We start from the raw sequence: 254,395 nt of genomic DNA on the forward strand, positions 1-254,395 counted from the left end.
TATGTTCCACAGGCACTGTAATTAGGCTACAATAAATTTCAGTATATATAATCTAAATTAATACAATATTTTTTTCTGGATTTTAGAAAGACAGACACCTACAATCTAGAAATACTGATTTTTATATTTGTGTGAATGTACAACATTAGCACAGCATTCCTCGGGGATTGACCCAGGGAGAGTGAGACGCTCAGTGTGAAGTGACCCCGTCAGGAGGAGGTCCGTCACCCCTGACTGTGGCTCTGCCTCCGGGGCGGATCAGTGGAGCAGGTGCTGCCGCTGCTGCGAGTCTCAAGCGCCGCCTTCACTCACTCCACTGCGGCTCGATCGGCGCACTCCACCGCTGCGCTGCCACCGGGGCGACAAGATGGATATACTTCACTAAATACCTGGAAATACGCTTTTCCTCCGCAATAAGGTGAGTTCTCGCCTACGGGTCGGGATAAAGAGGTTTCTACTGAAGTGTGCTCCGCTTTCGGCTGCGTCTGGTACACGGGCTCCATCGCATCGCGTGCCGGATAAAACTGCGTGATCAGGGGCGCTTTGTTTTCATTCAGTCTTTGGTGGTCCATCCTGCTAGCGTACAGGCAGACTGCTGTTTTTCATTTTTATTCAGTTCGCTTATCTGGCTGCTTTAGTTGTTTTATTTGAGCTTTTCTCCTCCTGTGAAGGGAAGCTATATTGATTTTTTTGATCGGCTTTGTTATTAGAAATGATACGCTTGCGCTGACCTTTGGCTTTCCGTCGGGACTTATTCATATTCAGAACTGTTTAACAATGTCCTGAGAGAAAATGTGGGGATTTTTCGGGCTTGGAGAAAGAGAGTCGTGGTGAGTTAGGTGACCTTCTGCGATTCTGTCACCTCAAGGTTAATTTTCCATCCATCTCGGAGCTCTCTTGTGGAAATTAGTTGGAAAAACACAGCATTTGATGCGAATTTGTCCAGTGAGTGTTTTTTTAAGCCTGACCTCATTAAACAGAACGTACTAGGACATTTGTTAGACTTTTAATACCACATTTAGACATATTTTACCATGTGTTGTCCCAATGAAATCTCAAGAATTGTGTTGTTTCAGCTCATTTTAATTGGGTAGTTTGAACAAGTAAAAAATATATATTTTAGAGTGTACTGAAAAAAAGCTTGTCATTCAAGTTTAAAACAAAAACATGTTATTTAGTACCAATATCCTTCAAACCTCTATGTTTTACCTATTTTTAAGACAATTGTAATTTTTAATTGATAATATGCACTCAAACTACACTCAAAATACATGTTTTTTCTTGTTTAAACTACTTATTAGAATGAGCTGAAACAACACAATTCTTGAGATTTCATTGGGGCAACCAATTTTTTTTATGTTCAATACACATAAATGTTACAAGTGTTAAGTTAATCGATTTGTGTTAGGACAACATGAATGAATTGTGAGAAACCCTTTATTTTTTTTCTCTGTAAATATTGTTCAAACTACCTATTTATAATTAGCTGAATCATTAAAATTCTTCAGTTTTTTGGGAATATTGGGGATACGTTAACTTACTTGATTTGAGTTAAAAAAAACATCAAGGTATTGTGTGGAGCATTTTTTACAGTGTGGTTAAGTATTTTTATGTAATTTAGTAAGTACATGTTATAAGGTCTTTTAAAAATTGTGCGTTCATCTGTTTTGGCCATCTGACTATCGATATCAGAATCAACCAATTAAAAACCCATACTGTTAAACCAGTAACTCTTGGTTTGGTCACATCCTGTGTGCTTCACTCATATGTGTGAAGATTACTTTTTAAAACTCTCTCGTTTCCTCTTCTAGCTTATTTTGTGTGGTCAAATAAATGTCAGCCTTCTGTGGAAAGTCATGTTTACCTAGCAAACCGTCTATATATGCGTACAGTATACGTGCAGATAGAATGTGAGTTTGCTTTATCACTGACTACAAAGATAATTTTTTAAGAACTAACGGCTGAGGTTTTATTTGATGAAGTGTGAAACTGAAATACGAGTTTGCGTTGAACTGGAAAGACTGGAAGAGTTGGATGCTATGTGGAGGAGTTGTTAAATGAGAAGTTACTGTAATTACACACAAAGTCACAGATTAAGGCTTCATTAAGTCAGTGGAAATAACAATTTCAGTTGACTGCTTGACAATATGAAAATGTCAATTCACAAGTGTAGTCTTGACGAAGGCAGACTTGCTAAGAAACTTCTAATTGACCATCTGATTCCAGTCCAAATACTGTGTTTGTTCCTGATCCTGAACAGATTTAGATTCTTGAATGCTGATTTGATTAATCTGTAACTTATTCCTTTAATTTTTAAACTCAAAATATGCCTATAAATGCTTTGTGTGTGTTAGGAAATGATAATGATATACATATTTTTTTCTCCAACAGACAAAAAGTATGTTGATATAGCTGAAATGTTTTTGTATTTTAAAACATGTCCTATTTGATTTAGATATATACAGTGTGCGAATTATACATTGACAATTGGGGGGGAGGTTTTCGGCACTGAATTGATTTATAAATGTATTTAAATTACATCTATTCATTCATTCATTTATTTTATTGTCGGCTTAGTCCCTTTATTAAACCAGGGTCACCACGGCAGATTGAACCGCCAATTTATCCAGCAAGTTTTTACGCAGCGGATGCCCTTCCAGCCGCAACCCATCTCTGGGACACATCCACACGCACACTCACACACACACTCATACAGTACGGACAATTTAGCCTACCCAGTTCACCTGTACCGCATGTCTTTGGACTGTGGGAAAAACCGGAGCACCCGGAGGTAACCCACGTGAAAGCAGGGAGAACATGCAAACTCCACACAGAAACGCCAAGGCTCGAACCAGCGACCCAGCGACCTTCTTGCTATGAGGCGACAGCACTACCTACTGCGCCACTGCTTCCCCATAAATTACATCTAATTTATTTATAAAATGTAGACATTTTCAGTGTTTTGAGGGATATTTAGTGATTATTTTAAAAATTGCTGTAGGTCAAAATATACATATTTTGTGTCTAAATTTTTTTAAGCTTCATGCAGAAATAAAAACCTATTTTACATGAAACATGTTTTGTGAATACCTAAGATGTCTATCGATGCTCTAGAACTGCAAGTTTCAGACTGTTGAATGATTTTTTTCTAGCATTGATTGGCACAATTATGCATTCACAATAGTATAAACCTGTATAGAGGGGTGAAAATGTACATTGTATACATTTTTTTATTATTAATATTTAAGATATTGATCAAATCAAATCACTTTTATTGTCACATCATCAGCAGCACGTGTGCTATGATGAGTAAATAGCTTAGGTGCTGGCTCCAGACACTACAAAATACATCGACAGTGCAAAATACAGACAGAGCAAATAAAATGACAGTGTAAATACAACGACAGTGCAAAATACAGATAGTGCAAATACAACGACAGTGTAGAATACAACAGCATACGTATAAAATAAATAAATAAATAAAAAGCGATATGTGCAATGAATATGTGTCCACATAGTTGTTGTAGGCAGTATTGTTTCAAGTATGGATTGGCTAAAGTGCAGTGCATGCTACATATTGATGGTGTGCAGTGAGGGGTAAGGAAGAGTCTGTCTGTGTGGGGTGTGTTAAGTGTTCATCAGCCTGATAGTCTGAGGGAAGAGGCTTTCCTTCAGCCGGCTGGTGCGTGATCGGATGCTGCGGAACCGTCTGCCTGTGGGTAGCAGAGAGAAAAGCCTTTGGCTTGGTTGGCTGGAGTCGCTGATAATTCTCTTGGCTTTCCTCATGCACCGCCTGTTGTAGATGTCCTGGAGGGAGGGAAGCTCACCTCCTACTACGCGTCCAGCAGTTTGCACAATCCTATGTAGGCCTTTGTGATTGCTGCTGGTGCTATTTCCATACCAGGTAGTGATACAGCCAGACAGGATGCTCTCCACAGTGCAGTTGTAGAACGAGCGGAGGATGTGGGGGCTCATTCCAAACCTCCTGAGACGCCTGCTGTAGAAGAGGGGTTTTTGTGCCTTCCTCAGCACTGCGACTGTGTGAGCCGTCCATGTCAAATCCTCAGCGATGTGGACTCCAAGAAACTTGAAAGTGCTGACTCTCTCCACTGGTGTCCCCTTGAGGGTGATGGGGGTGTGTTCTCTCTTCTCTCTCCTGACATCCACCACCAGCTCCTTGGTTTTGCTAATGTTGATTAAGAGGTGGTTTTCCTCACACCACTGCGTCAGAGTGTGCACCTCCTCTCTGTAGGCTGTCTCATCATTATCGGTAATTAGGCCCACCACCGTTGTGTCATCAGCAAATTTAACGATGATGTTGGAGCTGTCTTTGGCTGTACAGTCATGTGTGTACAGGGAGTACAGGAGTGGGCTGAGAACACAGCCCTGTGGAGCACCAGTCAATCCCTCCTGTAATTCACACCCTGGCTATATATCATAACTTATATTAAACCAAACATTTTTACCATAGAGAAATAATTAAACTAAAAAAAAAGTCAGGCATACTGATTGCAATAATAATAATGATTAATTGATGATGGAACATAATTTTACTCATATTTTGACATATTATTGTCCTATTCTGAAAACGTAGCCCTATATACATTTCTGGAGATCGTAAATTATGTAACCAGAAGTACATATGGCTGCATTTTTTTTTTTAAATGAATGCTACGGGGCTGTATGATGTCTTCCTTTTTGCTCTAGCAGCTGACTGCTTACCTTCGTATGGATGGCTTTTCTGCTGCAACCAGTTTGTTCAGTGGCTTGCCTTGTACATCAGCGGACTTGAGACGTAGAGAGGAGTTGACCACGATGCCAGAGTTTGATTATGGCTTAGAACGGTTCCAAAAAGCCGGTAAGACAAAAACAGAAGCCAAAAAATAAATAAACAATTAAAAAACAGGGTGAGACTGTGGTACAATCATCTGAAAACGTTGTAAAAATGAGGCAAGGAATCTTTTTCTGGATTGCTTTTAAAAACTGTTGGTTGGGTTTAGGCAAGTGGGTGGGTCAGTCAGTGCTTTTGAAAACACTATTGGTTGTGTTTAAAAATGGTGGGTTAGGTTGGTTGGAAAGAGAATGGTGGATCAGTCGATCGGTCAATCAATCAGACAGTCAATCAGTTGACAGCTGCCTCTGGTGGATTTATGCGAGAACAGCAGGCATGAATGGCACTTGTGAGAGAAATTTGAGATTTCAAAAAGCGTACAATACGGTCTCTGGTAGATTCGCAAAAACAAAAGCTGCAAAAAAAATTATAAATAAATAAAACAATAATCGTACCTCTGGGGTGTCTTTGCTGCTCTCTAGAAATGTATATAGTGGTGCGTTTTCATTGTGAGCTTGGGTTGGTATTGTCAGAAAACTTTATGATAGACCCTTGAATTGAATACATTTTCTGTGTACATGAAATCATGTTTTTACATTTAATTCCACGTGGAGATAAAATTATTACTTAAATGATTGTTTCTTGCTATTTGTTTTGAATTAAAATCAGCACTTGGAACAAAGAGGTTAGGCACAGCAATGTTGGCAGCTTGGTTTTGTGGTTCAATAACTGGAGTAGTGTTTTTATGATAATCTCTGGTTTTATGATTGATTAACAGGGTGTTGAGAGTGGATTATAAAATGAAAAACCTTGTGCCAAGTGTGTGTGTGTGTGTGTGTGTGTGTGTGTGTCTGTGTAGTCAGCAGTGGTAAACCCTCAGAGACAGACTGTATTGGGATTAGCTCAGATTTCTGCTGGTTGTTGGTCAGCTGCTATATGTATTTACACTCAACCCTCATTGTGGACGTATCTGTTACGCAATAGTGACAGAAAAAGGTAAATACAGTTTTTTTTTTGACGTCTTAAAACTTTTTTTTTTTAACATAATTTAATAAAAGAGATAGCAGAAGCACATGTACAGTAATAGGATGCCATGGCACAGAATAGAGATGGGTAGAGTGTTTAAAAACCTGCCCCAATGAACAGAAACATGTGCCTGCTGGCGTCCAGAAAAGAATAGAAAAAAAGGATAAAAGAAACTCCCATCTTTTTTTTTTTTAATCTTATTTTTGACCCCAGAAACAGTCTCTAAGTATTTTAAAATGACCAATCAGCACCACCTACATAGTGACAGTGGGCATATTCCCAAACTGTAAACACTTACCCAGCAGACTTTGATTTCTGTCAGCAGTTTTGGGGCCTTACCAATGCCAAGGTTCTCTTTAGATAGGACAACGTGGGTTTGAGTTAGACTTTTCTTGATGCACAAACAAACAAAGGTGTGGATCTTACTGATGAGAGTATTTATGTTGTAATTGTTTACACAGTGTCAGAAAAAAAGTTTTTTAAACTGCCAGGTTAAAGCTTAAATAAGGGTATTCTTGGTACCTTAAAGCTTTTATTCGTTGTGGCAATATAACAGCGTTGTTCCAGCGCAATCTAATGACATTTTGTAACTTTGAATTTAGAAGCTAGTTCGTAGAAATTTGTATAATGTCATTTATATTTTTTGGTACGATTTTCCAATGCCTCAATGAGGGGTAGGTATTAAATAAATTCGTACAAATTAGCAATGTTTCTGACAATATCTAAATTTAAAATAGTTTGATCCTTGTGAGATCAGCCTGGTCATTCACATACAGTCTACAAGTACTGTATGCACAAGTACTTGACAACCAAAACAACAATTTTCTTTATAAACTTAGTGACATCGCCAACAACTTTTGTTCTTTTTACACTAATGATATTTACAGGAGCATATTTTCAAGGAATAAAGGATATTTTCATGCAGGTCTTTGTACCACACCAAATACACTCCACAAAACAAATGAATTGTGCTTGTGATTTGTAATCAAGATAGTTTATCTCGCCTAATTGTCTCCATGTGGACAACTTTTCTGCCAAGGACAGTTTGCTCTGTAGTTTACCTTGTACAGTGCTGTACTTGTGTTGCAGAGTGCTCTGGTTCACAACAGGGATAAAAGCAATGTAAAATCAAGGTTAAACTTAGGCTGTGGTTCACTTTTCTCTTACTTTTGATATTGGAAACATTATTCGTTGGGTTTAGCGAAGCATTTAGGTCAGTGGTTCACTGGTCTAGGTTATCTGTATAACAATCCCCACCTTCTCATAGATGAATACAAAGAAGGACGTGTTTCTAAAATGGACAACAAGACACAACCTTAGTAAGGTATTTCAGAATTGTGAAAATGTGTAAAAATTACTAAAGCATGCACCGAAATGTACTTGGAGCTACATATTTTACATTTTGCTAAGGCATGTATTTCGAATGACTCCCAGGGTGGCCATATCATGCATATCACAAAAAATTCAGTGGATCAGTGTGGATTTACCAAGCTTGATATTTGTTTTTTAAGATTATGTCCAGAAACATGGCCAATGCCATTTTATATGTTAATTATAGAGATACATCTGTAATTTGTTGATGAGTAATGAAAGGTGTTGCATACATCTTTGGTATGAGAGTCATCCACATCCTGATCATACCATGATGAGTCTAATACTTACAATGAAGCTAATTATTTGGTTTTCCTGGACCTTAATGCATTAAAGCATTAACCATGAAACTCATTTTGAAGTGCAAAGCGTTTTTAATCACATTAATGAAGGGGTTTTGATAAATGTATTCAATATTAGCTTCTGTACCACTAAAATAAAGTATGTGCCATTGAAACCTTTAAAAAATATGCTAAAAGATGTACTTTCTGGAAGCTTTGTACAGTAGATCTAAAGTTTCTGCAGCATTTGTAGTTTAATGTGGTAGCTTGGAGAATCCTTGCATGTCTGATGTGGTTCTGTGGATAGATGTTGAGTAAAACCTGCTGGAGACTTTCTTACTTTCTTATTTGCTTTTCATTTGAAAACAAGAGTACTATAAAGTGTGAGGTATCATCTATGTTTCTAACCCTTGCAAAATGACTAACAAGAAAGTACACATGTAATGTAAGCAGCAATTACCAGAACAGGAGGCTAAGGATATGGGTCAAGTGGAAGGGTTAGACCACAGGAGTCTTGATTATCAAGACCTGCAAATGCAGCAGCTCTTGTGTTTGTATATATAGCTAAGCTCAGGTGGCTAAAGATGAATCATTCTGTCTACAAATGAGTCAACAAATCATGGTGACGATGGATGGGTGCATAATGAGAGAAAAAAGGAATGCCAAGTATGCTAGTAGGGTTTTGTTTGTTTTACATATGCTTAAAATACTTTAGGTGTGAGCTGACAAGGTTTTAGAGGAGAAACCTGAAAAGGTGTGTCTTGGGGGTTCAATGTTTGATCAGGAAAACATCCAAAATGCACAGCATTGAGGTACTTCAGGAACAAGGCTAAGAAAACTCTAATTAGGAGATCCCAGGGGTGCACGCTGTGTTAGATGGCTGACTTAGCTTCCTGGGGCCTCCAAGACCTCAGGATATGTTTCTTTGAGACTATCAAAAGAGGCTTTACGTCAGGGTCCTTGGTGAATATAATGTAAACAGACCACAAGAACTCATGGGACTGTCTGAAAATACAGAACTGACCAATAAGGTTTGCATGTTTTTTTGAGCAAACAACACAAGCAGAGTAGGCAAACGATTACTGTCTTGGGCACTAAGAGTGTGACTCAGACTCAGAGTCTGACCTAAACCCAAGAGTCAATACAAAGGTCTTACTCCAAGTAAAGAGTAAGATTAATCTCAGGTAACTTTTCATACAAACATCCAGCGATCTCTTGGAATAGGCATTGTCCCATTGTAGAAGTGGTGTCTAAAGCCTAGGACACACCAAACAAACTTCAAAGAGCTAGTGTCAAAGACCAAAATGTTTGGCTTGAACACACCGAATGGACAACAGCCACCTGAAACAAGAATGTGGATGTAAAAACACTAGGGGATGTAATTTTTTGGTCTGCAGGTGGCAGTAGTTTGTATTGTCATTCTACAAAGGGAAACCGGAGGTAGTGCTGCACATACAAACTGTAAATTCCATTTAAACAATACTTCTCATTTACCAAAGAGGATTTGCTTATGCAAAAAATGTATTGCAATCTGATTATCTGTATAGTTTTTCATGTATTTAAGAAATGTGACGACTTTACATCTGGGTTCTTTGTGTTTCGACTTGACTGGTGTTGTTTGCTTGGCTGCAGCCAAAAAAAAAAAAAAAGCCATTGACTAGCGGTTGACTCAGCGATGGACTAGAGCAGTTCGAGTTTGTGTGACGTACCCCCTATAACAGTGGTCTCTAAAATTTTTATCACCACGGACCGGTCAACACTTGACAATTTTATCACGAGCCGGGTGTGGCTATATGTAGATTGCTAGGCGACCATCAACCATTGTTTGTAGATGATGACAAGCTAACAAACCCCAAGTTTTTGTATGGAGAAAATCAAAAAACACTGCAGTGTTTTTTTGAGATTGTTATTCTACAGAGATGTGCATATTCCATACAAAATATTAATTTTATCAATCAGTTCTTGACACGTGACTTGTGATGCACTTGCGGCATTTTGAAGATGTTTTCAAGTGGGTGCACCGGGAAGGCGCTCCCAACATGCGCACACAAGTCATGCATGAAATAACGAACAAAAAAATGCAGTGTTTAAACAGTCTCTGGCAGTTGATCTTCTTGCACAGACATGCTGGATTTACCTGCTTTATTGAAAATTAGTTGTGAATCCATACCTTTATCAGTTTGTGCATTCTTTACTTGTTTTTTACCCTTTGCAAAGAAACTTTCAAAGATGTCAAATTTTGCCGTTTAAATAAGATTTTTTTTTTTAAAATAAAAGATCATTCACACTCAAATAATAAATAAAACTGAAATAAAATACCAAGTAGATTACCAAGTAGAAAAGTACCAATAGATCCACGGACCTGTACTAGTCCGCAGCCTAAAAGTTGCAGACCACTGCCCTATATGTTCAATGCCTATTTTAAGCATCACCAGTTAACCAAAAGGCTTGTTTGCGTAGTCTGATAACCTACTTTTAATAATTAATTATAGTTAGTTATAAACAACATAGGCTATGTATAGTCAAACTAAATCGAATGCAAGCATAGCAAATGACTTTGTCTTTTTTGACACAGACCTTTAATACAATTATTAGTGAAGGTTTATAAACAAATTTTGAGATGATTACAGGCAATGATTGATCACGGATGGTCTCAAATCAACAATCATTGTTAAAACAATCAGATGAATCCAAACCTACATAAACAGCTCATTTTGTCTTACCTCTCTTATCTTCATTTTTGAAGAATCAAACCCATCCACCTCATCTCCCCCGTTTCCTTCTTTAACACAGGGAGCTCTCAAGACCAACCTGATTTGACCCCCTTCTATGCTAAATGACCAGGAGGGAGCCCTGGGCTTAAGTATCTCTGAGCTCAGGGTTCTCTCCCGGGACAGCATGCCAAACCTGCAATTAGTATCAAGCTTTGGCTAAGTGTGAACTCTTAATTATACATTACACAATCAATCTAATATTCGCGAACAAAATTTACACAAAAGCCCATTCTATAGTCTTGTAGTACAGACACTTAATCAAGATCCTGGATTTCACTAAGTAAAAGAAGCAGCCACTTATATTTTGTTCAATTTTTACTTTTCTAGTGTCGTACATTGCCATTTTTGCTTAAGAGACAGAGCAAATCACGGAAATTAAGCAGCAACTAGTGATTTGTCACACGGTTTTTCTTTTAAATTTGTTTTTGTCAAATGTTTATCACACCTGGAGGGGATGACACTGAGATCAACACCTGAGATAAAGACTTTGACCGTGAGAAAGTGCTTAAATGGGACAAAGAGCAACCTAGTCTTGACCTCAAGATCATTATCAGAGAGGTAATCTGACTTAATATAGCAAGATTATTAGACCAAAAAGAAGATGAAAGATGAGCTGTCAAGTGTGGTCGGAGTTGCCTTGATTAGAGAAGCCACACCACTGAAAGCTGGTACAGTGTGATCTAGTCTAAAAACAAGTTGAAAGTACTAATTACCGAACCTTGCGGGACACCAGTGGTTTGGGGGCAGTGAGAACACAGTGAGCCTTTCACAGTAACCTGAGACTTGTTATCCCCAGAAAATACGATTCTAAATACGCTCCGTCAGCTTTGAGATCAACAGGTTGCACATAAGACTGTAAATTACTGCAGACAGATAGAGAAAAATCAATACAAAGTTAATCAAGGGCATTCAGGGCTAGTGATTCGGGCTTCAGTTATGGCACCTGGAGTTGTTTTGGTGTAAAGGCCTTTAGCTTTCGAGCCCTTTGTGATCTATACCCTCTCTAGATATCAATCTCTATCGTAGTCAAAAGCAATTAGTGCATTTCTCTCTGGAAGTATCAACGCCGACTTAGTCCTCATCCATCTTTAATGCTGTCAGTGAAACACGCACACATACACACACTGGGGTTAATGAGCAGAAGGCAGGTGCATGTGAGGTGCTTTATCTAGTCTTAATGAATGCCAAGGGTAGCGGATCTCTGTAGTCGCCCATGCATCAATGCTTGTCTGTCATCATTATGGACATGTATGTGTGCGAGTGTGTTCAGTTGTGCCCAACAAAGCGCTCTGACACATCATCCATCACCCAGTCTTTTATCCCTGCTGTTTCTCCCATTGAATTTACATGAGGCGGTCATGTCGACAAGGGCTGGGTCAATTTGCATTGGCTGTACTGTCTCATGAACAAGCTTATTAGAGAGCCAGTGGGGAGCAGAGGACTGTGGGACTGTTTTTTGCTGACTCTAACCACAGCTAAAGCCTCTGGGAAAAAACAGCACAGCAGGATTTCATCTTTGCAAGAGAGGAGATCTTCACATTGCTTGCTTTTAAAGAGCCATTGGTCATTCATTGTTGTCCAGCTGATGATTTTTCTGTGCTGTATTCTTTGTGTGTTTTGTATATGTGATCATACGCTAAGTTGTGTGGTTGGATTTGAGGTGTGTGTGTGTGTCTGTGTGCACAGGCGTGTAATTGTGTGGAATATTTTGTTAAGCATGCCAGATGACTAATTAAATCATTCAATAAGGTTGGAGATGATGCTAAAAATGCAACAAAAAACATTTTTTTGTGTTGTTGAAGCAGTAACATAGTTTATGAAGAGGTTGCAATGCTTATCTCAAAATCTGACTTGGTTCAGTAAAAAGAATGTAGCCTGAAAAAAAACATTTACATGAGCTATAAACTTAGTATGGCACAGGTTAAAAAAAATAAATTAAAAAAAAAATACAATACATTTAAGCCTTTACTTTAAAGGAACAGTTTGCCCAAAAATAAAGATGAGCCCATAATTTACTTACCCTCAAGTAGGGCTTTACAAATAATTAAAAAAAGATTGAGATCTCAATTCGACCCTACACACGATCGCTTCAGATTTTCTACAGTTTTGTCAGGTGTGCAGGCAACGCGCGCAGCTGTGCATTTATACTTCTGCGCGCTGTCTCTGTTGGTCTGCATTAACACTTCCGAAACGCTAGTTGGCAGTGATGTGTAAATGTTTCTCTGTGTCGAGTTTCTTCGCTTCTGTTTTGCTTTTCCTGAACACTTCCTGGTTGTACAAGTGACTCAAACTCGCTTATTTTGAGGCAGGAACCGGCGGACGTGCAATGAGGTAAACACAGAACAAAACTTTCCATCCTGAGCTCCTTCACGGGACTCCACACTTGTAAACAATTGCTCACGCCATTCGCGCAGCTCTCGGTCCCGCCCAGACTCATCAGTGCTACCAAGCTGACCAATCACAGAGCTTGCGCTACGCGTTGTTGCGACGTGTAGTTACAATTTTTGAGAGGTGCACGTCAGCCATGCCGACGGCCACAGCGAAGGGCTATGCGTCAGCGCCGTAGCAGACGCCGGCGTTTGACGCAGAAGTATAAATAGGCCTTACAGGAGGTCGCACAGGTTTTCACATTGTTTTATATACATTGCTCAGCAACATGGACACTTCCTAATGATGTTAGAAGTGTCACAAACTGTATTTATAAGGTATAATTTACCCAAAAATGTCATTTCTGTCTTAATGTAATGAGATATTAGAAGCCGCGAAATCACATGTGAGCCGACGCACTTTGTTTACTACCAGGAGGACGCGTGCATGCCCACCAGAGATGTCTGCTTTAGTAAACAGAACCTGCATAGGCCGTGAATAACATGTAATGAAGTTGTAAATAACGTTTATGTAATGAAGTCATGTAATGAAGTCTTCCCGCCGGGAAGGAGGCGGAGACAAACTTTTGATACGTTTTTAATAAGCGAATAAAACAAACAGACCTCAGCTAGAGCTGCAAGATAATCAAAAAAAGGTATCCATCAGATTTTAGCTCCTACCCTAATCAAACCCACCTGAACAAGCTAATCAAGGTCTTACTAGAGGGGTGTCCAAACTGCGTCCTTCAGATTTTAGCTCCAACTTGCTTCCAACATACCTGCAAGGATGTTTCTAGAATGCCTAGTAAGAGCTTGATTAGCTAGCCCAGGTGTTTCTGATTGGGGTTGGAACTAAACTTTGTAGGACACCGGCCCTCCAGGACCAAGTTTGGACATCCCTGTCTTACTAGGTATACTTGAAACTCCCAGGCAGGTGTGTTGAGGCAAGTTGGAGCTAAACCCTGCAGGGCACCAGCTCTCCAGGAACAAGATTGGTGACCCCTGCCCTAAACGATCTTAATCCAGCATTTCTACGATACGATTCTGCTAATTACATTTTCAAGTTCAGGAGAGAACCAAAGGCGGCAGCACAAGTCTTCACGTTGTTTTACATACGTTGCTCAGCGACATGGACCCCTCCAAATGGTGTTGAAAGTCACATACTGTGTTTAAAGGTATTATATACCCTAAAATGTAATTTCTGTCTTCATTTAATGATGCTTCCGCGTCCGCGAAATTACACTTAGTGTGAGCTGCTGACCGTGAGCTGTTACCACAGAGAGGGCGGGCGTGCGCCCAACTTGATAGATGCACGCATGTCTACTTTAGTGAACAGAACCTGCATAGGCTGTGAATGACTGGTAATAAAGTTGTAAAAAGTTGTTTTTGTGATCGTTTGGAGCCGCGTGGGAAGTATGAACAGCACTTAGCAGTGAAAATGAAACCGTAAATGCACACATGATTTAAATAAGCGCATTTTAGAGTTATGATTAAGCATTTAATATGTTTTTCTTTCATAGTGAACACAAAGTGTTGTGCATGAGAATAGATGTTTAACAGTGTCAGTATAACTACTCTAGCCTATAAAATGTTGAATATAATGCAAGAGAGAATCTGATAATGACAAATTTCAGATTTTACCAGTAAATAAATTGTCTAATAAAGTTGTCAATGACAGATCACTAGCATATGTCTTAAACATAATAATTCAACTGCAGAATTATAAATAATTATATTCTGATGTCATCACTTTGCTGTGCATTAATGACCAGGAAAAATTTAAATCCACTTTTAGTTTTCTAATATAAATATTACACAGGCCTAATAGGCTATTATTATTGTTGCTTTACCATATGATTAAGATATAACAATAATAATAGCCTACTCATTCATTCATTCATTCATTCATTTATTTTCTTTTCGGCTTAGTCCCTTTATTAATCTGGCGTCGTCACAGTGGAATGAACCGCCAACTCATCCAGCAAATGTGTTACGCAGTGGATTCCTATTCAGCTGCAACCCATCACTGGGGAACATCCACACACACACACACACACACACACAACGTTCAATCTTAGCATACTCAATTCACCTGTACCGCATGTCTTTGGACTTGTGGGGGAAACCGGAGCACTTAGAGGAAACCCACACGTACACAGGAAGAACATGCAAACTTCACACAGAAATGCCAACTGACTCAGCTGAGGCTCAAACCAGTGACCTTCTTGCTGTGAAGCGAACATGCTACCCACTGTGCCACTGCGCTGCCCTGCTTTTTCAATTTATGCTCCTTTTGGTTCCTGGTTTAATGCAGGGGTGTCCAAACTCGGTTCTGTAGGGCTGGTGTCCTGCAGATTTTAACTCCAACTTGCTTCAACACACCTGCAGGGATGCTTCTAAAAAGCCTAGTAGGAGTTTGATTAGCTAGTCCAGGTGTGTCTGATTGGGGTTGGAACTAAACTTTGCAGGACACCGGCCCTCCAGAAACGAGTTTGGACACGATTGGTTTTATGTTTTTTGTAGCTGAAGGAATCTTTTAGGATTTCTCAAATTTCTCTCAGAAATCCACATCATGGCTGAAATCGCAGTGTGAGCAGGGCTCGATTTACAAATAAAGTTAATTCAGATGCACAAATAAAGCTAAATTGATGCTAGGTGTCATTTGCGCTGCCTGTCAAAGACTCGCCTGTAATTCACACATCTGCATTGACTTTGTTTATAACTTATTACTAATAATAATACCTTAGTTCCATGTTTAGCGTTAACATCACATTCCTACTGTAATTTCCATTTACTTTACCATAAAAGAGCAGCTCAGACATTCTGCAAAACATGTTCTTTCCTTGCTTTACAAAATGCTGAAGTCACAGCTTTGGAACGATTTTAGGATAATTAAATGATGACAAAAATGCAAGGTAACCCTTTAAGGGATCCTAGAGAAAATAAATGTTATCGCTCTCCCACTCCTTGACACTGCAGCGTATAGATCTCTCTCTCTCTGCTCGTGTGTGTGTGTGGGGATGGATGCTTCTCCCAGTCTGGCTGTGTTTTGTAAGATACCTGTGGCTTTTCTCATTTACACAGCGACCAGAGGCTCTCTGTTATCTGGGATTGACACTGTCCAGGAGGCAGAGGCGTGCAGACGGGGTTGAGTTCGCTATCTGACTGATTGAGACTGTTTGTCAAGAGGCAGATAAAGACAAGAGGGCTGTTTGTAGCACACGCATGAGCGAAGGAGACAGCTGGGCTTCAGGAGCACATGATATGATGATTTGATTGATAAGCAGTTAATAGGATTGGGGAATGGAGGAAACGGCCATTCACTTTATGGCAGGGAGCATACGGTACTCAGTTGTTTATTCACCTATGTTTTAGGATTATGGTTAGCACTTTTATGAGGCTTATTTGCATAATGCATTATAAAGATGTTCATTCTTTTAACCATACAATAGCAGTGTAATTGCATTACTTGCGTTACACATGTAGGTTTAAAGAAAAAAAAAATGCTTCTTTTGAATCATGTTTTCTGTTGCAATGTCAGTTAATGAGCATTCGCTTATAAATTGCTGAAGAACGTGAGCTGAAATAAAAAAGTCCTTGTTTCTTCAAGTGGAAAAACAGACATTACTTTGATTTCATTGAGCGTAAAAACAAAAATAATGCTGTTAAATGCAGTCAATGTCCAGTCTCTAAAGAACTTTCGACTGCTTTTAACTCGACAAGAAACTTGTTCAGCACTAGAACCGAAAGCATTCTACCACTAAACTCATCACCAAGGGAGACACGGTGCCTAAAAACACAGCGGTCCAACTCCACGCCAAATGCCAAAACAGGCTAAATTGAATTTTTGTGCAGGATCGGGAGTGAAGGTATCTTCTCAATGTGAAGAGAGGGCACTTTTTTTCCCAGACGACGCAATGGTTTGACATTCATTCTCCGTCATTCATTTTGAAAAGCACCCGGTGCATCTTATTTTTAAAAGTTTTACTCGAACGCATGAACTCTACAGGTGCCTGATAGTTAGATGTGGAGCTAACATTAATCAGATTTACTCTAGTGAACTGCATCCATGTTAGAACGTCATGTTTGATGTTGTAATTTCACAGTAGGACTACACACAGGCTTAAAGACTCGTTCTCATCCCCTAAAGTGCAATTCGGCCAGGTATACATCCGCGCTAAAATATCAGGGTAAAAGTCATCATAGCTTGTGTAGAACAGACTCAGCTCCCAACCCAACTTTGAAAATAGATTAAGGCGATATTTTTTTTATCACCCTATAAGAGTCTTGACACAGACACAGCAGCAGACAACCCACTAGTTTATGTCATTCACCAGTTAGAAATGTAGTTAGTAGTTGGCCGCTGGCGTGCAGGAATTTCACTATTACTAAGCCACAATTGCATGCTATTTCAGAGCGAATAATCAGACTAGCGTGGTAAACAGTATAGGGAGGCTGTCATTGTTCAAAAGTGAACCAATGTGAATATAAAAGCAACTTCAGCTCAGTAAAGCAGGCTAGGCGGACTAGTGCTATTTACTGATGCTTTGCTGTTAAACTAAATATAAATCTACATTATTGATGCTGTCAAAGGTCCTTTATGAAACTGAAAATAGTCACATCAAATTTTTACTGGGAGATTTCAGTGGCTAAACAACACTTCTGTGTATATAACCCATTCATAACACGACACACTCTACGTCAGCATTGGGGTACCAAAATAGTTTCAAAACAGAACATTACCTATCTAACAGAAATGCTTCAGCCATGGTGTCGTCCTTCCCTCAGCGTGCAAAAGTAACTCCAATATTGTATCAGGATTTTAAAAAGTTTAAATTCAGCATTTGATTTTATCGTGACTGTGACAGTCTTGTGTGCACGCGGGCAGGAACACACTAATGCGTGAACAGAGATGCGCAGAAGCCCAAATCTACATTTGCTGACAGACAGTTTGAGCTACTTATCAGAATTATGGAAGATGTCGGACCGACAATATTTAATTGGAACATTTTTTAGTTTTATGCTTTACCCAGAATATAAAAATACATATAAACACATTTAGATCATTTACTGTAATCATTACTATTGGTCTGTGAAGAGATTTTCAATCAGCACAACAAAACATGTTTCTGAACACAATCACCTACTGCACCTTTAAACTCTCTTAGGGCTTAAAAGCGTGCAAATGATACATTTTTACTCCAAAATTGTTAAACTATGCAGTGATGCCATACATCTTATGTATTTTGAACTATGTAATGCCTTTATAATATGTTTATTTCTAAACTATATGTAATCCCAACTTTGCAATGTGACTACAGTGGATGTACACATTGGGATATGGATTCTGAAAAGATATATTGTGTATCCGTAGCTTGACCGCTAATATATAAAGAGAACATGTTTCACATGACACGTTACATTATGCCTGAATTATAGTGCACTTTAAGAGTAATGAGATTAATCTGTTCAGCTGAACTACAGGCCATATTATGTTCTCCGGCTCTGCGTGTTTGGATGCGTGAAGCTCCATTAAGTGGTAATGAAGTTGTGGCTGATGGCAGATGATGCTCTGCCAGCTCCTCTAACTGCCCTGAGTTCATTATTAATTGTTCTGCTCGGTTCAGCACAAGGCCAAGGGTGAGGCAGAGTTTATCAAGATAAAGCAGGCTTTTGTTTGTTTTCTGCTCCAAACGCTGGCAGTGACTGATAGCCGGAGGTGTGAGAGAGACAGAGAAACACACACAAAGGAAGGAAGTCGTAGAGCATGCTGTTTGGAAAGATGCGAAATTTTCACTTTCATTGAAAAAAGAAAAAAACGTAATTGTTGGGATTAGTCCAGAAATAAAGTCTGCTATTAGACGGATGTTTCACTCACAAACATTTTTTTAGCTGAAACTGGGATTTCAATTAAAGTCAAAGTCAGCTTTTTTGTCAACTCCTCCACATGTACAGACATATTTGAAGACAGAATTATTAGCCCCCTTGTAAATTAAATTTTTTTTCAACACATTTCCAAACATAATAGTTTTAATAACTCATTTCTAACAACTGATTTATTTTATTTTTGCTTTTATAACATGAGAAAATGACAGAATAATATGAAAACAAATATTTCACTAAATATATTTAAAGATACTAGTATTTAGCCTAAAGTGCAAGTGAAGTTGGGGTAATTAGGCATGTATATAATATATATATTTTTTTTATATATTTGCCAAATTATGTTTAACAGAGTAAGGAAATTTTCACAGTATGTCTGATAATATTTTTTCTTCTGGGAAAAGTCTTATTTGTTTTATTTTGGCTAGAATAGAAGGAATTTTAATATATATATATATATTTATTTATTTATTTTTTATCCACTTGCACCATTTAAGTAAAACAAATTTACATTGAAAAAAGCGTTGCATGCGGAACTGTTGCAAACAATTTATTTGTGTTGAATTTAAACAAACAAATTAAATTGAATAATGTTTAACCTAATTTGTTTGTTTAAATTCAACACAAATAAATTGTTTTCAACCACTCAACGTAAAAAAATTTAGTAAATCCAAGAAATTATCTTTGAATATTTTTTTTCAGTGCACTAAGAATAAAATAAAAGCCTTCTTTGGTGCATTATCGTGTGATATTGTTAAGATATTGTGCAAAAGAGGTATTTAAGTTTAAAGAAAACAAGAAGAGCAACATGATTGTGTGCTACAAGTAAGCATTGTTTTCCTTATTGAGTCCTCATAAGGTGGAGTTTAGGTAAAGTGTCTGGTGCATATTGAGAGAATTTGGTACTACAGGCCGTTTATCAAACCCACTAACCTGTGTTAGACATGCGCTATAGGTGAATAAGCTAAATTGGCTGTAGTGTATGTCTGTGAATGCAGGAATGTATGGGTGTTTCCCAGTGTTGGGCTGCGGGTAAAAGGGCATCCACTGCAAAAAACAAATGCTTGATAAGTTTGCAGTTTATTAAGCTGTTGCAACCCCTGATTAATAAATTAATAAAGGGACCAAGCCGAAAAGAAAATGAATGAATAATAGTAATAATAATAATAATGGTTCATTTACAGTTTAAATAATATAAATCACACTATTTCAGATATGCAAAAATATACAATGAACTTTTTTTGTTCTTGATTATTTTAAGAGTGTAAAGAAAAGCACAAAATATGTTTGTTTATTTATTTATTTATTTATTTATTTATTTATTTATTTGTTTATTTGTCAAACCAAAGCAGTAGCTTTTCTAGACTGTAAAAAAAGACAAAAAGTTAAGACAACAAGTGTTGTTTTAGTTATTTTAATAAGTTAATAGTGTTTCAAAAATATATATTAAAGTTATACAAAGTTTACCTTAATATTTTTATTCAGTTTTATTTGTGTAAATTGAGATGAAAGGAAAAGTCAGATTGATTAAAACAAAAAGTGTAATGCAGCAAGAATTATTTTACAGTAAATATTTGAACTTTTGTCTTCCAGCTCTTTTAGTATTGCTGGCGCCCTGAAATGCATTATTTTCTGTTCTACTGAATACATTTCTGAATACGCAAAATCATTTTCTAACTTGGTCACACTTAATTTGCTGATAAGGTTTTTTTGGACCGTCTCCAGAACGGTTAAGGTTAGTCTTAAATCATTACAGACGTCACATGCAAATAAATGTGGTTATCAGTTTGTGCAATTCATCGTCAGCGAACCCTCCTTTATGTTTTAATTTTAACTGAACCTGTTCTGCATATACACAGAGTGAGGAAGAGAGAGAGAGAGAGAGAGAGGGGGGGGGGGGGGGTGGCGAGAGAGAGAGAGAGAGAGAGAGAGAGAGAGAGAGAGAGAGAAACTTTATTCAAAGCATGTGAGGAGGAAATAAAATAAGTGATTTGACAGAATTATGAAGTAATTTAAGTCTTTTTACATGTTTATTTCATTCTAATTAAATGATTTTTTGTATTTTGATTTGAGTTTTTTATTATTTGTGTTGTGTGGTGTGGTGTTTTTATCATATTTACTGTTTTGTTGTATATTGTATATCGGCACTGGTGGGGGCACTAAGGCATGCAGCCTTGTGTCAACGCACGCCTCCCACCAGTGCCGATATACAGCCATATAGCACTGCTACTCGTGTAATATTGCTCATTTATACAACAGTTCTTCTTAAATCTGATTGGCTGATAGCCGTGCGATATTCTGCAATATCAGAACTCCTACAGCCTCTTTATTCTTTGTGTATTACTCCACCCACATACAACCAGCAAAAAGCAGACACTAAAACTGTAAAATTTAAAAGATGCACGCTCAACTGTTTAACTTTTTTAATTAACTTTATTAATTTTTTTAACTGTTTTTATATATTAGTAATTAGTATATGTAACGTGTGTATATATATATTAGACCGCTTGTTTATTTTTTCCCCAATTTCTGTTTAACAGAGAGCAGATTTTTTCAACACATTTCTAAACAGAATAATTTTAATAACTCATTTCTAATAACTGATTTATTTTATCTTTACCATGATGACAGTAAATAATATTTTACTAGATATTTTTCAAGACACTTCTATACAGCTTAAAGTGACATTTAAAGGCTTAACTAGGTTAATTAAGTTAACTAGGCAGGTTATGGGAATTAGGCAAGTTTTTGTATAACAGTGGTTTGTTCTGTAGATTATCGAGAAAAAAATATAATTTAAAGGGGCTAGTAATTTTGTCCCTAAAATGGTTCATAAAAAAAATCAAAACTGCTTTTATTCTAGCCAAAATAAAACAAATAAGACTTTCTCCAGAAGAAAAATTTTATCAGCCATACTGTGAAAATGTCTTTGCTTTGTTAAACATCATAATGAATGTAAACATGTAAACAGCAATAATAAACGTCTCTCTTTTCTCTCTTTCTGCAGGAATGAGCCTGGAGCCGAAGTCTCTGTCATTGGGAATGATCTCTGCGGCTCCGTGCACTATGGCCACTGTGAGTCCCCTCACTGCTTCACCCATCAGCGGATCAATCGCTGCCAGCGGGAGTCCTGCATCTCAATCCGGCTTCGCAGCAGCCCTCCGAAAGTTGGCCAAACAGGCTGAAGAGCCCAGAGGTCAGTGTTGAGCTTTCACATTTGAGCTCCAAATACTCCTCCTTACCTTAATGAGGAAAAGTATAATGGTCAATATGGGGAATGAAGCCACACCTTCTAGTACAGGAGCCAATCATCAATCGTTATAGACTGGCGATTCTTTGCGAGAGAGGCTCGGTCCAGACGTGAGTGAAGGAAAAAGTAGAATTTTCCTTCTACTTTTCGAAAACTAGCCAAACATGCTGAAGCATTTCTGTTTTGTTGTGCTGTTTGTTTGCCATTTTGTTTTGCTTTTTTGTTTTCTGATATCTGCATTTGTTAAATTTTAATTATTTGAGTTTTTTGTTTTTGTTTGTTTATTTCCTTTTTTTACACTTTATTTTTATTTTTTTTTTCAGATTTTTAATTGTTCGTCAATTTTGCATTTTCCTTCCACTTTTCGAAAACTACCCAAATATGTTGAAGCCTTTCTTTTTTGTTGTGTTTTTTGCATTTGTTTTTTTCTTTTATTTCTATTTATTCTAAGAAAAATACTTTGTTTATTTTTGTTGCATTCTCCTTTTTCATTTTGTTTTCTTGTTTAGTTTGTTTTGAAGCTTTTTTTGTTTGTGATTTTGCTGTTTTTGTGATTTTTGCAGTTTATTTGAAGTGTTTAACATAACATTTGTGCTTTAATTTCTGTTGTATTTTTAAATTGTGCTTCTGTTTTGCATTTCACTGCCATTTTTTTAAAACTAGCCTAACATATTGAAGCATTTCTGTTTTGTTGTGCTGTTTTTGTTTGGCGTTTTTGTTTTGTTTTTTGTGTTTGTTTATTTCTTTTAGTTTTATTTGAATTTCTTTGTTTTTGTTTCATTTTCCTCATTTTTAATTTAGTTTTCTTGTTTAGTTTGTTTTCAAGCTATGTTTAATTTTTTTTGTTTGTGATTTTTGCTGGTCAGTTCATTTAAATTGTTTAATGTAACATTTGTGCTTTTATTTGTGTTGTATTTTTTAATTGTGCATTTGTTTTGTATTTCACTTCCACTTTTTGAAAAGTAGGCAAACGTGTTGAAGCATTTCTGTTTTGTTCTGCTGTTTGTTTTGCATTTTGTTTTGCATTTTTTGTTTTAATATTTTTTGGTTATTTCTTTTATTTTTCTTTGAATTTCTTTGGACGTAGTGGCAAAGTATGTAGTTCTGTCGCCTCACAGTTAGAAGGCCGCTGGTTCGAGCCTCGGCTGTCAGTTGGCGTTTCTGTGTGGAGCATGTTCTGCCTGTGTTCGCGTGGGTTTCCTCCGGGTGCTCCGGTTTCCCCCACAGTCTAAAGCAGGGGTCTCAAACTCGCGGCCCGCGGGCCATTTGCGGCCCTCAGTGCAATATTTTGTGGCCCGCGCCGACCGCTGTACACTGACAGAATCAGCGCTCCCCGCTCCGCTGATTCTATCCATACACAGCGCGCTTGTCACTCAATGCGCGTTGTCGCGCGCGTTCTGATCAGCTGTGTTGTCGCGCGCGTACTCAAGAGCGGTGTTATCGCGCGCCTACTGAAGGGCGGGACCGAGGGTGTGTCGCGTCGCGGGGGCACTTTTGATCATTTTGGAAGGGCACTTTCTATGCAAGACTAAAAAGGGAATGTGCTCTGCACAGGTTGAGCCCTATGTGTGCACGTGCCTGCCCTGCATCTTATATATATTGATATTATAGGTAGATACAGACTGGTACAGACTGATGTGACTGGAGTGGGGTGGGGGTGTTTTATTTATACATATATACGCCTTTTTTTTAGGTGAGGGAATGGAAGTTTTGAGTGAGTTCCCCCACTTTTTTCCCTAGGACTTCAATAAGTCAAAGTACAGGTCTAGATTTAATGATGATCATCTTCAAGCCATACTGAGGGTCTCAACTGCTTCCGCTCTAAAGCCAAATGTGGTTCAGATTTGTGAGAAGAAGCGCTGTCAAGTCTCTGGCAGCAAGAAGTAGGCAAAAGATGCCATGTTCAGAAGAACTGTTCATAATCTTCACTCAATGTTCTATTAATGTTCAGGACACTTCATGTTGAGAAGAAATAATTAAAACTGTTAATAATGACATTTGAGGACTTTTTTTGTGAAATCCCTTATGCGGCCCAGCCTCACCCAGACTTTGCCTCCTGCGGCCCCCAGGTAAATTGAGTTTGAGACCCCTGGTCTAAAGACATGTGGTACAGGTGAATTGGGTAGGCTAAAATTGTCAAAGTGTATGAGTGTAGTGTGTATGGATATTTCCCAGAGATGGGTTGTAGCTGCAAGGGCATCCGCTGCATAAAACATGTGCTGGATAAGTTGGCGGTTCATTTCACTGTGGCGACCCCAAATAATAAAGGGACAAAGCTGAAAAGAAAATGAATGAAAATATATATTGGTTTAATATATATAGATAAAATATATATAGGTTTTGCTCCTTATTTCATTTTGCTTTCTTGTATCGTTTGTTTTAAAGCTTTGTTTCATTTTTTGTTTGTGATCTTTGCTGTTCAATTTATTTAAATTATTTAATGTAACATTTGTGCTTTTTCATTTCTTTTAAGTTTTTCAATTGTGCATCCGTTTTGCATTTCGCTTCCACTCTTCCAAAACTAGCAAACATGTTGAAGCATTTCTGTTTTGTTGTGCTGGTTTTTTTTGGCATTTTGTTTTGCTTATTTGTTTCTAGCTTTTTTGCATTTGGGTATTTCTTTTATTTTTATTTAAATTTTCTTAGTTGTTTTGTCTTGTTTATTTTTATTTAATTCTGTTTGTTTGGCATTTTGTTTTGCTTTTTTGTAAAATTTTTTTGCATTTGTTTATTTTTTTCTTTTTGTGTGTGTATATATATATATATATATATATATTTTTTTTTTTTTTAGCTTTTTGTTTTGGTTTGTTTATTGCTTCCTCTTTTTTACACTTTATTTAAATTTTTTTCACATGTGTAATTGTGTTTTATCTTTTGTTTTGTTTTTTGCACTTGTTTATTTCTTTCATTTTTATTTGAATTTTCATTGTTGTGTTTTACTTATGGTTTTGTTTTTTAATGCTTTTTTAAATTATTTTTTTTATATTTTATTGTTTGTTTTATTTAACAAAAGCCACTACTTTTATGTCGACTGGTATAATATGCACTGTATCTTAGTTAGCATTAGTGTCTATTAGTATTTTAATGCAGAATGTAAACAACCAGGCATCCATATGTAGCGTGTATATTATCATGGACAGCCATTGTTTACTCAATGTGTGTGTGTGTGTGTGTGTGTGTGTGTGTGTGTGTGTGTGTGTGTGTGTGTGTGTGTGTGTGTGTGTGTGTGTGTGTGTGTGTGTGTGTGTGTGTGTGTGTGTGTGGGCGGTGGTTTCTGTCAACAAATTGTGAATAGATTTGAATAATATTTGCATACGGGTTTGCAGTATTTTAGATGGCTGGCACAACATTTAGCTGCCCATCTGTCTGTGTAATTGTTGTCAACGCCAAAACAAAAAAAAAATTAACACACACACACACACACACACACACACACACACACACACACACAAACACACACGCACACACACACACACACTCTGATAATGACATACAATCACAACATCACACATCTTTTTGTTCTTTTTATGATTTCTTTTTGTGTATTTTTGTTACTGTTTTATTTATATCTTTTGTTTAGTAGAGTTACACTTCTATTGTGTTGGTTTCTCTTTTTTAATTGTGTATCTTTTTGATATATGTTTGTTCTTTCATTATTTGTTTATTCTTTACATTAGGATTTTTTGGTTTTGTATTTTTTTTCCACATTTTTAATTGTTTTCATCGTTTTAATTGGATTTTATTGTTACAATTTTAATTATAATATGTTTATTTTTATATTATTTGTTTATTTTTGACATTGTTTATTAGTGTTATTGTATTTTTTGATGTACCTATTTGATGTTGCGTTTTATGTTTTGACATTTGATTTGTTTTTATTTGTTTTTAAATAGTTTTTTTTTAACCTTTTAGATTTGTTTTGCCATTTGTATTTGTTGTTTTTATTCCCCACATTTTTAATTGTGTATCTCTTTGATATATGTTTATATAATTTTTATTTCTTTATTTTAGACATGGCTTTTTAGTGTTTTTTTGTCTTTATCTGATGTGTTTTATGTTCAGTTTATTAATTTGTTTGTATTTTTATTCATGATATTTTTATTGTTTTTGTTTATTTTTATTGTTTTACACATTTAGATTTTTTTTAGCATTTGTATTTTTTTCACAATTTTAATTGTGTGTCTCCTTGATATTTGGTTATTTTTTAATATTTGTTTATTTGGCATGGTTTATTAGAGTAAAGGCTAATTTGTACTTCTGCATGCATCAAGCACACGCATGTTGTCCGGCCCAGCCTTCGGGTGGTCGCATATCCGTCACCGTGGCTGAAGCTGACACACACCTCTCAAATGATGTAACTACACAATGCAAGGACGTGTAACGCAAGCTCTGTGATTGGTTGACTTGGTATCTGTGATGAGTGTGGGTGGTGCTGAGAGCCGAGAGCCCAATGGAGTGAGTGTTAACAAGTGTTGAGTCCCGTGAAGGAGCTCCAGATGGAAACTGTTGTTTTGTGTTTACCTTATGATTATAGTTGTTGCACGTTCCCCGCACATTCCCTGGTTCCCACCCCTAAATGAGCACGTTTTAACTACTTGAAGCGTTTAGAAAAGAAAAAAAAAAAACGCATAGAAACTTGACACAGAGGAGCATAAAAACCGTCTGGCAGCTAGCGTTTCGGAAGTGTTATTGCAGAGCAACACAAACAGCACGCAGAAGTATAAATGCATGCCAACGCACAAGTTTTGTTGTTTTTTCAAGCATTTCTGTTTTGTTGTGCTGTTTGTTTGGCATTTTGTTTTGTGTTTATCTTTTTTTTATTTCAGTTATTTTTTTCTTTCTTTACTTATTTTACAGTTTATTAGTATTTGTAGATTTTTTCACATTTTTTATTGTGTAATTTCACTTTCGCGTTTCAAAAACTAGCCAAGCATTTCTGTGTTGTTGTTCTGTGTTGTTTCGCTCTTCGGACTAGCCAAACATGTTGAAGTATTTCTGTGTTGTTGTGCTTATTGTTTGGCATTTTATTTAACTTTTTTTGTTTTTTTTTTGCATTTGTTTATCGTTTCTTTTTGGTGTTTTATTTGAGCTTTTTACATTTTGTTTTTGTTTGTTCTTTTTTTTTCTTTCACACTTTATTTGTATTTTTAGCTGTTATTTTTTATTTTTCATTGCACGTCTGTTTCTCATTTCACTTCCGCTTTTCAAAAACTAGCCAAACATGTTGAAGCATTTCTATTTTGTTGTGCTGTTTGTTTGGCATTTTGCTTCGCTTTTGTGTGTGTGTGTGTTTTTTGCATTTGTTTAACGTTTCTTTTTGGTGTTTTATTTGAGCTTTTTTACATTTTGTTTTTTGTTTGTTTGTTTGTTTATTTATTTATTTATTTGTTTGTTTTTTACACTTTATTTGTATTTTTATTTTTTTATTTTTTTCAAATTTTTAATTGTGCGTCTGTTTTGCATTTCCCTTTCGCGTTGCAAAAACTAGCCAAGCATTTCTGTGTTGTTGTGCTGTTTCACTGGCATTTTTTGCATATGTTTATCCATTCTTTTTGATGTTTTATTTGAGTTTTCTTTTTTGTTTTTATTTATTTTATTTGTACATTTTACTTGCATTTTCAGATTTTTTTCAGACTTTTTCCTTTTTCGTGTTTTAAGTTTTCTCTTGCTTCTAAAAAACATTTGTTGTAAAAAATAATGAAAAACAATCACAAACAACTGCTCAGATATTCCACACCGCATACAAAATCAAATGCTCTGACCATGTTTTTTACTAATGGACCATTGTCGATCAGAATATTTTCACGCAATTGAAAAGCAAGAAGTAGAGTTGTATTGTGTTGTCAGAGAAAAGCTGCATATTTTAACCAGCGTCATCTTGAATGATCATACCGTGTGTTTATCGACTTGATCATTATCTTCTTCTCTCTGAAGCTTTGAGATAGAGAAAAAGGGGTTGTATTGATTGTTTAAGAGCTTGTGTGCCAGTAATGTCTGTGGTGCTTCTCTAAGTGTCTTTTTACTGCTGAGTTGATCACAGCGTGTGTATTGCGCTTGTCATTTTTGTGCATTCATACACTCTTTGACTGCGGTAATACAATGACAGTCGATGCTCGGGCTCAGATTGCTAAGCCTGTTTGGAAAAGCTGTCTTTTGTTTAAGGCTTTGGTGGCTTTGAGGCTTTTAGTGTGTGTTTGTGTGTGTTCGTACTTCTCTGAATATGTACTTGCGCACTTCTGTGAATAATGTGTGTTCTCTTGTAAGAGTACATAACTGACATCTTTCGCCACACATACAGACATACACACTTTGTTTCGTCAAGAGTTTGACTGAAAAAAAATGATTTAAATATCGCCAAAGCTTTCAGATTCAGATATTCAAATATGTGAAAGAGTAAAGTAAGACTCAATTTTTCCATTGCAATGTTCTTACGGCTGTGGTTGGTTGTTGTGGGCCCAGCCTTTTTTGGTACAATTTGGATAATGTTGTAGTCTTAGTTGCTGTTGTAGTAAAAACTGTAATTGTATGTGATTTATAAATAATTGCTTAAAAACTATATTGTTTGTGGACAAAAAGTGTCACATTAACGAAATAGTTCATCCAAAAATGTGTTTATCATATATAGTCTGAAATCAGTTATGAAATGAAACCTATAAGTGTAAATATATATGAGAAATATTACACAAGCAGTATGATATGGCTGTATATCGGCACTGGTGGAAGGCATGCAGTGACAATATACAGCCACATCGCACTGCTACGAATGTGATATTGTGTTTATACAACAGTTCAACGGCACAATCGTGTGTATAAAAAAGAAAATCATTCAAAGAGAGTCTCAAAATGGGAACTACTTTCTTTCGCCATTCGTTCACATTTGCAGCTGACGTCAGAATAGCAGAATCCGTTGCTACCTCACCAACGTCATTTTAGAGCTAATAATTGAATGATTCTCTAGTTTAATGTCATAATTGATAACAAAACAGGGGATTTTGCTGACATTTTAAGATTATAAGGCTGAGATTCCCCAGTATTTCTCACATTAATTAACCCTGAAAAGCCAAAGCGAAGCGAACACTACCAGATTACTGTTGTGTTTGTAATAAGGAAAAACTCCAAATGCATGCAGGCATTTCTTCTTTCTTTCAGTTTACTGAACTAGTCACGACATCAGGAGACTCATTAGAAACAGATGGCTAACCAAAAAGTAACTCCGGGTTATACAAAGAGTGGCCATCACAAAATACATACATTTCTAATATGTCCCGTCTCACACTCAACACACTACAATTACTATAGTATGAATACACGATTAAGGCGTCAAAATGTTTGAACTGTATAAACACAATATCACATTCGCAAGCCCTTTCACTAGTGCCGATATATATATATATATATATATATATATATATATATATATATATATATATATATATATATATATATATATATATATATATATATATATATATATATATACACATATGGACTAAACTACGAAAGACTCCTGGGAAAAACGGGAGTATTGGCAGGGATGCAGATGTATATTGTATATATGTAGGTTTTTCATGTTCACTTTTTGCTATGTTATTCTTATTTGAGGTTTGCATTTTACCCTTTTATTTATTATGTATTTATTTTTATATTTGGTTATTTATTTACTTATTTACTTAATTATTTATGTTTGTTTTCAGTTATTTATTTTGCATTTCTGTTGTTATGATCACCAGTGATCTAACCTTCATCGATCACTGGAGAACATTTACATTTAAACGGACTAGAATCCTGTTTCAATATGTACTACAAGTCCTGTCATGCAACACACACACACACCCCTGCTCCAAGTCTCCATTGATTACTCTCACACAGTTGAAGCTGTTCAAGTACTGATAACATGCTCATATATATGGCTCACTTTGAGACACTCATCTATTTATATAAGACTCGTTTTACTTTCCTTATATTTATGTTGTCAGCTGCATGTAGGGGCGGGCAAAGCGAGGCTTCATGAAACACTGAAACAGTTGAAGCAAATGTGTCAAAGCTCGGAAACTTTTCGAAACCTCACTCTGCACTGGAACAGCTTTAGCACAGAAACAGTTACGCAAATTGAAGTATTAACCCCTTCAGACCCTGCGTCCATTACAATGGACATAACATGACATCCCATTTTTCTGAAATTTGGAATATAATTTAGGTCTGAAGGGGTTAAAACTTAATTGAGGGGTGAGAGTTCCTCACTAGCATGCAGAGATAATGGGTTCTAATCCAAGGTGAAGCAGCTGTTGTGTTAGAAGATGTTATGTTTAGAATGCTCTGTTCTTGTAACGTTTTGTTTTAACACTGGTCTGACATCTGAATTAACACTTTGTGAATAAAAATGTCTTGTTTTGGTCATAAAACAGGCTTGTTGCTAGATTGCAGTCGGAAGTTAACGAGAATTATTTATAATATTCTTTAAATTTCCCATTTATTGCATTTTATTCAAATCTACCCCAACCCCAAACCCAACCATCACAGTACTGCAAAAATATAAATTATTGTTATACAGTTTTACAAAAATTATGCTATATTGATGGCGGATCCGCAGCTTTATCCTGTCTAGACTACACCATAAAACAGTAACATTATTAAAATCATAATTTCAGAATATTTACAAGTCGGGATTCGAACCCAAAAGTTATTTGCAGCACTGTACATATGCAAGGTCCACTAGGCTTTATGAGACTGCAGATTTGCCAGGTCTCGAAACGTTTCTGAAGTGATCGTTGCTTTGAATCGCTTAAGTCATGTGACCAGTTGTTTCGAAACACTTTAGTCATGTGACCTGAGTGTTTGGAACAAAGCTTCGGGACCTTGACAATGTGTCGAAACGTCAGTTTCACATCAGCCATTCCTAGCTGCCTGCCTTTTGACTGCCTGTTTACTGACCACGACTCTGGATTGCCTGTATAGAGCTGTTTACCCCTGTGTCTAGCGTTGCTTGCCTGACTATTCTTAATAAACCTGCCTTTGGATTCACACTTCGTTGTCAGCATCTCCCTTGTGACATCTGTAGTGTTTTCTGTCTGTTTTGTTTCTTCTTTGTTTTGTAAACAGTTTTTATCTTTGTGTTGTTGTTGTTTTTTTCACAACTATTTATCCTATATAGACTAATACTTTAACTTTGTTGTCAGAAAAACACCCAAACTTCCCATGAAATTAAATCTCTTTATGGTTTTCTCACACTCAAGCGACTCTAAACTCTTTATGACTTTCTTTTTTTCACTGAACAAAATTCAGTTAACGAACCATTATTTATAACAGTATAATCTGTTTGGCAACCATAGCCATATAATAAGCCTGATAATGTACAATCAGATCAAGGTTTGTCATAATGAACAACACACTGTACAGGATCTCCCCCACAATGAGCGTTTATTGTGGTTTCGTTTGCTGCGACTACATGTGAGAAATGACTTTCCTCATTAAAAGCGAAACCTACACAATGCTTCAAACCACACAAGCGCCGAGAAAAAGTCCATTGGCGCTAAAAAGGAGTATCTATATAAGACAGCGAACACAAAAGAGTAAAGTAGGTCAGGCGTCCTCTGAGCGTTCATGTCTGTCGGAGAGCTGATAACCAGACTCAATACTCTACCGCTGTACTCCTTTTTCTGTTTTGCTGGCTTTGACTTTCTCTGCTATACTTCTGCATAAAGCATCAACAATTAATACTAAATGCTTTGTACAAAGGGAAGAGTCGCTGTTAGTATATTTATGGTTAGTTCATGATGGCGACAATATTGGGAATGGTGTAGCTCAAATGTGCTTTTTTGCGGTTGAGAGTAATATAACGGTGAATAAAAAGAAACGTCTAAACTTACACTGGAGGGATTTGGGTCAGGCCTGTGGATCGGAAATTAATATTTGGTAAACGATCACCTAGCAACTGCCACAGATACCCTAGCAACTATCATACCTGCACTGTAAAACAAATGAAAAATTAAATATTCAAATATTTTTAATATTTGTAAATGATTGTTATTATTTATATGAACTTAATATTTGATAAATGATCACCTGGCAACTACACTTTATTAGGTACACCTTACTAGTACCGGGTTGGAGTGCCTTGTGCCTTCAGACCTGCCTTAATCCTTAATGGTGTAGATACAACAAGGTACTCGAAAATTCCTCAGAGATTTTGGTCCATATTGACATGAGAGCATCACACATTTGCTGCAGATTTGTCGGCTACACATCTATGTGTAGCAAGGTTTTTCCAATCTTCTATTGTTCAATTTTGGTGAGCCTGTGCGTCTTCTGCTGCTGTAGCCCATCTGCCTCAAGGTTCGACATGTTGTGCATTCAGAGATGCTCTTCTGCATACCTCAGTTGTATTGAGTGGTTATTTGAGTTACTGTTGCTTTTCTATCAGCTCGAACCAGTCTGGCCATTATGATTGACTGATTAGAAATTTGCGTCTATGAGCAGTTGGACAGGTGCACCTAATAAAGTGGCCGGCGAGTAAAAAAAAATTGACTGTAATTTTAAATTTGAATTTTACTTGAACTAACATAATAATAAATATATATATATAATATATAACTTAATAATAAATTATATTATTAAGGTCAGTTTATAGTCCTTTTGGGGGTTTTATTCAGGGAATTTGTGTATAATTATAATTATAATACAATATTTTTCCTGTTTTATTTTATTAGATTCAAATTGAAAAATTACGAACAATATCTGTAACAATAAAATTTTTATTTTAGGTATTGTATTGTTAAAATACAACTGCAGTACAGTGATTTTTGTTTTTTTTTTCAATACAGGATATTATATGTAATTACCAGTTTTTTAGTGATTTTTAAATTACATTCAAAACTCAGTAAAATTACAAACATTATCTGACTGTTGTTTTAGATGTTATAGTGTATGATTAATGACAAATTATAGCCATTCTTATTGTTTTATATAAAAATGCAATTTTTTTTAAAGAGAATTTGTTTTCTGTTAGTTAGGTTTGATGTAAATTTTGATTTTTTTTTACTACTTATGAGTTATTATGAATGAATTATACTATGAATTATAATTACAAAACAAAAGTATAAGCGGGTTTATATTAACATTGACCAGTTTATTTTTGCATTTTAGAAATTTCTCATTGCTCATTTTAAAATGATGAACAAAAATCAATTTTAAAATTTTAAAATCAAAACAACAACAAAACTTGCCTCACACCAAGAAGGTTTCTGGAGTTTGCATGTTCTCCCCTTATATGTGTGGGTTTTCTCAAAGTGCTCCGGTTTCTCCAGCAGTCCAAAAACATTTGTTATAGGTAAATTGAATAAACTAATAATAGCTGTAGTGTATTAGTGTGAATGAGTGTATATGGATGTTTTCCAGTGCTGGGTTACAGCTGGAAGGGCATCCGCTGTGTGAAGTGTGCTGAATTAGTTGGTGGTTCATTCCACTATGGCGACCCCTGATGAATAAAGGGACTAAGAACAAAGGAAAATTAATGATCGTATGAACAACAAAACAAAAATACAAACCAAACTGAAACCAGAACAGAATTGCAAACTAAATGAATGAATGAATGAATGAATAAATGAATTAATTAATTACTTAATTAATTAATTTTAATTTGAGGTATTTAAATCCAAATCAGGTGAACGCTGTAAGAATTACAACAGTTTGCATATGTGCCTCCCACTTGTTAAGGGTCCAAAAGTAATTAGACTGAATAATAATCCTTAATCAAACTTTCACTTTTTAATACTTGTTTGCAAGTCCTTTGCTTTCAATTACAGCCTGAAGTCTGGAAAGCATATACATCACCAGACGCTGAGTTTCATTCCTGGTGGTGCTCTGCCAGGACTCTACAGCAACTTCCTTCAGTTCCTGCTTGCTCTTAGGGCATTTCCCTTTCAGTTTTGTCTTCAGCAAGTGAAACGCAAGCTCAATCGGATTCAGTCAGGTGATTGACTTGGCCATTGAATAACATTCCAATTCTTTCTCTATAAAAGCTCTTTGGTTACTTGTGATTACTTTTGGTCCCTGAACAAGTGGGAGGCACATATGCAAACTGTTTTAATTCCTACAGTGTTCACCTGATTTAAATGTAAATACTCTCAAATTAAAGCTGACACTCTACAGTTAAACCACATCTTATTTGTTTCATTTCAAATAGATTGTGTTGGTGGATAGAGGCAAAAATGTAAGAATTGTGTAGATGTACAAATATTTATGGACCTAACTATACATGCATAAATAAATAAAACGACAAAATACACATCCCAAAACAAATAATAATGAGAAAGCAATAAGTAAACATGCAAAATGATTTATATAATTATTTTTCTCTCTTTCATTCCGGCCCTTCCAATTGACATTTTCATGTCCTTGCTTCCAGTCATTTCTCAAAAGTTCATGCTTATTATGAAACAAATACTGAAGTCCCTTTGGGCTCTTTATGTTACTTTGCTATCTAATAGTTGGATTTGTAAAATGCCAACAATTAATTATAAATATGTTTTGGTATACAATGTGAGATACATTGCATCTGAAAAGTATTCATAGTGCTTTTTCCTCATTTTTTATATTACTGGCTTATTTCAAAATTGATTAAATTCATTCATTTTCTCAAAGTTTTACACACAATACCCCATAATGACAATGGGAAAAAAAAGAGTTTTTAAAATTGTTGCAAATTTATAAAAAAAAAAAAAAAAAAAATGAAAAAATTCACATGTACAGAAGTATTAACAGCCTTTGCCATGAAGCTCTAAATTGAGCTCAGGTACATTCTGTTTCCACTGATCATTCTTGATGTTTCAGCAGCGTAATTAGAGTTCACCTGTGGTAAATTTAGCTGATTGGACATGACTTGAAAAGGTATACACCTGTCTATTTAAGACCCCAGGGTTGACAGTGTATGACAAAGCACAAACCAAGCATGAAGACAAAGGAATTATCTGTAGACCGAGACAGGATTGTCTTGAGGCACAAGGCTGGGGAAGGTTACAGAAACATTTCTGCTGCTCTGAAAGTTCCAATGAGCACAGTGACCTCCATCATCCGTAAGTGGAAGATGTTTGGAACCACCAGGACTCACCAGAGCACACCAGGACACCAGAGCTCCTAGAGTTGGCTGGCCATCTAAGCTAGATCGGGGGAGAATGGCCTTAGTCAGGAAGGTGATCATTAACCAGATGTTTACTCTGTCTGAGCTCCAGCGTTCTTCTGTGGAGAGAGGAAACCTTACAGAAGGACAACCATCTGTGTAGCAATCCACCAATCAGGCCTGTATGGTAGAATGGCCAGGCGGAAGCCACTACCTGCCTGGAATTTGCCAAAAGAATTCTGAAGGACTCTCAGACTATAAGAAACAAAATTCTCTGGTTTGATGAGACTAAAATTTAACTCTAAAGTGAATGCCAGGCGTTACGTTTGGAGAAAACCAGGCACCGCTCATCACCAGGCTAATACCATCCCTACAGTGAAGCATGGTGGTGGCAGCATCATGCTGTGGGGATGTTTTTCAGCAGCGGGAACTGGAAGACTAGTCAGAATAGAGGGAGAGATGAATGCAGCAATGCACAGAGACATCCTGAATGAAAAACTGCTTCAGAGTGCTCTTGACCTCAGACTGGGGCGACGGTTCATTTTCCAGCAGGACAATGACCCAAAGCACACTGCCAAAATATCAATTGAGTGGCTTCACAACAACTCAGTAAATGTCCTTGAGTGGCGTAGCCTGAGCCCAGACCTAAATCCTATTGAACATCTCTGAAGAGATCTGAAAATGGCTGTACACCGTCGCTTCCTATCCAACCTGATAGAGCTTGAGATGTACTGCAAAGAGTGTGCAACACATGCTGCATGAAAGACAACACATTCATTTTCTTTTAGCTTAGTGCCATTTTTTCAGGGGTTGCCACAGCAGAATGTACAGCCAACTATTCCAGCAAATGGTTTACACAGAAAATGCCCTTCCAACTGCAACCTAGTACTGGAAAAAACCCATACACTCTCACATTCCCAATTCACCTGTACCGCATGTCTTTGGACTGTGGGGGAAACCAGAGCATCCAGAGAAAACCCACTCGAACACGGGGAGAACATGAAAACGGCACACAGAAATGCCAACTGGCCTAGCCTGAACGTCTTGCTGTGAGGCAACAGTGCTAACCACTGAGCCACCATGCCATGCCAAACACAACACATATTGCACAAAACAAGTTGGTCAAGCTCCGGGTTGCAGAGTAAGTTTGAGGTTGACGAAACCTAACAAATCTGATCTAATTAAGATCAGGTTAAGTTAATACTAGAATCATTCTCTGTCAGCTTGGGATCTAACTCTGGACCGCATGAAAACAACTGAAAGTGTGACAAGTGCAGCAACACCCAATCACATGACACATCAGAGAGTCACTGATCTGAGAGTCATTTTCTTCACATATTCTGTCGTGAGACACAAAGACCGTCTTTGTTGTAGGTTTCGGAGCATCCTGGATAACTCTAACATGTTTGTATACATGCTTAAAACTAACACATACATGCTGGAGTGAGTGGTCTTTGATCACAGTAAAATGCTGCATTAGCACAGCAGGGGTTTGGAGGGCTGAGTGTGTGTTTGTGTTAGTGTGCGTTCACCGCAGGGAGATGGCAGTGTTTGTTGCTTTATCTCTTTAAACTGGCATCTGATCTGACAGCCCACAGGGGCCTTTGATAGCGACGAGCTTGGCATCAGGGAAGTGATGATGTATGTTCACTTTAGCTGACAAGTTGTTAGTTCTGTCTGGCATGCGCAGACACACACACACACACACACACACACACACACACACACACACACACACACACACACACACACACACACACATAAATGCCCCTTGCTTTGACACTTACAAGTCCAGAGAGTCTGTCATTGTCTCTGTTGCTATGTTTTTCTCAGACTGTAAAAACTGATATTTCAGTTGTATGAAACCATTTATTTTTTATTTATTTATTTTTTTGGTTTTGTTTTAATATAATAGTATTTGTAATATAAATACATCTTATAATTTATTTTACTTTATATCTTTGCCGTGATGACAGTAACCAACATTTTACTAGAAAGTTTTCACGAAGCTTCTATACAGCTTAAAGTGACATTTAAAGGCTTAACTAGGTTAATTAGATTAACTAGGCAGGTGAGGGTAATTAGGCAAGTTATTGTATAATGATGGTTTGTTCTGTAGACTATCGGAATAAAATATAGCTTAAAGGGGCTAATGATTTTGATTGTTTAATTATTAAAAACTGTCTTGTTTCTAGCCAAAATAAACAAATAAGACTTTCTCCAGAAGAAAAAAATAATATCAGACATGCTGAAGTGCGGTATGGCTGTATTTTCAGGCGTGCGTTGGCTCAAGGACGCAGGCCGAGTGCCTTAGTGACCCCCATATACTGTATATGTATCTGATATTGACATTTATACAACACTTCGATGGCATAATTGTGTGTATAAAAAAGAAAATCAAACACGGAGAGTCTTAAAAACACTTTTGAATGAGGAACTACTTTCCTCCACCATTCATTCACATCTGCAGCTTAGGTCAGAACAGCAGAAACTGTTGCCAGTTTACAAAGTCACTTTAGAGCTAGTATTAGAATGATTATCTTGCTTAATGTCTAAAGTGATGACAAACAGGTGATTTTTTTGCTCACAATTTAAGATTATAAGGCTGAACGGCATGAAATGCCATCAGTCTACAAAAAAATCCCAATTATTCTCTGTTGCAATCGGTAGATCACAATAATTAATCCCAAAAAAGCCAAAGAAAAGCAAACACTAGCAGTTTCTGTGGTATAAATGCAGCACTACAATATACAAAAGAAAGAGATCGACTTAGAATGTCACTTACCTGTTCTATAATGATATGTTCAGCTGTAGTTTGAAACTTACGTTGAGAAATCATTGAGTTTTTCTCTCTCTGTGGACTTATTATGTAGCCTCTGTCACCATCTTGTCATGGAATGTCAACTGTCACATTCTTTGCTCTTCTAAGTATAGCAAGCTGATGGCAGCTGATGCACTGAATCTCCAAAATTATGAATATTTTAAAATAGACACAATACTTATAAATAAACTGCATAGTTGCAATCTAAACAACTACATTCTTGCCTCAAACATTATGTTGTCCAACAGCAGCAATATTTGTCAAACTGTAGAGTGTCCTCTGCTTGTCGCTGCATGTGGGTGGAGAAATACACAAAAGTGAAGAAGCTGTACAATTGCTGTTATTTGCAATATATAGCACGGCTATCAGCCAATCAAATTCAAGACCAGACAGAACTGTTGTTTAAATATAAATATAGGGTGTAGTGCACAACATAAATAAGTACACCTGCTTTGAAAGTTAATTTCATTTCTCAGTGAATATAGACAGTATATGTTGGTGCTTTTAAGAGTTATATTTATTAAAAGTTCCTAGATATAAATATACTACATTTAATTTCTAAACTAAACTTTTCAATTCTTATGGTTGTCTTCACTTTTAATATATATATATATATATATATATATATATATATATATATATATATATATATATATATATATATATATATATATATATAATTCATTTTCTCCCTAGCATTCCCTAACCGTCATCGTAAGTTGCTGTTAGATTAGTTCCAGTTTAAGCTTTGGTACTGACTTATGTAATTTATACACACATTCCTTAATGTTAAACCTCCTATAGAAAATATTAAGTGAAAAAAGAGACCTGAAAGAGGTGTACACATGCTGCTTACTGTATATCAGTTTTTTGTTTTAAATTATTCTAAAAATGTCTAATTATATTTAATGCATTGAAAATATTAAATAATTGTTCAATATTTATATTTGATAAGAAAATAAATACATTTTAGTCATAATTTTAACAAATGAGGAAACAATTAAATGTTATTCTTATTAAATATATATTTTTTCTTCTCTATTTCAGGTTCTATTAGTAGTGAGTCATCACATGTTTCCTCCCCGGTGACCAATAGGATTTCTCCAGTCAGTACACCTAAACGTATTGCCATGGGTACCAGTCTGGCCCCGCCCACAGGCACTCCACCTGTGGTCACCATCGCCCCAACTAAAACAGTCAATGGCTTCTGGAGGTCTGAAGGACGACAGGTAGTGTATGATACAATACATGAACATTAGCAGTATCTATTTAATTTAAATTCAACTACAAACAGGGCCTATTATTGTGAGTCAACCAAAGGGGACATATAGTGTTTTTTGCGCGCTTAGTTTTGTTATTTCAAATGGAGTCGTGCGTGACAGTTTCGCATAATGTTTTTTATTTATTTTGAAAACAAATAAACTTCATTGGTCTGGTCTCTCAAATAAAAAAAAAAATCACTTTTATTGTCACATCATTAGCAGCACATGTGCTATGATGAGTGAAAAGCTTAGGTGCTGGCTCCAGACAGTACAAAATACAGATGTGCAAATAAAATGACAGTGCAAAATACAACAGCATACTCCTCAAAAAAAAAAAAAAAAAAAACTAACAAAAAAAAATCAGCCCAAGGTCTAATGTGGCCCCTTTGAAAAATCAATTGTCCACCCCTGACATAAACAAACACAGTTATTTTTCATTTGTATTTTAAATTATATATATAAAGGAACACTCTTTTTTTGGAAACATAAACATTTTACAACGTCTAGAGGTAAACAGTTGAGTTTCATACTTTTTGAATCCATTCAGCTGATCTCAGGGTCTGGCGGGAACACTTTTAGCTTAGCTTAGCATAGATCATTGAATCTGATTAGACCATTAGCCTCTCACTAATAAAAGGCCAAAAAAAGTAAAAGATAATTTTCTAATCTAAAGCTTGGCTATTCTGTAGTTACATTGTGGACTCTTTTTAAAAAGAAATTGCTAATGGTCAAGATGCTAATGTTCCAATCCGATTCAATGGTTTATGCTAAGCTAAGCTAAAAGTTCTCCCATCAGATCTGAAGAGAAGCTGAATAAATTCAAAAATGCTAACACTCTATCCATGTATCCAAATCTATCTAATCAAAACTATCTATCCAAATCTATCCATCCATCCATCTATCTATCCATCCATCCATCTATCTTTCCATCTATCTATACATCTTTCTATCCCTCTATCTATCCCTCGATCTATACATCTTTCTATCCCTCTATCCATCCATCCATCTATCTATCCATTTATCGTTTAGAAGTAAACAGTTGAGTTTTGTCATTTTTAAATTTATTCAGCTGATCTCAGGGTCTGGAGGGAGCACTTTTAGCTTAGCTTAGCATCAAGAATTGAATCTGATTAGACCATTAGCATCTCACCTAATCTCATCTGTTCAAAAAAGTTTCAATATATATGTATATATATATATATATATATATATATATATATATATATATATATATATATATATATATATATATATATATATATATATATATATATATTATCTAAGGCTTGCCTATTTTGTAGTTACATCATAGACTGAGGCTGACTCTTTTTGAAAACAAATTGAGCAAGATGCTAATGGCCCGATCCGGTTTAATGGTTTATGCTAAGCTAAGCTAAAAGTGCTCCCACCAGATCAGCTGATTGGATTTAAAACTAAAACACAACTGTTTTACTCTAGGAAAGAAATAAAACGAGCATGTTTCAAAAAAAAAAAAAAAGAAGTATTGTTCCTCAATTTTATGAAGCTGTCCACTGAAAAGCATATTCACAACAAGCAAACAACAAAAATCAAGACCTTGAAGGAGGTTGAAGTTGTCATAACATTTTATTCATCAGGTGTGAGCTCATTGATTTGAATAATAAAAACCATATGTTTTTTTTCTCATCGACACGAACAGTCCTGTCTCTCCAGAGCTCTTATTCTCAGGGCTGCTGTTGTGCTTGTGTGGTTAGGAGGGCTTGACCATGTGCATCCGCTCTGAATGGGCAGCACAGGGTTTCAACTGGCCTGGATTAGCACAAATGGACTGATCTGCGGGTGTCCTGTTTGTCTGCTAATTCAGTCTCTCTCAGGCGCGACAGCAAGATCTTGCCTCGAGTGTGTGTGTTGTCATTCTGTGTGGCTCTGTGAGTGTATTTAACCCTGCAGTCAAGGGACATGAAGAGAGACAATAGGCACTTTCCCCCGATCAAACTGGCCTCTCTGTTTACACAAAGAGCCTTCTGTAGAGACGAGACAGAGGAGCCAGAGCGCAGGAAATTCACTGCTGCCTTTTTTCTGTTTTTCGCGACCACACCAACAGACCCATGCCATCCCATTCACATAATGAACATTTGTTTGCGGTTGAATTAAGATGCTATTAGAAAGATAGTTCACACCCCTCCCCCCCACCCCAAAAAAAAAAAAAAACTGTCTTTAATTACTCACCCTCATGTCTTTCCAATGCCCTGACACACATTAATCACACAAATGAAAATATTTTAGGGGAAATCTGAGAGCTCCCTCAACTTCCATAGACAGTAAGGTTTTTTGGTCTCACTTTATATTTAGTGTCCTTAACTACTATGTACTTACATCAAAAAAGTAAATAAATACAATGTACTTACTGTTTTTATAATGTATTTGAGAACACTTGTGGTGCTTTTGAGTTGGGATAGAGGTTGGGTTATAGACAGGTTTGGTGGCTTGGATAGGTTTAAGGGTGGGTTAAGGTGTAAGGGATGGTCAACAGTGTATTTACATACATGTATTTAATCAAGTAAAAGTAAATACATGTATTTACACAATAAGTACATTTTAACAAACTATTAATTCCTATGTAAGTACATAATAGTTAAGGCCACAATATAAAGTGGGACCAGGTTCTTAAATCATCCAGAAAGGTGCCAAAAATCATCCTCAGATCAGTCATACAAGTCTTCAGTGGATTAATTAGAATATTAAAAACAAATATAAAAACAAATATAAATAAGAAGTAAGAAGGTTACTGGTTCGAGTCCCGGCTGGGCCAGTTGGCATTTCTGTGTGAAGTTTGCATCTTCCCCTGTTGGTGTGGGTTTCCTCCAGGTGCTCAGGTTTTCCTCACTACCCAAAGACATGCGGTGTAGGTGACTTGAATAAACTAAATTGGCTGTAGTGTATGAGTGTGAATGTGAGTGTATGGTTGTTTTGCGGCTAAAAGGGCATCCGCTGTGTAAAACATATCCTGGATAAGTTGGTAGTTCATTCTGCTTTGGCGACTGCTGATTGATTAAGAATTAATCAATCAAACAAAAATAATGACTTAATTCAACAGTTATTCTCCTTAGTGTCAGTATTTTGCGCATATTGTCCAGTGTCAGTATATTAACAAAAATGATGAGCGTGTCATGCTCGGCCACATGCTGATGAATTACCTCAGATGTGTCTGTGATTTTTTTTCAAGTCATAGAAACTCATGCACATCTATCCTAGTTGAAGTATGTGAATGTGCGCGATATACTGACATTGAGTCGAAGGAACTGTTGAACGAAGTCATTTTTTTTTGTTTATGCGCGCACAAAAGTCTTCTTGTAGCTTTTTTATTCCGAGTGAACCACTGAAGACATATACTTGGAATTAACGTGAATAAACTGAAATTTACAAAAATTCAGCAAGTGCATAGTTTAAATTAATCTTGTTTATTTCAACTATATATATGGCTAAAGTCAGAAGTATTAGCCCTCTTGAATTATTAGCCGCCCTGTATAGTTTCCTCCCAATTTCTGTCTAGAGAAAAGAAGATTTGTAAACACATTTCTAAACATAGGTAATAGTTTTAATAACTACTTTCTGTAAAAACGCTGATGGTTCTGTTGGTTTCGTCTACGCAAACTGATCTTTATTTGTATTTTCTATTGGATTCAAGTCAGGTGATTGGCTGAGCCATTCCACAGTTGATTTTCTTTCTCTGAAAGCATTTGAGAGTTTCCTTGGCTGTGTTTTGGATCATTGTCTGTGATATGTTCACCCTGATTTCATCTTTATCGTACTGCTGATGTAGATGTTAGACTGAAGCAGTGAATATTAATTTACACTGATGAAGGGCAGAGGATTGCTGAAATAATTACTGAGAGATTTCAGCTGCTGTATGGGCTTTCACTGCCTTTCTACTACTCCCTTTCTTCATGTGTTCAATACTTTTTCCCTGCGTCATTTTATTTTATTACACACAACTTAATTTGTAAACTATAATTAGATTTGTTTTATTTGCATGTATTGATTTCTTTGATTGCTACCAACATCTAGTAAAAAGTCAACAGCACCTTGATGGTGATGTGTTGAACACTGAAAAAGTGTAAAACCCGAATCTCTCTCGATCAAATGCAGATTTAGCTTAGAAGCATTAATAAACATATTAAAGTCATTATTATCATTTATCATTCATGTTATGCAGGTTTGAATTGAGCTCCAACCCTAATATATATAGTTGAATTATTAGCCCTCCTTTGATTTTTTTTCTTTTTTAAATATATCTTAAATGATGTTTAACAGAGCAAGGAAATATTCAAAATATTTTTACTTCTGGAAAAAGATTTATTTGTTTTATTTTGGCTAGAAAAAAAGCATTTTTACATTTTTTAAAACTCATTTTATGGTCAAATTTATTAACCCCATTTTTTGATAGTCTACAAAACAACCATCATAATACAATAACTTCCCTAATTACACTAATCTGCCTAGCTAACCTAATTACCCTAGTTAAGCCTTTAAATGTCACTTTTATGTATAGAAGTGTTTTGAAAAATATCTTGTCAAATAATATTTACAGTCATCATGGCAAAGATAAAATAAATCAGTTATTAGAAATGAGTTATTTAAACCATTATGTTTAGAAATGTGTTGAAGAAATCTGCTCTCAGTTAAACAGAAATTTTTTTGGGGGGGAAAAAAAAAAAAAAATATATATATATATATATATATATATATATATATATATATATATATATATATATATATATATATATATATATATATATAAAATAAAAAATGTAATTTTTCATTTCTGAGTGAACTAACCCAAAAATGATGTACACACAGCCATAGATTCAATATGTAATAATACATGTCTGCTGGCTGCTGAATCTTTAAACATTCAAATAAAATCAATTAATAGATTTTAATTTAAAAAATATCTGCAGATTGTTCCCATTATGCCCTTAAATAATGTTTTCTTTATAGGCTGATGCAGGACTGAGACTGTCTGGCCAGGAGCGTTTAGCCCCAGATCGCCCTTTGCCAGCCCAGGAAAAGCCCTCTCTCTCCCTCCCTCCATATCACCCGTTCAACATGACCCAGAGTGCCCTCATGCAGGACCCCCGTCTGCAAACTCAGTCAGTACAGCACACATCTCCACACCTGTATGTCCTACAGCAGTCAGGTTTCACATCAAGTGTCTGTCTGCTCTTCCCTCAGTCTGTCCCGACAGGTTCCTCACATGCTGCTAGCAGGGGCTCAGGAGGAGTATGTTCGCGATGGTTTCCGTCCGTACGCCTCCGCTGAAGAACTGCGAATGCCTCTGATGCCTCTAGGGCTCAACCCAGGAACTGCAGACACTCTAGCATACTTTCACTCAGGATATTTGCCTCACCCCTCGCTTGCTTCATACAGGTGCGTGGTGAAGTTTTTCTGTGGTTCTACATAGAAAGAAAAAGGGTTTGCATGATTTCAGAAATGTTCAAATCTGGAAACTTTCCATGGGAATATATTGAGAATATAATGAGAATTAAAGGGAATTTACAAAAATTCTGTAATTGCAAATAGTTGAAATAAGTTAATAATCAATCAATCAATCAATCAATCAAGCCTTTATTTGTCACTACACTTTCGTATAGCGAAATTGGAAATTAATAATAAGTAAATACATTAAATGTTTTGCTATTATTTTGATAAATATATTTTATAAATGGTGTTAAAATGAGATCGCAAATAACTATAGTGTCTATACTGTAGTTAACTATTGAAAGAGTGGTATTTATTGACCAACTACACTACCTGACAAAAGTCTTGTCGCCTATCCAAGTTTTAGGAACAATAAATAATAACTTGACTTCTAGTTGATCATTTGGTATCAGAAGTGGCTTATATGAAAGGCTCTAGATTACGCTTATTTTACCACAATAAAATAAGGTCATGCCTTGAATTTTAATTATTTAATTAGAACAGTAATGTCTGTATTTCCTTAGACAAAAGTCTTGTCACTTAACAGAAATAATGTCCAGTATAGAGTATAGACCTCAGGCTGTTGATGTTGCCATCCACTCTGCTCGCCCCACCATACTAAATGTAACCCCAAACTATGATTTTTCCTTCACCAAACTTGACTGATTTTTGTGAGAATCTTTAATCCATGCGGGTTCCAATAGGTCTTCTGCAGTATTTGTGATGCTTGGGATGCAGTTCAACAGATGATTCACTGAAAAAAAATCTACCTTCTGCCACTTTTCCAAATGATCAACTAGAAGTCAAGTTGTTATTTGTTGCTGTTGAGATCGATAACAAGACTTTTGTCAGGTAGTGTAAAGTCTCTTGTGATGCCAAGACTCAAATTTGCGAGACAACAAATTGTTCTTTTTTATAACCTTTAGGCGTTAGCTGCCCATTGTTCCACTTGAAAATAAAGTCAAGTGATAAAATGTCTTTAAGATAAAACAATAGAATTTTGTATGTACAGTTGAAGTCATAATTATTTGCCCTCCTGAATTATTAGTCCTCTGTTTGTTGTTTCCCATTTTTTGTTTAACGGAGAGAAGATTTTTTTCAACACATTTCTATAAATAATAGTTTAATAACTAATTTCTAATAACTGATTCATTTTCTCTTTGTCATGATGACAGTAAATAATATTTGATAAGATATTTTTTCAAGACACTTCTATACAGCTTAAAGTGACATTTAAAGGCTTAACTAGGATAGTTAGGTTAACTAGGCAGGTTAGGGTAATTTGGCAAAATAATATCCTAAAGGGACTAATAATTTTGTCCTTAAAATGGTGTTTAAAAAAATAAATCAGTTTTTTTCTAGCTGAAATAAGACAAGTAAGACTTTAAAAAATATTATCAGACATACTTAGAAAATGTCCTTGCTCTATTAATAATTCTTACTTAAACTGTATGTCAGCTTACTGACAGATTTTTAAAAACGTATGACAAAACAATTTGTTTATATTTATGGTTGTATAGGATAGTTTATATACATTATCCCAAAATTTCTAATTAATTCCTCTAAATTCCTGTTAATTCACGTATATTCCTGAATTATTGAAAATTTTCTGCCCATTTGCAGCTCTAGAAGGGGACAGTTGTGGCCTAATAGTTAGTGACTCGGATTTGTACCCTAAAGGTTGCTGGTTTGATCCCTAGTACTAGAGGATTTTTGTAGTCCATCTTCAGCTCAATAATTTGTACTATAGCTTCTTACTACTAAGATGCAGGAGTGGTAGATACAAATAGGAATTGAAAAGATTTTAACTTATAACATTTTTTCAAGTTTGTTTTTAAATATTCAGAAATTAAACTAATTTTTTTCTGAAGAAAATGGTAAGCACACATAAAATTGCCTTACCCCCCTGTAAACAGATTCAACTCAAATTAGGGAGATATTTTGCTTATTATACAAACAAAAAAAAAACTAAAAATACAGAACATTCAGCAAACTAACATGGCTGATAAGAGGCGGATAGAAAAGTTCTAATTGGGCAGAACGAAAGTGCGCTCATTCAATTGCCTTGTAAACAGATGGCAGACACACATTTGCTCTGGGTGGGGGAAATTAAATAATACATACTGTATATGTTCCACACCGGAGCCTCTTATGATTAGCTAATCGCAACATTTTAAATGCCGATTGCGGTTTGTTTTAGATTAACCGCACAGCCCTACTCCCCTCCACTATCAATACCCATAACTGAGATTTTTTCAGACATTACACCAAATCCCATAATTCCTGCCTGGTCACCACAAAGCCAATGGCTATTGTTTCTGGTGTGTGTTCACAATGTGTGTGTTCATTACTCACTGCTGTGTGTGTCCACATATATGGGTTATTAATAGGAGCGCACTTTATTTTGACCACTCCTCTGTTTATGTAGTTGAAATTTCTTTAAATATACAACGGGAAAGACGATTCAACATGTCGTCTTTTATCTCAGAAAACATATTTCTAAAGGTGCCATTGACTTGAAATTTTCCCTGGAAATCTCAGAACAACCAAAGAAATCCATATATGCAAAGAAAACAAATCTAATTATTTTACAAATGAAGTTATGCACAATAAAATAAAATGACGCAGGGAAAAATATTAAACACATGAAGAAAGGGAGGTTTAGAAAGGCAGTGAAAGTCCAGACAGCAGCTGAAATCTCTCAGTAGTTCTTCAGCAACTCTTTACCCTTCATCACTGTAAATTAATATTAGCTGCTCCAGTCCAACATCTACATTAGCAGGATGATGAAGATGAACCCAGAGTGGACATATCAGCAAGACAATGATCTAAAACACAGCCAAGAAAACTCTCAAATGCTTTAAGAGAAAGAAAATCAAGCTGTAGAATGGCCCAGCCAATCACCTGACTGAAAACAATACATACTCAATCCATATTTTCTCCACTGTAGCTGCTTAATAAAACTCATTTGTTTAAATGAACCAAAATATATTGTCTATGTTTACAAAGAAATTGATACAATTTTCAGTTTTAAAAGGGGGCGAATGCTTATCTTCTCTCAGAATTGTTAAACGAGCAGATTATAATGCAATGACATCTAGTATTAAATCGTATGTGGAAATGAAGGTTGAGATGAGCTCGTCTGTTCAGTTTGTAAATGTGTGTGTGTGTGTCTGGGGATCACATCCCTCATTACAGCCATTAAATCATGTGCAGGAGACAAGACAGTGAGCCAAACACGTGTACACACACACACACACACACACACACACACACACACACACACACACACACACACACACACATAATATATACACACATGCACAACTTAGACTAAAGACAAAAACAAACATCAAGACAGAATTTTTGTGTTTGTGTATGCATATCATTTTTTTGTTTTTATTTGTTTATGTTTATTAATTATGCATATTAGTTGATTCCATTGTAGATAATGTTTTAAGATTAGTCTGTTCTAGGAATAGGCAGTTTATTTTTAAACATAAATAGTTTTACTTGTTAATTTAGTCAACCACATGACCGAGATATTGTGCGAAACTGTTTAGAATATTATTTGGTTATTGAATGTTAACAATTTGCAAAAAGGCTACATTTGTTAACATCACAACAAAATGCATGATAAAGCATTTATTTATCTTAGATGATGTCCATTTTTTTATGTAACATTAAATAACTCTTTATTTTGAAAGTAGGCTCTTTTTACAATTCCGCTAGAGTAAAACAGTTGACTTTGACCATTTTTGAATCCATTCAAAGCCGGATCGCTTGGTTATTACACTTGATAAATGTGTAGTTCCCAGCCATATCGGAAATACAGAAGAAGATTTAAAATGATTAAAATTGTTTGGAGGCATCAGGGTGGCACATTGGATAGCATGATCACCTCACAGCAAGAAGGTCGCTGGTTATAGCCCCGACTGGGTCAGTTGCCATTACTGTGAGGAGTTTGCATGTTCTCCCCGTATTTGTGTGGGTTTCCACAGTGTGCTCCGGTTTCCTCCACAATCTCCACATATGCTGGATAAGTTGGCGATTCATTCCTATGTGGTGACCAAAAATTAATAAAGGGACTAGCCGAAAATAAAATGAATGAATGATTTTTTTTGAGTGAGATGCTAACGGTCTAATTCGATTCAATTATCTATGCTAAGCTAAGCTAAGCTAAAAGTACTACCCGCCAGACTGTGAGATTAGTTTAATGGATTCAAAAGTGGTAAAACTCCACTGTTTAACTGAGTTGTGAAATTTGCATTTTCCAAAAAAGTGGAGTGTTTTTTTTTATTTTTTTACTTACGTTCAGTTGTATTTTTATGTACGTTTTGCAGTTGAATTTGTTATTTAAATCCAAACATTTATGTACAATAAAGTAACACACAACAGTTTAAAGTTGTTTATGTTATTATATCAGTTAATGTAACAATTTTTTTTTTGCATCTTATGATTGTATTATTATATTACCATATGTACCATGGCTAAATTTGACACCGATGTCACCGACGAGACATTTTTTTGCACCTGAGCAATTCCATGCAAATGTCAACCTTGCCATGAAAAAATAAAGTTTTCACCGAAATAGCAAAACCCTTTCTATTTTTTTTTGTCTGTTTTGTCTAGGCGTGTAATTTTACAGTACTGCAAAAATACTCAAAAATATCTCTGTCAATGTTGTCATTGTCAAACAATTATATTTGATGTATCAAAGTCACAGAAGTGGCAATTTCACATCTGTCACATCCTTAACAGAGAGGTTTCAACCCTATAACCAAGCTTTTTTTCCTTATTAATGCAAAAATGTAAAATAAAATATAATCAGTAATTTTTATTCTATGTACTTAATTGATTAGCATTGATTATTTTGGGTTGTGCAGTTTAATTTATAGAATTTCTACAATGTTGTATACTGTAAACTCGTAGACTTTCTGATCACATCCATGACTCATGTTTATTTTCCTCATTTAATACATAAAATATGTTTACAGATTCATATTTTTCTGAATTCTGGTTAGTAGAAAAAATAAACATGTTTCAATATAATGTTAACATATACTTTCTCTGTGAATTAATGTTTTTTACTGCAAATGTCACATCGATGACGCTGGAATTGCTCACCTTTGTCTTGTCGTTGATCCTGATGGACTGCTGTGTGAACATTACTGTATGTCTCTCTGGCTCTGTACAGTATCAGTCTCAGCGTGGCTCTGACAGAAATAGGCAGCACTGTTGATGTCAGAGGGCCAGAGAGCAGAGGTTAATGAATGACACGGTTATTTCTGGAAGCATTCATTAGCTGCTCTCTCTCTCTCTCTCTCTCTCTCTCTCTCTCTCTCTCTCTCTCTTAGGATGGAGGATTATTACAGTCTGTCAGCCCTCCGCTCACATTACTACCAGCTTCCAGAGGCCCTGCACCCATCGGCTGTTCACCTGCCCACACCAGGCGTCTTCTACCCTCCTGACGTCACACACCAGGCACTGACAGCACTGCACTCAGACAGGTACACACTAGTGCACACACACACATGGTATCTGCGGGGTTTTAATAAGGGGACCTATCATGCCTCTTTTGACAAGATGTAAAGTAAGTCTCTGATGTTCCTAGAGTGTGTATGTGACGTTTCAGCTCAAAATACTCCACAAATAATATTTTATAACTCTTTGAAACTGCCCCCTTTTAGGTTTTGAACCTAATAGAGCCGTTTTGGTGACTGTCGCTTTAAATTTAAATGAGATTGTGCTCCCAAACCTCTTTTTAATAGAGGTTGAAGCTATAAACCCCTATGGGTCACCATAGCAGTTGATTTAAACTCTAGAGGCGGACTGCTGCTTCTCACTCAGGGCTGTTCATGCTAATGAGGGAGTGATCATCTCTAATGGGCGGAGCTTCCCTTCTCTGATGACATTTACAAATATAAGAATGTCAATCAAAGTGTTTCTGCACAATGTTTTTATGAAATGTGATTATGAAAAATAGAAAATATTCATTTTTTACCATTAAAAGCTGTTTATATTCACATATTGTTACCACACCACTGTGTTTAAACCTCTTATAAAAGAGACTTTTTTCATTATTGGTCTTCTTTAAATGTCAAAAAAAGCTCAATTTAGGCATCAAAAAGCCTTAAATTCACTGAAAGGAATAAACAAATCCAATCCTTAATACATCCATGAGCTGTTTTACCTCATGGGGACCAAAAATAATGTTCCCACAATGTCAAAATATTATTTTTATTATTAATTATTATTATTATTATTATTATTATTATAATATATATATTTTTTTTTACCAAATACTTATTTACATACTTCGCTGCATATATGCAAATCATCCGAACTTTAAGATCTCTTCTCCGTTTGGACATTAGCATGCTGTATCACACTAAAGCTCATTTACATAACATTAAACAACTCTCCTCAATAGGGGTGTAATGAATCACGGTTGATCCATGATTCATACGGATTACAATTCGGGGTTTAGAACACACGGTTTGGATTAATATATTTTTTTTATTTGTAGATTAATCCTAAATTTGTAACAATTGCAGAGAGATCGCCTCTTGCATCATTCAAATCCCATGTATCAAAACATTTAGACTTTTCTGTAAAATATAATGATGATGGTGAGGTTGCGGTGGGTTATTCGGGATGTGATGGGTTTCTTGGGTTATTAAAGGTGTTTTCTGGCACACTTGTTTAGCCTGCATTAATGCATGTATAAGCTGCACAATGAATCAATTTAAGATCAGAACCCACGCAACATAAATTATACATGTTTGTTATTTGCATATGTTTATTAATCCTTCGAATCGCTGCCTTCAAATCTGAAAACGCAAAAATCAAGAAAGAGATTCAAGCTCTTATCATACACCCGGCGCAATAAGGCACAAGACATGTTTGCCGCAATTTGCTGCTATTTTCAGACCAGCGCAACCCTAATTTTAACAATTTGCGTAACAATGTTTAAATAGCAAATCTATTTGCACCACTGTTGACTCATGAGTGTGCCGGTCTAAAAAGGAGGTGTGTTAAGGTGCTTTGTTGGCAAGTTGCTATTTTGAGAAACTAAAAAAAGACCACACCATTGACCAAGTAAAAGCTGCTCTAATGTCCAGCGCAGTTATGCGCCTTTGCGGTCCAAGCGCTTACACATTGCTTAATACACACAGGATGTACAGCAATACACAAATATCTTTACATATGTAAAAAATTAAGGATTAAAATTTTACAAAAAATATTATTTTCTACATAAAAACATAAACCACTGCCTACTGTACATGCCTTCATGACCAGGGGCTCTTTTCAATTTATTCATGACAATTTGCATTTGTATAATGTATTCATTAGTTGCAGTATTATTTATTATATGCATATTTATATTTGTTTTAAGAAAAACAATTTTAGATTTATCTTCCTACTGGGTTTTAGTTTAGTGGACATATGCATCACCATATGGGGCATAAAAATAGAACGTGTGTTTAGATATAACCACACTTTTGACCACACTTCATTATTATTGTTTATTTATTTGTTTGCTGGAAATTAGAAACAAATCTTTGCACTTAACAAACAAAATTAATTATGTAGGTTAATGGATGTCTTGCGTGTAGTGCGTTCAACACCATTTCCTTATTCACGAAAGTAAAGGAGTAAAGTAAAGAGTAAAAGTAAAGTAAAGAGAACATAAAGAGGCCGAATGGAGGAGGCTAGTTCTTTGTCCTTGCACAGATTCTTACAAAGTCCGCTGACATGTAAATAGCAACTGACTCTTGAAGGGATTGAATGCACGTTATGCTCAAAACATCCTCATAACTCATGAGCACAACCCTGTTAAACCATGCGCCACAGCGACAACCGTATTTTTTCTGTCCTTAAAATAGCGAAAGTAGAATTGAACACACCATCAATGCTTTTGTTCCATACGCTTTAGACTTTGCACCTAGATCGTTAAAATGGAGCTCTTTAGTTTACAGTCAAATAACACAGAAGTACTGGGATAACAGTTTATAGTTTAGATAGAACCACTGATGTTTATGGTAAAGATTAAGGTCACACATTATATTAATGGTCCATTTGTTGAATTAAGGTATATTGCATCTACATGCCAACTAATTCTCATTTGATTATAAGTAGACTGTTAGGCTGGGGTTAGGGTTAGTGTAAGTTGACATGTACTTGCAAACAGATATTAAACAGACAGTCTACTAATACTCAATTGGACCATCAAAATAAAGTGTCACCAAGATTAAAATCACCATCATATGCATTTAACAGCGGTTAAAAATGAAAGTTGTAGGCAGCAGTTATATTATTTATTAAATATGGGTTGCACAAATTCTAATGTTTAATTTCTACATTTAATGTTATCAGCATCAGCAACAGTAGTATTAACAGTGAATTTTAGTTTAGTTGATTATTTCTTAATTTTATTTTTAATAAATTTACAGGCTCTAAGTTTTGTTTGTTAAAATCAAAAGTGTCTCGCAATACTGTTTTTGTAATAAATGGAAAGCAAATTACATTTGTCTCCTCCCCTCCTCTGACAAATGGTCCGATCCGTGAGCATAATGTGAGCCGAACCGTGAGATTTGTGATCCGTTACTGCAGTACTGATCAACGATTCTTTAGTCGACACCCTCACGTTTAACACAACACAGACCCTATTGCTAATTCTGACATTTGGCAGATGTTTTTGTGTGTAAATATGAGCAGAAGATGCTCGGATGTCACCTTGACACGCTCTTTTCCCCCAAAACATCATCAACACTCCGCCGTGTTCCTGCGGCCTCAATTCTTCCCATTCCCGTCGAGAGTGTTGCATCTCACACCCGTCCGTGTGTTTTGGACCCTCCGCAGGCTGCAGATGGAAGAGGAGCTTCGCCAGCAGGAGAGGGAACGGCAGCGAGAGAAGGAGAGAACGCGTGAAATTGAACGGGAACGGCAGTGGGAGCAGGAGGTGCAGAGGGAGAAGGAGAGAGAGGTCGAGATTAAAAAAGAGCGCGCCAGAGAGATCCAGCCGGTCAAGGCCGTGGAGAAACGCCACCTGAGCCACGAGCCGCCGGCCAGCAAACACTTGATCTCTCACTCGCAGACTCATCTGTTTCCACACCTGCAGCCGGTGAAGGAGCGGGCCAAGCTGGAGGACAGACTCACTGCGCACAGACCCGGTATGAAAGTCAGAAACACACAGAGAAAGTGCATCAATTATGTGTTTAAGGATATTACCTTTTATGCATTGCAAGTAATATACTACCTGACAAAAGTCTTGTCGTCTATCCAAGTTTAGGGAACAACAAATAATCGCTTGACTTCTAGTAGATCATTTGGTATCAGAAGTGAATTATATAAAAAGGCGAAGGCCTCTAGATTATGCTTATTTTACCAAAATAAAATATGACCAAGCCTTATTTTTTTATTATATAAATAGTACAGTAAGGTCTGACTGTGCTTAGACAAAAGTTTTGTCACTTAATAGAAATAATGTACAGAATACAAAATAAAGTCATGGTGCAGTGAAAAAATCACTAATATTGTGTATGGCTTCCATGATCTTGGAGGACTGCATTCATACACCTCTGCAATGACTCAAATAACGTATAAGACGTATGAAAAGGAGCACTATCCTGCTGAAGAATTTGCCCTCTTTTGTTATGTAATGGGCAGCACAAATGTCTTAATACCTCAGGCTGTAGATGTTGCTATCTACTCTGCAGATCTCTCGCACACCCCCATATTGAATGTTTTCCCAAACCATGATATTTTCTTCACCAAACTTGACTGATTTCGGTGAGAATCTTGGGTCCATGTGGGTTCCAGTAGGTAGTGTAGATATTGTCTTTCTTAGAGTTTTGTTTTTAGTCCAAAATGAAAACTTCAGACGTTTAAGCCTTTAGATGCACTGTAAAAATACTGGGTTCTACAGACTTGATTTGTTAAAAAATGCAATAATTGTGTTGTTTCAGCTCATTTTAAAACTAGTAGTATTTACTGTTTACTCTTTCTTGTTTCATTCATTTATTCATTCATTCATTTTTCTTTGGTTTAGTCTTTTATTTATCAGGGGTCACCACAGCGGAATGAACTGCCAACTATTCCAGCATATGTTTTACGCACTGGATGCCCTTCGAGTCGCAGCACAGTACTGGGAAACACACACACACACACACTCATACACTACGGCCAATTTTGTTTATTCAGTTCAATTACAGTCTTGTGAGGAAAACACGCACCTGGTGGACATCTATGTCAACACGGGGAGAACATGAAAATTTCACACAGAAATGCCAACTGATCCAGCTGTCATTTATAAAATAACCTAAAAAAAAATGTAAATAAATAAAGACAATTTCAGACGGCACTTAGAGATATTTGCATCTGAATTCTTAAATTGAATATCTTAAATTGAGAAGTATTTTTAAAACAAGTAAAAATATTGTCACCTTAAGAAAATTGAAACACTGTCTAATTAAATAGTCTTTTGAGTGCTAAAGTGGCAGCGTGCTGGTTTTTGTTTACTTCTGTTTATAATTTGTAAATTACCATAAGTGAATAATTTTAATATTTAATTTACTTGATGGTGACATGGTGGCGCAGTGGGTAGCTCAGTAGCCTCACAGTAAAAAGTTCACTGGTTCGAGCCTCAGCTGGGTTAGTTGGCATTTCTGTGTAGAGTTTGAGCTAAAGTCTCCAGGACACTGGCCCTCCAGGACCGAGTGTGGACACCCCTGGACTAAGATAAAAAGTAAATAAATGAATTTACTTGACAATTTGTAGCGTACACCCAATATTGTTATACATCTACAGGGGAGGCGTTTATTTATTTATATTTTTTGTCAATTTTAGCCCTCAATTTGCTTTTTTTCTTTATTTTTAACAACAAACGCAATACCAACAATCCATACCCATGCCAAAGTTTGCAAATTATTAATTATTAATGTTCATAATACTAAATGGAAAAATACATCACCACTTTATTTACCTCTCATCACTCACTTATTGTACATTCCAAACTTAAATTATGATTAATTGTAAAATCCAATCCCATGATGTATTTCTCTGAACGCCGACATTCCCTTCAGCCCCAGTATCTGAAGATGCTCCGCTTGCATCGCTCTTGGGAAATCAGTAATTAATATAGTGTGATGAATCATTTCCTGCATCTGGAAGGGTGGATGTTTGGGGAAACCCAAAGGACGCTTTCAGCCCATTATGTCTGCCGCCAGCTGTTAACATGATTTGGCTGTAACCTCCTCAGAAGTCAGAAGAGTTGATGGTTGCTCTCTATAATTGTGTAATAGAGGATGAATGAGAACCTTGAGGTGAATCCTGTGATCTAACACTCTGATGCACATAAACTGCTTCAGATTCTTTCTAGTTGCTTCTTCTCTTATAAAACACCTGGCAAATGTACACTTACTGGCCACTTTATTAGATACACCTTACTGGTACAGTGCCGGTCCCCCTTTTGCCTTCAGAACTGCCTTAATCCTTTGGGGCATAGATTCAACAAGATACTGGAAAGATTTTGGTCCATATTGACATGATAGCAACACGCAGTTGATGCAGATTTGTCTGCTGCACTTCCATGATGCGACTCTACCGTTTCACCACGTCCCAAATGTGCTTTATTGGATTGAGTTCTGGTGACTGCGAAGGCCATTTGAGCACAGTAAACTCATAGTCATGTTCAAGAAGCCAGTTTGAGATGATTTGAGCTTTATGACATGGCGTGTTATCCTGCTGGAATTAGCTGTCAGAAGATGGGTACACTGTGATCATAAAGGGATGGACATGGTCAGCAACAATACTCAGGTAGGCTGTGGCACTGACATGATGCTCAGTTGGTACTAAAGGGTTCAAAGTGTGCCACGGAAACATCCCCCACAGCATTGCACCACCATCACCAGCCTCAACCATTGATACAAGGCAAGATGGATCCATGGCTTCATGTTGTTGACATCAAATTCTGACTCTACCATCTGAATGTCGCAACAAAAATCGAGACTCATCAGAGCAGGCAACGTTTTTCCGATCTTTTATTGTGCAATTTTGGATAGCCAGTGCGAATTGTAGTTTTCTGTTCTTAGCTGAAAGGAGTGGCACCCAGTGTGGCCTTCTGCTGCTGTAGCCCATCTGCCTCATGGTTTGACGTATTGTGCATTCAGAAATGCTCTTCTGCATACCTCGGTTGTAACGAGTGGTTATTTGAATTACTGTTGCTTGTTGTCTGGCCATTCTCCTCTGACCTCTGGCATCAACAAAGCATTTGCGCCCAAAGAACTGCCGCTCACTGGATATATATATATTTTTTTAGACCATCGTCTGATAACCCTGGAGAAAATCCCAGTAGTTGAGCAGTTTCTGAAATACTCAGACCAGCCTCATGCCACATACAAAGTCACTTAAATCAGCTTTCTTCCCCATTCTGATGCTCGGTTTGAAATGCAGCAGATCATCTTGACCATGTCTATATGTTGCTGCCATGTGATTGGCTGATTAGAAACTTGTGTTAAGGTGGAGTTGCACAGGTGTACCTAATAAAGTGAGTGAGTGTATATGCTGCTTAAGTAATAGCCACAGTTCAGGACTGTATTCAACATTTAAATGTCAAAAATTAGCTGTTTGTTCAAACTACTTGCATAAAATAAGCTGAAACAACACAATGCTTGATTTTTTAGGGGACAACTTTATTCTTTTTTGTTCAACCAACTTACATTCGCAAACTAATGAGTAAACTTAATTCCTTCATGTTGTCCTAACACAAAAGGATTGTGTGGAACTCAATCCTTTTTTTTTTTTTACCGTGGAAGCAACTGGAAGCAATAATGTTTTCATTCCATTTAATGTAAATGTCTAAAAAATAAAATGTAAATATTATACATTTAAAAAAAACTGTATATTATAAATGTTTCCTAACTGAAATAAGTTAAAGTACTGACAAATTAACAAAAAATTACTTAAATACATATAAATAAACAAACATAAATATAAACAAATAGCTAACTAAGAGAAATTAAATCACTAAAATAAAAAAGCTTAGAGAAAAAATCTATAAAAACAATGTAATGACAGAGTTGTGATTAAAAAACATACAATAAACAATGTAGAATTTAATTGTGTTTAATACTAAATTTAACCCAAATTATAATTTGTAATTTAATTTTGAATTATTCATTCATTTTCCTTCAGCCTTGTACCTTTATTCATCAGGGGTCACCACAGCAGAATGAACCACCAGCTTATCCAGCATATTTTACAACGAGGATGCCCTTCTAGCTGCAACCCAGTATTGGGAAACATCCATACACACTCATTCACACAATCACACACTACGACCAATTTTAATTTATTCAATTCACCTATAGCTCATGTCTTTGGACTGTGCAGGAGCACGCGGAGGAAACCGACACAAACATGGGAGAACATGGAAACTCCACACAGAAATACCACCTGGCTAAACTGGGACTCGAACCAGCAACCTTCTTGATGTGAGGCGACAGTGTTAACCACTGAGCCACCGTGTCCCCCAGTCTTTATATTGTTTTTCATAATTATAAAACATAAAAACAACAACATGTACAATTATACTAATATTTAAATAAAAATTGCATAAATCAAAATACAATTGAATATGTTAAAATGTCTCTAATATTATGCAATTAATACTAAAATAACACTGTACTTCTAAATTTAAATTTAAAAGACATTCCCATTTTTTATCTTTTTTTGCTATGATTAGTCTGTAGTTCATGTAGTAATGATACAATTACTATAAAAAAGTATGAAAATAAAGGAAAAATACAAAACATTAATTTATATATAAATTATAATTTTATATATATAAATAAACATTTCTATAATATAAAAAATATATATTCATATGAATACTACTACTACTGCTTAATAAGAATAATAATAATAGTGATAATAATATGTTGGTAGTGCTGTCGCCTCACAACAAGAAGGTCACTGGGTCGCTGGTTCGAGCCTGGACATTTCTGTGTGGAGTTTGCATGTTTTCCCTGTGTTGGCCAGGTTTTCTCCGAGTGCTCCGGTTTCCTCCGGGTGCTCCGGTTTCCCCCACAGTCCAAAGAAATGCGTGTGTGGATGTTTCCCAGAAATGGATTGTGGCAGGAAGGGCATGGGCTGTGTAAAAACATTCTGGATAAGTTGGCGGTTCATTCCGCTGTGGCGACCCCTGATTTATAAAGGGACAAAGCCGAAAAGAAAATGAATGAATAATAATAATAATAATAATAATAATGGGGTGGCACGGTGGCTTACTGGTTAGCACTGTTACCTCACAGCAAGATGGTCGCTGGTTCGAGTCCAGGCTGGGTTTGTGTGGAGTTTACATGTTCTCCCTGTGTTCCCGTGGTTTTCCTTCGGGTGCTTCAGTTTCCCCCGCAGCCCAAAGACATGCACTATAGGTGAATTGAATAAACTAAATTGGCTCGAGTGTATGCGTGTGAATGGTGTATGGGTGTATGGGAGAGTGTATGGGTGTTCCCCAGTACTGGGTTGCTGCTGGAAGGGCAACTGCTATGTAAAACATATGCTGGAATAGTTGACAGTTCATTCTGCAGTGGCGACCTTGATAAATAAGAGACTAAGCTCAAGGAAAATGAATGAATGAATAAATAATAATAAATATTCATATTAACAATAAGAATAATATATTTATACACTTATTAAACATTTACAGTTGTTCCGCTTTGAAAACAACGAGTTCATCATCTTTTCATCTTTCTTCTCTTGACAGACAAAAACAAAGAAGTGCCACAGCTGCTGTCTCAGTCTGGTTCCTACTCTTCCTCAGGAGCTCCTTCTTCCGTCTCAGGCTTTAGTCTTTCTACAAGCGGTCTGTTTGGGAAAAGTCACAGGCCTGTGGAAACTCCCATGATGCTCCAGCGGCAAGAGGAGGACGACAGATGGCTGGCCAGACAGAGAGTGATGAAGGTGGAGAAAACTGACCGGCACGGACAGGAGTTTCAGCAGCAGGAGAAACACCACAGCGCTGGCCGAACAGCAGAAGCACACAGGGAGATACACAGGTGCGTGTGTGTGCGTGTGTGTGTGTGTGTGTGTGTGTGTGTGTGTGTGTGTGTGTGTGTGTGTGTGTGAGTGCATGTGTGTGCATGTGTGTGCGTAATGTGTGCGTGTGCGTGTGCGTGTGCGTGTGTGTGTGTGTGTGTGTGTGTGTGTGTGTGTGTGTGTAATACAGACTACAGCAAACTGTGGAAATGTGCTATAGTAACTGAACCTCACTCATTTAGCAAAAAAGTGAGTTTGTCACCTTAATATAATGCAAGTAGACTCCAAAGTCTTTTATTTCTTTTTGATGTTTCAGAATGTTAGCAAGACTAAAAGTGTTGTTGTTATTAGTGATTAGTGTTGATCAGTTAAAAACGAACTAGTTATTGTGATTACATTCATTTTTATTCACTTTTTAACTTTAATTACCTTTATTATGTTTTACAACTACCCTAGTGTTAATCAATAGAGTTTTATTCCTTTAACACGACTTTAACAAAGGTTACAGGTCCAGTTCATCCAAAAAAATGTAAATTCTGTCATCATTTACTCATCTTCCACATGTTTTAAATCTGTTTGAGCTTCCTGTTTTCTGTTAAACACAAAGGAAGATATTCTGGATAATGTTGGAAAAAACAGCCATTGACTTCCATTGTATTTTTTTTTTGTTGGTACTATCAAGGGTATTATGGTAATGAAATGAATGAAAAAACGAAAACTAGAATTGAAAAATATTTTTTGTTAACTAAAATAAAATAAATGTAATTTTTTTTAGCTAGATCTAACTGAGACTATATTATATCAAGCTACTTAAGTCTTTTGTGCCAAATAATAGGTTTTATTTTAGTATTAGTGACCGCGAATGAATCTTTTTAATCGGATCTTTTAAGTGAACCGGTTGACCTAATTCACCAAATCGATCTGAATCATTTGAAATTATTCGCGTCTCTAGTGACATTGAGCACATATCCACAAACTACTTAACATGTCTGATACCACCCTCTGACTCGAAATAAACTAATATATACTGAGTTATTCAGTTATGAGAACAGTAAACATAGATAACAGAATTTACAAGCGGTGAACCAATAATACTGTCAAAAAACACAAACAGTAAATGGCAGCCTGCTGTGACTGAACTAAAATTGAACAACTGCAGCCGGGTAAACCTTGAATGAGAAGATCTGGCGAAACGTAGGGTTTATTTCATAACAGAAAATAGTAAATCATCCTTCAGTTGGGTCACAAAAACGTAATAGTAAGAAACTTTTCAGATAATGGTGATGTTTTAACCAACTGAAATTATGATTGCTGACCACATATTTTGGGTATGTTGAGTCCAAACAACTGCAACTAATGATTACTTTAATAATCGATTAATCTGTTGATTACTTTTTCAATTAATCAATGAATCGGATAAAGCAAAGAAAACGTTCATTTCCAGCCCTTTTTTCAAAACAGAACTAACATCTTTAGAAAGTGCACAAACATGTTGACTAACAAAGCAAAATAACAATAGTAGCAAAGTAACAATACCACAGCTGCTTTACTTCTGTTATTAACTCTTTAACTGGGAGTGAGTTTTGTTAGGCGGTCATTATTTTTGAGCGTTCACCCTCAATCTTTCCGTGGCGACGCGTCATGTTTGTTACGTGAAACGCCGCAGTTAGAATAGCGCTGGATGACAGATGTATCCCTTTTATTATGCTTTTCCGTTTTAATACAAAATATAAGTAAGTGTTTTTTTTTTTTGTTGTTGTTTAAAAGAGGTATAAATGATCTTGATTGTGATCTATAACGTGAGATGGGCATCGCCATGTTTACTTGTGTCCAGTCAAATGCCTCATTCATAAAAGCAGAACACGCAGGATTCAGCACGTAAATTCATCAGTTAATCCCAAAATGCATGCAAGCTGGAAGAAAAATAAAGTGAACTTCATAGTTACTTTCACTACTTGTATCTGATATGAATTATACACATCGGCAAATTATATATAAATGGATTTTTAGACTTTCATAGACTTTCTTCTGTATTTTAAAGAACTCTAAATGTATTGTTTTACTAGTACTTGTATGTATATACATGTCTAAAACATAAAATAAGCATTTAGTGGTCAAAAACACAGCATAATTGTGAAAACATGACACGTCTTTCACATCAAAGCTCAGTTTGAATTTTTTATGTCATGCTGCTTTTGTTTATTTAGTGTGAAATGCTCCCACACCTTGGATGACTACGGTCGCACAGATTTCTCTGCCTTAGCCATGTATCTTTCTTTTAACGTTACCTCCACTTGTTTTTTTGCTCTTTGCTGTTAATAAGTTAATAAATGTCTCCACATCGCCCTACACAACGAATCAATTGTGAAATGTGTTGCCAATGCTTTTAGTAATCGATTTTAATCAATTTAATCAATTCGTTGTTGCAGCCCTACATATTTTTTACTTAAGGCTGCTTGTGGGCTGTTGTATTTGAATTTGAGGATGAGTAGATGGTAGTGGTAGATGGTAGTGTTCTTTGGTTGAGTTTATTCTAATGATTTTGAATCTTGCACCTAACTAAAAACTTAAACTAATACTGAAAAAAATAAAAACTAAACTAAAACTAAGCAATTTCAAAATATTAAAAACTAATAAAAACTAGTTAGTCTACCTCTAGAAACTAATTGAATTTGAAAACAAAAATTCCAAACGAAATAAAAACTAAAACTAATGAAAAATCTAAATCTATTATAACCTTGGCTACTATGAGTGTTGATGGCTCCCTTTCTCCAAAATTCCTCAATGTCTTTTTTTATTTATTTTTTTTTCAACAAAAGAAAGAAATTCATAAAAGTTTAGAAACACTAGACTGTGATTAAATGGTGAGGACGTTTTAATTTCTGGGTGGACTATCCCTTTAACTCCCATCAAAGAAAAAACAATCCTGTTTTCATACTGCCCTCTTGTGGCCATCTCCAATACTGTCTTCTGTTTTCAGGTTTAGCTCTCACCATAATGATGTGCCTGTCCGAGATTTACCTCCAGCGCTGGGTGCGCCACCACCTCTCATCACCCCCAGACCTGCTCCCCGGCACCATCAGCACCACCAGCTCCGCTCTCCACCCGTCGCCAGCAGCCTCTGGACCCCCGTCTCGCTCCTCCATGCGCCCTCTGACCGTCCTCTGTCCCACATCCACCCGTTCTCAGGCCCCAGTAGAGCTCCAGCAGAGGGTGAGCAGCCGCGGGTCAGCCTTCTGAAGCTCGGTCAGGCTGGAGCTGCAGACATCAGGCTGGAGATGGAGAGATCAGAGCCGGTGATGGGGGTCGGTCAGAGGAGACTCGTCAGCAAACTTGACCTGGAGGAGAAGAAGCGCAGAGAGGCCAGAGAGAAAGGTATCAGGTGGAGGATCTCCTAAATAAAATGACTAACAAAAGATTGGTTCGTTTATTAGTTAATTGATTTGGTTTATTTATCAATTAATTGATAAATGGTTAAATTTCACAAACAATTGGTTTATTTATCAATTGATTGATTGATTTATTGATTGATTGATTAATTAGTGGGCTTCTTTGTTTCATTATTTTATTGGTGGGTTCATTTGATTGATTGATTAGTTGATTGATTTTGTTGGTTGATGTGATTGATTGATTGGTATATTGATAGTTTGGTTTGTTGTTTGGTGGGATTGATTGATTGATTGATTAATTGATTGATTGATTGATTGGTTGGTTGGTTGATTGATTGATTGATTGATTGATTGATTGATTGATTGATTGATTGATTGATTGATGAGTTCATTTGACTGGTTGGTTGGTTGGTTGGTGGGTTCATTTGAATAATTGATCAAGTGATTGATTGATTGATTGATTGATTGATTGATTGATTGATTGATTGATTGATTGATTGATTGATTGGTTGATTGATTGATTGATTGATTGATTGATTGATTTATTTATTGATTGATTAATTGATTGAAAAAATACACCTCTCACAGAGCTCTCTTTTAAATTAATATTTTCTATAGGATGCTTTACAATAATACATTTGTGCATATATGAGTCAGTACTAAAGCCATAACTGGAACTAGTCTAAAAGCACAAAAGATTACTGTTCAAAAATTACACTACTGTATTATATGGCAAAATAACTTTTAATATATCTTTATAAAATTTACATATATAATGGTGTTCATATTATTAGTACTTTTAAAGGCTAACTCTAAGTGAGAATTAGCTGATGACAGATTTAGCCTAAATGTAAAACAGAAAAATGTTATTATGTATCTGCTTTGTGCTAATATGTATTTGTGTGTTTTTGTGTGTGTCTAAGTGGCCTTTGTGTTTTTCAATGCTTCAGTAACAATAATTATCTGTCTATTTCAGGTTATTATTATGACTTAGATGACTCTTATGATGAGAGCGATGAAGAGGAAGTTCGAGCTCATCTGAGAAGAGTCGCTCAGCAGCCTCCGCTCAAACTAGACACATCTACAGAGGTATTTATTTATTATACTTAAATGCATTTATTACATATGTGCTACAAAAGAAAAAAAAACTCAGGTGACTGTGGCTGTTGGATAACTGGACTAACCAGTCAGTCCTCACAAATGTTGTTTTAGTCCTTCTGAAGTGCCTGAGCCAATAGTTTGACACAGAATGCTTGAATTGTTTGTTGTGTGACATTTACTATGGTGGGAAAAAGAGCTACCGTGATTTACTGGTGCAGCAACTATTATGGTATTATTGATTATTGGAGCGGGTTTAAATTTTGTAATAAAAAGTGCTTTTATATAATACCTCATTTGCATATGTAGCATTTCAGAGAACTTGCATTCAACGAAATGTTTGGTGCACTCAAAAAATGACATTTGCTGTTTGCTCAAACTACTTATTTAAAATAAGCCAAAACAACACATTTCTTGAGGGTTTTTGTAAGGACGACTTAATTGTTTTATGTTCAAGCCACTCCAATTTAAATAATTAAAAAAAAGTTTGTGGGCGTTCAATCAGTTTCCGTCTTGTGATTTGCCTTTAAATGGTGAATTCATGAGGTCAGAAGGGACAGACTTTCACTCACGCTCATTTCTTATAGGTAACAAAACCAGAGAACATTAATCTCCAAGTTTAGTTGGTTTGTAGAGATTTCAAGCTTCATGTAGATGTATTTCTCATGTCTGTGAGGCAAATATTAACCGCAACCCCATAGGGTTCATAACAATGAAGCTGCAGAAACTTATAAAAATACACGTCTGGACTGAGCTTCTGTCCTGGATGATCATTAGTATATAGCAAATGGTTATTGGCTCCTTTGCTTAAGTGCTGTGCTTGCTTCCCCTTGGTGGCCATATTGACCGTTACCCTTTTTTTCCCATTCAAAACTATACAAGTGACATGTCTTATGTATTCTATTGTCTTTATAGTTTTCAGGTGCAGATTAATGTACATTTACCCACCACTCTATTAGGTACACATGTTCAATTGCTCGTTAATGTAAATTTCTAATCAGCCAATCACATGGCAGCAACTCAGGATTCTCAGCATTCAGGCATGTAAACATGGTCAAGACGACCTGCTGCAGTTCAAACTGAGCATCAGAATGGGGAAGAAAGGTGATTTAAGTGACTTTGAACGTGGCCTGGTTGTTGGTGCCAGACGGGCTGGTCTGAGTATTTCAGAAACTGCTGATCTACTGGGATTTTTTTACGTGCAACCATCTCTAGGGTTTACAGAGAATGGTCTGAAAAAAAAGAAAATATCCAGTGAATGGCAGTTCTGTGGGCGCAAATGCCTTGTTGATGCCAATGGTCAGAGGAGAATGGTCAGACTGGTTCCAGCTGATAGAAAGGCAACAGAAACTCAAATAACCACTCGTTTCGAATGAGGTATGCAGCCAATCAAATTGAGTATCGTGTCATCGTCCTTTTATGACCACAGTGTACCCCCAGCAGGATAACGCACCATGTCATAAAGTGCGAATAACCTTAGACTGGTTTCTTTAACATGACAATGAGTTCACTGTACTCAAATGGCCTCCACAGTGACCAGGGGCCTCATGTACGAAGTCTTGCGTTGAAATCATACTAAAACATTGCGTACGCACAAAACTGTAAATGTGCATACGCAGTAAAAAATTCAGATGTATGAAACGCTGCATATGCAGAATCCCACGCATATTCTCTTTGTACATGAGAGTTACATTAATGTGAAACTGAGCGCACGTCAACAAGCACAAAACCCCTCCCTGCCTTCTCCCCCATATGCTAATGACTCTACTTTGGCAAAACCAAACAAAAAAGCAATGGCAAAAGCAAGCAAAAAGAGAAACTTTGATTAGAATGTGAATTGGAGGTGTGTCTATCGGAGGTAGAGCGGAGGAAAACTGTGTTATTTGCAAGTTTGTCCTTCGGAATTAATAACAAAAGAAGAACAATAGAGTGGAAGAGTTGGAGCGGTTAACACAGTGGGGTCTTGTTGGACACCTCGTTGGATTGAGCTATTTGAGTGATAGTCGAGCGTAGCTCTTATAGCACATGGCAACATGTTTTGTCACTATCATTCCTTAACCCGTTTCGAATCCAGCTTCTGATAAGAACTTATTTTTCTTTTTTCCCCATTACATGTCAGATTTTGCCTATTCTTCATCACAAGAAAGGCAAGTAGGAATCAGTAATAAGTGTGTGTATTATGTTAAGCGCATTTGAGCATCACAATTTATTTGGTAATGTTTTTGATTGACGTATGTAAATTCGTTTTCAGATGGCACCTTTATAGTAATGTGCGTGCAGTCGATCGCTCTGATTACATTGGGACAACCGACGATTGCTGCAGATTGCGCTTTAATGTTTGGCTTGTCAACTGCATGGTATTGAAACCTTATTAACCTGCTTGACATGCGGATGATCCCGTCCCATACAGTTGCCATTGCACAGCTCAAAGACACTTTGTAGTGTGCAATTTAACATAATTTAACACAATTGCCTTTAGGAGTCACCAATGCAAATAAAACAAACACACACAAGAAATGCACGTACGCCAGACATGAAGTTAGTGTGGACCAGCGCACATTCTCACATTTATTTCATCGTTAGTAAATCCAAAGTTTTCGTGCATACGCAGCGTTGATACATGAGGCCCCAGATCTCTATTCAATAGAGCACCTTTGAGATGTGGTGGAACATAAGATTCAAATCATAGATGTGCTGCCGACAAATCTGCAGCAACTGTGTGATGCTATCATGTCAGTATGGACCAAAATCTCCAATTTCCAGTATCATGTTGAATCTATGCCACAAAGAATTAATGCAGTTCTGAAGGCAATAGGGGGTCCAATTCGTTACTAGTAAGTTGTACCTAAAAAAGTGGCCGAGTAATACAGCAGCAAATTTCCTTGATTATTATGCAAAAATTTTGGCCTAAACAATAGCAACTCTTCACTTTCCCTTGTTCATAGTACACAATGGACCTACAGAAGACTCAAGCCTTTAAATACGAAAATTATCAAAACTCTTTTGTAATAAGAATAATCAGTCTAATATGATTCAATAATTAATGCTAATGTAACCCCACCGGTCCTACACCACCCAACCCGCTCTGAGCTGGTATCAATCCAGCGACCTTCTGCTTGGGACTTGGTTGCTCTACCAAGGTGGCTAAAGACCATGGCCTCTAGCTAGAGCACCTTTAGAGGTCAGAGGAGTGAGGTTTACCTGCGCAGCACTTACTAGCTGGCCTCCGTTACACTAAGCTCAGCTAAAAGTGCTCCCGCCAGACCTGCAGGTTGGCTGAATGAAATGAAAAAGTCCTAAAAATCAACTGTTTACTCTAGGGGAGCTGTTAAATGAGCTTATTTCCAAAAACAAACAAACAAAACAAAACAAAAAACAAAGCAGAGAGCTCCTTTAAAATAGGGAGTCTATGAAATTGATTCTTTTTTAGAGCCACCTTCAAACAACCGATCAATGAACTGAACTTTAAAAAGACAAGGAGACTTTTGCTTGATGGAAACACAAGCCGGTTTATTCTCTACCATTTTTGTCTTCTTTTTAGTTTAAATATCTAAAAATTCCAAAATCAAGAAAAATTGTTTGAAATGAGTACGAAAAATATCAAGTTTTGAAATAAGGTTATTGATTGTTCAACACCCCACCCCCCATTCCACAATTGGCATATTATTTAACTTGCTAATTAATCAACGAAGGAAAAACTTGCTTAATTCCAACTTGTTTCTATTGCTGTATAAAGATGGTTTGTTCAATAGACAATCAAAAAAAGTATTGCTTAAGGTGCCTAATAATATTGGCCATAAAATGTCTTTAAAAAATAAAAACTGCATTTATTCTAGCTGAAATAAAACAAAATAAGAATTCTCCAGAAGAAAAAAATATGATAGGAAATACTGTAAAAAATTCCTTGCTCTGTTAAACATCATGTGGGAAATATTTGAAAAAGAAAATCACAGAAGGGATAATAATTATGACTTGAATTGTATGCGTTTAGAAAGTGAGAGAGTATTTCCTGTACTGTGTTTGTGTTGTGTCTGCAGAAGACGGCGTTTCTGGGTTTGTTTGGCCTGACGACTCTGCCGAAGCGAGACGAGGTGCTGGAGATGAAGAGGAGAAAGAGGAGGCTGATGCTCCAGGAGAGGAGCCCTTCGCCGCCGGCCGTGGAGAATAAACGCAGGACTCCTTCCCCTCTCAGCACACGCTTCACTGCAGACGAGATGAACTGCACCGCTGAGCTGGACGACAAGAAACACTTCCTCAGCATCTTCAACCTCAGCCACGTCAACCATGACCAAAGACAGAGTATGAACACAAACACACACACACACACACACACACACACACATAGAAAAGCATTAGTGTTAAATAGTAGTTCATACAAATGTTTACATAATATTTAAAAAGAAAAACATCAGTGTGCTTATCTAGGAAATTCTTAAAAGTAGGTGCTTGATCACAATAGAAAAAGTCTTGACTATGGCTGTATACAAAACCGTCTACTACTCAGTATTTACTATATTTGAATTAAAATGTATTACTCGGCCAAAAAGTATGTTCTATACAGTTTGAATGTGTGTAGTATGAATGGAATCCAGATGTACTACATCTGCCATTTTGTCATGATCACATAACTTACCTGCGTGAATTGTGTCACTTCACTCCCATTCATAAATTTTATTGCGGAGCATCAGAGGAAAACCTAGCATCCATCCTATGCACACTTCAGAATCTTGCCGGAAGTAGTAAGTCATCCGGGTACTTCTCACACACTGATTTTTGGATTCTATAATTTCGGACATACTACTCGGCTCGCATACTGTTTTTAGCGCTTTATATGGAATGGAAGTGATTTCGGACGCAGCTTCTATCTTGCATTCTCTTGTGTTTCCTGTGTGACCTGATATAGACTTGTAGGTTGAAACAGTATTTAAATACGTCTTTTGAGAGCTAAAATGACAGTGTGATGTTTTTATTACTTTTTTTATAATGTTTACATAATAACAACAACAAGTCTTATATTAGATATGATACCAAAACATCACATATGTCTATCATTTAAAGCATGATAATTTTGCATTAATATAAAAATCTATTATTACAATTTTAAATATTAATTTAGAAAATATATATATATTTGTTACGACAAAAAATGTATAGAATTTAAATAATATGAAATATAATAATTTTAATATAACAAAACCTATTGTAATAATATCGACTATCTTGGAAATTGTAAATTTAGCCAGCTTTGAATAATATACATACTGTATATAATTAAATGTACTTATGAATTGCATTTATGAAATGTGTGCACTTTTAAAATGATGTTATATTTAATACTTGTGCAAATATTATAAATAAAATGTATATTTTAGGTTGCTAACATTTTTATCTTGCTTATTTAAAAATAATAATAATAATAATAATAATAATAATAATAATAATAATAATTAAGATAAGCAATATAGATAATAAAAATATAATCATAATTATTTATAAATGTCATTAAAAAATAATGTCATTATATATATATATATATATATATATATATATATATATATATATATATATATATATATATATATATATATATATATATATATATATATACATATATAATATTAATATAGAATTATAATAATTAATTTTGCATTCAATAATTTTCTAAATATTTAATTAAATAATAATTTAGATTATTCAGGTTTGCAGCCAAATGTGTTCAAAAAGTTCAAAAACATCATTATATTATATTATATTATATTATATTATATTATATTATATTATATTATATTATATTATATTATATTATATTATATTATATTATATTATATTTTTTTACCCCAGAGAAAAAGAAGATCTCAGACTTGCTGGAAGCCATCAAACAGAAGACAGTTACTCTGGACACACTTAGATATGCCTCAGAAGCACCCTGTTCCAGCCCGCCTGCTACACTGTCTGGTATAAAAAATACACGCAGACACACACAAATTTAACCAGCGTACAGACACAGATGCCTAATTCTTGATCTCTGCTTTTTTTCCGTCATGCAGCATCCTCACACTTTAGTCAGTCAGTCAATAATGTTCATCCTGAACCCCGAAATCACTCACCAGAAAACCCTAAAACACCTCCAGATCCTCCCCCGCTGGCTCCTCTGCGAAACAAGCTGAGCTCCCCCAGCAGAAGAGCTCCTCAACAGCCCCTCGCGCGACCCAATAACCACTCGCAGGGACCCAACGGAGTCAAAGCGCAGGTCTGGGAGAGGATAAACCCAGAGGAGTTCGCTCAGCACTTCCATCAGTCGGTGTTGCAGTCGACTCACACACCCCAGCAGAAACACAGAGGTGACCACCACTCATTTTTAAAATCTTTTTCATTTGTATCTCCTGAGGCCTGTTGCACAAAAAGAGTTGAATAAACTTCGGGTTGCAGAGTAAGTTTTGGGTTGACAAAACCAAACCAGTTCAAGTTGGCGAGTTGGTTAAGATCAAATTAGGTGGTGTAATGCATAATGCATTGACAAGGCAGAAATTAATCCAGTAAATATTATTGAATATTATTATATCAGTGCAAATCAATCAACTTCATTATTAGCCCCCTGTTGAATTTTTTTTTCCCAAATGATGTTTAACAGAGCAAGGAAATTTTCACAGTATGCCTGATAATATTTTTTCTTCTGAAGAAAGTCTTACTTGTTTTATTTCGGCTAGAAAAAAAGCAGTTTTTAATTTTTTAAGAAACATTTTAAGATCAAAATTATTAGCCCCTTAAAAAAAAGAATAATAATAACAGTAATAATAATAATAATAATAATAATAATACTATAGATAGATAGATAGATAGATAGATAGATAGATAGATAGATAGATAGATAGATAGATAGATAGATAGATATATAGATAGATAGATAGATAGATAGATAGATAGATAGATAGATAGATAGATAGATAGATAGATAGATAGATAGATAGATATATAGATAGATAGATAGATAGATAGATAGATAGATAGATAGATAGATAGATAGATAGATAGATAGATAGTCTACAGAACAAACCATCGTTTTACAATAACTTGCCTAATTACGCTAACCTGCATAGTTTACCTAATTAACATAGTTAAGCCTTTAAATGTCACTTGAAACTGTTTAGAAGTTTCATCTTGAAAGATATCTAGCAAAATATTATTTACTGTCATTGTGGCAAAGATAAAAGAAATGAGCTATTAAAACTATTATGTTTAGAAATGTGTTGAAAAAAAAACTCTCTGTAACAGAAATGCGGGGGGAAAATAAACAGCGGGGCTAATAATTCAGGTGGCTAATAATTCTGACTTCAACTGTGTTTGAAGCTTTTAACCTAGTTAAATGTCACTTTAAACCAGTGGCGCCCCCAGAAAATTTTCTTAGGGGTGGCCAGAAGAGGCCACACCAAATCTTGGGGTGGCACACACAAAAAAATAATGAATTCAGTGTATTGTTATGTTTATGTTTCTGGTAAATTAAATAATGTGCTTTTAATTAATTAATTACTCCTGAAATAAAGCAATTTATTCCTAAAAAAAAAAAACGATAAATTCAAATTCAATCAAATAAAAAAGAAAAATAAATAAATCATTTAGTTTAAAAACCATTTTCACACATATAAATAAGTTTTCAGTTATTTTTCCCACACGTTTATTGTAGAGCATATAGTATATGCCATGTCTGAAATTAATAAAGACTAATAGAACAATTAATAAAACAAACAAAAAAAACTGAACAAAGAACATTACTGTTTACACACACACACACACGCACACACACGCACACACACACACACACACACACACACACACACACACACACACACACACACACACACACTCAGTCACTCAGTCACTCACTATACAGACCCCAATTATATCATTTATTCATAATTCTTTTTCATTCTTCTATTGATGTACCTTGACAGCGCTTTGCAAACAATTTTAAATAGAGAGAGAGTGGGAAAAACATTACCTGATGGATCATTGGTAATATTTCCGGAAGATGGCCATGTCATAGTTTAGTAAAATTAATTTACCCCTCCTCCTAAAGTGACGTATGATGTGTCTTTGCAGTGCTTTTCAGCCACAGCCACTTTATTCTCAAAATGTATAGTTTGTCTAAAGTGATGTATACAAACTATATAGTATACTATGAGCAGGGATACAATCAGCTAGTGCAGTAGTAGCTCCATAGTCAAAAGTGACATTTTGTGTCTGCCGGTTTTGTTTACTTGCGGGAGCTCAACTGGCATTTTCCCACATGTGAATTCTGACCAATCGATAAGCAGTTTGGGAAATGTTTAACAACATCTGGCCAATGAGTGATATGGGTTTTGTCAGATGACTGCATTTTAATTCTTTTAAACTGGTTTGGACTAAAGCAATCAGTGTGGTGTGAAAAGAACCCAAAGACGACAGAAAAAGCTACAATGTACCTTTTGTTGCTCTTGGTTCGGACCAATAGAAATATACATTAGATGTCGCCTACCCTGTTGTTGTCTATTGGAGAAATGCGTCAATAGAGCCGCCATTTTGGAACAGGGTAGCGCTTCTTTAAAATTAATGCGGGACAAAGGTACAGTGTAGGACTGTGGCCATCCAAAGCCAGAGATATACACATATATACACATATATCTATGATCGGGAGTTTTCCTGAATGTTAGTTTGTAATTAATTTTTTCTAATTACGAAAATTATAATTTTACATCACTTTTCTACATTGATGAATCAGTGATCGCACTGGCATTCCTGACAAAAAACTTGTGTTTGTGTGTACAGAAATGTACTATCCAACCCCCCCATGTTAAATTTGATCTAATCTGTGTCCTGAAACACACCTCCTCTCCTGCTTTCACTTCTCATACTGACGGAGGGAGCAATTCGTTTGTGAATGAATCTCTGTTATGAACGTCTCGTTCATTTAGCCGACAATAATACAAGTTTCTGGCACCACTGCATCTCTTTGTCAAATTTATTTTTGCATTGTTTGCTGATTTTATTCAACAAAACTAGCATAAGTTGAGTATTTAGTGCGAGTTGGAGCTACTTTGCCTTATGGGGAATGCAGTAAGTGACTGTTATCATCAATACCGTTACCTGTGTTTAGCACAAAAGTTCAGAACATACAAAAACTTAAAAAACTTAATCTTACCTATGAAATGTTCTGCCTTTGTGCTTTGTTTTCTTTATTTGCTCGTTACTACACCCGTAGACAGCGCTAAAGTCCCGCATCTTCACGTAAAAACACTGTTTTGACTAGTGCGGTTGAATGACATTTGTCCATGGAGCACTGTACCAATGTGGCGGCGCTATTGACGCATGCTCAGGGTCCTTGTGCAATATCTAGTGTATCTATGGTTTCGACCAATTGAACCAAACTACAGATGTGAAAGCACCCTACGTATGTAAAGAAGCATTTCAGATAAAATGGCACATTCTTATTGTAAAAACAAAGCTTCTTTTATTTGGAATTTGAAGAAATGTCATCAGTCGTTTACAGAATAAAGAATCACGTTTTACTCAAACACAAAACAATAAATTATGAATCCAGTAGAACTGAGAATTTTAAAGTGCTCTTTCAATTTTTTCATAGCTTCTGTATAAAAGAAGCTAATACTATGCATATTTATTGTGCATGAAATAGAAAAAAAAAATAAAAAATGTAAATAATTTTAAAAAATACAATTATTAGAAGTAAAAAGTGTGTTTCTTGTTCATAAATACACTCAAGTTGATTAATTAAAGTAAAGTACAATTCTGCAAAAATAACACTTCAACTAAAATGAATCTGCCATTTTATATCCCTGTATATTTCAGCAGGAGTGAATGAGCAGGTTGACCCCGTAGCACATCCTTCTCCAGGCCTTCAGAGGGCAGTGAACAAACTCCCTATCAGACAGACAAATGGCCACTCCTGGCCGGTATCAGCCCACCGTGACTCTCCGGTCGTAAGCAATGACCTTTCAGCTGGAGAGGGCATCAGTTCGGATGAAGACGAGGAAGAGGAGTCCTTTAGTCCCAGGTGGAAAGGCATCGAATCTATATTCACGGCCTATGAAGAGTACATAGAAGGTGAGCTTACTGTACATAAACCAATCAGACCTTTGCATTTCTTGCGTTACATGCTAACAAAATTTCGTGAACTGTCAGGTGATGTTTGAAATACACTCACTGGCCATTTTATTAGGGACATCTTGATAGTACCGGGTTGGAACCCCTTTGCCTTCAGAACTTCCTTAATCTTTCATGGAATAGATTCAGCAGGTTACTGGAAATAATCCTCAGAAATTCTGGTCTATTTAAACATGATAACATCACTCAGTTGCTGCAGATTTGTCGGCTGCACATGCATGATGCAAATCTCCCTTTCCACCACATTCCAAAGGTGCTCTATTGGATTCAAGAAACCAGTCTGAGATGATTCACGCTCTATGGTGGATTATCCTGCTGGAAGTAGCCATCAGATGATGGGCACACTGTGGTCATAAATGGATGGACATGGTCAGCAACAACACTAATTGGTACTAATGGGCTCAAAGTGTGCCAAGAAAATGTCCCCCAAACTATTAGACCACCACCACTAGCCAGAACCATTGAAACAAGGCTGGATGGATCCATGCTTTCATGTTTTTGATGCCGAATTCTGACCCTATCATCCGAATGTCGCAGCAGAAATCGAGACTCATCAGACCAGGCAACTTTTTCCAATAATTTATTGTCCAATTTTGGTGAGCCTGTGTGAATTGTAGTCTTAGTGTCCTGTTCTTAGCTGACAGGAGTGGCACCCGGTATGATTTTCTGCTGCTGTAGCCCATCTGCCTCAAGGTTCGTTGTGCGTTCAGAGATAAGCTTCTACATACCTCGGTTGTAACGATTGGTTGTTTATTTCTGTTGCCTTTCTGTGTCCAGTCTGGCCATTCTCTTCTGACCTCTGGCATCAACAAGGCATTTGTGCCCACAGAACTGCCGCACACTGGATATTTTTTCTTTTTCAGACCATTCTCTGTAAACCCTAGAGATGGTTGCACGTGAATAATTAGAAATTGACATTGACGAGCAGTTGGACAGATGTACTTAATAAAGTGGCTGGTGAAAATCTGACTAACTGCATTTAATGTGACACCTACAGGCTGCTTTGATTTGTACGCGGTTGGTTTGTATTGCATTGCTCACCTTTCTCTTTTTTCCCTGTCTCTCTATCTGTCTGTCAGAGAGAAGTATAGAGCACCATGTTCTCCAGAGTGAGTGTAGACGTCTAGAGACGCAGCATTACAATCTCTCAGTGACAGCTGAACAGCTTTCTCATAGCATGAGGGTAAGAATGTCTCTCTTTCTATATATATTTATATTATGGGAAATGTTTTTAGTATATGTTTAATTGTAGCTTAGCAGGCTGCCTGAATGTGATCCCCATTTTACTTTTTTGTTAAATATATGTGTTTTAATAGTGCCTTTAGCAGTGTGGGATACATATATGACTGTCAACATCTCAAAAAATGTGTTTTGGTGTTTCGTGACTCTTAAACAATATTTGAAGACCCAACATACACAGACACATGCAAGAAAGTTTACTTGAAGTTTGACGTCATTCATCTATCCTGTCTTCTGAATGGATACCTCAAGGCGAACATAAACAAATGCGTTTAAAATCAGTCGCGGATAAAGCGTCAAGTGCGAGGGATTTACATGTTAAGTCAATCCAAAGACGCAAATTGAGATTCTGCATCGTGATTTGCTCGAGTTGGAAATCCGAACTTAAGCGGACATTTCCCAATCAGGAGCTTTCTCTAGTATGTGCCTGATTATGACTGATTTTGAGCCTGTTGTTGGTGTTCCAAGGGCAAATCCCGCTGACAACACGAGAGAACATCTCATCAAACTGGGCTCGGCTCAGTCGGAAGAACTGCTGAAAGCTTCCATCATCCATCACCCAGGTAAAGTTTTTCGAGGAGTTGATGAACACCTCTTAAAAAATTTAGTGCACTTAGACACGGCGCCAAACAAAAGCACATAAAGCACAGTTACTCTCTCAACAAAACCATGTTAGCCCTTTAGCAATGAAGCTAGAGTCACCGGGCAGACAGATGCCTCTTCCATGACGCGAACCCACGTCTATTGTGAAGTGAATTTGACGCACAAATATTTTATCCTTAAATATGTCTCATTTGACCAAATCATGGCTGGCATCTCAGTGTGAGCAGGGCTTTAAACATGTAAAGATAAACACAATAACTTTGATAAAGCCAGGCAAAAAAAAAGACTACAGAAATTAAGGGGTTAACGAGAAACCAAACAAGACACAGGTGAACATAATTCCAAAACTCTGATTCATTTCTCATTTCACAGGAGTCACAAACCAAAACAACACTTGCCACCTAAATACACTGGACAGTCACGTAGCAGAGCTGGTACAGATTTAGCTGCACATTCATACTGTGTTTACACCAAACAAAGAACGCTAGAATAAATTCTGCTATTTGCACAAAAAGGCGCGTGAACAATTTGAGTTTACTCGTTTCATTCACACATCAAATTCGCTTCAATCACACGTCAAATTCACTTTACAATAGACATGGATTCGCATCACGAGCAGGGCTTACTCTATGTCTGCCCGGTGACTCTAGCTTTGTTGCTAAATGGCTAATGTGGATTTTATTGAGAGAACAGCTGTGTTTATATACTTTAGGAAGGCTAAAAAATATTAAATATACGTTTTGTGCCGTGTCTGAGGGCACTAGATTCTTTCTGAGTTGCACCCAGCTTAGTGAGTTTATCAACTCCTCCAGAAACTAATCCTGGATGATGGAGGCTTTCTGCGGTGCTTCCAACTGTTGTCCGGTGTCGGTAAGAAGATTTCCCCTCGGGACACCAACACTAGGCACTACGTCATAGCCTACAAAAGAAAGCTTGTTAACGCAGCGCGAATGTCTATGCAAACATGCAAAATGTTCAACTGTGCTTCATTTCGACGAATCGTGTCATTCGCACTGCCTCATTTGTGCGAATCACGTCATTCTCATGTGTCATGCCACAGGATATCTATTCGCATCTTTGCATTGACCTAACATGTAAATCCCTTTAAGGGGGTCTCACTCTGGGAGAGAAAACCACCTCATTGCCCAAATCAAGCATTTTCACCAAAGCATGTCGATACACTGTAACAGTACTGTGGATGAATTTTGGCCCACTCATTGGAGGGTTTTCGAGCATGAACTGCCTTTTTAAGGTCATGCCACAGTATTTCAACTGAATTCAGATTAGGACTTTGACTAGGCCACTCCAAAGTCAGTCTTCTTTGCTTCAGAATAAATAAATTTAAAAAGATTTCCACTTCACAGAATTCAGGCAAAGACATATTGAGTCATTTGCACTGACATGAAAATCATAATGAAAGTGTAAGACTAGACCCATCAAGCAATTTTGTTATTAATAGACTTCTAAACATACAGTACAGTAGACTTCTTGGCTGAAACAAGGATAAATTTAGACTGTCAGTGAAAATCTAATAATATATATATATATATATATATATATATATATATATATATATATATATATATATATATATATATATATATATATATATATATATAATAGTGCTGTCAATCGATAAAAAAAATTAACTACTTAATCACACTTTTTTTGAAAATTTATTGCAATTAATCACATTTAAAAGACTGAAACTTGTAATTTTGGCTATTCAAATGTAAAATGAATGTAAACGCAAGACAAAAACTATTAAAATTTAAAATATAAATGTTTATTCTAATTTTTGTTTAACTTGTAACACAGATTTCTTCATGTGGACAACAAACCCACTATAAATCATCAAGATCCTGGCTTGACAGCCATATTTATTACAGAAATAAAAACACAGCCATGTTTATGCCATTTGAATTTCAAAACAATCAATGCCAATAAAGTCTAGTTTTAGGCGATTCTTGGATGTTTATGAGATGTTCACTGATAGCCCCAAATTTTTTTAGCCAATCTATGTTTAGATGTCTATTAGATGTTTATTAGGCATCATATAATAACAAGTAGAGTATAAAATATTAATTTATTTACTTTCTTTCCCTGATAATTAGGACCTGTTGGCACAGAAGCACAATTTGGCACTAAAGCGAGATCGTATGCAGGCCGAACTGGAGCACTTCAAGAAATGTTTGGCTTTGCCACTGTTGCACTGGCACAGAGGATACTACAAGGGGCCTTCGCCAAGGTGACCCTTCACACTCGCTTAAAGAGACACCAAGAAAAGAAGAGGACGCTCAAAGTGGCTCTCATGAAGACTACAGGTGTGATTTCAGATTTGGCAATTGATGAAGAAAGAGTGCCAATGTCACTGTGACTCATTGCACTACAAGTCCAACCACTATAAACCAGAACAAAAGCAGGCATTTAGACAGTAAACCTCCATTACTTGACAAACAGACTCGTTCTGACAGGACCAATGCCAAGAGGTGCAGAAAACCAAGCTGGAGCTGGAAATGCACTTAAAAGTGATCTATCCTACAAAATGGAGCTCATGTGGAATATTTATACCGTTTTTAAAAGAGAAGAAAAACTATTGTGTACAATACCGTCACATTTTGTATGTTTTTATGATTTATTAATTATTAAAAAAGGACTGTAATTTGGAATATAAAAATTTTAAGGCGTTTCGCAGGGATAATGTAGGGTACTGCTGGTCAGAATGAGAGAAATGTTGGTGAAACTTCTTTTTGTGTTTGAAGAATGTCATGAAAATTGCTGTATTTCCCCATCAGTTATTTCAATTGAAATCTTTTAATGCCATATTTATTACTGAACATCGCATGGCTGTTTGAAAATTAATGGTAAAATTAACCAATCAAACATGGGTATGGCTTTATTATAACTTTTCGAAAGACTTTAAAAATTATAATATGCAATTAAAAATCAGCATGAATATTGGATATTAATATTCATTAATTAATTTTCCTTCAGCTTAGTCCATTTGTTCATCAGGGGGGTTGCCACAACGGAATAAACTGCCAACTTTCCATACTAATATGGATAACTGACGTTTATTTATGAACTAATTTCAAGAGGATCACATGCTTATGATTGAACACAGCTGGTCATGCATTATTCAATTTACGATTCACCAATCAGATTATTCCTTAGTCAATATAAATACCCTAAGTATCAAGCCATCTTCGTCTTTAAGAATCTCCCTTTCCGCTACTCCTTCTCCTTTCTGAGATGGGTGGCACGGTGGACCAGTGGTTAACACTACCGCCTTACAGCAAAACGTCACTGGTTCTAGTCCTAACCAAACCAGCCAACGTTTCTGTGTGGAGTTTACACGTTCTCCCCATGCTCACGTGGGTTTCCCCCAGGTTCCCGGGTTTCCTCCCACAATCCAATAACATGCAACTTAAGTTAATTGACTAATCCAAATCAGCACCATAGACATGCTTCTAGTAAGTAGTTATGTCTTTAGAGCAATCACTATCTGTTCATTAGCTACTACAGCAGCGGAGTTCTCGAGACCTACCTGAGCTCAAACTCCCCCTTTGCCCTGCAATCAGAGGAAGCCCTGGGCTCGAGGATCTTATGAGCTACAGCAAGAAGGTTGCTTGTTCGAGTCCCAGCTGGACCAGTTGGCGTTTCTGTGTGGAGTTTGCATGTTCTCCATGTTCACGTGGGTGTCCTCAGAGTGCTCCAGTTTCCCCCACAGTCCAAAAACATGTGGTAAATTGGCTGTATTGTATGAGTATGCGTGTATGATAGTGTGTATGGTTGTTTCCCAGTACTGGGTTGCGGCTGGAAGGGCATCTGCCACGTAAAACATATGCAAGATTAGTTGGTGGTTCATTCCAACCTGGTGACCCCTGATGAATAACAGACTAAGCCGAAGGAAGATGAATGAATCTCCTCATATGAAATTGACCCTATAACTCAGGGGTGACCAACCCTGTTCCTGGAAATCGACCTTCCTGCAGGTTTTAGTTGCCACCCATATCGAACACATCTGCCTGTAATTATCAACTGGTGTTTAGCTCCTAATTAATTGGTTCAGGTGTGTTTTATCAGGGTTGGAGCTGAAATCTGCTGGAAGGAAGATCTCCAGGAACAGGGTTGAGCACCGGTGCTATAACTTAATATAACTTATTAAAATTAAGAAAGTAATTATAAAGTCATAACTTGGCCAATATAATCTAATTTTCAGTCTCGCTGCCATAAGAATGTAGGTACATTTAGGTACACTTTCTGCAGATTTTAGTGCCACGTTTTGTACTGCAGCGATACCACATTTCACATGTTGAATTTTTATTAAACGAAAGGTTGGGGTGTAATAAAGGAACAGGCCCACTTTTTTGGAAAATAGTCTCATTTTAAGTCACACAGTTTTTTAGTCCATTTAGCCAATCTCCTGGGCTGTTTCTCAATTCCAAGAATGTACTTGTGTTCTTGTGGAGACCATTCTTGCCAGGTTACCTCGGAAGAATAAACTCGGGAAAACACGAAAATAGAGAACGTGTGAGAAATGAGATGCTGCGTTCTTCCTGATGGTCACATGACCTTCATGCGTTTATAACTGAAAATGATTTAAACATTAAAGCATTAATACAATGAATTACTGTTTTCCCCTTTTCAATCTATATAACATGCACTCAAACCTACAAATTTACTTTGCACAATTTATAATAAAACTAATTTTAATATGAATTTCAGCAAATAAACGCCCTCATTGTGTTTATGCCCTTATTAAATTTTTCCTGTTAATGTTTACTTTCAGCGTCTCATTTAGGGATACAGATTTTAAAAAAAGTTTTATCTCTGAACTTTAATCATAAATCCATATAAAACGCTGTGCTTTCCACCTCCTTTATTCAGAAGTCTGCATCCACGCATCCTAAATATCAACAACACAGCTGAAAACCTTCACTGAATTTTGGCGGTTGATAATGACGTTACACAAGGATGCAAGAATGCTGATGAACACATATTGAACTGCCCTAGTCTGGGGAAAGGCCTTAGCTTGGCATAAATCATTGAATCAGATTAGACCATTAGCGCCTTGCTCTAGCTAGCTTTAAATAGAGTCTAGCTTAAAATAGAAATAAAATTATTTAAAATTTTGAGGGAGATGCTCTCGATTTAATCTGATTCAATGATCTATGCTAAGCTAAGCTAGGCTAAAAGACTCAGAGATCGGCTGAATTGATTAAAAAATGGTAAACCTCAACGGTTTAACTCTAAGTAAAATTAGTCTGTTTACAAAAACTTGAAGTGTTTCTTAAAGACATTTTTTTTCTTTTTGAGACTATGTTCGCACAGCAACTAAAAATAAAAACATTTTTCTTTGTTCAGCTGTTTATTTACACAGTAGCATTTTGCCTGTACACAAATTAGTGCAAATGTTTCATTTTTAGTACAACGGTGTCCTGTACCTTTAATAAATGCACCCAATAAACTGGGATGGTTCTGAAGCAAAGGAACAGTAAAACTGTTGAGTTTTACCATATTTGAATTTGTCAAGCCAATTTCTAAGTCTGGTGAGAGCGCTTATTTTAGCATATATATTATTGAAATAAATTAGACAATTAGCATCTCGCTCAGAAGAGTCTAGCTTTAAATAGGAGATTTATAAAAACCTTTTAAATATTTTGAATAAGAAGTTAATGGTCTAATCTGATTCAATGATTTATGTCAAGCTAAGCTAAAAGTGTTCTGCCAGACGCAGAGATCAACTGAATAGAATGAAAAATGGTAAAACTAATGGTTTAACTCTAGGGGAGATGTAAAATTAGTGTTTACAAAAAAGTGGCGTGTTTCTTAAAAACATATTTCATTTTTGAGACTACTGAAAAAAGTGTTGCATGCAGAACTGTTGCAAACAATTTATTTGTGTTGAATTTAAACAAACAAATTAAGTTTAATGATGTTCAACTTTAATTTGTTTAAATTCAACACAAATAAACTGTTTACAACCACTTAACGTAAAAAAAAATGAGTAAATCCGAGGAATCATCTCAGAATATTTTTTTTCAGTGTAGCAACTGAAAACAAAAAGATTTGTATTTATTTGGCTGTTCATTTATGGCATTTTCTGCACTCAAACTAGTGCAAATGTTTCATTTTTAGTACATCGATGTCATTTAAATGCACCTTTAATAAACGGGGATGGTTTTGAAATAAAGGAACATTCCCACTTTTTTTGGAAAAAAGCCTCATTTAACAAGTCACGCAGAGTAAAACTGTTGAGTTTTACCATTTTTAGACCTGTTCTGTCAATCTCCGAGTCTGGTGTAGCACTTAGCTTAGCATATATATTATTGAAATAAATTAGACTATTATTAGCATCTCGTCACAGAAGAGTCAAGCTTTAAATAGGTAATTTATAAAACTTTTTATAAATTTTGAACGAGGCGATAAAAGTCTAATCCGATTCAATGATTTATGCTAAGCTAAAAGTGTTCTGCCAGACGCAAAGATCAACTGAATGGATTTAAAAAAAATTTAAAACTCAACGGTTTAACTCTATAGGGGAGCTGTAAAATTAGCCTTTTTACAAAAAAGTGGAGTGTTTCTTAAAGACACAGCAACTAAAAACAGATTTTTTTTTCAGCTGTTCATTTACACAATAGCATTTTACCTGCACACAAAATAGTGCAAATTTTTCATATTTAGTACGTTGGTGTCATTTAAACGCACCTTTAAAAATCCACCCTATAGGTACTCATTTAATATTGAATACTGTTTTAAAACAAGAATGGATGGAAATCTGTTAGGAAATAAAAAAGTAAACAGAACAGCCATTACATTTATGACGAAAAAAAAAAAAAAACATGGGGGGAAATATTTGTGAAATGCTTTTAGTTGTATTTTTAGTGGATTGAAATGCAAGTTAATATATTATTTGTTGAAGGTAGGAGTACTTATTTATGGATATATTGTGTACATTCTGATAAAAGAGTAATGTTTGAAAATGTATTTCTTGCCATATTTTGTCTACAAGAACTCTCAAGAAAAAAGGGATATTATTTGCAAGAATAACATGACCTTTCAATTGTTCCTTGAGTCTATGATTTACAATGCAGCAAAATAAACAACTTCATATTTAACTGACTTGATTCTGTGCTTTAATTGCCCCATTGTTCTAAGATGTAAAAGTTTATTAAATCATCTTTAATAAATTGATTAAAAAACGTTCAGATTGATCTGAATGCTGTAGCTAATTCATGCTAGCTGCTTGTTAATTGTAAAAAACATAATAGCAATGTATTAAAAACCTATTCATCCATGTTAGCAACATGCTAGTTTTTTAAGAGGGCATGTTACAAAGATGTTTAGCATCATGTTTATTATGCTCATATTTAAATATGTTACAAACACTCTAACAACATGCTACGTCATGCTAGCAACACAATTAACAGGATAAAACATGTCAGATAAACATTAATAACATGCTAGGTTGTTTCATCATGCTAGACATAATGAAACAAACAGCATGTTTCTGGTTGCATCATGATAAATCATGCTAACAATATGCTAGAGAATATTGTATTGTCATCGTAATTTGTGCTAAATGCTTTTAGCATAGAATATAGAAACATGATCAATATGCTTGTCATAAATGTCAGTATGCTTATTTGTCAACAATGGTGAAAATACATGCTAGAAACACCAGGAGATGCTAATTCATTCAACATGTTAATTAATCCTGGTAATATGTTACAAACTCATAAACAACATGCTACTTCTGATAGCAACATGCTAACAACATATTAAACAGGTTAAAACAAGCTAGACATGGTGAAACAAGATGCTTGTTCCTGATAGCAACATGACAACATGTTAACAATATACCAGACACATGCTAATGTCATCACAGTTCATGCTAACTGCTCTTAGCATAGAATATAGAAACATGGTCAATATTCATGGGATAATTGTCAAAATGCAAATTTTTTAACTATAGTGAGAATTCATACTTGAAACATAGGGGGCCTCATGTACGAAGACTTGCGTTGAAATCATACTAAAACATTGCGTACCCACAAAGCTGTAAATGTGCACATGCAGTAAAATATTCAGATGTATGAAACAGTGCGTACGCGGAATCTCACGCATATTTTCTTTGTACATCCGAATTAATGTGAAACTGAGCGCAACATGCACGAGCACAAAACCCCTCCCTGTCTCCTCCCCCGTATAAATATGCTAATGACTCTACTTTGGCAAAACCCCTATGAAAAAGCAACGGCAAAAGAAAGCAAAAAGAGAAACTTTGATCAGATTGTGATTTGCAGGTGCTGTTTCGGAGGTAGACCGGAGAAAAACAGTGTTATTTGTAAGTGTGTCCTCTGGAATTAATAACAAAAGAAACAAAACAGAGTGAGAGAGTTTAGCTGATGCGGTTAACACAGTTGGGTCTGAACATAGCACTGAGTGGATTAAAAAAAATAAATAGTGCAATGTAAAGGTATAAAATTTAGTAGTGTCTTTAACAGCGTGAGTGGCGTAGCTTGTAAAGTTTATGGCAACATATTTTGACAAGTTTGAGCATGAACTCGGTTCGAATCAAGCATCTACTGAACTCATTCTAATTTTTTCCCCCGCTACTTATCAGATTTTGCCTACTGTTCATAACGAGGAAGACAAGTAGGAATCATTAATAAGTGTGTGCATCATATTTTATTTGCACATTTATTGAATATAAATGTTTCTAATTCACATATGCAAATTAGATCTCTCCGATTACATTGGGAAACCGGCGATCGCTGCAAGTTGCGCTTTATTGTATGGCTGGTCAACTGTATGGTATGGAAACCTTTTATACCTGCTACACATGCGGATGAACCCATCTCATAAAGCAGCCATTGCACGGCTCAAAGACACTTTGTATCGTGCAATTTAACACAACATCCTCTAGAAGTCACCAATGGAAATAAAACAAACACACACAAGAACTGCACATACGCCAGGCATGAAGTTGGCGTGGACCAGAGCACATTCCCACACTCATTTCATGCTAATATAACAATGGTGCTAATTTATGCTAAAAAACATGTCAGACAATTTTCTGCAATATGTAATTAATTCTGGTAAAATTATGTTAAATATGTTACAAGCACATAAACAACATGCTAATTATGATAGCTACATGCTGATACGATGATGAAAAAAACATGCTAGCAAAATGCATCTACTTAGTAGCAACATGTTAATTCATGTTAACAATATGATTAACACATTCTAACAGCATACTAATCCTTGCTAATTCCTCGTAAAAACATGCTCAACCTGTAAGAAACATAATAATAAAACATGTTAAATATTATAAAACACTGTAGAAACATTTTAAGTGTTAACAAAATGTTAAACATGTCACATGAATTCACCTATACGTACAAGTAATGGTTCTAATTCTAAAAAGAAAAATGGTAGGAAACATGTTAATTCATTCTGGTCATATGTTAAACATGTTACAAACACATTAACAACATACTATGTCATGCTAACAACACAGTTAACATGATAAAACGTGTTAACAACATGTTAAAACATGGTAGGCAGACATAAAACAAATCAGCTAAATCACATCTTCATGCTAACAACATGTTAATTAAAAGCTAAAAACATTCTAACTGCATCTTACTTCATGCTAATTCCTGTTAGTATCATAGCATCAAAAACCTGTTGGATATATGATAAAACATTCTAAAAACATGTTAAAAACATAATTTGCATATCAGAATATCAATATGATAATTTGTCAATAATGGTGGTAATTCATGCTAAAACACCAGGACATGGTAATTTGTTTTTTAAAATATGCTAACCATGTGAAAAAAATTAAGATGCTACAAATATGATAGCAGCATGGTAATTCATTGTACGAGTGTTAACCAAAAGAGTTAACCAGTGACAAACCTTATTAGGAGAATACCAAAATATTCATTAAAGATTAATTAATATGCTCACACAATTCTAACACATTAACTAAATGCTAGCAAGAGGTTACAACATGACATTTAAAAATTATCTGTGGGTTAAATGCTTTACAATACTACTTAAATGTCAATATACTCTGTCATGCTAACAACATGCTGATTCATGTTAGTAATCGGAAAGCAAAAAGTAGTTTATTAAAAAACTGTATTTTTTACATTATTAAAATTACAGAATGATGCAAACTAACTGCTTCTTACTTCCTGCTAATTCCTGTTAGAAGGATGGTAACGTCAAAAACATGTTAGGCCTATACATATAATAAAACATGCTAGAAACATGTTAATAGCATAATTTGTGCTAGCAGAAAGTCAGTATGCTGATTTGTTGACAATGACGCTAATTTATGCCAAAAACACCAAGACAATTCATAAAAAAGTATGCTAGCCATGTTAAAAACAAAGTAACAAAATGCTACATACATGCTAGCAGCATGTTCATTCATTTTATTCATTCATTAATTTTCTTGTCGGCTTAGTCCCTTTATTAATCCGGGGTCACCACAGCGGAGTGAACCGCCAACTTATCCAGCACGTTTTTACTCAGTGGCAAAATGCCCTTCCAGCCGCAACCCATCTCTGGGAAACATCCCCACACACACATACACACACTCATACACTAAGGACAATTTAGCCTACCCAATTCACCTGTACCGCATGTCTTTGGACTGTGGGGAAAAACAAAGCATCCGGAGGAAACTCACGCAAAAGCAGGGAGAACATGCAAACTCCACTCAGAAATGCCAACTGAGCCGAGGTTCGGACTAGCTACCCAGCGACCTTCTTGCTGTGAGGTGACAGCACTAACTACTGCGCCACTGCGCCAGCCTTAATTAATTTTACTAGTGTTTTAAAATGTTAACCAATGACAAACATTGTTAGGATCATACTAAAAACATTAATTCAAGATTAATATAATGCTAACACAATTCTAAAACATTATCTAAATGCTAGCAAGAGGTTATAATATGAAGTTTTAAAACTTTAAATGCTATAAGACACTACTTAAACACCAACATGGTACAATTACAGAATGAAACAAACTAACTGCATCTGACTTTATACTATTTCTTGTTAGCAAGATGGTAACAAAACATGTTAAAAGTATAATTTGTTCTGACAGAATATGTTATTTTGTCAAAAATTTTGCTAATCCATGCTAAAAACACTAAGACATACTAATTCATTTTGAAAATATATATGCAAACCATGTTAAAAACAAATGCTACAAACATGCAAGCAGCATTATGATTTTATCAACATTTTGTTAGTGTTTTAAGATGTGAACCAACAACAAACCTGCTGAAAAAAACTGCTTAAACCAGCCTAGGTTGGCTGGTGGGTTTTAGCTGGTCGACCAGCCTGGTTTTAGAGGGGTTTTGGCCATTTCCAGCTTGGTCTAAGCTGGTCAGGCTGGGAACTGACCAGCTCAGCTTGATCAGCCTGGTTTAAGCTGGATATAGCTAGTTTTAGCTGGGCTCCCAGCCTGACAAGCTAAGATCAGGCAAATGGCTGGACACCAGCCTGCAAAGGCCTACTCACACTTTGCTATCCGAACCATGCCCAGGCCCGTTTCCTTGATCATTTGAGAAGTGTGAGTGCGCTGAATCGAACTCAGAGACGGTTCACTTGGCCGGCCCTGGCTGGTTGGAAGAGGTGTGCCTGAGCGCGGTTCACTTAGGCTTTGGCGTGGTACGCTTGTGTGTGAGTGCAAAACGCAATCGAGACGTGACTTTGAAGAGACTGTCGTAGGTTATTAAAGACGCAAACCCCTCACTAGTGGGCACGAAAGCTGCGCACCTTCAGCAAACCTTCTAATTCCTGCAGCACGAGGACTTTGTGTTTGTTTATGAGCTTCAAAAGCAGCTAATCTGTTTGGCGAAACGTTTGACTGCGTGTCACTGCATGTCAAACAACATAACTAAAGAAATCTCCACTGTGCTGAGAAAGAGCATCATCAATGACATAAGCGTGCCTAGGCCCGAATGTAATGTGAGTGCAGGCCGTCAAGGAGAGACAGGACAGGGGACAGTGTGCTTTGGCCCGGTTTAAGGCAACTGTACATAGTGTGAGTATGCCTTAAATGGCCCCCTCTAAAACCAGTCTGGTCGACCAACTAAAAACAGCTAACCAGTCTAGGCTGGTTTAAGCTGGATTTTTCAGCAGGGAAACCTCGTTATGTTCATACTTAAAACATTAATTCAAGAGTATTATGCTAGCACAATTTTAAAACATAACTAGATGCAAGGAAACGGTTAAAACACATTATTTAAAACACATTATTTATGTGGTTTAAACACTATAAGATACTGCTTAAAGCCAACATGGTACTCCATCATGCTAACAACATGCTAAATCATATACTAATTGCTGGCAGAGGGCAAAATGCAGTTTGTTAAAAAAAAATTTAGTTTTTGTTTAAGTAATTAAATTTACTGAATAAAACAAATCTATCAAGAGCTCGTGCACTCAAAATAAACACATGTGACCTGCTAGATAATCTGTTTGCTATATTTTTGCAAATGAAGGTAAAAAGCACGCCTGCTTTACATTGCTCTGTAGATGCCTGTTCTCCAGTTTGTCCCCTGCAGCAGTTTGTCATCTAAAAACATGATCTTCATAATTGTTTGCGTTCAGTCTTTTTGTCTGAAGGCCACCTTCGGCTGGTTCAGCAGGTCATTCAGGTCCTTTCTGATCCACAGCTCCAAAACAAAACCTCCTGTGATGGAAAAATCTGGCTGTACAAGTGTCCAAACTGAAAAAGAAAAGTAACTACACCTGAACATAATGTCACCCTCATGTCATTTCCAAATGTGTATGACTTTCATGTAGCACTGAAAGAGTGGGAATTTGAACAACATTCTAGCACCTCTATTCAGTACAGTATAAAGAATGAGCATGTTTAATTAATTTTTGATGAATTTCATAAAAATGTACGTGTCTTGGATTACAGCCTACTTCTTTAAGCAAAATGTTAGTTTTCAAGTCATCATTCACTGAAGATCTAACTCATAGGTCTCAAACTCGATCCCTTAAGGGCCGAAAGTCTGCCCAGTTTTTCTCGAACTCTAATCAAACACACCTAATCCATCTAATCAAAGTGTTCAAAATGACTGTTAAGCAGGTGTGAGTTGGAGGTGGTTGGAGCTTTACCATGAATAGTTGCTTGCCTCCAGGAATTGCATTCGAGACTATTGATCTAACTGTATATGCCATTTTATGTTGGCTGAAATAAATTCTGGTGAGAAAGAAAATTATTGTCCCATAACTCTCGGGATCTTTAATATATATATATATATATATTTTTTAATTAAGTGTCAATGTGTTTGGCTAATTTGTTTGGTGTGTTCTACATGTCGCCCAATTCAGCAGGTTAAATTGGTTGTTGACTGCAGAGAGCACTCTGGGGTGCATTTCCCAAACAACGACATAACTTGTAACAACGAAACTTGTGACCTTAGTTGGCTAACTATGGTTTTGGGAAACACACCCCTAATTGGTTATTTAGCAACAAATCAAAGTGTGAGAACGAAAACTGAGGCGGCATACAGTCAGCTGTCACCTGTTTGGTGTGTTCACGTGCAACTTTTTGGTCTAGATGAGACTAGATGTGAGCCAACGCAAGACGAAAACCCAGTTGGCTTGCCATCAGCTAGGTGTGTCCCAGCCTTAAGAAGCCTTAATTTTGCAGCTCACCAATTTTAAAAGAGGTAAAGTGTTTTGCTTTTGCCCTTAGGAAGTAATGATAGCTAAAAATATAACTAGTTGCATTTTGAGCTTGAGTATGATAGCTTAATTTTTGGTGTTCTATACATTGCTTGCTCTCTCATTTGCACTGGCTTCCATCCTCCAGCATAAACCAAGCTGAGATACCAGCTTGCAAAAAATGCACCAGGTTCCAAAAAAGTGTCTGTCATAAGGTTTACATAGACATCAGTAATCTAATCATTTGCCATAATCTGAATGAGACAATAATATGATTAAGGTGTTTACATGAGTTGCTTTTTTAATGTTCATTTCATGATCCTGTTTTACATGTTATAGCACATAATTCGATTATGCCGAGTTCAGACTGCATGGTTTTCAAAGCAGTCGTGTCACAGATGTTTTCATATTGCATGACTATTTGGGGTAGTGTTTCGTCACTTTTTTGTTTACACTGCAAGATGGATCAGCAAAAGGGGCCTTCACACGCTTTCAAATAGGAAGAATCGCCGACATCTATGCCCAAACTAAATCTCGCAAGACTGACATGGAAACAATACGTGTAGTGTATATTTTGTTATTTAAAAAAAACACTATTTCAAAACCTATATTAAAACATATGTTTGAACAGGTTCTTTAGTGTGGGTATTTTTTTCCTTTTGTTCTGTTTTAATGACCAAATTTTATCTGCATAATAGCAAGTACATTTATATATAGTTGGTATGATTTTTTTTAAAGACAAAAATTGTACTATTGACAACATTTGCATACTTATTCTTCGACGAGTCTATATGTGTACATTAACGATCTTTTCTCACGTTTCCGTCTACAATGTTTTTAATAATTTATCAATGCAGGCCATATATACACAATTATGGTCTTTGTGTTGTCGTTAGCAGTTGTTAGCGTTCTTTCTATCCAAAGTTTTAAAAGAGATGGCTCGCCTTGTCTCATTTTGCCCGCTCAGCGTTCACCTGTTCAGAGAAGGGAGCAGGTGAGCAGGATCACGTGACTCGGTGTTCCCAGTACAGTGATTCCGGACGACAGACTCGCTCAGTTCAACCTTCCGCGTTTACAGCGCGTCATGAGACACCGCTGTCACCATCTACAGTCTTTGTTTCACCGCCGAAGAGAGTCTGTCAGCTTCATGACTCAAACTGTTTTACAGAGACAGTCGGTCGTGAAGGGATTTATCTGAGGGCTGCAATGTGGCGCTGTCACTTCATTCTCTTCCTGACATGTCTCGCGAACTCTCATTCTGCAGGTAAGACTTCTATCTATCTATCTATCTATCTATCTATCTATCTATCTATCTATCTATCTATCTATCTATCTATCTATCTATCTATCTATCTATCTATCTATCTATCTATCTATCTATCTATCTATCTATCTATCTATCTATCTATCTATCTATCTATCTGAAATGATACACAGGTCACCGCTTATATTGAGTATTTTTTTCAAGATTACAAATGTGCTTTATTCATTGAATTTCAAGTCCATTTAATGTTTTGTTTTGTTTATTTTGCAGTATGAAATGTGGATGAAAATAATGTTCAGTTAATTTGTATTTTAGAGCTTCATTGTTATCATCAGAGTGTTTTATTAGCCTATATTTCAAAAACTAATTCCCATTTTACTGTAAATATCCCTGACACGATTTTAGCAAGTATTGGTTGATGATGCTAATTCTAATATTTCTCAGTTAAAGGATTACACAAAAATTTGTATTACCCTATTACCTCACCAGTTACCCTATAAAAAAATGTTATGATTCATTTAACACATTGACCTTTAGAGGGGTGTGTTGTTGTCACAATGAATGCTGAATGAATGAATGCTATTAAAACACACTGCAACAAGGCTTTTCTTACTTAGATTTTTTGTCTTGTTTATAGTCCGAATACCATTCATTCATTCATTTTCTTTTTGACTTACTCCCTTTATTAATCTGGGGTCACCACAGTGGAATGAACCACCAACTTATCCAGCACATGTTTTACACAGCGGATACCCTTCCAGCTGCAACCCATCACTGGGAAACACTCACACACTCCTATTCAAACCCATTCACTACAGACAATTTTAGCTTACCCAATTCACCTGTACGCATGTGTTTGGACTGTGGGGGAAACCAGAGCACCTGGAGCAAACCCTCGCAAACACGGGGAGAATATGCAAACTTTACATAGAAATTCCAGCTGATCCAGCCAGGATCGAACCAGCGACCTTCTTGCTGTGAGGCAACAGCACTACCTACTGCCCCACTGTGTCGTCCCTAGTCCAAATTTCAATTTTGGTAAATCAATAAGCATTTTCTAGACTAACAAAAAAACAAGATTATTTTTTTAACCATATCGCAGATTATTTAGCTTGTTTCGAGCAATAACTTACTAAATTTTGGCATATTATTTCTTAAAACAAGAATATCTTGCGTCTCTAAAAAAATGCTTCTTGATTTATGAATTAACAAAAATATTATTAATCTATGTAAAATCTAAGTAAATGCATGTTTTTGCGGTGTATAATAATAATAATTATTTTTTTTTTTAGAAAAATGTTGTAGTGAAACAGTTCAAAACGAAAAAAAAATCCTAAAATTGCTAGTGTACAGAAAACTGTTTCTGCAAAGTAGTTGCCATATTTAATAAATAATATGAATGTACAACATATAAAGCATGTGACTTCTTGTCTTGAACAAAAATCATATTATCTTCTTGAGAACATGCAGTTGCTAAATATAGAAACCTCTTTATGGCAGGGAATTAATTAATAATACATTAATTACATATATACATATATATTCTTACTAGAGATTCTACGTTTTTTTTATTTGTCTCTTGTCCAAATACGTAAAAAAAAAAAAAAAAAAAATCTTAAATCAAGAAGCATTTTGGAGAAAAGTAAAAAAGGATTCTAAAATTCTACATCAAAATGAAGTGGAGTTTTCCATAAAACAAGCAAAAAAATCTTGTTTCCAGGTTGTGTTTATTTTACTTACCCCATTAGCAAATAATATTGCTTGTTATTTGAAGCTAAACTAATTTATTGTTGAATTATTTCTTAAAGTAAAACTGTATCTTTTACTTGACTAGAAAATGATTCTTGATTTAAGAAGTTCTATATTTGGACCAGAAACAAGGCAAAAAAATAAAAATAAAATAAAATAATATATATATATATATATATATATATATATATATATATATATATATATATATATATATATATATATATATATATATATATATATATAATTTTTTTATATATATTTTTGCATAAGCAAAAAATATTGTCTTGTGTTAGAAATAAGATGCCAAAATTAAGTGAGTTTTTCCTTAAAACAAGTAAAATAATGTTGTTTTTTTGCTTTGACATAAGAGTATTTCGCGGAAAAAAATCTAACTGAGGAAAAACTCAATAAATTTATATATTATTCATTTATTTATTTATAATATTTTTTGCTTCCTGATTTAAGAATTTTTCAAGACAACAAGACAAAACTCTAAGTAAGAAAATCATTTTTTGCAGCATAGTTTATTCCCCAACTGTTCACACAAAAACATAATGATGTCCTGGTGACCTGCTGAAGTAGTTTTTCCAGTTAATACTGTACTCCCTGTCCATGAGAGCATTAATTCATCACCTTGTTTGTCTACCAGAATAAAAAAAGCCTCTCAAGCATGGGAACTTTGTACCTGGTAATGGTCTGTTTAACACAGCTGCTCCTGTTTAATGATTGAATGAAGCTACCGACTGCAACTATAATCGAACTTAAACATTACACAGGTGAAGAAAAAAATCTTTTACACCGGTGCCATAGTGACTATTCAGTGTTGAGAGTATCAGTGAGGTGAAAATAGACATTAATTAACCCTAAAACAGTGTTATAACCTATGCTGGAAAAAAATGCTGGGTTCCACACATTGATTTGTGTTAAGACAACATGAAATAATTTAGTTAACTTATTAGTTTTTACAAATTTAAGTGGATTAAACATAAAACAGGTAAGTTGTCCCCGCAAAAAACTCAAGAATTTTGATGTTTCAGCTTATTTTAAATTAGTAGTTTGAACAAACAGTAAACATAGAGTGCACAGGGCAGGCTAGATTAAAAAATAAAAGCGTATTCAGGCAGCACAAATTTCTTTGTCAAACCTGTTGTCAGATTAATACACAAATCTTTCTTCCGCCTATATGGGCATCCAGCATGTTGACATGTTATGTAAAGCACCTGTAATAGATCATATGATTCACCCGCATGCATGGGTTAAAGCTGCCATAAAATGAGCAATCCAGTGCAAACGTGGTCTGGAGTAAGAGTGTGTTTTGGAACAGCCAATATTTACTCTCATGACATTGTTTTTCTTCTTCTCTTTTCTTGCCCAATTTTTACACTTTAGTATTTGGGTTAAAGACAAGATGTCAGATTTTGGTGTGCATATAAAACATGTATATATCATAAAAAAAAGATTCTTTGGATTTATATATATTTTTTTATGTTGTGGTTTAAAAAAATGTTTTTGGGTTAAATTAAGACAAACAAATTAGGCAGAGCATTACTAAATTAAATTTGATTATTTAAATTCAACCCATGTAAATTCTTTGCAACAATTTTGCAGAACTCATTATTCAGTGTGTATAAAGAATATTAAATTATGCACTAGTTTGTAATGTTTTAGTTCTGAAAAAATGTTAGCCAGCATGACATATACATTTATATAAAGATTAATGATCATACAATAATTTTAGGACTATATCTTCATAACTAATGTTAACAAAGATGAATAAATACTGTAATAAATATATTTTTCAATGTATGTTCATGTAATAAATGACCAATCATCATTTATTTATGCTTTTGATATGCATCATGGGACCTGGATCTTTCTTCCAACAACTATTAAACCTTGAAAAGTTTTTTTTTTTTTGCATTTTTTACAGTTTAAAGTAACACATTGTCTGTGTCAGTGTTGTATGTTACGGTACAATTTTTGCTTTGTTAAACTTCAAATTTAAATTTTCAACATGAAAAGTCTCCGGAGGAGATATCAACATCCTATAATATTATTTATAACAGTAAATGAATGGTAAACACTTGTAAATCACAAAATATTGTTAATTAACAGACATTTTTAGTTTAGTGTTACCAAAGTAGTTAATTATTCTGACATTTGTATACTGTACCTATTAAAATCGACTCATTTGGAAAATGTAGCTCTATATACATATCAGGAGTTTGTAAATTATGTATCCAGAAGTACGTATGGCTGCATTTTGTCTTTAAAACAAATGCAACAGGGCAGTATGATAGTGTTCTTTTTCACATTTACCAGCTGACTGCTTATCTCTGTATGGATGGCTTTCCCGATGTTACCAGTTTGTCCAGTTAGCCTGCCTTGTACATTGGCGGATATGCAGAGAGGAGCTGACAGCGAAGATGGGGTTCGAGTCTGATGAAGAACAGTTCCAGAAAATAAGACAAAAACCAAAGTCAAAAATTAAAATAAGCAAGTAAATAATAGGGTGAGAATGTGTATAATGTAGGTGAGAATGTGGAAAAATCTAAAAACGTAGTAAATATCAGGCGGGGGCTTTCCTTCTTCTGAATTGCTTTTTAAAATCGTCAGTTGGATTTAGGAAAGTGGGTGTTTGAGTAAATCTGTGCTTTTGAAAACACTATTGGTTGGGTTTAGGGAAGGAGGAGGGTGGGTCAGTCGATCGATCAACAGCGGCCTCTGGTGGACTTACAGGAAACCTCAGGCGTGAATGGCACTCGCAAAAAATATTGAGATCTGAAAAAGCACAACAGTGGATTCTCAAAAACAAAAACTGCAAAAAAACGTAGCTCTTGTGATGTATTTTGCGATCTTCAGGAATGTATATAGTGTTACTTTTTTTAGAGTGAGCCTGGGTTCATTAAAATACATAAACGTGATCATTGTAAATATAATTATAATCAATATCAAATGTTTTAAATAATCAAGTACATCTTGTTTAGAAATAGGTAAAACCAAGTGGATTGAAGGATAGTGGTACTAATTGTTATTTAATAAAATTGCTTATAGTCGATCCTTTTAGTCATTAACTTTTTAAATTAATTAATTTAGCTGGTATATTTTATAATACATATTTCTTAAATTAATATTTCTTGCCATTGAATCCTTGACATTTCTATTTCAGCAAGCTCTAGCTGAGTTATAGGAAACACAAGTGTCTCTCCTTAATGGCTTTGAATAAATGCAAATTTAGTTCTGCGCTCTCATTTTTATGCTTGCATACTAGTTGGAAATCAATATATGACCTGTTGGATATTATCTTTCAGAACTAGACGAAGAGGAAACATTTGTCAATGGATGTGAAATATGAGCTTTTGTTTCTAAAGCCTGAAACATAAGTATACACAAATGCTGGCTCGGCACATTCTGCACACTTGACCTACTAAACATGATAATTATATGGCTGATATATACCAATAAATGACTGTTTATTCATTTTTTTTCCAGATAGATTATTAATTCAAAGCTCAAATTGATTTTATTCATATTAACAACATTAATAAACAGTATCAAAATGGGTTTTCTGGTTCGCTCTAGAAAGACGCAATAGTATTTACTAACAGATTAAAGATGTTCATTAACGTTACTGATACACATTAATTAAAAAAAATAAAAAAATTGTTTAACTTACAGATGTACTGTTTTTCCATTCCCGATACCTGGGCTCAAGGTATCGGCTAATACAGAGTACAGAGGTGTGTAATTGTATCTGCACTGCACGCTACTGTTAGTATATGTGATTTTGTTGTTGAGTATTGCATTAATGATATTCCTTACAATATAACAATTCCCTAGAAAAATGCTATTTTTGTTAGCTATGTTCATTCATTCATTCATTCATTCATTTATTTTCTTGTCAGCGTAGTGCCTTTATTAATCCAGGGTCGCCACAGCGGAATGAATCGCCAACTTATCCAGCATATTTTTACACAGCGAATGCCCTTCCAGCCTAAACCCATCTCTGGGAAACATCCACATACATACACTCATACACTACGGACAATTTAGCCTACCAAATTCACCTGTACCGCATGTCTTTGGACTGTGGGGGAAACCGGAGCACCCGGAGGAAACCCACGCAAACACAGGGAGAACATGCAAACTCCACACAGAAACGCCAACTGAGTCAAGGATCGAACCAGCGACCTTCTTGCTTTGAGGCAACAGCACTACCTACTGCACCACTGCGTCACCTGTTAGCTATGTTATTGAATCCTAATAGTGTATTTATATTTTTTAGATATAAATGATTCTAATTCAGATGGAAAAAACTGTCAAGGCACAAACATTTAGTTTTTAAAGCACTATGAATGAGTAAAAACCTCAGCTGATATTCTCTGATTTGCCGCCATTAGTATTTCTTTTCAGCTCTGGGTTCCCCTTTAGGCCGCTCCATCCAATAGCAGAACAGCAACTACTGGCAAGGCGGGTATTAGGATAGGAAGGTTCCATCTGATTGGTCAAATTTAGATAAACAACCAGTGCGTAACATAAATGTAATTTTTTTCACATGTCTGCGATGCGTACACTGCCTGACAAGTGTTGTTGTCACCTATCCAAGTTTTAGGAACAGCAAGCAATAACTTGACTACTAATTTGGTATCAGAAGTGGCTTATATGAATGGCAAAGGCCTTAAGTGTACGCTTATTTTACCACAATTGAATATGATCATGCCTTGATTTTCAATAGAAAAAATAATGTTAATATAATGTTAAAATAATATTAATATAATGCTGCAGTGGAACCGAGTTTGGACAGCTATTTTAAACTGACCTGTATGTCAAAGGAGAATAGTGTCACGGAACGGGCCGAGTTAAATTGGTGCATCATCCAAGAACAGAACAATGCATCATCCATTGGAACAGACAATAAACAAATATAAAAAACCAAAATGAAAAATGACAGAAGGGCAGGGGTAACGTAATACAGAAACAATGAAAAGAGAAATTAAACTGACTTAAATCCACACCGAACTATACAGAATAACAACATGCAGCTGAAATCAATAGAAAAATCAAGAAAGCAAAGGAACATGGGATTGAACAAGTCCAAATTCAGTGCACTCTAGTGGCCAACATGGGCGCTGCAGTCTAGAGTTGTGACAAATAATTCAGTGTTTCTCATCCACATTCCTGGAGGACCACCAGCTCTGCTCAATTCTGTGTCTTCTTAACCAAACACACCTGATTCAGATCATCAGCTCGTTAGCAGAGACTGAAAGACCTGTAATGAGTGTGACTGACAAAGGGAACATCCAAAACCTGCAGTGTTGGTGATCCTCCAGGGAAGTGATTGAGAAACACTGAAACTCCCTTCGATACACAGTGTATCGTGTAGTAACCATTTGAGAATGCTTTTGTGCTCTTTTTAAGTTAATTTATCAGTGTATTCAGATTACATCTTTCAACTACCATTGTAGGTGAATCCAAAATACCCAGTCATTGCTGCCTGACCTGTGTAGGGTGTATTGGGTTTGTTATTAAACCGCTCATTAGGAAGGTCTGATCTATTTTTATCCTCAATGTCCTTTTCCAAGACATTTCTAAGAATGGTATTTCCATCATGACCCAGCTGTGCCGCCTGCCTCAAATCCTCAGAGAGAGAAGAGTTTGTTAAAGGCCAAACCAACTGACCCAATCTTAACAGCTTGCTTCTGACCCAATTCCCAAGTCAATTCCCAAGTTTGTGGATTGAACGATATATAGACACACTCCAAACTCTGTCCACATTAGAGATCCTTTAACATGTTCCTTGAAATCCACACATACAATATTTAAGCTGGCAGTGATTTCCATTAAACATCACGTGGTAGGCAAGCTTTCAGATGAACCTTCATAATAAATGACTATTCAACCTTTTATGAGCCCAACTTCCATGTTATAGCACCAAATACTGTATCCATGTAGACAGATGATGAACATTTTACTCTGACGTGGTAATATGAAGCAGCGCTGATGAGAAACAGCCTCACCTGTGTGTCAGAAGAGAGTTTCACTCATCTCTCCTGAGATTAGATATCCTCCACAAGACTTACGCTCATAAAGAGAGCATTGTTTTTAGCTGAGCTCCATTCAGGTGAGCTCATTCCAGAAATTTCTACCTGTTTAAAGAATCCAGTAGTTTTGTTGTGAACTTATTTTGGGGAAAGTCACGTTTAATTCATCTTAACACAACACAAAACACTCACATTTCTCTTTTTTTCCTCTCTCATTATAAAGATTCCCTTTGTGGCAGCTCTCCAGAGTTCAAGCATGATCGAACACAGTCAGTGTCGAGTACGCTTGGTCACAGTGTGGTCCTCACCTGCACGGCCTCCATGGGTTTGAACGGAACAGATTTAGATTGTGAAGACCACCCGGAGTGGATGAAAGACGGCTTACAGCTCACAAACCTCACAATTTATCCTCAAAATAGTAAAGAATGGTAGGTAAAAATGATTCAATACAATTCGCAACACAGTCCAAGCAGTGGTAAATATTTAAAGTCCACATGAACCCGAAGTTGCAACTGTTTTTGTTTTTATTGTGATGCAGTTTCTAGAGAAACAGAATAATAAATGAGATAACAGTAGGCGTGGCTTGTTTTTCTACTGATTGGATGTAGTAAAGTACGCATTTTATTCTGAAAGATCGGGAAAAGGGTTTCAGAAGAGTTATTACAACCTAACAGACACCTCTTCCTTTCCATTCTTGTCTAAACTGATAGAAGGGCATGGTTAAATATGTTAGCCATGCCCAATACCTCAAATGCACGTAAACTGACAGTTTAACTGAAAACAAACAGGAAGTGCATTTTCGGATTTCTATTTTAGATTACAAGGGCAAACAATTATTGTTTTTTCTTAATGACATGCACAGATGAATTGTTCACCACAAAACTAGCAATGTGAGTTAAGAAAATCATATGGTTACTGTAGTTTTATTTCATTTGTACTTTAAGCATTGCACTATAAAAATCATTTCAGTTTTTGCACAACCTCCTTGCATTACAGTCATGCCGGCAATGGCATCTATTTTGAAATAAATGGCTAGTTCTTAAAGGGTCACGACACACCAAAACACATTCTTTGAGCTGTTGACAGTCATATATGAGTCCCACACTGCTAAAAACACTATTAGGACACATATATTTTATAAAAAAGTGAAAATTGGTTGATTTGCGGTATTTCGAGCCAATTCCTTCCTTCGGTGTAAATTCCAGCATGGGGACTGGATGTCTGTACCGGTGGGTACAGCTTGACATCTTTGAGTTTTCATCTTTAAAGGGCACCTATGGTAAAAATCTGCTTTTCAAGCTGTTTGGACAGACATGTGTTTAAGTATAGTGTATAGACCGTCATATTGGGGTGATATAAACACACCAAGTGCTTTTTTTCAATTTAACAACAGAAAAACGGTGGACCAATTGGAGCGGTTTTCAGAGCGACCACAACTTGACGTAGGAGTCTGGTTCCCCCGCCTACCAATATTGATTGACAGGCACGCATCAACTAATACTTAGTTTGTCGTTTCACGTCCGCCATTTTCAGCGTGAGTCAAATCGATATCACTAAAGGAACATCCTTGCTCTATTTTTAGATGCAAGGCTCATTGGGCTCAACACAAGATCAATATTCTCCACATTATCGCTCTAATCGTAATTATTGGTTGTACCTTTAGGTAGGTTTGCAAACGTGCACTTTTTATTGCGCCTACCTTAAACTTCAACCATTTGCATTTTTCATGCATTTTGGAATACTGGGCGTGGTTTTCTGTCGGGGTTCACGCAGCGGCGCTTCAAGTCGGCGGCTGGGTGCCGCGGGCAGCCACCGACTTGGGGCGCCGTTATGTGTGCCAGGATGAAACCTGTGTTTAGAGTTCTAAAATGCATGGCGCGACGATTCCGGATATTTCGGGATGTTTCTGCCGCGCCACAGAGAGTGTCTGGTGTGCCGTGTCGCGGCTTCGAGCGGTACATCCGGTGCCTCAGTCAAAGTTAATTCAGTGTGCGTGGTTATTAGTCTTGGTGTACAAGCTCGGCACTTGAAACTAGCACACAGTCGGATGTAAAACTATACAAAAATACAAATGATTTTGTACTCTCTGCTTGGTCTGTGTGCGAGTTGTACATGTACGGCTGAATGCTGATCCTCTCACTCCTGCTCCTTCTCTTAGTCTGCCTGTCTGTTGCAACACAGAGCGGGTGAGCTCTTGGCTCCGCCCCTTGTTACGTTGCTTTTTCATGTGAAGCAACACACCCCTAAAACAGCGAGCTGTGTACAAGCCCCCAACATGACACTTTTTAACACAATATAATAAAAAAATCTGCACTGTTTTAAACTGAACCTAAACTGGAACACTGGAACCTTAATACTAATATTAAATCATAAAAAAGGAGTAAACTATGTGCCCTTTAATTCAAGAGAAAGACTTGGTTTGAACCAATCAGCGCGTTTTATTGTGTATGAGGTGCAACTTCATTAATATGCTTGATAGTTTTAAATACTGTTTTTATCTGTTACAATGTTCAAACAGCAAAGAGACGCCACGTTGTGTTGCCAACCGTAACTTAAACAAGTGAAAGAAGAATTGATTGGAGACATAAGTCATCAGTGTTGTTTTTATAAATGTGCTGCAACACATTTCCCTGCTATGAGAGCACAGCTTGACTCACATGTGGATTACAGTGGTCTGCTAACATGCAACAAAAATACATTTGTAAGGAACGTTTTTTACCTGAGAGCTTTTTGCATCTAGAAATAGTGAAATCTGAATTTGACTCATCTACTTTTAAAAAAAAGATGTGGTTCCAGTTAGTGTTGATTGATTTCTCTCTACAGATTTGGTTGGTGTGTGATCAGTGTTCAGTTTGTTCAGATGGCAAAGATAGTTTGTATCGTCTGCAATACTCTTTCAGTTTTTAAAGACTTATCTTAGTCAAAATGATTTAGTTACTAAGTTTACAGTACGTTACTATCCCTACAATATTATGGACTGAAAGATCCGCTGTAAATTCTGCTCTCCGAATGTAAACATGTAAACACCGTAATCAATCATGGCTGCTTGATGCTATTTTCTGCACCTACCGAGTGCTTCCAAGTTACCAAGAATTATATAGGGTTTTTTTTCCCCATTCGGCGTATGGTATCAAATTCCATTTAACATACACTTTTCCAGCAGTTCCTTGCAACCTCCTGTTTGTCACGGGGGGCGTGCAGGAAATATTCCTAAATGAAAGTGAAAGTGTCAAACTGCAGTTAAATTTGACAAATTAAAAATGAAACGCCTAAAAGTACATGAAACTCTGGAGGAAATGTGAATTGTGTGGTGATCGAGCGCTTGCTGCTTTGCTACTGTTCGGACGTCTTTGCCTACTGCTCCGCTCCTTGCACTCCTGCTTTTTTATTTTATAATCTATTTTTAACTTGAGCCTATCAGCACAGTGCTCAAACGAAACAGCTTGAAGATCAACATCGAATCTACAAACTTTCTGGAGTACAACTTTACTTTTATTTAGAGGAATTATCGTCTAAACAATCCTCCCGCTACCAGCTGCTTTCATTCCTGAGACGGGAAAACACGGCTGTGAAAATGGCTCTGGATCATATTGATTTGGAATCTCACTGCTGCACCAACTGCCACAAACTTTTACAAAAGATTGCAGTTCTTGAAACAAAGTTACTTGCGATCCAACCAGAACTGCCGAATTACACAGGACCGGTTCATCGTGGAGCCTCACAGCATTCAGCCGGTAAGCCCTATAAATCTACTCCAGCTACTGTTTTGAGAACAGAAAAACAGATTGAAACTGTTGAAAATCAGCGTGAACTATGGCATAAACAAGGTGCGAGACCAAAGGGTACTCGTGGGGTCAGATCACGAAGGTCAAACGCTGCTGCATTAGCGTTCTCTACCCCAAATACAGCTCGGACTCAAATACAGCTTCAGAACAGATATGAAGTTTTGAGTAATATGGGTGAAGATTCCCCAAATGCAGTCAGACAGAGATCGCATGACTCAGCAATTAACTTTGCTCTGAACAGAGGCTCAAGGCCGACTAGACAGCGGCATTCTGCTCCGATCGCAACAGAGATAAGAACATTGATTGTTGGAGATTCAATAATCAAAAATTTTAGGAGCAGAGATACCATGACATACTGCTTTCCTCATGCTACAGTTTCTGATATAAATAAAGAACTTGAGAACATATTAAGGAAACATGAGACTGCAAAACGGATTATCATCCATGTGGGGAAGAATGATATTCGGAAGGAGCAGTCAGAACTGCTCAAGAGAGATTTCTGTGAGCTCTTGGAAACAGTTGAAAGATTGAAAATTCAGCCGTTCATCAGTGGACCACTCCCTGCAAGAGGGACAAATATGTTTTCAAGGCTCCTTGGTCTAAATGCATGGCTGCAGAAAACATGTAACATGAAAAGACTGAATTTCATCGACAACTTCAATCTCTTCTGGAACCAAAGACAGCTGTTTATATCAGACGGCCTTCATCCAAACAAGCTAGGTGCAAAAGTGCTGAAAGACAACATCCTCTTCTCCCTCCATCATCCATCAGCTGTGTATGCCACTGAACTGAATGACACACACACACCTAGCAAATGTCCGGATGATCACAGGAATTCAAATCAGCTCCTGAGTGGACTTGTGGCTGACGCATCCTACAAAGACAGAGATAACACCACGCAGCCACAACAACCGCCGATAACGGACAAACTGCTGTCTGCACCCTGCACACTGAGCTCAACACAGGCAGACTGTGATGCATCAGAACAGCATCAAGTCTCAGCACTCATTGATGATCCCCAGGAAAACAGCCAGGTAAACATATCTCAGCAGCCAGAAACCCCAGACCCACAGCCTCTGTCACCGGACACGTTCTCATTGTCATCTTGCTCGCCTCTCTTGGATTTTTCAAAAAAGATGGAGGAACTGGTGTGTGCTGGAACTAAACTCTCACACTCCATTGCTGCTAGCCCCCAGTTAGCAACCAAAAGTCAGCAAGCCACACGCCCATCTCTAAGCCCACCTCGCCCTACACCTAGGAAAGGCCTCAGGTCTTTGCGACAGCGCCAGGTCCCAAAAAACACCTCATCTTTAGCTGGTGAACTTAAAAACTGCCATTGATGTGTCTCGGGGGCCTGCTTAGGTAACAGTGTCTTTATCAGATGTTTACAGAACAAGCAGGAACCCAGTGTGTCTGTAGCTTTCTCTACGCAGATATGTGTCTTATTACGTGACAGAAAACCAAAGACTCTTTCAGACCGTATAGCAAATCATTCAAATCTGGTGTCTATTAAATGTATATCTGAGACTTCTGTAGTGAAAACGACTAAAACTGTTAAGTTAGCACTTCTAAACATCAGATCACTCAACAATAAGTCACTTTTAGTCAATGATTTTATCAACACAAATTGCCTTGATTTTATGCTTTTAAATGAAACTTGGCTAGATGACAGTTGTAGCGCAGCAGTTCTGAATGAAGCAGCTCCTTTAAACTTTGACTTTTTGAGTGTTTGCAGAGTTAATAGGAGAGGTGGAGGCATCGCTGCCCTGTTTAAGGATGTGTATGAATGTAAACAAGTGTCATTTGGTGACTATCTGTCTTTTGAATATCTGAGTATAGCACTAAAAGGGTCTCCACGCATCTTACTAATCATTATCTACAGACCTCCAAAATATTCTCCAGCTTTTATTGAGGATTTTACAGAGCTGTTATCAATAGTAACATCTGAATATGATTATTTTAGTATTGCTGGGGATTTTAATATTCACATTGATAATCCAGAAATCAATGCTGTAAAAGAACTGATGACTGTTTTTAACACTTTTGATCTGACTCAGCATGTTCAAGGACCCACACACAATCGTGGACACACTCTTGATCTACTTATAACTAAGGGTTTACACATTTCATCGACTGTTGTTAAGGATGTGGCACTATCTGATCATTTCTGTATTTTCTTTGATATATTGATCACTCCAGCTATTAAAGACAGATCTGTCTCTGTCAGAAAGAGATGCATAAATGAGAACACTAGTGAGCAGTTTATGAAGGCCATATCGCTGGCACCAAGTATATCTGCAGACTCTGTTGATTCTCTCCTTGATTTGTTTAATTCTAAAATTGAAAATGTAATAAATGACATCGCTCCTGTTAAAGTTAGGAAGAGAACTGGCAAAGAGAGAGTCCCTTGGAGAAACTCAAGAGCAGTCCAAATGAAGAAAAGACAATGCAGGAAAGCTGAGCGTATGTGGAGAAAGACGAAACTAGTAGTCCATTATAATATCTATAAAGACCGTCTTCAGGCTTTTAATGTGGAACTAAAAACTGCTAGACAGACTTTCTTTTCAAACCTTATAAACAACAATGTAAATAATGCTCGCACACTCTTTGCAACAGTAGAGAGGCTCACAAACCCCCCCAGTCGGATTCCCAGTGAGCTACTCTCTGTAAGCAAATGTAATGAATTTGCTAATTTCTTTACTGATAAAATCAATAATATCAGAAAGGCAATCAGCTCATCCAATCAGCCAAGTTGTGTCGATATCAAACAAACTCAACCACAACTTGAGAAGTCAGACATTATGTCTGATTTCATGGCAATTAACGGTAAAATCTTAGAAGAGATGGTGCAAATTATAAAAACATCAACCTGCAGTCTTGACACGCTCCCCACATCATTCTTCAAAACGGTGTTTACCTGTTTAGAAATGGATCTCCTAAAAGTGGTAAATGCTTCACTTCTATCAGGGATTTTTCCAAACTCACTTAAAACTGCAGTTGTTAAACCCCTCTTGAAGAAGAGCAATCTGGATAACACCCTATTGAACAATTACAGGCCAATCTCAAATCTCCCTTTCATTGGCAAAATCATTGAAAAAGTTGTTTTTAACCAGGTTAACAAGTTCTTAAACTTCAGGGGGTGTTTAGACAATTTTCAATCTGGTTTCAGAGCACATCACAGTACAGAGAGCGCTCTTATAAAGATAATCAATGATATACGTCTAAACACAGATTCAGGTAAAATAACAGTGCTGGTATTGTTGGATCTTAGTGCTGCATTTGACACTGTCGATCACAGCATACTTCTGGATAGGCTGGAAAACTGGGTTGGGCTGTCTGGGACAGTCCTCAAATGGTTCAGATCTTACCTTGAAGGGAGAGGTTACTATGTCAGTATAGGTGATCATAGGTCGAGGTGGACACCCATGACATGTGGAGTCCCACAAGGCTCGATTCTGGCACCTCTCCTGTTCAACCTTTACATGCTCCCTCTGAGCCAAATAATGAGAAAGAATCAAATCTCCTACCACAGCTATGCTGATGACACTCAGATCTACCTAGCCTTAGTGCCTAATGACTACAGCCCCATTGACACCCTCTGCCAATGTATTGATGAAATTAAAAATTGGATGTGCCAAAACTTTCTTCAGTTAAACAAAGAGAAAACTGAAGTCATTGCGTTTGGGAACAGAGATGAGGTTCTCAAGGTGAATGCGTACCTTGGCTCTAAAGGTCAAACGACAAAAAATAAGGTCAAGAATCTTGGTGTGACGCTGGAGTCAGATCTGAGTTTCAACAGTCATGTCAAAGCAGTCAGTAAATCAGCATACTATCATCTCAAAAACATAGCAAGAATCAGATGCTTTGTTTCTAGTGAAGACTTAGAGAAACTTGTTCATGCTTTTATCAGCAGCAGGGTGGATTACTGTAATGGACTCCTCACTGGTCTTCCCAAAAAGACAGTCAGACAGTTGCAGCTCATCCAGAATGCTGCAGCCAGAATTCTGACCAGAAGCAGAAAATCAGAGCACATCACACCTGTCCTCAGGTCTCTACACTGGCTGCCAGTTACATTCAGAATAGATTTTAAAGTATTATTACTGGTCTATAAATCACTAAATGGCCAAGGACCTCAATACATTACAGATATGCTCACTGAATACAAACCTAACAGATCACTCAGATCTTTAGGATCATATAAACTAGAAGTTCCAAGAGTTCAGTCTAAGCAGGGTGAATCTGCCTTCAGCCACTACGCCCCTTGCTGCTGGAATCAGCTTCCAGAAATGATCAGATGTGCTCCAACATTAGGCACATTCAAATCAAGACTGAAAACACATCTGTTTAGCTGTGCCTTTACTGAATGAGCACTGTGCTGCGTCCGACAGATCGCACTATTATGTTTTTCGTTTTCTTTTTCATTCTTTTATAACCTATTTTAACTCATTTTAATTTGTTTTTATCTGTTTTTAATATTTTTTATTGTCTGCATTTTATTTTCCTAAACTTGTCTTTTTTATTCCTGTTTATGTAAAGCACTTTGAATTGCCACTGTGTATGAAATGTGCTATATAAATAAACTTGCCTTGCCTTGCCTGGTGACGCAATGACATAATTGAATTATGTGCTATAAAATGTAAAATGGGATTATGAAACGAACTTTCAAAAGCAACTCATACACCTTAATCATGTTATTGTCTTATTAACATTATTGCAAATAATAAGGCAATAATGTCCATGTAAATGTCTTACTCCCCTGCTTATGTGTTTGTTTTGCCTCTGTGAAAATCAGTGCAAGCACATACTGAAACTCCCCTTTTCATGCAAACTCTTCCCTCTTTTGCCATTTAACACCCTTTTTGCCATTGAACACTCTTTTGCCATTTAACTATAACCACCTAGACAAAGCTGGACTTTCCTGATTATTTTCAAACCAGAGCTGTAAAAACAGCCTGCAGGGACAGGAGGGTATCATAGCCCTTCAAAGAATTTTTAACCAAATCATTTTTAAAAGTTTTTTTTTTCTTTTTGGCCATCCAATGCCAAATCCGGCCAATCTGCAATGGAGGCTATGTAAAACATTTAGGGCCCAATCATACACTCGTGCCAATAAACTCTAACTTTCACAATGTTGTATCAATAGCAAGTCCATTTGCACCACTTTGTGGACTCATGGGTGTACTGCTCTAAAAAGGAGGTGTGATAAGGCGTATTGTTGGCGCGTTGCTATTTTGAGGAACTGAAATAGACCACGCCATTGACCAACTAAAAGCTGTGATAAAGTCCAGCTCAGAGTGTGTTGATTAGAGGTGTGAACCTATACTGGTCTCACAGTTCGGTTCGGTTACAATTATCATGCCTTCAATTCGGTTCAATTCGATATTTCGGTGCATCACGGTGCATTGACGATGCTTTCCATATACAGTGTTATATTTTAGAGGGGAGGCTATAACAAGCTGTCTGTATAAACACACAGACACACAGCACCACACTGTCTCTCATTCAAACACAAACATAGACAGCACCAAAGAAACAAACACACACGCACACACACACTTAAGCCCTCGCGATAAGGAGAGCTTGCGAAGAGCGGAGCAGAAAAACGAAAAAAAGAAGCACTTTTCCGACGGTCCCTTACTGAGAGCTCCTCTCAGCGTGAGCTCTCCACGCTAAACACATATTGCGAGGGCTTAAACGGAGCAGTGCACTAGTGTGGAGCGAAAAAAAAAAGAAAGACAGCTGTAAAACATAACCAGCTTTGTCTTTTTGTAGGAAACACACTTTAGATCTTTTTAGGGTAAGAGGTTTTTGAGTTATTGCCGTCTGTAACTGAATGTGTGTCAAGAATATCGAAAACAAAACCAACTTAACCGTGCTCATTTCTGGCGCCCCCCTGGATATACAGCGCCTTTAGCATTTGCCTATGGTGCCTATGCCACGGACCGGCCCTGAGTTGGCTGAGTGTTGTAAATACCCGCGCTCACCTCCCTCTTGACAGAGCGCATAGGAGATAAATGACGTCAGTACATAATAACCGGTTATGATTATTACTGAACCGATACCGAATTGTCCGCATCTGCATCGCGGTGCACCAAAGAAACAATTAATTTTGACACCCCTAGTGTTGATTATGTGCCTATGCGATCCAAACTATGCTTAATGCACACAGGATGTACAGCAATACATAAATATAAATACAATATATACTGTATATATATATATATATATATATATATATATATATATATATATATATATATATATATATATATATATATATATATATATATATATATTGTAAATAAATATAATAAAATTAAAGGATTAAAAGGTCCCAAAAAAGATTATTATTATTTCTACATAAATATAAAAACCACTACCTCCATGCCTTCCTCACCTCAGGACTTTTTTCAGTTTGTTCATGACAATTTGCATTTGGATTCAGAGATGCCCTTCATGCTTTAGCACCATGCACTAAAGCCTTTGCACTTAGATCGTTAAAATAGAGCCCTTAGGCTGTGTCCGACTGGTCTAAAATTTAGCATTTGGAGGCAGCATTACAAGGCAGGAAGTCATCAAAGCATGCTGAAAGAAAAAACAATAAATAAACACAGCGTCTCAAAGTACCATTTGGGTGTCATCTTTTGTAAATGTATGTTTTTGATCAATGTTTAGCGCTTCTGATTGCATTTCTAATAAGAAGTTACTTTTGTTGTAAGCAAATATTCTGATTGTTATGACCAAACATAATTTTTTCATTCTAAGAAGTCTGTCTGAAATCAGTTATAAGGCATTGAGGAAACAAGTCGGCTCTCTAAGCTTTCAGACGCAGCATCAATGTTCCTCGTAATGTGCCCTTGCTGTATACGGCATATTTTGACATTAAAAATAAGTTACATTTTTTCTGAGTTAAGTTTACTTCTAAACTAATTTCAAGAGGATCACATACTTATGATTGACCACAACTGGTCCTGCATTAGCTAACGCATGATTCACCAGTCAGACAATTCCCAACTCGTAATAAATAACTAGAGTTTCTTACCTCAGTCATCTTCATCTTGAAAAATCCTGCCTTTCATTCCTACTCTTTTTCCTTGATAGGGCGGTACATCTTCCCAGTGGTTGTCTTAGAGCAAGAATGTTACTGGTTCAAGTCCTTACCAGGCCAGTCGACATTTCTATGTGGAGTTTACACATACTCCCCATTCACACATGGGTTTTCCTCAGGTTTTACGGTTTCCTCCCACAATCCAAAGACATGCGACATAGGTGAATTGACCAAACCAAATTGGCACTATAGGCGAGCTCTTAGTCAGCAGTATATCTCTCCATAGCAATCCCTAATCTGCCATTAGCCACAATGAGCAGGGGAGTTCTTGAGACCTACCTGAGCTCAAACTCCCCTCTCGCCTTGCAAATGGGAAGGAGCCCCGGGCTCAAGGATCTTATAAGCTCAGGACTCTATTCCAGGACAGCATGCCTAACAAGCTTTATAAACAATCATCAGCTAACTCTTGAAAAGCATAAACTGTACATGCTGCCTACTAGTGCACTTACTGCAGAAATAGTAAGAGTAGTATTCTATTCTCAGCAGAAATTCTCTTCAACTGATAGCATTAAAACTCAAAATATCTTTACTGTTCTAAATAACTTTTTTTTTCACTATAGGTATACTGATGATGAGGGTCGCATGGAAAGCAGTGAATTAACTCTAACCCTGCGAGATCGGGCTGATTTTGGAGTGTATTACTGCATAGTGAGGAACAGCACAGCACAATTCACCGTGAAGGAATATAGTAAGAATCAGTTGCCTTATTTTAGTCTTTTATTTTGTTTAGTTTTTGTTTCATTTTAATCTAATATTGTCACATGATTATACAATACACTGTGTTCCAAATTAATATGGGAATTGGATTTAAGTCTCATGAACATACTTTTTTTTTTTTTTCAATTAAAGGGCACCTATTATTCAAAAATCAAATAAATACAGTTTAATTAAAGTTGTGTGGCAATAGCTTGTGAATAAAACGAGTTTCTGATGATTAAAATGTATTATTTTCATTATTTATAAACAAACTTTTTAAAAATAGCCTATAGAAACACTTTGATCGACATTTTCCCTTTGTATGTGTCATCAGAGGGGGAAAGCCCCACCCATTGTTGATGATCTTTCCCTCATTAGCATAGGACCTTAATCTTGCTTTTGAATCTGCCACTAGGCTGACAAACAGGCGTTTGTAGCTCCGCCCTCTTTTGAAAACAGCCCAATCTAATTTGAATTCATAGCGACAATCACCAAAATGGCAACACTTTGGTTCAAAGCCTAAAAGAGGCAGGTTTAAAGAGTTATAACACATTATTTGTCGGGTATTTTGAGCTGAAACGTCACATACACACTCTAGGGACATCAGAAACTTACTTTACATCTTGCAAAAAGGGGCATGATAGGTCCCCTTAAAAGTCAGGGTTGGTATTGTGTTTCATTTATGGACATAAGCTGGAGTGCCCACTAGACTCACTCCATCAGTTTTTTGTCCGAACTACACATTTCATCATTCTTTGCGCCGATTCAGACTCTGATTACCTGCTACAGCTGATATCTATCTGGACACAAACACACACACAACTACAGATCATTTACACTGATTACACTCACTATATAAACTCTGAAAACAAACACACCCTTTGCAGAGTCTACTGTTTAGTGTGCAATTCAAAGCATTTTCCTTGTTCCTGTCTTCCTGTGTATTTACTCTTGGCTTTTCGAATGAACTCTTTGTAAAAAAAAAAAAAGTGTTGTTTTGGCCATAAAAAAATACATTAATAAAAGACATTTTCACAATTTATGAATGCTTGTACAATTCAATAATCTAACTCAGGTCACTTGCAGCACAGTTCTATTATCCCTACGCAATACAAAGGCAGATTCGCCAGCTCTTAAAATGCTTGTCCAGTTACTAATCCTTTGAATCCCTGTAGTCACATGACCTGGGCGTTTCGAAACATTTCGGAGCAGCTTTTAGAAACATCTGCAATTCGAGATACAGACACTGTGTCGAAATGTCAGTTTTGTGTCAGCCATCCCTATGTTTTGTCACCTTACCTTACTCTTGCCAAGTTTATGAATTACTTTTTTGTTGATTACTCCTGTTGTTTCTTAGTGCTCCTGTTTTGACCGCTGCCTGTTTTGACATTCAATTTTATAATAAACTCCTCTAGGATTTTTGATTATGTCGTCACGCTCCAGTTCGTAACAGTTTTAGTGCTCTTTAGATCTTTAAAAATCAATCTCAGACACCTGTGGTAATTAGTTTACCAGGTGAGCCCAATAGAGTGGAGGAACTATGACGTCACTTTGTAGGCTAATCGGCTGCTAGCATAAAACTGGTTCCCTCGTGAAAATCTCTATAGGATTTTCCCATAGGCTTTTCGAAGATTGCAAATAATAAGCTCTGTGTTCAAACACTGTTCATTACACTTACACGTTTTGTCCAGCCGGATAATTCTCACACGAAAATGCAACTTGGAGCACTTTTGGATCTTAAATGCGAATGCAAGAGTTAAAAAGCTAACATTAGGTTATAAACGGACTACAGAGCCCTCGGGGCGCTCGTCTGTGACTTCAACCCCACCCTGCTACAGACAGCTTCTCAAGCTTATTTTTAGAAATACTGTCCTTGACAAAGAGTTAATCTCTCTGTATATTATATTATAATCCACACTATATATTATAAACAAATAAATATGCAAAAAAAACATAGACCTATGTGCCTTTTGGATAGTTTTTACATGGGAAGTACATCTGTTTTGCTTTGCGGTTGTTCTTAAAGTTTTAAAACTGTGTGTATAAATCTGCCTATATAGTATTTTCATCAGACATATTTAAATAAGTGTATCGCTCGCGCACACAGCCTGCTTACCTTAACAGCTGAAAGAAATGAGGCGTGAGGAGAAACAAGTCTATCAAATGGCTGCAAGTTCCATCATGATGGACACAGAGCAACATTCAATATTCTTTTTATGTCACGACGTGCAGCGAAAAGCAGCCCAGTCACATCTGCTAAACGTTTTATGGAGGAGTGTAAATATTGCAGTTATGACTGAGTAAAATGTGTTCAGATGAATAAAAAAAGACGAAAAATCACTTGATCACGTTAAAATGACAGTTAATATGTCTGTATTTTTACACATTTATTCATACGTTTGCATTACTGAGGGCAGGGGAGAGACAGGCTGCACTGGTGAACAGTATCTTCATAATATCGTTTAATTAAAATAAATGATCAACAAATGAATCTGTCTTGACAGCCTTTACATGTGAAGGCATTATCTATACACAATCTGAATTCTTAATTAGAAAAACACAAAAAACTATAAAATACTATTCATGAAAATACATAAATCACAGATAAATCCAAATGCCCAACACAAGCGAGCTGCGCTCCAGACCAGTTCAGCTCGATGACGTATAATGTCTCCGACACCGCCTGTAGTCCCATTTAGCATCGGTTTTTAGCATAACCGATTTAAAAATTCAACAGTGTGCTGTAACTGATGTGTTTTTTGTCGTAGAACAAAACGTGAAAATATCTTGAATTTGTCTTTGCCACGGACCTTATTTAAGCGATTTTACTGAAACCCTATTCAAAAAACCCATTGACTTTGGGACGAGGGAACCGGAAGTGCTAAAATGCTAAATCGCTTCCGGGTTTTTGCATACAAATTGACGTCATAGTTCCTCCACTCTATTATTGGAAAATTACTTAAGTAAGAAGTTCCACATTATTAAGCAGGCCACAGATTTCAAGCAATATGGGAAAGAAAATTGGACATGATATGAAACCATTAGATAATTCATGAAAACCAATTCAGAGCACAGACTGGTCTGTCTCAATAAATGCAGAATGAGGAAGGTTTCTGCCCGACAAATTCATCGGATTTAGAGAGCAGCTGTTAAAATGACTCTAACAGATATTTGTAGTTGCTTGTTCCTCTGGAGTCCCTTGAAGCTTAATGTGAAGGATCCTCCAGGATTGCAGTTGTGCATGAACCAATTTGGCCACCCCTAACCAAAGCTCACAAGCAGAATTGGTCGCAGTGGGCTCAGACAAACATACATGAGGACTATATTTAAAAAGTCTTCTTTACTGATGAAGGCCGTGCAACAATGGATGGTCCAGACTAATGGAGTAGTGCATGGCCACCATGTCCCAACAAGGCTGCAACATCAGCAAGGATGTGGCGGAGTCATGTTTTGGGCTAGAATTGTAAGGGGAGACTTGGGAGGCTACTTTAGGGTCCCAGAATGTATAAGAAATTGCCTTGATAAAGTAAGAGTTTCTGACTGACCACTTTTTTTTCACTGTACAAAAAGAAGAACTGTGCACTCTGTAGCAAAATAATCATGCATGACAGTGCACCATATCATGCTGCAAAAAATATCTCTGTGGCATTACCTTTTATCAGCATAAAAGGAAAGAAACTAATAGTGTGGCCACCATCCTCACCTGACCTCAACCCTTTTGAGAAACATTGGAGGATCCTCAAGCAAAAGATCTATGAAAGTGGGAGGCAGTTAGCATCAAAACAGCAGCTCTAAAATGTTATTTTTACATCCTGCAAAGAAATTCAAGCAGCAGCTATCCAAAAACTCACAAGTTTAGTGGATGCAAGAATTGTGAAGATCATATAAAAAAATGGGTCATATGTTAACACATAACTAGACCTGTTAACGTACCTAACTTTCCCTACCAGAAACATTTTTTCAAGCATTTTTCTTAATTTCCCCATTTGCTTGAAAGGCAGTGATCATACTGAAAACTTTTTTGGAGAAAAAAAAAATATTTTAAAGATATAATGTATCCACCACAGTGGATATCAAAATGCAGTACATGTGAAATGGAATCAGAATAGGATGCTTATTTAAATTCCAAAGGAAATCTTTCTTTGTCAACTTTGGAATTATGACTGACACAATCACGTTAATGTTACTGTATTTGCATCTTGGAAATTTAGCATTTTTGAGCTATTTTAGGCCCTGTTTCTGATGATATTTCAAAAAAGAACCTTATTAATTTATTTCCTAGAGGCTGGAAGTCTTGTTCTGAATCCATGCACTGGTGATTTGTGATATTGAAAAAAAAAAAATTCTAAATAGTGGTAATATCCACAGACGTCCACTAGGAGGACATTTTTAAAAATGATTTAATCATGGTAAAACATGTTACATTATGTTAAAAAAGTTATTAAAATGTTCTTTAGTTATTCAAATCAAATATAACAACAAATTTACTTATTAATGTTATTTTTACTAATTTACTAATTAACTTTTTTTTGTCTGTAGAGATTTTTTGTGTAGGAAAATGAAGTTCCAAAACCCTATACCAATAAATTTGGTATCATTTAAAAGTCTTAGATGTTCACTTTAGAGAACGAAATAAGTTAATTCTGTTGCATGCAGTAGGGGATAGGGGTTATTTAGATTTACAATTTTCCTCTAGAGAAGACAAATTTGAACTGCTGGTAGTATGAGACCTCCTAATTTTGCGAATGAATGATGTTGTTTACGACCTATAAAATGTTTTCAAACTTTGCATAATAATTTGGGACAGTGCTTTTTGAGTTTAAATTTTTTTTTTAAATAAATACTGTTATCATTGGAGGTTTGTTCAATAACATTTTAATTATACCCTTACGGTTGGAGTATATTGATTGTCATTTGCATCATTAGGAAAATCAGAGAAAGATATTATTTGTATAATAATTTGGATTGCAGTGTACATTGTACATTTCTGTATCATTCATTTTTATCCTTAAAAATAAATAAAGTGTTTATTCTGTGTTTTGAGGGCTTAATATTGTAGAAATTAGTTGTTGTTATTTCATATCCACAGAGTCCCCCAGTCACACAGGAGCAGTGGTGGCTTCAGTGGTTATGTTGGTTGTACTCGCTCTCGCAGCGGTGGTCTATTCCAAGTGCAGACTCAACTTTAAACTGTGGTATAAGAATATTTACGGAGAGTATGAGATCAACGGTATGTCTCAGCATGAGTGCAGAAAAAACAACAACTACACAATGCTGAAATATATATATATATTGTTTGTCACTGTCATAAACCCCTATATCTTCGAAATGTTCAGAAATAAAGATATTTTTTGCTCTTTTTTTCAGATGGTAAAATGTATGATGCCTACATCTCGTATGTCAACAATGAGAATGACAGGAAGTTTGTCAATTTTATCCTGAAGCCACATTTGGAGAACAAGTACAGTCATAAGCTGTTGCTCAATGACACAAACATCCTTCCTGGAGCTGGTAAATCATATTTAAATGGCCATAGGGTTTATTCTGTTAAATCAACCATTTATGAAGCTTTAATTAATTTTACATATTACTGTATCTACGTTACATAAAAAACTGTCCACAGATAATTTGACAATAGTGAAACTAAATTCAATTCAATTCATGTTTATTTAAATAGCGCTTTTACAATGTAGACAGCTTAACACAGAAGTTCTAGTAAATTGAAAATGAGTCAGTCCGGTTTTTAGAGGTGAAGTCCAGTTTAGTTCAGTGTGGTTTAATTTTCACTGCTTGAAAGACTAAATACTGAAGACCTAATCCTTCGATTAGCTCCACAAGTCCCAACCAAGCAAGCCAGTGGCGAGAAACAAACTTCACCAATTGACAAAGTAAATGAAAAAACCTTGAGAGAAACCAGGCTCTGTTGGGCACGACCATTTCTCCTCTGGCCAAACTGGCATACTTATACTTATTGTTTTTATGAAAAATGACCATAAACATTTTGAAATGTTGACATTTTGCTATGATTTTTTATTTATTTATTTATTTTGTCTTGCATCAATTTAAACCTGGTCTTTGAGGCTTGTTATTACCGTCAGAGAATAATACATGTCTTGAAAAGCACAGCATATGAACTATATTTTGTGTTTGTGTGTGATGTCCTCAGAGCCGTCAGCTGAGCTGCTGATGAACATAAGCCGATGTCGAAGGTTGATTGTGGTTCTCTCTCAGTCATACCTGGAGCAGGAGTGGTGCACTACCAATTTTAGGTAAAATCTACATTATTAGCAATCAGCTAATATTTGGGTATGTAAACATGCACTGGTTTCCATTGGGAAGGGCTCATTCATTCCCATTTTTTCCTCATTCATATGCCCTAATCTCTTTTGAGCCCTTCTAAATTGAACACCAAACAATTTCTCTGCTTAAAGCAGGGGTGCCCAAATCATTTTCCTGAAGTTGTGCCTTCCTGAAGAGTTCCGCTCCAATCCTGATCAAAACCATCTAAACCACAGGTGTCAAACTCAGTTTCTGGAGTGCCACAGCTCTGCACAGTTTATTTTAAACCCCAATTCAAGAGTTCACACTTAGCTGATGATTTACAAAGCTTATTTGGCATGCTGTCCCGGGAGAGAGCCCCGAGCTCAAGGGCTCCTCGAGCCCGGGGCTTCCTCCCGTTGGCAGAGCAAGAAGGGAGCCTGAGCTCGGTGGATCTCAGAACTCCCCTGCCGCTGTAGCTAAGGGAACGTAAGGAATTAGACCAGCTTGATTGTTAAGTATGTTGAATGTCTTTGGATGGTGGGAGGAAACCGGAGAGCCCGGGGAAAACCCACGCGGACACGGGAAGGACATACAAACTCCCCACAGAAACGCTCACCGGTCCTATCGAACTAGGACCGGCAGTATTCTTGCTGTGTGGTTCACAGTGCTAACCACTGGACCGCCGTGCCGCCCAATTACAGGTAAAGGAGGAGAATAGGGGAGGAGGGGGGTTTCTTCCAAACGAAGATAAAGTGAACTGAAAACTTAGACTATTTATGGTGCCTTAGGGCTCATATGATTGGAAGATTAGTGATTAGCAAATGCGAGACTGGACGTGATAAATCATAAGCACGTGATCCTCTCGAAATTAGTTTATGAATAAACTTCACTTCAAGAGTTCACACTTAGCTGATGATTTACAAAGCTTATTTGGCATGCTGTCCCGGGAGAGAGCCCCGAGCTCAAGGGCTCCTCGAGCCCGGGGCTTCCTCCCGTTGGCAGAGCAAGAAGGGAGCCTGAGCTCGGTGGATCTCAGAACTCCCCAAAATGCAGAATTAATCGCTCGGGACAGCAGCCGCGTATTCGAAGCAAAAAACCCCCCAAAAGGCAGGAAATTTAGAGCTATATCCGGCTGCTGGATATAATAGAAGGAAAGAGGTTAAATGCATGGGCATTAATTAGATAGGATTAATAAGGGTGAAAAGAGGATTCTAATAACTCTTGCTGGAGTTAGAGTTTGAAGGAACCCCTGCAGGGTTCATGGTTTTCGGGGTTAAGAAGAAGGGGAGAATAGGTGGTTTGAAGCAGTGAAAAGAGAACTTTGAGTGAATCTTGTGGGAGTTGGAGCTCTAAGTGACCCCTGCGGGGGCCAGAGTAGAGTGAAGGTATGGAGCAGAGAGTGGAGGAGAGTAGCTCTTACGAAAGATGGAGCTTTGTGAGAGTTTGAGTTTAGAGCGGCCTCTGCGGAGGTTAGAGCTTGAGGGTAGGGTGTAGATAGGAGTGACCTCTGCGGAGGTTAGAGCTTGAGGGTAGGGAGTAGATAGGAGCGACCTCTGCGGAGGTTTGAGCTTGAGGGTAGGGTGTAGATAGGAGCGACCTCTGCGGAGGTTTGAGCTTGAAGGTAGGGTGTAGATAGGAGTGACCTCTGCGGAGGTTTGAGCTTGAGGGTAGGGTGTAGATAGGAGTGACCTCTGCGGAGGTTAGAGGGTAGGGAGTAGATAGGAGCGACCTCTGCGGAGGTTTGAGCTTGAAGGTAGGGTGTAGATAGGAGTGACCTCTGCGGAGGTTTGAGGTTGAGGGTAGGGTGTAGATAGGAGCGACCTCTGCGGAGGTTTGAGCTTGAAGGTAGGGTGTAGATAGGAGTGACTTCTGCGGAGGTTAGAGCTTGAGGGTAGGGAGTAGATAGGAGCGACCTCTGCGGAGGTTTGAGCTTGAAGGTAGGGTGTAGATAGGAGCGACCTCTGCGGAGGTTTGAGCTTGAAGGTAGGGTGTAGATAGGAGTGACCTCTGCTGAGGTTTGAGCTTGAGGGTAGGGTGTAGATAGGAGCGACCTCTGCGGAGGTTTGAGCTTGAAGGTAGGGTGTAGATAGGAGTGACCTCTGCGGAGGTTTGAGCTTGAGGGTAGGGTGTAGATAGGAGCGACCTCTGCGGAGGTTTGAGCTTGAGGGAAGGGTGTAGATAGGAGTGACCTCTGCGGAGGTTTGAGCTTGAGGGAAGGGTGTAGATAGGAGTGACCTCTGCGGAGGTTTGAGCTTGAGGGAAGAGTGTAGCTGAGAGGAGCAATGAGGTTGCTGGAATGCTAACTGTAATGGCCATTGGGGGCGTCCTTGGCAAAACCTGTAGGAGTGCCATTGTTGGACGATTAGGCTTCTGCTGAGTTTGGTTAGGATGACTCTAGCGAGAATTGAGGCTCTATTAGGTACCTTTGTGAGTTGGAGCCTTGTGAGGAGTTGCTTGGGGGTTGGTTAGAGCCTGTTGTGCTTCTTTGAGGTGGTATTTACTGAGGCGTATGTAAGATTTAAAGCTTCAGAAGACCAGCGACCAAGGGTCTGGATCTGATTGTGTGAGAGCCCGTTAGAGGCTGCTGTAGTGGCTGCGCCAATCCTGAATGAGTGGCTGGAAAAAGGCTCTGGGGAAAAACCTGATAGGCGAAGAATTTCTTTAAGGTGTTTTTAGAACCAGAATCGAGATACTGGACGGTTAGCGTCGTCAGTAAAAAGCGGGGCCATAGGGTTTGCTTCTTGAGATTTTCTTAGATTAAGATAGGCTAGGAGGGTTTGGAATGGGCGAATAGGAGAAGGTATGTTGAAAATGAGGATAGAGTGTCCTTTCTGGGTTTGATCTGTTTTGCTTTGTTTGAGAAGGAAAGAGATGGTTTCCTTATCTTGCAAAGCTAGATCTGAGATAGTGGGGTGGAGTAGAGGGTTAAATTTAGATGTAACTGTTAATTCGGAACATCTAAGAAACCCAAAAAATGCTAGATTAAACATAGCATCTAAGGTGCGGGCTGTATGGGAGGAAATATACCCTTTGCGAAGGGTGTAGATGCATGAGGTAAGGATTTTGAGTGTGATGGGTTGTCTGGCATCAGGGCTGGTGGGGTGGTTTTTCTGAATACCCTTGATAAGAAGGGAGGTTTGCGAATTTGTGATGGCGTCGGAAGGAGACCCATGGATTAATTTGTGAAAGAACTGGATCCCGCTAAGGTAGCTCTTTATTGAACTGGCTTGTAGGTGATTTGCGGTGTGAAGGTGGGATATAAAGGAAGTGATAGAGAGGAGAGAAAAATCAGGGAAAGGAAGTTGGTGTAGAATATGGAATTGTTTGAACGAATTCCATGCTGTGAGGTATGCATTGAGGGTTCTAGGAGCTATTGCTTGCAGGATGAGAGATAGAGAAGTTTGGTGAAGATTATGAAGTGGGTGGTTTATGGCAATATCGTTTCTGAATACGGAGGTACAGGCGTTGGGTGAGGGTCTGCTTCCGGGGCCAGTTGCCAGGATTTCTGTAGAGAGAAGCGAGAGAGAGAGTCAGCAATTTGGTTTTTGCAACCAGGTACATGTTCAGCAATCATGATAAATTGTTTTTTAGCAGATATCCAGATAAGGCGTCTTAAAAATGGCATAAGTGCTTGGGAGTGGGAGCGCCTTTTGTTGATGCAATGCACTGTGGCTTCATTATCGCAGTGAATGAGAATGCTAAAAGTAGACCATTCGTCCCCCCACAAGATGGCTGCTGCGACAATGGGGTAGAGTTCGAATAGGGCTGAAGAACATTGGTCTTTTGGAATGGAATAGAATTGGGGTGGCCATGTTGAGGCAAACCAGTGTCCTTTGTAGTAGCCGCCGAAACCAATAGAGGGGGCAGCATCTGTGTATAGGTTAATGTCGATGGGGGAAGTTGTTAAGTCGCTATAGAAAAAGGGAACAGCCGTTCCATTGCTTAAGGAAAGAGATCCATAAGCAGAGTTCATCGCGACTTGGTTTAGAGAGAAAAATTATTTCTTCTAAACCTTGGACTGTGGTGGATAGTTGAAGGAGGTGTGAAATAAAGGGGCGGCCCTGTGGAATGATGCGCATAGCGAAATTTAGATGGCCGAGAATTGATAGGAGTTCTCGTTTTGTGCACATCTGTTTTTCGAGGAAGATTTGGGATAGAGAAATGATCCGATCGATCTTCTCTTTGGGAAGGGATGCTTGAAATTTGTGCGAGTCTAGATCAATGCCCAGAAATTCGATTGAAGTACTGGGACCTGAAGTTTTTTCCTCTGCTAGAGGAATTCCCAGATCAGCGAAAACTTGTTGGGTGATCGCTAGGTGTTTGGCTGGAGGAGATGACGGGGGAGAAATAATGAGAAAATCGTCTAGAAGGTGGATGAGGTATGGAATTCCGTAATTATGGATAGAATCCAGCATAATCATGTCAAATATTTTTGGGCTGCTTTTGCATCCGAAGGTTAGTCGGACTGCAAAATAGAATTGATTGCGCCAATAAATGCCAAAAAGGTGCCAGAAGTCTGGGTGGATTGGCATGATTTTAAAGGCAGAAGAGATGTCTATTTTGGCTAGCCAGGCGTTGTGGCTGGCTATCTTTATAAGAGAAATTGCTTGATCGATGTCGTGATAGTTGGGCGTATATTCTTCTAGTGGTATCGTGCTGTTAATGCTAGGGAAAGAAGAATTATGTGGGGACGAAAGGTCAACTATAAGGCGTTTTTTGCCGGAAAATTTTCGAGTTGCGACACCAATGGGGCTAATGCGTGAAATATTGAATGGAGGAGCCTTAAAAGGTCCGATCATGAATTTGTTGTCGATTTCTTTTTTAATAAGATAATCGACTGTTTCGGGTTCGGAGGTCGCAGACTGAAGGTTAGGACGAATTAGATAAAGTGAAAAATGGAATGTATCCTTTGTGAAGAGGATGTGGAGTGTAGTAGGTTGGATGAGGGTCAGCTTCTGGAGCCAGCAGTCATGATCTCTAAAATAGAAAAACAAAGAGAATCAGAAATTAAATCTTTGCAAAATAATACAAGTATGGCAGACATGAAAATTGTTTTAGATAATATCCATGCGAGGCATCTGAATAAGGGCATGTAAATGGAAGCGCTTTGTTAATGCATGGTCTGATAGCTTTATTGCTACAATGTGCAAGGATGGTAGAGGTGGGTGTTCGTCTCCCCACGGGATGGCAGAGGGATAGAGAGCTGAAGCATATGGGGTGTGGCTTGTCTGGTGGTCCTGGAAAACTGGTATCTCTTGAAGAGTGAGCATGTGAAGTGATAGTGAAGTTCAAATTTTTATTTATAACAGTCAAGTGAGAAGTTTGTTGTCTTGCCGTTTTCACACCCGACTGACTTGCTACATAATCCTATATGACATTTTGTATGGCGTATTACACTTGGACTTTTGTGCTTGATGGCATAATGTTTTCCAATAGCTTGCTATAATTTACTGGTTGGGTAATAATCTTTTCAGAAGTTAAATGTCTATTGGAATTTTTTTTTTTTTTTTTTTTTTTTTTTTTCTCAAGAGAGAGGGCGGGACCATCTCCAGTCTTTTAGCTCATTGGATGGTGATGCTTCTCTTTACAGCTATTGGCTTAACGGAGTTTCAGTCAGGCAATGCAAAAGGTGCAAAAAGCCTGGCGGCCATTTTGTTAATCAAATTCAACATTGTTTATGGCTGGAGCTGCTGTTCTGCTGAACACATTCCAGCAAACAATCTGTTAAACGATGGATCGCATGTGTACTGCTAGGAGAAGGTAAAGGTTCAGTTTTTGCAATAGCTTTGGAGTTTTGGCTGTTATCTTGCTGGAAAATAAGGTTGAAGACACAGCAGATGCGTTGTGGAGGCTCTTTGAAGTGGAAGGTTTTGGTGTTGTTGTTAAAGCTGTTGATGAAATTGTTGGAGTTGTTTGAAATGGTAGTAGTAGTAGTTGTTGTTGTTGCTGTAGCTTGTATATTGTAGCTTGTAGATTGAAGCTTTTAGATTGTATATTGTAGATAGTAGCTTGAAGCTTGTAGATTGAAGCGTGTAGATTGAAGCTTTTGTAGCGCTTGTAGCTTTTGTAGCTTTGTAGTTGATGAGCAGAGCAGAGCATTCTTCCAAACAGAGATCCTGGTGATTGTAGCTTGTAGCTGCTTTGGTTGTCCATGCTGGTTTAGAGTTGTTTTTTCAACGGAGCTAGCTACGGTGAAGCTGCTTCTTCCAAACGAAGATAAAGTGAACTGAAAACTTAGACTATTTATGGTGCCTTAGGGCTCATATGATTGGAAGATTAGTGATTAGCAAATGCGAGACTGGACGTGATAAATCATAAGCACGTGATCCTCTCGAAATTAGTTTATGAATAAACTTCACTTAAACACAGCTCATCTCATCTCATTTTTGTCCACTTTTTTGGGGCCGGGTCGCAGGGGCAGCAGTCTTAGGAGAGAACCCCAGACTTTTCTCTCCTAGACACTTCCTCCAGCACCTACAGGAGGATCCCAGGCCTGAAGCTCATGACCATAGGTAAGAAGAACGTAACATAGATTGACTGGTAAATCAAGATCCCGATCCACCTGTTAATTTCATATCATCCTTCCCTCACTCGTGAACAAAACCCCAAGATGCTTGACCTCCTCCACCTGGGGTAAGGACTTTTTTCCAACCTGGAGATGGCAAACAACCTTTTTTCCGGTGGAGCACCATGGCCTCATAGCCTCATCACACTCGGCAACAAACCGCCTCAGTTCATGCTGAAGGTTCATGTTTGATCAAGCCAACAGAACAACACCTGATCAACCTAATTGAGTCTTTCAGGCTTGTTTGAAACCTACAGGTAAGGGTGTTGAACCAGGGTTGGAAATAAACTGTGTGAGGGTTGCAGGCCCCCAGGAACTGAGGTTGACACCCCTGATCTAAACTATCTAAGTAAGATCTGATGCAGCGGTGGTAAGTAAAGACAGAAGGGTTTGATAAAGGTATATCTCAGGGATAGGTTTGGACACCTCTGGCTTTAAGGATCATACCCTTAGTGTCCATCAGTTATATCCTTCAAGAATGACACTTCAATATGGCATCCATTAATGTTTTTACTCCAAAATGCCCTTCAGATGGCGATATATCCTGTTTAGAATGCACAGGTAGTCAAGTCATTCTGCTGAAGTTCAAACTGAGCATGTTTGAAAGAAGTGCCAGAAAGACTGGTTAAGCCATTTCAGAAATTGTTGAGGATTTGAAATTGAAATAATTTGGCATTTACAACATTAAACAGCAGATCTCAATCCAGTAGAGCACCTTCGGGGAGCAAGACTTTCACATTATAGATGTGCTGATGGCAATTATGAAAAAATGTAAAAAGTTTAATGTTATCATGTGAAAAAGGACCTACATACTGTAGATCTCTGCCAATTGTTTACAGCACCCTTTTAAACCTATACCACAAATATTTTGAAGGCAGGCGGTGCACCTAATAAAAAAGCCAGTAATTTTGTCTTAATTTTATGACTTTTAATATTAAATGCTGTTTTAATGTTCAGACAGGGTTTGTGGCACCTGATCGAGCTGTCAAGGAAGCCCATTTTCATTATATTTCAGTCCCAGCAGAAGCAAATAAGCCAGGACATCAGTCAGCAGCTGAGACAACACCAGCCTTGTATCACTATGATCACCTGGGGCGCACATTCCATGGTCAGACCTACAAAACATCTAACACATCTGTCAAATTTTGGGTAAAAGAAGACCTAATCATTGTTTTTCTCTCCTAAAGACTCCTTCTTCAGGGTTCTGGAAGGAACTTGCACTGGTAATGCCACGTAAGGTTACGTTTCACAGGGAATCTGCAGGTGATCCACAGACTTTGTTACAGGGTGATAAAGCTCCCATGCTCACCCAGCAGCCTGATTACCTGGACTGCAGACTGGACCCCGATCCGGCAGGAGACCTGGGTATGAAATGTGCATCTTAATTCATAAAATTCCTACGCACTTACAGAGCAAAGGACAATTTGATTAAAGAATGGAAAGGTGGCTTAGTGGTCAGCACTGTTGCTTCACAGCAAGAAGGTTGCAGAGTTTGCATGTTCTCCCGCTTGTGTTTTTTTCCCCATTTTTTCCTACAGTTCGTACTGTATGAGTGTGCGTGTAAATGTGAGAGTGAGTGTATGGGTGTTTCCCAGAACTGGGTTGTGGCTGGAAGGGCATCCGCTGCTTAAAACATATGCTGAAATAGTTAACGCAGTAGTGACCCCTGATAAATAAGGGAGTAAGTATGAACGAATGAATGATTAAAGACATTTTGTTGGATTTTTTTTTTTGGACATTTTGTATTTTGTTGGAAACTATCTCTTAAGGCCCTTTATACTTCAAACAAAATCAAAGAAAAACTGATACGACATCATTTTGCACCAAATTGGTTTGAAATTAAATACGATTTTGGGTTAATTTCTGCAGTTCTAAACTGATTATATATCAATATATACACCAAACGAGAAGCCAATCTTGAGTTTGTGCACACTGGTTGTGCCTTTTGGTGTCTTTTTGCAGCAAATCGTCACATTAAGGGGGTCACACACAAGAAGCGCCGCTCTGTGACGTGCCGCATAGTGCCACGCAGCACCATGCTTTTCAGAATTCTAAACATAGGCTTGTATCAGGGTACACACACCGACACTGCAAGTCGGCGGTGCCTGGACACTATTCATATTTCTGCCGCGCCACAGAGCGCCATCTGAATAGTTTCATTTTAAAATGCATGTGAGTCTGGTGTGCGATACTTTTAATTGTCATGTGCATGACATGTCATGGCGCTGAGTGGCGTATCCGGTGTGTGACGCCCTTTAGAATTATAAGGTTCTATCTGCTATTTTTGTCAAAATTTAGTTATTGACATTCTTATTAAATGAAAACTTTTTTTAGAAGTTGTTTACATTTTAAGACTTTTATTTAAAAATAATTGTTACACACATACTGTTATCTATATGGAATGCAAAAAGTTTAAAGCTCATTATTTCAAAATCATTCAGAACGCATATAGAACCTTATAATTCCAAAGTGACGAAATATAAAACAATGAAAAGATGTGATGCACTGTGTTAGTGCTTCTTGTTTGCCAGATGTTTATGAAATTATTCTTCTGTCACAACTACCATTGTTGTGTTTAGGTGTACAAGCAACTTGCACGTTTCCAACTACTCCTTTAGAGCTGTAGTTAGAAGAATAGTTCCTGTCTGTGTTCTGTTACCAGTTATCCCCCTATGATCCATTCCTTTTGAACATTATAACATTTACACTTGGAAAGATTTAAAAATAGAAAAACATTAAGTTCATCTCTCTTAGGTGTAATTTGCCTTCAAAGTATTTTTACAGTTCAGTTTTAGGCCGCATTTACACTGCACTGTTCAAGTGATTCAATTCCGATTTTTTTCTCCCATGTGGCACAGATCGGATATGGCCCATGTACGTGTAAGCAGGAACAAATCACATGGATTCCGATTTACTCAAATCAAATTCAGGCCTTGTTCATATGTGAAAATTTATCTGATATGAATGTGTTCTATGTGTTCTTGTGTCTGCAGTGTAAGCAGGTAGATCGGATTTTTACCTGTCAATGCGAGTCACTCGTCATTAAAACCATACCCAATGGCGTCAAATCTGACACTTTCGTTTCAGAACAGACTTCAGCAGAGTCCCAAACCTTAAATCTCATACATGAGGACTTAAACAGCTTTTATATTGTCTAATAGAACAGGTAATTAAGCATGTTAATGAGAGAGAGAGTGCGCAATGTCCGCCATGTAACCAATATAAATTAAAATAAAACTTGTACATACATCACATGCATATATCAAACAATGGACATTACATTAAGATACCTAAAGGTTTAAAAAAGCCTATATATCAAAAGATGGACGAATGAGAACCTTTCTGTCATAAACTATCGTAAAACAGCTTGTCAAAACCTGCAAACAGATTACATACAGGATAAGAGAAAAGAGCTCTCTTTAATTAACAGCTGTTAGTCAGCGCCCGCTCTTTTTTTCCTGGTCATTGCGCCTTTGCTGTGTGCTGTGTAAATGCAGACGATTGGATACGAGTCACTTTTAAAAGATGATGTAAGTGGGTCATCAAAAAAATCAGATACAGCCACAAAATCAGAATTGACCATCAAGATCTGCAGTGTAAATTCAGCCTTAGTGATCTTCATATTGACAGTTGTGCTCCCTTCGCAGTGCACTTTGAAAACATTTCTGCCATTTTGAACGCAGGCGTGGCTCATGCAGAAAGCTATAGATGACCTATTAATTAAAAGCGGAATCTGCGTTACGTCTTCAAAGCTTGTAAAAACAAAAATATATGGCATACGTTAATGCTTTTAATTTATAGTAGGCTATTTGTTAAGAAATGTATCTGTACTTGTAGGCAAATATAACACGGGTCTGTGGTTAGAAGAATTCTGCAGCGGTTTGAATGTGTCAAATTATTAATTAATTAAATAAAAAAATAAACAAGATCCTACTCAATAATAATACAATTAATAATGTTTATTATTATGGATGATATTTTTCATTTTTTAATAATAGCCTATTGTAAATTACAACCATCAACGATTTATGTGATTTATATATGCGATTAAAATATGTGTTAGCTAAGTACTTTTATGTTTTAGAAGAGAATGTGGAATATTTTCAATAATACTTGTAAAGGAAACTTATGTGTCCTTTACATACATTTCAGTTAATATGGAAAAACGAGTCCATGTTTTTACCAAAAATAATGTTTTATGAATTATAATGAATGATAATGATTTTTTTTTTAAATGTGTGTGTAAGTGTGTGTGTAAAACAATATAATTTGTACAAAAGAGTTAGTTTTTTTCTTTAAAGAAGTATTCCACCCTTTTTAGATTGTCATTATGCATGTTTTACATTATAACTAGGGCCAGACAGAATATGCTGACATTTTTGCTAATCATATGAACGTTTTCATATTAGTCAATAATATTTCTGAAATAATTTAAAAACTGAATAAATATAAATTTACACACAACTAATTAAATAGACTCAATGATGGGCAGAAAATCTGCAGATTTCTGCGCGTGCAGATTCTGTGTGGACCTTGTTTTAACTAACGTGGTTCAAACAATGCAACAAAGCAACTACGGTTTTGGGAAACACTTGTCACTACATCTTTCTTTTCTCAAAAGATGCATCATACTATGATAATTCATCCACAAGATATGTCGTTGTTTGGGAAACGCACCCCTGGTCGACTTCCAATCAGGGATAAAATGTGATAACAAAGGCAATACCCAAACTGAATGTCATATCGGCATCTCTAGTAAATATACACTGTGTTCCTCCTGCAGGTTTGCGTTTGCCCATCTACAAGACCCTTCCCACCAAAGCTCCGGTGCTTCCTGCGGCTCCTGGCCCGACAGGTGAAGCAAAACCTTCAGAGATAGATGTGTCTGACCTTGGTTTGAGGAACTACTCTGCCCGCAGAGACTTTTACTGCCTGGTCACGGATGATGATTTATGAGACACACTCCTGTTCCTTCATGCACTTTAAAGTCACTTCCCCCCAATGATTTCTTGTTACTGACACTTGTTGCTGCGTCCAAAATTGCCTACTATTCAGTATGTTCTGCATTTGATTTTAAATATACTACTCAACCGTTAGAAAAGTATGTTGCATACAGTATGAATGTGAGCGGTATGAATGGAACTCGGATGTACTACGTGTCCACCCTTTTGTGATCATCAAATGACCTACTCGCGTTAGTTCGCTTGTCTCCCATCAAAGAGCTTAAATCACCAAGAGGTTACCCTCAATAGAACGTTCCATTGCAACAGCAGCGCCCAGCAACAGCCAGGCGATTCCGGCATTTTGGAATGAAAGCGATCGGCTGTCCATTGGATCTTATTGCAACCAGCTGCTTTGTTTATTTATTTATTCATTTCAAAGAGCATTATAGCCGAGATACAACCTGGAAGACGACAATACAACACTTACTATCACAATCATCAGCACTTTTAATAGTTTATTTTACAGACTTATAATACGCTGTTGTTCTATTGGAATTTTCATTCAAAAATGGCTGCCGCGGCATCTTGTGGCTGTTTCCCAAATTGCACTAGTGTCGCCTCTTGGTGATTCTATGCTCTTTGCTCCCATTCATGAATTCTATCTCAGGGAATCATGGGATAGCATAGCGTCCATCTGATGTGTTCTTCAGAATCTCGCCGGAAATAGTAGATCATCTTTTGTTTTTCGAATTCTGAAAATTCGGACATACTACTCAGCTCGCATACTGTTTTTAGCGCACTACATAGTATGGAAGTATGCGATTTTGGACACAGCCTTACATTTAGTTACTTTATCTACACCTATACAATTTTACATGCACACTTTTTAGGCTTTAATGCAAATGGTTTAATAGCATTTCATGTACAGTTATATGGAGTATTCACTGTATACTTTAGTAAATTAGATTTTTGTTTTTTTGGGGTGTGATCTATGCCAATTTGTTTTTAACAGATTTTTTTACTATTACATAAACAAAAAAAAGTATAAAAAATATGTTACATCAAAACAAAAATATATGCTGAAATAGATGGTAGCATTGTAGTTTTATATTATGCTAGCCTTTGATGTTTTAGTCTATATCTTAGTGGATTTACTGTCATCTCAGATGAGTGAAAGTTTTTGCAGGGTTAACCAGTCAAACAAAACGAGAAGAACAACATAAAGACACAATGAAATAGTTAAAGGTGTCCATAAATCCAGCTAAGACTGTGTCTTGTGTACAGATCAGAGGACAGGCAGAAATTTCAGATGAGCAGGTAAAAACTAAAAATATCTAATAGGAAAGAATTATTAATATGGTTATGTCATTTACTGTTTGGAATCCCAGTAAACATGTTGAGCCTCGAGCGTCCACTGAGTCAGTTGGCGTTTCTCTGTGGAGTTTGCATGTTCTCACTGTGTTTGCGTGGGTTTCTTCCAGATGCTCCGGTTTCCCCACAGTCCAAAGACATGCGCTATAGGTGAATTGGGTACTCTAAATTGTCCGTATTTGTGTGATTGAGTGTTTATGGATGTTTCACAGTAATGGGTTGTAGCAAGAAAGGCATCAGCTGTGGAAAACATGCTGGATAAGATGGCGGTTCATTCCGCTGTGGCAACTCTTGATTATATAAGGGACTAAGCCGAAAAGAAAATGAATGAATGAATGAATGAATGAATTTACAGTCACTAATCTCAGTATAGTTTGTCACTAACTTATTATGGCTAATGTACAATGTATTTTGAGAGTGGCTGAAGAATAAAAATGAATTGGTTTTGTTAACATTTAAACTAAGAGCAAAATCAGTCTGAAAATCAAAGCTGTATGTTTTAACCCTCTACCGCACGTGTTATGATAAATCTATTTAAAAAATATTTGACTGTTTTTCTTTTCTTAAAATGGCTTAGCTTGAAGTTCTGTAAAAACAAGTTTGGAAAAAAATCTTTTTTTTTTAAAGGTAGTTTATGAAGTGTTGCCATATGGCAACATCGTCCAACAATGGATCTAAGCTTTAACACAGAACTTATAAATGACACCTTATACACACTTTTTAACAACCACTCATATTCCAACAACTTTCATTTATTCCATTCTTTTTGCTGAATATTATTAAAAACAAACATAATGTTGTATTCTCATGTATACAATATACAGTAAATATAAAGATTTTCTCCGGTAAATATTATAACAAATAAATAACAAGTCTAATTTATCCAAATGCATCAGAAAAATGTAGCTATTAGCTAACAATGTTCATATATATATATTATACTATATACTATACTACACCTGTCTTATCTGCATCTGACATAATTCGATCCTTTGTTTTTATTGACGTTTACATTTGCATTCAGCAACTACTCACAATGGGCGATGCAGTGGTGCAGTAGGTAGTGCTGTCGCCTCACAGCAAAAAGGTCGCTGGTTCGATCTTCGACTCAGTTGGCGAGTCTGTGTGGGGTTTGCATGTTCTCCATGCGTTTGCGTGGGTTTCCTCCGGGTGCTCCTGTAACCCCTAGAGTCCAAGACATGCGGTACAGGTGAATTGGGTAGGCTAAATTGTCTGTAGCAGTGGTTCTCAACTGGTTTGGCCATGGGACCCACATTTTTACATGGTCTTCAACCTGCGGCCCAAATTTTTAGGACTGTAATATAATTTTAGGAATCATAATTAATTTGTATTTATTTATTAACATACACAAGAAGTGACATTAATCATAAGAAAATCACCAAGACTTACAAATAAACAATATTTTATTTAACAAAATGTCTCAAATTATAGAAAAACTACAAAGTAAAAACAACAAACGTTTGGTTTCTAAAAGTGCTCTTGTGAGAGCACATCACTACATATGACACACTGAGGTTTTAAGCCTTTTTTTGTCATCAATATATGTAAATCCAATCTTTACATATTCGGGGTCGTATTTGCGCTTTGACATATTATGACATATATATATAAACTTTAAAAACAATTACAGACAAATTAAGTGTTGCTGCATATTGATATTTATCTAACTTGTTAAATCATTGTTGACAACTACTGTGAGAAATCATTAACATAATGTCTTCACAAAGATGAATATTATTAATTATTTAAAAATAACATATATAATGGGTACCCAAGAAGTAGCTCTCAGTTTCCAAAAGGTTGGTGACCCCTGCTATAATTAAATGAAATTCCACATGTCAAACGATAGTTATTGCTCGCGCATTTCAAAATAAAAGTCTTATTTAAGCAAAATAGGTTAAAAATTAAACAACACACTCTGCGACCCACTGAAAATGTTCCCGCGACCCACCCAACAGTTGAGAAACACTGGTCTGTAGCGTATGTGCGTGTGTGTGTGTGTGAATGTGTGGGGATGTTTCCCAGAGATGGTTGCGGCTGGAAGGGCATCCGCTGCATGAAAATGTGCTGGATAAGTTGTCGGTTCACTCCGCTGTGGTGACCCCGGATTAATAAAGGGACTAAGCCAACAAGAAAATGAATGAATGAACTACTCACAATAAACGCCAGTCTGTTAGAAATCACACCACAGAAAAACACTGCAGGTCATGTGACAAAGCACGTCATTAGCTACTCTAAGGTCTTCTCTTTCCAAATTCCAACTAAACAAAAAATAATGTTGGTCTTTAATAAACAGTGGCAGGGAAATGAACATGTATCATGTTGCCATATGGCGACACCGTGCAGTAGAGGGTTAATTGTTGGCCTCTGCAAAATGTATTTTAAGAGTCATGTTACCAAACCTTAACACAAACAGTTTATAGATTCTACCAGTAGAGGCCAGCATGATGCAGTAGAGGGTTAATTGTTGGCCTCTGCAAAATGTATTTTAAGAGTCATGTTACCAAACCTTAACACAAACAGTTTATAGATTCTACCAGTAGAGGCCAGCATGATGATCTGTAATACATTGCTATCTACTACAAATATAACATGACTGATGAGGAAGTGATCTATTGTCATACATAGGCTAAATGCTAGGCTAAACGTCAAAATGTTAATAATGATAAAAAATAAAAGCAAAAATATAGATGTGTATTTTATTTTTAAGAAATAAGACTTTTATTTTAAAGAAAGAATATTTAACTGCCCAATTACACAAAGGCTATAGCTAAAACTAATAGCTAATAAAACTAAATGTTTAGTTTTATATTATGAATGGAAGATTAATAACATCCCACTTTCTCATAAAAAAACTGCCATCAGTCAACACTAGGAGAACAGTCTGTGACAGCTCTGGGTGTGACGCAAACAGTAAATGTTTTGTACCTTGCCATTTGCTCGAAGGTACATGCTGTAATGCGCTTGTCATTGCCTGAAGCCAAGTTACGCTGAGGTCAAAATTCTTAAAACGAACAACACGGAGCACAAGGGTATGGTCCAAACTTCATCAATACATTTTTATACACGTTTTTCACAACAGACATTGGTAATGGACAGTTTATGAGTTAGATATGTTGTAAATAAGGCAGGTTTTGAGGAAGTGGTTGTGCTTGCTATAGGGTGTGGTAGAGATTGTTCATGTCGAAGCAGAGAGAAAGTATGTAAATAGGGGTGGGTCCACATAACAGGCTGACACAAAAAGAAGAAACAGATGCAAGGAGCGGGAGAAAAAAACAATTTTGCTGACTGATAAAAACAAGGTGGGTTGAAGACATAATTAATTGCAATTTTTGTTACGAAACTGTACAAGTTTTTGTTTAATGAAATGAGCTCACTGAAATCATTAGATTAGCCCACACCTGAGTAGCTTTTTCCATTCTAAGATGCTAATTAGATTGATTCACAACATTTGCAAATAAAGTCGAACAAAATGTTCATTCCTCATAAACTGGCACCAAATATCAAAACTTGAAATTATACATATTCATTCATTAATTTCCTTTTAATCTGGGGTCGCCACAGCGGAATGAACCGACAACTTATCCAGCACGTTTTACGTAGCGGATGTCCTTCCAGCTGCAACCCATCTCTGGGAAACATCCATACACACTCATTCACTCTCATACACTACGGACAATTTAGCTTACCCACACCTATACCACATGTTTTTAGACTGGGGGAAACCAGACGAATATTATATAATATTTTATAATTATATACTACATTACTTGCGCCAAAGAATGACATGCTACAAAACATGGAGGCTTTTGGAGGTGCAAGACTAGAATGTCCCATGTGTTTGAAATATGTATATATTTATTTACTTATTTTTTATTTTATTTTGAAAATACAAGGTTATTTTAGTAAATCAAAAATAAACTATTGGTTAGAGAATCAGTTTTGTTAACTGCAATAAAAAAAAAGATAAATGAAACTAAGTCACTGAAAAACAAAGTGAAATATATTAATAAAAATAAAATTTCTTTTATTATTAATAAGCCCTCAGTGTGTGGGGAAAAAAACAAACAAACCTGCAGCTGTTTAAAGAAGTACAAGAAGCTTTTTTTACTGGCACATTTTATTCATTCGCCAAAAAAAAAAAAAAAAAAAAAAAAAAATCTAGTCATCTAGATCTAGTCATGTTTGACTAAATGTAAAATTGTAGTTTACTTTAATTCTCCATGATTTTAACTTTATGTTGCATTTGTGTGGTTACAAATTGTTATTTCAAACTAATACTTTATTTTTATTTGCACAAGAGTTAATGTAAGCTGCGCAAACACTAAACTTTACTTTGACAATGGATGCATTTTCTTAAAGGGGTATCACCAAAAAAAAATTCTATTTACTCACCTTCCAATGTTTTTGAGTTTCTTCTGGAGAACACAAAAGAATATATTTTGAAGAAGGCTGAAAACGCTTGACTTCTATAGTAGGAAAAGCATATATTGAAGTCAGTGGAGACTGGCTTCCAGTTTTCCTCAAAATATATTCCTCTGTGTTCATTCATTCATTTTCTTTTCGGATTAGACCCTTTATTAATCTGGGGTCGCCACAGTGGAATGAACCGCCAACTAAAAAAAAACATGTTATAGAAATGTACCATAAAATAACAAACAATAAATTACATAAGTTTACCAGAAATTAAAATTTTCTGTAATTTATTGTTCATTAATTTGCAGTAAATTTCTGTAATTTAACGGCCGTTATTTTATGATTTTTTTTCCAGCACCACAGTTTTACGGTATTTTTTTTAGTACTGATTGGTATTGACATCTTTTTGAGTTTTAACTGCTTTTGAAAAACAATTGGAGAATGTTCGCGTAATTCTAGAATCGCCTAAATGATTGCAGAACTTCCATTGTGGGGGGATCAAACTCTGCAGGACACCCTTATATAGGATTTTTCACCAAACAAAATCAAGTTGACGACACCTTAAAGAAATTCCTTTTTATTGTATTTTAACATCATAAATCTATGACACTCACGCACATGCATTTTACAGTGAAATTGATGCGGAATTATATAATATTACTAGACATTCAATCATTTCAGACTTCGGCCAATGAACATTCTTAAAGCCCGAGACGACATTGCAGAATCAACTCTTATCCAGTAGAAGATTGCGAATCGCTCACGACAGTCTTCATGACAATCTTACATACGAGAACTCGATTAAATACAAGCGGAAAACATACCAACCCAAACCAAACATTCAATATTTGGCGAAATAACAAAAGATGTTGATACAAAAATAAACAGTACAGGTGGAGTAGAGTGAGTTACAGTTAAATCAATGCACATATTGCACCATATACAATGAGGGTAAATATAAACGTGGGTCAATAACTGAATTAGTTTTTTATAAAAACATTCTTAAGCCACGGTCACACTCGACTTTTCGCCCTACAGACTTCTATTCCATTCTCGTCCCTTTTCGCAGCACCGTATGACAGAATTTTCATGCTCAAACTCTAGTGTAACCGCGGCATTAATCTCCAAACCCCTCAGACATCTGGATAGTGTCCACATATCATAGTTATTATTTTTTATTAAACCTACTATCATTAATTACACACAAATAGATGATTTCTGTACATAAAACACAACAAAAACAATAAAAGATAAGGAAAAAACCCTTTAGACAGAGTAGTAAGAAATAAGCTATTCTTGTTTAACAAATTGTCCGGCCTGTGTTTACAACATTTAATGTATTATTATAAAATCTGATATCATCAATACATTAAAATGTAAAATGTCATGTTAAAATATCTGCCCTGTCATCACAATACAGATGGTGTACTACAAAAACAGTGATTTAAATTCCCTAGGATATAATTATTATATCATGGACAGTATACAGTGTGTTACTGTAAATTAATATATAAAAATACAGATGATAGCCAGTAAAAATAGACATATTGCAATAAATCCCTGAGGATTTTTTTTGGAAGGAAAGAAATACAAGGCTGAGTAGGATGTGTTCATCCTATAGCAAGTCTTGTGTGTGTGTTATCTACATGTTTCGCATTAGTGTTCCTGCGTTTCCTATATCCACTGTCCTTTTTTCACAATATGATCAGTTTAGAAGGTCATGTCTAAGAAGGCTTCCTTCTCGAATCCTTTCTGTAAAACACAAAGTGAACAAAACAACATGAGTAAATGACGCTTTTATTTGTACCGGTTAGTAAACTGGCTAACGTCCCAGATTCACTTTTTTTTCTATGGTGTGTTTGAACTTGCTCTGAAGGAAATCACCTGAAATCCTCATGTCAGGGTGTGGTTCAACCTCTACCTTCAATAGCAACCCTTTGAGTGTCTGAATATGTATTAAAAAAAAGATGACTAAATATTCCTTGTTTGATTTTCAGTCTTAAAGATAATTAAACATTCACGTTTTTGTGAACGTGTGTATGTGTGTGTGTGGCTTTTTAAACAGCCATCAAATAACTGGAAAATGTCTAGAGGGCAGGGCGGAATGACAGTAACTATGAAGTACAACTGCACAACATAAACAAAGACACATTCTGGGGTGGGTCTGGAAATAAAAGAAAATGTTACATTAAATGTTGGAGGTCGACCTTAAATTTCTTAAAGCATTAGATCAGCCAAAAATGAAAATTTGGGAACCTTTTTACTTAAAATGGGACTTTCTTCTGTTGAACTCCAAAATATCTTCTTTTGTGTTCAACAAGAAATAATCTCCTATAGGTTTGGAACCACTTGAGGAAGAGTAAATAGTGAGTAAATCCAGGGTGCAAATTACAGAGGGTTGACCAGACTGTCATACAGACTTAAGGTTGGGCTCATTTAACTCAAGATTATCAATCTGCCAATCACTAATGTAATGTAATGTGTATTTATATAGCGCATTTATTGTGTATGGCCATACACCCAAAGCGCTTCTCAATCATAAGGGGGGGTTTCTCCACACCACCACCAGTGTGCAGCATCCACTTGGATGATGCGACGGCGCAAGTGCACTCACCACAATTCCACACTCGCCAATTCGGTGGAAGGGGATGATTGGGAGGCCATGATCGTAAGGGCCGATAGAGGGCCTTTAGCCAGGACACCGGGGTTACACCCCTGCTCTTTCATGAGAAGTGCCATGGGATTTTTAATGACCACAGAGAGTCAGGACCTCGGTTTAACATCTCATCCGAAAGATGGCGCCCACTGACAGTATAGTGTCCCCTTCACTTTTACTGGGGCATTAGGAATCACACAGACCACAGGTTGAGCGCCCCCTGCTGGCCTCACTAACACCACTTCCAACAGCAACCTAGCTTTTCCATGTGTTTAGCTTCAGCGAGTAACCGGTCTTGGGCTGCAGGGTGATATGGCTGATGACCATTCAACTTACTAGTCACACCGCAACCACTTATGGCACTTTAGCAACTGTCCCATAGACTTTCATCATGAATAAAACTGCCATTGACTTTAAATTGGACATACTAACAACATACTAGATCAAACTAGCAATATACTAATCCATTCTAGAAACATACCTACATACTAGCAACATGCCATTTCATACTAAATTCATGCTAGCAACATGTTAATTCATACTGGAACTATGCTTATTTATGTTAACAACTGCCTAGCAACTACTCAAAACACCTAAGCAGCCGCCTAGCAACACCTTAGCAACTGGCTAGCAACACCTGCTGTTATGACACAAGGTACAACGTAACCTGCTCATCTAATTTTTATTTTTTGTAATATTTATATTATTTGCTTATTAATAACCACCGTGTGGAACTCTGAATCTGCATCTCATTTTCGGAGTCTGCTACTGTCCACTAGAGGTCGCATTTTGGTCACGGACGCATGCTTTTAGAGCCTTTCTGAATGAATGAATGAAGTACGTGGTTTTCCACCAAGGCAACCCGTGGTGCTGAAATATAATAGGCTAAACTGGCATTGGGCAGGTTAAAATTACCAAAACAAAGACAGCGTTCTGGCAGGGAAATCACATTTTTAAAACAGAATAACTGACTTCAACTTTGTTTTTCAGATAAACCAGATTGTTCACTTGGCATGTTTCTTAAATATCTGCAAACCTGTATTGGTATTTTAATGCTTCAGAACTTACATACAGCACCTTTAATTAATTGTTTAACTTAATATTTTTATATTAGTTTAGCTATATTACCTTTTATATTAGATATTAGTTTAGTTTGATTGATGTACCTTGCTAGAAAATTTCCACTAATAAATTTAAGGCAGCAAGAATTTTTACAGTGTGTTTTACTTCAGCCAACCTTTCCAGTTTTCATTGACAAGCTCTAAAGTGACTGAAACCCGCAGGTTGTTGGACAACAAACAGCCACAGCGATTTAGCTAATTTACAATGCCAATAAATCAATCAAGTTCTCCTTTTTTACCCTTTTTTAGGTTTCATGCTAATAATGAATCTATAATGATAACTATATTAGCACACCATTAGCATTACAATTACCATACCATTTTTAAGTGCACATGGCACTTATATTTTGTTGTTTTAAAGGAACACTCCACTTGTTTTTGTAAATTGCCTCATTTTACAACTTTTGTTTTACCATTGTTAAATCCATTCAGCTGATCTCCAGGTCTGAACTTTCTTGCTTAGCATAGATCATTAAAGGGCAATGAAATCCACCTCTTTCGGTTCAACTCTACCTCCGAATTAAAAAAAAAAAATGCTCCGAGATGGGCGTGGAGCTGTGCAAGCAGAGAGAGAAGTGAATGTGGCAAGCAGAGGAGAAAGAGAGGAGCGAACAGCTATTGTCAATTGGCTCACAAAATGAGAAACAAACTGTGAAGAGACCCATAATTTTATAGTTTACAAAGTTAAAATGCAAAGAAATAAACATTAATGTAATGTCCTTCTACATTTGTTATTCGTAATTTTATGCACACATAACCATAATTTGTTCTTTCATCATAAAGATAATCGTTTTTATATAAACACTATTAAAGAGGAGGACTCTCATAAATAGGGGATTAAGGAGTCTCCTGGGTCTGAATGCAGACACAGTGGATAGCAGTGCAGCAGGTCTCTCGCCCTGTCTATTCTAACCATTAACCCTGCTGATAATCTGGAGGATTTTAAACATATGGCGACCACAGCAGGTATGGATAAATTTGATGTGTCTGAATGGTAACAAACTCAACTGATAAAAGACAACGTCTGTCATTTTCTAATTCTCATACAGCTCTTCCAACAAAAATGCTTGCTGCAAACTAACAGCTTTGGTGTATCTGCCCGGACAGAATGTGGAGTGACCATTTTGTCCACTTTGACTCGTTGGATGGAAACACTACTTTATTAGCAAATCTTTTATACAATATTTCAGTTTTAAGCATAAAGTTAATTTGCATTTTTGTATGGTATCATAGCTACTGATATTATGCAGCACTGTTGTCTAGTTACCCAGCTGGAAACTATTTTCTGGCATTGTGTATTATCATTGCTCCTGCTGCAATCATAGTAAGGCAGCAGTTAAGTGATTAATATGTTGGAATAAGAATATAGTTGTTATGTCATTTGCATCCGCTTATCCAGGGTTAGATCACGGGGGGGAGCAGTCTTAGGAGAGAACTCCAGACTTCCCTTCTCAGACACTTCCTCCAGCTCCTCCAGGGGGGATCCTGAAGCGTTCCCAGGCCAGTCAAGAGACATAGTCCCTCCAGTCTGTCCTGGGTCTTCCCCGAGGCCTCCTCCTGGTGGGACATGCCCGGAACACCTCCCTAGGTAGGCATCCTGGGAGCATCCGAAACAGATACCTGACCCACCTCAGCTGACTTCTCTCGAAGTGGAGGACCAGCGGCTCTACTCTGAGCTGCTCCCGGGTCACAGAGCTCCTCACCTTGTCTTTAAGGGTGCGCCCTGGTCCACTGCGAAGGAAGCTCATTTCGGGCGCTTGCATCTGAGATCTTGTCCTTTCGGTCAAGACCCAAAGCTCATGACTATAGGTGATAGTAGGATCGTAGATTGACTGGTAAATTGAGAGCTTTGCCTTTCGGCTTATCTCATTCTTTACCACAACTGACTGGTACATTAACCGCATTACTGCTGAACCAATCCGCCCGTCAATCTCACGCTCCATCCTTCCCACACTCGTTGACAACAACCCAAGATACTTGAACTCATCCCCCTGGGGTAAGGACTTTCTTCCAACCTGGAGATGGCAAACCACCTTTTTCTGGTGGATCACCGTGACCTTGGACCTGCAGGTACTGATTAGCAATACTGACCTAGAGAATAGCAACTTTTCATTTTCTGTCTTAGTACACGATGTACCTACAGAACATTCAAGCTTTAGGAAAATAGGAAGCTATAGGAAAATGACTGAAACTGTTACACTTTTTGGAGCAAGATGCTAATGGACTAATCCGATTTAATGACTTAAGCCAGGCGTGTCCAAACTACGGCCCGCGGGCCATCTGCGGCCCGCAATCAGTTTTGTGGCGGCCCGCGAGGCTTTTTATAAATATCAATAGAATCTGGCCCGCTATACAAAAATGAACGTAATTCAATAAATAACCACCGGGTGTCGCTATTACATGCATTCAATTAAGCAGCAGTTCTTGTTATGATCTATCTGTCTGTCTGTCTGTCTGTCTGTCTATCTATCTATCTATCTACACACAGTTGAAGTCTGAATTATTAGCCCCTCTTTGATTTATTTCTTCTTTTTTAAATATTTCCCAAATGATGTTTAACAGAGCAAGGACATTTTTACAGTATGTCTGATAATATTTTTTCTTTTGGAGAAAGACTTTTGTTTTATTTCGGCTAGAATAAAAAGCGGTTTAAATTTTTTTATGAACCATTTTAAGGTCAAAATTATTAGCCCCTTAAGTCTTCAGAACAAACCATTGTTATAAAATAACTTGCCTAATTACCTTAACTTGACTAGTTAACTTGATTAACCTAGTTAAGCCTTTAAATATCACTTTAAGCTGTATAGAAGTGTCTTAAAAATATCTAGTCAAATATTATTTACTGTCATCATGGCAAAGATAAAATAAATCAGTTATTAGAAATGAGTTACTAAAACTAATATGTTTAGAAATGTGTGGAAAAAAATCTTCTCTTCGTTAAACAGGAATTGGGGAAAAAATAAACGGGGGGCTAATAATTTAGGGGGGCTAACAATTCTGACTTCAACTGTATTTATATATATATATATATATATATATATATATATATATATATATATATATATATATATATATATATATATGCGTGTCTGTGTGATGTATGTAAAATTTGGCCCGCGACAACGTTTGTTTTTTTTGCATCTGGCCCTCGGCCCAAAAAGTTTGGACACCCCTGACTTAAGCTGAACGTGCACTGACTAGATTAGGAAATCCGCTGAATGGTTTCCAAAATGGTAACATTTAAAATGGTAAAAAAAAAAACTGTTCAACTCCAGGGAATTTGTAAAACAAGGATTTGGAAAGAGCATTCCTTTAATCTCTTTAAAGCACAATATTTTCTGATTTGCTGTGAAGACTTTATCACACATCGGCTAAAAAAAGCTTTAATGAAGTGAAACCTAATTATTAACATTAGTTTGTGTCTTTCTTTGAACTACACTTAAAAAGTGTGAACTGAAAACAAATTTTTATATGAACTTACCTCTTTGTAGTCTTTGTGTAATTTCTTGTACTGGAACATGTTGCTTAGAACTGTTACTGCTGCTTTGGCAGCTTTCAGTTTGTTGGGGCTGGAAGAAATTGAAAATCATTAAGTTAATATGGAAAGTCATTTTGTGATGTTTCTTGTATATGTACATGACTTGAAGTTTTACCTGTTGTCATGGTTGTTTTTAATCTCAAATAGCTTGCGCAGACCATCAAAGTAAGTGATGTCTCGTGCGGCCAACATGCTGCCGGTCACCAGGTTGTTTAAAGCTCCACAAATGTTCACTACGACGTCGCTGGACGGCTGCTTCTGACGGCCATCAGCGGGCAGTTTAAGCACCAATGTATTTACCACCTTAGTAGCTACAACAAGAGAAATTCAGCTCTGGGCTGGCTTTGACACCACAAAAATGTGATCCACTCAAGTTTTGTGGCCAAAGAAAAAAGCCTCACCCATGTCATTCTTGTCTTTGGTGTGACGAGAGAGGTTTCTGAGAAAGCCGGTGAGAGAACGGAGCTCCAGATCCTTGTCGGTTTTGAGGAGATCCAGAATAACAGGAAGCATCCTATTCTGCTCCAATGCCACAAGACTCAAGATGGACGCCCACTAAATAAAACAACAGAATTCAAATTATTTAAATGAATTTCAAGAGTTGACATTTAGCTGATGATTGGTAATTAGATTGTTTGGCTTGCTGTCCCGGGAGAGAGCTTAAAAGATCTTCAAGCCCTGGGCTTCCTCCCGTTAGCAGGGCAAAAGGGTAGTTTGAGCTCAGGTAGATCTCGAGAACTTCACTACTAATTTCTGACTAATAGCAAATATAAGATGGCTAAGGAGATATACGACTTGCTAAGGGCTAGACTTTGATGTCAATTTGTTGCGTGTTTTTTTGGACTGTGGGAGAAAACCGGAGAACCCTGGGAAAACCCGAACAAACGAACTCTGTACAGAAATATTCAAGACAAAGATACTGAGAAACTCTGGCTATTTATGGTGAGTTAGGAATCATCTGATTGGTGAATCAGCATAGCTATGAGTGACCAGCCATGAACAATCATAAGCACATGATGCTCTCGAAATTAGTTTATAAATAAACCTCACGTATAGAATTAGTAATTAAAGTGGCAGACCTTTTGTTGGTGTCACTTTGACTGCTTCAGCCACAACATTCTTAACCATGGCCCTCTTAACAGTTTTTTGCTAAGAGAGAATCAGATGTAAATAGAAAACCCCACCCCGTTCTCGATATTCAGTTTCAGTTTGAACTACATATACATACTGAAATAAGTCTCAACAACCTTTGGACTTGAGGATTGTACATCTGCACTAGTGCTAGTGTAATTCCAATCATAAGCAACACTGATATATATATATATATATATATATATATATATATATATATATATATATATATATATATATATATATATTAGTGCTGTCAATTGATTAAAAAAAATAACTATTTAATCGCACCTTTTTAAAAAAATTAATCGCGATTAATCGCATTTAAAATACTGAAACTTGTAATTTTGGCAATTCAAATGTAAAATTAATGTAAACGCAAGACAATAACTATTTAAATTCAAAATATAATTGTTTATTAGAATTAAAATTCAAAATATAATTGATTAATAGAATTTTTGTTTAACTTGTAACACAGATTTCTTCATGTAAACAACATACCCACAATAAACCATCAAGATCCTGGCTTGACAGCCATATTTATTAAAGAAATTAAAACACAGGCATGTTAATGACATTTCAATTTCAAAACAATCAATGCCAATACAGAAAACATTGATTTCCATGTTGGATTCTAAGTGGACTGCAAAAAGAAAAAGCCAAAATACAGGAATTGCAGATATGGAAAATTATAATAATAAACTATAGAATACAAACTGTTGCACTCATTGTAAAGTTTTATTGCTGTGAGTTGAGAACATTAGTTATAAAGTAGAAACTATTTTGCTTAATCCTCCATTACATTCATCCAGTTGCTAAGACTAGGAGTATCCCGCAAGTGCACAGAGACTCCCAAATGCCCGCAAATGAATGATAATTTCTCGCAAACCGGTCGTAAAATACATTGCACACCCCTCTCCCCCGCATCCCTCCTAGCTCTTTAGGTAGCCTATGTCGCACACAACTCACCACCACCGTCCTTCAGGTACGTCTCGAGCGCACACGCCCCTACTCAGATACTTCGCTCACTCCACCCCTGACACCCCTCAACGGGCCTGACACAGACACACACCCAGACACACACACAACGCGCTGCAGATGTTTTGGCCCCAACGGCTTTCCATACTGGAGCGACTCCCCTCAGATTTAACACACGCATGATCACGTTCATCAAATTTGCTTAAACTAAGCGTCCTAAAGTATTACTGTATTTCACAAGGATTCTGACACAACAACGCGAAGCATACGCTTTCGTTGCATTTAATGAGGAAACACGCTAAACTTAGAGGGCTCATGCTGAAAGGCAGAGTAATGCCCTGTCTTTGACAGCTCGCGACTTCACCAGAGACTTTGAGTACATTCACATAAGACACCAATGCTCCGATTTTAATATGATTAAGATTATACTCTTATTAAAATTCTACCGTGTAGCCTAAGTAGTGATTTTATTAAGCTTCCTTAAAGTAACACCGAGTCACGAAATGCGGAGGATTTTCTTTCTGCCATGCTTACAACAGAAGTCGAAAGTTAAAAATGAAACACCCGAAATTGCATGAAACTTTGGAGAGCCTGGTGATGCGACTAATTTCTTTTTTACTGAAACTTGCCTTCAAAAAGTGCTTCCTTGGTCTTATCCACATTTCTTGCATGTTAAACACACGTCCACCACAACAGGAAGTAAAAAAAAACCCTGCAACTGCGTTAATTGCGTTAATTTTTTTTAACGCGTTAATTATTTTAAATTAATAGCATGCGTTATCGCACTAATTTTGACAGCGCTAATATATATATATACACACACACACATACATATTTAATACTGTAAACATGCTTTAAAGCAATATATTGTATAAAGTGCCATGTAAACAAACATGACACCTTGGAAATTTGAGCAAACATCCACATCAAGAATATGAGACACCCTCACAATTGACATTTTCTTATTATCAATTTATTTGTACATTTATTGTGGTACTGAGAAGAAAACTTGTATGGACACATTCATGTAATCGCCAGAGAAAATACTTTTGGGATGATGGCTAACTGTATAACTACTGCAAACTTAATTTTACTCTTCTCTGTTAAGATATTTTTCTTTACTAGGGCATGGTACTAGTTTGTGAGGTCTTCATGTTACAGCCTATTCAAGTAGTAGATACAGTACAATGCTGTGATATGTTGGTAGGTGGTTCAAAGTGGTTGATAGGGTGGTCTGAATAGTTACTAGTAGTGATGGGAGAAACAAAGCTTTTCAAAGATTCAAAATAATTAAACCAATTGCTTCGCAAAATGAGTCCTTGTTTTGAATAATCCAAAACACAAAAAACCTGTTGTTCAGAACAATGTAAATTCCACACAAACCTGCATTTTAAGTTTCATTTAAAACATATTGTGAATTTTAAATTTTCAAGTATATTGTTAAGTATAACCTATAAATGCACTTATCTTATCATCTTATATTTATCATTAAATATTAAGCGTCTGTAAAAGTTGCCTTCCTTTATAAATGTTGTACTTCATGGTGGGCTTTGTTAAACAGGACAGCTATTATCTATTATTAACTATTATTTATTTTTATTATAGAAATTTCTCATTAAAAAGTCTACAAAACTTGTAAACCTTCTCTGAGATGAGGTAAAGTCTATGTTCAGCAATTTGCCCCTAAGCGGAGAACCATTCAATTTTTTTAAACATTTCTAAACAGTAATGATGAAACGAAGCCGTATTTACTACAATCATGTGCCCTGATCGATTTGATGTACTTATGATTGTTCTCAGCTGGTCCTGCATTAGCTCATGATTGATTCTTCAATCAGAGGATTCCTCAAGCTTCGGTCACATTAGAGTTTGAGCATGCGATATTCTGTCTTGCGGTTCTGCGAAAAGGGGCGGGATTAAACAAGCTTATTAGACATTTTATAAAGCAAGCGATTGCTCCATGTTTTAAATTGTCCTCTTTGTCCAGAGAGGTCATGTTTAGATCCTCTATTGGTCTCACACAGTCAAGTGATGCGATTTTGCAGGTCAGAGTTCACCAAGCTTGAACTTTGAACCGCAGTAACCTGCGAAACTTAACACATGATACTGCGTTTCCGGTCTGACGCATTCGCGTGCGTATGAATGGAAGTCTATGGGAGGAAAAGCCCAGTGTGACTGCAGCTTAACTCATTATAAATAACCAGACTTTTCTTGTCTCAATTTCTTCTTCTTTAAGGGGGCTCATCTCATAAACTCTGTGCTCTCTCCCAGGATAGCATGCCAAACAAGCTTTATTATCAATCATCAGCTAAGTGTGAACTCTTGAATGCAGCCTTTACTCGTTACTAGTATGTAGGGCTGGCTGATTAATCAAATTGAAATCGTGAATGTGATTGAGCAAAGCTGCGATTGTTAGAATCTTCTCAAGGGAGCACGGTGTGATTTGAAGTAAATCTCCTTTGAAGGACAGAGGAAACTCTTGCGGAACCACAAACCTGTCCAAATACTCAAGAAGAAACCGAGGAAATCCCCTGGGGAAAATAGCGGTTGCTGAATAAACAAGATTTAACTGCATTCGTTGAATCAGCGTAACTAGTAAAGACTCAACTACGGAATAATCTCACCGAATTTCAGATTCAAAACATTGGTAAAAACGTTATTATATCTTTTAATTTAACATGTAGCTTTTACTAAAGCCATAATTCATTAAGAAGTAACTTAAGCAGTTGTCGTTATCGCACAATTAAAAAAAAAAACATTTTGCATAGCTTATCAATGAACTATGACTCGGTCGTAAACTCGGCACCATCCAAACAAGCGTGCTGGAGGTTTACTAAAATCGTTTTTACTGACAAAATTTGCATGAAAATCAGCCAGATTAAATTCCTAGTATGTTCTGGGTAGTTGGATGCCACATAACTGAATCTCTTACCCTCTTGTCTCCAGCAGTGATGTTCTGCAAGGCTCCGGCCGCAGCCTCTCGTGTGGTGGAGTTGATCTCACAGCGCGTGAGCACCTGGTTATACAACTCAATTATCTTTGGGTGCCAGAGCCACTCGATGTCTTTGGGTGTCCGTGAAACTTCTGTAAATGTGGTGAGGTCCTGATTTTTTCTCTGGAATATACAACAATATTTGCATTACATTTGAAGCTATTAATCAGATGAAAGTCTGTGATGGGCTATTCCTTACTTCTTTGGCTTTCTTGCTGTTAGGAGTGAAGCAGCCGATGGGTTCTGCTTTTGAAGAGCTCTGAGCACGACGCGGACCATCTAGACGTGAGGCTATAGAGGGGGGGATCTCGTTGTACACCTGATAGGACAGATTCCTTAACACACACACACAGTTCTCCACACCCTGATATAGAAAACACACAGATAAATTCTCAAATAAAAACACACAGCTTTTAACAACAGAGACAGAAGTACAGTGTGTGTTGCACAATTACCTTCTCTTCCACTTTACTGTCCACCACACATTTCTTAATGTAGCCGACCAGAGCGTCTATGAGGCCTTTGGTTTCTCTCATCAGTTGTCTGGTCTTCTCATTTACAGAGCTCATGTTCCTGTACAAAGGGATATGTAAAAATTAAATTTCCAATTTGTTGAATTAAAATTCATTAATTTCAGTGGTGAATTTCGTTTAATTTGTTTGCTAAAACTTGTTCTCATATATTTGCTGAATAGTCTAAAAGAGGCTATTTCCAGGCTTCGTTTTCTTTCTGGGCTAGTTTTTGGGTTGAAATAAGGCAGGGGTGGTCAACCCTGTTCCTGGAGAGCCACCTTCCTGCAGATTTCAGTTGCTACCCATATAAAACACACCTGAACTAATTAATTAGGACCTGAACACCACGTGATAATTACAGGCAGGTGTGTTTGATATGGGTTGCAACTGAAATCTGCAGGAAGGTGGCTCTCCAGGAACAGGGTTGGCCACCCCTGAACTAAGACATTGATGTGTTTTCGTTCTCAGGTTTCCAAACAGGGATGTGGCTAGAGGGCATTATCAATCAATGAAGTTCCTACAGGAACAGGAACAAGCAAAGGGGAACTCAAAAAGTGTTACCTGAGACAGCCAGTGGTGTTGAAGAAGATGTCAGACTCTGAGGGGTTCAGCTCAATGATGTCCTGGTCTCCGGTTCCGGAGAGGGGAATCAAAATCCTGTCTGTCAATTCAGGAAGAATTTCTCGTGCCAGCCTTTCTTTCAGATTATCCTTAGAGGACAAATTCCAGAGGATACCTACAGGGAATAAAAACAATGAATGAGCAAAAGAGCATGGGAAAGTGGCATGGGAAGCAGATAAAAATTTGAATACAAAACCTGTTTCACAAAATCAAAAACCTCTCACAAAAATCTTAAAACCTCCTTGACTTTCCTTATGATGTCATTTTCCTAATGTTTAGTAGCGATGTTCTCATAGGGCAGATGTTTACTGGAGTTCTTGCATATCCAGACATGCAAAGAGCCGCAAGGACAGACGTAAACCTGACTCACGAATCATCGCTACAGGAGTCCTCTCATTCCAAGGCACATGTCAAGACAGCGCTGAGCAATAATTAATGTAGCTTGATGCATTATAAAGCTAACAGACAACGCCCTGCATAGAACACAGATATATATATCAATACCAAAGGTCCTCAACCCTGTTCCTGGAGATCTACTTTGATGCAGAGTTCAGATCCAACAATTAAACCAAATGCCTGTCCATTTTCACAACAACAGCATTTTTCTTCTGAAAATGGGTTATAAAGTGAAAGGTTTTGAAGGTCAGGTCTGTGTAAACACCCAAAAACAAAGGTCTCTAAAAATGATGATGTCATTTGCACGTGTAATTTAGAGAGGTGTAGATTAAATCAGTGTTTCACAACCATGTTCCTGAAGGACCACCAACAATGCATGATTTGGATGTCTCCTTTTTCGGTAACATTTATTACTGGTCTTTCATTCTCTGCACATGAGTAGATGATAAATCAGGTGTGTTTGGTTAAGGAGACATGGAAAATGTGCAGATCTGGTGCTCCTCCAGAAACTTGGTTGAGAAACACTGGATTAAATGCAAGTGCAAAAAAACAATGGTGGATTATGTTTAGTGTTGTTGTTGGTGTTTGGTCATGCTTCAAAGAGTGGATTTACTTCAAGTTACAACAACCACCGAGGACACATCATACACACACCAGCACCAAGTCAATTCCTTTCAGGTACTGCTTACTAACAAGGTGCATACTGGGCCAAATACTGGCCCATAGGTAAGACAGCGTTTTTGTGTAAACACCAGACCATTTTGAAAATGTTAAGCATTTTGAAAACACAATGAAAAACCTTTTCCGTTTTTGTCTAGATCATTGTCGTGTAAACTTAGATGCTAAAAGTAGGATCTAAAGAAGCACTTGATTCCTTCAAACAGATGTGTTTGATCATGGTTGTAACTAAACTCTGCCGAAAAGTAGATCTCTAGAAACAGTGAAGACCTCTGATCTAGACTGATGCTTAAAACAAGTCATAAATGTACAATAGCTATTGATTGGTAAAACCTGTTGCCCTTAGTATTATGTTGCGTTCACCTTTCATAATGTAGACATAGGAGTTGCTTTGGTGCCGTGACCCAAATGGGAGTGAGATTTAGAAGGGGAAGTATTATGGATATCTATTAACTGTGCGTTCACACCGAAGAGCGTCAAAGTTCGCTCTGGCTGCCCTGGCGGCCTTCACTGCACTGCCGGCAAGAGCATCAAAATTCAATGCATTAATCTCATATTGAAAGGGGCCATAAATCATTTACATTCCCCCATAAAAAAATGACGCTTTCTATCATAAAAATGTTGCGTGCCTTTTATCATAAAGTTCACAGAACTGGGTTCTCTGGAATCCTCTCTAGCGGTTGACTTCTACATTCTGATTGCTTGCCACCAAACCGCGTCATAGCTTTTACCATAAAGTGGACTTGATTTTAACTCTCCTCGTCGCCAAAGACGTGCCGCGTCGCTCGCTCGTTGCTGGCTTCTATTGAACTTCATTAGCTTCCAGCTACTTTGATGCTGCCTTCGGTCTAAACGCAAAGGTAAAAGTTGTGTGAGAGTTGTAACCTCAGTCCTCTAGCTACGAGAGGCAAATTAGCGACTGAAGCCTTATTTATACTTCAAGTGATGCATGTAGCTGACTTCATTGTAGGCATTTATACTTGTGTTCTTTCTGTGTCGCTCTGACAAGAACTTTTCTTAAACTCTAGTAGGCATTGGGGTCTCTATGTTCCACGGTTTTTACGCTGCTTTGTGGGTGTTTTGGGTTTTTCGCTAATGTGGAAGTGCTACTGTAGAAGTAGCTCAAATTCAACACGAATTCAAGAAAGAGGATGGAACCGGTAAACATTCAACAACTTTAACCATAAAGTAAATAAAAAAACCAAAGTGTCCATCTGAAGCTCCTTTGCCAGACTTGAGGCTTGTCAAACTCTTTCCACAGGCCTCTATCTGCTCCTGTGACTCTCGGCCCCTCCCACAGCCATCATTAATATCAAACTGACCAATCACAGATCTTGCACTCTTCATGACTTTTTAGGAGGTGCATGTCAAAGGTCCACATCAGGGTATGGCATAGACTACACCAGACCTACATCGTGGACTCAAGACCGAAGTATAACTAGGTTTTTTCACTTAAGGGTGCAGTTTTTGAGACTTTTGTTTGTGTTGCCTATCTGGAGATGCTGGTTTGATATGGAATTTCACATAAGCGCCAAAGCTGCTGTCTTTATGTTGGTCAGAGTGATTCAACACTTTCTGTAATAGTTCTTCATTTTCATTTCGATTTCATGCCTATACTATTGGCTTTCGGACTTTCTTACCACTGAACCTGCTCTGCTAGAGTCTAGAATTTTCTTTTTTAGGCAAGGCATTAAGAGTTATTCAGCTCTTAGATCAACAAGAACCTACTTGCAGTTTTTTTTCCCTTCAAACAGATGCCTGATCACTTAAATTCACTTTTTTCTGGATTTTGCCCACAAGACGTAAAAGTGACCAAACCTTTAAGGTTTTGGTACAACAATAAAGATTTAATTAACTTTTCCACCATTGCCTTTCAAAGGTTCAAGACCCTCTGGAGTACTTCAAACAACATTAACAGATTTGTGTGTGTTGAGCGTCAGTTAAGACGATGTTAGCACCTGTCAGCTTTAATTGTGGGGAAAACTGGATCATTTTGAGCTTTTGTCAGCAAATTTCATCTTCCAGAGTCTTCTTATCCTATGAGAAGGCCCTGCTTCTTAATTATTTATGAGAGCATGTGCTTTCCGAAGGCAAGGCAGACCTGGCAAGCTGTGAGACCCAATGACTGGGTGAGACCACGTCTGTGCATGGCATGGGTTGTGTGTGTGTGTTTGTTTCCATGATCCATGGGGTTTGTTGCATGTTTTCTCCCGCGATTCTGTCAGGGCTGATCAAAGCTGTTAGTTTGCAGCAAACATTTTTGTTGGGAGAGCTGTCAGAAAATTGGAGAATGGCGGACTTTGTGTTTTATCAGTTGAGTTTGTTACCATACAGACACATTGCCTATATCCATGTTGCTGTGGTCGCCATATGATTAAAACCTACAGATTACAAGCAGGGTTAACGGTTGGAATAGACAGGGCAGGAGATCTGCTGTACTGCTATCCACTGTGTCTCCATTCAGACCCGGAGACTGAGGAGGAGAGAAGTCCTCCTCATTTATAGTGTTTATATTAAATTACTTACTGTTTATTTATTTGCATTTTAACTTTGTAAACTATAAAGTCCTGGGTCTCCTTTTTGTGTGTCTTTTTGTGAGCCAACTGACAACAGTTGTTCGCTTCCCTCATGTTTCCATTAGGCCAGAGTTCCTTTGAATCAAACCAAATCAGTCAAGTGTAAAACAGCAGGACTATATAACACACCTGTAATGTTTTTGTGTAACTCATCATCTTCTACTTTCAGTGCCTGTATGAGTTTGGGAATTCCGCCAGCTTCAATAAGAGCCACTTTGTTCTCCATATTCTCGTAGATGAGGTTTCTTGTGGCACCGGTTGCAAAGCGCTGCACCTCTTGGTTGTCACTGTTGAAAAGCTGCACCAGTCGAGGAATTCCCTTTAACTGGTTCACCTGAAAACAACCAAAAAAGCATAAAGGTACTTAACTGAAGAAGCATTTTTGGGCATTTCAATTAAAATCAAATCACTTTTATTGTGCTATGATGAGTTAAAAACTTAGGTGCTGGCTCCAGACAGTGTAAAATACAGACAGTGCAAATACAACAACAAATGTTTACAGATATGTCAGCGCATACCTGTTTTTTGGCATCTTTGTTACTGTAACACTCATGCTGAACGTAGGCGGCGCCCAACATCTGAAGTTCCTGATCGGACTGGTCAAGATAGTTGATGGCAGTAGGCATGTCCAAACTGTTGAGTCTAGGAGGAAACATTAGAGAAAATCAATATAAAAAAGGTATGATGAAGCTTTGGGAGTTAGATTTGCCATTAATAAATATGTTTTAAGTAAAAAAAAATCTAAATATAAAGTACTGACAACTTTTCGACATTTCAAATAAGAATATTATTATTTAGAGTATTTCTTAACAGAAAATGATGTCGGTTTTGACTTCATTTTATATTAGACCAAAAATTAGGGTGACACAGTGGCTAATGGTTGGCACTGTCACCTCACAGCAAGAAGGTCGCTGGATCAAGTCTTGTGTGGAGTTTGCATGTTCTGCCATGTAGGTGTGGGTTTCCTCCAGTTGCTCCGGTTTCCCCCACAGTCCAAAGACTGGCGCTACAGGTGAACTGAATAAACTAAATTGTCTGTAGTCTATGTGTGTGTATAGATGTTTCCCAGTACTGGGTTGCAGCAGGAAGGACAAAATAGGTCTTCCAAACAGACCATGACTCTAAAGCCTGATTTATACTTCTGTGTCAAGCGCACGTATATGCTACGGCGGAGCCTAAGTGTGGACGCATAGCCCTTGGCGTGGCCGTCGGCAATGTTGACGTGCACCTCTCAAATATACGCGTAGCGCAAGCTCTGTGATTGGTCGGCTCGGTATCGCTGATGAGTGCGGGGCAGAGTTGACAGCCGCATGAGCATGATGCAGCATGAGCGTGAGTGTGGAGTCCTGTGAAGGAACTTTAGATGGAGACTTTTGTATTGTGTTTTCCTTATGATTAAAGTCCATCAGTTCCCGCCTCAAAATGAGCAAATTAGAGCCACTTGTACTTTAAGGAAGCGTTCAGAAAAAAACAAAACACCAGTGAAGAAACTTGACACAGAGAAGCATAAACAACTACTGCCAGCTTGTGTTTTGAAAGTGTTATTGCAGAGCAACAGAAACAGTGTGCAGAAGTATAAATGCATGGCTACGCGCAAGTCTTGCACCGTGGATCACGCGATCACTTGACGCAGAAGTATTAACCAGGCTTAAGTATACTGCCAAATTAGTTAAAATGTGCTTTAAGGACAAGAGGGTGAATGCTTTGGAGTGGCCATCACAAAGCCCTGATCTCAATCATATAGAAAATTTGTGGGCAGTGTTGAAAAAGCTTGTGGGAGCAAGACAACAAGCCAACAAATCTGACTCAGTTACATCAATTCTGCTAGGATGAAAGGGTCAAAATTCCTTCAAACTATTGTGAGAAGCTTGTGGAAGGATACCCAAAACATTTGCCTAAAGTTATACAGCTTAAAAGCAAAGCTAAAAAAATACAAGAGAAATGTACATAAACTTTTGACTGTCTAGAAATGTAAAGAAATTCTCTGTTTCTCTCAAAATTCTGGCATTTAGCAAATGTAAATAATTTAGGTAATCCTAAAAAACCTAAAATAGTAAAGGTTTAGTATGATTTACCATCAGACATTTTTTTTTAAAAATGGTTACAGTATGTTCCTTTTTTTAGAGTGTATGTAAACTTCTGGTTTCAACTATATGTGACCCTGGACCACAAAATGTTACACACGTATTTGTGGAAAAACACAAAAATACATTTTATAAGTCAAAGTTATTACATTTTATTTTATTCCAAAACTACTTTTACAATTAAGTAATGATCATCTTCAGTGAATACATTTTGTAAATTCTCTATTGTAAATATATAAAACCCTTATTTTTTAATTGTAATATAGATTTCAAAGAACTTAATTTTGGAAAAAATTTGAGGCAATTTGCTCAATATATAGATTTTTCTGAATCCGCAGATTTTTAAAGTTGTATCTCGGCTAAAGAATTTCTCGTATAAATAAACCATACATGAATGAAAAGCTTATTTATTACACAATTAGATGATTTGAATCTTCAAAAAGTGACAATTACAACTGGTTTAGTCCTTGAGGGTCATAAATGTAATAATTTTATAATCTGACAAAAGTCTTGTCGTCTATCTAGGTTTTTGAACAACAAATAATAACTTGTCTTCTAGCTGATCATTTGGTATCAGAAGTGGCTTAAATGAAAGGCAAAGGCCTCTAGATTAGGCTTATTTTAGAAAAATAAAATATGATCATGTCTTGATTTTTAATTATTTTATTAAGGCAGTAAGGTCTGACTTTGCTAAGGCAAAAGTTTTGTCACTTAACAGAAATAATGTCCAGTAGAGAATATAAAGTCATGATGCAGTGGAAACAGAATGATTATTGTGCATGATTCCTATGAGCTTGAACAACTGCTTCCATACATCTCTGAAACTCAAATAACTTATTAATAAAGTCTGGAATGGCAAAGACAGCTTTCTTGCAGGACTCCCAGAGTTCATCAAGATTCTTTGGATTCATCTTCAATGCCTTCTCCATCTTACCCCTGACATGCTCAGTGATATTCATGTATGGTGACTGGGCTGGCCAATCCTAGAGAACCTTAAGCTTTTTTGCTTTTAGGGACTTTGATTTGGATGCTGAAGTATGAGAAGGAGCGCTTTTTTATATATATTAATGGCAAATCTAAATATCTTATAATAACTAAATAAAGGCCCATTACCTTTTTCCAGCGCTGTATATGTGCAAGCTTATCTTCTTATGTAAATATAATCATCTTAAAATAATTAAAAATAAAAAACTTAAATAATGACGAATGAACAATTGTTTTTGAATTGTTTTAAAGCTCCACTCTATACTCAAGCCTATTAATTAAAATACTTTGGCTACTGTATTAGTAGAGCTTTGACAGGAAATGATAGCTAATAGGGTTGAAGAGGCAAGCCATTTCTTTGCAAAGTGATTAGCTAGTACTTAACCAGCACTTTTGTCCATTTTAAGTGTCAGCATTAGGTTTTGCTCAACAGGACATTCCTACATGCGTGTGTGTGCTGCTGCTGCATGTCACTGGAGTGACAGCAAGTGTGTGTGTGTTTTTTCCCAGGGTGTGTGAATTGTGAAGTGGCTGGACTGGTTTGGGTGTGCCTGCACAACAGACTCGCTCTTCACTTTTTACACACATATAGGCAGGGCTGGGCAACATCAAACACACTTACACATGCATATACACACACACACATAAACACACACTGTTGGTGCAACACACATAGATAAGCCAAGTGTGGGTGTGCGCGCAGGCCATTAAATCAAAGCATGAATCATTCCTGTGTTAACTGTGAGACAAGTAACCATCCTTATTTGCACACCAAGTTAGCATTCTCAATGAAAACAGCACATTTGTAGAGTATTACTTGAGCTGAACTGTGGTATGGCTCAAACAGCTATGGTACGTAATTCAGTGGTTTTCTTTTGGACCAACAGTAATTGGGAAGCGTTGGCGAAGACATGTCATTTGTGGTTCGAAACCTGCTATTTGAGTATTTCAAGTACATTAGGCCTACTTTGAGAGGAGTTTTACACCAATTGTGCGAGCATCCTACTTTTACACACATCTTTAAAGTAATTAAAAGGGATTCACCCACAAATTAAGATATTTTAAAGAATGTTCCTGTTTCCATTGACTCCCATAGTGGGATAAACAAATATCATGGAAGTCAATGCCCAGCAGGCACACAGCATCATCAGAGGTTAATATTAGGTTAGATTTAGGTCAAGACGTCTGGAGACAAAAATTCAATGTCTAGCCTATGTCTAAGGACAATGTTTTTTTGACGGTCAATAACGACGTCAGATATTTGGTTGATTTTATGTTTTGTTGGAAAGTGACCAAAATCCAACATCTGATAGATGTCAGTGGTAACGTCCACACAACGTCAAGGTGTAACATGATTAGACGTTGATATTTGGTTGATTTAGGTTGGACATTGGATATTGACATTGGCCTGGCGTTGGGTTCTGATGTCAACCTGATTTTCATTTCCAAACCAAATTCAACTTCACCTCATTGTTTGGGTACGTTGGGGTACAACGTCAATATGACATCATGTTGACACCCTGTGCCTGCAGTGTGGTTGCATGTTTCCAACATTCTTCAAAATATCTTCATTTGTGTTTAACAGATGAAAAAGAAATGCAAACAAATTTGGACTAACTCAAGAATGAGTAATTGATGACAAAAAAAGTCATTTTTGGGTAAACTATCCCTTTAAGTAGCCCAATTTCATCTTATTTTGATAGCAGACATGCTTTGATTTTAATTAGTATGACTCCAATCTTTTGTTGTGCATGGTTTAAAGATACATACAGTTGAAGTCGTAATTATTGTTGCATTATTATATGGCTAATAATTCTAACTTTAACTTTACATATGATAATGCAGAAGACACTTGATGCCAACTGCTTAAATAAGTTAGATAAAATTAAAAATGCAAACATCTTGGGCATCTATATTGTCAATAAATAAAATTGACCACTTTTTTACAGAAAAACACCTAGAATAACATTGAAATAATATGCTATAATTTGCTCAGGGAATGTTGGATGTAGACAATATATTTTTAAAGTAAAAAACATCATAGCATTTATTAAAAAAAACTTCATGAGGTTTTGTTTTTAATAACTGAAATGTTTCTGTCTGTTCATATGTTTTTAGACAAAAATATATTTTAGATTATACTGAAGCTTCAGGCTCTCCTGTTTAAAATGATATATGACATTTGAGGCTGACATAAAAATAAAACTGCTTTTTTAAAACAATAATAAAGGCCCATTATGGGGCCAAAAAATAGCTAACAAAACAGTTGTGGTGACTTTGGAATTATTCAGTTAATAACACTTAAAGGTGCTTCACACAATGAAAGAAAATAAGATTTATCTTTGTAGGCATCAATAATTAACTCAATGGTTGGATGCCAAACGTTAGACAAAAAAACTGTGTCTAAGTCTGGTAAAAACTTTATGAGTCTTTATGTAACACCCACGTGAATAGAAAGACAGAGAAAAAGATTGTATTGTCCTGGATTTTCATTTGACAGCTTTGTAAAACAAAGTATATAAACTTGCGAATCAGGTCTATGCATTTTAATTTGATGAGCTATGATTGGTGCTCAGCATTTGTAAACAACTGCTTTGCATTGTGAATATAACAACAACACCCATTAAAGTCTTCATGACAACAGTCTACGCACATTTTCCAGCTGCACTGGTTTTACAATATACCAGTGCTTTAATAGATTTTTTAATTCATTAATTTTTCTTTTTGGCTTTGTTTCTTTATTAATCAGGGGTGAATGAACCACCAATACACTCTTGCATTCACACATGAACACTACGGCCAATTTAGTTTGTTCAATTCATCTATACCACATGTCTTTGGGCTGTGGGGGAAACCAGAGCACCCAGAGGAGAAACACACCAACACGGATGGAATATGTAAACTTCACACAGAAATGCCAACTGACTCAGCCGGGGCTTGAACCTGTGACCTCCTTGCTGTGAAATGATTGTGCTACCCAATGCATCACAGTGACGTGATGCCCCTTAGATTTTTTTTATAAATCAAAATTGTAACTTTTTTTTCCTTTATCTTCTACTGAAGTGACAAGACTTCTCTAGCTGTACGCTTTATCCATCCAATCAGCAAAGCAACAGTAATATTAATAATAATAATAAAGGTGGCGCAGTAGGTAGTGCTGTCGCCTCACAGCAAGAAGGTCGCTGGTTCGAACCTCAGCTCAGTTGGCGTTTTTGTGTGGAGTTTGCATGTTCTCCCTGCGTTTCCGTGGGTTTCCTTTGGGTGCTCCGGTTTCCCCCACAGTCCAAAGACATGCGGTACAGGTGAATTGGAGAGGCTAAATTGTGCGTAGTGTATGAGTGTGTATCTGGATGTTTCCCAGAGATGGGTTGCGGCTGGAAGGGCATCCGCTGCGGTTCATTCTATTGTGGCGACCCCGGATTAATAAAGGGACTAAGCCAACAAGAAAATGAATAAATGAATGAATAATAATAATAATTCCATACATTTATACAGCGCTTTTCATGACATGCATGGTTTTTTGTTTTTAATATTTAGCAGCAACCAAAGCAACAGGATAATATAAAATAAGTGTGACTCTGGACCACTAAACCAGATTTACATTCATTCATTCATTCATTCATTCATTTCCTTCGGCTTAGTCCCTGATTATCAGGGGTCACCACAGCAGAATGAGCCGCCAACTACTCTGGCATATGTTTTATGCAGCTGATTTCCTTCCAGCCGCAACCCAGTACTGGGAAACAACCATATACTCATTCTCACACACACACTCATTCACTAAGGCTAATTTGATTCATTCATTCATTTTCTTGTTGCTTAGTCCATTTTAAGGCCAATTTAGTTTACCCAATTCACCTATAGCACATGTCTTTGGACTGTGGGGGAAACCAGAGCACCTGGAGGAAATCCAAGCCAACACGGGGAGAATATGCAAACTCCACATAGAAATGCCAACTGGCCCAACCAGGGCTTGAGTCAGTGAAATTCTTGCTGTGAGGTGACAGTTGAGCCACCGTGCCACCCACCAGGCATACAGTAAGTGAAATTGAGATTTATAAGCTTTCTTCTCCTCAGTGTCAGTATTCATGTGTTGCCTCTGCTTTGTTTCAAACAGAGGAAGTTGTTTACATCACTTGCATAGTGCTCAGGAATGTGCACAATATACTAACACAGAGTAGATGAAACGGCTAATTATATAGTTTTTGTTTAATGCGCCACAGTATTTTTATAGCCTGATAATATTAAGAATAACATAAAGAATGTTTTATGGGCATTTTTTTTAATTCTTGATCCTAGTTTATTAGGGTTGTCAAAATTAATTGTATTACAAATAATAGATTAATATTAATATATTTATAGATATTAATCTAAAAAGTTCTTGTGATATGAAGAAAAAATCTAATTATGTATGGAAAGCATTATCAATGCACCGTGATGCACCGAGATATCAAATTGAACCAAATCGATGGCATGATAATCATAACCAAACCAAACCGTGAGACCACACCCCCATTGTCTATGGAGGATGAGGGAGAGAGAGAGAATTTTGTGTTTATTGCCATTTCAGCTTTGGCTATGTCATGGCAAAAAAAAAAAAAAAAAAAACGGATTAAGTTTACCAGATTTTATAAATACCACTTTTCTATAGTTATAAAGAATATTCTAACAATTAAAAGTCACCAACAGCAATAAATAATACACAAGGTAAAATACATAAATAATATTAATTATAATATACAAGATAAAATCCAAAACAGTTTTTTAAGGTTTTACTTTTGATAAAAATTTAAAAAAAGATTCACATTTAAAAATATTTTATTTAAAGTCTGAAAAAAAATTGTTGTATAATATGCTGATAATATTAAAAATAGGGCATTCCACAATAATATATTTTACAAATAAAACAGTTTGGTTGCAATATTGACATTTTGGTTGGTCTTCTCCTTTAAGCAAATGTTTATGTGTGAGTTTAGTGTGTCTAATGCAGCATCATCTATAAACAATCTCATCGTGTCTTGAGTTAAAACAAATAAAAGAGATTTTCTTCCTATTTCTGGCTGAATATCAAAAAGCTTATTTTTTTAGCATTTAGAGGATGAGGGAGCTTTTAGATTTTACCTAACATATCTTGATATGTGTTCTTAAGATGAACAAAGGTCTATGGCGTTTCGACCGACATGAGGGTGAGTAATTTAAGAATGTTACTGATTAGCTGAACTTTTACTTTAAATGCTGAACATAAACCTATGTGGATGAATAGATCTCAAAGGAAATGAAAGTCTTCTTACCCACTCAGATTGCCCATGCTGCCAGCCATGTCCATGCCATCGAACACGTCCTTGCCTCTCCCAACACTATGGATGCTCCTGACGGAGCCAGCACGCGATAGCCTCCCCTGCTGCATCATGTACAGGTTCCCCTGGGAGCCGCTGAATCCCCCGCCACTTCCGAACATGCCAGACTGCACACTGGACGTCCGAAGGGTTTGCCGATTGTTAATGCGGCTGATGGTGCGGTGAGCTGGGCCTTTGAAGGACTGTCGGCTCACATACACCTCCTGCTCCACAGCACCTCCTCCTCCTCCTCCACTGCTTGTAGCAAGCGTCCCACTGAGGGAGCGTTTCATGGTCGGCAGAGTCATGGAGCTGACCTGCTGCTGCGCACTTTCAAATCCATTCATATTTGAGTTGGAGTACATGGACTGGCGTGGGTAAGTGTTGGCGGCGTAGCCATTGCTCATGCTCCGCTGTGTATAAGTAGCGTCGCGTTCTGAAACCATGCTGCCATCGCTGTCTTCCTGAGCCACCCAAGAAGAAACAACCTGCTGTGGTATGGCTGACACGCGCATGGAGTGCATGGATAAGGTCTCTGGGTCACCCCCCATTCGGCTCAGGGAACGGGTCACTTTGTTGACCTGCTGCTGTTGAACTTGGCCGCCACTAATTTGATAACCGCCACTCTGATACCCGCCACCACCATAGTCACCGCTAGCAAAATCTTCTTGGTAATATGAGCTACCGCCACCACCACCTCCTCCTGCTGTGTAACTCATTTTGGCTCTTGGGGTGAACTCAACGGCAGAGCGGGAAGAGAAACCACCGCTCAAGTACTGGGATGGACGCTGGGCCTAATAGGAGAAGAAAATTAAATAGTTAATACTTTTTTAATGCAATTATACATAGATGGTCATAAATGTAATACATATATTTACTAATGAAAGCTGAAACAACACAATTCTTGAGGGTTTTTTTGGGGGGGACCAACTTAATCATTTAATCCACTTTATGTTCAATCTACCTAAATTTGTCAAATCTAATAGGTTAACTTAATTCATTCATGTTGTCCCAACTTAAATTGGTTGTGTGGAACCCAGCATTTTTACAGTGTATATATAAAAATAAGGTAAATAAATGAACAATACACCCAAAAAATGAAAATCCTGCAATACTTTACTTGTTCAACAACCATATTTGAGTGAGTTACTGGCACCAATTGACTTCCATTGTATTTTCGACTATGGAAGTCGATGGGTGCCAGTAGCATTCTTCACAATATCTTCTTTGTGTTTAACAGGGGAAAGAAACTTCTAAAAGTTTAAAAAACACATGAGGGAGAATAAATTCACATTCACACTCACATTGCTATCGCGCCTGAGCACACTTACATCATCAACACTGCGTTGTTCAGTTTAAGAATTGTTATCGCTCAGCACAGTGGAGATTTCTCTAGTTATATTGTTCCAGTCGTTTGGGATGCAGTGACATGCAGTCAAATATTTCGCCGAACAGATTTTGACGCTCATAAACAATCATAAAGTCCTCGTGCTGCAGGAATTAGGAGGTTTGCTAAAGGTGCAGCTGCCGTGCAGTGAAGGGTTTGCATCTTTAATAATCTATGACAGTTTGCATTGATTGAACAGAAAGAATGATTAATAAATCTATATGAAAAAGTCACGTCTCGTCTTCAGTTTCTGCTGCGCTTTGCACTCACACTACAAGCGTACTTGAGCCCAAGTGAACCGCGCTCTGGCACACCTCTTCCAACCAGGCCAGGGCAGGCTAAGTAAACCGCGCTTGAGCCTGATTCAGACCACTTATACTTCTCAAATGACGGGCCTGGGCACGGTCCGGATAGCATAGTGCGAATACGCCCTAAGTTACCTTTATGAGGTGATAATTGCATTGTTTTGGTAACACTTTATTAAAGGTGCAGTAGGTGATTGTCTTCAGAAACATGTTTTATTGTGCTGGTCTCTTCACAGTCCAATAGTAATGATTACAGTAAATGATCTAAATGTGTTTATATGTATTTTTATATTCTGGGTAAGGCATAAAACAAAAAAAAATGTTCATCCAATACAATATTGTTGGGCCGACATCTCCCATAATTTCAAATAAGTAGCTTAAACTGTCTGTCAGCAAATGTAGATTCAGACTTCTGCGCATCTTTGTTCATGCAGATTCACCATTTGTGCCTGTCTACCTGCATGAGCGCCACATGCACACGAGACAATCACAGACAAGGTAATATCAAATGCTGAATTGAAACTTTTTAAAAATCTAAATCAACATTGGAGTTACTTTTGCACACTGGAGGAAGGATTACACACTGGCTGAAGTATTACTGTTAGACAGGTAATGTTCTGTTATAAAACTCTTTTAGTCAGGCTAAGCTTATGTTACATTGTGAAGTTATGAATGGCTTACTGTATATGCACACAAGTGTAGTTCAGCCACCGAAATCTCCTGGCGAAAGATTGATGTGACTATTTTTAGTTCTATACGGGACCTAAAGCATCGATAATGTAGATTTGTATTTAGTTTAACAGCATCAGTAAATAGCGCTAGTCTGACTAGCCTGCTTTCCTGAGCTGAAGTTGCTTTTATATTCACATTGGTTCCCTTTTGAACAATGACAGCCTCCCTATACTGCTTACCACGCTAGTCTGAATATTTGCTCTGAAATAGCATGCAAGTATGGCTTAGTAATAAATGTAATTCTTGCACGCTGCCGGCCAACTACTAACTAACTGGCGAATGACATGAACTAGTGGGTTGACTGCTGTTGTGATGCGGTGCTCGCGTTCGCAATTTCAAAGTCCCTCCCCGCAGTCTAAAAATAATATGCTGAGCAGTTTGCATTTTGGCAGATCACCTACTGCACCTTTAAGGTACAATTCTGGCTATTAATAAACTCAACCTAAGAATTTCAGCTAAATAAAGTATTATTTGACGCTTATTAATAGGTATGGTGGGATTTGGCACTTAAATTAAAGCTTTAACATTATTTTTAAACCATTTAACTAATTTACGTGATTTCTGATCACTGTAATGTAATGTAATGTATTTTTTATTTAGTGCCATGTCAGCAACCAAGGCTATCTTCATGGCAGGAATCTTTCAACAATAAATATACAATTTAAAAATCAACAAACAAAATAAAACATAAATTAAAAAAGATTTTTTGTGTTAATACATGATAAAAATTCTAAAATCTTTTCTGGTTTCACTTTGTCAAAAATGTCCTTAAAAGAGTTCATTTCATAAAAAGTCCTTCTGGAATCAGTAAAAGCAGGACAGTCCAGTAAAATATGTTTTACAGTAAGAGGAGTTTTGCAGCACAAACACTGAGTAGAGATTTCACCTTGGAGCAAAAAGATTTCTGATCACTTTTAATGTAATACAGGTCATTGAATTTTATGTTGAATGCATTTAATTTAGGTGCCACTTAATAGAAACACAACATGACAAATGACACTCAGAGATTTTTTAACTTGTGACTTTTCGTATGGGGTTGATGGTTCATGCTGACCTGTGAAATGTCACACTTAAACACCACAATCTCCATTCCTCACTCATTTTTCAGTGTTTGGATAAGATAGACACCCATGCAGTCACATCACACAAACAAAAAGATTTCTTTACTTGGCTCAATTGGTTCTATGTCTTTTAAACAAGTATTGCCTGTGTTTATAAATATAAAGAAAGTGTCTTACCACTATTTGTCGGCCAGACGAGTTGACAAAAGATTTCGAGCTGAAACTCGGGATAAAGTTTTGTCCCACTGTTGAATATTTTGTCATTGTTGAATAATTACCAGACTCTAAAAAAACAGAAAAATACAGATGATTAATAAGTGAAGATTTGGAGTGAGTAATCCTCCCAGTGAACTCTCTCAATGTGGCTTCACATTCTGCACATTTCTAAACACAAGTGTCACACAGAACAGCACAGATATAATGTATTTAATGAAACCATTAACAAACTCTTATGTTTCACATATTTAGATCCGTTTATGTTGCTTTTGTGCGCAAACAAGAATGTTTGATCTTTAAATGCCACAATTAAGCAAAACAAGTGTTTATCATCGATCTAGTAGTTTATGATATTTTTAAAGCAGGTTTGTGATCATCAAATGTGCGTGTTTGTTTTCAAATGGACACATTTATCAGATATATTTGTTACCTTGTGTTTATTAAAGCTTTGTAAAAATTTTTAAGTAAACATGTTTGTTCTTTGCTTAAACAATTAAACAAATATGTTGTTGTTTTCACTTTAGCCTTCCTTATGATGCCTTTGTGCTATTCTGTACACAGACAAGCATGTTTGTTCTTTAAATGCAACAATTAAGCAAAACAAATGTCGTTTATCATCGATCCAGTAGTTTATGGTATTTTTAAACCAAGTTTGTGATCGTCACATGTGCATGTTTGTTTTTAAATGGACAAATACAGTTGTGTAGTTGAGTTTATTAAAGCTTTGTAAGATTTTAAAGTAAACAGGTTTGCTCTTTGCTTGAAATATGTAATTTTTGAATCTTTGTTTATTTTGCCTTTGTATGCAAGTCTGTACACAAGCATGTATGTTTGTTCTTTGATGTGACTATTAAACAAAGCAAGTGTTGTTTATAATCAATCTAGTAATGTTTATGATATTTTTAATGTAAGTTTGTGATCATGACGTGCATTGTTATGTAATTGATAAAATAAATGTCTCAGTTGTGTTTTTATTAAAGCTTTTGTAAGAATTCTAAGTAAACAGGTTTGTTCTTTGCTTGAACAATTAAAAAAATATGTTGTTATTGTTTCACTTATAAGCCTTGCTTATAAGGCCTTTGTGAGCAAGTCTACACAAACATCCATGCTTGTTCTTTATTAAACAAAACAAGTGTTGTTTTGTTTACCTTTATTCAAGTTTATGTGGCTTTATGTGCGAGTTACCAGTTAAACAAATGTTTGCATTTTACTTAAAGGGATAGTTCATGCCCCAAAAGATATTTTGAACAATGCTACACTGTAAAAACAAAAATTTTAATTAACAGTTTCCATGTTTTGTGATTCACAAGTTTTTTTCTGTTTATTTAAGATTGTGAATTGCATATGGGACCTTGATCTCTGCTCCATTGACATTTGACGTTAAAAAATTCAACTACAGTTTAAGTGACTTTTTTTGACATTTTAGCTGTTTGAAATTATATAAGATATAAGACATAATATATAGAGAAATAAGTCTGTAAAATAACAGAAAGTGTACTGGCAGGTTATTGCAAGATTTTTTATTATTGTAATATACAACACCAACCCAGACAATATATCACTTTAAACTACTAAAATTATTAATAAAAGTCACTTTTTCAAACTATTCAAGGTTAAAAAATAATGTTGGAAAAAGCAAAACTAAGCATGGAAAAATAAAAACACGAATCACAAAATACAGAAAACTGCTAATTTACAGATATTTTTACGTCTTCCATTATAAGAAACAAACTCAAAAAGGTTTAAAACCACATAAGGGAAAGTAAATGATGAGGTCATTTTCATGTTTTGGGTGAACAATCCCTTTAAGCCATGCATATGATACCCTCCTACATAAGTTTTTTTTAGCATGGATGCCTGCTCAAATTAAACAACTTTAAAGAAATATATGATCATTTTGTTTGATAAGAGTTTATAATGCAGTCTTATTTGAGTGAAATGCACAGCAGTTTGTATGTACCATTCGCTGTGAGAAATGAGTTACAGGTGGTCAAATGTAAAGAATTACTGCCCCGTAAAGGCGTCAAGTCTATAACTTTACAGTGAAGTGAGTATGCTCAGCATGTGTCTTTGATAGCACTGCAAGTTCAAGGAAACCTTACAGAGCTCCATGAATTACAGCAGTGCAAGTTTACAATTTTACAGGTTTTTTTCTGTTCTGGCGCTGAAACAGATGCGGTTAAGGTTTCCAAGTTTGTTTCATCAAAGACTGCATCTACGGGCATGCATGTACGCGTTTGAGTATGTGAATTAGGGAGTGTTTCATAAGTGAAGAAGTGTAAAATGAGTTGTAGACGGGAGGCGGCAGAAAAAAACAGAACCGGTCTGATGAGACACTCCCAGTGTCCCTACCCAAAAAGCACACACCCTTACTGCCCTGCCTCACCCTGCCCTTCTGCAGTACTTTGAATTATCTGAAATAAACAAGTAAGACCTAAAAGCTTGTGATATATGCTTGATACTTTGCCAACGCCAGATCTACACTGTGATTTCAACTGTTAAAAATGCTCCAGTAATAATTTGCAACATTAATTTACCTGTACATACAGTAAATAACTGTACATTGACTGCATGACACTTCTCTTTTCATGCTGTTTTTTTAACATAACCATATGGTTGTGTTTTTGTCTGTGTAACAAAGAATATGATGCGTAGATGTCAGTACTGGTGTATTAACAGTGTGAATTAATAAAATACGGTTGTTTACTGTTAAAATGTATACATTTATTTCATTATTTGTACATTGTTTTTTAATGATAAAATACTGACAACCACATCTTAATTTTTTATTATTACTATGGATTTTATGGTATTTTGCCAACAGCAGATCTCGATTTCGACTGTCAGAAATGCTCCAGTAACAGTTTGTAACATTAATTTACCTGTATTTGTGGTAAATAACTGTAAATTCATATAGTTCCCTGCATGACACTTCTCTTTTTATGTTGTTTTTTTAAACAGAACCATATGGTTGTGTTTTTGTCTGTGCAATTAAAAATATGCGTAGATGTTGGACTAGTGTATTAACAGTGTAAATTAATGAAATAACTTGTAACCACAGCTGTCCATTTCTTTTAACTATTATTTCTTTTATGGTATTTTGCAGTTATTTAGACTGTTAAAAATGTACCTGTATATATAAGGTGAATAACTGTAAATTCACATTTTTTCTGCATGACACTTCCCTTTTCATATGTATGTGTGTAACAAAGAATAAGATCAGTAGATGTTAGTACTGGTGTATTAACATTGTGAATGAATGAAATACTGTTGTTTACTGTAAAAATTTGAAATCTATTTGATGGCTTGTATTATTATTTTTTTTTTATTTTTATTTTTTTTTACATGAATTTTATGGATTTTTTTCTAACAGCGTCGTTTTCAGACAAGGGAGCTTATTTTTTCTTTTTTCTTTTTTTCCAAGACGTGGTATTCATTTCCTCCAGACAGCTCTTGAAACAGAAGGTTTAAGGCTGTTGTAACTTGTTAAAACACTGGTAAACCTCATAAGCCGTGGGGTCCAGTGTGTGGTTAAACCTGGAGAATACCTGCATTAGACCCGCATAAAAGCAGAAATTCCAGCAATCAGGCTTGACCACTCAATTCAACCAGATTCTAAATGTTGCATTTACAATTGTATAGCATTGGAGACGGCCAATATACTGTAGGCTTAAAATTATATCAAAATATTTTCTGGTATTTATTGCTATGACAATATAATTCAGATGTATCAACTGAGAGACAAACATATGGAGCCAGATCAGTCTCAAAATGAATACATTTACAAAATAAAATTCCTACACGCACAGCACAATTCACATTTATAAAATCCAATTTTAAAAAATTATATGTTTTTCCATTGAATAGGATTTGTGTATTCCTGAATCATGTTTTTAAATTTACGAATTGCATTTTGTAAATGTGAATTGTGTTGTGGATTGGGTATGAATTTTATTTTGTTAATATATTATTTTTGAGACTGATCTGTCTCCATACAAAAAAGGTCATGTATCGTTAGAGAAAAGTATCAATTTTCTTTTTATTTATGGTTAATTAATTTTATTTGTATTAAAAACTAATTAAGACTAACTGAAAAGGCATCTGATATAAATGCTGCGGTGAAAGAAAGAATTGGATCAAATATGAATATAATTAACAAACGCTTGTGGCAAAAAAGTCATCCTGGATATTTTATAATCATAAAGGAAGTTTTTTTTCCTCAAAACAAGCACAATTATCTGCCAATGGGGTAAGCAAAATAATCTTTTTTCAAAGCAAAAGCAAAATTAGTTTGCTTGTTTTAAGGAAAAACTTAAGAAAAAAACTTGACTCATTATTTTTGAAATCAAAACAATGTTTTTTTGCTTCTTGATTTAAGAATATTCAGAGATTTTTAAAAATTAATTTTGCAATGTAATACTACAATAATTAATCTAGCCAATATCGCTGTATTGAACTCTATATAATTGTATGAATTCTTGCTCATTCTGTAATATGAAACCAAATCGGGTAAGAAAAGAGTTTTTAAAAACTTTTTAAGACTGCTAATTATGTAAAACAAAAAGAAATGGGTTTTGAGATCTCATTTGCAGAGTTAAAGATCTCCTGCATTGAGACGCATGTCTGATACTGAACTGCAATACATAAAAAGAGTGAAAACCAGGTTTTCTTGAACTTTAGGTCTATTTATGGTCGCATCTTGTGACATGACGCCCTGTTTTTGGTTCATTTACATGTCTTTGGCCTGTGTTTTGTTCATATTTCAGTCAATATGCGCACAGCTTGTTTGACTTGTTTTAATCTAATCAAATTTGCCAAGTGTGAACACACCCTAAATTTATTTCATTTAATTTTACATTATATTTATATTTTTTTGTAATTTAAATGACATTACATTTATCGTAGTTTATTGTACCTTTATGTCCAGTCTTTTATATTGTGCATTGTTATATTGTGTAAATTATATTGTGAACATCAATGAACCAGGGCCGAATGCAAAACAAATCAACAGAACCAAAACTACAGAAGCGAACACACCCTAACTTCACTTCTGAGCACAGAGCGCACTAAAACTAAATAGTTTTGCAACTACAAAGTAAAACTCTCAGGTTACATTCTTTACTGCAACATCATAACATTTGATATTCACACTATTATTGTCGGACCATGCTACCTTCCTCTTGTGCAGTGCTAAGCACTTTTTTTTTTGTCATGAATGGGTTTGGTTTTCAAAGGAGCGCTTTGAAACTTTCACTCTCACTAGACGCGTAGCAGGAACTGAGATTACACTTGAACTTTGTTCAGCTCGCCTCTGTAAATAATTAACTCGAGCCATACGCTGCATTGTACAATCTCCATATCAATATCTTTCAAAACAATTATATTTGTGTTCATTTACTTAACTCTGCCTCTGATTATATAAAAATAATTTATGAGGGAATGGACAATTTATGCTAACATTGATTGTTGAGTCATGACATGATTTTTTTTTATAACCAACTGAAACAAAGACGCATGCAATTTAAAAAGTTAAGGTTCTTTGTTGGTTTTTTTATATTATAAAATACTTTCTATCAAACAATGAGCTCTTTATATTGAAATCAAACTTTGTTTATTATGAAAATGTAATTCAGGATAAATTTTATGGTTTGGCTTAAAGATTACATCCAGTAACACTTCACGATAGTAACTATTGGCTTATTACCTGCCTATTATGAGGATATTAACTGTTCAATAGTAGTTGTAAAGTATGATCCCTAATACTACCAAAAACCTAAACCCAACTTATACCTTACTATTAGTAAACAGTTAATTAGTAGTTTACTAGCTAGTAGTAGTTAGTTAATTGTTTGTTAATACCACGAATTGCGACAAACTAAAGCGTTACTGTTTCTGTAATTCTGACAGATTTAAAGCGATAGTTTACTCAAGACTCAACATTTTAGCAGCATTTACTTATTCCAAACCTGTTTGACTTCACTCGACCACAAAAGAAGATATTTCGAAGAAAGCTGGAAGCCTGTAACCATTGACTTCCATTTGTTTTTCCTACTATGGAAGTCAGTGGTTACAGGTTTTCATCATACTTCAAAATATCGCCTTTAGTGTTCAATGGAAGAAATAAACTCATAAAGGCTTGAAAACCACTTTAGGATGAGTAAATAGTACGTTTATTTTCATTTTTTTTAGACTCACTTTATGTTGAGACGACTAGAAAAAAAAAGAACCCTAACCCTTAATATTTGTAGTGATTTTGACAGATTTAAAGATAGAATGTTTAGTTTTGAGTGAACTCTATCATTATTTACTCAGCATTTATGTTTTCCAAACCTGTTCAACGTTGTTTTTTCTGTCGAATGCAAAAGAAGATACTTTGAAGAAAGCTGCAAGCCTGTAACCATCGACTTCCATTTGTTTTTCCTACTATGGTCAATGGTTACAGGTTTTCAGTGTTCTTCAAAATATCGTCTTTAGCATTCAACAGAAGAAATCCACTTTAGGTTGAGTAAATAATAAGTTTTTATTTTATTTTTTGTTAACTGACTCACTTTAAGTTGAGACAACTAGAAAAAAATAACCCTAATCCTAACTAAAATTCAACAAAAAGTTTTTTTACAGTGTATAGTTATTAAAAAATTAGACATTGTGTTCACATGCCTTGTAGGATATTTAGTCATTCTGTATAGCTAAATAACATCACGTGATCACAGTTTTGCCACAGGCATTAGTCTCTAAATATTAAAAAATTTGCATGCCGAAGTGTAAACAACACAACGCAGCCGTGTGCGTGTGAATTTAATAATGTCATATTTACTAATTATATCAAAGGCTAATCTTCGGTCCTAAAGAGTTATAACTCATCATTGTTAAATATGAAAGCACACACCGTACAAAGCGCAGAGAGTCAGCCTGACAGATGATGAGCAGATTAATAATGCAAAGGCTGTTATTGTTGCCGTATTACAATGAGATCAAAGCGGATGATGATGATGACACACCTGAGGACGCGTATTGTGACGAAGAGCCGTTCTGGCGCGGGAGCGTGGATTTCTCCGCTAGTCTCATGGACACCTGCTGTTGCATGCGCTTAAATCTGGATTCCTCCTTGTGCGACCCGAGCTCGTTCTCGGACGGGACCGCGTACGTGCTGACGGTAGAGTTGGGCTGCAGCGCCGAGAGAAAGACGCTCTCCGAAGTCACACTCGTGCTCATTGTGAAGCGAGCTGAACAGCAAAGATAGGAAAGTTACAGTCCACCAAACCGGAGAGTGGGAAAAAAAAACAAGTCCTCACGGGTGAAAACAAAAAACGCACCTCCGGTTAGTTAGCGAGTGTTTCAGAGCGCTGACGCTGGAACTTCTGAAGTCTGAACGCAACTCTGCGGCTTTTTTCGCAGGTGGGAGTTAAAAATTGGGCGGAGTTTGCGCTGAGTCACCTGAGATACCTGATGCAGGTAAACTCAACAGACAATAGGAGGCTCTCTATATTTGTATTTTCGCATGTAATGGTGTTTTAAATGGCGCTTGGGTAGATAAAATGGAAAGATATGAAAGATTTACTGTAATTATATAAAAAATCCAGTTCACCTAAAAAAATCCAATCCAGTCCTCTACTTATGTTTAGTTTTCACTCAAAAAAGACTTTTGATACTTGTTCAAACTACTTATTACAAATGAGTTTAAACAACATTATTCTTTTGTTTTTCGAGGGGACAACTTAATTGTTTTATGTTCAATCCACTTACATTTGTAAAAACGATTTAAAGTTAACTTTATTTGTGTTGGGACAACATAGAGGAATTGTGTGGAACCCTGCATTTTTTTTTACACTGAAAAAAGTTGCAATGTATGTTGAAACTTTACTATAGGTATGTTGTTTGTTTCAGCCCATAAATTGTTTGCAACAATTTTGCAAAAATCATTTTTTAGTGTACAGTGTTATAGGCTAATATTAACAACAACAACAACAACAACAACAACAACAACAACAATAATAATAACAATAATAATTATCATATTAATAAATTAATAAAAATATAATTATCATTATTATTATTATTATTATTATTATTATTATTATTATTATTATTATTATAAGAAGAAGAAGAAAAATATATAATATTATTATTACTATTATTATTGGCAGTAGTAGTATAGTGGTAGCTTAGCCGGTAATATTCTCAATCAACAGATTGGGCTGTAGAACAATTAAACATAATATATATGCATTTTTATTGTAAATATAATTAGTAAGTCAATGACATAAACAAACCACGTGTTTATTTATTTATTTATTTATTTATTTATTTATTTATTTATTATTGTATATAGATGTGATGTTTTTGCCCAAATGAAATAGAATTTCTGAAACATACATAGACAGACAGGCAGGCAGGCAGACAGACAGACAGATGGATAGACAGACAGACAGACTATTTTTTGAAGTTGGTGTTTATTTATTTAAACATTTTTTTTAAATAAATTGTGCAAATTTGTTAGATTCATGAAAGTATTTTTACAACTACCTGATAAAAACAAATCTGTGGTTACATGGACATCTAATGACACATGTATTGTGACTACATCTATTGGACGTTTTCATTAAATTGGCAAATGCTAAACTCTGACGTTTATAATGTTCTTTCAGACATGTTGACATCAGCGTGAAGTGAAAGTCTGCAGGGAATGTGCTCTGGCATGCAGGTGACGTTCTCTATCTGTTTGCACAAGTTGCTGTTGTTGAATCGTTGCCTAGCATTGTGAGGAGCAGACGCAGCAGATCTGTCTGCAGTCATTCACAATAATCTCAAGTTTCATCTTTGTATTGAATCAGTTTAAATTTAGTCAAACTGTACTCTGTTAAAAACAAAACTGTAATATTTACAGTGACAAACAGGCAGCTGTGGTTGCCAGAACTGTACTGTTAAAATTATGGTAGAATTGAAAAGTACGACACACGGCAAATCATAATTTTTTGATTAAGTGGCTAATTCATATGAATTTGTATGATCTCATTCGTACATTCGTATTTAGTATGATTTGCTTATCCCGCAATGATGGTTGGGTTTAGGGGTGGGGTTAAATGCCACTCCTCCTTTATAAAATTTTACATTTTCATACGACTAAACTCATGACTGACTGAATTCATATGAGTTAGCCACTGACAAAATGTAAAGTTACATTTCCTCGTGATCAGGAAAAATAATGTTTGAAATTTTATAGTAAACTACCATATTTCATTATTTTTTAGTATTTTACACCAGTGTACTAACATCTACAACTATACTTACATCTACACTTCATACATGTTGTTACACAGACAAAAACACAACCATAAGCAGATGATGATGAGAAAGTCACATGATCAACCAAAGCTCATCACAAACAACTTTTCCCTCAAGCACTAACATATAGAAGATGCGCAGTGTCATTCACAAAAATACTAAACACCATCATGGAAACACACATAAAATTCAAATAATCTAATAAACATTTTTTTTCTACATTAGATGTAGCATAAAACTCCAATGTACATTACTGTAAAAAAAAACTTTAAAAAGCCTTAATGTCAACAAAAAGGCATAAAAAGTAAAGTGTCATCCAGGGAATTCTGGGAAAGTCAATTTATAGTTATTAAAGAAACGTACTGTTAACAGATTTATACTGTAGCATTTTTACAATTAAAAATTAAATTTTTTGACTTTTGCTTTCTATGAAACTCAAATCTGATTAAAATCATGTTATTTTCCAACCCAATTTCAACCAGAACTCTGTTTAAATTTAATCACATAGTACACTGCAAAAAATCTGTAAAAACTGTTTTATTTACAGTGACAAACAGGCAGCTGTGCTTGCCAGAACTTTACTTTTAAAAATACGATAAAAAAAAGAAAAATACCACACAATCTCACGGCAAATCATAACTTTTTTTGATTAAGTGGCTAATTCATATGAATTTGTACGATCTCATTTGTACAATTTAGTATGATTTGCTTATTACCCAATGATGGTTGGGTTTAGGAGCGGGGTAAGCTGCTACTCGTATTTTCACACAACTGAACTTGTACAAATTCATTAGCCGTTAATCTGGCAAAATGTAAAATAGTTACGTTTCCTCGTGAGATCAGAAAAAACGATGACCGTATTTTATTATTTAGTATTATACACCAGTGTTTTGAACTACGAACATCTACGCCTTATACCTTTTGTTACACAGACAAAAACACAACCATAAGCAGGTGATGATGAGTAAGTCATATGATCAACTAAAGCTCATCACAAACAACTTTCCCCCAAGCAGAGACACACTAATATAAAGAAGATGCTCAGCGTCATTCAAACAACAACTAACACCATCATGGTAACACACATAAAATTCAAATATTCTATTAAACATTATTTATCAACATTAGATGTAATATTAAAAAGCTAAAAAAAAATCATAGTAATGTCATCAAAAAGGCATAAAAAGTGAAGTGTCATGCAAGGAATTCTGGGAAAGGCAATTTATTGTTATAACAATAATAATAATAATTGCTTACATTTATATAGCGCTTTTCTGAGCACTCAAAGCGCTTTACACATAGGGGGAATCTCCTCATCCACCGGCAGCCATTTTGCGCCAGACCGCACACCACACACCAGCTGATTAATGGAGAGGAGGCAGAGTGATAAAGCCAATTATGATATGGGGAGGGTTAGGAGACCATGATGGACAAAGGCCAGTGGGCAGAATTAATTTTAATGAACACAGAGAGTCAGGACATCGGTTTAACGTCTCATCCGAAAGACAGCGCTCACTGAGCAGTATGGAGTCCCCCGTCACTATACTGGGGCATTAAGACCCACACAGACTGCAGTTTGAGCGCCCCAGGCTGGCCTCACTAACACCACTTCCAGCAGCAACCTAGTTTTCCTATGTGGTCTCCCATCCAGGTACTGACCGGGATGTGTCAGAGAGCTGTTGCAGAGAGCTAGCTATACCATATGGTTATTATATTTAGTAAACATTCTGTTAGCAGATTTATACAGTTGAAATTACTGTCATTGTCAGTCATTAGTGTCATTTTTTCACTAGCAAATAATATCTTGTTAATAGCAAATGATAATACTTTTTTTATTTTTGGCTTATTGTTTGTTAATACACATTCGGCATATCATTTAACATAGTTGGTTTTTTCAAGAATTATGTTTGTACTATTTTCAATGCACAGTTGTCATCACAAATCATCACACTTGTTTTATAGAAATGACTTAATTGCTGAAACATACTAAGGTCAGATTTCAACTGTTGAGGTCATAAAACCGAAATCAGCATCTTCCTCTGAAAGTCATTCATTCACTGAGTCACTGTGACTGATGCCAGATTTCTAATCAGACAGCCTTTCCATGCTTGTTATGAAACTGAATCATGCTCATTCACTATGTTATACTAACTATTATAAGCCAAAACAAATAAAAAAAAGTTTGTTTCTACTCACCAATAACACCAGCAGTAGTCGTTGTATATTTCCAGTGCTGTATGTAGTGTGCTCACGCTCAGTTTGCTTGTTAAAATCTGACAGATTTCACAGGGAGGCAAGAAGATATAGAATCTGCTGTGACTACGCCCTTATCACAATAAAACTGTACACGTGTGTATGTGTGTGTGTATGTGTGTGTGTGTATTCATGATCATCTTTCTGGTTACTCATCCCCTGTATTAAGATAGGTGTGTGTGTGATTATGTGTCAGACAGTTACAGCGGAGAATGGAGAGAGACAAAATGGGTGTGAAACACATCAAGGAGGAGTCGGAGGCAAAAAAACAGCCAAAAACCAGGCATGTTTACTTGGCAACAGTGTAATCAAATGTAGCATTTTTGAAATTGCATGCTTCAAAAGAGAACTTAGATGATTTACATACATACATAATAGTTTCAAATGTACGCACTTCTTGCTTTATGCAAGCACAATAGAGGTTAAATCACTCCACTTTACAGGTTTTACCGTATTATACCCTGAAAAGAAATCTGTTATTTTATATCTTTTTTTCGGCAGATGGGGTGCCGGAAAAAAAAAGTTAAATAACAGACGTTAAATTACAGACATTTTCTTGAATTAAAATTTTCAGTAAATTTCGGTAATTTAAGGTCTGTTATTTTACAGTAAATTTTTGTCATTTAACATCTGGTATTTTACAGTAAATGTTTGTGTTTTCTTTACATTTAATTGGGTTAACATAAGATTATTCGTTTTCAGGGGTGAACTGCTTTGTAACAAATCTTTTTAAAATGTGCCAACTGAACTTTTTTTTGTCTGCAGAACTGAATGCCTGAAGTTGAGTGGAAAACAAAACAAAACATAACCCTTATTTCTTTTTGTTTTTTCTTGTTTACTTGAGTGAGCAAAAAACTTTTTTGGTCACATTATTAGAACAAACAATCATAGTTCACCTGGGAAAAAAAAATTAAAACAGAGACAAATGTGAACAAAACATTTATTAGACACTAAATTAGAAACAGGACAGAGGGCTAAACAACAATAACGGTAAACAAGACAAGGGTCAAAACATGGCAGCACAAATGGGAGAAAATGTGTTGAAATGCTTCAAAGAGAAAAACAAGACTCAGCAAAGAGTGTGTGTGAATGAGATGTCTTTATAGTCCTAGTAATCAGTCCATCATGAACTTCTGTCGTATGGCACTGCGAAAAGGGGCAGGATAAAACAAGATGATTAGACATTTTAAAAAAGATTGCTCCACATTTTAAATTTTTGTCCAGACAGGTCATGTTTTGATCCTCGATTGGTCTCACACAGTCAAGTGATATGATTTTGCAGATTAGATTTCACCAAGCTTAAACTTTCCAACACAGTGATCTGCAAAACCTGATGCACAAGCTTGTGTTTCCAGTCTGACACATTTGCGTGTGTATAAATGGAAGCCTATAGGGAGAAAAGTCCTGTGTAAACACAGCTTGATTTGTCATTTTATTTATTACAGGATTTCACTGAGTTGTTCATTAAAAATAAGTACCAATACATTTGATTTCTCATTTGAGAATGCATTTTAATTTATTATTTGATCACTTGATTTATCATTTGGGTAGTTGATTTAAAAGTTGAATTTATTATTTGATCTTCTCAGGCATTTCACTTTTCATTTTAACTTGTTAGGAAAAAAACTTCCAAATATACACTGCAGCTAAATACAAATAACAGTCCACATGCACTAAGCGTTTTTTTTTTTTTTTTTTTTTTTGTAGCATGAACTAGTTAAATGTAAAAATTCATGTTATAATTTGCCATATCAAAAAACAAACAAGTAATTTCAACTTTTCAGTTGTTTTTTTTTACAGTGTAGTTAGCGGTTCATTCTATTGTGGTGACCTCTGAGATTGAGACTAAGCCAAAGGAAAATTAATGAATTATAGGACAAATTTAACAGACAGCCATTCACAAATAGTCTATAAACAAAAGCAACCCAATAGCCAGAAACCTGTTAGAATACCCTATAGAAACCATCTTACAACGCTTAAAATCTGTCTGAACCGGAAGTTGCTGAGACTTTTATTTCAGTATGTTGATGTACTTCCAACTGAAATTGAATATTGAGTAGAGGGAAGGGTACTGTTTGCACATTATTCCCTCATAGAAAACAAATGGTAGGAGAGTTTATTAATATGCAGTTGTTAAGGAAGCCCCCAGACGTCAACAGAAGGACCGATGGTCAGATTCCATTGAAGATTGCCAAAAAGAAACTACTTTTTTTAGTGCATCAACTTGCATGGATTAATTATTCAACTTAAGAATAACAATGTGGGCTAGCAATATAAACATTGTAAATTTAGATTTACACATGCTTTTAAGTTGTATCCTTAATGACAATTTACTATGCACGTATACACTAAATCATGTACTGTATGATTTTAGTGTTGTCCCAAATGGAACATAGTTATAACCACATCATCTGGAGAAACATAATTGTCTCTAAGGAGAATTTTGTCAGATTAAAGTAATCCAAATTCAGTGCCTGATAGTTCTCTGCTTTCGGCTATGTGAGCAAAGTTGCAATTTGTGAAGTATGCAGTTTTGGTCACACCTCAGGTAAACATTTAGTGACATAGAAAACCCAAAGACATAGAAACCCAGAATGCTTCAGAAATCAGTCAGGAGATCTCAAGCAGACTAAAAAAAGACTAACAACTGACTAAATATGCCCTTGTGACTTTACAACCACCTTACAACACACATTAGCCTACAAACCTTAATAACTACATAGTAACATACTAAAAACCCAAACATTTAAAAGCTACCCCTACAAGCAACCAGCCAAAACACTTAGCAGACCAGTACTCTCTGACATGGTAATGCAGAGTTATGCAGAAGAGCATCTCTGATCACACAATACATCCAACCTTGAGGCAGATGGGCTACAGCAGCAGAAGACTACACAGGGTACCCAGTCTTTCAGCTACGGACAGGAAACTGAGGCTATAATTTGCACAGGCTCACCAAAATTGGAAAAGAGAAGATTGGAAAAACATTGCCTGGTCTGATGAGTTTCGATTTCTGCTGCGACATTAGGATGGTACGGTCAAAATTTGGCATCCATCCTGCCTTGTATCAATGGTTCAGGCTGGTGGTGATGGTGTAATGGTGTGGGGATTTTTTCTTGGCATACTTTGGGCCCATTAGTACCAATTGAGCATTGCGTCAACGCCACAGCCTACCTGAGTATTGTTGCTGACCATGTCCATCCCCTTATGACCACAGTGTACCCATCTTCTGATGGCTACTTCCAGCAGGATAACACGCTGCACTGTAAAAAAAATAATAGATGAACTAATTTTACAGAAAATATCTCTAAATTTTTACAGCAATTTTTTTGTCATTTCAAATTATTTTCAAAACTTAGTAAAATGAAAAACAAACTCTCTAAACTAACAGTTTGACTTTCATTTTAGGTACTTATCATTAAAGACAAATTACTGACATTTAAATTTTTTTATACAGGGAAATTACAGTATTATTTATACAGTATTTTTTCTGTTATTTTAAATTATATTCAAAAGTCCCGTAAAAATTACTATGAACTATATAATTAATGACAAATTACAGCAATTTATCTGTTTTATACAATAAATTGCTGTATTATTTACACACTTTTCTTTCCAGTTTTTTTGAAGTACATTTAAAATTAAGTAAAATTAAAGTAATAAATTGTAATTATTTGCTCTGTAAAAAAAATTAAAAAATAGTAAAAAAAAAAAAAATCAAATGACTGGCAGCTACGGCTGCCAAACAAAAACCATAAAATTATGGTAAAATTTCTTTGTTGAAATAAAGTGCAAAAAATATTAAATCTACAGATATTTTCATTAAATTTTTACAGAAAAACACTGTTATTTTACAGACTTTTCCTTGATTATTACGGTCAAATCCGATCTCATGCACCTGTTCCGGACTTTCACATGGACTTTAAAAGCAGCACAGATGCACGCACCAATTGCGTAGTCTTGTTATACTGCTACTGTGAACATTATGACGCGTTTCTCTTTTTTTGCCTTATTTTGTTTGTTAATTGTTTACATGGTTTGCTGCCGGGACTGACTATTTGCCTGTTATTTGACCATGACTCTGGATTCCCTGCATTTATCTGTTTGCCCCTGTGTTGACTGTTGCTTGCCTGACCATTTCTGTGAAATAAACCTGCATTTGGATCTGCATTTTTTTGTCAGGGTCCCCTTCATGTTACAGTTCTATTTAATTTAAGATTTGTAACTGAATCATTCCATATAACTTAAACTTAAACGTTTTACATAAATACTATTCAATAAACTGTCATTTTAAAGTTGTGAGAATTTTAATCAGTTGTATTTCATTTGTTGTTTTTCCAGACTTTTTTGATCCATAATAAAACTGTTAAATTACGACCATGAGCATGTCTTGGCATTTTATTAAAGGTGTTTAATCGTAATGATTTTGAGAGAATTCTTGAACTTTTAGTGCAGGCACTTTATTGATGGTGTTCGATCATAATAATCTGGGAAAAGTCTGTAAAATAACAGTGTTTCTTTGTAAAACTCTTAGTGTCTAACTTTATTGAACGGATTTGATCATAATAATCTGGGAAAAGTCTGTAAAATAACAGTGTTTTTCTGTAAACATTTTAATGAAAATATCTGTAGATTTATTATTTTTTGCACTTTATTTCAACTAAGAAATTTTACCGTAATTTTTTGGTAATTGTTTGGCAGCCGTAGCTCATTTGACTTTTTTTATTTTATTTATTTATTTATTTTTTTTTTTTATTTTTTTTTTTTTTGTTATTATTTTTTTACAGTGCATGTCATAAATTGTGAATCATCTCAGACTGGTTTCTTGAACATGACAATGAGTTCACTGTACTCAAATGGCTTCCACAGTCACCAGATTTCAATCCAATAGAGCACCTTTGGGATGTGGTGTGTATGGATGCGCAGCAGACAAATTTGCCGCAACTGCGTGATGCTATCTTGTCAATATGGAGCAAAATCTCTGAGGAATATTTCCAGTACCTTGTTGAATCTATGCCATAAAGGATTAAAGCAGTTCTAAGGCAAAAGGGGTTTAGCCCAGTACTAGTAAGGTGTACCTTATACAGTGGCAGATGAGTGTATATTATATATACTGTAAGAAAAAAAATCGTAAAAAAAGGTCAAATGACTGGCAGCTAAGGCTGCCAAACAAAAACCATAAAATTAAGGTAAAATGTCTTAGTTGAAATAAAGTGCAAAAAATAATAAATCTACAGATATTTTCATTAAAATGTTTACAAAAAAGCACTGTTATTTTACAGACTTTTCCTAGATTATTATGATCAAATCCGTTCAATAAAGGTATACACTAAGAGTTTTACAAATAAACACTGTTATTATACAGACTTCTCCTAGATTATTATGATCAAACATCATCAATAAAGTGACTGCACTAAAAGTTCAAGAGAAAACAATGTTACTTAAAAGAATTTTCCCTGAATCATTACGATTAAACACCTTTAATAACATGCCAAGACATGCTCATGATCGTAATTTAACAGTTTTAATTTGGATCAAAATTTTTTGGAAAAAACAACAAACGGGATACAACTGATATAAATTCTCACAACTTTAAAATTACAGTTGTTACATTTCATTGAATAGTGTTTATGTAAAACATTTAGAGGTTTAAGTTATATAGAATGATTCAGTTACAGATCTTAAATGAAATGGAACTGTAACGTGAAGGGGACGTTGACAAAGGAGTGCAGATCCAAATGCAGGTTTATTACAGAGATGGTCAGGCAAACAACAGTCAACAAAGGGGCAAACAGATGTAACATTATGCAGGGAATCCAGAGTCATGGTCAAATAACTGGCAAATGGTCAGTCCCGGCAGCAAACAACATAAACAATTAACAAACAAAGCAAGGCAAAAGAAGCGAAACACGTCATAATGTTCACAGTAACAGTATAAGAAGACTAAGCAATTGGTCTATGCTGCTTTTAAAGTGCATGTAATCAGTTCATAATGATCCTCCGACTGTGTGTGTGTGCAATCAGCGGAATCTGGAACAGGTGCATGTGAGCACACTTAGTGTCTAACTTTATTGAACGGATCTGACCGTAATAATCTAGGAAAAGTCTGTAAAATAACAGTGTTTTTCTGTAAATATTTTATTGAAAATATCTGTAGATTTATTAATTTTTGCACTTTATTTCAACAAAGAAATTTTACCATAATTTTATGATTTTTGTTTGTCAGTCATTTGACTTTTTTTTTTTTTTACAGAGCAGGTAATTACAATTTATTACTTTAATTTTACGTAATTTTAAATGTACTTCATAAAAAACTGGAAAAAACACTGTGTAAATAATATGACAATTTTATTGTATAAAACAGACAAATTGCTGTAATTTGTCATTACTTACATAGTACATAAAATAACAGTCAAGCTGTTAATTTACAGATATTGTTTGTAATTTTCACAGATTTTTTTATAGAATTTAAAATAACAAAAAAAGTATTGTATAAACAATACTATAATTTCCCTGTATAAAAAACAAAAATGTCAGTAATTTGTCTTTAATGATAAAGTACCTAAAATGAAAGTCAAACTGTGAATTTAAAGAGATTGTTTGTCATTTTAATAAGTTTTAAATATAATTTTAAATGACAAAAAAATTACTGTAAAAAATTTAGGGATATTTTCTGTAAAATCAGTTTTTTTTCAGTGTAATATATGGAGTTTGCATATATTGCCACATATATACGATTTATGAGCTCATTTATTTAAAGTATTGAAATTAAACAATAATTCTTTAATATAAATTTTAAGAGAACAGCAAGTCTTTTTGAATTACTTTTTAAATGAATCTGGTGTCATTGCATGACTTCAGGTTAATTAGAATATAGAGTGAAATATCTTTTTATTTAATAAACTGGTCATGCTATTATTTGAATCATATACAGTAACTTCATTGCACGACGTGAATCACTTTCGAGACATAAAGTCACATATTTCAGAGAGATTTCCTCAGGCGAGGGCAGGCAGCTTTCACTCTGTCAAAAGAGAGAGTCACTTGCCCAACCCTATGAGAAAGCATTTTCAACTTTGCATCACCTTTATCCGCCTTAAACGTCTGACAGCTCTTGTTCCTCTTTAAAACAGGAATAGCCCAAAATGTCATGTTCAACGTTCTGTTGATATATTGTGCTAGTATAAACTGCCATCACAAACACATCAAGACACTATTTGAAATGTCTAAATTACTTACACTGTATGCAGTGGTGTAAAGTAACTAATTACAAATACTCAACTAACTCTAATTGCGTAATTTTTCTCAGGAATTGTAATTTACTAAGTAGTTTTATAAATGTGTACTTTTACTTTCCCTTGAGTACATTTTTAGTGTGGTATCGGTACTTTTACTACTTTCCTCCAACCTGCAGTCACTACTTTATTTTTTCTTGTCTAATGGGATTAGAAAAATCAGTTCTGTGATTCGTGTCCAATCAAATCACACAAAGAAAGTAAATTATCATAATGAATATAATATAATATAATATAATATAATATAATATAATATAATATAATATAATATAATATAATATAATACACACACACACACACACACATATATATATATATATACACACACACACACACACACACACACACACATATATATATATATATATAATTATATATAATTATAATTGCAACAAACTGTTTGGAAGCACTAAAAGTGTCCAAGATGTCCAAAATCTTTAGACATTGACCCAAAGACTGTTTAGATGCAGGTCACTGATGAGAAGATGACAAATGTTTACTGTATGATGACCGAAATGGCCTTAAACACCCAGCAGGCACAAGACATCAACATGACGTCAGATTGACATTGTACCCCAAAGTTGTGGGACGTTGCGTTTTGTTCGGAAAAAAAAATCAGGTTGACGTAAGAACTCAACGTCAGACCAATTTCAATGTCCAACATCCAACCTAAAACAACCAAATATCAGCGTCTAATGATGTTACAGCTTGACATTGTGTGAATTTTGTCACTATGTTGTCTATCAGTTGGATTTTAGTTGTCATACCTGACGAATAAATGTCAGTATTTGACACAAGTATAATGTTGGTTTAAGATGTTGGCTCGACGCTTGATTTTGGTCACTTTCTAACAACCTAAAATTGTCCTTAGACGCTGGCTAGACATTTAATTTTGGTCACCTGACATCACAACCTAAATCTAAGCTAATATTAATGTCTTATGATGTAGTGAGCCTGCTGGGCAATAACTTGATGCACTACAGAATGTTACGTTTACACACACACATGCACAAATTACATGTAAATCCATCAGTTTTTCACAGTGCTGTACTCACTACTCTTGACTACTTTTGAAAGAACCGATACTTTTTACTCTACTTGCACTACATTTTAAGTCAAGTAATGGTACTTTTACTTGAGGATGATTTTTTAATACTCTTTCCACCACTGAGTATATGTCTATCAAATGGTGAGGGTTAAACAAATGGCCGCTGTTCATTATGTTATTAAAATATATTAAAAGCAAAACATATTCATTTCTTTGTTCTTGTTAGCAATTTTATTCTTAATAAAATAAAAATTTATAATTTAAAGGGATAGTTCACCTAATAAAAAATGAAAATTTGCTCACTATTTAGATGTGTGGTTCCAAACTTGAGTGGTTTCAAACCTTAGTGGCTTTATTAACTACATTGAACATGAAAGGATATATTCTGAAGACAGCTGAAAACCTGTAACCATTAGGATTGTTTTCAGGTAATGCGTAATATACAGTGTTGGGCAAGCTACTTGAAAAATGTAGTAAGCTAAGCTATTAGCTACTCTTAGACTGCTGCTTAAAATGTTGCTTACACTAAAAGCTACCCTCTGGGAAATGTAGCAAGCTAAGCTAAAAGCTACTTGGCAAAAGTAGCTCAGCTACATCTAAGCTATTTCTGTAATTTTCCTTTTTTAAATCGAAGCAGCTTAAATCCAAGTCAATCATATCTCAGTGATCAATAAAACTGTAAATAAAGCATGTGAGGCAGAATTCAGTTCAATTATTTACTGCAAATAATATGCTAAACCAAAAAGAAACAAATTATTGTATATAACAACAATAACAAAAAGTTCAACACAACCAGGTGTTACACATATAGGGCTCTATTTGAAGATCCATGCGCAGTGCAAAGCGCAGGGCGCAAATGCTTTCAGGGCATGTCAGAATCCACTTTTGCTAATATAAAGATGGAAAAATCTGCTTTGCGCAATGGCGCATGGTCTAAAAGGGTTGAGCTTATTTTCTTAATGAGTTATAGGTGTGTTTTGAGAATGAACCAATCAGAGTCTCATCTCCCATTCCCTTTAAAAGCCAGTTGCATCGCGCCGTAGCTCATTTGCTATTTACATGACGACTTTGTAAGTGAAAAAAACTGAGCATTTCACTAGCAAGAAAACAGTTAAATAGAGCATCTACAGCAAGAGAATGAGAGATAAGCCTATAAAAAAATTAATTTTGTATGTTATATGCAAAGACTAGTTTCAAAACTATTTCTAAATTCAGTTCTAATTTCCAGCAAACGAATAAATGAACAATAATAACGAAGTGTGTTCAAAAAACTGAGTTATATCCAAACACACATGCTGTGACCCATATGATCTGAAACCTGACAGGTGGCCAAATCTAAGCTTGTTTTTCATAAAACAAATACAAAATATGGATATAATAAATAATACTGCTAATAATGATAACATCATAAAAAAGCAAGTTGTCGCGAATAAACTGAAAAAGGCCCCAAGATGAAGAAGGCATGAAAGTATGGTTTTCACATTTACTGTATGCAGGCTAGAAAACAATATGTTTTGTAACATTTTAATCCTTTATATTTATATGCTGTAAATATCCTTATTATACCCTATATTTATTCATAATATTTTAATTCTTTATCATATGTAAAGATATTTGCGAATTGCTGTACATCATGTGTGTATTAAGCAGTGTGTAAGCGAGACGCACAACTAACGCGCTCTGGCTGGACTTTAGACCGGCTTTGTTCTGGTCTATTGAAAAAATCTATTATAGTTTCTCAAAATAGAAACGCACCAGCAATGCACCTCAGAACGCCTTCCTTTTTAGACCAGAATGCCTATGGGTGCACATATGAGCACAAATGCATTTGCTATTTAAATAGCATGGCGGAAAATGTCAAAACAACTCTTGCGCCAAGCTGAAACTACCAAACAACAAAGGGAAAGGGAAATATTTAGGAATAAACATTACATTACATACACACACACACACACACACACACATATATATATATATATATATATATATATATATATATATATATATATATACATATATATATATATATATATATATATATATATACACACATATATATATACACACATATATATATATATATATATATATATATATATATATATATATATATATATATATATATATATATATATATATATATATATATATATATATATTCAACTGTATCTTTGTAATAAAAATTCACATACTGTACCACACACTAAAATGTCATTTGAAGAAAACATATGCTCCCTTCAAATTGATGTCATGGTAGATTATTTTATGTAGTCCACTTTGCAGGACACTTATTGTCAAATTAGAACAAACATCTGACACAAAAAGTGTAACATACAAAATGGGCAGAGTGGTGGAGCGCAAGGACCAGTGTTGTGATAATTCATGCAACTAAGATTATATTTGTAGGGTTCTTAGGGAGGGATTAGGGATTAGGGTAGGTTTTGAGCAATTTTACAGACTCGTATCACACCACTCCACACCAAAACTATGCTGGTAGCACAATCTGATGGGTAGCATATTACCTTATCGAGGAAATGGGAGATTTCACAATCTGAGTGGGTAGCACAGATTGTCAGAACACCGTGATTAAGACACATTACATTGACAGTATAATAGTACTTTGTTGTGTCTGGCCAAAGTTCCTGCAGAGTTCAGTCTCTCAGGTAAGATCTGTAGAGTTTAATCTGGGATTTCCCGGCCAGTAATTTTCTTTGCATTGTTTTAGTTTTTTCCCCGTTGTTTGGTGTGCTTTGCTTTCTCTTTCATATTTCGTGCTATGTGTTTTACCTTTGCTATATTTGTAGATTCCCAATATACACTTCATTAACTTCATTAAAGTCTTGTCGTCAAACCCAGTTGTAAGAGCGACAAATAATTACTTGACATTTAGTTGATCATTTGGAAAAGTGGCAGAAGGTTGATTTTTCTGATGAATCATCTGTTGAACTGCATCCTAATAATCACAAATACTGCAGAGGACCAACTGGAACCTGCATGGACCCAAGATTCTCACAGAAATCAGTCAAGTTTAGTGAAGAACAAAATCATGGTTTGAGGTTACATTCAGTATGGGGGATTCAGTACAGTTACATTCGGTATGCGAGAGATCTGCAGAGTGGATGGCAACATCAACAGCCTGAAATATCAAAACATTTGTGCTGCCCATTACATTACAAACTACAAGAGAGGGCAAATTCTTTAACGGGTAGCTCTTTCTCATACTTCAGTCTCCACATCAAAGTTCCTGAAAGCAAAGAAGGTCAGGTGCTCCAGGATTGGCCAGCCCAGTCACCAGAGATGAACATAATTGAGGATGTCTGGGGTAATTTGAAGGAGGAGGCATTGAAGATGAATCCAAAGAATCTTGATGAACTCTGGGAGTCCTGGAAGAAGGCTTTCTTTGCCATTCCAGATGACTTTATTAATAAGTTATTGTGTATGGATGCAGTTCTCCAAGCTCATGGAAGTCATATACAATATTAATGCTTTTTCCACTGCACTTGGACTTTATATTCTATACTGTACATTATTTCTGTTGAGCAACAAGACTTTTTTCTAAGCAAAGTGCGACCTTAATTAAATAATTAAAAATAAAGGCATCATCATATTTTATTTTGCTAAAACAAGAGTAATCTAGAGGGCTTTCCCTATATAAGCCACTTCTGATATCAAATGATCAACTAGAAGTCAAGTTATTATTTGTTGTTCCTAAAACTTGGATAGCCAACAAGACTTTTGTCAGGTAGTGTATAATACCAAAGCTATCTCAATTTGTTGCTTTTTGATTTAGTGGCTAATTCATATTTAGTTTAATTTGCTAATCCCCCAATGATGGTTGGGTTTAGGGGTGAGGTTTGGTGCCACGCCTCCTTTTAGAAATTGTACATTTTCGAATAACTAAATTCACCACTAAGCTGACTAAACGTTAAAAACGTACTTTTTCTCAAGAGATTAGGCTGATACTATTACTTTCTAAAGAACTATAATGCAGTTTAAATTAGTATGCATTTTACATTTGTCTAAAGTTTTTACATACTTAGACCCTAACTGTGTGAAGTGATGCAGCTACACTCTTAACACAACTGCACTACAAAACTAAATCATCAATAAACCACGACAGCATATGGTTTTAGTTAATTGTAACTTATTAACTAAGTTAATCATGTTGTAACTTAATTTTATAAGCTACTCAAGCTGTTTTAAGTCAGTTAAATATAGTAGACTTTAAATGGTTAATTTGATTCAGCTTAAGAATTTATGGCAAGCACTACTTTTTTACAGTGTGAGTTTAAATCCCTTATAAAAGTGATTTTTGCATAACAGCTCCTTTTTAAATTTATGTTGGTGCAACAGGAGAATTGTTGGTTGGGAGGGTTAATAAAAACCAAAAACATTTAAAAACTAATCATAGTATTAAATTCATGTCTGATCAATAAAAATATGATATATCAAAAATTAGGAACTATTAAAAACAGAAGTCCTTAACATGACAGTTATGGTACTGACATTAAAAGTGGCTGTAAAATACTTAATTAGACGTTATAATTGTCAACAATTTAAAAGAGAATTCTCACACAATGTTCAAGCATGGTTTAAGATATCATAAACAACAGAAACAATCCTGATAAAAAATCAAAAATCAAAGATGCATTTTATGTATTTTTATAATTAACATGCCTATAAAAACATTTACTGTACTGTAAAACCCAAAAAGTCAAGGTAACTCAAACCATTTGGGGAAACTGATTGCAACAAACCATTTTTCTAGTGTTCACACTTAGCTGATGATTGATTATAAAGCTTGTTTGACATGCTGTCCCGGGAGAAAGCCCTGGGCTCATACGATTTTTTTGAACCCGGGGCTCCTTCCCGTTTCAAGGCGAGAGGGGAGTTTGAGCTCAGGTAGATCTCAAGAACTCCCCTGCTGTAGTAGCTAATGAACAGATAGTGATTGCTCTTAAGAGATAACTACTTACTAGGTTCATGTCTAGGGTGCCAATTTAGATTAGTCAATTAACTTGAGTTGCATGTTTTTGGACGGTGGGAGGAAACCAGGGAACCCGAACGAAGCAATTTGAGCACTGTAAAATCCAATAAATGAAGAGAACTCAAACCAACTGAGTACTGTAAAACCCAATAAGTAAAGGCAACTCAAACCATTTTAGGAAACCGATTGTTACAAACCATTTAAGTAAAAAAAAAAAAAAAAAACGCATCTGAGTACTGTGAACTTACTCCATTTAGGTTAAAGTAATGAGGTGTTTAATTACCTCATTACCTTCAACACTGAGTTCAAAACTCTTTTCAAATGAGTAGAATTAACTTTCAGTCAATTTTGAGTTACCCACACCTATTTCATTTAATAAAGTTGACTGTTGGGTTTTGCAGTGTGCCTAAAATTGTTTAGTTGAATCCAATAAAATGTTCTAGTCATCTCAACTGTCAAACTGACTAAAAAAATTTAGTTTAACCTTATATAGGTAAAGCAATTGTGTCGAAACCTGATTAACTCGTTAAAATAAGTTAAAGATAACACATTTGCTGTCATTTTTTACGATTGTGATTACCATCCTGATGATCTAGGATTTTAAAGGCATATAGTTCACCCATAATTTCTGTCAACATTTAATCACCCTCCACTTATTCCAAACCTGTTTGAGTTTATTTTCTCTGTTAAGCACAACTGAAGATATGCTGAAGAATATAGGAACATCCATCGTATTTTTGTATTGTATTTTCAATGGCTGCTTTTTCCCCAAACTTCTTCAGAATGTCTTGATTTGTGTTTGTGTTTCTGTTTACTCACCACTTGAGTGTGAGTAAGCGTAAGGAGCTTTTCTTTTTTAAGTGAACTATCCCGTTAAAAAAAGGTTCACCATAAAAAAATACTGTTCCACTCAGTCGATATGTGTTGAGACAACATGAATGAATTAAGTTAACTCATCATTTTTATAAATTTAAGTAGATTGAACATGAAACAATTAAGTTGGCCTAAAAAACCTCAAGATTTGTGTTTTATACAAGTAGTTTGAACAAACAGCAAACATAATTTTTTGAGTGTGACTAAAAGTATTTTCCTAAAGACGCTGAGGGCAGATTATGTTAGTATTTATGTATGTACATAAAACTACGAGGCAAGAGATCCAGACCAAGATAACGCTTTTATGATCATCTTGAGTGATATGAAGCATGTGATTAACAAAGTGCAGTAAACTCAAAAGCAGTAAAGCCACGGCAAACAGACAGTTTGCAACCTTTATTACAAGACATTAAAATGAGTATGAAAAAATGGCGGAATTTTCATAATTTCAAAATGAAATGAAATCTATTTTCAGCATTTTGGTAGCCCTTCATTTTACAGCATCACTTTCCTAAGAATTCACTGGGTTAAACAGGGCAAAGAATTAAAGGTAGGTTTTGGAATTTACCTTATTATCTAGTTTATGTAATGACTATAAAAAGTAGCCTACACACTTTAGTATATACAAGCATAACAGGTGAGAATAATCTTCATTATATTCACTTATTTTACTGAATTATTTATTTGATGGTAGTAATTTTCAACACACCCAGCTTGTAGATTTTTATAGGCATTTAAACTGTAATTAATTCTCAATAACTGTACTTTTACACTGTGTTCTGTGCGCTTGCAAGGGGTTTAACCAGTTTGAGTTCGGTTTCCACAAGTTTTACCGGGTGTGGTTCTGTTTATATGCAAATATAAGAACAAATTGAGAAAAAAACCTTGCTGCATACCAATAATTATAGCTAAAAGGTGTCGTTGTGACGATGAATGTCTTGGAAAATTGTGAGTGTATGATGAAATCTTATAGCGTGAAATATTTTGGTAAGGGCTTTAATGCTATTTGAATGATTCATATTGTTGCTCTATTTGGCACATACAGTATAGGCATTTCCGGTGACATTCAGAGAACTGGAACAGTCAGTGGATGATTATTTTGACGTCAAGTTGATGCGAAAAGATGAGTCATAACAACAAGGAGAGGTTTCGACGATGGGACGGGGGTGTGAGAGTCCCAGGTAGCAAAGAATTCTGGCCCAGATTTGGCATAAATCTGGCACATCAGGCATTCATCCGGCACTGGCATACAGCATGTGGGCCAAACATGGCCCAGGTTTGGCAGAGGTGGCACCATATTTAATGCGGCACACAAGATTTGAACCAGATCTAAAATGTAGTATTTGGCCCAGAGGTTAATAACTAATATGTGGGCCATGTAAGTGTAACCCTTTCTTGACCCACATTTAAATAATACATTTCATTGCAGTCATGAAACACCAACATATCTGGCCCATGTATGGCTTATTAATTTGGCTAAGACTTGGCCCAGATATGTTTCTTATCTGTAAGCCTGACTTGGTCCAGTCATTCATTTATTCATCTTCTTTTTTGGTTTAGTCCCTTTATTAAATAAACTCAATTAAATAAATGGGGATAAAATGCAAACTCCACACAAACTGACCCAGCCGAAGCTCGAACCAGCAGCCTTCCTGCTGTGAGCCGATTGTGCTACCCTTTGCGCCACAGATATATTCATATATTGCCTAATTATGAGTTACTAACTTGGCTGAGACTTGGCCCAGATATGTTCCTTATCTGGAAGCCAGACTTGGTCCAGTCATGTACTGTAGTTCACTGCGGCCTTTGGGCCAAGCAAAAGCTGATTGTGTGGGTCTGAGAAATTTAGCAATGTGGGATGTAACAGTTTTAAAAATAAAGAATCCAAAATTAGTTCAAAATGAATATCATATTATTGGTTGTGCATTTTTTTTATTCAGTGTTTGACGTAATCTCAACTGAATCACAAAGAGAGGGCGGGGCATAGAGTAGCTCCTCCCCTTTTTTTAACAAAAGAACCAAAAGCGTTTGGCTTTTCTTACAGCTCTGCCAGTGAGAGTGGTTGAGCTCAAACGCATCAAATGAAAAGCAAATGAGAAGTGTCTTGAAGGGGGCAGGACATGTCAGATACTAGAGAGCATTTGGTTGGTCAAGATTTGATAAGAACTGAAGTATGAGGTGACGTCAAAAAATCATTGACTCATTTAGTAACAAACTGCAAGCCTTGGATGTTCATATTAGATTTATAGTCAAGTTTACATTATTTTGTGAATTGATTTCCACTTTAATGGTAATATATAAATAATAAACTCGAATAATGAAACGATTTAACTGAAAACGTCATGTTTTACTAAAGATTTTAGACCTATGGCACTGCCATCTTGGAATATCTTGTGTTTGACGTTACAGGTTGGTTCCGTTCCCTCAGCTGAACAGATACAGTGTAAGTAAAGGACTGAACACGGAGACTGAACAGCCTAATTGAACCCAATGCGAGAAGTTGTGGGCATGGAGCTGGAGCAAATACAAGCAAAATATGTGTCTAATATCAAAATAGATATATTAATTATATTTTTCCATTTGAATTTCCTATAATTTGATGCGCTTTGGTCCACTCTGTATTTATTTACCTGACTGGGTTTTGAAGGGGTGAAGTATCTTGAAGGTGGCGGGGCATGTCAGATACAAAAAAAAACATTTCATTGGTTGTGATTTGATGAGAAACTGAAGTATGAGGTAAAGTCAAAAAATAATTGATTCATAGGTGGAAGAAACAAACTGCAAGCTTTGGTCACATTTGTTTTGGAGCACACTAGCTTACAGATATCTTAAAACTAACATACTAATACCAACATATAAAGAAAGACATTATTTTATTTTATTTTCATTAGACCTAAAAATTAATATGTTTGATAAACATAGTAAAAATAGGCAGACTAAGAAAGCTCAAACTCAACTGAGAAATAAAATGAGAATGATATACAGGAGCATAGCCTGATAAACATTCATGGCTTAAGGCCCCTGTATATTTCAACCGCAATCAAAAAAAGAACTGACATGATGCCATTTCGAACCAAATCTGGCCACAACGAAGTTCATTTTGAGTTTGAAACGGTACACTAAAGCAAACTTTTTGGGGGAGTTTGTTTTATTTTGTTCCTAAACACTTTTGAGCTACCATTGGTCTGTGTGTTGAGCTATCAATTGGTAGGTGTGTCGTGGAGCTCCGCCTTCTTTAGCATACTGATACAGATGTTTTATCACATTTACTAGCGCTCGTGGAAAGAGTTGGAGAGTTTTAATGTGATATGCCACAGTGGCGTTTCTCACAGGAGAAGGCTGTTTGCTAGATGTTTATAAAACAAGCAGCACCACACATTACATTTAAATTTTTAGATATACAGTTAGTCAAGGTTATTAGCCATTCTGAGTTATTAGCCCCTCTGTATATTTTTCCCACAATTTCTGTTTAACGGAGAGAAGATTTTTTCAACAATAACATAATAGTTTCAATAACTCATTTCTAATAACTGATTTATTTTATCTTTACCATGATGACAGTAAACAATATTTTACCAGATGTTTTTCAAGACTCAGCTTAAAGTAACATTTAAAGGTGTATCAATGTTAATTAGGCAAGTTGGGATAATTTGGCAAATCATTGTATAATAATTGATTGTTCTGTGGACAATCGAAACAAAATGTTACTTAGGGGTGCTAATATTGACCGTATATGTTTTTTTTTTTTTTTTTTTAAGAAACCATCTCTTTTTCCTAGCCAGAATAAAACAAATAAGACTTTCTCCAGAAGAAACAAAAATTATCCGACATACTGTGAAAATTTGCTTGCTCTGTTAAACATCATTTGGGAAAGATTTGAAAAAATAAAAAATAACGTATAAAATCACAACACTAATAATATTCATTCATTCATTCATTCATTCATTTTCTCTTCAGCTTAGGCCCTTTATTAATCTGGGATCACTACAGCGGAATAAACTGCCAATTTATGCAGCACATGTTCTATGCAGGGGATGCTCTTCCAGCTACAACCCATCACTGGGAAACACCCATACACTCATTCACACACATACACCACGGACAATTCAGTCTTCCCAATTCACCTATACCACGTCTTTGGACTTGTGGGGGAAACTGGAGCACCAAGAGGAAACCCACACAAATGAAGGGAGAACATGCAAACTCCCCACCGAAATGCCAATTGACCTTCTTGCTGTGAGGCGTACATGATACCCACTGCGCCACCGTGCAGCCGGCTAATAATATATAATAATAAATATATTTATATATTTATAGTTGAAGTGGAGAAAGTCTTATTGCTGGAGAAAGTCTTATTTGCTTTATTTCGGCAAGAATAAAAGCAGTTTTAAATTTTTTTAAGAAACATTTTAAGGTCAAAATTATTTGCCCCTTTAAGCTAGATTTTCTTTTGATAATCTACAGAACAAACCATCGTTATACAATAACTTGCCTAATTACCCTAAGCTGCCTAGTTAACCTAATTAAGCCTTTAAATGTCACTTTAAGCTGTAAGTGTCTTTAAAAATATCTAGTCAAATTTTATTTACTGTTATCATGGCAAAGATAAAATAAGTCAGTTATTAGAAATGGGTTATTAAAACTATTATGTTTAGAAATGTGTTGGAAACATCTTCTCGCTGTTAAGCAGAAATTGGGGATTCTTATTAGAAAATAATATATTTTGTAACTTTTGGATTCTTAAATTTTTTTTCATTTGTAAAGATATTTGTGTATTGCTGTACATCCTGTGTGATTTAAGCAATGCTAAAGCGAGGCGCACAACCAATGCACTGTTGACTTTAAACCTGCTTTCAGTTGGTTTATTGCACACATTGTCTATTTTAGTACATCTTAACACATCTCTTTTCTAGACCGAAACACAGATGAGTCCACAAAGTGGTGCAAATGGATTTGCTATTTAAACAACGTGTTGGAAAACAGGAAAATTAAGGTTGCGATGGTCTGAAAATAGCAACACATTGGGGAAAGCACGTCTTGCGCCTTATTGTGCCAGTTGTATTATAGGGCCCTGTGTTTTTGACAGGCTAAAACATATTTTTCTGCTGCATATTTTGCTTTCTCTCTCTCTCTCTTCCTCTATCTCTTTTTCTCTCAGACATATTGGATTCCGCCGAGAAACATTCCATGCATTGAAAACAAGAAGTATTCCCCATGAATCTTAATTCTTTCACAAATGTATTGTACTCTGTGAGAATCTCTGCAGTCTTTCACAAAATAGTTGTGTTTTCTGTTAAAAGTGAAAAAAGAAAAAAGCATCTAATTTATAAAAGGAACTTTGCATTACTTACATAAAAAAAACTCACAAAAGTATCACATTTACCAAAAAAATCATCATCTGTGCTATCTGTGAAAGTATCCCACTCCCTGTGTGAAACTTTGAATTCTTTCATAAAATATTAGTTTTTTTTTTTCAACAAAAATGATCATGTTTCCCCAAGAAACTCTAGATTCTCATAAAAGAGTTGTGTTCTCTTTTTAACATTGTTATAAAGTAACTTCTTTTAAGAAATTTTACATTTAATTACAGAGCATATTTTTGTTCTTTTCTTTAAAGTACAGGAAGACTAACACGGGTCAGTTGTAACAGTAATTTACATGCTCATGACCTTCTTCACTTTTAGGAACTTTTATGTGGAAGCTGAAGTATGAGAAGGAGTGCTATCCTGCTGAAGAATTGCCCTCTCCCGTGGTTTGTTATGTAATGGGCAGTACAAATGTCTTGATACCTCAGACTCTTGATGTTGCCACCCACTCTGCAGATCTCCTGCACCCCTCCTACTGAATGTACCTCAAATTATAATTTTTCCTTCATCATACTTGACTGATTTCTGTTAAAATCTTGGGTTCATACGGGTTATCCATCAAAAAAGGAAGTCAAGTTATTATTTGTTGCTCTTACAACTGGGTTCGACAACAAGACACAGGTAGGGTATAATAAATAAACCTTTCAGAGCTAACTTTTGTGTTCCACTAAAGAATAAAAGCCATATTAAAGGAATAGTTCAAACCCCAAATAAATTATTTACACACACTTTTACTTAACTATATATTACTACACATGCTTTTTAACACTTTCTAAATTTATTTTTACACATAAAAGTAGATTTTTTGAAGAATGTTGTTGATAGTCATTGATTTTCTATAGGGGGGAGGAAATGCTGACAGTGACTGCTTTTTTCCAACAGTTTTTAAAATATTTGTGTGCCTGCGAGTGTGTGTGTTCAACAGAAGAAAAAAAAACTGGTTTGGAACAAGTAGAGGTTGAGTAAATGTGACCCTGGACAGGACAAGTGTCTTTTTTTATTTATGTCACCTGAAAGTTAAATATTTTTTCCAGTGAATTTGGTTTGGACAATATTTGGCTGAGATACTATTAAAAAAATTGTTATCTGTGTTGAAAAATAAATAAATAAATAAATAAATAAATAAATGAATAAATAAATAGATTAAAATTACCTCTAAAGTTGTGCAAATTAAGGTTTAGCAATTAATTTTATTCATCAAAATTTGCATTTGATATATTTACAGTAGAAATAAACAATCTTTATGAAACATGATCTTACAGACTATTCTAAAGATTTTGGACATAAAAAAATTTACCTGTGCGACTTTTAAAGGTTTTGTGAACAGAAATGATGACAGAATTTTAAATTTTGGGTGAACTATATGCCTTTAATTGTGCTAAAAACATGGTAATTCACTGATTAAAAGTAATTTAATACGTTAAACCAGTTTGATAACTTTACCACACAGGCTTTGACAATCATTCTGGATACACTTATCCACGAGAAAGCCATTACATAATATTTACTTTCGTAGAACAATGGTGCTTTGACTGATGGTAATTTAATCCATTAAACTCTTCGTGTTTTCTGCAGGGAGTGTAAACACTAACATTAGCATTACTACTTTAATAAGATAACGTAGGCTAATCCAAACTAGGTGTACTCTTAAAATGACACCGCTATTGTTATGCTTAATTCGTGAATACTTAACCATCACAATAGAGAAGAATTATATGAATAGGAATACTTAACGCAATTTGTCAAACGCTATAGGACACAGCAGTGGTTTTGATAACTTTCTCCAATACCGCAAACTGGTGAAGTCTAGTTTTGAAGGCTAGTTTTGCTGTATTTTGTCGCCACCTAGAGGCTTTTTGGCTGACTAACAATGAAGAAAATGGCAACTTTTTTCTATAAACTTTTTTATATAAACTTCGAGGTTCCGGATTTGCCATTATTAGCTTTTTTATTTAAAATCCTTTGGTGTCTAATTTATGAACTACAGATTATATCACGTCTCTTCAAAGTAGTCACAATAAAATATTCTAGAGATAAAGTGTGTACTGATTCAGGATGTGAAATATACAGTTGAAACCAGAGATTTACATACACTGTATAAAAAGGCATATTTAAAAAAAAGTCAGATGTTAATGTGACCAAACTTTTCTCTTTTAGGTAAGTTAGGATTATCACATTTGTTTCTGTTATGCTTAATAGCAGAATAATGAGAGAGATATTTTTTGAGAAAGTATTATAACTTTTCTTGAAAGTCAAGTTCGCATACAATAAGATTATTATTCATCTGAAAAAGCTCAGATGATGGTGTCAAGGTTTTCGAAGTTTCTGATTGGCTAATTGGCAACATTTGAGTTAATTGAAGGCACAACTGTAGAATAGTATTTAAGGAAAACCTCAAACACACTGCTTCCTTTTGTGACAACATGGGAAAATCAACAAGCCAGAATCAACAAAAAAAAAAAACAGATTACAATTTGCAAAATTACACTGAGAAAAGGAATAATTTTGTCCTGTGGTCTGATGGAACTAAAATGGATTAAGAACTGTTTGGCTATAATGACCAGTGTTACATTTGTTGGACAAAGGGAAAGCAAGCCTATAGGAACACCATCCCAACTGTGAAGTATGGGGGAGGCAGCATCATGTTGTGGGGCTGTTTAGCTGCAGGAGGGACTGGTCCACTTCACAGTATAAATGGCATCATGAAAAAAAGAACATTATGTAGAAATACTGAAACAACATCTCAAGACATCAGAAAGGAAATTTAAACCTGGCCACAAATGGGTCTTCCAAATGTATCATGACCCTATAAGCATACTGCCAAATTAGTTCAAATGTGCTTCAAGGACAACAGAGTGAATTTATTGGAGTGGCCATCACAAACCCCTGATCTCAATCCTATGGAAAATTTGTGGGCAGAGTTAAAACAGCTTGCATGAGCAAGACAGCCAACAGATCTGACCAAGTTACGCCAATTATATCAGGAGGAATGGGCCAAAATTCCTTAAAAGCTAAAAAAATACAAAGGAAACTAATGTAAACTTTTGACTTTCTAGAAATTAATAAAATATTCTCTACAAAAAAATTCTCTAATCATTCTGGTATTTAGCAAATGTAAATGATTTTGGTAAATGGACCTAAAATAGTAAACGGTTTACCATCAGACATTTTTAAAAAAAATGGTTATGTTCCTTTTTTGTAGAGTGTATGCAAGCTTCTGGTTTCAACTGTACATTGATGCAGATAAGTGTTCAGTGTTTTGAGGGATATTTAGTGTAACATAACCTCTGACTAGGCATTTCATTTGGTTCAAATTAGGTCTATGCAAATGATTTGTCTGGTTTTAATTTACTTTAAAGCTATATCTTGTAAAAAAAAAATGCAGGGTTCCACAAAATTCCTACATGGTGTCCCAACACAAATTGTTTAAGTTAATTCAATTGTTTTTACAGATTTAAGTTTAATGAACATAAAACAATTAGGTTATCCCCCAAAAAACTTAGGAATTGTGTTTATTCAGCTAATTATAATTAAGTAGTTTGAAGAAGCTGCAAAAATATTTCTTTGAGTGCAGGCTCGTAGGGGGTTCAGGCCTACCCAGTTACAGTTCAAAGATATCCGGTACAGGTGAATTCAGTAAGCTTAATTGTCCATAGTGTATGAGTGTGAATGAGTGTCTATGGATGTTTCCCAAAGATGGGTTGCAGCTGGAAGGGCATCCGCTGCATAAAACATGTGCTGGATAAGTTGGCGGTTCATTCTGCTGTGGCGATCCCAGATTAATGAAGGCACTAAGCCGAAAAGAAAATGAATGAATGAATAAGATCAATACCTACAAAAATGTCCACTTTTTGGAGAGGGGACTGGCTGCAGACCTGGAGCAGATGAAATCTGAGGTGCATGCACTGCTTTTGAATAGGCCCACCTAACCCCACCCCTAACCCTCACAGTGACGTCCCTAGCTCCATTGACTGCATTGTGTCTAACATTGCATTGCTGAGAGATGCAGTCTCAGTTTGCATCATATACTGTAGGTTGCATCCATACTATTGACTTTTTAAAATAAAAGTACCACCCTTTTCAATAATCTGGCTACAGGCCTGGAGTGATGTAGATACAACTGAATCTGTCTAAATGTGATAAAAATAACAATCCACTTTGCATAAAACTGCTGTTAAAAACATGGTCATTGGGAATCGAAATCTCCAAAAGACTAATGCTAATGTCAAAACAAATTGTATAACTTTTAACAGAAACTGCATATAATTCATGGTTAGCCAGATTTCTTTCTAATCAAGGATAAAATTGATTAAGTAAAGTCGTCCCTCGAGAACAACATATTTCTTTTCTTCTCTAATTAATAATAAAATAAGTGCCATGTTTTCATTTGGAGTAAAACAAATCTCGCAAAAAAGTTCTTGTTAACTTTCTTGTTCTTGTTGAACTTGATGATGGGTTAAATGTTTTTAATTCTGTTATATTCAACCCAAAACATTTTGGAGTCTTTTTTAGCCTAATCTAAAAATATGTTTATTCTTGTTCCATATATTTGATTAAAAAAATTACATAACATTTAATTTATTCATGCTTTAGCAATTTTCATGAACAAGCATTTACTGGTCACATTTTGTTTTGTACATAACTTACCTGTAGTTTTCAGTGTTCAGACTTTCAGCAGTGAAAATTGCTGAACTGAACTAAACTGAACTTCAACTCTGAAAACTGGACTGACACTGTTTCAATTTAGAACTTCTATGTTAAGCTGCTTTGACAAAATTTCCAGTTTCCTGCTCCAGTTAGACTTAGGTGAATTGAATAAATTAATTGGCCGTAGTGTTTGTGTGTGAATGAGTGTGTATAGATGTGTCCCAGTGCTGGGTTGTAGCTGAAAGGGCATCCGCTGTGTAAAACATGCTGGATAGGTTGGCGGTTTATTTTGCTGTGGCAACCCTGATGAATAAAGGGACTAAGCTGAAGGAAAATAAATGAATAAAAGAATTGTATTGATTTTCAAATTCACGTAATTACCCAAAATGTTTGTTATTACTTTATAATGTTGTAATACAGCCTATACTTGTTTACATTGTGTGTTTTCTTTTTGTTGTTTTATATAATTTAACATTGTCTGCCTCATTTTTTTGTTATTGAACTGAATTTTTAAAAATAGATATTATCAAAAAACTAACATGAAAAAACTTTACCTTCATGATTATATCATACATAGCTGGTGTTTTTTTTCCCTTTTCTCTCTTGTATTGTATTCTATTTAGTATTTGTATTTCTTATTTTGTTATTCTTATAATTTAAGTATTATTTATTAGATTGGTCACATGTTTGTAATAAACAGCGTGGTGTTAAATATGTTCGTTTACTCTCTTCATGAAGTATTTTTATTAAAAAGACAGCGATTGTAGACGTAAATAGACATAAATAGATAAACAAAGACTTCACTATTCAGATTATCATAATTAAAATACCCAAAAATTACGTATTCAAAATAAATTTTTTGTTCTACTATTGTTAACGTTACTCGGTATTTTGGTTTGTTATTTAAAGCATTTAAAAATGTTATTTCCTTTTCATTCTGAAAGTAGACCATGTGACTATGCCCGAGCCAATGAAAGGGACTTTGACTGAGGCTGAGCCAATGATCGTCTTCGCTCCTCAGCTCGGGTCAGCTGAACAACAGAAACACTGGTGCTCAGTCATATGATGCGCGTTTTTTACAGTTTCAGCGCATTTTCAGTTTTCATTGTGCCGCTTGAACCTGCTGTCCGACAACACGCAGAAACACGGCTACAGTCCCCGTAACATGGCCAGGATCGCAAAGTCTCCTCGTTTCTGCTGCTGCCTGCTGTCAGTTGTGTTTGTCAGTCAGTTTGTGGAGCGGGTGTGTGGAGTTTGGCCGTTGCCTCAGGAGATCCAACAGTCTGCTGAAAGCTCCGGGCTGAGCCCGCAGCTCTTCACTTTCACATACAGCCAGGACTCCGCTGCACAGGCGGGATGCTCCGTGCTGGACACTGCCTTCAAAAGATACTTCTCCATCATATTCCCCGACTTTACTAAAGGTTAGTCTTGTTTTGTGGAATAAAAAAATAAACAAACAGATGTACTTCCGTGTAGTAAACAAGACTTTAACATACCTAAATATACTCACCGGCCACTTTCTCAGGTGCTTACTAACGTTACTACCGGGTTGGACCCCCTTTTGCCTTCAGAACTGCCTTAATCATTCGTGGCATGGATTCAACAAGGTACTGGAAATATTCCTTAGAGATTCTGGTCCATATTGACCAGTGGCGTAGCGCAAAATGCGGAGGCCCCCCTGCAGGGATCGCTGACGGGGCCCCCTGATGAAGGGGGGGGGGGGGGTTGGATACGTCATACGTCAATTTGCATATCACTGACGTCATCACGTTCTACCGTTTCTGTTTAACAGCCTATGGTTAATAAAGGGGTATTTATAATTGCACTACATATAAGCATGTTTATTTAACTAAATTTATTGCTGTTTGAATACAGTATATCATTATAGATGTGTAACGTTAGTGAATGTGCAGTAATCTCTCATATGAAATAAACTCAGACAAGTTCAGAAACTGTCACTAAAATATCTGTGATTGTGAACAAGAAAAGAATAAACGGTCCAATTAAATTGTTAAAATAAAGTAGAAGTAGATCGGTTTGACTGTACAAGCGAAATACCTTCACACTGCCTGTGCTAAATCATTTGTCGTCGGTACGCAGAGGGGTGATCTGCTCTCGGGCTGCAGGTGGGAGAGGCTGCTGTAGAGGACTGACTGGGCCGCCTGTCAGTGCTGTGAGGCGGGGGAGGGGCCGGCGGCATCACACGCAGCTCGTTGAGAAGAGTAGGGACGGTACAGTATGGACAAATGACAGTCTAAAAAAATCTCCAATAACACACAAAAAAGTCGCTAGATTTGTCGCTAGGGGGGTCTGAAAAGTCGCTAAATCTAGTGACAAAGTCGCTAAGTTGGCAACATTGGCGGCAAGCAATCAGAATGAAGTAGTCCACCGCTTTAGAGGTGTTCAGAGAACACAGACCTGTGAACTTTGGTTCCGACCACAGTTGTTCCCAACAGTTTTTTGAAAATCGCGACGACGCGGGGCCCCCTAATTACGCGGGGCCCCCCCGCGGTGCGTGCCCTGCGGGCCCGTCCGCTACGCCACTGATATTGACATTTTGTCAATTTGTATTAATGGGTCCAAAGTGTGCCCAAGAAAATATCCCCCACACTATTACTATAACCTGACCCGCTCACTGGATTTGGATATTTTCAGACCATTGTCTGAAGAGAAAATCCCAGTAGATCAGCAGTTTCTGAAATACCCAGACCAGCCCATCTGGCACCAACAACCATGCTACACACATTCTTCCCCATTCTGATGCTTGGTTTGAACTGCTATATGCATTGAGTTGCTGTGTCATGTGATAGGCTGATTACCTAATAAGTGTGCTGGTGAGTGTATACAGTAGTCAAGATTTGAAGTGGATCAAAACGTTTTTTATAATTGTCCTTACAATATATTATTATTATTATTTATATGGACTATATGATTATAATATAATATCTTGGGGAAAGTTATTTCTGAAAGTAGTCCATTACAATATTTAGTTACTCACCCCCCAAAAAATGTTAACCAGTTGTGTTACTAAGTGTACATTTTTAAAAGTAACAATGTTTTATTATTGTCATTTATATAGGCTAGGTCAGTGGTTCTCAAACTTTTTTCCACCAAGTACCACCTCAGCAAAAAAATTCCCAAGTAGCACCATAATGACCAGTATTGAAATTCTATAGCGTATAGGCTTAATTAAGCAGCTACAGCTCTGCACAGTTCAAAAACGTGGCAGATTAATTTCTATTTTTATGAATATTTATTATTGTCAGCCACTTTTAGCAATATTAATAGTTTGAAAATTAACTAAAACATTAAAAATAAATAAAACATCAACTTGTGCTTTTGAAAGTTGATTAAAAATGGCACTGTTCTTAAACTAAACAAAAAACTGCTGTGCTTAAATGTAAAGTATTAACATATAGTAGCCTATTCATCAAAACCTGGAAATGTTCCTTGGAACTCATAAATATCATTATATTCATTTATAAACTCTTTTTGATACATTTCGAAATATATGGTACATGTATATATATGACTTATTTGAATATCTTTGAAATCTAAACATTACTTGTATTTTAAATATATATTATATATTTACATATTTAAATTAGAGATTAGATATGCATACTGCGCGTTAGAGTAGGCTTTGAATGTGTCAGAAAAGGGATTAAACTATAGCTGTCAACCTTGGGATATAAAAATATGGCATACGCCCCCAACAACCATTACAAATATGCGAAGAAAATAAGCTTCAAATATTAGAATACAAAACAAACATTAAAAAATGTTATATAAATTAAAAGGTTTCGCCTATTAAAATCAATTTACCGATCACATCTGTGTTATCGTATGCATTAAAAGTGTGTTAAAAAGATTTTTTTTTTACTTTAATTATTCAGTGATTCCTCCGCGTACCACTAGAAAAAAGCCTGCGTACCACTAGTGGTACACATACAACAGTTTGAGAAGCACTGGGCTAGATGATAATGATAAACCTAGTTGGGGAAAGTTACTTTTGAAAGTAATGCGTTACAATATTGAGTTAGTCCCCCAAAAAGTAGTTGCCTTAGTTATGTTCAATTGAACAAACAATTTAATGCCAGGGCGATAGAAGGTAAATAATAATAACAGTACAAGAAAAAAAAAAACACACAAAAATCCCTACAGAGCATCCCTAATTAAGTACCATTCAGTATAAAAGTAATTTATATGCCAAAAATAGTTACATTATTTGCTATTTTATATGTTTATTTGTATTTGTATACTATTGTAATTATTTTTTATATTTATCTGTTTGAAACACTGGGATATTATTACACATTTATAAAAGGCCTTTTAAGTTCTTATAGATTGGACATTCAAATATTTCCCAAAAGCAAATTTCAATATAAAATAGCCTTATGTGTTTTGTTATATCATTATTTTTGACAGATGCACTTCATGACATGTGGTTGGAGCCAAAAGCCTTCGTTCTGTCAGTGAGTGTCAAAACCAGAGGATGTGACGGTTACCCTGACGAAGATTCAGATGAAAGCTGTGAGTACTTCCTGGCAATGTCATAATGTTTTTACACCCGGCTCACTTTGATGTGTTTGTTTCTTGAAGCTGTCACAGTTGAAGAAACACAAAATTTTTCTTTTCGGTTTTAAAAATGGACTCATTGTACAACTTCCCTAGAGTTAAACAGTTGAGTTTGAACATTTTTGAATCCATTCAGCTGACCTTTAGATCTGATACGAGCACTTTTAGCTTAGCTTAGTGAAGATCATTGAATCAGATTAGACCTTTAGCATCTTGCAAAAAAAAAATAAAAATTAAATTAAATAAAATAAAAAAATAAAATGAAGAGTTTCGATATTTTTTTCTATTTAAAGCTTGACTCTTCTATAGCTACATAGTGTATGAAAACCAACAGAACATGAACACTTGTAAAGTAAGCCCATTTGCAAAAAAAGTGGAGTGTTCCTTTAAATCTAACATAAACAAGAACGTAAACAAGTGTACTCTGAGCAGTGACAGGACAACTGTACACAATAGAGGTTCTTCAAGGCCCTAAAATCTGTAGGAGACCTAAATTATAACTAGAAATTAACAAACAATTATTTGTTTTTGTGAAATGTGGGGACATTAGTTTCCATTGTTTTTGTTTATACAGTACAAACTGTATTTTGTATTGCCCTCACCCAGCCCTACCCCTAAACTGAACCAATGCAATAAACTGTGTACACTTTTACTTTCTGAAAAAGTCATCAGTTTGATTCATAAGCTTTTCGAGAAATGAGGACATCAGCAATGTTCTCATATTTCACCTCCTTCTTGTAATACCTGTCATTATACAGATTTGTGCCCTGATATAACAAAATATACGTTTTTATATTTGAATTGAAATATATTATATATATTTGATAATTTGATTGTTAGCATGAATGCAAGATTTGCATTATGCAATTAACATTACATTAGCTTACTATTAACCTGTGGAAAGGCTGTCATCAAAATCAGTGAACCTTATTTCTAGGGTTGGGGTTTGAGTCGTCCCTGAAAGTGCCAGATGATGTCAAACGCAAGCCATTAGACAATATTTAGGGTCCTATCATAAAACCAGCGCAAGATGTGTTTGGCACATTTGCTATTTTTAAATCAGCCCAACCCTAATTTTCACATTTTGCACCACGTTGTTTAAATCGAAAATCTATTTGCACCACTTTGTGGACTCATGGGTGTTTCAGTCTAAAAAGGAGGTGTGTTAAGGCACATTGTTGGCGCTTGCTATTTTGATGAACTGAAATCCATTTTGGTCCCAATTGACCAAATAAAACCCGCTCTAAAGTCCAGCACAGACTGCGTTATGCCACTATGCAGGTCCAAAACGCTTATACATTTCTTAATACACACAGGATGTACAGCAAAACACAAATATCTTTACATGTGAAAAAATAAAGAATTAAATAATTAAATTATTATTTTCTACATAAATATTAAAACCTCTACCAGGCACACAAATAGGTTGTGTGTTTGGATATATCTACAGTATATTAAGGGTGGAGCCGAACCCGAATACGGTATTCGGAAAGGCACGAATAGCGTGTTTTTACGAATACTTATTTCGAACAAATACTTGAAAAATTATTTGTATTCGGGAGCAAGAAAAGCATTATATCAAAAAGCAGCGTTTCCTCCTGAGACCACAGTGCGTGAGTGAGTGAGTGAGAGAGAGAGAGAGAGAGAGAGAGAGAGAGAGAGAGAGAGAGAGAGAGAGAGAGAGAGAGAGAGAGAGACGGACGGACGGAGGGAGAGAGAGAGAGAGAGAGAGAGAGCACCTTGTCTGTACGCAGCGACGCTGCACTGCTTTGGCAATACGAATGTACAGTTATTTGTCATGCCAATAAAGCACCTAAAATGTGAAAATGAGAGAGAGAGAGAGACACGGAGGGCGGGGCGGAGGTAAAAGGTCTCTGGCACACGCTTCTCCACAGCAGCAGACAGAGAAGGCTCAACTGAGCGAAAAAAATACTTCTCTGCATCACTATTTTGTACCTTAATTGGGTTCCAGATGCAGTTTATAAACTTGTAGCGGAGTTTGTTCGGGATTTTCCATTACGCTGCATTTTTGAAGTTTGCAATCGGGTGCTCTCTGTTTACGCAACGTTAGCTCTGTTAGCGCGGTAATTTAGACAATAGACTGTTGACAGAGTAACATTAACTTTCGTTTATAAAGGTTAAAACGATGCTTGTGCAGTTGTGTCGAATAGTATGCCCTTATGGGAGTTATATGGTACGTCTAAATAACTGTCTTTTGCAGACAGCAAGATATATGCTATAGGCTAGTTAACCTTAGCATAGCTTCCCGTCACTTTTTATTAACTTGAAACTCCTCAAATACATTTGGGCACCATGAAAAAGAGTGAGACTGCTGCTGAGCCATTTCTTAGTCCTCCACCAGTAAAAAAAATAAAACTTCATGCTCTTTGTGGAAGCATTTTACAGTCAGTGGTGCTGCAGATAAAACAAAGTGATACTGTATAATGTTTACAAAAGTGAAATCAGCAGAGGCAGAGATATTAAACATCTGTCAACATCTTCTATGCATAATCATTCATTTTCTTTTCGGCTTAGAACCTTTATCAATCTGGGGTTGCCACGGTGGAATGAACCACCAATTTATCCAGCATATGTTTTACGCAGTGGCTGCCCTTCCAGCTGCTACCCAGCACTAGGAAACATCCATACACTCTCTTTCGCACACATAAAATAGGGACAATTTAGCTTACCCAATTCACCTGTATTGCATGTGTTTGGACTGTGGGGGAAACCGGAGCACCCGGAGGAAACCCACGCCAACATAGGGAGAACCCAGTCGAGGCTCGAACCAGCAACCTTCTTGCTGTGAGGCGACAGTGCTACTCACTGTGCCACCGCGCAACCTTCTATGTAATGTATTATCACATGCACTAAAAGCATCCTCTCCTGATACTGTCTGTGAACCCCCCACAAGCATCAATCCCCTCAATCAGCACAGCTATGTTCTGCTAAATCCTCCACAAGCACCAAACCATCAACACAGCCATATTCTGCCAGATGACAATAGCAGGGCTGTATCTTTTAGTATTATATAGAATACTTTTGTTCTGCCAGATCTCCCAGGCAGGGTTTTATTTAGATTTATTTAGTTAATTTTAGTTTTTGGAATTCTGTGCATTGGAAAAAAGTTCTTTTAGAAGAAGTACAGTTTTTTTTAAATATTATTTGTTTTTATTCTGTCTATTCAGTGTCCTTCAACAAGAATGGTGGTGGTGGGGTTCATAATATTCACAATGGTATTTTATTAGTTGTTGGTTTAACCATGGATGAGATAATGGCTTCTATGTTATTTTCTTTTCAATGACATTTCTTGTCACATGTTCAAAAACAACAGCCAATATTGCATGTCTATAATTTATATAATGGGTATAATTAAACAATACTTTCACTATAACGTAAATTAGAAATGTAATAGAAAAAAATATATATTTTTGCGCCATTTTGAATTTTACTCTAATACAAATACAAATACAAATACTTTTCCCCCTCAACAAATACAAATACAAATACCGGCTGCTCCGCACATCCCTAATCTATATATATATATATCAGTTTTTTTACCACAGTTTGTTATTATTGTTCATTTATTCGTTTGCTGGAAATTAGAACTGAATTTAGATATAGTTTTGAACCAAAACTTTGAGCTTAATAAACTAAATTAAATAAGTAGGCTAATGGATATCTTCAGTGGATTGCGTATAACATCATTTCCTTATCCACGAAAGTAAAGGAGTAAAGAGTAAAAGTAAAGTAAAGTGGCAAAATGGAGGAGGCTAATTCTTTATCCTCATGCTGCAGATGGTCTGTTTAACTGATTTCTCGCTAGTAAAGTGTTCAGTTTTTCCTCTTACACAGTCTACTATGTTAATAGCAAATGCGCCATGGTGTGACGTAACTGACTTTTAAAGGGAATGGGAGATGAGACTCTGATTGGTTTAATGCATGTTATGCTCTAAACACTCATTTAGAGAATAAGCACAATCCTGTTAGACCATGCACCAGGATTCAGACATACCATTCATGTTTTTGCGCCGTGCGCTTTAGACTTGCGCCTAGATCATTAAAATAGAGCCCTTAATGGTTTTTTTTTTTTTTTTTTTCTTGTTTCTTGTTTGGAGTGCAGAAAAAACTAAATTTTTCTATGTATTTTCTTGTGTGGCATCACAAAGTAAAAGCAGTCAAGTTGACCATTGTTGTACTTTAGTAATTTTGGTTATATTAAGCTGGAAATTTAGGTTTGTCAAATTTGCTGAATGTTTTGATGATCTCTTATAGATCAAAACAGCAAGAAAAAGTTTATGACTTTGTTAAAAATTATCTTGCTTGAATCCTTCTTTTGACGTTCTAATGATGATTTATTGTTTCAGATAACCTGAGTGTGTCAGAGGGCCAGGCTGTGCTGAGATCAGTGACTGTATGGGGCGCTTTGAGAGGTACTTACTTTTTAAATTGGGTTTAATTATTCGTTTAAATAACCTAAAGCATTAAATTTAAATGAAATATTTGTGTCTTTTTCAACTTCAGGTCTGGAGTCCTTCAGTCAGCTTGTGTACCGCGATGATTATGGCGCTGTGAGTATTTTATGATGGTGTTTAGTCACATGGCTGTAGTAAACAGTGTTGTTTTCAATATGTTCGTTTACTCTCTTCATGCAGTATTTTGTCAACAAGACGGAGATCGTAGACTTCCCACGTTTTGCATTTCGAGGACTTTTGTTGGACACTTCTAGGCATTATTTACCCCTCCATGCTATCTTGAAGACCTTGGTATGTATTTACTGTGGGTATAAATATTAAAACATATTTAAATTAACAATTCACACTGTATTATAATATTTTGGGATTTTTTAATTTATATTTTCTTGAAATTTAGTATTTATGTAAATGTATGTGTGTGTTTAAATATCTATTATTTATTGGTTTATTTATATAATTTTTATGTTTATTTATATATTTGTTTTTATTTTTACTTATGTTTGATTTATTTTTATGTTTATTTTTAATGTATTTTTTTATTTATGTATGTTTATTTATATTTATTTAATTTATTTTTATGTTATTTATTTTAATATTATTTATTTATTTATGTATTTATTTATTTTTATTTATTTAGTTTATTTTATGTTTATTTTTATGTATTTTTATTTATGTTTATTTGTCTTTACCTTTATTTATTTAATTTATGTTTGTTTTATTGATTTATCTTGATTTATATATTTTATTGTATTTATTTTTATGTCTATTTTATTATGTATTTGTTTTATTTGTTTATTTTATTTATATATCTTTTTATTTATTTACTAGTTTGTTTGTTTGTTTGTATTTTTCCTATGATACAAAGCTGTATTTTCAGCATCGTTACTTTATGTTTTTCATGATTCTTTGATGAACATAAGAGTGACCTGCTGTACTATAAATAACTTTAATGCTTTAATCTTTGCTAAGTAAAAGTAAAAAATTAAGATTCTAAACTTTTGAACAATAGTGTAAATTGCATTGAATTACCTTTTTATTTTTCCTAGGATGCCATGGCATATAGTAAATTTAATGTCTTCCACTGGCACATTGTGGACGACCCTTCCTTTCCGTATCAGAGCCGAACTTTTCCTGACCTCAGTAAAAAGGTACAATACAAAAGGCTGTAAAATCACCACACATAAATTGTGCTTTAATGCTGTGTTTACATCAGACACGGCATGAATAATTTGCGCTATTTGCGTGTAAATGGACGCGTCACAATTTACGTCATGGGCATGGCTTCTGTCTGCCCGGTGACTCTAGCTTTGTTGCTAAATGGCTAACATTGATTTTATTGGAAGAATAGCTGTGCTTATGTGCTTTAGGAAGGCTGAAAAACAGCATATATTCATTCGGCGCTGAGTCCACTAGTCCAATATATTCTTACAGCGGTACTTCAGACTGAGCCAATTCCAGTTTGATGAACTTGTCCGCTGTCAGGAAGAGGATTTCCTCTCGGAACACCAACAACAGGCACTACGTCATAATCACGCCCCTACAAGAGCAAGCTCCTGATTGGTTAGCGTGGTGCGAATGTTCGCTGAAGCTTGAATTTCCAAAACGCTCAACTCACGCCACAGGATGTTTATTCACGTCTTTGCATTGACTTTACATGTAAATCACTCATGCTAGACGCTTCATCTGTGTCTGGTGTGAATGCAGCGTAAGAATAAGTACTCCACATTTTTAAAACTGCTGTTCAGCCACACCACTATATATAGATTTTGTGTATCAAAAACTTGTAGGTGTTACAGAAGTACTGCAGTAAAACTTTGTAGTTCAGATTAAATGCTGTTGTTTATGGTAGTGATCAAAATTGAGCTTTAGGTAACTTGATACTTCAAATGAAGCTTGTGTTGTTTGCAATGTTATACCAAAAGTTGACATCTATTAACAAACATTCCTTGAGAAATGGATAAAAATATTCATTTTTCAAATTTTGTTATTTTATCCCCCCCCCCCTCTTTTTTAAATAAATTTTAGTAAAATTAAATACATTTTAATTCATTTATTAATTATCATTATTTATGTACATGTCAGGCCTTTTTGTAGGTTTAAATACATTTGCCAGGAAAAACTAAACAAGTGATGCCATTTATTTATTTATTTATTTATTTATTTATTTTTGTGAAAAGTTCTTTAGTGGACCTTTTTTCATAGTGTCAACAAATTTTTTATAAAACAAAGAGATTTTTTTTTGCAATCTAAAGAACCTATTATGACCTATTTTTTAAAAAACATAGAAGTTTCATTGAGCTCATGCTAAGTTACTAGCATAGTGATGCTAACAACATGCTAATTGTTATAATGTAGTTGTATGTATGTAAAAATAAATATTTTGTTATATTATTATTTGGCAGACACACTTTTTTCATTTGTTCAGATAAAAAATTAGATAAAAAGAATTTATGTTTTTTTTTTTTGCATGCATAAGAGTACCTTTTACTATTTATAGCTTGTTTGGACTTATTCTGGTTATGATACAGTGTTTCCTCTAGGATTTTTTCCTGTGGCGTTATTTCAATGACAAATGTCGTGAGCGCAGCATTACAAGTCGAGATCGCATTTATGAGCCTACGAGCATGCAAATTTCTTTGCTTGCATGCCAATTTCCTCTGCTTGTGCACAAAACTGCTTGCACACCCTCAAATATACGCTGCTCAAGTGCAGATCTTCTTGTGGGCTCTCAAATAAAGGCTGCTGAAGTGTGATTTAGTACATTTATGTAACAAGTATATCTCCAACATTTATTAGATTTGCTAGGAATATTTATGAATGTATTAATGCGTCCTGAAGTAAAGTGAAATGGCTATACGTCGTGTTTTGCTGGCCTCACGCATCATGCACCTGTCAGTCAGTCAGTCAGCACGTAACTTTAAAGGGTTAAACAAATGACGCATAGCACTACTACAGTTACAGAAAAGTTTGTGCTGTTATAATTCACTTACCTTTTAATATGTTTTGGTGCAATTATCATCCGCTATTAAAAAACACGACTGAATGTTTTGAATGAAAAGCTGTAATCTAGCCGTGGTGGGATCAGATGGTGTTGCGCCCCAGCGTGGAAGAATGAATGTAGAGGAAACCATGTGATTTATTTATTAATTAATAATTTTAGTTATAGTTGACACTGGTGTATGTTTTTTTTTCTGTAGGGAGCTTTTCATCCATTTACTCATATCTACACACAGTCAGATGTGATGAGAGTGATTGAACATGCCAGGATGAGGGGTATTAGAGTCGTGCCGGAGTTTGACTCACCTGGACACACTCAATCATGGGGAAAAGGTACACACACAAACACACACACACTTGTCTTTAAGATATAAATGTACAAACTTAATATATCATTTATCACTAAGCCCAAACCTACTGTTTTGTCTCTAATGACACACTATGCACGTCTCAAATGCAACACTAAATAGTTTCCCAGGCGACATTTAAGGGTTGCCAGATAATAAGAGAAAAAAATGTCCAAACTACTAAATAGTGTCGTAGTGTATTCACCATCGGGAGGAGCGCGATAGCTCCACCCCTTCCGCTGCATGAGCACAACTAGCGATCATTGAGTACGCAAAGTGTCCAACATTCCACACTTGTTTTTAACAGTTGAATAAGTGCATCATGTGGATATTTAAAGTGCACTTATTATTTTTCTACATTTTCTGTGTTAATGCACTACTTATACTGTTTAAATACAAAAACAAAAAAAGATGCAGAATAGTGCACAAGTATGCAATTTATGCAAAAGTATCACTTTTACAGTTTCTATTTCTAGAACCAATATTTATTAATACGATTAATAATAATAGTAATGTTAAAGAATAGTAAAGTTTTTATATACATTTCTTTCGAATTCTCAGGCCAGCCAGATCTCTTGACCCCCTGTTATAAAGGCAGTAAGCCTTCTGGAACGTACGGTCCTGTTGATCCAACAGTGGACACCACCTATAGGTTCATGGAGCGTCTCCTGAAGGAGGTGAAGTTCGTCTTTCCAGACTCGTATGTTCATTTAGGAGGGGATGAGGTCAGCTTTGCTTGCTGGTATGTTTTTTTTTTTCTTTTTTTTTTTTTACCAAATGTAATACGCATGTAATAAGCAAAAACTGTGGTACTTTTGATTTTGACATATGTTTTTTTTTTCAAACAGGCAGTCCAATCCCAGTGTAGGAAAGTTTATGGAAAAGATGGGATTTGGGAGGGATTTTACAAAACTGGAGTCATTCTATATGGAGAGGTGAGTGGAATTGTGAATTTTTTAACAGCATATACAAATGTGACTTTCAGAAATGACTTGATTGGTACTATTTGAAAAAAGAACTTGACAATTTGACAAAATCTGGCATCCTTTTATCTGTTACTGTGACAAGAACCCTACGCACTAATGCATCATTTATATGTAATGTTTTAATATTTTTTAGCATACTCTGCAGTTTAAACAGGTTTTTGTAAACAAGTCTTTTGAGGGATGGCCTGGGATGTGGGTGGGTTTATTTTAATGGTAAGACTTTATTTTGATGGTCCCTATTGCACATTTTGTTGACTTGAAGTTGCAACTACAAGCCAATTAATTTACATTTAAGTCTTAGTAGACTGTCTGCTTAATATCTGTTGATACAACAGATTTTAATGACAGCAATTAACAAAATACACCACTATTCAAATACTCTATTTTTATTTAATCAAACATATAGTAAATATTATTATTATTATTAATGATAAATATTAAATACATTCAAAATAATAAGTTCCATTATTTATTTTAAGTCATTACTGCAGTCTCCAGTCTATTATCATTCCAGAGATCCTTTAGACTCTTTTCTTGATTTAACAGATTTTTCTGTTAAATATTGGATCATTCATTTAAATATGTGTATATATAAAATACACCCCAATCTGGAATAACCCATCTAAATACACCCCAATCTGGAATAACCCTGATTTCCTAGCTAACAAGAAGCCACTTAACTTTCGCACATGGGCAGACAAGGGAATCACACAACTTCAGCATATCTTTAATATATTAATATATTTAGTATACTTGTATTCTAATTTTGAATTCAAATTTAGTTTTAAAACTATAGTAATAAAGTACTTGAGTAAAATACTACTTAAATTACATAATACATACTTTTTAATATAAGTATGTCACAAGTTTGTTTTAATTGTTATTTTAGTTTTATTTAGTTTTACTTTATATTTAGTTTTTTGTCTAATGATCTTTGTTTAATCTTGTGGTAATAGCTAATACATAAAATAAAAGAATGTTGCCAGATTTGCTGCATAATAAACATTGTTGAGCAACTGTATCTGCGGTTCACTCTTATTTACACTATGTATATGTTCTATCATTTATATTATCTATATTTCCTCCTGTTTTTCAGCATAATGAACATAACGGCCGCTCTCAACAAAACCTCCATTGTTTGGCAGGACGTGTTTGACTACCATGAACGAGTAAGTCAAAATCTGCATTAGCAAAAACTCAGACCTGAAGATGGAAGTGTGTGTATGTGTTTTTAACGGGACTGAGTGCTTCTCTTCTAGCCCAGATCTCAGTATGTTGTGGAGGTCTGGAAGCAGGGATGTTACCTGTGCGAGATGCGCCGGGTCACTAAAGCAGGGTTAAAAGTGATCTTGGCGGCCCCGTTTTACCTGGATCTGCCCATTCCCACTCAGAACTGGGCCCGATACTATGGAGTCCGGCCCTTAGCCTTCAGGGGTCAGAGCGTGTCTGTTAAATTACTAACAAAAGACTGCAGTGCTGTGGTTCAGTGTAGTGCTAATTTGGTTTTATTCTGTCCAGCATCAAAGCATGTGTGTGTTCTGCTAAAATATTTATATATATAATATATAATAACGTATTTTTGAACATAATAGTTTTAATAACTCATTTCTTATAACTGATTTATTTTATCTTTGCCATGATGACAGTAAATAATATTTGAATAGATATTTTTCAAGACTTAACTAGGCTTAACTAGGTTAATTAGGTTAACTAGGCAGGTTAGGGTAATTAAGTTATTGTATAACGATGGTTTGTTCTGTAGACTATCGAAAAAAATCTAGCTCAAAGAGGCTAAGAATTTTGAAAATGGTTTTTAAAAAATTCAAAACTGCTTTTTTTCTAGCCGACATAAAACAAATAAGATTTTCTCCAGAAGAAAAAAATATTATTAGACATACTTAGAAAATTTTCTTGCTCTGTTAAACATCATTTGGGAAAAAAAAAAAATAAAAAAATCAATGGGGGGCTAATAATTCTGACTTTAACTGTATTTATACACACACACACACTGGATAAAATTACACTGAAAAAATATACATTGGGATGTGAACCTACACTGATCTCATGGTTTAGTTTTGGTTACGATTATCATGCCATCGTTCGGTTCAAGTCAATATCTCGTGCACATAACAATATTACAATATATAACAATATTTTAAGCAGTTTTGATTAATTTGATATTTTTTATTTCCTCTTTTTAAGCATTTATACTTCTACTTTTATTCAGTGTGCATATATATATATATATATATATATATATATATATATATATATATATATATATATATATATATATATATATATATATATATATGCTTATGATTGGTCAAGCGCTTAACAGAAAGGCTCCAATTGGCTATAATGGTTAGTGCGGCTCTAGCGCTGTTCAGCAAACAGTGTAATGTTAAAGGGCTGAGGTAATGAGCTGATCAATTATAGACGGCGATGCGATGGAGAAAACTCACTCTGCAGACACACTTGAGTCTGAATCCACAAGTAACTTTATTGTTGTAACAGGCGAGAAAGGAGATAAAACATTACCTCACGAACATGTCAGCAGGTCAAAGAGGCCTTTAAGAGAGAGAAATTTAGCTTTCATTTTTTCCTAGCTGGGTTCTGATGTTCTTTCCTGTCGTTGAAATACTGTCCAGCAAAACATTTTAATTACTTGCGGTCTCCTCACTCACCATAGTAAGCTACTGCCAAAAATGATGTCAGAAATGACGTCGGTACATAACCAGTTATGATTATTTCTTAACTGATACCAAATTGTTTGTGTCTGCAATGCGGTGCATCGAAGAAACAAATAAATTTAACATCCCTTATATCTTATATATATATTAGACATCTGAGCTTTCTTATTTTTGTATAGCTTAAGTTATTTCAATGCTTAATTTGTATTAATCAGTTGCCAATGCTAAATTTAAATTATAATAATAACAACAACAACAACAATAATAATAATAATAATAATAATAATAATAATAATTATTATTATTATTATTATATTTTAAGTTTATTTACATTTTTAAAAACATTTTATATTTTATTTTTTATTTAAATTTTCTAATTTTAGTCTTTCTTTAAATTTTAGGACTTCTCACTTAGTTGTCAAAGCAGTATTTTTAATTTTCATTAAAGTATTTAGTTTTTATGGTTACATTTACATTTTATTCTAGTTCATCTTTATTTAATTTTAGCTTTAGTTAACAATAACATATAAACAACAATAAATTCACTAACCAATTAACATTTAAACTATTTTTTAAGATCTAATATTCCACAAGTTGCTCTATTAGCCCTGAAATCCAGAATCATTGCAAAGCACTTTTCTACCAGAAGGTGTCAGTCATGAGTCGACTTTTGAACTCATGTCAAACATGTACATTTAACAGAAGCAGTTTCCTCTGCCACTCAGAAGATATAAAGCAAACAAACAAAAAAAAACACTGCTTTTATACATTAAAACCTTGTCCCACTATTTTAAATGTTGACTTTCTGCTACTCATGTTGGTTTTTTAAGATTGGGTCTAGCTCACTACATTTTTAAAATCTCGTTTCCACCTCGTGTACCAATAATTTCCTATCATTACTCTCCAATATTCTCGATTAATGTGTACTGTAAATCCCCGTTTTTTGTTAATGACAGAACAGTCTGGTCAAGCATGTGACCCAGTGTGTTCGCTCTCTCTCAGATTCCACAGGGCACGGTTCTGGAGATCTGGAAGGGTGAAACTTACCAGACCGAACTGAGTAAGATGACCAAGGCTGGGCACAGGGTTCTGCTCTCTGCCCCCTGGTACATCAACCACATCACCTACGGCCAGGACTGGCGCAACTCCTACGCCGTGCAGCCGCAGAATTTCTCCGGTGTGTGAAGCAGCATGTTAGACTAGGGATAAATATCTTAGATATCAAAACTTACATGAGAATGTAATTCTTTTTTTTGGGGACCAAATCAGGGGTGCGTTTCCCAAACAACGATGTAACTCGTGGCTGAACTATCATAGTACGATGCATTGTTTGGGAAAAGAAGGATGTAGTGACGGGTGTTTCCCATTACCCATAGTTTCTCTGTCGCAGATTCATCGCTGGAACCACATTAATTATAACAAAAAATGCCCTTAATGATGCTCTAAAGTGGGTGGAGTAACTACTTCTTTAGAAAAGAACCCATAACTTCTTTGTGGAAAATATACTGTTTTACACACACGCATTTAAAATAAAATCCAATATTAGACTTGTTAATAACATGCACTCGCTTTCCATATTAATTGAAATATATGTAAATGGAACTTAGGGTTTGCTTTACTAATATTATTGAGAAGTTGAACATTACATATTCTTTTCTAAAACACATAACTTACAAAAGCTAACATGTATTCTATAATCATATTAATCATATAAATAAATAATGAGGCTATTTATTATAAAATGAAATGTAAAATGTATTATTTATTAGTAATGAAAAATCATACTTTAATAATAATTCCAATTTTGAATGTAAGAATGTTCTAAATGAATAGGGCATAGGGGGATAAGTGGGAATAGAACACAGCCAGGAACTATGTTTCAAACTACAGCTCCAGAGCTGTAGCTGCGAGTGTTCAAGTTTGCGACGCAGTTTGCAAATGTTCGTTGGAGCGACGAATTTCGGAAACAGCAAATCAACACATCTGTTTGTAACGACGGAACTTGCGACCTTAGTTGGCTAACGATGGTATTGGGAAATGCACCCCAGATTGGTTCTAGATTTCTAGGTTGTTTGTTTTAGTATAGTCAGTACAGAATTACGGCCCTGATATTAACCTTATTCTTCCAGCCGGATCTCACGAGGAAATGTAAGTATTTTATGTTTTGTCAGTTTAGTGGCTAATTTGTACGAATTCATACAAGTTCAGTCGTACGAAAATGTAAGATTTTAAAAAAGAGGCGTGGCACCCACCCCACCCCTAACCCCAATTGTTATTGGGTGATAAGCAAATTGGACTAAGATGTACAAATTAGATTGTACAAATTCATACGAATTAGCCACTAAAGCAAAAAACATACGAATTACCATGAGATTGCGTTGTATTCTTCACATACTCTGAGTGGGTGCATCTCTTTGGCTTGAGAGATCAGTCTCAGTCAGTTTTATTGATTTTTAAGAGTTAAAACAGTTTGTTATGCTCCTTGATGCTGCAAGTGTACATTTTCTCATTACATTATTCTACTGTTTATGTATAGTCCTAAACACATCTGTTTGTAGAGCAGGTAGTTTGATAAATAAGCACACGTTTGCATTGAAGAATGAGGTCAATACTTAAAAAATGAAAGTCTCAAAGTTAATTCTTTGATCAGATGTAAAAATAAGTTTCTAAATAGTGTTCACTAGCAGTTGTGTACTGCAAGCAATCATCCAGATGCTGCTCTTCTCAAGCTCCATTTACACCACTAGTGACTTTGGCCTGATTTATACATTGCCTTTGATTGATTGCTGTACCCCATGATAGAGGTCTTGATGGGTTCAAGCATTTGTACTCAAACATGAAGTGACTCAGTCGCCTTTGTTATTTGAAAATAAAACTCAAACCGTGCTGACCCGAGTAATTCCTTAAAGCAAGGGTCACAAATTTCGGTCCTGGAGGGCCGGTGTCCCTGCAGTGTTTAGCTCCAACTTGCCTCAACACACCTGCCTGGATGTTTCAAGTATACCTAGTAAGACCTTGATTAGCTTGTCCAGGTGTGTTTGATTAGGGTTGGAGCTAAAATCTGCAGGACACCGGCCCTCCAGAAACAAGTTTGGTGATCCCTGCCTTAAAGGGATTGTTGATAAAATTGCTTATTTACTCACTATTTACTCATCTTCGACTAGTTCCAAACCTTTATGACTTTCATTCTTCTGTTGAACACAAAAGAAGACATTTTGAAGAAAGCTGAAAACCTGTTACCATAAGTACAAAAAATGCTACTATATAAGTCTGTGCCTCCGATGTTGAAATTTTTGTTTAGCAGAATAGAGAAAATCAAACCGGTTTGGCTCAAGTGAAAGGTGTTATATCATGATAGAAATCTCATTTTTGGGTGAACCATACCTTTAAATGTAGCGGGACACGAACCTGGCTGGGAGACTGGCTCCATCTGATTGCCACATATTGACAGCAAACTACTATTAACAAGTATAAATATGTTGCCAAAAAGATTTTATTATTGAATGTTATTCAGCGAAGAAAATATCATACATAAGGAACCTGCGAAACATTACACTAACGATAACATAGGCTACGACTGGCGCATTTGTATTGCATTCCAAAGAGTTCCGTTATTAGCACCACAGTGGAAACCGAGCTCTGCTTCTTGTGGTTGAGGTCTCGCATGTGTTCATGTGCCACCTTGTTTCCTGCTTGCATTTCATCCTAATTTTTATTTTATTTTTTTCAAAAAGTTGCAATTTACGAAACACATGCAAAATGCCACCGACTTGTCACTGGCTGGTGGGTTGTTCTCCCAAGACCGATTGACTAGGGTGTTACTCACAGACATGACCCAGACCTGGCTGACAATTTAAATGAAAGGTTTTAGTGACTGGACCTCTGTAAAGCATACCTGTCAACATTGGGATTGTAAAAATATGGGATATGCCCACCATATAAGGGATCCCACAGTTAGTTTTAAGGGAATAAACAGTTAAATAGTCAGTAATATGTTTTATTATTATTTTTTACAAAAGAAAAAAATACTATAGACTAGCAGCAAATAAATTAGCAAACAGTTTAGCTTATTAAAATGAATAGCTATTATAATGAAATAGAATCAAGCTATCAAATCTCATTAGTAATTTCTTCACTGTATAAATGACACATTCTGATTACAGAGCAACGAATGAATCTCTTATTTATTTAGATTTTTTTCATTTGATTACATTATTTATTCGCTCCGCTTTAAATCGCGTGTACAGAATCCGTTTGGGAAACAGCGTCTGTTAATCACTGTGAAGCGCGTCTGACAGTCATGCACCGATATATGACTGTTTTGAGGATTGCATATGAATGGGAGACAGCACTGTAATGAAAAGGAAAGGAATCCCGCTGTTTTTATATTTATTTCAAAGTGTTTTCATGCCTAAACAAAGCGAAAGCACAGAACAGACTCACATTTAAGAGCAAGGGGCAGACCCTGGTGGTTCGGCGGTATGGGTTGTGTATAGGGAGGCTTGGTGCTTTAATGTTTATTTACCACCCTTCAGAGAAAGACTGAAAATACAGGAAAATACATTTACGGGATGACAGCGGGATAGAACTGTAAAATACGGGAGAATCCTGGGAAAAACGGGAGAGTTGACAGGTATGCTGTGAAGGCACTGTATTGTAAACATTTATTCATCTAAACATTTTTGAAACACTAGCAGGCAATGATGTTTCTGTGCTCAACTGTGTTTGAGTTTCTCTCTGTTGGGTTTTTTGCTGAAAATGCAGGCGATGCTACTGTAGTTTAAACTTTTTAGATTTTGTTCTTTAGACTCATTGGATGGAAATGGAATCCAGTTTTGCGCATAAGTCTAAATTGCATATTACGATAGAAACATTATTACTGTCCCTCTTGTCATTGGACGTCAGCTGCTCTCCATTGGAATAAATGGGTTTTGTTTTGCCTATTTTTCACCCCGTGTGAATGGGGCTTCAGAGTGATTTTTAGAAAAATATGTGAAAGTGATGCTCTTATGTCTTCTGAATTACAAAAATAAACCTGCAATTAAAATGAAGAGTGAGAAAACATCCGATAAGAAAGCATCGTATAATGGTGCATGTTTGCAAATATTTTGCAATTTACCATACCATTGAATTCGTATCACAGTAGATTGCTTTAAAAACAGTGACCGTGTTGTTTTTGATTAGAACTGGCTTCAGATTCTCAGAGCCACAGCCCTACCTATGACATAATCACCAGGGACTATTAGGAGTTTGAAAGCTTTTACCTGTTTTATTGGTTTCCAGAATTCTGAAAAGCAACTGCAAACAATTATTATGTTGTTCAAAAGCTCACATGTTTGTCTTTTAAATTAGCTTGAAGTATATCAGATATTTTAGTCAGTCAGCTATAAGAACTATAATTACTTTTAACTGCTCCGTTTAGTACTTAATCAATCTTATATAAATTTTGTAATGACTTCCTTTGGTTTTTGTTTGTTGTAGTGCAGTGCTGTTGTGCTTTCAGTGTTGTTTTTTGCAAAACTTGTGCAATTTTAGAATTAAGAAACCATACAAAGAAAGTTGTTTCTAGTACAAAGAAACAAAAGTGCTCTATTTATTCATTTTAAATGTTACTATTTACAGTGCTCTGCATATATAAGTACACCCCCCCACAGATCTCTCCTTTAAGTTAATATTTTCTATAGGAAGCTTTACAATATAATATATGTGCATATGCATTAATTTAGTCAGTACTGAAGCCAAATCTGGAGCTTATCTAACAAAATAACTCACAATAATGTTTCAAAAATTAGTAGCTCAAATTTATATGTTAGGGAAAATATTAAATTATATTTTTAAAAAGAGGAAAAATTAAGAGAAACAGAAATATATATACAATTTTTTTAAATGTTGTAGTTTGTAATTTTTTTTCCAATATTTTGCATGAATTTAAATGGATTATTGTTCCATTTCTAAAGACGTTTTGTGACTAAAATATTATTTTAATAAATATATATTTTTAATAAATCTGTTTTGTTCAAATGCACCAATATATATTACCCATCTTCACTAAGAAATGGATACAAATAATCATTTTCAAAATGGGGTGTACTTATATACAGCTGAATTTAGAATTATAAGCCCCCTTGAATTATCAGCCTCACTGTTTATTTTCTCCCCCAATTACTGTTTAAAGGAGAGCAGATTTTTTTAACACATTTCTAAATGTAATAGTTTTAATAACTCATTTCTAATAACTAATTTATTTTATCTTTGTCATGATGACAGTAAATAATATTTGACTAGATATTTTTCAATACACTTCTATACAGCTTACAGTGACATTTAAAGGCTTAACTAGGTTAATTAGGTTAACTAGGCAGGTTAGGGTAATTAGGCAAGTTTTTGATTAACGATGGTTTGTTCTGTTGTCTATCGAAAAAATATATAACTTAAAGGGGCTAATAATTTTAACCTTAAAATGGTGCTTAAAAAATAAAAACTGCTTTTATTCTATCCAAAATAAAACAAATAAGATTTCCAGAAGAAAAAAAATATTATTAGACATACTGTGAAAACTTACTTGCTTTGTTAAACATAATTTAAAAATAATTAAAAAAAGGAAATAAATTAAAACAAAGGGGGGCTAATAATTCTGACTTTAACTGTATGCTGAGCACTGTGGTGTAGTGGGGAATATCTCTATTTTTTAACCTTAAAGGAATAGTTAAAAAAAAAAATTAAAATCTGCTTTTTATTTACTTAACCTAAAGTCTTTAAAGGTGTAGGTGACTTTTTTTTTTCTTTAGTAGAACACAAAAGAACATTTCTAGATGCAACAGTTTTGACTTTTGCCATTTTTTTGCCATTCAAAATAGTCACCTTCATCTTTGATGGTCTGAGGTTAAGTACATTTCAAGCACATTGTCAAGTTTATGTGAACTAGGCCTTTAAATAACATGCATTTAGTTCAAGTTGTGCATTTTATTCCTGTGATTTAGGGACAGAGGAGCAGAAAAAGTTGGTGATTGGTGGAGAGGTCGCCATGTGGGGAGAATATGTTGATGCCACCAATCTAAACCCACGTCTATGGTATGAAAACACACACAGATAAGGATATTAATTATGCTATGAGTAGAATATAGTTTTAGATCATTCTAGATTTTGATGTTTGTGTTTTTTGGAAGGCCAAGAGCTTGTGCTGCTGCTGAGAGATTGTGGAGCAATGAAGAAAAGACTCTGAATGCAGATCTGGCCTTCCCTCGCCTGGAAGAGTTTCGCTGCGAACTTGTAAGGTATTGAATAAAATGTATTTGTCAACATTTTTAGTGCTACACTAGACAAATGTCCTGTTATTAAGCCTGTAAGACCAACTCTATAATTTTTATACTCATTTTCGACTCTTTGAGTTGTTAAGTCCGGTGGCTGAGAGAGCTTAACACGCTGCAATTCAAGAAAACACATGCAATTACAAAAACGGCAGCAAAACAAAGTATCTGTTTGACAGCCCACAAGCTGCAAATCCTCACAAAAACAACCGTGCAAAAACAACCGAACGGCGCAGTAGGTAGTGCTGTCGCCTAACAGCAAGAAGGTCGCTGGGTCGCTGGTTCAAACCTTGGCTCAGTTGGTGTTTCTGTGAGGAGTTTGCGTGTTCTCCCTGCCTTCGCGTGGCTTTCCTCCGGGTGTTCCGGTTTCCCCCACAGTCCAAAGACATGTGGTACAGGTGAATTGGGTAGGCTAAATTGACCGTAGTGTATGAGTGTGTGTGAATGTGTGTGTGGATGTTTCCCAGAGATGGGTTGCGGCTGGAAGGGCATCCGCTGCGTAAAGCTTGCTGGATAAGTTGGCGGTTCATTCCGCTGTGGCGACCCTGGATTAATGAAAGGACTAAGCCGACAAGAAAATTAATAAATGAATTAATATATAGTAATTCATTAATATATATGGTGCGACGCAGTGGCGCAGTAGGTAATGCTGTCACCTCACAGCAAGAAGGTTGCTGGTTCGAACCCCGGCTGGGTCAGTTGGCGTTTCTGTGTGGAGTTTGCATGTTCTCCCTGCATGCAGTACAGGCGAATTGGGTAGTCCATAGTGTATGAGTGTGTGTGAATGAGTGTGTGTGTGGATGGATGTTTCCATGAAATGGGTTGCGGCTGGAAGGGCATCTGCTGCATAAAAACATGCTGGATAAGTTGGTGGTTCATTCCGCTGTGGCGACCCTGGAATATATATATATATATATATATATATATATATATATATATATATATATATATATCATTTACATTTATATTTTAACATTTACATGTGTGTGGATTTTCAGTTTTAGAGGGTGTTTTTTTTGTCTGTTTTACATCCTGATTTCCTTGAGTTTTGTATTTTTTTAGCCTAATTGACCATAACCGAAAGAGTGGGGTCCGTCAATTTTTAGGGTCCCCTTGAAACATTTACATTGTGTTCCATGATATTTGAAAGTGTTGTGAGAAAATGCAGCCCATTTTAATACATTTTGTGCTGTGTGAAAATGCAGCACATTTTGAAAAAATGTGAATGTGTTGCGAGGATTTGCAGCATTTATACTGTCAAACAGATGAAAAGCTTTTCTCAATTTGCCACGTGCCCCAGTAAAAATCATAAGTGCCCCAGTAAATGCTTTAAGACATGATTTACTTAAATTTCTATGGTGTGTTATTCCAGGAGTGGTAATCCCGTAATAAAGAGGTTATTCTCAATGTTCAAGCAAACCAGCGCTGGTAAAAGCAATGTAGTTTAATTAAAAAGCAAACTGACGCAGTTTTGTGTGTCCTCAGAAAACCATACAAACCACTCCTCTGTTGCTCTTCTCCCGGTGCGAGTGCCGGTCATTAAATTGAACACTTAAAAAAGTATTTGCTGCTCACGCGCCGCTCATTCGTTGTATAACAGGCGTAACAGCCATTTATGCTGAGGTGTTGGCACAATCGGCAAAACCCCAGAGCTATATATTTTGGTAATGGTAAAATATCATTTTGTCAATATGTAAACCAATACTTTGTTTTAAAATAAATTGTTGGTACAGTTAGTATGTACACAAACATTTTTTTACAAGTTAATTCCAATGAAAGGGTTTAATTCTTAATGGTAGAATTTGGCTCTTAAATTCCATTTAGTCTAAAATAAGCTGAAATCACACAATTCAAATGAGTGGAAATACATGTCATAATAAAATAAAATCAATTTAATTCAATTTAACTTTATTTCTGTAGCACTTTTACAATGTAGATTGTGTCAAAGCAGCTTAACAGAGGTTCTAGTAAATTAACACCAACCTTTTTTTTTTCTTGCTAGTTCTGTTGCATTTCGGCTTCTAAACTGCACGATTTGTCTTTGCTTCTGCAGGCGAGGGATTCAAGCGGAGCCTCTGTTTGTCGGTCACTGTAAACACGAGTTTAATGGTCTGTAAGTACAGTAAACCGAGCAAACACAATGATAAAACTCAACTGACTAAAACTGACGAGTTGAGACACTGGAAGGCATCTTTAAACTTGCACATTATAATGTTTCTAAGAAATGAAATGCGCATAATGAAAGCTAAAAATACCTATTTTGTTAATAAAGATCTATTCAAGAATGCTTTGTGTAAAAGTAAATGTTTTTGTTATTTAAGGAGCAAGGCTTTTTGTTGGTTCAGTCTTTCACAATGTAGAGTATCAGGTAAACGGCTGAGTTAAAGCAGCTACACATTTAATGAAATCACCTGGCACTACGACACCAATCCCATCACATACACACACACACATACACACACACACATACATCCACACACACGACAGCAGATCCTATTAAGTGTGATGGGGTTTACACAGGAGCTAAAGTAGGACACAGGAGGTGTGAATGTCCAAAACTACACACTATTAGTGTTACTATTAGTGTTATAGATTATTGTTGCATTTTAGTATACACACTACCGGTCAAAAGTTTGGGGTCAGTGGGATTTTTAAATGTTTTAATATAAGCTTCTGCTGTTTACCAAGGCTGCATCTATTTCATTAAAAATACAGTACACATTGTGAAATGTTATTGCACTATAAAATAACTGTTCAAAAGTAGTTGATCATTTAATTTAATCATTTATTCCAGTGATTTAAACGTGCGTTTTCACCTTCCAGTCTTCAGAGTCACATGATCCTTCAGAAATCACTCTAATATTAATAATAATAATTATTATTATTATAATAATTAATTATTATCATTATTATTATTATTATTATTATTATTATTATTAATGGTAATAGTAATAAAAGTAATAATGACTGGAGTAATAATTCCATTTGAAACTACATACAATAAGAACGCAATTTTATTATATACAGTTAATATATATATATATATATATATATATATATATATATATATATACAGTTGAAACCAGAAGTTTACAAACACTGCATAAAAAGGCTCATAACTATTTTTTAAAAAGTCAGATTTTAATGTGACTAAACTTTTTCTTTTTTAGGTAAGTTATTATTATCAAATTTGTTTCTGTTATGCTTAACAGCAGAATAATGAGAGAGATATTTTTGGGAAATTGTTAACTTTTCTTGAAAGTCAAGATTACATACAATATGCCTCTGAAAAAGCTCAGATGATGGTATCAAGGTTTTGGAAGTTTCTGGCTAATTAACGACATTTGAGTTAATTAGAGGCTTCCAACGGCTTCCTTGCGTGAGAACATGGGAAAATCAACAAGCCAGAATCAACAACAAGCCAGATTACAACTTGCTAAATTACACTGGGAAAAAGAATAATTATTTTGGAGACATGTCCTGTGGTCTGATGTTTTTTGGAGGACAAAGGGGAAAGCTTACAAGCCTAGGAACACCATCCCAACTGTGAAGTATGGGGGCGGCAGCATCATGTTTTGGGGCTGTTTAGCTGCAGGAGGATAAATGGCATCATGAAGAGAGAACATTATGTAGAAATACTGAAACAACATCTCAAGACATCAGATGGGTCTTCCAAACAGACTATGATCCCAAGCATACTATCAAATTAGTTAAAATGTGCTTTAAGGACACCAGAGTGAATGTTTTGGAGTGGCCATCACAAGGCCCTTAATTTTCAATCCTATAGAAAATCTGTGGGTAGAGTTGAAAAAGCTTGTGCGAGCAAATTTGACTCCACCAATTCTGTCAGGAGGAATGGGCCAAAATTTCCTTTAAACTATCGTGAGAAGCTTGTGAAGGATACCCAAACAATTTACCAAAGTTATACAGTTTAAAAGCAAAACTAAAAATACCAAAGAAATGTATGTAAACTTTTGACTGTCTAGAAATTAATAAAAAAATCTTTAAAAAAATCTCATTATTGTGGCATTTAGCAAGTGTAAATCATGTAGGTACTTCTAACAGACCTTCAGTAAAATATTAAACTTTTAGTATGATTTACCATCAGACATTTTTTTAAAATATGTATGTATGTGTGTGTGTGTGTGTGTGTGTGTGTGTGTGTGTGTGTGTGTGTGTGTATGTATGTATATATATAAATCATATATATAGATACAGTGCATCCTGAAAGTATTCATAGTGCTTCACTTTTTCCACGTTTTTAAAAAAAAAATTCCACAGCATAAAGCTGCCACCACCATGCTTCGCTGTAGGGATGGTATTAGCCTGGTGATGAGCGGTGCCTAGTTTTCTCCAAATGTAACACCTGGCATTCACTCCAAAAAGAGTTCAATTTTAGTCTCATCAGACCTCATTACTTCAGTTTAAATGGAGAAGTTCACAGTACAAAGTGGTTTGTAGCAGTGGGTTTCCTCAAACAGGTTGAGTTACCTTAACCTATTGGTTTTTACAGTACTCAATCGGTTTGAGTTCTCTTTATTTATCAGGTTTTACTGTGCTCAAATTGCTTTGTTTACTCAAATGGATTAGGTTCACAGCACTCATTAGGATTAGTTTTTGAACTTAAATGGTTTGTTAAAATTGGTTTTCTCAAAGAGTTTAAGTTACCTCAGGTGAAGTTTGTATTCGCTGCTGTCGTCACTTTCTTGCATGGTGTGGGACTTGTAGAGCTGGGTACTGATAGATTTGTGTTTCAGTTTTGGACTCACAGCAGTGAATATTAAACCACACTGAACTTAAAAGTTCACTATAATCTTCCATGTGAAACTGCTTTGACACAATCTGTAAAAGCGTTATAGAAATAAAGATGAAGTGAATTTAATTGAATTACCCTAACTCATTGGGTTTTACAGTGTATTTGTAATAACTTTTTTTTTTAATTTGTAATAGTTTTAATAAATGTGAAATTGAATATTTTCTCTGCATGCACGCACACGCATATTTTTTATACATGTATCTTATACATAGATAGACATGTATCTTATACTTATCTTCATAGTCAGCACCAACATATTTAGCAAATAATGTTTTATTATTACATCAGCAGTTTTTCTTGTTCAGCCTTTCTTGTTGATTTTGTCTGTTAATTGCAGCTTGAATTATTTAATTTTTGTGTCGATTCAGCATCGAGTTGCACATTAATAAGCCTCCGTCTGCCTCGCTCAGCACTATCATGGTCTTTTAACTTAAGTCCTCCTAATGTTTAAGTTACTTGCCAAAATGAGCTTACATGCCTTTGATATTTACTTAGACAATTGATTTTCTCATTGACGGGATTATGCTGGCAGGGCAGATGGCAGGCTTTGTTAATCCCAGAGGGCCATGTATGGTGCATCCCGTTCCTCCTGCCCACTTCTGCTGTCCCGCGTCTGCATGAACATCCTGACCCCCTCGTGACCTTTAGTGGGCACAAACTTCACATTTTACTTTTTCTGCATTTATGGTCAAAGCACCTCTTATTAAGCATTATCTTTCAAAAGTCAAGATTAAATATTGTCATATGTGAAATATTGATCGTTTGTGTAGTGCACATCTCAAGAGTTTTGGATCCAAATTCTCCTCCCTTGGCAAGCAGCTTGTAGTTCGGTAGTTAGCAAACGTTTTATGCATGTTTTTTTTATACTATATTTTAAAGCAAATAATCAATGTTTTTATAAAATATGTTTACACAATCAGATCTATATAATTTTTTTTACTTGACTATTTTACATATTATTTTACACATTATATATATATATATATATATATATATATATATATATATATATATATATATATATATATATATATATATATATATATATATATACACATACACATACACACACACACACACACACACACACACACACACACACACACACACACACACACATTTATACATACATATATACAAGTCACAAGTTAAGGTAACTCAAACCATTTGAGGAAACTTATTGCAACAAACCATTTAAGTTCAAAAACTAATGATAACTAATGACAATAATTGAAGAGAAGTACTGTAAGACCCAATAAGTTAAGGCAGCACAAACTGTTTGAAGAAACCGATTGCTACAAACCATTTGAGTTAAAAAAGCAATCTGTATGAGTACTGTGAAAGTTGAAGTAATGAGGTATTTAATTAACTCATTGCACTGTAACAAGTAACTAGTTACTTCAAGTGAACAAACCAAGTGCCTTAAAAGCAACAAGTTGACTTTACAAAAATAATATGTAAACCCGTAGTTACTTTTTTTTTTAAACAAAGGTAAACTAATCACCTTTTTTGCAATACACCATTATTATAAATCTCTTCAACCCCCATCCCCCCAACTTTTCTGTATCTAGCAAAATGACTGTACAGTAAAATGAATCTGCTCCTCCAGACTCCAGTGTGTCTACTAAATTCAATACAGACTGAATGTATTTTTAAAGACTTAATGAAGCAGCAAATATGTAATATTGGGATAATTACAGTAATTGAAAAAAGAAATGCTAAAATAGTCTGACACTGTAAAGGAATTAGTTGACTTACTAAAAGTAAGTACAATTAGCATACCTATAAAAAAATAAGTCAACTTAACAGTTCCAAGGTGTAATGGGTGTACTTTTTTCACTAGATAAGTTGGCGGTTCATTCCGGTGTGCCGACCCCAGATTAATAAAGGGAGTGAGCCAAAAGAAAATGAATGAATGAATTATCTTTTTATTTGCTTATTTGTTTATAACTTTATAATTTGCCTAATTTTTTTATTTATGATATTTTTTAACGGCATGTAGTCATATATTTACAGTCTATATTCTTAAAATAGAATGTTAATGTCTGTTTTTTTGTACTTATTTGTTACTTTATGATTGGCTTATTTTTTATTTATAATTTTTTAAAACATATAGCTAAAATAATATTTATCAACATGACTTTTAGTTTAAAAATAAGCAACATGTATATGAGAGACAACAACAGCAACGAAAAGTCTAGGATTAAGCTAATTTAATCATGTTTGCTTTGTAAAAATGTCTGGAAGTGATGCTCTATCAACCTACAAAATCCTACAAAACAAAAAGAAGAGTTTCTTTTCAAAAACCGAATTTCTTATGAATCAAACATTCATAAAAACTGAGTTATCTCGAAAAGAATTTATTCATTTAATATTAAACATTGCCTGGGTTGTATTGCCTCTACATTGTAGGCCGAGGCTAGTCTATTGAGCTATTGCGCACGGCTGAAGAGATTTCCCGCCAATTTGTTTTTTCACTGGGCAAGCAACCTTCGGTTTCTCTGTCAGTTAATGTTGATTCGGAAATCTAGTTATTAATCTCATTAGTTAATTAGTGCTGAACAAGGCATGTTTTGTGCCAGTTTTCCCTCAATTATCCCTCTTGAATACGGCGACCACCATCAGCATATGTTTAATCCAGAACACAAAGATTAATCAGGTGAGTCATAGATTTATTCATCGCGCTTCCTCCTCCATCACGGCTTTACGGCTTTTTATGAAGTAGATAAATGGCCCTAATTAGATTTGACTTCTTTTTAGTTATTTTATGATTAGTGCAGATTATTGGCAGCTGTATGCCATAAATAGGTTATTCTATTATGAAAGACAGCTGCATTTCTTCACTCGTTTAACGAATAAATGTAGCTTCTGGTCAAAAGTTTGAAATTTTATGATTTATTTAATAAAAACAAGCCTATTTTTCTCACCAAGGTCGCATTTTTATTTTATTTTTTTTTGTCTATTTAAAATGTATTCCTCTTTAAAAGCTGAACTTTAGGCAAAATTAGCCTACTTTTGGATTTTAAGATTTTTTTTTTATGTTTTCTTTTCAACAAAGCTGCGTTTATTCGATGTATTTTAAAATGCATTTCTGTTTAAAAGCTTAATTTTCAGCAACATTGGCCTACTTTGGGATTTTAGATTTTTTATGTAAACAAGCCTTTTTTTTTACCAAGGCTGCGATTATTTAGTGTATTTTAAAGAGTAATTTATTCCTCCTTTTAAAGCTTAACTTTAACAACATTAGCCTACTCATGGTCTTGTCACATCCATCAGAAAGAAATAATGTAGCCTGTAATGGCTTGAGCGGAAGAAACATTTATAATTAGGGACTCAAGCATAAGCCGAATTTTACCTTATTGTTAGAATTGTTCATTTTTGCAATTTTATTTTTTAACATTTTTAACATTTAATTTTAGAAAAGTTCATTATATTATAAGTTCAAATGCCCCATTCCTGTCCGAAAAGTAATCGGGAAGACCAAATCGTTAGTCAAATGGACTTGAAACCTTGCCAATCTATCCCAAATGTGTCCCGATCGGCCTGATGGTGGAGCTACAGCTGCCCAAAACACATAATTATAACTTCAAAAGCATAAAGGTCCCATAATACAATTCATACACTCAAAAAAATGCTAAATTGTTGCAGACAATTTATATGGGTTGAATGTAAAGAAATAAAATTTAGTAATTTTTTTTTTGCTTGCTTAATTTTAGCCCAGTAAAATTGTTTACAACTACTTACTGTAATTTTTTTTAGCAAATCCCAGGAATCATATAGATGGATAAACAGAAAATACAGAACCTGTTAATTAAAAGATATTTTTAGCATTTGCTTTTAATGAAAGTGACTTGGGCAAAGTTACTTAGGTAAATTTCTGGTATATCCTCTTTTAAGAAGGAAACAAATGATGTGTGATGAATACATTTGTGTGATCTGTAATTGATCATTCTTCATTGTCAGCACGTTTAGTTTTCTTGAAGACTTGCATCCGTGTCCTAGAGTGATAATCTGGTCTCAATCTAATTTGCTTTGCTCAGTGATCTGAGTGTTTGTTAAGGTGAATAATTCACAGGTGCTCTAAATCTTTGATTTAAGACATAAAGGTGCAGTAGATGCTGGAAATTGAGCACAATTTCTGTGGGTTCAGGTTCCAGTAAGTAAAATTAAAATTCACCCCAAAAATTATAGTTTACCCAAAACTGACAATAATTGACTCATCCTTGACTTCCTACAAACCTGTCTTGAGTTTCATTCTTCTGTTGAACACAAAAGAAGATCTTTTAAAGAAAGCTGTAATCGTTGACTTCCATGGCATTTGTTTTCTTCTGTTCTGGAAGCCAGTGTTTACAGGATTTCAGCTTTTTTTCAAAACACTTTTGTGTGTTCAACAGTAGAAAGAAACTCATAGCCTGTGTCATTCGCACCACAGGACGGTAATTTACCTCTGTTCTGACATTCGTAATTGACTTGTGTGCAATGTACTCTCACAAATACTTAAGTCTGCGTTCTGCTTTAAACCCAAGACAGCATAGAAGGGTTTTATCACTGCCTGTTGGTTTGGCGTCCCATTAACAAAAAGCATTGAATCACCAAGAGACGACACTCTATTGCTGTTTGGGAAACAGCCAATAGATGCCACTAGGGTAAATCAAAATAAGTTAATTTTGAGCATTAAATATTATATATTTAAACACCTCCACTGAAAAGCTCAATTTTAAACAATATTTCAATGAAAAGAAAACAATTTCCAAAATGTTGACAAGACTAAGTTTAATATAATATCTGTTTTACTTATGACATGAAAGTGAAGTTGACAAAATAACTTAAATCAGGGGTGTCAAACTCAATTCCTGGAGGGCCGAAGCCCTGCACAGTTTAGTTCCAACCCTGCTCCAACACACTTACCTGTAGGTTTCAAACAAGCCTGAAGGACTCAATTAGTTTGACCAGATGTGTTTAATTAGGGTTGGAACTAAACTGTGCAGAGCTGCGGCCCTTTTGGAACTGAGTTTGACACCTGTGACTTAAATTAACCTTTTTTTGTTTGTTTGTTTTACTTCAATTAGGGTGATGCAAAAATGAGTACACCCCATGTCAAAAACTACTTTATCTAGGCCAGGGGTGGCCAATCTTGTTCCTGGAGAGCCACCTTCCTGCAGATTTCAGTTGCAACCCATATCAAACACACCTGCCTGTAATTATCACGTGGTGTTCAGGTCCTAATTAATTGGTTCAGGTGTGTTTGATATGGGTAACAACTGAAATCTGCAGGAAGGATGCCTCTCCAGGAACAGGGTTGGCCACCCCTGATCTAGGCTATAGTGGCTTCCGTGATTTTTAATGACAGCACCAAGACCTCTAGGCATGGAATGAACAAGTTGGCTTCATTCTGCAACAATTTTGGACAAAGTGTTTTTTTTTAATAAAAGCTTTAGTAGTCTTTCTTTAACAGACAACACTGGGAAAAATGCTAGCTACTATTATAACATCTGTACAAAAAATTCCATAATTAACGTAAATAACTGATATTAAATTCCAGAAAATTCATTGTCTTTAAATTTCTGGTAAATTTCTGTAATTTAATATCCGCTATTTTACAGTAAATTTCTGTAATTAAACCGCTGTTATTTTAAGTTTTTTTGTTTTTGGCATCCCAGTTGCCGTAAATAAACTTTAAAATTACAGATTTTTTTTACTCCAACAAAAAGTGTGCTCTCAGTCTGTTATCAGCATACCATTTTAATAGTCGTGTTAATTTAATTTAACATGTTAATTTATAATTTATCAGTGTTAATTTATATTATGCCAGTGTGTAAACTATTAAATGAAAGTACTTTAAAATAGTTTCACCTAAAAGTGACAGTTTTAAAAAAATAAGTATAGTTAAAATATAAACATTAAGTCTTTAAAATAAACTTTTAAAAGTGCTGATGATTGTGATAGTAAGGGTTGTATTGTCCTCTTCCAGGTTGTATCTGAGCTTTAATGCACTTTTAAAATAAATAAACAAAAAACAAAGGAGCTGCTTGCCATCAAGACAGCAATAAGATCCAATGGAAAGCCAATCGATTTCACTCCAAAATGGTGAAATTGCTGTTGCTGGGAGCTGCTTTTGAAATGGAAAGTCTATTGAGTGTCGCCTTTCTGTGATTCTAAGCTCTTTGCCCTTAACATGCATTACAGTGCGTTTTCATGTGACTTTTCAGATTTCTCAAGTAAATGAAGTCAGCTTGACCTTAACCACTCTTTGTTGTCATGGTATTATAGAGAAGCTTAGCTGAGCTACCTTTATGGTACTTGAAATCCAGAATGAGTGTAAAATAAATTGAAGCTTAACTGGCTAGCCAGCTAACCTGGCTTCTTGGTACAGGCTCTAGATCTTTACCCTTGTGAACTGTTCAAATTGACAACCCTTTTGTTATGTTATTAAGCCCTGATACCATACACTCTTAAAAATAAAGGTGCTTTAAAAGGTTATTTGTGGTGAAGATGATTCTTTGAAGAACCTCTAACAGCCATGGAACCTTTTTAACTCATAAAAGGTTCTTTGTAGCCCCAAATGGTTCTTTGCACTATAAAATGGTTCTTTACGTGATAACCTACACTTTTAAAGATTCCCAGAATTTCACGTTACCGTAATTTTTTTTACAGTAAATTACATTAGTATCATTTTACAGAATTTAACTTGTTCGTGGTATATGTTGCATTCAGAATTTCATTGTAAAATTCAAACTCTTGTTACACACACACACACACACACACACAGAATGTTATTGCAGCCCCAATTTGTTTACCAACATCTTCAAAAATAACTTGAAAGAAAATCATCCAGGTTTAAAACAACATGAATGTTATAATTCATTTTCAGCTATTTAATTTTATGTTAACATGGAATATAATAATTTTTAGTGAGCATAACTTTGTGCTTAGCCAAACAAAATAAACTCTAACCAAAGTAATTGATTATGAAACCAAAGACTGTTAAACACACCCAAAGATATTTCAAACTCAGGGGAGGAACGCCTGCTTTAGATGGATTGAAGAGTAATGACCACCTGTCATTACACTGGTTCGGTTCAGCACTGCGTGACATTGAATCAGATTGAACTGTTTGCTCGGGAATCATTTTATCATGTGTTCACAAGCTCATACCTATCAACATGCAATTAGTGTACAATTATTGTATAAAATGCGTGTGACTGGGCAGTATAATTAAATAATGAATCACATTGTTGTGTCTTGTTCAAAAATAATCGGTTTTAGGCGGATTCGACTCCTTACTATTCACTCATATAGCGCATTATGGTGTATGGCCATTTACACAAAGCACCTCACAATGATGAGGGCGGTCTCTCCACACCACCATCAGTGTGCAGCATCCACTTAGATGATGCGACGGCAGCTACAGGACAACAGCGCCTGTGCACTCACCACAAAGAGCCAATTCAGTGGCTGGGGATCATTGGCAGGCCATGATTGGTAAGGGTCATTCATTCATTCATTTTTTTTTTTTTCAGCTTAGTCTCTTTATTAATCTGGAGTCGCCACAGCGCATTGAACCTCCAACTTATCCAGCACGTTTTTACACAGCGGATGTTGCAACCTATCAGTGGGAAACATGCATTGACACCCACACACACACATGCCACTGCGTCGCATTGGTAAGGGTTGATGTAGGTAATTTGGCCAGGACACTGGGATTACACACCTACTCTTTATAAGAAGTGCCATGGGTTTTTTAATGACCACAGAGAGTCAGGACCTTAGTTCGATGCCTCATCTGAAAGTTGGTGCCCTCTGAGCAGTATAGAGCCTTCTTCACTTTACTGGGACGTTAGGACTCATGCATACCGCAGGTAGAGCACCCCCTGCTGGCTTTACTAAAACCACTTCCAACAGCAACCTAGTTTTCCCATGTGGCCTCTTATCCAGGTACAGACCAGGCTCAGCCCTGTTTAGCTTCAGCAAGAAACCAGTCTTGGGTTGCAGATGATATAGCTGTGGTATAATAATATTATCATGCGTTCTTGATTATTTGTGGTATTTCCAGTTGGGAAGAGGTACAATATCTATTATTTCACTGTTGATCATTAATTAGCACATTAAACCTTTAAACAGGTCTGTGCAAAAAAGTTTCTGGCTTTTATATGGAGTAAAACAGCAGATTATAGTGCACAGGCACAAATACACTTACTCTATTCTGAGAAACAGGAAAAAACACCAGCAATCAAGAATTCAATGTGTCATGGCTTTGCAAACAAAACATATGGTTGTAATGGAAGTCAATGGGAAAAAAAAAAAACAGCCACTAACCTAACGAAAGGATATTACATTTTCCCAGAGTGTATTGTTGAGTTTTTTAAAAATTTCTAAGCATTTTCCCAAACTATGTGTCAATATAAGATTTGTCACCAAAATCATTCCATTTGCTGAAAATCAGAGAATGTTGTGGCCAAATTAAGACTCAAAATTCCCCCTAGAGTGGATGAAAACATCCCCAACACCCAATCAATTACAAATACTCAAATTACTTTAATTGAGTAGTTTTTTTTTTTTTCCTCAGGAAGGGTAATTTACTAAGTAGTTTTAAACGTGTACTTTTACTTTCACTTGAGTACATGTTTGGTGTACACTGTAAAAAAATATCTGCAATTTTACAGTTCTTTTCCGGCAGCTGGGGTGCTGAAAAAAAAAGTAAAATAGCAGCCATTAAATTACAGAAATATACTGTAAAATTACGGATATTAGATTACAAAAAATCCTTAAATTCATAGTAATTTTTTTTGTAAATTAATGCCTGTTATTTTACTTTTTTTTTTTACTGATTTTTTTTAAGCGTAGTATCTGTACTTTTATTCCACTGCTTTCCTTCAACCTGCAGTCACTTCTTCATTTTTTCCTGTCTATGGGGATAAGAAAAATCAGTCCTGTGATTACTGTCTAATTGAATGGCACATAGAAGGGAAATCACATCGTGCTGAACTACCTCAAGACATGGGCGATTTATAATTGCAGCAAACTGTTTTTGAAGCACTAAAAGTGTCTAAGAAGATGTCTAAAATCTTTACACGCATTCACCCAGAGACTGTTTAGTAGCAGGTGACTGATGAGAAGATGGCGGATGTTTACTGCATGATGACCAAATTGTCCTAAACACCCAGCAGGCACAAGATGTCAACATGACGTCAGATTGATGTCAGATTAAATTCAACCGTAACCATTTTGTTTCAAAATAAAAATCAGGTTGACATATCCCAATGTCAGACTGATGTCAATATCAAACATCCAACCTAAAATTAACCAAATATCAACGTTCAATGATGTTACAGCTTGACGTTATGCGGACGTTACCACTATGCAAAGATGTATAAAGTACTAGACACCCTGACTTAATTAAAAATACAAGTGCTCTATCAAAAAAGTGACTTTAAGTGCTCTTTAAGCACCATACTAAAGTGGAAGTAATAAAGTATTCAACATTTTTTGTACATAAGTATTGCAAGTAGTTTATTTCTAAATGTACTACTCAAGTACTGAAAGTAAAAATAATGTGTAATGGAGTTATTAAAGAAAGCAGTTAAAAGACATTGTTTTGCTAATTTTAAATATCTTTTTTGGGGGCACATGATTAAGCAGAACGAAAAGAAACATGGCTTACGATACTGTTTTTCTTTTGCGCTTGAACTACCAATCTGACCGTTTTTAACAGCTTTAACACACACCTTTCAAAGATTTGTGTCACAAAAACACTTCGTAATTCACTCAAAAACTATTGAAACCCATTTTTGGATCACAGATTACCGGTTGTAAACGCTGTACACAAAAGTTCTAGACATTCTAACGGAAGACGCTGGTCGCTATGGCGCCCTCCATGCAGCAGCCAAGAAAAAGGTCTATAATTGTAAGGAGTAGGGGTGTTAATCTACACTGGTCTCACGGTTTGGTTTGGTTACGATTATCATGCCATCGATTCAGTTCAATTCAATATCTCAGTGCATTGACAATGCTTTCCAATTAGATTTTTTTCTTCACAACACAAGATTTATTTTTTTTACTATTAAAACCTATAAATATATTTATATTTCTATATTATTTGTAATAAAATTGTGTTTTTTAATACAGCAGTAAGATATATGAACCCTTAATTTGACCTGCTTAAAGAAAACACTATTTCTGAATGTATCAAACAAAACTCCAACACATGCGCAGAAGACTGCATGAGCATTTATCGCTAATAAACTAATGTAAATATTATCCCGCTTGCCTTTTGAGCGCTGACAGACGAGGTCTTACACCACTATGATTGGTTATTGTCTTCACCCGCTCAACAGAAAGGGCTGCGATTGGCTTTTGAAATTAAAGCAATGTTCACTGATGGTGGGAAGAACAGCCACTGTTACAGTCTGTATGCGCATAACATGCGGTTATCACAAGTAATCCATAAGAGACACAGTGGAGAAAACTCGCACCACAGGCACGCTCGTGTCTGGATCCACAAGTATCGCTTTAACAGCCAAGAGAAGAGGAAACGTTACCTTACAAACAAGCCAGCGGGTCAAATGTCAAAAGTGAGAGAAAGAGAGGGGTATAGATGGAGTTTTACAGCATTTCTCGGTAGTAGTGAAATAGCGGATCGTGTTATGCGCCACCTTCATTGTAGTATGAACGTTATTTACTCACCCTAGCCTCCTTCGCCATAGTATTCTACTGTGACTACGGGCATAGGAGATAAATGACGGCAATACTTAATAACCGGTTATGTCAGTCAGTCTATTACTGAACCACTGTCAATAATTTTGACACCAGACGTTGGTCGTTGGATTTGGCTGCTGTATCTGACTAAAAAATGTCAGTATTTGATTTCAGTATTTTGACATTTTTAGTCACTTTCTAACACTACCTACATCCTTAGATACTGGCTAGACATTTAATTTTGGTCATCTGGCATCACAACGTAAATTGAACCTAATCTTAATTTCTTATGACGTTGTGTGCCTGCTGGGCTCGATGCTCTACAGAATGTTATGCTTACATACACACATGCACAAATTACATGTAAATGCATCCGTTTTTTTACAGCATAATACTTACTACTCTTGAGTACTTTTGAAAGGTCTACTTTTTACTCATACTTTGAGTTATATTTACAACAGATACTTTAACTCAACTTGTATTACATTGATAGGCAAGTAATGGTAATTTTACATAAGTATGATTTTTCAGTACTCTTTCCACCACTGCTAACAGCACAGTCTTGTCAACCCTAAACTAAACAGGTCCAAACTTTTTTCCTTGTTCAAAACTTTTGTTTTTGTGGACCACTGCTGCTAATATAACATCATACAGTTCAGTGAAATCATAATCATCCAGTAATGACACCTAGGCGGAAGTGAAGCAATTATGTCCGCTAATATCTCTGATTAAGTGTGGATTAAGTGGCTGTCTGGTTTGATCAGGCACATGTTCCTGCACACACTCAAAAAGTTGGCCTCACTCTTGACAAGAGCTGACATTCAAGGAGATTATACGCAAAGCTCCTTATGTGATGCACGGAGATGTGAACTTATGTCAACATGCCTTCAAGGACGTTCTCTTCACCTGCAGGAAACACGCGGACAGACTCTGCAGCGCAGGTGCCTCTTCTGTCCTCTTTACACTCTCTATTACCCATAATGCATCAAAAATACAAAAACATAAGCATAAATAATCAGTACTATTATATTAAACTACTCCTGTTTATTTTTTATTTTCATTTAGTTATATTGGTTTAGAATTCTACATTTATTTTTAACTGTATTGTTGTTTAAGAACAGGATATTATTAACTGATTTTTATTTATTGTGGCGTTATTGAATTTTTTACCTCTTTAATATTTTTTTTTATAAATAGTTAATTATAAAAATGATATTTTTAGTATCTAACATTAAAAACAAGGTTTTTAAAAACCTTAAAAATGAGTTTTAATTGAATACCAGTTGAAGAACAAATGATTAGTCCTTCTGTGAAATTGATTTTAATTTTATTTAAATATTTATTTTGGTATGTCAGCACATTTTGAAACATAATATTTTCTAAGTACAAATTTATCTATTTTATCTAATTTATGATGAAAGTACATGCAATGCTGAAAAATCATACTCAAATAAAAGTACTTGCCCAAAATGTAGTACAAGTAGAGTAAAAGTATCTGTTGTAAATATTACTCAAAGTATAAGTAAAAAGTAGACCTTTCAAAAGTACTCAAGAGTAATGATTAGTGAGAATTACGCTGTGAAAGTCTGATGCATTTACATGTCATTTGTGCAGGGATGTACAGTATAAATGTAATATTCTGTAGTGCATTTAGTGATTGTTTAAGGCCATTTCAGTCATCATTCTGAAAACATCCTTCGTCTTCTCATATTTGTCTAAACTGTCTCTCAGTCAATTTGTGCAAAGATTTTGGGAATTTCGCTGCATTTTTAAACAGCCTATGCCTTGAGGTTATTACATTTTACGTGTGATTTGATAAGACTGGAATCACAGGAATGATTTTTCTATCCCCATTGACAAGAATGAAATAAGGTAGTGGCTGCAGGTTGAAGGAAAATAGTGGAGTAGAAGTATGAGACAGCACTAAAAATGTACTTAAGGGAATGTAAAAGTACACATCTATAAAACTACTTAATAAATTACAATTCCTGAGAAAAACTACTCAGTTACTGTAATTTGAGTATTTGTAATTTGTTTCTTCACACCACTGAGTATATGGCATTTTACTTTTTTTTTTTTTTTTTTTTTTTTGCAAGATAGTATGTAGTTTAAAATGCAATTTATTAAATAGGTTAAGTAGTTTAACAAAATTAGGTTAATTAGGTAAGTCAAACAGTGTTTTTGTTTTTTGGACAATTAAAATAATAATAATAATAAACTTTAAAGAGCTAATACAACTGCTGTCTTTATTCCAGCCAAGCTAAGAAAAGACTTTATTCTGAAGAAAAAAATATAAGAAAAAATGACGTGAATTTTCAACAATTCATTTAATCCTTCTTTCCAGAATTATTTTTTTCAGACAAACTTAATTAATCCATGATTGTTTTTATTTTCAATTATTTCTTCTTGAAATACATTTTCAGTAAAAAAAAATAAAATAAAAAATGTCGGCTCAGCGGTAAGCACTGTTGCCTCACAGCAAGAACGTCATTTGTTCTAGTCCTTCCAAGTCAGCCAACGTTTCTGTGCAGAGTTTACACGTTCTCCCCATGCTCACGTGGTTTCCCCCAGGTTCCCCATTTTCCTCCCACCATCCAAAAACATGCATCTTAAGTTAATTGAAAAATCCAAATCAGCACCCTAGACATGCTCTAAGCAGTTATCTCTTAAGAGCAATCACTGTCTGCAATCACTATTATTAGCTACTATAGCAGGGGAGTTCTCAAGATCTACCTGAGCTCAAACTCCCCTCTCACCTTACAAATGGGAGGGGGCCCTGGGCTCAATGATCTTATGAGCTAAGGGCTCTCTCCCAGGACAACATGCCAAACAAGCTTTATAATCAATCATCAGCTAAGTGTGAACTCTTAAAATATATAAACTGTGGTTCCAGAATACATTTTTATGATTAATTTTAAATCAGTTATGCCACAAGGTCATGAAACTTGAATACTGTCATGCAGAAAATCAACTCTAAAGGTAAAATTAAATAAATGACTAAATATTAATTCAATTCAATTCAGCTTTATTTGTATAGCGCTTTTACAATTACACTGTAAAAAAGCACGATTCCTTCATGTTGTCCTAACTTTAAGTGGATTGAACATAAAACTATTAAGTTGTCCCTCAAAAAATCTTAAGACGTGTGTTGTTTCAGCTCATGTAAAATAAGTAGTTGAAAAAGCAGCAACAATTTTTTTGTTTGTGTGTTTTTTGAGTGTATACTGTTTACAGAAAGTGTAAACCTTGTGCAAATATCCTGCAACAAATACGGAAAGTTATGTTTCAATTAAGAAACCATTTTGTTTACTACAAATGTGTATGTGAACTGTATTTTCAGAATGCATTTAGGAAAAGTTGTTTTCAAAATACATTTTCAGATAATTCTCACTATATTTTTATTTTTTTGCTGCCACTTTAAACTACTAATTGTCTAGTTAACTGAAAACAACTGAAGTGTAAAGAAATTGCTGGTTGTTCAAACTACTTATTCAAATAAAGATAACAATTTGTGAGAATTTTTTAAGACGACTTAATTGTTTTAAGTTCAATCCACTAACATTTCATCACATTAAGTTAATCGGTTTGTGTTGGGACAAGATGAATGAATTGTGTGGAAATTTTTTTAGTGTTTCCAGAAAACATTTTCAGGCAAAGTTTATTTGTGTGTGTGTGTGTGTGTGTGTGTGTGTGTGTGTGTGTGTGTGTGTGTGTGTGTGTGTGTGTGTGTGTGTGTGTGTGTGTGTGTGTGTGTTTGTGCTGCTGTTCTTTACGCTTCTTTGGTCTCGTGGCAGGCAGCGTGTGGCACACGTGGCGTGTGTGTGTGCATGCGTGTGGGTGTGGGGGTGTGTGTGTGCGTGGGTGATGGTGTGCGTGTGTGGGGGTCAGCGGTCAGTGATGCTGGAGCCCCTCTCGCTTTGAGCCGATCTGTGTTCTGCTGAGGGCAGCAGCGTTACGGCCTGCAGCATCTGTTTACTGTCAGAGATCTAGGTCAGATGGAGGAACGCTGAGTGACGCTCCTCTAGAACCCTCCAGAACACACACTCTTCACTGCACACACATCAGTAGTCACTGCTGAAGTAGCAAACTTTCAGATCACTATTAATAAACACATACATTCACTGTAATAGATACATCATTTGGGAAATATTTAAATATTATGTTTAAATATGTTTAACAGAGCAAGGACATTTTCACAATATGCCTGATAATATTTATTCTTCTGGAGAAAGTCTTACTTGTTTTATTTCAGCTAGAAGAAAAGCAGTTTAAGAAAAAATTACCCTAACCTGCCTAGTTAACCTAATTAACCTAGTTAAGCTGTGTAGAAGTGTCTTGAAAAATATCTAGTAAAATATTATTTACTGTCATCATGGTAAAGATAAAATAAATCAGTTATTAAAATTACTATGTTTAGAAATGTGTTGAAAAAATATTCTCACTGTTAAACAGAAATTGGTGAAAAAATAAACAGGGTATTTCTCTGTATTTTAATTGCGCAAAAAATCTATGTTTTTTTTTTCTTGTTATTTTTATACCATAATAATTATTGATTCATTATTTACCACTGTATTGTATTGATGTATATAATACATTGTTTTTACAAACACAAAACATATTTCAATGACCCTCAAAAACCTAATTTATATAATAAAAAACATCTTTAATTATTAATAAATTTGGCACAATAATACATAGATTTTAATATAACTATTTCACAGCAATAAAAATAAAATTCTAACTTTTTTATTTAGTAAATATTATTTTTTTAATTACAAATTATATATATATATATATATATATATATATATATATATATATATATATATATATATATATATATATATATTTATTTTACTACAAATTATTATTTTTAAATATATTAATATATTTTTTTCACCTATGCAACAGTTTCTGCTGTTGTGTTGTGCTGTGTATGTAGCGTATAGTCTTCCATCAACAGCTTTTGTCCTGACGTACAGAGAGCCTAATCTGTGGCACTCATAGTCTGGTCTGGGTTATGTAACACCTGCTGAGTTCCACAGTCAGCACTGCACAGATCAGACTCTAAACACCTTCAATCTGCTCTCACACACACACTTAAAACACCAGTGTGATCATGCTTATGAGAATTGTTTAAGCTGTCATCTGAATATCGCCGTTTACCACGAGTGATATTTATATTTGTTGTATTTTATTTTTTGTTTGTAAAAGTCATAATAAAAAGCTTTGATGCCAAATCAAAAGTTATATTTCGTTAGTTTAAAATTGAATCAAACTAAACACTTCCAAAACATCCAGATTGATACTTTAGTATACTTTAATGACCAAATGCCCCATGTTTCATTTGAAGAAGTGACTGTAAAGTTTCGTTAGTGACCACAATATTTAGTGTGCCATGACTGTCAGCAATTTCTGCTAACACAAATAAATCTGCTTCTCAAATGCAGCAGGCACATTCACACACAACTGACCGTAAATATGTTCAATGATAAAAGGTGCACATAATCATAAAGAAAACGAAGATGACAGTAAATACAATTATTGGCATACTAAATAATATAATTTGGCATATCAAACAACAATTTTAATAATATCGCAGTCAATTTATGTTGAAAATTGAGTGCGGTATTATTATCATTGAACTGGAGAATGGCAGACTTTGTCTTTTATCAGTTGAGTTTGTTACCATTGAGACCCATCTGCTGCTGCTGTGTTTGCCATATGTTTAAAATTCTCCTGATTACCAGCATGGCTATTGGTTGAAATAGATAGGGATTGACACAGTGCTATCCACTGTGTCTGCATTCAGACCCGGGGATTGAAAGGCGAGAAGTCCTCCTCCTTTGGTGTTTATATTAACATGATTATCTTTATAATTATAAAACAAAAATATTATATGGAATTACAAATAACCATATAGCAGGGTATTGAATTAATCATTGCTTTTTTCTTTGCATTTTTAACTTTGAAAACTATAAAATGTTTCATGTTTCTTCTAATGTTTTGTGTCGGATTTTTTTAGTCTGATTTTGTGAGCCAATTGACAGTTGTTCACTCCCTTCTCCCTTGCCCACTCCTCCCTCTGCTTGCAGCGCTCCACGCCCATCATAAAGCATGCTTTGAAAATATTCAGAGGTGAACTTGATCTGAAAGAAGAGGGTTTCATTACCTTTTAAAGTTGTACATAGATTTTGAGATTTTTAATGAAGTCCGGAAGCACTTTGATTGAAGATTACCAAATTAGTGGATTATTTTGCAGATTAATTGTTCACCTAAAGAATAACAATGTTTGCTAGCAAAATAAACATACATACATACTCAACCTAAACAATACAATCGTATATCTTTGGAAAATTTTAGGTACCTTTAAAGTACTAACATGGATAATTATGTACAAATTTGAACCTTTTGAAAAGTTACCACCACAGTGACAGCTTTCACAATCCTTTAATTCGGAGTGTGCGCAAGACAGACCGTACTGGAGATCAGGAACAGCCTCTTTGGCCAACAGGAGACTGGCAGAAAGTTCAGCGGGTGCAGCGGGCATTAGCACTTTGTTGATCCTCCTCAATCTAACCAGTATAGGAAGATTCAAGTGTCCCAATAGAGAATATTTGAAAATATATTTACCTTATTCTTCGCTGAATCAGAAGTTCTAAAACAATCCAACGCGAAAACAGGCGCACTTCCGCATTTTAGAAAAAGGTCAATATAAGGACCAAAAAGCAAGTCATAAGGGTCCTTTTTTATTTATTTATTTATTATTTTATTTATTGATAAAGATTTATACTTCATCTGAAATTGAAATATTTCATTTTTGGATGGTTTGTCCGCTGGACAATCTTTGACTGAGATACATCTATCTGAATATCTAAGAGTATACACTTAAAAAAAAAAAGGAATGACAAAAGGTGAATATTCTTATGCTATATTTTAATAAGTCTATAAGGTTTTGAGTAAATTTATACATAGTTTAACTTAATATTTTAGTTAGTTTGATGGAAGTTGAGATGATTAGAAACGTTTGTTTGATTTAACTTAGAAATGTAAGGCAGCACGAATTGTTATACAGTGTACAAAACTTGTAAATACTGATCAAATCATGTTTGAGCAAAGCACATTGCTAATCAAAAATTGTGTTTTAATTGTGATGATTGACATGATTTTTCTATAAAAGAAAATTGTATAATTTTTGAATGTATTTTGGGCTATTCTCAATTTTACACTCTACATGCTAGCAAAAGACTAGTGTTGTGGTCCACATATTAAAAAAAAATGTTTGAATACTTGTTCTCGCTTTATATTAGGTACACTGAAAATAATCATTTTGTTACAATGTACTTATTGTGAAAATATGTGTTCTTACATTGTACTTACCATCAATTATATTTTTAATTACACATTTGCCCATCCCTTACACCAATTTTTTTTATCCACGTTCCTGGAGGACTAACAACACTGTATGTTTTGGATGTCTCCTTTGTCTGTCACACCCATTACAGGTCTTTCAGTGTCTGCTAATGAGCTGATGATCTGAATCAGGTGTGTTTGGTTAAGAAACACTGCCTTACACCTTAACAACCCTTAACCCTACCCATACCACCAAAACTGTCCCAAACCCTTCCCGCATCCCACCTTAATAGCACTAGAAGTGTTCTCCAGTTCATTATGAACACTGTAAGTAATTTTTTTTTTTTGACACAAGAACATTCTGGCTAGTTAAAGCCACCTAAAAAGTGGGACCAAATATTTTATCAATACACAAAACAGTCTGCATATGGATTGTAAAAAAGATACATCACTAAACAATCCTTGACCTAAAATGATCCTAACTTCAACTTCCCGGGTTACCTGTAAACCTTATCAGTCATAGTGTATAATATTCCAGCTATTTTTAGGCTGCTCTAATCTCTTTGTTTTATGGTAATCTCTGCTCTGCTCATCTAAGCAAGTCTTGTCCTAAAAGGCCACTAGGAACATTATGCGTTATTGCCACCTGCTAGTTACATAAACTGAGCTAATGCGCTCGTGCTGGTGTGAACTGTAGGGCTCAGGTGTGTCATGATGAGCACAGCTTCTCTTCTGGAAACACACACACTCATGTGCTTTCAGCTCTCGCTTTCTCACACTGAAACAAAACACCAAAAGCAACAGCACACAATAAAGTGCATGCAGAGGTCAGGACAACACTGCACTTCTAGATCCGCAGGGGAAAGAAAAAAACAATCCCTGAACATTTTTGTGTGGAGTTTGCATGTTCTCCCTGCATTCGTGTGAGTTTCCTCCAGGTGCTCCAGTTTCCCCCACAGTCTAAAGACATGCAGTACAGGTGAATTGGGTAGGCTAAATTGGCCGTAGTGTATGAGTGTGAATGAGTGTGTGTGGATGTTTCACAGGGATGGGTTGCGGCTGGAAGGGCATCCGCTGTGTAAAAAAGTGCTGGAGGTTCATTCCACTGTGGCGACCCCGGATTAATAAAGGGACTAAGCTGAAAAGAAAATGAATGAATGAATAGTTAGTCACCTTCATGTCATTCCAAACCTCTGAAAGCAGGAAACAAATGAAGAGATTTTACGCAGTCAGAGCGTTCCCTCATTCTCTATGGACTTTCAAAGTCCAGAAGGACACCAAAAAACATCCTCATACCTTCAGTGGTTCAATCGGAATAGTCTGAAGCTACTAAAGAGAATACTTAAGAATAAAAATAATGACTTTATTAAACAGTTTCTTCTCCTTAGTGTCAGTATATTGGGCACATTTCTGTCTATGTAGGATGAGGTTCAGAAGTCGAACAACATGAAGGTGAGGAATTACTAACATCATTTTTGAGGCAAACTAACACTTTAAAGAGCACTTATGATGCAAAATCAAAACCTTTGGAAACTTTTTGGACAGAACTGTGTGTAGCAGCGTTTCCGTTGAGTCTTAAAAATTCCTAAATGTACTGAAATATTGTGTTGTAGGTCTTAAACGGGTCTTAAAGAGCCCATATTATACATGAAAAAGGGTCATATTTCGGTTATATGGATCTCCAACAACATACTGATATGCATGCAAGGTCAAAAAACACTTTCATGGTCTTATAATATGCATTTATTTTTACCCAATTATCCCAGTGACTCCCATATGAATCGTTCAGCGATTCATTTGTTCCCAAACCCCTCCTTAGCGCAAAGCTAATCTGTGCTGATTGGACCGATGACAGCCTGTTGCGATTGGTTGCCCAGCGCAATTTGTCAAGCCCCCGTGACGATAACCCCGTGACCATCATAACCCCCCCGCACGGGAAGTATGAACCGCACTTAGCAGTGAAAATGAAACCGATAGCGTGCACATCATTTACTGAGCGTGATTTCTGTGACGAGCTTTTCTCCCTTCTCAGATGTAACTTAGATCATTTCTATTTGCAATTATTGCTGTGGCACCTCATGCGTGAAGTGTTATATGTTCTCAGGGCTTACCTGTACTCTGCTTTGCCCAAAGATCCCATCCCCAGCCAGGGGGTTGTAGTTCTCACTAGCGTGTAGCAGGCTGCCTTTGTGCCTCATAAACTGGCCTTATTTTGCACGCACCCCTGGTGTATTGTCTGCCCATTCTCACAGGTCTCATACACCAGTCTTTTCTGATCCTTCCTTTAACAAAAGAATGAATCGCCCACTGTAAGCGTGTAGATTGCTGAATCAATTATTTCCCCTCACACTTCCAATAATATCCAGGTAAGCACAGCGTCTTCTTGACTCATGACTTCGGGATCTGTTTGTCTTCGCTGCTGTGTTAGTGGGCGGGGCGCATGTTTGAATTTTCCTGGGTTTGCGCCCACAACAATTATGTTTCGTAGTCACGTCACGCCGAAACGATTAAGACTCGTTATGAAGACGATTCATTCTAACCACTATGAGTCGACTCTTTTTTAGATGAATCAATAGTTTTAAAAACTGTCCACTTTCAGATTTAAGCTTTAGCTGAATATTTCACTTCATTTAGATCTGTTTTACACACTACTTGGAAGCTCATTTTCGAAAACCCACAATAGGGGCTCTTTAATTTTCCTTTGTGCTACCCAATCTGGCAAAACAAGCACTGTTTAAAAGTGCTTTATGTGTTTTCTGCTGAGGACACCTACCTGAACAGATTGTTGTGCATAAATTTAGTTTTATTATAGTTTTTAAAACTTTTAAAAGATTTTTTTTATTTTTTATTTTTATTTTAAAGAATGTTTATGTTGGGGAAAAAAGTCTGGATACAAATAGAATTTGCTTGTTTTTAATATTTTAAATAATTTGCTAAGAAATATCTAATAGTTGAAGTCAAAATTATTAGCCCCCTGTTAATTTTTTTCCCCCAATTTCTTTTTAACGGAGAGCAGATTTTTCCAACTTATTTCTAAACATAATAGTTTTAATAACTCATTTCTAATAACTGATTTACATGATGATTCACATGATGACAGTAGATAGTATTTCACTAGATAATTTTCAAGACACTTCTATACAGTTTAAAGTGACATTTAAAGGCTTAACAAGGTCAATTAGGTTAACTAGGCAGGTTAGGGTAATTAGGCAAGTTATTGTATAACGATGGTTTGTTCTGTAGACTATCAAAAAATCTAGCTTAAATAATTTTGACCTAAAAATGGTGTTTAAAAATTAAAAGCTGCCTGTATTGTAGCTGAAATAAAACAATCAAGACTTTCTCCAATAGAAAAAATATTATCAGACATACTGTGAAAATTTCCTTGCTCTGTTAAACATCATTTGGGAAATATTTAAAAAGGGGAGAAAAAAAAATAAAATGGGCTAATAATTCTGATTTCAACTGTATATAAATTTCCTTTATATGCCATTTGAAAAATTCCTTAGCTGTCATGATATCACTCTCTATAAAGATATGCACTGGAATTGCAGGGGTATATAAAAAACATATTTATTTACAAGACATTTACTAAAAAACACTGGAACATATACATGTAGGAGCACTGGGTTCTTCAGGAATTTCATATAACACCAGAATAACGATCAGGAATGACATTTGAGATCAGACAAAAGACTAACTAAACACAGGGATATAAATACACAGGACATAATTGAACTGATAACAAAACAAGGGAGAAACACTTGTAAAACTCATGAAACTGACTAGTGGCGGGAAAAATAGAACAAAGGAGCGCATGATCACAACAGAAGCACAGGGAAAAACACAGGAGCACATAGAACACACTGGGTAATCACATGACACGAACACAGGAATACTGGAACAGAACACAGAACCTGACACCTTTATGAGTCTAAAATCTCATTCAGAAGGGTCTTAGAAATTTCTTTAAAATTCTTAAATATAACTTGGTGAAACCTGCTGAAACCCAGGCGGAATAATATGTCCACAGTCATCTAGGAGTGAAAAAAACACCAATTTAAAATTTATTTATTTATTTATTTATTTATTTATTTATTTATGTATTTTTAATTTCCTGATGTTAAAATAGGCTTGTCAAATGTCAATTAATAGATTGACAGCAGTGTATTTACATGTCTCTATAGTCTCCAACGCATATAATCATATCAACAGAACAGTATTTGCAAAGATAGTTGTATTAAAGACCTCAAAAAACAGCAGGGTTTAATAAATAATCTGATAGGTATTTTGAGCTGAAACTTCACAGGCACATTTTGGAGACACCAAAGACTTCTCTTACATCTTGTAAAAGAAGTGAAATAGGTGCCCCTTAATTAATTAAATATGGACACATTTTATTATCACCTGAAACTTGATATTGCATCGGTAATCAAACACAACCCAAGCACAGCATTCTGTGACTGCGGTAAAGTGCGCAGTTCAGAGTTCAGCGGCTCCATCCTTGCAGAGCTCCAGCATTTAATCTTTTTACACACTCGTTTAGGTCAACAGAGAAGCCTCTGTCACTGAGACACCAGTTTAAAGCCCGGAGAGATTTAAGGAGGATTCGTGCTTCTCAGAAATCATCTGCTCATCAGACCGCATGCTGTCTGCTGCGCTTCATCTATTGAGCTTCAGCAAATCCTCAAACGCCACAAGAACCAATTCATTATTAGTATAAATTAGTAAATGTGTTTTATAAGCAGACACTGGAGGGGTTTACTTTATTTTATTTTATTCACTTGTTTATTTACTTATTAATTCATTTATTAATTTTCTTTTCAGCTTTATTAATCAGGGGTCACCACAGTGAAATGAACCACCAACTTATCCAGCATCTTTTGTGCAGTGGATGCTCTTCCAGCTGCAACCCAACATTGGAAAACACTCACACACTCTTGCACACAGACACACGCAACGGAAAATGTAGCATATTCAATTAATTAATCAATCAATATTTTACATTTATTTATTTATTTATTTATTTATTTATTCATTCAACATTCATTTATCCATTTATTTATTTATTCACTCATATTTATTCATTTATTCATTATTCATCCATTCATTCATTGTTTATTCATTATTTATTTATTGATTCGTTATTTATTTATTCATTTATTTATTCATTATTTATTTATTTATTTAACATTTATTTATTTATTCATTCATTATTTATTCATTCATTCATTCATTTTATTTTTGGCTTAGTCCCTTTATTAATCCGGGGTCGCCACAGAAGACTAAACTGCCAACTTATCCAGTAAGTTTTTACACAGCGGATGCCCTTCCAGCCGCAACCCATCTCTGGGAAAGGGAATTATTCATTCATTCATTCATTCATTCATTCATTCATTCATTCATTCATTCATTCATTCATTCATTTGTTTATTTATATATTTATTAATTTATTTATTGATTAATTCATTCATTATTCATTCATTCATTATTTATTTTTTATTACTCATTCATTCATTATTTATTCATTTTTTATTCATTCATTCATTGTTAATCTATTTATTCTTTCATTATTTATTCGTTCAATAAATCATTTATTTTATCTTGCTTTATTTAGTTTTATTCTGCAGTGATGTTTTATTAATAAAAAATAAATTCCTTTAGTTTAAAGGTTTATTGTTCATCATTACTACACGGTAAATTTGATTATAAATTAAAAGATTATATGATCAATTAGTCCTGACAGTATATGTTTTTAGTTCATTGTAACTTATTAAACTAGTTAATCATGTTCTAACTTAATTTTATAAAGCTGTTTTAAGTCAGGTTAACATAATATAAGTTCAATTGACTCATATTTTTACATTTAAATTTAATTTATGACAATTAAACTGCTGTTTATTTTTTATTACATTTTATTTTGTTAAAACTATTTTTACGTTTTTATAGTTTTTTTAAAGTTTTTTTTTATAGTTTCATTCAGTTTTATTATATATATATATATATATATATATATATATATATATATATATATATATATATATATATATATATATATATATTTTTTTTTTTTTTTTTTTTTTTTTTTTTAAGGTCATTAAACTGCCAAACATTTAATTTAAATTTAAAATACTTATACTTTTTTTTTTATTATTTAAAGGTTTATCATATTTACTAAACAACCTCACATTTTAGTTTATTTTATCACAAAATTGCTTTGCTTTATTTTTGTTTATTCACATATTCACAGGTTTGTTAATTTTTTACAAATTTTATTGTGTTATCAAACTGTATAATTTTAATAAAACAAATATTTACTTTTACTTATTTTATTTTATTGTAAGGTTATTTTTCATCGTTACTAAACTTCCTCACAATTCATCATTATATTTTTATTTTAATACATTTAATTTATCACAATTAAAGTGCCTTTATTTTTTATTTAATTCCATTTTATTTAATCTCAACTACGTTTCTGTCCTTTATTACATTTAGTTTCATTAAGTTTTTGTTTTTCTATAGTTTTTAAACCTAAGTCATCAAACTACAAATATACTTATGTCTTTTATTGTATTGAAAGATTTATTGTTCATCATTACAAAACTGCCTTGCATTTAATTATTTTACTTGATCACAACTAAACTTCCTGTTATTATAATTAGTTTTATTCACAGTTATATTCATATTTATTAATTTATTCTCAACAAAAATTCATTTTCAAATTATCACATTGTTCACTTATTTATTGAGTTATTCATTTTCCGTCTGCTTACTTCCTTACTTATCGGGAGTTGCCACAGCGAAATGAACCACCAACTATTCTAGCATATGTTTTACACAGCAGATGCCCTTCCAGCCGCAACCCGGTAGTGGGAAAATGTATTTATATTAAATTATCCTGCTGTGTAGTATGCCACTGTATAATTACAGTCATTTTTAGAGCTTTATTTTACCATTATCATGATGGTCACCATCCTTGGTATGAGCAGATCTTTAAATATAATGTTTTGATTCAACACAGTCTTGCACATTAAAAAAACCAAGCCTTATTTTGCGATTAAAAGGTCATTGTATTGTGTTTTGGTGCTTGTTATGAGCAACCTGACCACCTGTTGTGCCCGTGGCTCCAGTCACAGACCCTCCGCCATGAGAAACATGGCTTTAAGATGGCATGTGCTGCTGTCTGGCTTCTGTGTGTGACCTTGCGCCGCTTAAGACTTTAATAAGATAGATACACAAATCAAAAGAAAACAGCAAATCGCTGACTTCAAGTCCTCTAATTACCAGTAAATCACGCCGGGGTCACTAATTAGGCAGAGCTGGATCCAGAGAGCAGCCACCATATGCTGCTGTCGGGGCCCCGCGGCTCCCACAAGAGCCTAATTGTTTTGGTTTCTGCTCCCCCTCTTCTCGTTTGAGGTCTTTGTTATCTTGAGAGGACACGTTTTTTTTACGGTAGGATATAAGCGGCTTAGCTGATTTCAACGTGGATGTTAGTGGGGGTACAGGAGAGCACAGGGACTCGTGTGTTTGTTCTCGGAAAGTTGGAGAGAGTCTATGTTTGTTGCTGCGATGGTGGATGATGTTTTTAAAAATTCTAAAAGAAAATAGGTCACACTTCACAATAAGGTTCATTAGTTAATGTTAATTAATACATTTATTAAGATGAACAAACAATGAACAATACATTTACTACTGCATTTGTTCATATTAGTTAACGTTAGTTAATGAAAATACAGTAGTTCATTGTTAGTTCATGTTAACTCTTGGTGCATTAACTAATGTTAACAAGCACAGACTTGAATGTTAATAATGCATTAGTAAATGTTCAATTATGATTAATAAATGCTGTACATGTGTTGATCATGATTAGTTCATGTAAGTAAATGCATTAACTAATGAACCTTATTATAAAGTGTTACCAGAAAATACATATACAGTGGTGTGAAAAAGTATTTGCCTCTTAATCTTTTTTTTTTTTTTAATTTCTTTGCGATTGTATCACATTTTAATGTTTCAGATCGTTCATTCATTTGGCTTAGTCCCTTATTTATCAGGGGGTTGCAAAACCGGAATGAACCGTGAACTATATGCGGGTATATGCAAAGTATGCTAAAGGACTTTTAATTTGCCAGTAACCTGGGTTAAGCGCTTCTGGCGCATTTAAGGTCTGTTTTCTTTAAAAATCAGCAATCTCCACTGGCTGAGTGATATCTGATATAAAGTGGGTCTCGGATTGTACAAGAAGCACTGCATTAACTTACATTTTTTCCACCATGTCTTTATAATATGAGCTTTTATTTTACCCCAGTATATTCAATGGAGCTTCTGCGCTAACTTGCCGATTCTGAAGGGTGCATGCGGGTAAACGGTATTATGTCTCATTTTATGCTTGAGAAACTAAATGAATGCCAAAGTCCATTTAACTGATTGCATTTTAAATACATCTCAACATCGATGCTGTAAACGGAACCGTATAAAATGGAAAAAAGTCATAATAACCAGTCACCGGAAGTTTTTCAGTATGGGAAGAAACACTAGCTCGACGTATACCCTATTCCAGCATATGTTTTACACAGCGGATGCCCTTAAAGCCGCAACCCAGCACCGGGAAACACTCAACCACACACTCTCATACACTACGGCCAATTTTGTTTACCCAATTCACCTATAGCGAATGTTTTTGGACTGTGGGGGAAACTGGAGCACCCGAAGGACACTCACGCCAACACAGGGAAAACATGCAATCTCCACACAGAAAAGCCAACAGGCCCAGCAACTGAGAAACCGTGCCACCAGTTTCAGATAGTCAACTAATTGAAATGTCAAAGATAACGGAAGGAAACACATCACACCATTTTTAAATGACGGTTTTGCTTTGGAGGGAAAACAAACTACAAAACTACATAGTAGTGTGTAAAAAAAAAAAAAAAAGTTTTCACCCTGTTAAAATATAACTCTGGTTTATCACACCTGAGTTTAATTTCTCTAGCCATGCCCAGATTTGATTATTGCCACACCTGTTAGCAATTAAGAAATTACTTAAATAGGACCTGCCTGACAAAGTGAAGTAGACCGAAAGATCCTCAAAAAGCAAGACGTTATATCGAGATCTAAAGAAATCAGTAGGGGATTTTCACACAACTGTAGGAAATAATCTCGCTGACAGAGAAAAAACTTACATTTGTTA

The 254,395-nt window shown here is 35.9% G+C and overlaps 4 protein-coding genes across 10 annotated transcripts; 3 read left to right on the forward strand and 1 right to left on the reverse strand.

The window, feature by feature from the left end:
- The first annotated feature begins 306 nt into the window (after positions 1-306).
- Positions 307-83,085, forward strand: gse1a (Gse1 coiled-coil protein a). 3 transcript variants are annotated; one of them, XR_012400400.1, is made up of 17 exons: positions 307-418; positions 21,540-21,728; positions 38,765-38,946; positions 43,960-44,111; positions 44,194-44,388; positions 49,797-49,949; positions 53,305-53,615; positions 59,210-59,501; positions 62,462-62,856; positions 63,847-63,959; positions 68,006-68,267; positions 69,810-69,923; positions 70,016-70,309; positions 73,809-74,063; positions 75,203-75,306; positions 78,080-79,922; positions 80,095-83,085. XR_012400400.1 is itself a non-coding variant. In XM_003201442.7 (16 exons), the coding sequence occupies exons 2-16, from the start codon at positions 21,542-21,544 to the stop codon at positions 78,215-78,217; spliced, it is 3,147 nt and encodes a 1,048-aa protein (XP_003201490.2). In that variant the 5' UTR covers positions 307-418; positions 21,540-21,541; the 3' UTR covers positions 78,218-83,085. The 3 variants fall into 3 exon arrangements, 2 of the variants coding, with proteins under 2 accessions (XP_003201490.2, XP_009296319.1); XM_003201442.7 differs by having other exon boundaries at positions 78,080-83,085; XM_009298044.5 differs by having other exon boundaries at positions 73,812-74,063; positions 78,080-83,085.
- A 7,705-nt stretch (positions 83,086-90,790) lies between these two features.
- Positions 90,791-129,501, forward strand: sigirr (single immunoglobulin and toll-interleukin 1 receptor (TIR) domain). Its single transcript, NM_001098250.1, is given in 9 exon segments — positions 90,791-90,944; positions 98,961-99,165; positions 110,191-110,318; positions 115,416-115,556; positions 115,694-115,837; positions 116,493-116,595; positions 124,110-124,260; positions 124,340-124,517; positions 127,936-129,501. Coding segments are annotated over 9 exon segments (1,281 nt in total). The 5' UTR covers positions 90,791-90,886; the 3' UTR covers positions 128,109-129,501.
- Positions 129,502-134,464: 4,963 nt separating this feature from the next.
- Positions 134,465-174,956, reverse strand: pkp3a (plakophilin 3a). Of its 4 annotated transcripts, XM_073941834.1 has the most exons (14): positions 170,521-170,567; positions 170,206-170,430; positions 163,169-163,275; positions 159,462-160,300; positions 151,621-151,744; positions 151,232-151,436; positions 147,393-147,567; positions 146,775-146,892; positions 146,519-146,683; positions 146,260-146,442; positions 141,620-141,773; positions 141,334-141,529; positions 141,162-141,249; positions 134,465-135,655 (listed from the first exon to the last, which is right to left on the reverse strand). In XM_073941834.1, the coding sequence occupies exons 2-14, from the start codon at positions 170,417-170,419 to the stop codon at positions 135,614-135,616; spliced, it is 2,610 nt and encodes an 869-aa protein (XP_073797935.1). In that variant the 5' UTR covers positions 170,420-170,430; positions 170,521-170,567; the 3' UTR covers positions 134,465-135,613.
- Positions 174,957-200,014: 25,058 nt separating this feature from the next.
- hexa (hexosaminidase A (alpha polypeptide)) lies at positions 200,015-224,628 on the forward strand. 2 transcript variants are annotated; one of them, NM_001017763.1, is given in 14 exon segments: positions 200,015-200,379; positions 203,387-203,491; positions 207,904-207,969; positions 208,061-208,107; positions 208,192-208,302; positions 209,058-209,159; positions 211,209-211,341; positions 211,917-212,097; positions 212,204-212,290; positions 213,438-213,510; positions 216,037-216,211; positions 222,015-222,105; positions 222,201-222,308; positions 224,395-224,628. In NM_001017763.1, coding segments are annotated over 14 exon segments (1,599 nt in total). In that variant the 5' UTR covers positions 200,015-200,123; the 3' UTR covers positions 224,459-224,628.
- Positions 224,629-254,395: the final 29,767 nt, after the last annotated feature.

Source organism: Danio rerio, chromosome 25 (genome assembly GCF_049306965.1).
Source record: "Danio rerio strain Tuebingen ecotype United States chromosome 25, GRCz12tu, whole genome shotgun sequence".
Classification (NCBI taxonomy): domain Eukaryota; kingdom Metazoa; phylum Chordata; class Actinopteri; order Cypriniformes; family Danionidae; genus Danio; species Danio rerio.

Coding starts and splice junctions, on each gene's coding strand:
- gse1a (XM_003201442.7), top strand. CDS start 21,542: ATGAGCCTGGAGCCGAAGTCTCTGTCATTGGGAATGATCTCTGCGGCT. Junction 44,389..49,796: donor CCCTCGCTTGCTTCATACAG/GTGCGTGGTGAA, acceptor TCTCTCTCTTAG/GATGGAGGATTATTACAGTC. Junction 74,064..75,202: donor CTATGAAGAGTACATAGAAG/GTGAGCTTACTG, acceptor TCTGTCTGTCAG/AGAGAAGTATAGAGCACCAT.
- pkp3a (XM_073941834.1), bottom strand. CDS start 170,419: ATGAGCACGAGTGTGACTTCGGAGAGCGTCTTTCTCTCGGCGCTGCAG. Junction 147,568..151,231: donor GTTACACAAAAACATTACAG/GTGTGTTATATA, acceptor TATTCCCTGTAG/GTATCCTCTGGAATTTGTCC. Junction 141,774..146,259: donor TCACTGCTGGAGACAAGAGG/GTAAGAGATTCA, acceptor TGTTTTATTTAG/TGGGCGTCCATCTTGAGTCT.
- hexa (XM_021470488.2), top strand. CDS start 200,124: ATGGCCAGGATCGCAAAGTCTCCTCGTTTCTGCTGCTGCCTGCTGTCA. Junction 208,303..209,057: donor ATGCTATCTTGAAGACCTTG/GTATGTATTTAC, acceptor TATTTTTCCTAG/GATGCCATGGCATATAGTAA. Junction 209,160..211,208: donor TTCCTGACCTCAGTAAAAAG/GTACAATACAAA, acceptor TTTTTTCTGTAG/GGAGCTTTTCATCCATTTAC.